This window comes from Podarcis bocagei (genome assembly GCF_964188305.1).
Source record: "Podarcis bocagei genome assembly, chromosome: 1".
NCBI classification, from domain to species: domain Eukaryota; kingdom Metazoa; phylum Chordata; class Lepidosauria; order Squamata; family Lacertidae; genus Podarcis; species Podarcis bocagei.
The window spans coordinates 138156284-138417657 of record NC_138125.1 but is presented as its reverse complement, the minus strand read 5'-3'; the positions used below and the strand labels follow the sequence as shown (position 1 = coordinate 138417657).

The 261374-nt window shown below is 43.5% G+C and overlaps 3 protein-coding genes and 2 long non-coding RNA genes across 18 annotated transcripts; 1 reads left to right on the top strand and 4 right to left on the bottom strand.

The window, feature by feature from the left end:
- Positions 1-29132: 29132 nt before the first annotated feature.
- Positions 29133-35137, top strand: LOC308581727. The gene is made up of 3 exons (XR_014005219.1): positions 29133-29300; positions 34119-34167; positions 34661-35137. It is a non-coding gene; the product is annotated as an uncharacterized lncRNA (long non-coding RNA).
- A 2311-nt stretch (positions 35138-37448) lies between these two features.
- RAMP1 (receptor activity modifying protein 1) lies at positions 37449-76982 on the bottom strand. The gene is made up of 3 exons (XM_081184074.1): positions 76795-76982; positions 63547-63685; positions 37449-38786 (listed from the first exon to the last, which is right to left on the bottom strand). Exons 1-3 carry the CDS (start codon positions 76844-76846, stop codon positions 38531-38533), a joined length of 447 nt encoding a protein of 148 aa, XP_081040200.1. The 5' UTR covers positions 76847-76982; the 3' UTR covers positions 37449-38530.
- Positions 76983-79348: 2366 nt separating this feature from the next.
- On the bottom strand, positions 79349-102894 carry RBM44 (RNA binding motif protein 44). Of its 2 annotated transcripts, none has more exons than XM_081207054.1 (14): positions 102848-102894; positions 98298-98654; positions 95175-96484; positions 94100-94155; positions 92429-92602; positions 90720-90795; positions 90140-90236; positions 88109-88222; positions 86789-86874; positions 86625-86698; positions 84570-85032; positions 83562-83707; positions 83324-83471; positions 79349-79770 (listed from the first exon to the last, which is right to left on the bottom strand). In XM_081207054.1, the coding sequence occupies exons 2-14, from the start codon at positions 98614-98616 to the stop codon at positions 79768-79770; spliced, it is 3066 nt and encodes a 1021-aa protein (XP_081063180.1). In that variant the 5' UTR covers positions 98617-98654; positions 102848-102894; the 3' UTR covers positions 79349-79767. The 2 variants fall into 2 exon arrangements, with proteins under 2 accessions (XP_081063180.1, XP_081063181.1); XM_081207055.1 differs by lacking the exon at positions 102848-102894 and adding an exon at positions 101505-101872.
- A 3580-nt stretch (positions 102895-106474) lies between these two features.
- Positions 106475-219131, bottom strand: LRRFIP1 (LRR binding FLII interacting protein 1). 12 transcript variants are annotated; one of them, XM_081200732.1, is made up of 24 exons: positions 218910-219131; positions 176772-176858; positions 171117-171134; positions 166522-166569; positions 164526-164570; positions 162844-162894; positions 160913-160957; positions 157848-157904; positions 155249-155329; positions 149032-149097; positions 144121-144198; positions 138232-138264; positions 136348-136473; positions 136048-136119; positions 132777-132947; positions 131812-131904; positions 130066-130158; positions 128877-128969; positions 127064-127205; positions 115314-115363; positions 113558-113672; positions 112306-112385; positions 110044-110148; positions 106475-107416 (listed from the first exon to the last, which is right to left on the bottom strand). In XM_081200732.1, the coding sequence occupies exons 1-24, from the start codon at positions 219126-219128 to the stop codon at positions 107306-107308; spliced, it is 2079 nt and encodes a 692-aa protein (XP_081056858.1). In that variant the 5' UTR covers positions 219129-219131; the 3' UTR covers positions 106475-107305. The 12 variants fall into 12 exon arrangements, with proteins under 12 accessions (XP_081056858.1, XP_081056855.1, XP_081056859.1 ...); XM_081200729.1 differs by lacking the exons at positions 106475-107416; positions 110044-110148; positions 112306-112385; positions 113558-113672; positions 115314-115363 and adding an exon at positions 122858-126201; XM_081200733.1 differs by lacking the exons at positions 106475-107416; positions 110044-110148; positions 112306-112385; ... (1 more) ...; positions 115314-115363; positions 155249-155329 and adding exons at positions 122858-124977; positions 125008-126201.
- A 22630-nt stretch (positions 219132-241761) lies between these two features.
- LOC308581888 lies at positions 241762-253826 on the bottom strand. Of its 2 annotated transcripts, XR_014005344.1 has the most exons (5): positions 253300-253826; positions 252230-252439; positions 250903-250992; positions 247929-248138; positions 241762-243354 (listed from the first exon to the last, which is right to left on the bottom strand). It is a non-coding gene; the product is annotated as an uncharacterized lncRNA (long non-coding RNA). The 2 variants fall into 2 exon arrangements; XR_014005345.1 differs by lacking the exon at positions 241762-243354 and having other exon boundaries at positions 246809-248138.
- Positions 253827-261374: the final 7548 nt, after the last annotated feature.

Genomic DNA, 261374 nt, shown 5'->3' with positions numbered 1-261374 from the left:
ATCCAGGTGCTTTTGGAGGAAACCGATTTTCTAGATACATTTTAATTGAGTTTTGTGCTCAGTTTTGGCACAGAAACTGCTTTGGTTGCCCTGTAAAATGACCTCTGCCATCAACCATGGTATTCTTCTGGAGCGGCTATCCAAGTTCTGGGTGGGTGGCACTGTTCTGTGGTGGTTCCAGTCATACTTGGATGGTTGTCTCCAGACCAGAGGGTGTTACTTGGGGAGTACTCTTCGGCTCCATGGAGCCTTCAGTGTGTGATTCCTCAGGGTTCAGTTTTTTCCCTCATGCTGCTTAACATTTCCATGAAACCTCTGAGTGGGGTCTTGGAATATGTTGTCAGCAATAGGGCTTTGCCCCATATTGGATATTGAAATAACATTGTGATAAGTGTTTCAACAAGGCAATATACCATTGAACAAAAGGTGGAAAGTTGACAGCTTCCCAGGGGGTAGCTCAGCTGAACTGATACTTTACATAAAAAAATTCCTTCCAGTAGCACCTTAAAGACCAGCTCTCTTGATTTGATTTATGATTACGGCCATTGGCCCATATCGACCTTAAAGACCAACTAAGTTAGTTCGTCTTTAAGGTGCTACTGGAAGGATTTTTTTTATTTTGACTATGGCAGACCAACACTGCTACCTATCTGTAACTGATACTTTACAGATACTTTGCACATAATTTGCAGGCCCCCTGTCTCCTGCTATGTTTGCTCTCTTCCTCCTAACCAATAAGAAAAGATCCAGCAGCAAAGTAAACAAGGCAAAGTAAATAAATAACTAGACAAAGAACTGGAAAGCACTTCCTCCTTCTCTCACACTCACCCCCACCAGTGGAAAAAAGATGAGGAAGAGTTTTTGTTTTTATTTTCTGGTGGTGTTTACATGGTTGGTTCCCCCTAGCTTTCCTCCATATCAAGGGATTGGTGTGATGAGGGCTTTTTGCGCGTCTACTCACAAGCAAGCCCTACTGAATTCAATGAGACTTACTCCCAGGAAAGTAGAAGTAAGCTTAGTTGAACTCCATGGGGCTTATATGCATGCACAGATTCCACTTAGACCTCTGAGTGGGGAAGCAGGTGCAACTTTACTAGTAAAGGCCCTCCACCGCAGATAGGTCGTGATATATTGAGGTATTGCGATACTTAGCTGGTGATATATCGTGATGTGGGAAACCAGACATCGCCCCGCCCTAGTCAGCAATATGCTGATGGAACAGCTCTACTCCTTTACATCGACAGATGTGGCAGTGGAAGTGCTGGACCGTTGCCTTGCCTTGGCAATGGACTGGATGAGATCAGGTATGTCGCTTGGGGGCACGTCTGGATCTCCTGCTATTGCCTGAGGCTCAGGGGACCTCAGTGGCCTGTCTGTGCCACAATCTGAACAGGAGAGCCTGACTTCTGTAGTCTGTGCTCTGGTAACCCCTAGGTTAGATTGCTGCAACATGTTAAACGTGGGGCTGCCTTTCAAGATGGCTCGGAAACTCCACACAATTATTATGTTTTCTGAGAAAAAAGCTGAGTGGTGGTGAAGCCCAGAATTCAAGAGGGGAGAGATGGGGATCTTTTATTATGGCAGACAGGTCTAGGTTTTTTTATCATAGTCAATTATTTTCTCACAGCAATTTGCAGGAAAAAATTAACCACTTTCCCATGCAAATCTATTCCCTCCTGAATGCAAGAAATTGAGAGATCTCCATTGTATCTCCAAAAATCCATGGGGGGGGGGGACAAAGGCTGGTCCCACACTGACAAAATGACCGTTGGGATAACAAGAAAGGTCCTTCTTGGTGGGGGCTGCTCCCAAACTCTGAAACACCTTTTCTAGAGAAAATAAAAAAATTCCTTCCAGTAGCACCTTAAAGACCAACTAAGTTAGTTCTTGGTATGAGCTTTCGTGTGCATGCACGCTCCCTCCTTGTTGCCTTTCAGTCAGCAATGAAGACTTTCTTGTTCCAACAGGCTTTTGGGAACCAACTGCTTGTGATGAAAGGGCTGGTCCCATGCTGTTTCTATTGCAATTATCTGTATGTTTTAAATAGATTTATACATACATACATATAGAGTGAGTGAGTGTGTGTGTGATTGTTTTTTAATTATTATTTTTCCATGTTTTTAACTGTTCTTAGTTTTTCTGTAAGCTGCCTGGAATCCCTGTCAGGAAAAAAGGCAGGCTCAAACGAACAAATAAATAAGGGGGGGGCACGGCCTATTCTATTTCTCCTCCACCCCTTTCCCCATTCAAGTCAATGAGAAAAGAGGCTTTATCCCCCAAAACCTGTTGAATGGTAACACTGGCCCTTGTGGCAGATTCACACTAGTTCTCATTCCAAAATTTGTCATGCTTCTGTCCCTTAGAAGAGGCGACTGCATGCCTGCCAATTTCATTCAATTCTGTGAAAATGTGGATGGAGCTGCAGCCATTTTTAGATTCCCCATTACAGTCATACCTCGGAAGTCAAACGGAATCTGTTCCAGAGGGCCATTCGACTTCCAAAGCTTCTGATTGGCTGCAGGAAGTGCTTGACTTTCTGCTTCTGAAAATCGTTCGAAAAACAGAACACTCACTTCCAGGTTTTGATCGTTTGGGAGCCAAGGCATTTGAGATCCAAGGTATGACTATAGAAAATGGGAATAAGCTTTGTTTTTAATGGATCTAATCTGGTCCCAAATAACAAGCCAAACTGGAAAGACACAGAACAGCGCTGAAGAAATTCGGCTGCTTTCTAAAGGTACGGATAAAAGCCTACTGTTGTGGCCAGTGTACCCCCCTACTAACCAGTATTTCTATCTTTACAAAATTTGGAATGGCTTTGCAGATACGCTCTCTGTAACATTTTGTCTTGCCCTGAGCAGAGAAGAACATTAGCATGCATGTATGTATGTAAATGAAATTACATAGTTATGGACTACAAAGACTGAAAACGTAAGTGCAAGGGAAACAGATGACCATCACCTTAGTAGTTATTAAGGAATGAAGATGAGTGGGATCAGATTTCAAAGAAGAGGAAATTACAAGGAAGATGGTCCTGAAGTGCTTTATAAAAGGTAAGATGCACTTAAAAGCCTGAGCTAAAGGGAGATTCAATCAACCAACACAGAAAAACAGCAATAGTGTCCCAGAACAGAATTTCATATCCTGTAGAGTAGATACACAATCAAGTACATTTTTTTTAGTTTTCTATCACTTTGATTTATTTGACTAGTAAGCTGAATGTGCAGCCTGATTCCATGCATATTTGCTCAGAAATAATATCCACTGCATTCAGTGGACTTTCTGTCAAGCACATGGGCACAGAATTAAAGCCTTACTTTGTTTTTAAAAACTATTGCAGTGCTTGTGAATCCTTGTAAGGTATAATGGGCAGGTAGCATAAAATATCAGTGATTATAATCATGTCAGTCTGTATAATTTGAAACCAATAAAATTAACTTCTTGTGATTATGGTTACGATTGGAACTTTAAAAAAATGAAAACTGACAGTTGTGTACAAAACCACCACACTTCTTAGTCACCAGTTGTGCAACGCAATGAAAATTTTCAGAGATCTTGCATTTCTTCTATAGACTTGGGGGGAATTCTGAACTGGTGAGAATTTTTTTGGGGGGGATTGCAAAATATAGGGAGCAAGAAGTTTGAAATAATCATTATATTTCAATGCTGCTTTTCATTCGGTCATAAAGCTGCTTATGAACAATACATAACTAACATACTAGAACATTGCAATTAAAACATAAATCACTTAAAAGAATTAGAATATAGATTTGTAGAGTTGGAAGGGACCCCAAGAGTCATCTAGTCCAACCTCAGAATAACAATTAATAAATCATCAGTAAAACAACCACCTTCTATAAAATATTATTAACAAAATTCACAAGTTCCATTAATGAACTGAATTTTTAAACTTCTTATTTTTCTCCAATATTTCCTCACTTGTGTTTTAGCTTTTTAATACAGTTTTCATAGTTTTAACATTTGAAAATATAGCTCTTACCCCTTCTGCTGACAAACATCCATCCTCTTCCATTTCTTCCATATCTTTTTCTCCCTTTTTGACATGTATCAAAATAAAAACATAACAAAATAATTTTGCTCGTCAATGGGCTTGAATCTATACTCTCAGAATCAATGGGTGATATTTACTATGTCATAATTAGAATTGTAATCAGTGGACTTAAGTCCAAGAGTATGGCTAACAGTACCCATTAGGAAAAGAAAACAAAAGAGTAACACTCTTAATTGTTTTGTTTTTTAAAAGATCCAGTTGACAGAGCAAGATCAGTTGAAAGACATTTGAGAAAAGAAAAGACATTTGAGGAGTAAAATAATTCATTCAAGCTCAACATACTTCACAAGCTCAGTTCAGTGGGATCAAAGTGACATGAAAACTCCTGACAATCTGTTAACCATTCATCCTGATTTACTCACACAAAAGCTCATGAGGTGGTTCTCAAACTTTTTTCTCTAAGCCACATCTTAAGAATAAAAATTTCCTTGTGCCACATCAATTTTTTTACTGGTAAGAAATACATTGGAAAACAAAAAGTGACAACAACTAGCAGTGCTTGATTTATAGAAGAACACAACTGCTTTATAATATGATCACTGGACATCCAGAAAGTATAAAACAAGGCAGTGACAGAAGAACATGGATCATTCCCAAAATATATTCATTGCCCTTGAATCTCCCCACCACAAACCCTTTGAGAACAACTGGACTAGGCTATGCCCAGTCTTTACGGAGCATTTCTTCTGCTAACAATGAGCATTCACCTTGATTTGCTTGGGCAGGGCTTACTGATTTTCCCATTAGCCATCCTGCACTTTTCAGCGCACTCACCCTCACTTTCTGAACTGCAAAAAAATCTTGGGATTTTTTAAAAGTAGATTTGTTGCACTAGGGCGACAGAGTGCTTTCATCCACTTAAATGGTGCACTCCCAGTATGTCTGGGAATCCCACACACAAAATGACAGTCTGGAGGAGAGCACCCTGTCAACACCAGCAGCATCACAGAGCAACAGCACCAGGTCCGCAGCAGCATGAAATTGGCAGCAAATACAGGATAGCAGAAGGCAGAATACAAGAGCAGGGTGAAATTAGCAGCAGCGGAGCCAGGTGAAGTTGCACTAGGTGTAAACTATTAACAGCTAGAAATCAAAGAGAAAGGGTTAACCAAAAATGTCATGTTAAGTTTAGTAAGCGTTATCTTGTGCCTAGAGAGTAGTATTGGAATTCAAATAGCTCCGTGTTAACACCCCTTTTTTTGATGCACAGAAACAGAGAATTGAAGATTTGGAAGTAAACAAGAATTTAAAGTTATAACAATCTAAGATGTTGGAGAGAAAATAAGGTGTTTCTTTTTTCTTTTTTCTTTTTTTTAAGCTGTAATGCTTTGAGTTAAGGATTTGCTGTATAAATAATTTGAACTGGATATACAAGAAGGGAAGGTATGAGGAGGTCGGGGAAATAAGTTATGAGAAAATAAGTTGTGAAATTTATGTGTTTTTAATGTTTTTATGTTTGCTTTTTGCTTTTTGTTTTGTAAAAAATTGGAAACTCTAATAAATATTTTAAAAAAAATAATTGAAAGAGAGATGATGAAGGGGAGAAAGGAGGGGGGTAAAAGAGAAAGGAGGGGGGTAAAAATGCTTTTTAAAAAAACTTTGAAAAAGAACAACACCCTTCTGCCCAGGGTTGCCTTTTTTCAAAAAACAAAGCAAAGCCACTTTTCTTCTTTTTGCAAACTGTAAAGTAAAGGTAAAGGGACCCCTGACCATTAGGTCCAGTCGTGACCGACTCTGGGGTTGCGGCGCTCATCTCGCTTTATTGGCCGAGGGAGCTGGCGTACAGCTTCCGGGTCATGTGGCCAGCAGGACTAAGCCGCTTCTGGCGCACAGAAATGCCGTTTAGCTTCCCGCCGGAGCGGTACCTATTTATCTACTTGCACTCTGATGCACTTCCGAACTGCTAGGTTGGCAGGAACAGGGACCAAGCAACGGGAGCTCACCCTGTCGCGGGGATTTGAACCGCTGACCTTCTGATCGGCAAGCCCTAGGCTCTGTGGTTTATATCCCAACGCCACCCACATAAGCGTTTACAATTGTTTAAAGGCCCACATACATTACCTGTGTTCTTAAACTCTCTCTGCACATGTTTATGGGCACTGTAGCTCTCTTGGTGTGGTAGAACGTCTGTACATGTTCAGAGGTCCTCTCTCGGCCAGACTGCTAAGTGTACTAGCAGCCTGATCCTCGCTTGCAAACTGTAGGACCTGTCAAATCCAGCCGCTGAGGGAGGCATGAGCTCTTCCCGCAGAAGCAACAGGGTGTAGAAGCCACTCTGGGCCCTTCACACCTTGGGAAGAGGAGTGAAAGGTGAAGAGCAGGCAGACTCTGCAGAACTTCACTGTGGGGGGGGGGTTCATTAAGGGGGGGAGGGAGAGAGACTTGTTCTAAACAGGTGGGGGAAGGATTTCCCACCACTCATCCTGAAGCACCGCCTCCAAAACAGCTGCAGAATCTTTTCCTGCCCCAGATGCAACTCACCAGGGAGACCTCCTGCCGTTCCTCTACCTTAAAATCATGCAATGGCCAAAAGTAGGGAAATGAAACCAGAAAGGGGGGGGGGGGCTTTCCCCGACCTGGCAGGAGAGCCATTCATCAGCTGATTTGCCCCATCCCAGCAGGCACCATGGGGGCACACCATAGAGAGAGGAAAGGGTGAAGAGGGATCCTTGCATGCACACTTCCTGGCTCTGCTTGCAAAGCAAGTCTCTGTACAGAGAGTAGGTGCGTCCATAGATATGGGGAAAGGAAAGAGTGACACACACACACACACACTCTTCCTGGTTCTGTTTGCAAAACCTCAGACATTTTGCTGAATTAAAAAAAAAAATCCCCCAGATGGTGATTTCACCCTTTGAATCTCATACATGTCTGGGGAAAACTGGACATATGGCAACCCTGGATAGCACTCAACAGGCTGGCCATTGGCGACATACCCAGGCCATCTCTCAATAGCATGAGGAGTGGGGTAAGGAGACCTCCATACTGAAATGAAGTTTAGGGAAGGGTTACCTTCCAATGTAATCTGTGCATTGCTGAAGTTTATCCTTTCACCCTTTACCACGTCTTAAAGAGTTATTAGAATGCCAAGAGTTCACTGCCAACTCCACACAATCACGGTTCCAATCTTGATCTTTTAACATACCCCTGTGCTTTATGTCAGGGGAAGGGAACCTCAAAGGTTCTCTGTCTTCCAGGGGCCCACACCTGACAGCACAGTCCAAGAAGGCAGAGATTCACATCTGGGATGCTGGAGGGACAGTTTTATTTCACATCTGCTGCTTCACAGGCCCATTTCCACCCAGGCCCCAGGCTGTTTTCACCTATATGTAAGATCTTTCATTGGGCTTCCCCTCTGGGGTGCCTGTCTCCTGTGCCCAGGACTGCTATGCCTACCCATAGGAGAAGGGGACTGATGCAGGGATTCTGCCCCCACCCTGTGGGGTTCATAGGCAGAACCTGAAGATAGCCTCTGGCAGGGGACTCCTTGCAGGGAGATAACATTTTCACCTGAAGCTTTTTTGTTTCCAAAAAATTGGAAAAAAATGACTATGCTGGAATCTTTCTTAGTCTTGCAACAGGATGTCCGTCCCCCCCCCCGCCCTGCATCTCTTTTGTTCTCTGACACACTCATGCCACCTAGCTCCCCCCCCCCCATGTATCGCCCAGCTGCCTCCCTCCTTCCTGTTGCTTAGCTACTATCTCAAAGCTGGGCAGTTCCTGTCTCAGCTGTGCATTCTCGGAATCTGCCTGTCTCTCTGCTTCATGAGACGCTGAAAATGGGGTGGGGTGGGGTGTTGAATATTCCCCCTCCTCTTCTGTTAGAAGCTGATCTTCCTGTGAATGCATTCCCCCATCTTCTGATTCAGACCAGCCCCTGACAGAACCGGATTTCGTTGTATGAGTTTACAACGTGTTTAACTGAAATGCTTCTTTGTCTAGATCCAGCCTAATAGTAAACAGTAAAATTAAATATCAACAGTTCACACTTATCAACCACAATAATTACCAATTTATAATCAATAAAAATAACAGCAAACCACAATGCATAAAATACCACAAAACATACAAAACAATGTAAAAAGATCAAATTGAGCAACAAAGACACACAACTTATAAAACTGTTTTGAAAAAATATCCCTGAACTCTCCTCTTCTCTTCCCAGCTGCTGTTCTCAAACAGCAGTACATGTGAAAAGGATCTCGGGGTCTTAGTAGACCACAAGCTGAGCAGGAGTCAACAATGTGATGCAGCAGCAAAATAAGCTAATGCTATTCTAGGCTGCATCAAGGCTCGCATCCTGATCAAGGGAAGTCATAGTCCCACTCTATTCTGGCTTGGTCAGAGACCACACCTAGAGTCCCGAGTCCAGTTCTGGGCACCACAATTTAAGAAGGAGGTTGACAAGCTGAAATGTGTGCCAGATGATCAAGGGTTTGGAAACCAAGCCCTATGAGGGAGTTGGGTATGTCTAGCCAGGCTAAAAGGAGACTGATGAGCAATATGATAGCCGTCTTCCAATATCTCAAGGGCTGTAACATGGAAAATGGAGCAATCTTGTTTTTCCTGCTCTGGAGGCCAGGATCCGACCCAATGGCGTCAAGTTCCGAGAGAGGAGATTCTGATTAAACATCAAGAAAAAACATTCTGACAGTGAGAGCTGTTTGACAGTGGATCAGACTCCCTCAGGAGGTGATGGACTCTCTTTTCTTGGAGATTCTTTTAGCAGAGGCTGGGAGGCCATCTGCATTGCAGAGGTTGGACTAGATGACCCTTGGGGTCCCTTCCAACTCTAGAATTCTATGATTCTATAAAGTAGCAGGATGAGCATCATCAACTGAAGTTCTTCTTACCACACAGCTGTTAAAGACACATTGGCAATCATGTCCAAAATAACTCCATTTAAGCAAACTAAATTTATGCATATTTTCTTACAGGCCGGCCCCATTGAAGCCAGTCAGATTTACTTCCTAATAAGTGCACTTAGTTTTGCAGCCTTTTTCTCACTCCCACATCACACTTTGCTGAAGAGGTCAAGTAGACGCAAACCCTTGCTTACTGTTTTGTGACATCTTGATTGGTTTTGGTTGGTTTGAATTTTTCAAGTTAAAAGAGTCACTCTGCTTAGCTTATTATTCTCTCTGCTAGAAAAGCTTATTTATTTGGCATTGCATATAGCAATGGCATATAGGATTGGCAAATAGCAACACTGACTCTGCTGTGAAATAAGTGTCAGAACTTTGTCCCTGCTCTACCACATCCCGAGGTGTGAGAGATGTCAAGGTCATTGAGAGCACTTGAGCACAGAGATTTCATCCAAAGACTGTAGCAGGAGAGGAAGGGGTTAAATTCATTTCCCATGCCTGATCTGATGCCATTAATTATCAAACATACACCCAGCTGTTGCAATTTGTATTTTTTAAAGAATGTGGCAGCTTAGATGCAAAGACACTTAGCAGCAAAACAGCAAATCCACTTCAACAAAGGTAAGTTGTCGTGAGGTGAGGCGGCGTGTACAAGAGCTTAATCCCAGGTACGCGCATATAGGATTGCAGCCTTAACATTATGCCTCAGTGTACCTGAGGCAAGAAATAAAACCTATCTTAGGTTTCCATTCATGTCTTTCTTAAATCAGTTAAACAAATTGTAAATAGGATAATTAAAAAGGACAAGCAGTTCCTTTCCGGAGCTTTCTGACCTGTATCTGTCCTCTGTTATGCTAATTTCTCATTAACATTCCAGCTTCCCTGAATTCACAACTGTTCCATCCTTTGTTGCTAGACTTTGAAAGGTTCCATAAATAGAAGGTTCTGCAGTAAATTTTCTGTTGCCTGTACTTATTAAAAATCAGAATTTAATCGTTGTTGCCAGCTCTTCAGCTAACTAGGCTGCCTTCAGCATGTGGCAGCTCTTTGGCAGCTCTTTTACCGCAATAATATATCTGAAGCATGCATTTAGCTTCACAGTTTGCCTGTGCCCAAACTGGTACTGTTTCTTTATTACTTCCCTCTCCTGATTGCTTGAAGCCTGCAATCCTATACACTCTTACCTGAAGGTAAGCCTCACTGAGGGGAGTGGGACTTTCACCTGAGTAAATAAATATACATAGAATTTCACCTGGAAAACATGTTCCAAATCAACAAAGGGAGGTGGAGTGATCCTACATTAGGAAACTCAGGAAGCTGCCTTCTACTAAGACAGTCTTTTTGTTAATCTATCCCAGAGGTAGGTAGCCTAAGACCCATGGGCCGGAAGCTTAACCAGCCCATGAGCCACCCCCGAACCAAGCTGCCCACTCGGTGAGTCCCCACACACTGCGCGGAACTGGTGCAGCGCGGCACGGAGACTCTTTTCTGTGGCTCCAGAAATCGCTTCTGCGCATGTTTGTGGTGCCAGAAATCGCTTCTGCGCATGCCCAGATGCCAAAAATCGCTTCTGCGCAGGCACAATTTACGCCACAAACATGTGCAGACACGATTTTTGGTGTCGTGCTGCACCTCGGAGTATCTCCGCGGAAGTGATCTGGCCCATGCCCGTTAAGCCTTGCTGACCCCTGATCTAACCCTCTATCATCAACACTGACTGGCAGAGGCTCTCTCCCACGGCAGGGAGCAATCCTTCCAGAGCATTTGGAAGTTATTCCCCATTATCTCTGTTCCTCAGGGATAATATGATAAACGGTATCTATCGTTAATCACCACTTAATTATTTCTGTCAACCGAGATGACTAACCAGCCATGATGCCTCCCCGGAAGTCCCAGAACTTTCTGCTATGTATCTCAAAATCCTTCTGTTAGTAGATCTTACATGAGATTTAGTCCATCCCCATTGTCTCTTTGGTTCCTCATTTCGTGAACTTTGTGCGCCTGCTTTTCCTCCTACTTTCCAGCCTCCTGCCCAAGAATAGATTTAAACATTCTAAACAAAAGGTAAACAAATAAGTTGAACACCCTCTTCCCTTACTTGTTTACAGCATCTGGAGGTGAAGCTTCAACTGTCTGCATATTTGGAGTCACGGCAGCTGTTCCTTTGGCCCCTCAGTCTTTTAGCATACATGAGCAGCTGCTGTTGTGTCTTGGGGTGCATCTTAGGAGGGCATACCCAAAATAGAAATTCAGTCCACATTTGGCCTGGATGTTTTCATGGTTAAAGTTTTGTTTCCATCTTTTATTTATTTTTATTTTATTTTATTGGGTTTTATAAACAAGAATAATGTTACAAATAAGTATAAAAAGGTAAAGGGACCGCTGACCCTTAGGTCCAGTCGTGACCAAGCCGCTTCTGGCGAACCAGAGCAGTGCACAGAAACGCCATTTACCTTCCTGCCGGAGCGGTACCTATTTATCTACTTGCACTTTGACGTGCTTTCGAACTGCTAGGTTGGCAGGAGCAGGGACTGAGCAATGGGAGCTCACCCTGTCATGGGGATTCGAACTGCCAACCTTCTGATCGGCAAGTCCTAGGCTCTGTGGTTTAACCCACAGCGCCACCCGCATCCCTTTTACAAATAAGTATACCAAGTTTTTAATGTCACTTGTAAATCACAAAATAGCATAATAGATGTTGAAACATATCTACACCATATGTTTCATTATGAGTGTTCAATGTAAAAATTATTGGTTTATGGATTGGTTTAAACAATTAGGAAGCAGAGGAGGGGGGAGGGGTGTTTCCATCTTTTATGATTGTTTAAAATTATTTGTATGCCACTTACCATTTAGAAAGTCTTGAAGCAGTTGATAATGATGAAAAATTAAATTGATTTTAAAAAGTGAAAATATCAGATGATCAAGAAATTGAGGACTTTAGAATTCAGCATTAATGATCAGGAAATGCCGGAGCAAGAGGAAAGTTTGCAGTAAATGTCAGAAACACGTCACTCTTCATTGTGTGCAAATAACTTTTGTTCAGGAGGATTCAGTGTCTCTGAATTATGAAGAGCACAATCCTCACCATGTCCACTCAGAAGTAAGTCCTACAGAGGTCAATGGCGCTCACCATTTCTAGTTTGGCCCATTTTGACTTTTTAATGTTAAGAAACAGATACCCTCTATCTGGTTTCTGAACAAGCTCTGCTCTTGAGAATAATAATTAACATTTTATTATTAACACTCCACCCATCTGGCTGGGTTTCCCCAGCCACTCCGGGCGCCTTTCAGCACATATAGAAACGTAACATGTAAAATGTAAAATGTAAAACATTAAAAACTTCCTGAAATAATAATAATAATAATAATAATAATAATAATAATAATAATAATATCTATAAAACACTGTTCCCAAGATGGCTTTGGAGTCTAGACTGAGAGAGCTCATGAACTTGATAAAGGAGCCCTTGTGGGCTTCTGGTGTTCAGCGGCTGGTCAAACAGGGACCTTGCTATGGCCTACAGCCACAGTCGTCAGTAGGACTTCTAAAATCAAACTGCATCTGTCAGCAGCAAGCCATCACCAGCAAAACACTATGCATTGCAAAATATTGTGCTAAATCTTACTAGCTCAGGTAGGAGCTTTATTTACAGTATTTGCAGGCATCCTGCTCTTTATGGTGTTGACTTACCCAAAGAAATCCTTCAGAGGCTCTGGATACCTGCATTGCTTGCCTTCATATCAAATTAGGAATATAATATTGCTCTGAGCTATCCCAGCACTGTATGAGTTTCATAAGACAGCTAGTTGCAGACTTTGTTGTAAATAACATACTGTTACGAAAAATTCTGGGTGCGGGGCTACTCTGCCACCCAGCTCGTCAGACTAGGTCCGCGGGTCCCTGCGGAAGAAAATGAGCTCAGCCGGAAGCAGGAGCAAACTGCAGTAGATCCAAGTTTATTGCGCAACAGGTTCAAGGCGAGATTGAACAGCGAGAAAGGGGTGACATGAACTTTTGAAATTTCCCTCCATATCCCAGAATACAGTGCAAAATACATCCCAGTTACATCATGAATACATTAAGAGGTTGGGTTACACAGATTAACATATGGAGGAGGGAGGGGGAATATGCAGAGCTGGAGATATGGAGGAGGGAGGGGGGAATATGCAGAGCTGGAGATATGCGCAGATAAGCACATCTTGAGAAGACAATGGTCCATGTATGCATAGTCTGCCACCTGGCATCGCCCGGAGGAAGGGCTTGGCAGAGCGATTTGACCGGATTAGGGTCTTGACACCTTGCTTGAGGGATTATGGAGGACAGGGGAGGTGTCATGGAGTCCTAGAGAAATTGAGCAAATTGGCACGTTGATTTTCTATGAATTTTATAGATTTTAGTCCCTTTTGACATTGACAATTGGAACTAAATGGATATATTGTAGCGAAGAAGAAGGTGAAGAAGACATGCTCCCCCCTCATTCCATATCAATACCCAGCCATTGCTTCACAAGGATGACAATGGCCTGAACTGCAATTCTCCCTTTTAAGGGACAAGTGACACGGGGCCTGATGTCATGGTCTTCCTTAACTTCCTTCCCCACATTGCTAATGGGAGCAGGGAATGCATGCCATGACATCAGGGCATGTTTGGCAACGACCACACAATACACAATACCAAATGTGTTTTGCACTACTGGAGGCTGATAATGATCTAGTCTTTTAATCTGATGGTGCAGGTCTCAAGTGCTCACTGAGGAGGTAAACATGTGTTTGGAGGGAACTACTTCAGGCTGCAGGTGGGGGCTGACATAAAATCCTAGAATTGTAGAGTTGGAAGGCCCACAAGGATCATTTAGTCCAACCCCCTGCAATACAGGAATCTGGTGCACAATGTGTGGCTCAAACCCATGGCCCTGAGATGAAGCGCCTCATGTTCTGCCAACTGAGCTATGACTTCTACAGCTTCTGTAGCTTTCCTTTATATAAAAAAGTATCTGCACAAACATTCAGACAATTCTATACATGCAACACAATGATATGAGGATGTGGTGACAGAATACTGAAGTGGCAGAAGGAATACTAGCAGTGCAGGGGGTGGGATTGGCTAGAATATTTCCCCCTGATGTGCTATCCTTCTACCTGCAGGGAGAATTGGGGAGTCTAAATCAAATCCCTTATGAATACACAGTGGAAGTGAGGAACAGGTTTAAGGATTTAGATTTGGTGGACAGAGTGCCTGAAGAACTATGGATGGAGGCTCGTAACATTATACAGGAGGCAGCAACGAAAACCACCCCAATGAAAAGGAAATGCAAGAAAGCAAAGTGGCTGTCCAACGAGCCTTACAAATAGCGGGGGAAAGAAGGCAAGCTACAGGAAATTGAATGCAGATTTCCAAAAAATAGCAAGGAGAGACAAGAAGGCCTTCTTAAATGAGCAATGCAAAGAAATAGAGGAAAACAATAGAATGGGAAAAACCAGAGATCTGTTCAAGAAAATTGGAGATATGAAAGGAACATTTCGTACAAAGATTAGCATAACAAAGGACAAAAGTGGTAAGGACCTAACAGAAGCAGAAGACATCAAGAAGAGGTGGCAAGAATACACAGAGGAATTATACCAGAAAGATATGGATGTCTCGTACACCCCAGGTAGTGTGGTTGCTGACCTTGAGCCAGACATCCTGGAGAGTGAAGTCAAATGGGCCTTAGAAAGCACTGCTAATAACAAGGCCAGTGGAAGTGATGGTATTCCAGCTGAACTATTTAAAATTTTAAAAGATGATGCTGTTAAGGTGCTACACTCAATATGCCAGCAAGTTTGGAAAACTCAGCAGTGGCCAGAGGATTGGAGAAGATCAGTCTACATCCCAATCCCAAAGAAGGGCAGTGCCAAAGAATGCTCCAACTACCGCACAATTGCACTCATTTCACACGCTAGCAAGGTTATGCTTAAAATTCTACAAGGCAGGCTAAAGCAGTATGTGGACCGAGAACTCCCAGAAGTGCAAGCTGGATTTCGAAGGGGCAGAGGAACCAGAGACCAAATTGCAAACATGCGCTGGATTATGGAGAAAGCTAGAGAGTTCCAGAAAGACATCTACTTCTGCTTCATTAACTATGCAAAAGCCTTTGACTGTGTCGACAACAGCAAACTATGGCAAATTCTTAAAGAAATGGGAGTACCTGATCACCTCATCTGTCTCCTGAGAAATCTCTATGTGGGACAAGAAGCTACAGTTAGAACTGGATATGGAAGAACTGATTGGTTCAAAATTGGGAAACGAGTACGGCAAGGCTGTATATTGTCTCCCTGCTTATTTAACTTATATGCAGAATTCATCATGCGAAAGGCTGGGCTGGATGAATCCCAAGCCGGAATTAAGATTGCTGGAAGAAATATCAACAACCTCAGATATGCAGATGACACAACCTTGATGGCAGAAAGTGAGGAGGAATTAAAGAACCTTTTAATGAGGGTGAAAGAGGAGAGCGCAAAATATGGTTTGAAGCTCAACATCAAAAAACCGAAGATTATGGCCACTGGTCCCATCACCTCCTGGCAAATAGAAGGGGAAGAAATGGAGGCAGTGAGAGATTTTACTTTCTTGGGCTCCATGATCACTGCAGATGGTGACAGCAGCCACGAAATTAAAAGACGCCTGCTTCTTGGGAGAAAAGCAATGACAAACCAAGACAACATCTTAAAAAACAGAGACATCACCTTGCCAACAAAGGTCCGTATAGTTAAAGCCATGGTTTTCCCAGTAGTGATGTATGGAAGTGAGAGCTGGACCATAAAGAAGGCTGATCACCGAAGAATTGATGCTTTTGAATTATGGTGCTGGGGGAGACTCTTGAGAGTCCCATGGACTGCAAGAAGATCAAACCTCTCCATTCTGAAGGAAATCAGCCCTGAGTGCTCACTGGAAGGACAGATCCTGAAGCTGAGACTCCAATACTTTGGCCACCTCATGAGAAGAGAAGACTCCCTGGAAAAGACCCTGATGTTGGGAAAGATGGAGGGCACAAGGAGAAGGGGACGACAGAGGACGAGATGGTGGGACAGTGTTATCAAAGCTACCAGCATGAGTTTGACCAAACTGTGGGAAGCAGTGGAAGAAAGGAGTGCCTGGCTTGCTCTGGTCCAGGGGGTCACGAAGAGTCGTACACGACTAAACGAATAAACAACAACAAAAAAAAGAATACTATTTTCTACCTGCCGTCTGAGGTGATGCCGTTCATTCTACCACCTGACAGGAGTAGATCAGGCCTAAGTCACGTGTCTAGAGGCTATAGCAAGGCCATCTGGGGCCACTGATGGTACTTGAGTCTCTGCCACACAGGCAGTTTATGCTTCCACCATTGATCCTTCTTGGCAGCTGAGTTCCTTCCAGTATATAAAGAGCCTATCTGGAAAAAAGAAAAGGATTGAAAAGTTGGCAGAGGAGCAGAATCCCTTAAACTTCTCTGACTACAAGCCGCACCTTACTGTGCGTCCTTCCCTCAAGTGAACTGCAAGCATGACTCAGTCTGATACTGAAGAAGTATCTGAAGAAGTGTGCATGCACACGAAAGCTCATACCAAGAACTAACTTAGTTGGTCTTTAAGGTGCTACTGGAAGGAATTTTTTTATTCAGTCTGATACTGTTCATTGTGTCCCTTGCAGGCAAGAATTAATCATCTGTGCTGTTTGAAAGCCATCAGTGCTTAATGGACCCAGAGACCTGACCTCAATTAGTTTGTAATGAGACAGCATTCCTGGGTGCACAGGGTATTCCATGTGGATGAACATTCTTTAAACAGATGGAGGCTGAAAATGAACTTGACAAGACACAGCATTGTGGCCGGCCCTGAGGCAAGCCACTTCTCCAAAGGCGCTGCAACGGATTACGTAACCAGCACATATCGGCAAGAGATGCAGGAGCAGCTCCCATTAGGAAAAATGGAAAGCTACGGATAAGTGATCAAGCAATCTCTGTATAGTGCTCAAATGATCGGTGAATAGGGTTACAGCTGATATACCTGCCAAAGCTGGTGAAAGGTGCTTCTGCCTGCCCTGCCAAGACCTCCCAGGTTAGTGCAGAGCCAATGCCTGCCCCACACTGTGAACTTGGAGGTGGGAGAGTGGGAGGTGCCACCATAGATCACCACAAACCCGCTTCTGAAGCAGGTGATCTCACAGAACCTCCATCTTCCCTCAATTTAACCTTATGTGCCATTCTAATGATTGCACTCAGACACTTCTTTTATTTAAGCACTGTGGTTATATGGTTTTTTTAAAAAAGAAATGCAGGCAATACAGCATTTAGCTTAAATAAAAAGACTGATTTGAACACACATTTGTGTGCATGCTCACGTGTGTGCTCACACACAAACACTGCTAAACAAAGGAGGGGCACCTGAGTATAGTCAACATGACACATTTTATAAGTTGCAGGACTCCAATTCCCATGGTCAGGGATGAGGAAAGCTCTAGGCTAGCAACATTTGGAGGGTACCACACCCTGTTACAGAAGCATGATGATACGTTCAACTACCTAAGACAGGCATAGGCAAACTCGGCCCTCCAGATGTTTTGAGACTACAACTCCCATCATCTCTGACAACTGTTCCTGTTAGCTAGGGATGATGGGAGTTGTAGTCCCAAAACATCTGGAGGGCCGAGTTTGCCTGTGCCTGATCTAAGATGTCACTGTATGCTTGAAGAAGCACTCTATGCTTCTTCAAAATGAGATGTGCAGTGAATGACATTTTAGGTGTGTGAACCTATCGCCATGCCTTTATTTCTGTGGAGGTTGTGCCTCAGAAGCAAGAGCAGAACCACAAGGGGACACAGGACAAAAACAGTATGGTGCTGTTGTCATGTAGATGCAGGGTAAAAAAAGGAGTGGATGGCAAAAACCTAGTGATTTTTCTTTTGCCTAATTCCCTGATCTCTGTAGACGGGTTCAGGTGATCCCTGAGATATCCAGGAAACCAAGTTGTTCAGAGCTTTGTAAATCAATCAAAGCCCCTTGAACCCGGCTCAGTAGGAGATGGGCAGCCAGTGCAGCTGTTTCAACAGTGGTGTCACATGTTCCCAACCATAATCTCCCATCAGCAATCAGGCTGCAGCATTCTGTGCCAGGTGGAGTTTCCGAACCAGACCAAACACCAGCCCCAGACAGAGCGCATTGAGCAATCCAGCCTCAAGGTTACCAGCGCATGGACTAAGTGGTCAGGCTGGTCCTGCCGAGGAATGGCTAGAACTATAACATATTTATTCTTGCAGGTTTTGAACCTGACATCTGTCTGGAAATTGCCATTGCCAGTCGTCAGGGAAGGGAGGGATGATGATCCTAAATACGACCTGGAATAAACCCCCCCAAAAAAAATTGTTGTGCTTTGCTGAAGCTAAGAACAGATGTCTTCCACTGGTGTGAGTGCTGAAATCATAACCTCCTTTATAGCTCTGAAAAGCAGGAGCCAAGTCTATTTGTGTACCGATGGCTGTCCAGCCAGGGGCTGAAGTATTCTAAGAACAGAAGATGAGCACCAATTGACAGATGCAAGCAGTTAAGTCTAGGAAAAAATAGCTGCAGTTAAGTAGAGCAGCAGCATGGTGTTGGATGTGCATCCTAGGAAGCAACAGCAGGCAGTGAAACATGTTCATTTTTCCTCCAGCCAGGCTTTTAAATGCATGGATTTCTAGCCATTAGAAATGGGCTCATCATTTACTTCCAGCATTAAGTGGAAACCTATACTAGTTCCAGGCAGGGGCGCCAACTATAGGGGGCTCTGGGTGCCTGAGCACCCATAAAAAAATGGTTGTGGGTGCTCAGCACCCACACTGCAGGGCTCACAACACAACCTTCGAGGTTTCACAAGGCCTTGGACAGCATCTCCAAAGCCTGGAGAGACCTCGGAACCCAGCTTCAGGTGACAATGGAAGTAAGGTTCCAAGGCTGGCTCCTCTGGTTCCAGGGAAGAAGTTAAGTGGTTCAGAGAGTCTTTTAAACCAGCCACCTCCTTATGTATCAAGGTTATCAGTCAATCTGAAGCGTCTTCCACCTTGCATCAAATTTCAGAATTAAATTATGAAGGTTTTAACTCGCTTTCCTTTCCCCAGATTTTTGTGTGTTCTCAGTGCTTTATAACAAACATTCCTAGGAAGAAGTTGATGCTTAGTTATCCTTTTTCCCCACCATTCCATTGAGAAAATGGTATCTCTGCTTAGCTAGTACATGAACTGTGCAGAGGAATCGACTCAGCACATAAAATCTGCAGTGCACTGGTCTTTCCATAAAAACAAAGCTATTCCTTTGATACATTAAGGTGGCGGTACTACATTTGTTTGTGCATATATACAGTACATACACCTGTGTGCTATCAGTCAACTGAACATATACCCTGCTCTGCTAAAAAAGACAGGATAGCAACATTTCTCTATATACAGTACAGTGGTACCTTGGTTTTCAAACAGCTTAGTTCACAAACAACTTAGAACACGAACGCTGCAAAACTGGAAGTAGGTGTTCCAGTTTTTGAACTTTTATTTGGAAGCTGAACATGCTCCATTTTGGGTCCTCCTGTGATTCCTGTTGTGCTGTTCATTTACATCTCCCCGTTGTAATTCAAGCCTTCTGTTTCTGATTGCAGTGTTCTGAGATGATATTTGGAGCTTAGATTTGGTGCTTTTGTTTTTGCTATTTATTTTGCGTTTTTTGTTTTGAGGCTTTTTCAGTTAATTTGTTTTTGTGACTGTGGATCCCAGTTCAGCTACTGATTGATTGATTGATTGATTGATTGTGTAACTGCAGAAATGGATAAAAGCCCCCCATCCAAACAATGACTATAATCAGTGCAGGTAAGAAAATTTTAACTTTTATCATCTACAATACTGTTTTATTTATTACATTGATTATTGTTTCATTTTATGGATCAGTGGTCTCGTTAGATAGTAAAATTCATCTTAAATTGCTGTTTTAGGGGTTGTTTTTAAAAGTCTGGAACGGATTAATCCGTTTCGCATTACTTTCTATGGGAAAGCGTGCCTTGGTTTTGGAATGCTTTGGTTTTGGAACAGACTTCTGCAACGGATTAAGTTTGAGAACCAAGGTACCACTGTACTCATTATGCAATCACTGAACAGAAGTTTTCTCACTGTCTCAAGACCTTCCAATCTCTCCCAACTCATAGAATCTTAGAGTTGGAAGGGACCCTGGGGGTCATCTGCAATGCAGAAATCTCAGGTAAAGCATCCATGTTAGATGCCCATCCAACCACTGCTTCAAAACCTCCAAGGAAGGAGAGTCCACCACCTCTCGTGGGAGACAGTTCCACTGCTGAACAGCTTTTACTGTCAGAAAGTTTTTTCGAATGCTTAGTCAGAATCTCCTTTCTTGTGACTTGAAGCCATTGCCTTGAGTCCTCACCCTCAAGCGCATAAGAAAACAAGAATGTTCCCTCTTCTTTGTGGCAGCCCTTGAGAGATTTGAAGATGGCTATCATATCGCCTCTCCGTCTCTTCTTTTCCAGGCTAAACATACCCAGCTCCTTCAAGAGCTCCTCATAAGGCTTGGTTTTTTTGACCCTTGATCATCTAGGTTGCCCTCCTCTGCACACGTTCCAGCTTGTCAACATCCTTCTTTGATTATGGTACCCAAAATTGGACACAGTATTCCAGGTGGGGACTATTACTTCCCTTGATCTGGACACTACTTTTGTTGATGCAACCTAGAATAGTGTTAGCTTTTTTTGCTGCTGCATCACACTGTTGACTCATGTTAAATTTGTGGTTCACCAAGACCCCTAGATCCTTTTAACATGTACTGCTGGTAAGCCAGGTGCCATTGTCCCCCATCCTATATTTGTGCATCTGCTTCTTCCTGCCTAATGCAGAACCTGACATTTGTCCCTATTGAAATTCATTTTGTTAGCTTGCACCCAATTCTACAATCTGTTAAGGTCATTTTGAATTCCAATTCTGTCTTCTGCAGCATTAGCTCCCCCTCCCAGTTTGGTGTCATCTGCAGATTTGATGAGCATCCCCTCAATTCCTTCATCCAAGTAATTTATAAAGTCATTGAACATAAATGGGCCCAGGACAGAAAGGAAATCAGATTGGTCTGGTATGACATATTTCTGAGAAACCCATGCTGGGTCTTAGTAATCACAGTATCCTTTTCTAAATGCTCACAAACCGACTGTTGAATTATCTGTTCTAGGACCTGTCCTGGTATTGATGTCAAGCTCACTAGCTGGTAGTTAACTGGGTCTTCATTTTTCCCATTTTTGAAGATGGGGACAACATTTGCCTGCCTCCAGTATCTAGGGACCTCACCTGTTTCCAAGAATTCTCAAAGATTATAGACAAAGGCTCTGAAATGACATCCTCAGGCTCCTTGGAGGCAGCTCATCAGGCCCTGGAGATTTGAGGCAACTGGAGTTAACGCCTCAGCCTCCAACTGAAAATTGTCATCTAGGCAGGGGTGTAGCTAGCTGCTCTGGCACCCGGAGCAGCAGGGGTGGGGCGGCGAGCCGCCCATGGAATCCACCTGGCAGACGCAAGCCCCACAAGGCCGTTTTTAGCAGCGCAGCGCCCCAAGCCACTGCGTCACTCCCAGGAGAGATGTGTGGCTCGGGCGTGCTGCAGGCCAGGCCCTGTGGTAAGTGCTGCCCCTCACGGTGTGCCCTTTTGTCACCCCCCTCAAGGATGACACCCGGGGCAGACCACACACCCGGCACCCCCCTTCCTACTCCCCTGCATCTGGGCTTTCGTAAAATGAAACGGTTACTTTAAAAAGAATGCAAAAGTCAGAGGCTGTTAATAGGGTTTTACTTACTCCGCACAGGCATTAGTAATATATTTAATATACTGAGTCAAACCAGTGGTTCACCATAAATTTTAGGGGAGTATCTGGCACCCAGAAATTTAGTGGCACCCACAAACTTATAACCTATTTCTAAAAGAGAAATAAATTGAAATAATGTGGGAGAAGAAGGTGAAAGCAGCAAAATTGTAAACCAGATAGTGTTCCTGAGTGAAGACAGTTAAAATATGGCAAGATTACTGTTCCCATATTAGGCTTATTGCCTAAGAACTGTGAAGAAGAAGGAGGACAAGTCTCAAAATGGAGGAGGCATTGGGGGTCAATTGTGTCACTAATGGCATCACGGGAACTAACAAATAGGTGCCGAATAGGTTTTTGACTAAGCATATCATGCCAGTCAGTTGCAAAGGACTGCTGCAAATGACAGGCTAAATGAGGGGATAACATTTCATTTTCCTAGGCTTAAAGTACTGCAATTTGAGTTATGTGAAAATGTGCTGTCCTTCTGGCAGATTCATATTATTCACACAGGAAGCTGCCCGGATCCTTGGAAGCAATGAATAACAACTGCAAATGATTACACTTCTAAAAATAAAAAATCTTAAAAGGTGTCCTCAGTGCCGCTTGTAAAAATAACCTCACAGCAAAATTCATTAATTAATCTTTATGTAGTTTATTCATCAGGAATTTAAAAATGTTTTAGCTGGAAAAAAATGTTATTTTGAGAAAGCATCAGGATCTAATTTATAACCCACAATTTGGCAGCCAAATGTTACTAATCAAGAGCTGACATGAAATGAGTGAACTGTGACCGCCCAGTTGTCCAGAGAGAGTAGGGAACCCATAGCTCATTGCATGGGAAGGGAATGTCTTTGAGTTACAAAGAGGGGGGGGGGGTCTCCAAGTTTTATTTTGAGAAAGGAAAGTAATGTAATATCTGCTTTAGAGTTCTTTAGATCTGGCTAACTTTAAGAAATACCACTGGGAATTCAGAGCCCTTTTCTCTGAACTGGGGCCACCACCACCTTCTCTGGTAATTCTTTTTGACACCCACCCCCATAAGCTTTGTCCCAAGGATTTAACATTAATGTTTTATGGTCATGAGCAAACAGCCAGAACCTGAGAGACGGCTTTCAAGAAGTGCCAGACCTAAACAGAAATGTCAAGCGCAGGGAAATGTTTCCTGCTTGGCAGGGGGTTGGACTTGATGGCCCTTGTGGTCTCTTCCAACTCTATGATTCTATGATTCAATGATTCTATGATTCAGGGCATTTGGTTCACCCAGTTTGCAAAATTATGTGGCCTTTACATCCTTTCCAGTCCTATGTAGCTATGAACTATCCATGAACTATCAATCAATCCAGATCAAATCTGAGTCCTGAGTGCTGCCATCATATATAATTTCATGCAAATTCTGTCCAGTGATTAAGCTTTTGCCAGGAGAGTTTTTATGCACATGTTCCAGCTTGTCAACATCCTTCTTAAATTGTGGTGCCCAGAATTGGACCCAGTATTCCAGGTGTGGCCTGACTGAGGCAAAATAGAGCAGTACTGGATCTGGAGACTAAACTTCTGTCGATGCAGCCAAGAATAGCATTAGCTCCCCCCCCTTTTTTTTTTTTCTTTTTGCTGCAGCATCACATTGGTGACTCATATTGTGGTCTACAAAGACTTCTAGATCCTTTTAACATGTCCTGCTGGTAAGCCAAGTGTCCCCCATTTTATATTGGTGCAGCTGGTTGTTTCAGGCTGAAAAGGGACTAGTGGGACTTAGAAGAACAGAAAGACAAATCCCTTCTGATGGGCTCCTGCATCACTTGCTACAATTCAGGGATTTTTTGTGTGAAGCACTTAAACTTGGGGAAGTTTAAAATGGCAGCCCTCATCTGACCACACCACCCATTGGCGCCAACTCCCATTGAGGGAACCTCAACCCCTCCAAATGGGATGAGGCTGAGCCCCCCCCCTTGAGGGGCCAGGCCTCGCTGCAACGGGCTTCGCCAGACCTTCCTGTGCTTGGGCTTGTCTGGACCTGTGGTGGGCCGTAAAGAGACCCAACAGGGCTTGTTGCAGGTGGGGGTGGCAGTGGCGGAGCATATGCCCACGCTGCCCAGGCTGGGCGCGCTCCCAAGGGAGGGGGAGGGGCACAGAGGGTGCCCTCCCAGGTGCGGGATAGCTGCTTGGGTGTAGCCAGGGGAGGAGTGAGCTGCCCACGGGGGCGGAGCAAGCCGCTGATGACGAAGGGGGAGGGGGGAATGCTGCCGGCAAAGCAACACAACTCCCCCCTTGCCCTGATGGCTCGGGGTAGACTTGCGAGTCGCAGGCAGGCGACACACCAAATGTCACCCCCCTCAGCAAAGACACCTGGAGCAGCCCGACCCCACCGCACCCCTCTTCCTCCACTCCTGGGGGGTGGGGCCCAGCTCCCATGACATTACCTAATTCAGGCAGAGGCAAACTCCGGCCCTCCAGATGTTTGGGACTACAATTCCCATTTTCCCTAGCTAACAGGACCAGTGGTCAGGGATGATGGGAGTTGTAGTCCCAAAACATCTGGAGGTCCAGAGTTTGCCTCTGCCTGACCCAAATCCACCGTACTTGAGCAGCATTATGGCTTGAGCTCTGTCTGTGGTTGAAGCAAGGGGAACAAACTACATGATGAGGCATTAAATAGAGCGAAGAAGAGGTGGAATCTGAGATGACAGGAACTGAGTTCCTTCCCACCCCTTGGGAAGTGGGGGCTCCGGATGAGGAACAGTGAGGGGGCAGCAAACTCAGTGACTGCCCCAGGGGGCAAAAGCCCCCAAGCCTGAGGTTCCCCACCCCGCCTTGATCTTGCTTGCTTGATGGCATCTGACTGCTTGGAGTGGTGGCTCGACTGCTTCAGCTGTTTTCCTGGAAGCCTCATTCCCAGGGCAGTCTGCGTCAGGAAGAGCGCAGCTTGTTTCCTTGCACCCATTTGCACTACCAGAGCACAGGCTAGGAAATCGTCAGGAAATTACAAGTATGCAATTTAGAAGAGAGGCAAAATAATAGATTCTCTCACCATGCCAAGTACCCCCAGAGACCCCCTTATGCCATTCTATCCCTTTAAAGGGCCATGGTCATGCAGATTGCTTGTGTGAGCAATTATCCATGGGAATTAGGGGCTTTTGACTTTACGTTAGGCAAGCACACAGTTGCTAACACCAGTCTCTTATCAACAATTTCAATCTGCTAATGTGCTCTTGCTGCAGCACTGCCAAACAGTGTTGACTTTGGCAAATATTTTCTCTGTGTATTGGCTTTATTGAGCTACTTCAGGGCAATAAGTTAGCAAAGCAATCACCTTGATCAGGAATAATTAAAACTTCACATCTTAACCAGGCAATGAACAAGTTGCTGCAATTTCCAAGTGTTCACCCAGCTGGCAATAAAAACCAGAATAAAAATTTAATTGGTGACTAATGTTGACTTTCCCACATGTATGGAAATCATTTAGAAAATAACTTGGTGACCATGAATGAACTTTATCATTTCAGCAGTAAGGAAATGGAAAATAGATGTGGCACTAGTGGTGTGGCCATATTTAAGGGTGTTGTCTTCTCCACAAGAACAGATGGGACATTCATTGGTTGCCTTCAATGAAAACTCTTGAGCCTTCTGTAACTGAGCCCAACCTGGGAATGTCTTAATTTTGTTCTCCAGTGACTTCACTTAGGTTTGTTGCTCCCCTCTTTGGAGGTGGTTGAAGTAGCTTCCCTATTGTTTTTAAAAAGGGGAAGGAGAATTGTTGTTGTTGTTTAGTCGTTTAGTCGTGTCCGTCTCTTCGTGACCCCCTGGACCAGAGCATGCCAGGCACTCCTTTCTTCCACTGCCTCCCGCAGTTTAGTTAAATTCACGTTCGTAGCTTCGAGAACACTATCCAACCATCTCATCCTCTGTCATCCCCTTCTCCTTGTGCCCTCCATCTTTCCCAACACCAGGGTCTTTTCCAGGGAGTCTTCTCTTCTCATGAGGTGGCCAAAGTATTGGAGTCTCAGCTTCAGGATCTGTCCTTCCAGTGAGCACTCAGGGCTGATTTCCTTAAGAATGGATAGGTTTGATCTTCTTGCAGTCCATGGGACTCTCAAGAGTCTCCTCCAGCACCAGAATTCAAAAGCATCCATTCTTTGGCGATCAGCCTTCTTGATGGTCCAGCTCTCACTTCCATACATCACTACTGGGAAAACCATGGCTTGAACTATACGGACCTTTGTTGGCAAGGTGATGTCTCTGCTCTTTAAGATGCTGTCTAGATTTGCCATTGCCTTTCTCCCAAGGAGCAGGCGTCTTTTAATTTTACAGCTGCTGTCACCATCTGCAGTGATCATGGAGCCCAAGAAAGTAAAATCTCTCACTGCCTCCATTTCTTCCCCTTCTATTTGCCAGGAGGTGCATCTAATAACGACATTGTCTTTCAGATGATAAGATAGTGTGGTGTTTGGATGATGAGTTGATCACCTGGATTATGTGTAGCTACTTTGCTACAAAGTGTATTTGAATGGTCAGCTAGGAATGAATTGAGCACAATATCTTAATTTCAATTGAGGGATTTATACTTTGCTTTTTGAGCAAATCCTCCACTAATCCGTTTTGTAGGTGCTATAGAAATAGGGGGGATACCCCTAAACACTAGGAACAAATAAAGACTAGGATTTTGATTTGGATATGGATTAAAAAACATAAACTTTGGGGCTGTTCCAGATGGGATTCCTGGGCTGCCTTATGCAAACGAGTCTGGCTGGCTGAGGAGCAGGGCTGTTTTATATTATTACCACATAAAGCCATGGAGGGTCCTCAACAAGACCCCCCCCCCCCGTGACCAGAGACTGGGAATGTTGCCAGGGTGGCTGCTGGGGGGGGCAAGGGGCTTCTGGGAAGAAGAAGAAGGAGGGAGGAGGGGAGTTCTTCTGGAGGGGAAAATGGGGGTCCATGCTATGGCTTTGCCTCTGCCCATCTCACCCCTGGCAGGAGGGGGGGGCGAGCCCTTTGCTCCTCTTCCAGTTCCTGCCTTTGCCACTTGCCTGCTCTGGGCACAGCAAAAGGAAAAGGCAGGGGCGCCATCTTGGAAGGGAGTTTTCTTTCTTTTCTTCTTCCTTTGTCTTTGTTTCTTGGATCCCCCTTTTCAGCTCCCTTCCGTTTCCATAAGAGGCTTTTGCGCGCTCTCTCTCTCTCTCTCCCTCCCTCCTCTCGGCTCTGATTTCCCCCCAGGCCTCTTTTCTGGCCTGCAGCCCTTTGGGCGCCTCTGGACTTGAGAGGGAAGCCTAGGAAAGGGGTTCTCCTTTCTGGGAGATGGACCTTTCTCCTGAGTCCTGGGGGGGGGGACCTGGAATCCCCCTGAATTTAGCAGCAGTCCAGGCTGAGGAGGTTTGGGGCGACCTGTGGAGGGGTCTGATCCTGCGGCTCCAGCCTTCAGAAAGTGCTGGGAAGCCGGCAAAAGGGGGTGGCCCCTGCCTCGCCCTCCCCTGGGATGCCCACAGTGACCCCTGGACGGGAAATGCCTGGCTAGGACCCACCAGGGCCCCTTCAGCCAAGGGCAGCAGTGAAGGGGGGTCTTCAGGAAAGCCCCCCTGGTTCAAGCAGGGCTGGGGACCAGCAGGATGGCAGGGAGGAGGAGGAGAGCTGCCCCTCTCCTTCTCCCTCGGGAGACTCCTCTTCTTGGGCAAAGACAAACCAACATCATGGATCCTAGTTCTCCCTACAGAGAAGGAACTTACCATGGTGAGGACCAACGTTTGCCTCCATCTTGGTGAGGGAGAAGGAAGGCCTGCCTGCAATGTTTCGGGCCATGCTGTGAGATGCAGACCCCCTCCAAACCCTATTTCTTCAAGCATGAGGGTCTCCATGTGTCTTCTGTTCTCCAAAGGGACACAGACCCTGTATGTGTGCCTGTGACCCCATGCGCTCTGGCCACTGCTTGGCAGAGAGCGGGGCAGGCGCTGGGCTTTTGTAGTATTATTTAAAATTACAAATCTGTTTTGTAAAACCTTTTATAAAGCTTGTAACGATAAGTATATAATAATAACCTTAACCTAATATGCTTGAAATCATTTGCATAAACTATGGCTGTAGTTAATTTCCCTCCTTAAAACTGGAGGAAGAACAAGAACGCCCAAGCCTTATGATGTCAAACCTCCTGAGTATCAGACTTGGGGAGAAGAGCGAGGACCAGCTGGATGTAGATTCATGGAACCTGAGGCTGATCCAGCCCCCTGCTATGCAGGAATATGCAGCCGTCCCTTAGGGGGACCAAACCTGCGTCCTTGGAGTTATAAGCACCATGTTCTAAGCAACTGAGCAGCCACATTTAATTAACACAGAATATTAAAGTATGGGATATAAAGCAACATTAAGTAAATTGACTTTGGTGCAGTATGTGTTTCAGAATATGTGCTTCACAATTATTTTGAATAAACGTTTTTCATACTGCATTGGAAGACAGAACATGACAATTGATGACACTTTTCAGCTGTTAATCATCAGGATATGGTTTATTTTATTACTCAGTTTCTATTGTGTGTCCCTTTCAGTTGTGTCCTCTATGTGTATTTGTTTTGTGTCCCTGTGTATTGAAATAACTGCTTTCAGAATTGGTGGGGCTGGACAGTGGAAACATCTTCAAGCATATAAAAAACAATTAGCTCCTGGTCCCTCTCTTCCTGGGAGGCAGGTGTTTAGATGTGGTCATATAAGACTACCTTTGAGCCGCTTCTTGACAACAGCATCAGCTCAAGCAATGCCTGTGCAGAACTCTGTGAAGCCACCAATCTCCCAACCTCACCAAAGGCTCAGAGGTAAGGGTGGCTTTGGGCACATACACAAGTACAGTCGTACCTTGGAAGTCGAACGGAATCTGTTCCGGAAGTCCGTTTGACTCCCAAAACGTTCGAAAACCAAAGCACAGCTTCTGATTGGCTGCAGGAAGCTCCTGCAGCCAATCGGAAGCCACGGAAGCCCCATCGGACTTTAGGCTTCCAAAAATAGTTCAAAAACCGGAACAGTCACTTCCAGGTTTGCGACGTTCGGGAGCCAAAACGTTCGGGAACTAAGCTGTTCAACCTCCAAGGTACAAATACATTAAAAGCATGTGGCTTCCTCATAAGAACTCTGGGTAATGTAGTTTGATTAGGATGCTGGGAATGCTATCTCTGTTAGGGGTAAAATACTGTTCCCAGGATCACTCAGATGAAGCCATGTGCTTTAGATGTGTGTTAGATGTTCTTTAAATGCATGTTGTGGATGTGGTCTTTATCTCATAGGCAGCATTGTTAAGCATGCATCCTTCTGACTTCATTAAGGAGAAAGCCAATGAGGTCAGAATGATGCACACTTAACAGTGCTGTCTATGAGATACAGCCTTACACACACCTCTTTGCTACTGATTGGATTTGCCCATTTGGTGAGGTCAGAAAAACTGGTAGCTTATGGAGATCAGTGGTTGTTAACAGTTAATACTAGTCATTTAGGTAGGGTATGCTACATTCAACTCTGCTAGTTCAATACACTGCCCAAGCCATTTACCAGGTAGGACACCAGGGAGAATTATTACTTTTAGCATCTTTGTATGGAAATACATTTTGGGGAAGGTAGAATCATAGAATCATAGAATCATAGAATCATAGAATCATAGAATCATAGAATCATAGAGTTGGAAGAGACCACAAGGGCCATCGAGTCCAACCCCCTGCCAAGCAGGAAACACCATCAGAGCACTCCTGACATATGGTTGTCAAGCCTCTGCTTAAAGACCTCCAAAGTAGGAGACTCCACCACACTCCTTGGCAGCAAATTCCACTGCCGAACAGCTCTTACTGTCAGGAAGTTCTTCCTAATGTTTAGGTGGAATCTTCTTTCTTGTAGTTTGGATCCATTGTTCCGTGTCCGCTTCTCTGGAGCAGCAGAAAACAACCTTTCTCCCTCCTCTATGTGACATCCTTTTATATATTTGAACATGGCTATCATATCACCCCTTAACCTCCTCTTCTCCAGGCTAAACATGCCCAGCTCCCTTAGCCGTTCCTCATAAGGCATCGTTTCCAGGCCTTTGACCATTTTGGTTGCCCTCCTCTGGACACGTTCCAGTTTGTCAGTGTCCTTCTTGAATTGTGGTGCCCAGAACTGGACACAGTACTCCAGGTGAGGTCTGACCAGAGCAGAATACAGTGGCACTATTACTTCCCTTGATCTAGATGCTATACTCCTATTGATGCAGCCCAGAATTGCATTGGCTTTTTTAGCTGCCGCGTCACACTGTTGGCTCATGTCAAGTTTGTGGTCAACCAAGACTCCTAGATCCTTTTCACATGTACTGCTCTCAAGCCAGGTGTCACCCATCTTGTATTTGTGCCTCTCATTTTTTTTGCCCAAGTGCAATACTTTACATTTCTCCCTGTTAAAATTCATCTTGTTTGTTTTGGCCCAGTTCTCTAATCTGTCAAGGTCGTTTTGAAATGTGATCCTGTCCTCTGGGGTGTTAGCCACCCCTCCCAGTTTGGTGTCATCTGCAAATTTGATTAGGATACCCTTGAGTCCATCATCCAAGTCGTTGATAAAGATGTTGAATAAGACCGGGCCCAAGACAGAACCCTGTGGCACCCCACTAGTCACTCTTCTCCAGGATGAAGAGGAACCATTGATGAGCACTCTTTGGGTTCGGTCAGTCAGCCAGTTACAAATCCACTGAGTCGTAGCATAGTCAAGACCGCATTTTACCAGTTTCTTTACAAGAATATCATGGGGCACCTTGTCAAATGCCTTGCTGAAATCAAGGTAGGCTACATCCACTGCGTTCCCTTCATCTACCAGGCTTGTAATTCTGTCAAAAAACGAGATCAGGTTAGTCTGACATGACTTATTTTTCAGAAATCCATGCTGACTATTGGTGATCACAGCATTCCTTTCTAGGTGCGCACAGACTGTTTGCTTAATGATCTGCTCCAGAATCTTCCCTGGTATTGATGTCAGACTGACTGGGCGGTAATTATTTGGGTCCTCTCTTTTCCCCTTTTTGAAAATAGGGACAACATTTGCCCTCCTCCAGTCTGCTGGGACTTCGCCTGTTCTCCAGGAATTCTCAAAGATGACTGCCAGTGGTTCTGAGATCACATCTGCCAGTTCTTTTAATACTCTTGGATGCAGTTCATCTGGCCCTGGAGACTTGAATACATCTAAACTGGCCAAGTATTCTTGTACTATCTCCTTAGTTATTCTGGGCTGTGTTTCCTTTGCTGAATCATTTGCTCCAAATTCTTCAGGTCGGGCATTGTTTTCCTTATCGGAGAAGACTGAGGCAAAGAAGGCATTGAGGAGTTCAGCCCTTTCTGTGTCCCCTGTTTGCATTTCACCATCTTCTCCTCTGAGTGACCCCACTGTTTCTTTGTTCTTCCTTTTGCTACGAACATACCCATAGAAGCCTTTTTTGTTGCTTTTAACCTCTCTAGCAAGCCTGAGTTCATTCTGTGCTTTAGCTCTTCTGACTTTGTGTCTACATGTGCTGGCTATTTGTTTGAATTCCTCTTTGGTGGTTTCCCCCCTTTTCCATTTTTTGTACACATCCTTTTTTAATCTTAACTCAGTTAAAAGTTCTTTAGATAGCCACCCTGGCTTCTTTAGGCACCTTCCATGTTTCCGTCTCATTGGTATTGCCTGAAGTTGTGCTTTTACTATCTCCCTCTTAACAAACTCCCAGCCATCATGAACTCCCTTTCCTTTTAGTATTGCTGTCCATGGGATCTCACCCAGCACTTCCCTAAGTTTTATGAAGTCGGCTTTCTTAAAGTCAAGAAATTGAGTCCTAGTATGCTTGGCTGCTCCTTTCCGCTGTATAGTAAACTTCAGAAGAGCATGATCACTCGCGCCTAATGATCCTTCCACTTCTACCCCACTAATCAGGTCATCAACATTGGTTAGGACCAGATCTAAAATGGCTGTTCCTCTTGTTGCTTCTCCCACTTTCTGAACAATGAAGTTGTCTGCAAGGCCAGTGAGGAATCTGTTTGACCTTATGCTCTTGGCTGAGTTTGACATCCAACAAATGTCCGGGTAATTGAAGTCCCCCATTACTACTATCTCCCTTCCTTTTGCATGCTTGGCCATCTGTTCCAGGAAGGCATCATCTATGTCCTCCGTTTGGCTTGGGGATCTATAGTAAACTCCCACAATGAGGTCTCTGTTATTCTTCTCTCCCTTAATTTTGACCCAAATGCTCTCACTTTGGCTTTGAGGTTCTAAATCTTGGATCTCTTCACAGGTATACACATCCCTGACATATAACACCACTCCTCCTCCTTTCTTGTCTGGTCTGTTTCTCTGAAATAGATTGTATCCCCCCATTATTACATTCCAATCGTGGGACTTATCCCACCAGGTTTCAGTGATGCCTATTATGTCATATTTAGTTTGCTGTACCAAGAGCTCAAGCTCATCTTGTTTATTTCCCATGCTTTGCGCATTAGTGTACAGACATTGAAGTCCATTAATCATTCCCCCGTGTCTCTTATTTAAGGATTTTTTCCTCCCACCACTAGGTCTGTGTGCTGTTTGCTCCATTTGGTCTATGACATTTGGATGATCATCTTCATCAGTTGATAGACTCCTACCTTCAGGAGCACTGTCTCCCTCCCCCACATTAGTCAGTTTAAAGCCCTCCTGATGAGGTTTCTGAGATTTTTGGCAAAAACGTTCCTCCCAACCGTTGTGAGGTGCAGCCCATCGCTTGCCAGAAGTCCATCTTCAAGAAACTGCAGTCCGTGATCTAAGAATCCAAACCGTTCCTGTTTACACCATTTGCGAAGCCAGCTGTTCACTTCCACTATTTTTCCTTCTCTCCCTGGGCCACGTCGTTCAACTGGGAGGACAGATGAGATGACAATTTGTGCATTTAATTGCTTCAATTTCCTGCCCAGAGCCTCGTAGTCTCTTTTGATCTTCTGGAGGCTATTGCTTGCAGTGTCATTGGTTCCCACATGAACCAAGAGGAAGGGGTATTTGTCAGTGGGTTTTATGATTCCTTGCAGACGTTCAGTTACATCTTGGATCTTAGCCCCGGGGAGACAGCACACTTCCCGAGACATCTTGTCAGGCCCACAAATCACTGCTTCTGTTCCCCTCAGTAGGGAATCCCCTATCACCACTACACGCCTCCTCTTAGGTTTGGTCGGGGTTCTTCCATGAGCTGTCCGTTCCAAGGTCGCCTGCACATTCCCTGAGGACTGACTTTGCTGCTCGTCTTCATTTACCTGATCGACCAAAATGAGGGAGACATCCTCAAATGGAGTCTGCTCTTCGTCTTCCAGGCTAGGGGAGAGGACCTCGAAGCGATTGTGTATTTCTAAACAATCAGAACGAACTCGGGGCCTCCTACTTCTCTGAGTCACGTTTCTCCATATATCTGGCTCCTGTGTTGGTGAACTAGCCTCCTTCTCAGGGGAGTCCCCTGTCTCCTCCTCGATGGAGACGGTGTGGTCTGATGCTTCCAAGAAGAGCTCCAGCTCTCTAATTCTTTGGAGCGTAGCTACACGTTCCTCCAGTTGCTGGACTTTGTCTTTTAAGAGGGCAATCAACATGCAATTGCTGCAGGTAAAGCTGCCTGCAACCTTTGGCAAGATGGCAAACATTGCGCAGGAACCGCAGGCGACAGCAGCTGTTCCCTCCCCCTCCATCTTGAGAATGTGCCGTTGGGGGTGGCTGCAGCGGTCCTCCTTCATAAAAAGCGTGAAGACAGGACAAATAATTTCCCCCACAAAAAACCTAGGTCTCCCCCAACAAACGTTTGAAACTAGCTCCCCTAGATCTAAAAGATGGATCAAACTGCGCGCGCCGCTGCCCTGCTAGCTCTGATAAGCTCCTCCCACAGCTAATCACCTTCCTCAACAGAAACCCTGCCCCCTCTGACCTTTGCACAGGGAGAACAGCTAATCAGCCACAAAGAAACACAAACACACAAGAGAAAACCCTTTTTGCTCCTTCTTCAACTGCTTTCCTGCTAGCTCTGAATCTGTGGACATTAGGTATCTGTGGACATTAGAAAACTGAGTTTTCTTCATATCGAGAGATGCAGAAGTCAGGGAAGTCATTTGGTCTTTACCAAATTATTTTGCTTCCACAAAAAGTTCCTGTTATGACAGTTCCCTTCTGTGAATTTTGATGGCATATATTCCAAAATTCTGATTAGAGCTGAGACACTCTTAACAAGGAAGGTGATCTGCCTTCACTTAGCTGGTATATCAGTTTATCTCCTGCCCACACAAGAGCCCAGAGGGCCCTGACATCTGGTCACTAGAAAGAGATTCTGTATCTCCCCCTGCCCCTCAATGCCTTCCTCTTTTTAATTTTGTGTATCAGGCACTTTCCTCCAGGACACAAGAGCAGGAGAGCCTGGAGACATGGAGCTGTGAGTAACCAGATATTTTGCTTCCTCCTGCTTGGGGGTCTGTGGATTCTCTTAAATCCAGCCACTCAAGGTGAAGAGGGCTTCTGCGTGTTGAGCTGACCAGTGCAGAAGCAGCTCTGAGATCCTGCCCCAGATGACTGTGCGGTGCAAGTGACAGGATCAGCCAGTCTTATGCTGATCATATGGAGGCCGTCATGAAGCTGATTGGTGGGAGAGCCTAGATGGTGCCCAGTTAAGCCATGAATTGGCTGCTCCAAGATGTGGGGACGGCTTCACTGGTCTTTAAAGGGATTAAACAAATTCACAATGGGTCAGGCTATCAAATGGCCAACACTCATGAAGTAGTATGCCTCTGAATGTGAATGATCTGAGGGAGAGAGCTTATGTCTCTTGTGTCCTGGGGACATCTGGTTGTCTGTCCACTGTTGTGCAAAACATGCTGCTGGACCAGGTTGGGCTCTTATGGTCTTATGAGCGCTTTTCATCTTTTCAGGTCCAGAGTTTGCTCTTCCACATCCCCAGGAGCCTCTGTCCAGCGCACCATCCCCTCCCACTGCTAGCAGCATGCAGAATACCAACCCCCTGAGGGTGAGAGCTGAGACTCCCGCCCTCCCTGCAGGGATGGCAGCAGTGGTGCAGGGAGCCACCAGTCCAGGAAGCCAACCACACCTTTCCTCTGGAGGGGAGCGAACTGTGATTCCCAAGAAGGTGCTCCTTGACACACAGCCCGATGGAGTGGAAGATGAAGGCAAGGCAGTTGCTCTGTCCCATGTCATTCTTTGGAGGCAAGAAAACCAGTGTCGTTTAGAAGAGGCAGATACTGTTTTGGTCTTATCCTGTTTTGTTTTTTGCTATGTTACTTTATTTCTTCTACAGATGATGATAGCATAAATCAGGCTAATTGAAAGCAGGCTTTACATCTTTGATACCATAGCAGTTGGTGTCACATAAAATTAATAAGAGACGCCCAGTTTCAGTGTTGAGTTTCTGTGGTTTCTCCATAACACAATAGATCACTTGCCATTTTTGCAGGGGCTCATTTTTTGGGGTCCTGAGGGCAACCCAGGATAATAAGCGATATCCAACCTCACTCTCTACAGTTTTATATGAAGTGCTGAAACTGGAGAGGGAAATCTGACTTCCCCTTCCTGCTGCCATGGATATGTCTGTGACCATTGCACTTTAGTCAGAGCTGCAATGTCCGCAGGGCCAAACAATTCCTTCCCTATTCACTGACATTTCTCCAAACCAGGGAGCACACTACACCAGATCTGGCGTAGTTTATTCCTTTCCCATTGTTCTTCCTGGTTAGATTACTGTAATGTGCTCTGCATGGGGCCACACTTGAAGACAGTTTGGATGTTGCCACTAGTGCAAGTGTTTACTGTTTCAACTACTCAGAATCACATAGCACAGTGCTATTTTTCTAGAAAAAGAGGTGCTGGAACTAACCATGAATGCCTCCTCCTTTGTTCTCTTATATTGGCAATGGTGCCTGCCTGAGAGGTGCCGGAGCTGCGTTCTGGCAAGTTTGGGCTGGAAAAAAGCCCTGCATAGCACCAATACTTTCTGCATTGCCCTAATTTTTGTTCTTGCCCTGCACTACTGAAAATTAAAAAGCATGTTGGAGAAATTCCCTAGGCATCTTTCTGGAAGAAATAGTCTGAAACGTAGAAAAAGTAAGTTAATGGGCATAATTGTTCTCGTGGTCATTCTAGTGCAACAGCTTTGCTTTCATAATGGTGGCAAACAATGTTGCAGTTGGATTCATTTGTCACTGATTAACAAATCAGTAAGTATGAAGGCATAGATAGGTTCATTCCAGTTTACCCTGGAAGCAAATGAATTTTCATAGGTAGGTATTTAGTGTCTGTGAATTGCACAGGTTCTTAATTGCTTTGAGAATATAGTTGACATATGTTTGTTGAGTACATCTATAGTCAGTGTTGTGTAGAGATTCAGCTTACTTCTCATTAGCAAGTTTTATTGGTCAGAATCTATAACAATCATATTGCTTTAAGAAAAACACTGTCAATGGGACTAAGTACCGTATTTTTCGCTCTATAACACGCACCCGACCATAACACGCACGTAGTTTTTAGAGGAGGAAATCCGTAGGCATGCCACCCGTAGGCATTCCCTCCATAACACGCACAGACATTTCCCCTTACTTTTTAGGAGGAAAAAAGTGAGTGTTATGGTGCAAAAAATACGGTAATTGTTTTGAAGGGCTGCCAATCGCAGGCAATGGCGGTGGGGCCGTGGCGAGCCTCCTGGCTTGCTTTTGGGCTTTTAATAGCATGGATCATATCCAATCCTGCTGTTAAAGGCACAGGATCTTTCCCCACTTCCCACCCCTCCCACCCTTTGGAAGTACTAGTGGAAGTTCCCACATTAATCAAATCTCTTTTAATGCCAAATCACAACATGGAGACATAGTACGGGCACCTCCCTTGATACTTCTACTTCAACTGCCAACACAATCACCACCACAAACGCCTGTTCCCATGTTGCAAGTTAAACCCCCCCCCCCCTTGTCCTTGTGCTAGTACTTCCTTCTTAGTTCCCAGGCTCTGTTCCCACCTTATGTCCTCAGCAGGAATGGGAAACCTGTGGCCCTCTAGATGTTACTGAACTCTCACCTACCCTCTGTCCCGGCTACCCACCAGGGCACCATAGACTCTTCAGGGGTGGACGGGGGTTGGGCAGAGCTTTTGAGTGGGAGTTCAGCGCTGCTCCAGTCAGCCCTTAAGTCACAAATCCCTCTGGTTTGCTGAGAGCACATGAATTTCTGTTGACAGTATCTGTTAATCTGGTTCACATATTACATTTCCCCAGGAGAGTCCACCGTCTGGAAAGCTTGAGACTTCTTTGAGTGAAGGGGTGCGTGGGGTGTGCTATTATATGAAATGTAAAGTAAAAGCAGTAATTGAAGCAACTTGGCTTTTTTCAGCAAACTTCTATATTTTGGTTGCATTTTATTCACTTACTTTAAAAGAATAAGTGATCTGTGTTGCTACAGCAGCAAGTCTTCCTCAGATACCAAAACAGAATCCTGTTATTTAAAATTACAATGGATACTTGACATTGGATTCCATTCTCTCTCTCGCACATTCATGTCACATCAATGGCATGAAAGCCCTGCAAATGGTAATTACTTGGTAGGGAATTCCTCCAATGTTAATAAACTGTTAGGGTTTTGCTGCTGCTGTTTGCAAACAATGTTAGCAATAATTTATTTACTAATTAATGACAGAAGTTCATAAAAATTCAAATCCAACTTTTCAAAGACCTAGGATACATTTTAATTGCTACAGAATGGTTCCTCACAGAATACATTATGTGGCTGATTATTGGCAAAACATATAAATAATAATTTGCTAGAGCTTCATCTCCTCCACTATCAGCAGTCAAAATGAATTGAGGGCATGCCTGCACCTGCTGGCTTTGTGTGTCATTTACTCCTGAATGCACTACAATTAACTTCTGCTCTTTACAAGGCATCCTGACAGTGTCCTAATTGGTGCACACCACAAAATTTGAAAGTTTAGGCTTCTTTAATTTGGTCTTGCTCTTCATATTATACACCTTATACTTGTTTGTACAAATCTCCTGCTCTCATTCTGGCCACTGCTCTGCTGTTCTCCTAGACCTGGAACTTTGCTTTCTTTTGTTCTATTCTGATATTGCACAGCCCCGGTCACTTCTCAGTTCCACAAAGATGGAGGGTGCCTTTCCAAGATGGTTCCCAGCTGCAAGTTACCTAGCCCAAAGAACAGCCCACAGTCCTAAATACAGTGGACCCTCCGGATATGAACTTAATTCATTCAGGGGGTCCTTCTGTACCCCGAAAAGTCTGCAACATGAGGCACCAGTTCTGCGCACGGCGCGATAGAGCGCTTCTGCACATGCACTCGTGGTGAAACCCGCAACTATACACTTTTGGGTTTGCCGCGTTTGCAACCTGAAAGTTACGTTACCCAAAAGTAACGTAACCCGAGGGTCGGTGTAAGTATGTGTGGCTGAAGGGCATCAATTGAAAACCAGAAATAACCCAAAGGCAAAGGGAGTCTGAAGGAGACGTTGGTGCAGGCATGCCCTTAGCATGATCAAATCATGAATACAGGAAAAGAATTGGGCTGTTGAAAAAAGTGGTTCAGTCCTTGATGCTTTTTCTTGGCTTCAGCAAAATTCTTCTTAGAGAATGTGGAGTTACAACATTTTTCTCTGGGTAGCATTGCCTAGAAATACTCTTTTTTGGGTGTTCACAAGAGGAGTAACAAAGCTGTTCTTCAGCACAGCTTGCTTGGGGTTCTGCTTCAGTTGCTTCTCAGGGTCGGAGACTTTGGGGTTGTGAAGAACTTCAGACAATGCCTTCACTGCGTTTGCTCCGCCACACAACCAGTGCTGTCATGAGCAGCGTGACAAAAATGGGTACCAATATGAACGGGCACAATATGGTGTTAGGGGGGTCTCTCAAAGCCCTTCCCGAGACAGGGCAGTCTTTGAAGTAGTGCTTGTGAATCGCTATGAAGAATTCATCCACTAGCTGGTTTGGCCAGAAGCAATGCATTCTCCCAGCAATCTGGTAGGTACAATTGGTCAGCTCCCCATACCAGCTGAAAAAGAGAAAAGGACACTTGTTAGTAGGCAGCCGCAATTAGGGCCCATTTCGCACATTACAGAGCAGCAAAGCAGGAATTGCCACCAAAGTGTACACTCAGCTGTGGGCAGAGCCACACAGTATATATAAGGCACATTCAACACACAGTTAAAGCATGTGTCTCCCCCCACCCAGGAATCACGAGAACTGTTTCACCCTCAAAGAGCTACAATTTTGAGCACCCTTAAAAAACTACAGTTCCCAGGATTCTTTGGTAAAGGCATGTGCTTTCAATGTATGGTGTTTGTCTGCCCAAAGTTGCAGCTACAGCTTCTTTATTAGTCTTCCTGCATGATGCATAATTGCTCTGTGCCACACTACATTTAAAATGCATTGGGTATGCTCCTAAAATTATGGCAAGTTAGAAAATCAACAAGAGTAAATCAGCAACAAAACCTGCAGAATTCAATATTCTTTCAGGTGTCAACATTCAGAGCTCCAAGCTAAATGACAACCAGAGCAGTTTGTCTTTAGTATTTCTAACTGATTGTAATGACTACATATAACTGAGCATTTTTATTTTTAATTTTTGATCGGAAAGACAAAAGCCCTGTTCAGGTTTTCAATGAATGTTTGGGGGCAGGAGCTCCATTTCTTCACATGCCCATTTCTTCATACGTTCATAGGCGTATGAAATTAATATGTGCATAAATTCCTACCGCATGGTCTGTATGCACATAGTTTCCTATGCAGATATTATGACCCACCTGTGGATTCCAAACCACATACCAAATCACATATTCACTCTCCATACATTTCTAAAGCACAGCAAGACAAAAACGGATGGTTCAAAGGTCAAGCATTGTTGTGGACTGGCAGAACTTGGACGCAAGTGTATTGGATGCTGGGGGACTGGAAACTGACGTGGGAAGAGGGACCCATCAATTTAGGGGTGCAGTGACCCCCCCAGGAGGCAGGAATCAGGGTCAGAAGAATAGTCAGAGCTCTCAGGGATGGAGGGCAGAACAACGGGCTTGGGGGAGTGAAATGGAGAGGCTGATCACGTAAGTGGAGGGATGAGTGGACCCCCAACATCTGCCCCACTGTCTCCTAGAACCAGGAGAAGACTGAAGAGGGAAGAGCAGCAGCAGCAGCTGCCATGTGTGGTGCCCTGTTGCTAAAAAGCAGTCTGGGAACAGTTATCTCAATGCTAGAACCTGAATGCAAGTGTACTCATAGAGTCCTGCAGAGAAGCTACTGTAAGTGATTGCTTTTGGCAATAATCAACTACCTGCTGTGTGCATTGCTTTGGCTGGGCCGTGTATGGAACAAGTAGGTCATTTTATCTGAAAATGAATGCCAGTGGCACAACTAATATTTTTATACCCAGAAGTGGTTGTTAATTTACAATGCCCCATGACTTCAGAGTAATCCAAAAGCAAGAGGATATGGTTAAATAGGGTTGCCATATATCTGTGTTTTCCCAATCATTTCCTCTTTGGGGGCTAACATTTTGGGACCAATATTTTTGGGGTGGATTTTCACATTTTACAGGAAATGTCCAGTTTCATTCTTTCTTTTTGGCACATGCATGCTTGGGAGGGTGATGACGTTGAACTGCTGTGCCCCGGAAGCGCTGTGTGTAGCGATCACTATGGCCAGAGGAGAGTGTGCAGAGGAGAGCCATTGGAAGATGAGGTGGGAGGTGGGTCCTGCCTCTGCCCCCAGCCTGCCATCATCAGTGCCGCTGCCAGCCTGCGTGCCTCTTTCCCTGGCTCTGGGCTGGCTGTAGCTGCGGCGGAGAGATGCTCTGCGTGCTGTGGCCACGGCCAGCGAATCTTCAAGATTTGGCAACCCTAGTTAGCACATCCTAGTATTCTTGCATAAATAAACAAGAGCATTTGAGTCCTCCCATGAACCACGATGTTCTTCATCATTAAAAAACAAGCTCACAGTATCAAAAGAAGCAAGGGGAAAAACGAATGTGCCAGCAGAGAGTGCAGTGGGATGGAGCTGAAAAAAGTCCAGGGACTCAATTTACATAGCAATTAAAGCAAATCCAAAATAATCACGAGCAAGAAGCACTGGCAATGGGAGCACTCAGTGAAATATCGCACAGTGGGAAGCATCTATCACAGCTCATGTACAATCTAGGGGAGAGAAGGGAGCCATTACTTTCACAAAGTGCACCATGGTACGTCAAGCACCCCCAGGAACAGAGAGAAATTCAGGTCTCCTTCAGAGTAAATCTATCAAATCTGCACTTTCTGAAACAACATGCAAATGAAACACAGCTATCCTTCAAATTTGCACTTATCCAAATTCTGCTGTGCAGTTTACCAATCAATAACAATAACAGAAATATTAAGGGGAACTGCATATAAAAATGTGTTTATTAGGAGAAATATGCATGAAAATGATGAATTTAAACAAATAGTAAATTGCTGCAAAATGTGGAGAACTGAATTTAACTTTTGAAAAGTGCAAAACAAGACAGCCAAAACTGACAGATCCTTCCATCCCTAGAGACTCCCACCTTTATAGTCTACCTGCTGTTCAGCACAAGACACAATGCCCCCCCAAAAAAACCAACCCCAGAAAAAAGAGATACATCCCCAAAGAAAGCTGTACGCCGTAAGTGGTCGACCTAAACATAGCTCATCATATTATGTAGAATTGCAGAAAAACAAACGTGACACTTCAGTCATTCCCACTCACTATTGTTCTGGAGTTCGTAACGTTCTATTTTGTTATGACAAGTGTTCTTTACATGTTAAGCAATGCATTTTTATATTTTCATTCTGTTACATGATTTGCTCTAAAAGATACCGTACATTTCCCAACAACTTTGCTATTTCTATGAACACAAGTTAGAAAGAAACCAAATGGCAGACAGAAGCTTTCTGACACTCTTAAAAGTAGGAAGTGAGGAAGGTGGCTGAGTGTTTCTCCCTGGGGAAATCACTTCAGAATAACCCTTGGCAGAGAATAATATTTCGTACAGAACAAGATTTTCATGCAGATAACTGCATTGTGCCACAGAGATATTAAAGTGGAAACAGAGGCAACTCCAGCCTTCCCCACAGTCTCAGAAAATGAAATATTCAATGCAAGCCGCAAATAAAACACTCCGTGGAGGGAGCTTATTATGACACAAGGAAATTGCTTCAGAATCTGTCTGAAGGAATCCTAAAGATGTTTCACATTAGAGGATCCATAAAAGTTGTAATATTATACTCAGATCTTTTTAATGTGCCCCTTCTAACAAATGCTACAAATAACCAAGAGCATTTGATCCAACTTCCGTGGGCTAAGAAGCACCTGCCCAACTGTTATGAGTGGCCTTCAAGGACGACAACCTTTGGCTTCCTGCCTTCAGCATTTCACACAAGCGAACTTGCAGAGTTCCTGATGGACTCTGAAGACCTAGATGCGGTAATGAGGAAAACCAAGACCAGTGGTTTGCCGAGAAAATGAAAATTAGAAAATGGAAAAAGAAGGTGTTTGGGGTTTTTCTGCCTACCCTCCTTGTACTGAGTGCCTTTAGGGCTTGCTTACTCAGCTGGGGTGGCTCCTCACAAATAATATTTGTAATTTAAAATGATCTCTCTTTAGTCAACACTTTTAGAGTGGCTTTTGACTAAACAAGTATAACAATAAAATGGTAATTTTGTTCTTCCAGTGTATTGAGTAACGCAGAGTCGCTGCAGCACTTTGGGATAACTTTGTGTTATCCTTTGGCTCTTATGTTTCCAGAGGAAGTTATTGACAAGGCTGACAAAGTGGATAATAAATGATAAATGGCTGATAAATGGACTGTGAAAAGGCATGTTCTGAAGATAAATACTAAATGAAGAATTCGTATTTATGTTGCTTTACTAATTTGTTACAGTCTTTGGAACTGTATTTTACTGCACTTTTGACTCACTTCTAGAAATAATAATCTTGAAATCACTCCCTGAGGTATCACTCCAGAAGCATTCACTTCTTGCAGACAAAATAATTGGTGCTGGATCTTATAATGGAAACAAGTGTCAACTGCTGTTGCTAAAAACCAAAGTGACAAAACATTCCAGTCTAAACTTTAAAAAATGGGTGTGGAACATCTGTGTATGAGTTCAACTAATAAATTAGTTTGGGTGAGGAGCAATTAAATAGACATTGCTGTGTATGTCTCCTGTAACAGTTGGCCCAGTTAGCACTGCCATCTAGACAGCTTTATCTCTTTGGAGGCGCCATGAAACCATTCTCTTTGCATTTGTTTATCACTGTTTCTTTTTTTCCTTATCTAGTAAAGTCTTTTATAATCAGTAGGTGCTCAAAATAGCATTATCTTCAGAGTACTTCCTATAAAAGAAGGATGAAGAACTTGGGTCTGCACCAAGGAAGCACTGCAGCCATTTGGCCTTCATCTGAGCCAGAGCTGCTTATCCTCAGAATCACTTCCTAAGAGTCTGGCTCTGCAAAGGAATTACATATCAATTGCCTACACAACGAAAAGAAGATACTAAGCTAAAACCCAAACTACAAGGCTGTTTTTATTTTCCTCACCACTTACTGCAAGGACAGAGAGATAGAGAGAGAAGACATGGTCACTGGGGAGGAAGATGTTTTGAGAGTAGGTGCTTCACCACCTGAGCGCTAGATTCTCCAGGCAGATCCATTTTTCGAGCTTTTATCTTCTGCTGCACACAAATTTCAAAAAGTTGCTTCTCAGAAGCCATGTGGGTGGGTTCTGGCAGGATTATGTGGTGCCAAAGTATAAACAATGATTTCCAAAATGCTCTTTTTACCCTGAGTTGACCTTTTTCTGTTTGTCTCACACTTGATAGCAAAGAGCTCTTCACATTTGCTCTGACTGAGACATGATACTTTGTTGAAAAGAAGATTTATGAGCAGGCACATTTCAGATTGAATGTCATTTTCTGCACGCGCGCACACACCTGCTTTCACCCCAAATACCTTCAGAAATCACATGCACAAGCATTTTTTCTGTTTAAGGGAAACAGACAGGCACTTGAAGACAGCAGGCACTGGATTCTTGGCAGAAAAAAAACCAGTTTGCAAGCCTTAATTAATTAATTAAATTTCTCTACTACCCTTCATTCAAAGATCTCTGGTTAGTTTACAATATAAACATACAAAAATACACACCATAGTAACAAACAAAAACAATAACTGACACACAAACAATGTAAAAGGCCATAGATTAGCCAAAGGCCTGGGAGAAGAGGAATGGCCTAGTGCCTAAAGATATAATCAAGCAAGACTACTAATTTCGGGCTTTATATCAGACTGACTGAGGCATCACAGGTCTTTTAATATCAAAGTTAATGTGGAAATGTGGCACAGAAATATAAATCCTGAGTATGTTGGCTCACATACTCCTCCTCCTCTACCTCCCTCCATGTGCCCCTTCCCCTCCCCTTTCCATATTGGAAATAACCAGAGTTTACCAAGACATCTGAATCAGAAAAAACTGTAGTTTGCACTGGCCATAGCCTGCCCCTAGACCTGGAACTGAAATCACAATTTTAAGTGGGTTTCAATTCCTAATTTGGAAGCAGTTCAACTGTAACCAATTTATCTGATTCAATTATTAAGAGAATACTAGGGTTATCTCACACCCAAAGAAGAAAAAGGGTGCACAAGTCCAAGGTGGGAGGGGGGGCAGAGTTTACAAACCCACAATGTTCAGCTCCATGACATCTGAACTGAGTCTTACTCAAACACGCCACCTTCCTCCTTCAGGAGATTAGAATGTCATCATCGTGGCTACATTTGGAAATCTGGCTTGATCTAAAATACAGTGGTGCCCCGCAAGACGAATGCCTCGCAAGACGAAAAACTCGCTAGACGAAAGGGTTTTCCGTTTTTGCGTTGCTTCGCTAGACGAATTTCCCTATGGGCTTGCTTCGCAAGTCGAAAACGTCTTGCGCTTTTTTTTAAAAGCCGCTTGAAGAGGTGCAGTTGCGACGGACCGTGCTTCGCAAGACGAAAAACATCGCAAGACGAAAAGACTCGCGGGACGAATTCTTTTCGTCTTGCGAGGCACCACTGTAAAAAAATTGGGTGGCTAATAGGCAGCTCTCCCCAGATGTCCTTGGACTGCAACTCCCATCATCTTTGACCATTGGGCTATTCTGGCTGGGAGTTATGGGAGTTGGAGTCCAACAACACCTGGCATGCTAAAGGTAAAGGTCAAGGGACCCCTGACCATTAGGTCCAGTCGTGGCTGACTCTGGGGTTGCGGTGCTCATCTTGCTTTATTGGCCGAGGGAGCCGGTGTACAGCTTCCAGGTCATGTGGCTGTTAACGGAGAAATCCGAGGGCTCCCTTGGACAAAAAAACAAGGACACCAGCCAGGAATACCAGAGCAAAACAGCAGCCAGTAGGCTTGGTCTTTATTGAAGACTGTTGCGACAGGACTCCCACCTGCCACCAGGTGAAACAAAATGGAAGCACAGAACAAAAGAAGACCCCAACTTTTATTAGTTACTAATCCCCCAAACTACACCCTTAGAACTAAATCACAACTACATCATGACTACATCATTGACACATCACAAAAAGGAGGGGTTGAGGGAGGAGTTGTGGAGGTAACCTGAGTATCTTGTCACCTGGCTGGTTCCTCCTCTCCCCCTCCCCATGAGTCATTTCCAGAGGACAAAAGGGAGTTGGCAGTTTCCTGCCCCCAGAGGGAAGATCTGATCATTGTCCTTTGTTCCAGTCCGTGTTGAATCCACTCCCATATGCAAGTTGAATCCACTAACACAGCATGACTAAGCCATGTTGAATCCACTCCCATATGCAAGTCCTTTGTGACCTTGATGGTCTTCTGTCTAGGACCATCAGGGTTGGCATAGCAACTGAGCAGGGCTCCTGTGGATGTGCTGGTATGCTCAAGGGATTATGGCTGGCCTGTATCAAACTTTCCCCATTTTGTAGTCCTTCCTTCATGGAGTAAAATAAAAGTGGAACGGTGCAGATCCGATATATGGTTGATTTTCTATGAATTTATAACAGAAGCATAGCATATGTCGTGTGTGAGTGTGTGTGTGTGTCAAGTTTGTACAAACTGAATGATGGGGGGGGGGTCCCTGAGACATGGCCAGCATGACTAAGCCGCTTCTGGCGAAGCAGAGCAGCACACGGAAACGCCGTGTACCTTCCCGCCAGAGCGGTACCTATTTATCTACTTGCACTTTGACGTGCTTTTGAACTGCTAGGTTGGCAGGAGCAGGGACCGACCAACGGGAGCTCACCCTGTTGCGGGGATTTGAACCGCCGACCTTCTGATCGGCAAGTCCTAGGCTCTGTGGTTTAACCCACAGTGCCACCCGCGTCCCACCTGGCATGCTACTCCTGCTTTAAAGTTGTTCTGTTTTTAAAGGTCGCACTATGGAACTGGACTTTTAGGGTTTGTTTGTTTTTTAAATTTTTTAAACAACCCTTTCCCTTAAACGAGTGACAGCTGATTTCGGTTCCCATTAGATTATTAAATATCAGCCCCAAGAAAAATTCCGAGTGCAATGACAGCCGAGTGATTTATTCTAACATGGAGCTGCCTTTGCTTTACCAGTTTCACATGGAGCCGTCCCATACAGACACCTTAGATGGGCACATGAAAAACTTTTCCCACAGTATAAATTCTACTCTTTCCTCAAAAATGTTTTGGCTTTTTTGTTTCATTTGTTATCATTCTTTTAACATAAGCCAATTCAGGGGGAAATAGTCCAAGCATTCTGATCAATTTACTTTTGGACAGAAGTTACAAAACAACAGCACCAAAAAGAATCACATTTGGCATGTCCAAGAAAAGCACGTTTTGTCTGCCAGCTCTCAGACCAGCGGGTGAGGCTTTAATTCTAAACAGACTTATTAGGAAGGAAGTCCTCCTCATGGTTAAGATTGCGCTGCCAGCCTAAACAGCTGACTGAGAGGCAACTCCAGGGACCTCAGTCAGACTTTCACACGTTCTGGTGTGAGCTTAAAGGGTTTCTTACTTTCACCCTTTCCCAGTGGCGTAGCGTGGGGGGTGCCAGGGGTGCCGGCCGCACCGGGCGCAACATCTGGGGGGGGGGCGCGAGTCCAGAGGGAAGGGACAAGTTCCTTCCTCCGCCGGGCTCCCCGCCGCCACCGCCAGCCTTGCGCCCTAGCGCGTGCGCGCCCCCCCCGCCGCCACGGCTGCGCTCCACTCACTGCTCGCAGGAGGAGCAGCCGCTGCAGCAGCGCCGACGCCGCCACCGACGCCTGGCCAGGCACGGGCAGCCTCCGCCGACTGGGAGGGAGGAGAGCTCCGAGGGGCCTCGCTGCGCCCTGCTCTCCCCAAAACCCTCCGAGAGGAAGCCGGCGGGCGGGCGAGGGTCTCCCGGCAGAAGGGGGCGCCGCTGGCTCCGGCTCTCAGCCGCGGGGGGGGGGGTGAGGACGGAGCACGGCTGGAAGCCCCCGGACCTGGCCGGGAAGAGGAGAGGCGCTCGCCAAGCCCGGATCTGGAGCTCCACCTACAGCCCAAGGAGAGGAGGGGGCAGGGAGGCGCCCGAGGGGAGGGGGCTTCGGCTGCCTCAGCCCGCGGGGGCTCCGCAAATAATAAATTTAATAAATTCCTGCTAAGCCTTTGGGGGGGTCCTTGGCTCCTTCGCTCGCCCCCAGCCCCAGTGGCGTAGCGTGGGGGGGTGCAGGGGGGCCGGGCACAACATCTGGGGGGGCGCGCTTGCACTCCAGTGTTAGGGGGCGCAAATTACTTGCCTTGCCCCGGGTGCTGACAACCCACGCTACGCCACTGCCCTTTCCCAAAGAGAAATTTCCCGTGGTCCTATTTCTGTTCCCTCCTTTCTAGCTTCATCTTCCAGTGTCTCAATATATTCTTTCATCTTCCCCAAAGAATTGTTACCTGCTAACTCTTGGTAAAACTCCTGAAATACTCCCAACTTATCTTTCATCAAGTTGTGAATACTACCCATTTTATCTATTATTAGGCTAATCTTTACTTTTTTGACTGTACAGCTTTGGCCAGCAATTTGGAATTTTTATTACTATGCTCAAAAAATTCTCTTTTCAAGAATATCAGTTCTCTTTGCACTTTTTCCATATCTTTATTTTCTACATTTCCTGCTTGAAAAGTTTATTTGCTTCATAATACTTGTACTTCAGAGTGAGAAATCCATCTTTTAAAGTATTTTCTCTGGGAGCTCTCAATTTCTGTTGCTTGCTCTATGGCCAGCAGGGCCCACCCCACCGGCACCATTTTAACTAACAGTTTTTAACAGATCAATTGTTGCTGCTGCTGCTGCTCTGGAAATTGTATCGCTGAAGTCCCAAAGGGAGAAAATGCATTTGTGCAAATACTTTGCAAGCAGCTTTTGGACTTTCAGAAAGGTCTGTGCCAAAAGTAAAATGTTATTAAGATAAATTTCTATTTATAAACATAGCTAAGCGGTGATATTGCTTATTTTCCCTATGTATCCAACTCAGAAAAACAAATGTTTGGCAGTAACAAATCAAAATGTGGCTTTGCTTTAGAAACAGCACTGTGGTTTCCATATTTAGCATGATGGCATCGGCATAGAATGTGCTGAGCTTCTATATTGGGGGAGGGGAATAACAATCTGGAGCAGTAAGAACCTGTAGGAGGGATAATTCTGATAAGATGAAAGTACTATTTGTGAGTGGTTCATCTGCCCTAGGAGGTGAGGTTGACTCCAGATGCAGCTGCATTATCCCTAAACTTAAGCAACAGATTCTAGTAGGTAGCCGTGTTGGTCTGCCGTAGTCAAAATAAATTAAAACAATTCTTTAAAAAGACTTGATTCTTTTAAGGGAGTTTATAGGTTTTTAAGAAGAGTCTTTTTAACTATCTTTTTAAAGAATTGTTTTAACTTAAGCGTCAGGTTCATGAGGGGCAGTATTTCAATATGAGTAGGAAAATAAGAGTACCTATAAACATTTTTTATATATAAAAAAGCACTGAGTAAAATACTTTTAGACCTTCTGGATCCTTGGACTGATTTACATCAATAAGAGAACCAATTTTTGATGTGGTGAAAGAGATGTGTTCATCACCAGTTACAATTTCAAATTCCTGCCGACCAACTCTGTCAGGAAGAACTGATAATGCATCGTCTTCTTTGTGTTTTCACTGTCCTCGATTGTCCTCTAGCTCTTCCCTCACACTTTTGTGTACGTAGGCTTCTTTTCTGATCATGACATTTTTATAATTGCTGTTGTTTGCATATCTCGGTTCCCCATCAGGGCGGAACTTGAACTTGAGAAACTCGTGGCCGAACTTGCCCTTGTGCCCAACATAACAACGCAAATAGAAATTGCTCACCATGGCCGCAGATGCTCACTGGCCTGACGGGAAACCAGCATGCCAGACTTTTCCTGAGTTGGGCAATAAGTGAGTAGAGGACGCAGTACAGAACTAGGACAGTCACGCTGGAGACCGTGCACCTCCACAGGCACATACCTCCACATGTGGTGGGAGTGCCCCAAAATCCAACTATTCTGGATGTCAGGGAACTGACATCGGAGCAGAGTGGAGAGGCTAGGCTCCCAGATTCTGCAGGAGAGGGAACAAGTAAGGGAAGAGAGAGAACGTCCTCTGGGGAAAGAAGTCCAGGTGACACCAGGAAGAAGGGAGAGGCAGAGAGCACTTCGGAGGGGAGGCTCCGAGACTCTTCCAGTGAAGTCAGTGAGGAGAGTGGAGGACCACCGCTTGGCACGCCCACTCTGCGCAGAAGGCTTCTGCACAGAGAGGCGAGGAGGAGGTTGTCCGTTAAGGAACTCTTATGCTGGAGGAAATTTAGGAGACACCCACTGACGGATTCTACCAGCGACTGAGCAGCAGCGCATAAGGGCTGCTCAGCCAGGGAAAGACGCAACCACCTCTAAGCAGTTGGAACAGCTGGAGGTTTACACACAAGCAACCCCAATTCCCATGATAGCAATCCGTCAGTCCTTTACGTTGCTTGTGTGCAAGAGGACAGGGGCACGGTCATGAGTCAAACCGGAGGAGCCGGCGCAGGAGAGGGGGCCAGAGGAGGACAGAGTCTGGAGGAGAGAAACCGAGACTTGGAACAGCAACTGGCTCTACTAGCGGTGCGGCTGGATGAGAGGAGGACCCATGATGCCCAGGGGAAGATTACCCCCATCGCAAGAAAGGTACCGGGACTAGTGCAGAAGTTTGGGGGCAACCCCAGAGATTATAACACTTTTAAGACCGAAGTGCGGTATGCGCTGGATCTGCAGTATGATGACTTTGCCGACGATGGGGGAAGAGTCGCTTTCGTGGTGGGGCACCTGGAAGGGAGGGCCAGAGATTGGGTCCGACCCTTAATGGCGGCGGAGAATGTGGCTCTGAAGGACTTGAGAAAGTTTTTTAGCGCCATGGACGACATGTTCTCGAGTGATGTTGAGGAGAGTGTGACTCGTAAAGAACTGATGGGGTGCAAACAAGGGAACCAGTCAGTGAGAGAGTACTGGTCGAGATTTGCGATGTTAATCCATAAACTTGGGTGGGATCTGAGTTCCGAAGCAGTACAAATGTTATTTGAGGAGGGCTTATCCTCTTGGGTGAGAGACGAACTTTCCCGCTCACCCCGCCCGGAGTCGATGGACCAGCTGACCAAGTTGGCGCTCGCTGTAGGAGTCAGGCAAGAGACGTGCGCTCTGGAAAGGCGGGAAGGGAGAGCAGAGCGTTGGCATGACAACCGCATTCCAGACATGCCAGCGTCTACGGTGACACCCAAGGAGCCAATGGAGATTGGAGGAGCGAGCGCGCGCGGGTTTTCAAACTCCAGCGTAGTGCGTAAGAAGGAGGGGAAAGCAAGTAAGAAGTGTTTCCTATGCCAGCAGCCGGGACATTTTGCCAGAGTATGCCCTAAGAAGAAGGCGTGGCAAGGAATGGTGGGGGCAGTGGGGAGTGAGGAGGAAAGGAAAGAGGCGCCGGGAAACGGCAGTGCTTGGCTGCAGGAAGGGGGGCACAGCAGCCAGGCGAGCAACCAGTAGAAGTGCCCAAACCAGACCCTCCCCGAGCAGCCATCGCCATAGAGGTGGTGCTAGAACTCCCAAACGGACACCCCATCAAAGTGAAGGCGCTGCTGGATTCAGGCAGCTCTTGCAACTTCTTTAGCAAGGATTTTGTGCTAGAACACCAGCTACAGGTGGTGCCTCTAGAACATCCCCTGCAAGTAACCACTATTGATGGGAGAGAACTCTTGGGAGGGGAGGTGACCCACCAGACCCCGCCCATGAAAATGACAGTTTCTAGACTGTTGGAACAGCTGGAGGTTTACACACAAGCAACCCCAATTCCCATGATACTGGACAACAACCATACAAGAAATAAGTAAAATAACCAAACAAGTATTAGAAACCACCCCAGAATTAGCATTACTAAACATCTTCCAAGACAACAATGCCCACTTACACCACAAAGAACTCATAACCCACCTACTCTCAGCAGCCAGAAGCATCATAGCCAGACACTGGAGAGACCTGTCAGGAGTAAGCATGGACCAATGGTACCAAATAGTATGGGAAACAGCCCTACTAGAAAAATTAACCAATAAACTGAAACTGACACGGGGAGAAATAGAAGAAGACACCTTCACCCTGGTATGGCTGCCCTTTATCACATACACAGCCCAACAAGACAATGACAAAAATCCGCCAACCGCATACAAATCAATATGGCTAACCTGATCTAAAACACCCACCCACCCCACTCACATGAAAACAAAGACCACCACAGCCAACCACAAATGAACAACCACACCCTAGGCCAACCCCAACCCCTCTCACCACCAAAGGAACACAAGTGAACCTGCACAAGCAATGCTGACACCAAACCCTACATATAGTAAGTAAAATAGAAACATTGCCACCCAACCCCCATCTCCCCTCCCCCTTTTCTTCCAAATGCCTCAACAAATGAAACTTATTTGTAAAAATGTTACATGGGGGGAAATATACGAGAGAGAGACATTGCACACACTTTTGTAAATCAAAAAACACAAAAAACAAAACAAATAAACCTGCAGAAAGTGAAGAAAGAAAAAAGAACTAGCACAGTGACTTTTACTATTTAAGTCAATAGATTAAAGTCAAGGCCACTGCGAGAAACTGAGCAGCTGCACAGAAACTTGTAGTGATCTTTGGTTGGAAGATCCAGTTTGACTAAATATTCACGTGTGATACAAGCAACAAATGCATTAACAGCAGGAAATTCTGACTCTACAGCACTGCCTCTGAGTCAAAAACTTGCCTTGGGCAGCAATTCTCTACTTGCCTATCTGGAGGGAAGTCTCATTGAACTCAATAGGATTTGCTTCAGGAGAAAGGGCAGCCTAATTGTCATCAATGACCAAACCAGGCCTGCAGAGGCGGGGAACTTTCAGTAATGGAAGAGAATGGCTCACATCTCCATTGACGCAGCCACTTTCTACTAACTGCATCCATTTAAGTGCCAGATTTCTCAGCCTCCGCAGAACCACCACACTTACTCTTCCATATCAATCATATTGATCCACTCCAAGCCATCTAAACAGCTGTGCTATAATAACTACTCAGATAAGCTCCCTTTAGAAACAGCAGTCAGGCCACCACAACAACGAATCGCATAATGAATCAGCTCATTTAAAAGGCTTATGCTGCAAGAGAACATATACATATGAAGAAGTACATTTGCAAATGCTGTCTCCTGAATAACCGAAAGCCCCCTTGGCTTGCAAACTCAAGATAGTGAATAATTCAACATGGATTGTGCCAGTGCTTTTTTAAAAGAAAAATGGTGCTGGTACTATATTATAAAAATAATATTTTCTAATTTATACCCTGTCCATCTGGCTGGGTTGCCCCAGCCACTCTGGACTGCTTCCAACACATATAAAAACATAATAAAACATCAAACATTAATAGCAAAAAGCTGATCCAATATAAAAAGTCAGAATAACTTTAAAATAAACAACTTATAACAAATAAAGCAATATTTAATGATTCATTATAATCTGAAAGTAAACAGTAAAATTAAACATCAAATAATAATTAAACAGTTTACAGATTACACGTATCAATTACAATAAAGAATTACTAATCTACAATCTATAAAAAATAGCAAATCACAATGCATAAAATACCACAAAACATACAAAACCATATAATAGGATCAAACTGAGAAACAAGGACACACAAAGTATAAAATTATTTTTTTCCAAATATCCCTGAACTCCTCTCTTCCCAACGGCTTCGGCTGCTCTCAAAGTCCTGGTCTGGGAAGCTCCCAGGGCTGGAAGGTGGAAAAGCCAATGCCTGATGACCAACAGAAAGTCTTTCTCCCCTCACAGTACTCACCATGAAGTTAGAGTAAGGTGCTGGTACTGCAAACCCTTGAGTAGCCCCAGGTTGGCAGGCGCACAACTCCTCCCCCTAGGGATAATTTCCCACAGCAGCATGGGGGAGGGGTCTGATTGATTGATTGATTGATTGATTGATTGATTAATTGATTGTGTGACTGCGGAAATGGATAAAAGCCCCCCCTCCAAACAATGACTATCATCAGCGCAGGTAAGAAAATAATTTAATTCTAATTTTTATCATTTACAATACTGTTTTATTTATTTTGTAGTACAGTACATTTATTATTGCTTTCATTTTATGGATCAATGGTCTCATTAGATAGTAAAATTCATGTTGAATTGCTGTTTTAGGAGTTGTTTTTAAAAGTCTGGAATGGATTAATCCATTTTCCATTACTTTCTATGGGAAAGCGCGCCTTGGTTTAAGAACACTTTGGTTTAAGAACAGACTTCCAGAATGGATTAGGTTTGTAAACCGAGGTACCACTGTATATTTGAATTTAAATTGTAATTTGACATTGATAAAATGTGGTTTATATTGGATTTTAATAATTGGAAATTAATAAAAATATTTATAAATAAAATAAAGCTCTCCTCATCAGGTTTGCGAGACTCTTAGCAAACATATTCTTGCCAACTACTGTAAGGTGCAGCCCATCTCTTGCACACCTCCCATGGCACCCTGTTTCCTCCACACCTTCTTGCCTCTGTCCCCCTCAGCAGGGAGTCACCTATCACCACCACTCATCTCTTCCTCCTCATTCTAAACACTGTGCCTTCCAAAGCCTGCTTGGGGTGTTCGAAGGTCTGCAACTGCTCTTCTTGAGTCTTCCCCCCTTGTCTATTGGAGCTTATCTGCATTTTGCTGGGATGGGTTACAGAGACAGGAACCTTTTGGTTTGAGTACTTCCTGCTCCTTCCTCTCAGCTTGCGTTCTCCAGACTGCAATTCCCTTTCTACAATACCATCTCCTTGGAAGGTAGAAAGTAGGTTATCAGCATGCTCATCCTGAGATCTGAAGGGGTTGGGTCAATAATGGAAAAGGACTCCTGCAAGTCCAAGTCCTCCTGCTCTGAGAGGTGGCAGGAATCATTCTGTGCTCTGCTGTACCTTTCACTGCCCCCTTGGTGTTTTCTGAGGTCTGTAACTGCTCCTCTGGCCCAGAATAAGTGTCCGAGGTGAGAGAGTGGAAGTGATTTTGCAGCTCCAAGGACACTGCATGGCTTGTGGCTGTCCTGTGCATCACAATCCTCCAGAGGTTAGTCTCTTGCAATGGGCACCCCATCCGTCTTGCTGTTCAGTCACAATCAACTCAGCTCTGTCAAGAAGCTCTGAACGTTGTCCTGTAGCTCAAAGTGTGACTAGACGGGTCTCAAGTTGCTGTACCTTCTCTTCCAGCAAGACATCCAGCTGGCACTTGCTACAACTGTACTGTTGCATTTCCCCCAGCAGGAAGACAAATATACCACAGGTGTTACAGGTCACTGCAGTAGCTTCTTCGCCCTCCATGTCTCTTGGTCCCATGCATACCATGAGACAGTACTCTGGGCCTCCCCCTTAACCCCCCCCCACTAAACGCCCTTGCAAATGTCCCTGTTTGCACGGCCTGTTTGTGAGCTCTCGGTCGGGAGCTTCCAGAAGCTGCAATCAAGGGCTGCCTGAGGCCCACACTCCTGAAGGGGGATCTAGGGCTGACTCCTGCGACCCACTGGTCCTGCTCCATAAAGCTGTTGCTGCCTGTTCACTTGCAAATCTGGGCACACAGCGAGAATGAGGAGATGGCACATCTTTCTGCTGCTTTTTGCTTTTCCTCTGGGTGGCTGTGAAGATTGTGCCCACGTGCGGCTGGCCCAAAGGCTTTTTTCTGCCCAAGGCAAAGGACCAGATATTTATTGGTTATTTGGCTGAAAGATAATTCTTGCAGGCCATGATACAAAATGGATATGGGATTACTGATCAGTACATTGGATATTTTATGATATAAATCTTTCTTCAACATAAAAAAAAATCCAGTTTATTTTCTGGTTGCATCCTAATTACCATTTGCAAATACTTTGCAGCTGTTTCTTTGTCACTGCTGATCTTGCTGTTCCACAAACAAACGGCATCTGCTTGAATCCATGAGAGAAAAAGTATGCTGGGTTCAAATAGGTGGAATCAGTCTGTTATTGTGGAACGAATGCTTAGGGGGCTCTCTTTCCCTTGGGGATGAGACTGTCTGATGTTTGGGGGAGGAGAAGGAGAACTGAAGGGACCAAGAAATGTTTGAAGCATCCTGGGGGTGGGGAGAGAAGCAAGAGGCCTTGAACCTCCTTAGGGATGTGCACTTCCCACCTTAAGCGCCATAGTCATTTTGTGTTGCCCTATCTCTCTGGAAGCCTCCTTGTTGCACAGCAGTACCTCGGTTTATGAACTAATCCGTTCTGGAAGTCCGTTCTTAAACCAAGGCGCGCTTTCCCTAATGAGGCCTCCCACCACCAGTGCCCTTCCACGGTTCGGATTCCGTTCTTAGACCGAGGTAAAGTTTGCAAACTAGGACATCACTTCTGGTTTTGTGGAGTTCGTAAACCGAATAGTTCGTAAACAGGGCTGTTTTTAAACCGAGGTACCACTGTATCTGTATGAGAAAACCCGGCTACACAAAAAACTTCTAAGGGGCAACTTTAAAAAAAAAACACGAAGTGAGGAGGAAAATGCAATAGAAACATTTATCTTCTGCTAGTACTTTTAATTTTCCTGGATTTGGTGATCCTATCTGATACTGTGAGGCAGTTGTTTTCTTTTTAACCAGATGTTGTTGTTTTCAGCTGTAAGGGGAGAGTTCTCCACTTCATACGTTCCTGCCAGAAATATATGTTGTTCTTCATTGCTTGCACCGTGTGCCAGGCAAGATCTACATGCTTTTCTGCCCATCAGTACTGAGAAGAAACAAACATCAACAAGAGCCTCTGCTTAATTACAGTAATGGATATATATATGTGCTTTTGCACCGTCTTCCTAGGCACACAGTGGATATTTTTACTCTTGCCCAACTGAAACAGCTGCACACCATGTTAGAGTATTGTGGGTTGAGAAGCGTGATGCTGTCACCCAAGGCTATTCCAGCGCAGGCCACTTGGACCAATGCGCCACTCCATGTAATCTGGAATCCAATTAAAATAGCTCAATTGTCATCTGCTTCATCTCTAAAGAGAGTGAGGCAGATTTCAGCTTCTCATGGAGAACCAAACCACAAAGGATTAGTCACAGTGGAAAAAGAAGGAAAATGGTCATCGAAAATGTTTGAATGGTGCCTGCCATCTGCCAAAATTAGCACAATCCCAACAAATATCAGCCTAAATATTTCCCTCTGCCAAAGGATGCTATCGCATAAACTTTTGTCTTGGTGCTCTATTTCCTGATCAGAGTAGCAATTTGAAAGTGCTACAGTTTTTGCATATTCACTGTTGGATCTGCAGTAAACCAGTTGTTACCCAAAGAGCTCAGAAGTGCATCTGTCACAAGAGACCAAAAATCAACAACGATTACTTTAGATTAAGGCAAGTCTTAGCTGTAGGCAAAGGATGGGAAACCTGTAGCTGGGCTACCACTATCCCATTCCTTGACTAGTGCCACGTGGCGGGGGCTGGTGAGAATTCAAGTCCAAAAACATTTGGAGGGCCCCAGGTCCCCCAACCCTGCTGATCTAGGGCTGATGAGCACACTTTGGACAGGGCAAAAAGACAACCATTACGGGCTGTTATAAGAAAAAACTGCTCCTTTTCCAAGAGCCTGTATAGAGTCCTTAAGTGGGTTCCCTGGACCACAAGAGATCCTTTGTGGTGCCCAAGGAATATATGAGAAATAAATCATTGCTGGGGCCTGAATAGATTCTAGCTTAGTGACTGAAATGGCATGGACAATGAATTGCTGACCTGAACTTCAGAAGGGAGCCTTAACTAAAAGATCCAGAAACTGGGTTCAGAAGCAGGGGCGGAGCTACCTGGCCCGGCACCTGGAGCAGTGTGGAGGCGGGACTAGCCGGCCTGCAGGGGCGGGGCTAGCGGCCTGCATGGCGAGCGTCCTTAGCCACCCACCGCCCATGCAGCAAGCGTAAGGGGGGCATCGCTTGCTGCCCTTGCAGCGAGCTTCCCTAGCCACCTGCCGCCCGCACGGCGAGCATTGGGAGGGGCACTGCTAGTCGCCCGTGCAACAAGCGTTGGGGTGCGCTGCTAGCCGCCTGCGGCAGCATCGTCCCTAGTGGCCCGCCGCCCGCGCAGCAAGTATCCAGGGTGCTGCCCGCGCAGCGAGTGGGTGGGTGTGGCACGGCGATGTCACCCACCCTCACACCTGACACCCAGTGCGCACCGCACCCCCCCACACACACCTTCCTCCGCCAGTGTTTCAGTAAGCATTAAAAAACACCCTGATCCTGCCAGGTAATTCAATGTATGCTGTGGAAGAACATAAGCATTTCACAATTAGTTCAGAAAGTTCAGATTTTTGCAAACTTTCTTCAGAACTCAAGCCGCAATCTCTTCGTAGGTTCCTATAACTGCCATCCTCTTCCTTGATGATGCATCAGGAAGGCCCAACTAGAGAAGGGCCTGGAAGCTGACAATGTTGCATCTGGGGACAATCTTGCAATGAAATGATTCACAATTTCCCTTTAGATTTGCCCGGGGTCAAGTCTATTGGAGTTGAAGGCATGGTGGAACTTTGCCCACATGTTTTCAAAATGTATTTCTGATGCCTGACTTAAGTGTCTGCCTCTCAGTTTTGCTTTTTCCTCAGAAAAAGCTACTGAGGTACAGTAGCTTTTTGTCCTAGAAAAGAGGAAAAGGGCTATCATGAAATGCGGGGGTGGGGTGGGGGGTTCATAGATTTACTCCTTCCTCCGGAGATTCTTAGAAAGAGGCTAAAACCCTGAAACTTTTGTTCAGATCCTGACACTTTTTCATCCTGGATCATTCCTAGGCTTATCCCATGCCCTGCAACTCCATCTGTTTATCAAAGCACCTATTTTCTCACTTTGCTTCCAGCTGCCACTACGGAATTCACAGCTAAAACTGCAGAGTATCATCCCATTCTTTATTTACAAAATAATTTCTACAACATCTTTTTTAAAAGGGGGCCAACAAGACAGTTTACAGCAGCAAAACTTTAAAAATATAAAAGCTAAAAAACATTAAGCAGCAGTCAAAGCAAGTTTAAAAAAGTCCATATCCTGCAATATTAACATGCATTAAAAGCCTGGCTGATGAAATATGTCATTGGCTGAAATCCAGTACCCTCTTATGTGAAAATAAGCCCCACTTCTGAGTTGGCATTTGTAGAAAGACTTTAAATAATTCGACCCAATGCATATATAAAACAGTCTATCTGACTGCATGTTGGATTGTCTCGTTATTATAAAGCGCACTAAACTGAGACATGCGCGGCACTGGGAAAACAGAGCTGCAGAACATGCTGCCTACTATGTACCGTATTTTGCGCCCCATAAGACGCTCCGGCCCATAGGACGCACCTAGTTTTTTTGGGGGGAAATAAAGAAAAAATTTTTTATTTCCCCCCCCAGGTGCGGGGCTGGAAGAACCAGGTCGGGGAACAGTGGGAAGGCACGCTCTGCCTCCCCGCTGTCCCCCGAGCTTGTGGGGCTGGCGATGGGCAGAGCTGTGCTGATCCCGGGACGGCAGGCAGCTCTGCGCCGCCATCTGGAGCGGGGCGGGACTTAGCGCCCCGCTCCGGATGGCAGCGCAGAGCTGCGCTGGTCCCAGGACCGCAGTCAGCTCTGCGCGGCCACCGGGAGCGGGGCGGAGCTTAGCGTCCCGCTCCGGATGGCTGCGCAGAGCTGCGCTGGTCCCAGGACCGCAGTCAGCTCTGCGCGGCCACCGGGAGCGGGGCGGAGCTTCTCCCCCAGCTCCCGGTGGCCGCGCAGAGCTGCGCTGATCCCGGGACTGCAGGCAGCTCTGCGCAACCCTCGGAGCCGGTCTCCCGAGGGTTGCGCAGAGCTTCCTGAAACCTGGAGAGCGAGAGGGGTCGGTGCGCACCGACCCCCCTCGCTCTCCAGGCTTCAGCGAAAGCCTGCATTCGCCCCATAAGACGCAGGCACATTTCCCCTTCATTTTTGGAGGGGAAAAAGTGCATCTTATGGGGCGAAAAATACGGTACTTTTACGGCATGTGAATGTAAATTACTGCTGCTTATCACAAAGGGGCATCGAGGTGCTGGGAACCAGGATATGTGAATATTGAAAGCTGCCTTGCGCTGACTCCATTTACGCCCTCAGGCTCTCCTGGTTATCGCCATGGAGATGCCAGAGGCGGAATCAGGGACTTATGAGCTACTGAATCAGACGCTTACCAGTGAGCTGCTTAGGAGAGCTGAAACAGATCTCAAACTCATGGCATTGGCACCACACCAGGGGTAGCGCCTCCCATTACGCCACTTGAGGCGAAAGGGAAAGTGCTGTCCTGCCCGCTCTGCCCCCACTACCATGCTGCCCCCCCTCTGCCGGCATCACCTCTGTGCTGCCGCCGCCGCCGCTGGTGGAGAAGCTGTGCTGGCAGTGGTGCTGATTTATGGCAAGATGTCTCTGAAATCTCACGAGATCTCTCGCGCTCCATGAGCTTTCAGGAGATTTCAGTGAGATCCCACTGCTGCCGGGGCCACTTCTCTGTTTGTGGTGGAGGCAGTGGCATGGGAGGGGCACCCCCATGGCACAGTCTCTGGGCCTTTCACTGCCCAAGGCAGCTGCTTCACCCTGCTTCATGGGTGGGCAGCCTTGGCCAACAGTGTCCGTTTCCCATTTGGCTCCTTTTCACACATTGTGTATTTACTGCAACAAACAGCAGTGTACCCAGAAAGCCATGCCAAGTTCTAAAAGAATGTTGATTACAGGGTGCGAAGGCAGCTGACTGCCAGCGTAGGTTGCCTGAAAGCAGGCGTAGGAAGACCTGTCATTTCACTGTTCCTTGGCAGAATAGTCACATGGTGTTGGGTCTTTCATTATATCCATATTAATATGCACAGTGACTGTTTGCCAGGCACACTGATAATTGTCTAAAAAGAGCCAGAAATAACAGGTGTTGAATGTATTAATCTACACCTCCAAAAGATTTATCATTACTAAAGAGGACGCCCCACTTCATGAAAAAGTACAATCTGTGGCACGCAGAGCTCAGCTTTAAATATTTCCCTCTGCCTGGTGTAAATGGGGTGCGCTCTCTCTCTCTCAGCAAATTTTGTTATAAGGAATCTAAGGGCTCTTCCAGACAACTTTTTTTTTTAATGTGCATTCAGGATTATTTGTGCTCATGATGGGACCAAAGTGGTTAGACTGTACACAACTCTGCCTTCAAACCTACTTGCACCTCCTGCACCAGTTTTGGGTTGGACATGCTGCTTCATTTCTGATTGGCGCGTGTCCCATAGCTTCCTGCTGAAACCACAGCCAAGAATGCAGGCCTGGGGCGGGCAGGGGGAGAGGCAGGCCATGGGTGTTGGCCGTACAATCAGGTCTGTGCCTGATGGCTGAGACAACAAATTTTCCTAGGGGGCTTTTCCCCCCCATTGTGCACAACACAGCTTGGCACAGCTCAACCAATAAGCTGAAGGAGAAGAAAGAAAAACACACCAACCACATTGTCCCATAGGAAAAATTCTGCCCTGCCCTGAAAAGAAACACCCAGACACAGGTGGAAATAATAACAACTGGAAAAGAAGGCAGCAGCCAGCCCTAGTCACTTGGAAAAAACCAAGGGCCAAGGAGAGACAGCTGGCTCTCTTGTAGTAACAGCGCCATCGCTACTCTAGGAATAAGGGAGCTGTTGATAAGACTATGGAGGCGAGTGCCTGTCATTTGCTGCGGCATCTGACCATAGATTGTTTGCCTTTAGGGTGGTTCTTTTTCCGTGTGCATTTGTTTGTTGTCATGTAAATCATATTTGAGGAAATAAGCCCAGGTCATTTTGTGTGGATCACTCATCCCCGAAAGGAGAGAGGGCGTGTGGAAAGAGGGCGATTGAGAAGATGAAAAACACTGAGCTTGGATTGGCTTTAGTATTCCTTGTTCACTTCTCTCCTTTTTCAAAACTGGGAGGCACACAGTGGAAGAGCACGCAAAGGAGGAATTCAGGAGTCACCAGCAGTTTTCTTCATGACCTTGTGAATGAAAAGGGTAAACCCTGGAAGGTATAGTTCGTGGAGATGCAGCGGCGGGGAATCTGTGAAGCTGTCTTTGCTGCTTATTTGGAAAGCAAAGTCAGAATCAGCAAAGCAAAGAAAAGAAAAATCTCCTGAAATCCCCCAAGGCCTTTTCTGACTATCATTTTCTTTTCATCTTTCTATATCTTTGCTACTAATTTAGGATTCCCTATGGCAGAGGTTTGTTGCTATAACCTGAAAGGAGCAATGGCAAGGAATCTTAAAAGGAAGAAATAAAGTGTATTATCAGGGAGCAGGTGCTTTTGTCCAACATGAAACAATTAGAGCTCCTCGGTGCATTCAAGATTTGGACTTGCTGGTTGCCTAGATTGGTAGGCTAATTTCAAGCAAAGAGCAGAGAAGCAGTAACTGCAGAGAAGCAAGTTCTGTGCAGTCCCCTCCTCACATAAAATACTCTGCCTGCCAGTCTTTCCTGAGTTTTATCCCCCTGTTTAGTAACAGGTGCAGGGGGCAATCTTGCCTGGATACCAGAATTACTTTTGAACCTAGTTTAGTGTTTAGTTTAGTTTAGTTTAAATTAATTTGGGTGTGTAAAGACTGATGACTGGAGTGACTAAAAGAAAAAGATTGATTCTCGCTGGGAAATTAACTGGGAGTGTAAATTAACTGAAGAGGAACTGATTTGGGTGAACTTAATTGGATGCAAATGAACTAAATTATTTGTTTCAGGGAAAGCAGGTGAAAGGTAGTGTGTATTCTGTTTTGGGGTGATGCACAGAGTGGTTTGGCACACAGTTTTACCCTGTATCTTTTTGGTGGCCAGGGCCAGCACCTCCCACGAGGCAGAATGAAGCAGCCGCCTTGCACAGGGGAATCCCCCAGCCCCTCCCCCAGCTGCCGGGGTGGCACAGGGCAGGGGGCTTCTGGCAAGACCTTGCAGAGCTTGTGAGAGAGATCTTGCCAGAAGCCACTGCCACACACCTTTCCGGTGGTGAAACAGGATGGGCTTTAGGCAACTGCCAAGCTGGTGGGGGCTTGAAGCCAGAGCTAGTTTGTGAGGAGGAGCAGTTGCCGCCATGAATGGGGAAAGGCTGTGCTCAGGATCTTGCAGGGCATCCGACTATCGCAGGGCTTGCCGATATCTCAAGGAAAGGCAGCATAGTGGCTCCTTTAAGTGGGCCTTCTCTTCCTCACCTCGCAGTGCTTCCTGCATCTGTCACCAGAGCCAGGGGATGTCAGTGATGAATTCTTGGCTTGTGAGGGAGAAACCTCTGGCTGCTCCCTTTGGTCAGTCTCAGGGCTCTTTAGAACCTCAGCCAGGAGGCAGGGTATAAATTCCTCAAACTAAATAAAGAAATAAATTGCCCTATGTGTTTGTTCTCACCACCTGGAATTCCAAAGTGGGGGCTTTTAGGTTGCAATCTCTCAGGCTTCTTTTTTTTACTGTTATTTTTCAGGCCTCCGATGCGTCTCCCTGTCTTGTTCTAGCCAGTCGCTGAGGCGAAGAGCCCTCCATTGTTTGGTGGCAACATTCCCAGCCAGGACTGTATTAGGTGGGTCCTTTTGCCAATATGTCTCTCAGTTTCTGGCTTTCATAATAACCTGGTCTGTGGATGACTAAGAAACCCTTCCTGTCAACCTGTCCTCATTAGCCCTCTCTTGTTCAAACTCCTAATCTTACAACATAACTATACTGGGAGGATATGTAATGGTTCGTATTGCATCCCATTTAGTTGGTTTTGGTCTTTTATTCTCTGCAAACGCATGCTGCCATTTTTATCTTTTTTCAATTTTCAGGGTTTTGGCTAAAGAGTTAAAATCCAAATATTTGTTTAAGTAAAATATTTCATTTTGTTTCATGTTCAGCTCATGTAAGGATTTTCAATTTTTTGGCTTGCATCCACTAGATCAGATGGAATCATTGTAATAATATGTTCTAAAAATAAGTCTCTGTATTTTACTCTGTCAAATGTTGGACGCTGTGCTAGATTATGAAGCAGAATGAGAAGAAAAACAGGGGCAGGGGATGTACCAAATCATCATTTGCTATAAGGTTGCTCAAATTATCTGTCATTACCTTGAAAGTAGCCTAGTTGGTCAACTATGAAGATTGCATATGACCAGTTGGAACACAGCCTTTTGTCTAGCGAGCAGAAAACAGTTCTTTACACCAGTGCAGGAGGCTATGAGATACACTCCAGAATCCCAGCATGCCATTTCTTAGATGTTTGCATAGCTCTTTTCTTCCCACTGGACAAAACAATTTCAACTCACCCCAAAGTCATATCCCAGTCACACCACAGAGTCTTCCTGAGAGTTTCCATGTCAGATTGAAACTTGCTGAGACAATATTCCTGGATGTACTGCCCATAGGTGACTTCATGGCATGCCCTGACCACCATAAAGTGATGGGCTGAAATGGAAAGGTGGAAGGGGGGGGGGAGAGACAAAAAGGGGGGAAGAAAGGTAAAGGCCAGGACTGAGTTGATTGATTCATTCTAACACATTTCAAAGTTACCAGTGCAAGAGAGCGGCTAGAGTTCCTTCCCTCAGAAACATCTCCATGTGTCTCCCCTACTCCTGGGATAAACAACCATTAGCAGGAAAAGAGCACTAATGGGCACTGCTTCCTCTGCATCCCAATTTCAGGTAGATCTAATAAGTTGGACTGTCAGTTGAATAAGCAATTGGATGGGATAATGGCCACCTTCCAGCTGATCCTCTGCTGAGGAGGTTTTTACCTCAGGAAGTAAAGAAGGGGGAATTAAGAAAAAACTACTATACTGCCCCCTCCCCCAATGAAAGGTATGTACTGTGGCCTGCTGGTTCATCCAAAGGCCTGTCATTCAAATTTAGGAAGGAAAAAAAAACTATAAGCTAGTGTTGTAAGATTCTGCTGACTCTTATTAAACTTTTTGCTTAGGAAATATCTGTTGAAAAGGTGCCTACATATTTACAAATTTGTTTGTCCTGACCAAGCATTTTGATCACCTCCCATGACAATATGAGAATTCCCTGATAGAAAATCAATTGCCCCGCAAACAGTCTCTGGGAATGCCCATACATCTTGAGAAGATGTAAAGAAGTCTCTGATGAGATTAGAGATGGAAAGGCCTGGAAAAAACCAGAAAACAAACAAACTAGTCCCCCCCCCCATTTCCCCCCAAAGCCATTTTCCCCCATTTGGAGAAAAAACAGAAAAAACCTGGGTTTCCCCCCAATTTTTCCGGGTTTTTTCAGGCTTTCCCATCTGTAGATGGGATATAAACATTAATACAAATAAAGAAATGCCATTACTGAGATCAACCTGAAGTGTCAAGACACCATCGTGGGACTGTGCTTCCATAATTTTACAATCACCCTCCAATTCCATGGAAAGGAGAACATCGATGTTTTTCCAAAAAAATATATTCTAGAAAACAGGTGTAAATAGTTGACAAACTATTTTATTGATTAGATAATAAATCAATAAATAAATCAATAAAAGATAAACCTCTGCTTGCTTATCCAGAGATATTTGACAGTATAATTCAGATTTAGAATTGTTTTCCCCTCTGTTTGGCTATTTTGTCAACAATTACAGGAATAAAATGGGAGCTAGAAAGCCTGTATCAAACTTCTGTGTGGAACAGAAATTGCCTTACTAGACTCAGGATAATGATTGATGCCATTAAAGACAGCCCTTTCCTATTGTTCACTGCTTGCCTTAAAAAAAATAATCAGTTGTGCAAAGGCTAAGACATGAATAACATCACATCTCATTTGGTCCACAGAAAGCAAAGAGACTCAATATAGTTCTTGGCTATCTCAATCATTTCCATTGGGGGATTTGAGCCTGACATTCATGACAAAGTTCCGCATGTACAGGCAATGCTATTTGCTAGGCATTAGCAGCCCAGAATGTTGGCAGCCCTGCGCTTCCTCCAGGGCCCTCCTGGATATAAAAAGAGCCTGTGAAGTCCATGAAGACACACGATAGTCCTTTGACCAAAATAGACCAACACTCTCTCTATGGTGGTAAAATACACTAACTAACAGCTTTTACAAATGCAACCCATATATAATCCACTCCTCCATCAAGGTCTGCAAATTTACAGCAATAGTACATATTTCTTTCCAAATCCAGTCAGAATTCCCAAACTACTGTATTGATTATAACTAAGGTAAAGCAACAGAACTCGGGGCATCCAACAGTTTGAATTTGAATTTAAATATGCTTTGCTGTTGTTTAGTTGTTTAGTCATGTCCGCCTCTTTGTGACCCCCTGGACCAGAGCACGCCAGGCACTCCTGTCTTCCACTGCCTCCCACAGTTTGGTCAAATTCATGTTCGTAGCTTCGAGAACACCGTCCAACCATCTCGTCCTCTGTCGTCCCCTTCTCCTTGTGCCCTCCATCTTTCCCAACATCAGGGCCTTTTCCAGGGAGTTTTCTCTTCTCATGAGGTGGCCAAAGTATTGGAGTCTCAGCTTCTGGATCTGTCCTTCCAGTGAGTACTCAAGGCTGATTTCCTTAAGAATGGATAAATCCTGCTGAGGCCAGGCCCAGCTAATATTTTCCCCCAGGGATCAAAATAAGAAGTGCTGCACTCTCCATAAGACTAATTTTTTCAATAGCTCAGAGATTTTCCACTATCATGCTTAATGTAATTTACATGTCTGGTACTTGAATTCATTAAGAAATATTTTAAGTTGCTTATTAGTAGGGGCACATGAGAAATTTGATATTTGCCAGTTCTGATACACACTGAGCTGATCTACACTAACTAGACTAATGTGTAGATCAAAATGAAGCTATCCACCACTTATCCTGGCTTTTATATTTGTTTTAAAAATTATATGCCTTATAAATGTTCATAAATACATACATACATACTTACATACATAATGTGCTACAGTTTTTGATTAAAAATGTACCAAAATGCATTCCTATTTTGAGAAATAATGTGCTCAGAAACATCAATTTAATGTGGATTTTTATAAAATACTGTCAAAATAAAGCAAACGTATGAGTAAACTAATCACTGTGGCATCCTGTTCTTCTTTAAAAAGGTAAAGGTACCCCTGACCATTAGGTCCAGTTGCAGATGACTCTGGGGTTGCAGAGCTCATCTCGCTTTACTGGCCGAGGGAGCCGGCGTACAGCTTCCGGGTCATGTGGCCAGCATGTCTAAGCCACTTCTGGCGAACCAGAGCAGCGCACAGAAACGCTGTTTTCCTTCCCGCCTATTTATCTACTTGTACTTTGGGCATGCTTTCGAACTTCTAGGTTGGCAGGAGCAGGGACCGAGCAACGGGAGCTTACCCCGTCGCAGGGATTCGAACCGCCAACCTTCTGATCGGCAAGCCCTAGGCTCTGTGGTTTAGACCACAGCGCCACCTGCGTCCCTTTGTTCTTCTTTGGGCAGTCCTAAAAAAGAAGCCAGCAGCTAATCTTCTAAGACTTCAACCTGACTAGTAGCAGTGGGTGGAAGGGTAGACACATAAGTATCACAGATCCATCCTTACTTACCAGAATCATACAACTAAATAGTTGGTCATGGACCCCGAGGGTCATCTAATCCAACCTCCTGCAATGCAAACATCTCCACTAAATACTGCAGTACTACAGCCAGATTCTCAGAGAGTCACCATTGTCATTCTTATGACAATGAACCTTGTGACGGGGACACCCCAAGTGCCGCTCAGGTGATCGGATGCTGCTCTTCTGTTCACATAAGGAAGGCATCACTTCCTTCAAATTACTCTCTCACCCTCAGCTCCAGGCAACCTGTTCCACACCATTCCCAATGGCAGACCTTTTGTGGGGGGCGGGGAGGGGTTCACAGAGAAAGAAGAATGTGGGGCACTCCCATTCTGCGACTGTGAAGTCCATTTCATTCGCAGAAAAGAGTTAAAATCCAAATATTTGGTTAAGTAAAATATTTCATTACACGTTCAGCTCATGTAAGGATTAAAAACAACAACAACATCCATGTTTTTGGATCCTACCCCCACGTTGGAGTCTGGCCCTGCTTCCAAGGTGTCTGGGACTCCACGAGCAAAGCAAGGTGCTAAGGAAATAAAAAAATTCCTTCCTGTAGCACCTTAAAGACCAACTAAGTTAGTTCTTGGTATAAGCTTTCGTGTGCATGCACACTTCTTCAGATACACTGAAACAGAAGTTGCCAGATCCTTCTATATAGTGAGAAGGTGGGGAGGGGTATTACTCAGAAGGGTGGTGGGAATCGGAGATTGGCAGATAGCTGAGATGAGCCTGATGAGCCCGTTGACGACTCTTAACGACTGTAATAGGTCTTACAGGAAAAGGCAAGGGGTGGGAAGGTGAGAAATGGTTTAGTCATGTATAATGAGATAAGAATCCAATGTCTCTGTTCAGACCAGGTCTCTCCATTGTTTTAAGTTTGGTAATGAGTTGCAATTCAGCAGCTTCTCTTTCCAGTCTATTTCTGAAATTCCTTTGTAGTAAAACAGCTACTTTGAGATCTTGTATAGAATGTCCTGGGAGATTGAAGTGTTCTCCTACTGGTTTCTCTGTTTTGTGATTCTTGATGTCAGATTTATGTCCGTTTATTCTTTGGCGTAAGGTTTGGCCTGTTTGTCCAATATAGAGAGCCCACCACCCACCACCCTTCTGAGTAATACCCCTCCCCACCTTCTCTATATATAGAAGGATCTGGCAACTTCTGTTTCAGTGTATCTGAAGAAGTGTGCATGCACACGAAAGCTTATACCAAGAACTAACTTAGTTGGTCTTTAAGGTGCTACAGGAAGGAATTTTTTTATTTTGACTATGGCAGACCAACACGGCTACCCATCTGTAACTGCTAAGGAAATGTTCAGCAAAAAATGTTTGTTTTTAGAAACTGTAATTATTATTATTCCCCGCCCATCTGGCTGGATTTCCCCAGCCACTCTGTATAAACATGGATCCAACACAGTAACAAACCAAATCAGGATAACATATCATTTTATACACTTCAGCTCCTTATAACTTCCCAGCGTTGCCAACCCCCCCGCCCCCCAGTACAAAGGCAATGCATTCCCTGAATTAAAAGCATTCACAGCTTCAGGCTGATGACACATTAGCCCTCAGGGGCTTCTCCCTCAGCAATCAGAGGATTGCATGAAATGCTTGTGATGAAATCTAAAACCGAGAGCTGCTCCCCAGTTTTTCTACTTTATTGCATGTCCTAGAGGTGATTAATGATTCTCCAAAGCCTTGATGGAGTTTGACCAATCGTCTATCAATGTCAAGAGCTTCCCAGCTCTCAGCTGGGAGTGAGCCCAAAGCTAACAGCTGGGCAGGTGGCTGGGGCTGCAGCTGCTGGCCATTTCTGTGGAGAGGCAGGCAATGACTAGGCCTCTCAGGGACCCACTGATGAGCGTTTCTCCTTGGTCTTTTCTGCCTACCAAAATGTAAAACATTTTGATCAAACTGTTCATCACCATCTCAAGTAGCATTCAATATGCTCCAGTGGACTTGCTTGGATTGCACTCATGGCTTTATGATATTAGAAAACTATGAAAATACTTTTTTAACCCTTTCCATTTTGAACTGGCTTGCATAAACATTCCAGTATTTGGAAGGGTATTGCGTATGCCTGTGGGTATCAGAAGTGAATACCATGGGTCTCTATGTGGCCCACAGGACAGCATACAGGAATAAAAAACCTGTAAAACAAAAAAGACAACACAACCAAGTAATGCTTAGCTCTTCACCTGAAGGCATGGTCCCACAAAGTACATGCTTATTTCCGTGAAGGCAACTAAAACATGCCTGCATTTTCCCCTACTGCACCCTCTGCACTTAAACACAAAACCTAAGCAGCTAAACCCTTTGCTGAACAACTTGTTTCCTTTGCAGAAGAGACACCCTGTTGCAGCAGAATGTTCAAAACATTCAGTTGCAGCAAGACTCCCTCCTCCTGCACTGCACAGATTTCCTGTGGTGAGCTGTGGTTTTCCTTTGTTCTGGGGCTGAGCAGAATTCCATGTCTGTAGGGATTCCGGTTTCTTGGCAAGGAATCTCAAGGCCCATTTCCATGGAGATGAAAGAAAAGTGTCGGAAGAAAGTCTATCAGTGACAAATGGTGAAGTCTTGCTAGTTTCTTCCTAAACTGGTTTCCTGGCCAACTGACTCATGCCTTAGTCCAAGCTGCGGGTCTAAGGTCCGCTTGCTAGCCTTTAGCTAGATCAGCTTCAAGCCAGTGTCCTGAATGTCCATTTTCTGTCCATGATCCCAGGCTCTTCTACATGGCAGGTAGGTCCCACTCACAGACATTTGGATTTCTCCCATTTTTTGGCCTGTCTCTAGGGTACGCCAGTTGTTGGGTCCTGAGAAACCCACCTGCTAACGTGCTCATGATGAGTATGCAAAGGGCACAGAAATCTACTGCTCCTCTGCCTCCACCTGCAGGAAGGGTGAGACAGCACGGGATGGCCAGCAGCTATGCAACAACACATTGGATCCATCAATCTTTACCTGTGGAGGTTGGTGCCAGCCATACCCAGCCCTACACAGTTGCCTTCAAGCCCCGCCCTTAGGCTTTTTGAAGACATCTGGTTAGCAACTATGGGAAATTGGATGCTTGATCAGATGGTAATCCAAGATGGGCTTTTCTTACATTCTCAGCTATCTGCTGCTCATCTACCTCATGGGCCTCTTCAGCTACCCCTGAACATGGGCTTCTGGGTCAGCTTTGACGTTGTCTAGCCTGTATAGTAAATGTGCTGGTGGTTTTGCAGCAAATAGTTTGATATAACCTGGGATTTTATCTACTACTTCTGCCCCTTGGTGCTGATGTAGTTATGCATGTTATTATTATTATTTCTGTTGTCTGGTGTAAGTCGTTGACCATAAGAAAGACAGGTTGACTTTTTCTAATCACTGAGGAAGCAAAGGCCTCATCTCCTCACAAAGCCTCCAAATTTATTCACAGTTGCTCTAAGTTTCTCTGAAATCACCATTACAGCTTCTCCGGCTATGCACACATCATATCTTTAAAGCACCTTCATTCCTTCAGAGTATTTTGAACACTGAGCTTTACACAACACAGAGTTACAATTCTCAGCAACCTTTAACAAACTGAATTCTTTGAGGGGGTGTGTGCTTTGGATGCGCTTTACAGGGATAGTGTGTACACAGTCTCCTGGAAGACTGCTCTAGTTTACTTCAGAACTACTGTTATTTGCTCTAGCTTGGCTCTGTGACACCAACAAACACCCTTCCACTCCTGATAACAGAGGGCAAAGTTCCCTATCGAGCGTATTAAAAATCCTTAATTATTATTGTTTGTTTGTTTCCTGCCACTAAAGAAGTGGGGAAATTGAAAGTGAAGTACAATGGTACCTTGGTTGTCAAACTTAACCCGTTCCGGAAGTCTGTCTGACTCCCGGAACTGTTTGAAAACCAAGGCACAGCTTCCGACTGGCTGCAGGAAACTCCTGCAGCCGCGTTGGACGTTCAGCTTCCAAAGAACATTCGAAAACCGGTGTTGGGGAGCCAAAAAGTACAAGTACCAAGGCGCTCAAGAACCAAGGTACGACTGTAACTATAATTAGCTGTCAGAATGGAATCTACTTGGAGATAATACAGTCACAGCTGTGGAAGTCCAAGACTGATTTAAGGGGGAAACATTAAGGTGGACTGAATGGCTAATAGTATCTAGGGCATTAAAAGCCTCCAGTATGACAAAGGTACTTTCGGATTGATCAATGACCGTGGTATTGTTAAACAGTTGATGGCTGAACAATTAAAAATGATTGATCAATGTTTGATGATGAAGAAGAAAACCAGTCAAAGGATGAGGAAAAATGAGCCAGAGGAATATGAGATGGAAAATGGAAATGGGTATATGCAGCGGCTTCAGACGAAATTGAGGAAAAGCTGGCAGGACTGGATCAAGAAATAATTAAATTGAAAGACGCAGGTGGTCATGTAGAAATGGAATGACTTCCATACAAGGATTTGGAGGTAAAGTAGAAAATAAAATAAAAAATGCTGATTTGGAGAATTATCTGGATATAGCACTGATGGAGTGGAGAGGGGGGAAAGCTTTGAGACTTCAGTCCTGGTTTTTCTATAGTTCTAGCAGAGAGGGAGTACTCTGCGTACAACCTGGATTGAATTCAGGGAATGGTGCTGTTAAAGTTATGGTATGAAAATGGAATGTGCTAGAGGAGGAGATTGGTATGCTATCGTAAACACAACAGGAAATGGAACTAAACATATGGAACTGGATATGAACTAGCTATAATGAGAAACAAAAATGGAATATTGACCCAATGTGTGTGTGTGTGTACACTTTAATACGGACATGGATGAAATAATTTATTATTATTCAATATGGAGTAAAGGTGGTGGGAATTAATTTTATTCTGTGAACCGCACTGAGACCCCCAGGTATAAATTCAATAAATAATAACAATAACAACAATAATAATAGAGGTAAAATTAAAAGAAAGAGTATGGTTAACATTTATTAATAATAATAACAATTAGGGAACCTATCTTTTACTTTTTGTAGGAAAAAAAATGAATGATTCTGAGACACCTTGACTTACACAAAATACTGTTTTACAGAAAGTGGAGAAGATGGATGTTCACATGGACTGAAGGTTTTAAATAATCAAATTTTCTTTCTTCCTATTTTTCCTTTATTTCTATTGTCCTTTTCTTTCAATTCTCTGTTTCTTTTCTTTTTTTGTAGTTGTAATTTTACTGTATTATGATAAAATTGTAATAAAAAATCTTATACAAAAGAAACATTTCCCCCTAAACCATAATATGATCAATTTGCTATTTCTTAGACAATAAAAATAACTTTAAAACCAAAGAGGGTCTGACTTGTAGCATCTTCTGTTTCCTAGTGAAGAGTTACAAGCTAAACAGTAGTAAATAGTTAATTATGTTGTACAGATAAGTCCATTATATATAGCACAGCCCAATGCATTATTCACTAGTCTTTCCGCAAAGGAAAGTGCACAGCAAGAAGCAAGACGCAAAGCAGTGGACCTGACCTCAAAAATAATCCCACAATCTGTATGACAATTTCATTTTTCAGCATTGTAACTGAAGCATTGCCTCAAGAAGTCTGCAAGTGTACAAAAATATTTGATATTGTTTTCAATACTTGCCTCAAATTTTAAAGGGAAAAGGAATGGGCTGACAGGGAAACCCCTGGAGTAACAAGAGCCTTGGAAGTTTTTAATGTAAAAAACAAACCAAATTGGAACCAATGTATTTTTAAAAACAACAACACATATTGATGATTTTCATTGTTAGTTTTCCACATTCACCAAAAACATCGATTTCCCTCCCCCGCCCCCCGCACTTCCATGGCACTTTCTATCCATTTCTGCTGCATAATTTAATCACTCCATAACCTCTCTTTCTCTTTTTATCTCAACATAATTTATACTGCTGATTTTACTCTAATTCTGCTAATGTTTTAATTTGCTTACAATGATTCTTCACATACCATATTTACTTGAATGTAAATGCGCCATCAATCTAATGAACACCCTAATTATCACGACGTAATTTGGCCAAAAGAGGTGTGCATTACATTTGAGTAAGTATGGTATTCTACAAACATTTTCCAGTCTTCTTGATCTCTTATTCTGAGGGTTAGGCTTGCTAGTTCTGCATATGGTAAAACATACCTTCTGTTTCTTGACATTAACAGCAGTTACCTGATTCTGATTTGTACATCTTTGCTAGCTTACTTGGTGTCAGGTACCACCTATATAACATTTTCATAATTCTCTTTCAGCACACAACAAGCTGTAAATTTTAAATCAGTTTTCCACAGTTTCTCCCACAAACTAAATTCTGTATTATGTCCAGCATAAAGCAACTGAATAAAAGCATAAAAGCAACATCTTAGCTTAACCAAAGAGAATCAAGTGAAGATGGGCTTCTAAAGTGACACCTGCAGCCATCTAAAGACGTCCTCCCCTAGAGTGGTCCTCAGTGGTAAGACCACTGAGCCCAAAGGCTGCAATTCATGCAGTTGTACCACTGCCTGGTATATCAAGCCTGAGAATCTGTGTGCTCTAGATCTGCTCTGAAACAGTGAATTTACTTTTTAATGTGTGTCAGTGCCAGATTGTTCTACAGTCAAAATGTGATGGGGAAATGAGTGTTGTTTATTTATAACAAGCTCCTTGGTCATTTGTTGTTATCATTCAATTCACACTGCATCTTGTTATTATGTTTAGAAGCCATTTTATTTTCTGAAGTGTCTGTTTTAAGGAGGCTGTCACAATACGCCCACACGGTGATCTTCACTCTATGATTTGATGAGTCTCTCCTACATTCCAGGGGACTAGATGAGCCCAACTCTGCAGTTCTATAGGTTTAAGTGCCCCGGCCCAAGACCCACCTCTGACCTCCACACTATCCGCTTTCACAGATTCACATTTGATTTATACTAAGACACTTCACTTCTATTGAAATGTTAATTCACAAAGCAACATACATAGTGCTACTTTGGCATTACTGTGAAATGAAAACCAGCAATTTTTACACTTTTTCTTAGCCAAAAGGCTGAGAAGCTATTTAAAACCAGTGATTGATTGATTGACTCACCATTTCAATGAGACATCTGAGCAAACATTATTTCAGATTTAATTCCAGTGGGGGGTGATACGTGAAAAGCTACCTCACAGCTCACCTTGTACAACCAAATTGGGGTTTTGTTTTTGTTTTGAGGATCACCATTGTTGAGAAACCTGCTCACAAAGACAGGTGCTACCAAATGGCAATGGGTGAATGATTGCTTCACTTGCCAATTCTAAGTACACTTCACTAACTGGTATCCAAAACTTTGGTAATATTAGTTGCTGAAATTGCACTTTTAAGGTTGTGCCACCACAGAGATCAAGGATTCTTTTCTGCAACTCCTTGTCTTAATTCCTGGTGGCTCTGTGTCCACAGTGGATGCTTGTCTTCACTAGATACCCTCCCACAAATTTGTTTTTTAGCTTGTGTTCTGGTGAGCTACAAGGGAAGAATGTTGTGCTGATTCCTAAGTGGTGGGGTAGATTTTAGCGTGTGGAGGAGGGAATTATTGCTGCTTTTCCTCCGAAGAACAGAAGACCGTTCCTCCTTCTACCCACTACAAAGAATACATCTGCATTATAGTCCCAGCATACTTCCAGTTGTAGAAGAAGTCTAGAAAGCCAGAGAAACAGACCAGAAAGTGAACAGAGCGTCCTTACTCCATAGAGAGCTATAGGAAGGTGGGGCATACAGTTGGCCAGAAAAGTCTTTCTTACTGAAAAATACTGAAAATTGCCTTTCTCCTGCCTCTTTGCAGCCAGCATTCATGGAAATTGTTGAAATGAGTGTCTCATCAAAACAATGTGTTCTAGCCCAGACGCTGCATTTTGTGATCCTTTGGTCTGGTCAACCTTAGCTAGAGTCCAGCAGAGCAGCAACAGCTTTGCTACAACCCACCTGAGATAGCCTTGCTTGCTATCCATTTGTGGGTTTTGACCCATAGGCTGAAGACTACAGTGTATAGGCTGTTTTACTTTGCTTCATTTCCATTCCAAGGAAAGAGTTTCAACTTCATATTCACCAAACATAATTTGCATTACTGTCACCAATAAGGCAACTTATAGTGCTGCAAGGGAGCAGAAAGGTCACTTACTTTTACCCTCCACTGCAAGGCAGGGTCATCTATTCCACTGGTATAACATTATTGCAATAGCAAATTGTGATACCAAAGGTGACCACGCTTGACTGCAGTGCCACAGGCAACAGGCAAACACAGTGGGGCAAATCCTTGCTTCACAGCATAGCCTTCTCAGGACACCTGAGCAATACACTGAAGAAAACCTGTGCAGTAAACATGCTCAGTGACATTGTGGGACAAAGCAAGTACAAAGCAAGTACAAAGCAAGCCATGAGCATGTAAGAAGATGGCTATTAACCTACTAGCCCCACTAGGCAACACCCACCTTCCTTTTCTGTACATCCCTTATAATTTAAGTGGCCATTTCTGTTAGAGCTTTGCTTGTTTTTGATACAATTTGTCATGGCTAAATATTTGTCCATTTTAAGCAACTCCCTGGAAAGGTGAAAACTTGAGCAGTGACACATCTGCACAAAGTTTAAGCTGAGGAATAAAAATGTACAGGAGAAATTATATGATGTCATTTTGATGTCAGGTGATTGACAGGTGGGCACACAGGGTGAGGGGAGATAAGGATCTAGCTGCCAGCCAGATGCAGATCCCCCACCCCAGACTAACGATGCGTGTAAACATACTAGCAATGTTTCTGAATGCTTAGCTTCTTGAAAGCACAAGGCACTTTCCGTTCACTGTTGATTTCTACATGCTGCAAGAGAGGATTTGTAATACAATCAAATCCCGGAAAGGAAAAAGATGGACATGAAACAACAACAAAGGTCTGCAGGCAAATGGTTTGAGCAGAGGAAGAGGGAATTTACATGGGAGGCACAAACAAGTTTTATAATTTATAGAACATGGTTACATGCGGCCCATTCCAGGAAGCAAGTGGCTCAAGGATGCAAAGCAGCCGCCACACTCAGTGTAGGCAAAAGCCTTGTCCCTTATTCCCAGGTGCCCTTTAGGAACAGAAATGCATTCTATACATGTTCAGATTCTTGTAGTGGCATTGAAGGGTTGCATTCATCTGAGAAATTTAAAGTGCTGGGGGAAACACGCATATATGGGTACACGTCAAAGATTGGCTGTCAGGTCTGCAGCTGGTGGCCAACCTGGATTTGTTGTGTGCAGTGGCGTAGCGTGGGGGTGCAGGGGGGGCCAGCCACACCGGGCGCAACATCTGGGGATTAGGGTTAGGGGGCGCAAATCCTCAGGTTAGGGGGCGCAAATTACTTGCCTTGCCCCGGGGTGCTGACAACCCACGCTACGCCACTGGTTGTGTGTAATGTGTGAAAGGGTCTGCAGTGTTGGTGATCTGTTCAAATCCCTCCCTGTGGCTGCCTCAAGCTTGTTTCCAACATCCTCTTTCTGAGTACTCAAGGTTACTCTTCTAGCCAGCTTGCCTTGGGATGCAGCCTGCCTCAACTCTGCTGCCTTGAGGAGATTTACTGACTTCACGGGTTAACAGAAGTCTCACATCTGCCCACTCGTGTGTGGGGAAATAAAGCAGAAGCTGGGTGCAAATAGAAGAGAGTAAATTTTGTGCAATCAAACCACTTAAAGGGGACAAAAGAAGCAACGCGCTCACATCACAGCCAAAGGATTTGAGGAAGTAAAATGTCTCAAAGCCACCCCGCCCGCCCTCGCCCACTCCCGGCTCGCCTGGTGGGAAATCTCCTGGACCGCATTACAGGCACTGTCATTTGCCCTCAGGGCATTGCAGGTCCTGTTAATTGTTAGATGGAGACCGACTGACATTACGGCAGGAAGGCTTCCCAGGTCTCCCTATATTACTACGGCATGTGAACCATCACCTTTGTCCCGCGCCTCCATTACGCAAAGTCCTTGTCTCCAAACGCATCGGCGCCAAGCAGCACTCACCCAGGAGGAGCCACACCAAGCGCTTCAGCCGGACGACCATCCCCAAAGCCATGGCTGGCCGAGAGCGAGGGAGCCTCGCCGACGCCCGCGGACTTCACTGCAACGGGGCGACGCGATCCATGCCGAGGAGCCCGGCCAGGTGGTCTCTCGCGCGTCCGGAGCCGCGTCTGGCCAGAGCCCCTTCCCCTTCTCCCGAGGCAGAGCTCTCTCTTCGGAAGGCGATCGGCTGCTGAAGGGGCCACGTGGGAGCGGGAGCTCTGATTGGATCGCCCCGTGGATCGCTCAGCCTTCCGCGCCCCCACCCCCGCCGGCAAGGTCCTGGTTGCTAAGGCGGGCGCAGAGCCCGGCGCAAGCCCCGCGCGCAAAGGGAGCGCAGAGGAGGAGGAGGAGGAGGAGGAGCTGAAGTTGCTGCTTGGGAAAGAAACCTCGGCAAAGGGACGAGCCAAGAAATCCAAAACTGCAGGAAGGTGGTTTAATTGTCAGGAAGCAGTGAGCAAGGTGTTCGAGTTCTGCAGAACTCCTCGGCAGGCTGGATGAAGCCTGAAGGTTGCAACAAATGTCGCCCTGCATCGAGAAGATGACCTTCCCCGCCCCCTCGCAAACGTGGAACCCAAAAAGTTCTGAATATTGAAAAGACACTTCTGTGCATGCATGAATGTATGCCTTTGTGGTTGACAGCCATTTCTAATGTTTTCTGCCGATACTGAGCTTTTCTTCCAGAGTACCTATTTTATTCCTCTGAAGTTCAAATACATGACACTAAGAGGAATGACGATGTGCAGAGCATTTCAGCAACTGAGCACCTGTCATCGAGACAGAAACGCTCATTCCCCAGTTCAAAGGAACAAATGGTTAACCTGAGTGACTTTCTAATATAGCCAAACATCATTTTTGCCAACGGTTAGCAACCCATTCCCAGTGGCAGTACACTGGATGCACTGTAAACAGAAGTGTGTATTTAGCCATACAATAACGGCTCATAATTACAAATACATTATTCTACTAAGCACTTCCTGAGACCTAGAAGAAGGGGATCCATACTGGGGAGTTTGTGCATATATGGGTTGCTGTTTCTCTGTGTTTGTCTTCATCCGTATATTAACACTTTTGACTTTATGCTTCCAAAAACTTTCTCCTGTCCATCCTAGTGGATGGTGCTCTGTTGTGTTGTTGCACAACTTCGGCACTCACTGCAAGTTCCAGAAACCTGGGGTATATGATAGGCATGCATTTAAGTGTGCATTTATTTGTGTTCAAACACCTTCTATTTATTTTTTTACACCTATTTTTTTAAAAAAAGTTTTGAAATACAAGTTTCCTCAATATACTATATATAAAACATCAGCTTTTAAAAATTGAAAAAGGTGTGTGTTGCTCCCATGTACCAAATGAATGTCCCTTGATCAAATCCTTAGAAACGTTAAATTTATTGGTAATAAGGTTTCTGTCCCAAACCTGGTATGTTTACATTTGTGCCAGTTGCTATTATTACCCAATAAATTTCTTTTTCTGTCATAAGCCAGTCCCACAGGTCAAGAGTACCTGGCAGAAAACTGCATTATCATATCTGAAGCTTAAAGCTCAAAAATAAAAGTTTAATTGATGGTTGCTTAGAGTGCAATCTGAAGTGTACTGATGGTTTTCTGCCCAGTTTTCATATCCCACTACTGACTTCTGGGAGAAAAAGGGTTAACTCAAACCTAGCAGCAGAAGAATTTAGAAGGCAGGGGGCCGGCCAAGTTTCCTTCACCTTTTTCTTTAAAAGGAATTAAAAGATGTTGCTTTGTGTGGGAAACCACCTAACATTTGAATGGAGAAAGGCACTGGGGTAGCCCATGCATTGCTCTCCAGCCAAGTCCACCAACCTCAGCTAGCACTGGCCATGTCAGGGATGGTGGGAGTTGCTCCTGCTGCATGAATGCACCTTTCAAGCTCCTGTTCCCACAGCAGCCTGCCTATTCCTGGTAAGCTGCTGCTGAATATTCCATGAAGGTAGTTCCAGTGCTGGAGCCGGAAGGGTAGAGTGACATGGCTGCTTTGTGCTTATGGCTGGATTGTGCATTCCTAGAGTGTGATTGCCTCCTTACTGAAGATGACCAAGCCTGGAACGTTTGGATGTAGTCAGCTAAACTGAACTCAGCGCAGACCCACTGGAATGAGCCTGATTCAGTCAGGCCCACTAATTCCAGTGGGTCCACTCTGTGTAGAACTTAGCTGAATGCCACCTTTGACCTGCTGGTTGGCAAGATCTCCCAGTTGAACAGCATGTGAGCCATACATGAAGGAAGCCCTGAGAAAAGTCACTTTAAAATCTCATTGATTTCAATGGACGTTAGAATGCACGGTTATCTCTCCCACTGGAAATCGTGGTAGTTTAAAATATTCTATTTTTGCTGGATTGTTCCCAGTGTGTAGAACTACAAAAAGAGATATATCTGTGAAATATATTTGATTTTGTATGAACATTGTTTTTTTAAAGGGGAAGCACTTATTCCCCGTCAAATAAATACAGTATGAGCCTTGTCAATTAAAATACAAACATCTTACACCTTACTACAACCAAACAAGTTTATTGAAACTGCAGCTACAAACTTCAGCCACATCAGATTCTTAATTACATATTATTTTCTAAAGTTGTTTCACATTACAGTAGCTGACAAACACAAAATATGGTTATCAAAACAAAAGATGAAACTTTTTTTACCTAAGGAAAAGATTTTTGTTCATTGCAGAGTAAAAGAGCAGAAGACCACCAGTTCCTTGCAAACGTGCATATCTTTGAAAGCTGGAACATTTCCCAAACAACTCAGTTTTCCATAAACTAACATTTCGTTCCTCTTTAAATTCACTTGGAGCTCCTCAACTGAGTGTGCATTCTCTTTTCAGGCCTGCAATGATGGCTTTTCTTTTCATCCATGCCAGTGACAGACACACCCAGAAAAAATACGTTCAGGTTCACAGACAGCTGCAGAGTCACTATATATAGAAAAAAGATTGTAAAACTAGCAAGTTTTTGTCACTTGAAAAATTGAAGATGAATTTGCCCAAGTACTGCACTTGGGCAAAAAAAAATGAGAGGCACAAATACAAGATGGGTGACACCTGGCTTGAGAGCAGTACATGTGAAAAGGATCTAGGAGTCTTGGTTGACCACAAACTTGACATGAGCCAACAGTGTGACGCGGCAGCTAAAAAAGCCAATGCAATTCTGGGCTGCATCAATAGGAGTATAGCATCTAGATCAAGGGAAGTAATAGTGCCACTGTATTCTGCTCTGGTCAGACCTCACCTGGAGTACTGTGTCCAGTTCTGGGCACCACAGTTCAAGAAGGACGCTGACAAACTGGAACGTGTCCAGAGGAGGGCAACCAAAATGGTCAAAGGCCTGGAAACGATGCCTTATGAGGAACGGCTAAGGGAGCTGGGCATGTTTAGCCTGGAGAAGAGGAGGTTAAGGGGTGATATGATAGCCATGTTCAAATATATAAAAGGATGTCATATAGAGGAGGGGGAAAGGTTGTTTTCTGCTGCTCCAGAGAAGCGGACACGGAGCAATGGATCCAAACTACAAGAAAGAAGATTCCACCTAAACATTAGGAAGAACTTCCTGACAGTAAGAGCTGTTCGACAGTGGAATTTGCTGCCAAGGAGTGTGGTGGAGTCTCCTTCTTTGGAGGTCTTTAAGCAGAGGCTTGACAACCATATGTCAGGAGTGCTCTGATGGTGTTTCCTGCTTGGCAGGGGGTTGGACTCGATGGCCCTTGTGGTCTCTTCCAACTCTATGATTCTAATTTAAACATGCTATTTTTTTTTAAAGGAAATCTGCATTCTACTGTGAAGAAGCAATTGTTCAATACCCAAGAGATTATATGGAAATACGAACAAACCTTCGTTGCTAGGACCTCTATTCTGATCTGAGGGGGCTGAGTAAAGCAGGAGGTCTGGCAGGTCACTGAGCAGCCTTGCACAATGCAGCCTCCTGTCAACATTTGCTGGGGAGCAGACCAGCAGATTCTAGTCTTGCCCCTTGTTTACAGAGTCCTAGCTAAGGAAGGATGTCAGGAGCAGGATTAGGGCTACAGAATGAGACTGTTCTCATTCAGTTAGCCCAACTTGTAGTAGAAGAGACACTGCTTAACACTGCCACCAGCTGGGGCAAAAGTAAAATATATGTTTTGCTGAAAAACATATGGCCAATTTTGCTTTAAGCAGCACATTACTAATTGGCCATGTTAGTAAAAATGACATAAAACAACGTATATGCAGGTGGCCAAACTGCAAATTTCACAGGGCATAACTGGTTCAACAATAACAGTCCCATAATGGGAAATTATAGGCCCGTTTTCTTTACATTAAATTCTCAACTTTTCTGGAGGACAACTTTTATGAAGCCCAGGCTGCTTCCCAGGCAAACTACAGTGGTACCTCGGGATGCGAACAGGATCCGTTCCAGAGCCCCGTTCGCATCCAGAAGCAAACGCAACTAGTGATGGCACGTCTGCGCACACGTCGCTTTTCGCCACTTCTGCACATGCACGTGACATCATTTTGAGCGTCTGCGCAAGCAGCGAAACCCGGAAGTAACGCGCTCCGTTACTTCCAGGTTGCCGTGGAGCGCAACTCAAACGCGCTCAACATGAAGCATATTCAACCCGAGGTATGACTGTACTCAACATCCGATCACTATTCTTGCGCTGTTACACCTAGCAGACAAATATATTAGACCACTCCAAGGCCATCTATATGTGGCCTTTGTGGACCTAAAATCTGCCATTGACCCCATCCCTAGATCCAAATTATGGTCAAAGTTGCATTTCATGATGGAGGACAAAAGTCTCCTCTATCTTATAAAGCTTTATATATTGATAGTAATATGCAGGTAAGAGATGGTCTGTTGGGGCTAACTAAATTATGATGTCAAGAGGGGTCTCCCTATTGCTTAATCTCTTTTTAATGACTTAGAGAAAGTCCTAGTGGGCCCAGATGGACAGTGTCCCAAGCTGATTAATGTCTTGAAAGCGACCTTATAATCAATTGTGATAAATAAATAAAAATCATGGTTTTTGGAAATAGATTTTCCCCATAAAGATGGATCCTCAATGGTCATGCACTTGAACAGACTAAAAGCTTTCAGTATTTAGGGCTTACTGTCCACCTTACAGTCTTACACAGGAAGGTCAGCATATTCCCTAAGCTTTAAAAGTGTTCAGTGCAAAATCTGTAATACAATTTCTTTATGCCTCAAATATTTGGTATAATGGTTCTTTCCCTAAACTTGATAGATTTCAATCAAAGTTTCTGAGGTCCCTACTTCAGGTACCAAATTCAATAACTTCTTTTGGAAACTGGTGAATGCCCACTTTCAATTAAGGCCTGGTGGAGTGAACTGAAATATTGGCTAAGAGTCTGTGTATATAGTCCTGGAAATGGTCTACTCTGTATATGGTCTTGGAAATGGTCTACTCATTTGATAAATGAGTATATCAGTTCCTGGTCAAAAACCATGGTGTGTAAACCCTCTTCCATAGGTCTTTCACCATCTTTTCTTATCCACCTGGGGTATGATGTTGCCCTCAAAACTGTGAAACAGAGGTTATGGGATGGTGCCTTAGGTGACTTACAATCTCACATATATGTGCCCTGTCTGTGTTAGGAATCCAATATCTGCAGGGTTTCTTGTTATCTCCCTACCTTAAGAGTCTGACCATATCAAACTATTGCCGTTTTGTTTTCTAAAGCCAGATTAAATATTTTTCCATCTGAAGTGAAGGTACTGGGCCAAAACAAACAAAATGAATTTCAATAGGGACAAATGTGCAGTTACGCACTTAAGCAGGAAGAACTAGATGCACAAATATAAGACGGGAGACACCTGGTGTGCCATCTAGGGGTCTTAGCAGACCACAAGTTAAACATGGTCATCTGTCATGGATGGTTTAGTTGAGATTCCTGCACTGCAGGAGGTGGGACTAGATCACCCTCAAGGTTCCTTCCAACTCTACAATTCTATGACGTTAATCTTCTAAAAGGGAGAAGTGCTACACCAAACTGTTTAGGTTGACATAGCTAAGCAATTAATAAAGGCAATGGCTCAGCAGTAGAAATGGAACAGAAAAATTCAAGGCAGAATATAAAGAGGTTGTTCAAGTTTTCAAGTTCCTGATAAGCCCAATGGCTGAATTCCACCATGAGCAACTTTCTGGGAGCTCCAGCCAGTGGAAGAGACAATTGAGCAACATAAGCAACTGTTGTTTTTTTTACAATAGGCTACATTCCAGCCATGCAAAAATCAGTTTTCTACATGCAAATCTCCTCATCCGGTCAAGCAAGAGACCCTGGTCACAGTTCAGGAATACCCATTGACCAAACAGAGGCACTTGAAGAGAGGTGTGGCCATGAGAGAGCTCTGGGGGTAAGACTGAGGTCTGGAGGGCCACATTCTATTTATGATAAAAGAAAATGGCCAGTAGATATCCGCCAAGCTAAGATGTATGCAATATTAGAATTTGAAGGTAGTTTGGGGACTTACCTGCTTATTTCTTTTGTTTCCGTCAGATTTACATCCAAATCTCTTTTCCAGAAGTGATGAAGTCATTTGCACAATAGAGCTAAGCGATAAGCCACTAAGCAAACCCTTATTTTCTTTTATCTCTACCAAAGCATCCAAAATTTTGTCTCTAAAAGAGAAGGAGAAAAGGAGATGAGAGCCTCCAGAGAATTTCAGTAAAAAAAATTTTCTGAATCCCACCATTAAAAAGTATACTTGCCTATGAAGCTCTGGATACAGATCTTCCAGCTTCTTCACCACTTTACGGAAGCTTCTTAAGTTTAATGCGTTTGGTGGTATAAAGGTAGCAGACGGATTTGGAACAAACTGTACTGAACCCAACGGTAAGAGGCCCCCTGCAAGATCCTAGGCAAATATTACATGAGCTACTTAATGGACAAAATAAGGAAAAACTGCATCTGTACTGAAGAACTAAGGAAAGCTAAAATTGAAACAAATATTCAGTAAAATGTTAGAAAATGCTTCCCACTACATTTGCAAAAAGAAGTGGGAGCCTCTCCCCACAGAACACCCTGGGGGATTTACCTTTCAACCTGAGTGCGTGCTGTTCAAAAGCAACTGTGTCAACCACTTCATCATGGTTAGGTGGAGGGGAGGCAGCTGTCCCATCCCAATTCCATGCCATGTGATGAGCAAATTATCTCCCGCCAGGTCTAAACACAGTAACTGTTTAAATGTAATCTGCAATTGGAGCTTTCCCATTCCTTGCAATCCAACTCTGGTTCAGGTTTTCTGCTTCACTTTCCTTGCTCTGCAGCCTGCCTGTGGTCTGTAAATCCTTCACATTCCACCTAGGACCTCTCTCTGCTGTTGCTGCATCTTGCCTTTTATGCAGACCCTGGGGAGTCCTCCAACATACTTGCTGTCTCATCGTTTCTCACCTGCCCACACCTTTATCTGCTTAGGCTGGGAGAAAAGTGACAAAGCGGCAGCAGCCCCTGCATCCCCCCCCCAACTCCAACCTTAACAAGTATCCTGCTTTTACCCCAAAGTGTGATCAATGGCGGTGCTAGACTAAGTTAACCGTGGCTTAGATTCAGTTGTGGTGGGGCAGTTTGCTCCACAATGGAGCACCCAATCCTATGGCCTGCACCCAATCACTTAAACAACGTGTTAAGCAGTCAGTATTATCCTTACAAAAGAAGAATGCACGCACTGTGATTTAAAAGATGTTTTGACATACATTCCAATAGGGAGAAAAAGTTACCTCTTGATCAATTTCAAGATGTGTATTTTCTGATGAAAGTTTAGAAGATTTGAGATCAGGCTTGGGTACTTTGTAAGGGGCTGAAGCACAAAGAGACCCTTTTGAAGAGTCCAAGAGAGGTCTGGGAGCACTTGCTGAAGGCAAAGGCAACTTTAAAGGACTTTTGGAGATACTGGGCCCTTTTGAAGAGATGGCAGGCATTTTGCAAGCAGCGGAGGCAGAAGTGGGTGCATTAAACATAAGATTACAGTTATTTCTATTTTCGTTATTCTTTTCACAGCTATAACGTGGTCCTTTGTTTCCATACTCTGGTTTCACATAACTCTGATAATCCGGGAGCCCATTTTCTTTTGCAGTCTTTACAAGATGAACCTTTACTGCTTGGCCCTTTATTTCTCTCTCGTTCATTTCTTTCACTGCCAGCTTTGCATCACAGGCTGTTTTAAAACTAAGGAAAGCGTATCTAGAATCAAAAAGACGTGCCAAAATTAAGAAAAATGGAAAATTTAAGACCTATCCAATATGCCTCTTCAACTGTAAACCAAAACGTTAAGAGGTATAATCCTTTCTCCTATGCAAAAGAATCAACTAAGCCCATTTACTTTCTTGCCCCTCTCAACAGGCCTTTGGCAACATAGACAGACAACACTGCCTGCAGTGGCAGAACTATGCCACACCTTCCCTTCTCAAGGCCAGGCACACACACGCCACGTGCGCGCACACAACTTATGCTCTGAGCAGGAGCAGCCTGTGCTCATGGCCCTGCCGTGGAACAGGATGGCTGGATTTCATACCCAAAAGGCTCCATAAATTTTATAACCAGGTTCATTTTCAGGAGGTGCGCACATGAAGGGATTTACACAGTCTCTGTTTCAATGAGAAATTTACAGAGCTTTATTATGGCTTGGATAGCTCACTTGGTTAGGACGTGGCGCTGATAACACCAGGCTGCAGGTTTGATCCCCGTCTGGGACGGCTGCGTATTCCTGCGTTGCAGGGGGGTGGACTAGATGACCCTCAGGGTCCCTCCCAACTCTACAATCCTATGGTTCTATGTCTTGCAGCATATAGCAAGTACATTTAATGTAATTTGTGTTAGTGTATAGTATGATTAGTTGAGGTTTTAAGGTTCATTCTATGCATGGTTTATTTCATGAACTGTCCTATTGCAATTAATGCCCACATTTATAATTACCAGCATTATTTATTTATTTAGATCCGATTCTCAGAGTGTCCCTGAGAAAGGCTGCAACCAACCAAAATTCACTGGGAATGTTATTGTTTTATTAGGATTACTTTTATACATTAGAAATAGCTTTTAGTCGCCCTTCTGAGGCTTTGCTTCTACTTTTGTTTGCTTTGGATTGACAAATGCAAAGCACCCAGCAGCCCACAAGACTAGGTAATGGCTGTGTCTGCTGCGTGCCCACGACAGACCAAAGGCAAGTGGGAAAAGAGGGAATGGGGGAAAGGCTTCAAAGAGCCATATGGTGACAGATCCCTAGGATCCTGAAAATCATCCATTAATAACGAAAGTTCAGTGGGCCTGCCACTTACCTGAGGGTTTGGTTCCAGGGATTTGCAAGCAAAGGCAAAGTAACACAAACTGCCCTTCTAAGAGGCAGAAGGCTGCTTACCAGGGCCTGGGAAGGTTGCGTGAGGCCCCCAAGAGCTTCCCAGACCCCAGGAAGCGAAGCAGCACCTTTCTTGCTGGCCTCTGGGATGCTCCCATGGCCCCCCCCCTCCTTCCCAGAAGGCACCGCCATGCTTACCTGGTTTGCAAAGGCAGTGCAAGGGCTTGGGGATGCTGCCACAGCTCACTCCTGACCCAAAGCCCAGTAACCAAGGAAAACACGCTGGGTGCACAAAAAAACAAATAAATGGAGAGCAGAGGGTTTCCCCAACTCTCCATTTATCTATTTATCCCCCCCCCCCGCATCCCCCGTGTAAGATTGTGATTGCATAAGTAAGTAAGTGCTGGCCTACTGTCTTTCACTGAATGTAGTTCAGTTATGAAATCATGCAAGCAAAAAATTACAGTATATTATACAGTACCTGCAATTGGCAGAATATTCACAAATGGAAATCTCAGAAACATTATACTTCTGGAAATGAAGCCACAGATCAACCTGAAATAGACAAAAAGACTTTCACTGACACAGGTTAAAAAACAGCTTTCAATGAAATAAACTATTGTATTTAAATATATCTTGACTTACCTCTGATACTAAGGGACCTAAATCTGCGACATGAACACTATATATGTTCTTTAGCTCCTTTTTTGTGTCTTTTATAGCCTGTGTTTCTAGAAGGGTAGATTACAACAATAATGCATAACTCAGCATGTATATTTTGAAAAGAAAAAGAAATTTAACTGCATAAATAAAGCACCAATACTGAAGACAGAAAAGGCATTCAGAAATAGTTAAGAAGAAAAAAATACCTTCTAGAATTCTTTTTATGGTCATACATTAGGTCACAGTTTCCCAGAATGCAAAGGACTTATTACTAAGACTTTGATTAGAACTGTAAAAATCTCCATTTGCTCTATTTTTACAGTTTGTGTCTGAGCTCTTGCAATAAAAACTCACAAGTTCAGCTCAGGATCAGAATGTAAAGAATAGTTAAACAGAGCTCTCATACAAGCCATTTTTTCCTTTTAAAAAAAATGGTGCATGTCCTGCAAAGATGTAGATTTGGGTGCTAGAACCAGTTAGCAAAAGAAGTAGCCAACTCAAAATTTATTACAGGAATCAGTAATTGGGGGCTCCTCGTTACAAGGTATACTTATGATTACAAAAAAATTAGCAATTAAGATTTTTTTTCATCTCCAACATAAAAATGAAAATTATTTAAAAAACCTGTTTCAGAAATTTCAAAGGACTGGGAAAGCATGTCCTTTTCATGCTATGTGTGTCCCTGAAAAAAACATGACTTCACTTTGTTTGCCCTAACATTTTCCACAGGCATGAAACACCAACGTGATACACCAGAACAAAACAGTAATATTTATTGCAAAAGTGGGGTTTTTTTGTAGAGTGCAAGGAGATATCCAAGTAGGTTCTAATCATCCTGCTGCTCCAAAGGCAAGAAGCAACAAACTTTAAAAGGAAGCTGATGTAATTCCTACTAGAGCTTGAGTTCTGTCCTGTGGCAGAGCTCCTGAAGAACCCTTAGACAGGTAGAAGAATGAGAGACACTGGAGGCTGAGAGGAACACGCAGAGGAAACAAAAAGGACCAAGAAGATTCAAAATGCTGAGCCCAAGCTGGCCCCTAGGAAGGCTGGGGAGAAACTACAAATCCACCTAAGAGTTACCCTGCCCAGCCCACGTTTTACCAGCTTCTCCGCAAGAGAAGGGGAATATCACCCAGTTTCTTAGGGCATCTGCATACACTAGAGATGGCGTCCCCTACCTTGAAGTTAGAACATTTCTAAAATTGAATCTGTGCAGGGGTGGATATTCATGTGGGAACAAAGGTAACCAAAGCTCAGAAGTCGTATCAGTGCTATTCCCAAACTAATACAGTCAACATGCACCTGATGTATCACTTGGCCTGAACTGATCTGTAAGTGGCAGTGAAGAATCAGTTACTGTCAGGTTCTCTGTAGCGTCAAACCAGCCTTCACTGATTTCTTGAGTATTTGAAGAACCTTGAAACAGATGTAAATATTAAACACACAACACAGAGGTAAGCTCAGAACAGGTAGAAAAAAGGTAAGTAGTCCTGGGCTCATCCCCAGAACCTTGTCTTTAAAATTTGCCAAACGCACAGAAAATTTGCCGAACAGGGTTCAGGAGAGCATATACCAATATCTACACCAACTGAAGGGCCGATAAAAATAATTTTTTTAATTAAGATTTTAATTATGTCAGGTGTCTCTTTCTAAAAAAAAACAGCTTAAAATTAAATCTGAACTTAATGCAAGTGCCTACATTTACAACATCTACAGACTAAATCTGTGAGATCCAAACACGGTGAGTTAAAGCTTGGGTTGTTGTTTTTTTAAGATAAAGAAGAACATCTGACATTTAAGATAAGCACTACAAATATGGCTCAGTAAGCCATGTATTATTGTGGCAAACTATGACTATGAACCAAATAGCAAGGAAAAGCACTGTTCTACTCAGTAATTACCAGTCTTTGTTCTGTATGGTGCTTGTATGTGACTGCCTGCTTAGATAATTGGGATGAGGTGCATGTGACGCTGCCGCTCCAGTTGGCCGTGGTGATCGAAGATATCTCACCCCTCCGCGGCTTTCCCACAGCTCCTCTTTAGTCTGCTGTCCTCCTCCCCCTCTGCCTGCCCTACAGCTAGGGGTGAGGCTGCTGGTGTTCCGTTTGTGCCGTGAGGCATCTGCGCCCGGCTACTCGTGAGCGGCACTGCAGTTGTAGGGCGGCCTGAGAGGGCTGATTTCTGCCGCGCAATTGGCAATGTTGTCCGTGGGGATCAAAGATATCTCTCCCCTCCTCCCACTCAGCCCGCCCTACAACTGCAGCGCCACTCACGAGTAGCCAGGCCCAGAAACAGACTGCCTTCAGCCTCCCTCCCAGCTGTAGGGCAGGCAGAGTGGGAGGAGGCAAGCAGACTAAGAAGGCCCTGCAGGAAAGGAAAAAAGAGCTCAAAGTATTTTTTTAAAAAAGCTTCATCACTCTTCCCCCCCCCCCAAACTCAGCAATTGCCGTCGAGGGAACAGCTGATATGCGGCATGTTAGACGTGTGTGGCTGTTAGCCTCTGGGCAATCCCCGCCCCCCGCCAAAAGCTCAACAAGTCGGGGCAATTTCCCCGCCAAAATAGGGGGCACCCTATACGTGGGTGCATCTTATACACGGAAAAATACGGCAAATTGGATTTTTAAAATATGATGCTTTTGGAGGGGAAATCTTTCTAAAGATAGTTTTCTATTTAAGTTACATCATAGTCCAAAGGCTATTCATCAAGAAATAAGGATTTGTTTTAAGATTTTCATGTGTGCTAAAACTCAGTTTAAGTTATTATTATTTTTAATTGTTTAACCACATCGGTTAACAAACATGGATACATATACTATAATGTTATTGTTTTAGCTAAATAAATTGTTTAAATTGTTATTAAGGAAATGATTATTGTTCTCCTTCCAATAAAGTACAGCAGAAAAGCTGTCCAAATATAAAGTTAACTTATTAAACCTCACAATAATTTCATAATTAACTATGTATTTCTAATAGTATAACCAAATCAGTAATTTTTAATATAACTGTAAAAACTACTCTGAAAAAGTATTATTCCAAAAATGAAACCTTCATCTGGTTGTAAATATTAAGATTATACCAGCAAGAATGAGTCTTTCTGAAAAAAGTGACTTAAATCATATCCACCCTGATATACATTATGTTACTTTGGCACACTACTAGTGGTGCCCCTTCCTTGTGTGACTTTGCCTGAAATCAAATCCACTCCCCAATTAGGAACTTAAAATTGTGAGTATTTAACTACTTGCATATCATATTTAATGCTTGGTACAGTTCAGAGGACGAACCAGTTACAATGTAATAATTTCACCCAGCATTTAAAAATGTTTAACTTACTATTTTCCATAAGTTCATATTTCTGTTCTTCAGAGGTTTTGTTGGAAAGGGACAAATCAGGGCTACTGTTTTCACCATCCTTCTTTTGACATGTAACCTAAAGTTAAAAAACAAGAACAGATTTTAATTTTTGCTCAACAGACAGCTTTTCAGTGCCAACTTCTTCAAACACAGGCCAGTTTTAGAACAAGCTATTTCCTGCTCCACAATTCAGAGAAGCAGCATCTTGGAATACCCCTTTCTCTTAGGGTTTCTCTGAGATGCAACAAGAGCTTGTAATTTCCAAACACAAAAGTTACGCTTTTTGAAACAGAAATTTAACCAAAACAGTGAAAGCGTACACACTCACTTAAAATATACTAAGTCTTCAATGAGCAATCTGCCCTGTGGTATTTATTTTTGAGGCTGATATAATGGTTCTGCTTTATATTGACTATATTATACCCCACTGCTAGAACAGGTTTATATTAATGTTTAATAGAGAAGTTGTAATGTAGAATCAGCCTTCAAAATAAACCATTTTGAAAGTTCACAAAGAATTCTTAAGGTAGTGTTGTAATGAAGTATGCAGAAGACTTACTAAAGGGAGTGAAGAAACTTCCGTATTCTGTGGCAGTGGCACCTGAGACACAGATTTTCCTGTCCCAAGGGTAGAACTGAAAAAATAATCAAACGTATATTCACTGATTTGGCATTTGCTGAGGTACAGAAAGCACCTTTTAGCCACTGTCTATTTTTATCAAAACAGCCTCAATTCTCAATGTGTCAGAAGAAAGAATCTTGACTTTAATATAATTTGGAAATACTTTGGGTGCAATAATGAGTTATGACGATATCTGAAAGATCAAGTGAGCGGCAAATCTCAAAAACCTTCCATGTAGAGGTGCTAAAGGGCTGTGCTGATGTTCACTGGTGAGATCAAGGAATGAGAGAAAATCACTGATGCACATTGCCTTTGTTACTGAAGTCAACATTTTCATATTGAATATGTGCAACGTCATAGGCGCCGACTCCATGTGCAACGTCATAGGCGCCGACTCCCGTCCCCCGCCGCCTCCTCCTCACCTGCTCCTTCGCCAGCCAGCCAGCCGCGCGCCCTAATCGGAGGCACTGCCGGAAATCCCGCGAGAACAGGGGAATCCCGACTGGCCACACCTCCCAGCCAGCCAATCGGCTGGCTGGGGGGGCGTGGCTTGCCCTATTTAGGGCCGGAGCCACTTTATTTGCATATTCATGAGCTTATTTATTATTCATGAGCTTTCCCGGGCCCCCCCAATATTTTTTCTAAGTCCGCGTCCCTGTGCAACGTACAAAAGGCTTGACGTGTTTCAGATCCAAAAAGTTTGTGGACACTCCTGTAATGTGCCTGGCCAGTTTTGAGCACTGGCCTAAACAAGAGATTTTGTAGCAGTTTATAGGGTGAGGTAGGGAAAAGAGGAGCTCCATGAACTGTCTGCATAGCTCTTAGTCCTATGTCCCCACTTGTTCAAGGCCACCCATTTGTTGCCTAGAGACCTCCTGGATGACAAAGGAATTCCTCTTGTTATTTGTGCCCACCTGCAGTTCAAAAGATGGTAAAGGGATTCTTCCTAGAGTCCTTGTAAAAACATCTGCCACTGCTGCAAAACACTTATTTAAGTCCAATCCTTTGTTCTCTTCTGAGGGCCAAACTACAGTACATTACAATATTCACATTTTTAAAAAAGCACATGGAAACTAGCAACCTTTATTTGGTGATGCCTAGGCACTGCACATCAAATTTTCTCTTTCCAGGTAACCACATAAGGGGAAGGGGCTGTTTAGTTAGTGACTTCTCTTATGAAGTGACATTTCAGAATCCTTTTGTTTCTCTGGAATAGGAAGTTTTTTGCCAAAACGTAGGGAGCTTTTGAGAAGACTCTAACATGGCAGGAGTTGCATTTGAAAGGGAAAACTAAGGGAATACTAACACGAATATAGATGCATTCAGCCTCATGCCTAAATCTCCAGGCTAAACTTACTGACTCACTAAACAGTTATTCCAAATACTTTTCTGAAACTGTTGTAAAAAGGCTTGAGTAGGTTGCTTTCTTTGGAGTCACTGGACAGAATATTTATGCCTTTAACTCAACTCTTCCCTCCTACCTGACTTTCAGACACAGCAGCTCTTAGCCTTACAATACAATGCTATGAATACGAGTAAATATGCATGGATTATACTGAAAATGTTTGTATTAGTAATCATATTTGGTGTTCTGCCCAAACCAGTTAACAGCCCACCTTCCACACCAGAAACTATTTCATACACACCCATTTACAGATTTCTTTTTGTCCATGGAATTAATGCAAGTCTGCCAGCAGTGCTGTTGATACATCTGATAGCGAATTTTTAAAAGCTGCACTTCCGCTTTTATAGCTCTCTCCAGTATTTCCTTGCAGCAGCTTGGTAAATGGTTGTTTATTTCTTGAGAAAGCTGCATTATCCTTTTAAAAGAAATATTAAGTTTGAATACAAACAAAAGTGATTTAGGGGATTCTACTTAAGTGTACATTTAGAAAACAAAAAAGAACAATTGAAAAGTCATTCCCAACCAGAAAAATAAGGAATTTATAAAGGTAAAGTTAAAGGACCCCTGGACGGTTAAGTCCAGTTGAATTCGACTCTGGGGTGCAGCGCTCATCTCCGCTTTCAGGCTGACAGCTTTCAGGGTCACCTGGCCAGAATGACTGAACCACTTCTGGCACAACAGGATACTGTGACAGAAGCCAGAATGCATGGAAACACCATTTACCTTTCCACTGCAGAGCTACTTGCACCGGTATGTTTTTGGACTGCTAGGTTGGCAGAAGGTGGGACAAAGCAATGGAAGCTCACCCCATCACGCAGCTTTAAACTGGCGACCTTCCAATTGGCAAGCCCAAGAGGGTTGGTGGTTTAGACCACAGCGCCACCTGCATCCCTATAAGGCATTTATATGCCAGCAATAAGAACAGCAAGGTGAGTAACATTCTTACTCAGCTAGCCTTCTATTTTCATGGCCTAGTTCTTGTCATACTAATTCTCACCAGCCTGGATTCAGGGTGCTCCTTCTTAGCAGGGCTGGCAGTTCGAACCAGAAACTGCAATGGAAAGAGGGGCGGACAATTTTCATGGAGTGAAAGTGGGAAAGTGCCCTGCTGGAAAAACTGACTAAGTTGAGAGTCCTTAGGGATCAAAGATAAAATGACACCTTTGGACCTGTTTGGTTTGACTTACTTCATTTGTAAGCGAGGAGAAAAATGGCCAAGGACCTCCATTCAGCCCACAAACAATTCTGGCTGATCCAGTGACTCCGGATATTTGCATACTTTAAATACTTTCCCTTGGTATAACAGGGTCCATGTTTTATAACCACCTCTTGCTTAACAATTATGTCTATGCTATAAATAGTTCTAATCAATATCTTCCATGCATTCACATACCTGTGGTTTATTTATTTTGGTTATAATGTTTTTATTTGTTTTGACACTAATCTGTAATTGTATATGGACTACCACGTTTTTTGCTCTATAAGACGCACCTAGTTTTTAGAGGTACTATGATGCTCATGTACTGCTTGGGGGCTCCGTTCCTCCTCTCGCTTCGCAGGAGAGGCGCTTCGCTGAAGGAGTGCTGCGCAGCTCTCCCTCTCTGCACAGCACCTCTCCTGTGAAGCGCCATTCACTCCATAAGACGCACTCACATTTCCCCTTACTTTTTAGGAGGAAAAAAGTGTGTCTTATGGAGCGAAAAATATGGTATGTATATTGTCATCAGTTCCTGTTTGTTAACACTGTTATTTGTAGAATCTTGAATCACCTTTCCTTGAAAATTAATAAAAAATATTTTGCAGGGGAGTTGGCAAAATTGCCTCCCTCATGTAACCACAGATTCCAGCTGGTGGAGCTTTAAGAACCTCAAAGGAAATTAAGTTTTAAGAAGTAGTAAAAAGTGTATCATACCTGTTTGGAATTTCATTTAAGTCTCTGCTAGTGCTATTTTTCCATTCCAAAAGATCCTAGAAATAGCAATTTTAGTAAGTTTTATTGACAAACTAAAGTTGTAAATCAGATTTAACTAGCAAGTCCCTAAACCTTACGTAACACACACTGAGAATGCTCCTTGTTTCAATAAGAGAATCCAGAATTTTGCATGTCTAGCCATATTATATTGGCTTCCTAAGTTACGAATACAAACAAAAGGATGACTGTCCTACAAGAATCAGAAACATATACAAGCTGTACTTGGCTGCAGCTCTTCAGCATTTGTACTCTGTACACCAGCATGTATGCCCTGCAGATGATGCCCCTGGATCTGATCTGGGAAGGAAAGAGTGTGGCAGGGGAGGTACTGATCTTTATCAAGGGCAAGGCAGCAAGAACTGCTTTAAGAACTGGAACCATTAATAACTTGTGCTTCAGCTCACTTTTGCCTAATTTCTTTGCCTCCCTTTCCCTCCTGCCTCATTATCTCTTTACACTGTGAGCCTGAGGGCAGGGACTATCTCACAACTGATTTTTGTAAGCTGCTTTTTTGGCTAAAGGGGGGGGGGGCATTACAAATGCTGCAAACAAATAGGAAAGAGGTGTGGGCTGCACACTAATCCTTATGGAGAAATTCCAAAGGTGCCTTATGACTGCACCTTATGAACATCCAATGCTACCAATGTTGTGAACCAGCTATTCACATTTTGTCTCTCAGAGTCTAGAAGCGTGATTAAGAGTGTGCCTGACTGGCAAAGATTTCTGGGGCTCTAGCCAACAGGTTTCTCAGAAAACGTGAGTTAAACTCAAAGCCTAAGAATTCAGAGCTTTGGCTGTCCACTTGTACATGCAACTGCCTACCCAGAGAGGAAGACAAACGCATGCCTGGCAACATGTTTCCGCATACCTATGCCCCCTAACTTGATAATGGTTGGCACACGGCCTTGAAGTAGGAAGCAGATACAATTATGGTCTGCCTTACAGAGTAGTTATAAAAACATATAGTGAAATGCCTCAAATAATAACTAATTCCACAAGCTCCCCCATGTTTTACCTTGTCACTAGTGATACTGTTTTCCAACATTTCATCCATTGCTGCTTGTGCGGTAGTCATCTCCATGTTGTCAGATATGCATGACCAATCTGTATTGCAGGCAACACTTCTGACGGAATCCCTCAGCCACTGCTTGGGCCTTTCTTTGTTCATCATTGTTATAACTGTATTTTGTCCTCTGGACACTACGGAAGCCTTGACATTAGTTGCTCTGCTTGTTGTAAAACAAGCTCTAAAATCAGAACTTGCATCAACAGCTTGGTTAATTGCACTCTGATTATTAAATGCTTTATAGGTGCGATTTGCCTCCTTAGAATCAACTACAGCTTCATAATCAGAGAAATCTGAAATTTCTGTATCACCGCTAGAGGTGTGTGCATGGGAACATTTTCCTTCCTGTTGCAATACATGTGTCTTTCCAGTTTTCAGGGTACTACCTGAAAGATAATCTGTTTTCATATTTTTATCAATTTTAGAGTTGCTCCCTGAGAATAATTTTGGATTATTAACCTTAGCACTAACTGAATGTTTATTGACAATACTACTGAGCAAACTAATAGTCTCATCTCCTGGTTGATCATCAAAATTCAAACCTTTGCCTTGTGTGTCACATTTGCTATCTTGCGAAGTCTGGGGAAATTCTGGTATTTTGCTGTATTTGTAGCAGTCACAATCAATACTACAACCTGAAGTAGGAGACTCATCTTTTGGTTTGTTCATGGGACACTGGGCATCTGCAAGCTGATTTTCATTTGACAGTTCCTTGTCCTGAAAAGCTTCTGGCCGATGACCAATGCAATCTTGTAGTCCAATGCAGTCTAGTGTGGAATCATCTAAGCCTCTGCATTTGTACTCCTCATTTTGATTGCTACTTAAGTAGGAAGAGTCTGCAGCAGTATCCAAGTTCATATCTGTCTCACTTACATTAGGCAGTGCAATGGACATTCCCTCACCTTCCTTATGTGCAGATTCCAGTTCCTCATCAGGCAACGCACTAAAATAAGGCAAGCTTCCTTTTGATACGCTTAATTCTGAGGCACTTATGTAACATGACTGGCATGAAGAGGAGCAATTAGCAAGATTCAAGCAAAAGTCAGAGATATCATTAACTGTATTTTTTTCAGAATGTTCTGATCCATGGAGTGCACTCAAGAATGTTGATTGATGAGAATTGTTCTCAAATTCACTCTCTCTCTGCTCCATGGCTCCCACGTCAGAATGATTTCCAGAAGCAACAAGCATTGCTTCACGGAGCTTACTTTTCTCAGAACCATCTGATGGTAGCTGATGGGGTTTAACAGCTTTTTCACCTGTTTAGACAAAATACCAAATGCATATTTCAATATTCTTTCTCTAACCGAAATTTATCCTACATAGTGAAAAAAAGGAGTACTGGCAGTGACTGCTCAATTTGGAAAGAAGAAACAGGTACATAGGAAACAAAAGAAAGGCAGTGGACTAGGACAAAGGGTACATTGATTGGTACTGATTAGGAAAAAATTCTTAGCTTTTAATAGTTATCGCTTCTACTTTTAGAATTTTTTAGCAAAATGTTAAAATCCACCAGACTATTTGTTATTAGACAGTGTACCAGATAAAGATAATTTTGTCAGTGGCAAAATGCACCTGGTACCCAGGAAATTTTGAACACTGTTTGTCTCCATGGGATCCAAGCACCCTGGATCCCTTGCAGGGCTCAGTCCCTATCTGATTTGCCAGACCTGAAGCTGCAGGGCTTCTGATGTGGTGAAGCATTTTATTTTGCACTAACAAAGCAAATACAGGCTACTTACACTGTAGTAAGCAAATTTATCATATACTCTTATCATATAAAACTGAAGCTGAAATATTGTATCTTTCTTGCTCATCCCACCCACCCCATTTCTTAATGTTTTCCACCTTCTGCTTAACTCCAAGCCTGGCATCTACCAATTCACAACTGTATACATGAATCATCCCACACAGCTTGATACCAGGAATGGAAACTGAGTAAGTCACTTTCTAAAGGCACACACAGAAAAATACTACGGGAGCAAGCAGCATTTCTACCCAAATTAAACTGGAATGATAGGGAAGTGGGGGAGGAGTCAGATGATACTCAACACCTTTAAAGAGCACTTACCCCATGTTTATATCACATAAGAAAAGAGGAAGAAGGCTCTGCCTGTCTCAAAAAAGTAGTACCATACCCAGTTGGTGAACCACAGAAATATTAAATCATCATGAAACTCGCTAAAAAACTGCATTTGGTTAACCAATATCACAGACAAATCAAAGTTGTCCTACCCTATCAACACCCAATAAGCATGGTAAATATGTTAAGCACAGCAAAAATGGATTCCAGTGGATCTTCCCTAAATCCAAAACTACTTCTCTTCGTAAGTCAACTAAGTGACACAAATGTAACAAAATGGGTTTTTAAAACTTGTGTGCAAACAAATTAGAATCATATAATTGTAGAGTTGGAAGGGATCTGAGGGTCATCTCGTCCAATCCTCTGCAATGCAAGAATCTCAGCTAAAGTATCCATGGCAGATGACCACCCAACCTCTACTTTAAAACCTCCAGGGAAGGAGTCCACCACCTTCCGAGGGAGACCATTCCACTGTCAAACAGCTCTTACCATTCATCCTTTGTCTACTATTGGCTACTTCGGAATCTGCTGGATTGATCGCTTCCATCAACAGGTATCTTTTGTACAGGTACTGTAATGAGCTGGGATTACAGGTAAGATGTCTCCCTTACAGCAGGTTCTTTTAATCTCATTACATACAGTGAAGACACCAGGTAGCCTGACATCTGGCTGGTTGATAGGGGATCAAATACTTATTTCACTCATTATAATGCACATCCATCTCTGACTTTTGTCTTCTGGGTTTCTGGGGGTTTTCCCGTTGTTATTCTGTCTCTCACAGCTACAATAAACCTACTATTAAAATTATGGACTGGTCATTTCTTCATCAGAGGGCAAACAGGCAAATTTAGCAGGGGATCAAATACCAATACTTTTTCGCTCACTGTAAGCTCTATTTTCTTATTAAGATTGCTCACAGTACAAATTATGGTATAGTCGCAAAACCCTAAGAAAAAGTCACCAACTATTGAAAAGTAAAATTAACTCACCAGAAAAGGTATGAATAGTATTTGGCTTTTCTAAAACCTGAATTCCCCAGCCATTCATTTCAGCAGTAGCATATCTGTAGTAACTGTTTTCCAATTGTCCATATTTAAAGGTGACAGATGCGGAAGAAGGCACTACCAGATGTGGATATGATGGATCTACAGCCACAGGCATAGGCACATACACTCTTGGGTGAAACCAGAAAGGCGCCACTGAATATGGGACTTGACCATAAAGTGAACAATCTCTTGGGAAGCATGGCCTTGTACCAAACAGAGGTTGAATGTATGCTTTTTCATTAAAAGGAGGGTGCCATGACATATTTTAGACATGTGTATGACAGGGTGAGCGTATAATTCCTGGAAAGCAAGCAAAATAGACATGAATATAAAAAGGAATGGTTAAATAATCCAAAGTAGCACAATACATCTCTTATACATTCCAACTAGATACTCATGGGTTAACTAAATCCTGGTGGTCAGTCAACTGAACCTCTTAACTAAAGCAACAACAGTGAAAGATATGCATATCTACTCAGTTCAATGGGACTAACTCCCTAGCAGAATGTGGAGTTTCCCCTCTTTAAACAGCAAACCTCAGTTCCAGAACTGGCTTGCTAATGACATGTGAAGTGGCTCTTTGGGAAATCCCACCTAAAATTCTCTTGGGCAGGTAGATGGTGGGCAGCTATTTAGGTCTTGACTACTGTCAATCAACATAAAAATACTTTAATGTCTAAGGCAAATTTCTTTTAATTCTTGGTAGCAGAGAATGCTCGCAGTTCTTTAGCAGGGCCGGGTGATGTATTGATAAAGGTAAAGGGACCCCTAACATTAGGTCCAGTGGTGACCGACTCTGGGGTTGTGGTGCTCATCTCGCTTTATTGGCTGAGGGAGCCGGCGTACAGCTTCCCGGGTCATGTGGCCAGCATGACTAAGCCGCTTCTGGCGAACCAGAGCAGCACACGGAAACACCGTTTACCTTCCCGCCAGAAGAAGAAGAGTTTGGATTTGATATCCCGCTTTATCACTACCGGAAGGAGTCTCAAAGCGGCTAACATTCTCCTTTCCCTTCCTCTCCCACAACAAACACTCTGTGAGGTGAGTGGGGCTGAGAGACTTCAGAGAAGTGTGAGTGGCCCAAGGTCACCCAGCAGCTGCATGTGGAGGAGCGGAGACGCGAACCCGGTTCCCCAGATTACGAGACTACCGCTCTTAACCACTACACCACACTGAGAGGTATCTATTTATCTACTTGAACTTTGACGTGCTTTTGAACTGCTAGATTGGCAGGAGCAGGGACTGAGCAACAGGAGCTCACCCCGTCGCGGGGATTCGAACTGCCAACCTTCTGATCGGCAAGTCTTAGGCTCTGTGGTTAAACTCACAGCGCCACCCGCGTCCCTTGATGTATTGATAAATCTTCCAAAACCCGTTTGAAGACGATAGCACAGCAATGGTTTCATAACATTTGATGTGGCAATATGTATCACAAATCACGATGTGTACCGTATTTTTCGCCCCATAGGACGCACCGGCCCATAGGACGCATCAAGTTTTTTGGGGGGGAAATAAAGGAAAAATAATTTATTTCCCCCCCAGGCGCTTGCGGGGCAGGCAGCGGGGAGAAGCGCTCTTCTCCCCACCGCCCGCCTTCAGATCAGGTCCGGGGACAGCGGGGAGACGCGCTGCGCCTCCCCACTGTCCCCGGAGCTTGCGGGGCTGGTGGCGGGGTCTCCCCGCCGTCAGCCTCCAAACCACTTCGGGAGACAGCGGGATGGCGGCGTTCCGCCTCCCTCTGTCCCCCGGCCTTGTGGGGCTGGCGCTGGGGCTCTCCTGAAGCCTGGAGAGGGAGAGGGGTCGGTGCGCACTGACCCCTCTCGCTCTCCAGGCTTCAGCGAAAGCCTGCATTCGCCCCATAGGACGCACACACATTTCCCCTTCATTTTTGGAGGGGGAAAAGTGTGTCCTATAGGGCGAAAAATACGATATGTGTGCTATGTAAAAAGAAAAATCACTATGTGGGAAAAACCATGAAGCCCCTCGCTTCTCTCATGATTTCTGCCACACCATTGCTTGCTCTGCCACCTCAGCAATCCTCCGCTTCCTGTTTATTTTATGGTGTTTACATTGTTGCGTTCCCCTAAATAGCTTAGAAAATGTGCTAACTTGAATATTATCTGTACTATAAAATAAGTTGTAACAGTATGTTAAAGATATGTAAAAAAAAAACATTTACAAGATATGTTTTACACCCCTAAGTAACAGCAGTTGCTAGGACATTACCCCATTCACCTCTACAGAGTTTCATCCTTATTTCAGACATCATGATATATCTGTAATAGCTGGTGATATATCACAATGCTGAAAACCAGACATCACTGAGACCTATTTTTAGTGAGCATTTTCATATATCACAACCCTATAAAGTTAATTCTGTAACCATTTCATTATTATTATTGTTACTATCATCATAGATTTTCCATGGGAACTCAACATAATTGTGCAAGTTGCATTCTCTGCCAGAGATAGTTATACTGAAGGCTTTGTAGCTACGTTCTCAAGCAATTTCAGCATACTCCATACATATCCCATCCTTTCTGTTAAGAAACTCCTGCACATCTGCCACTGAAATGGTGTGCTGCAGAAGCAATGAGCATTACCATTTCACATAAGAATTCATTCAGGCCCACTGGCCTGTACAAACTTAACATGCAACCAACATTGGTGTGACTGCACATTTTGGGGCAAATGTGGGGAACCTTTAGCTCTCCAGATATTGCTGCACTACAACTCCCATCATCTTTGGCCTTTAGGCATGCTCACTGGTGTGAGTTATAGTTATAGTTCTGGAATACCAAAGCTTCCCTACATCTGCTATACAGTGGTACCTCAGGTTAAGTACTTAATTCGTTCCGGTGGTCCATACTTAACCTGAAACTGTTCTTAACCTGAAGAACCACTTTAGCTAATGGGGCCTCCAGCTGCCACCGCGCCGCCAGATATCGCGCCGCCAGAGCACGATATCTGTTCTCATCCTGAAGTAAAGTTCTTAAACTGAAGCACTGTTTCTGGGTCAGCGGAGTCTGTAACCTGAAGCATATGTAACCTGAAGCGTATGTAACCTGAGGTACCACTGTACAGTGGTACCTTGGGTTAAGAACTTAATTCGTTCCAGAGGTTCGTTCTTAATCTGAAACGGTTCTTAACCTGAGGTGCTCCTTCGCTAATGGGGCTCCTGCTGCCGCGATTTCCGTTCTTATCCTGGAGCAAAGTTCTTAACCTGGAGCAACCACTTCCTGATTAGCGGAGTTTGTAACCCAAAGCGTCTGTAACCCGAGGTACCACTGTAGAGAGAAAGAGGAGGGCTTGCTCAACTGTAGTGGCCAATTAGACAGACTAGTAATTTTGTTGGCTTTAAATAGTATGGCTTTAAACCTTGGGTTGTAAAGTTCAGTCTTAAGAGGTGCCTGCCATGCTACAGGCAGTGTGTAAGTCCAGGCCTTTGCAGTACAACCTGGAACATGGTTGCTTTCATACACTAGTATCTTAAAAGTTCCTAATACATCTTAGGGCAGCCGTTCCCAACCTATGGACCCTGGGTCACCAGCAGGTCCACAAGTGTCCATCAGGTGGGCCTTTGGTATGTCCACGTTAAATATTCATATTGATGATTAACTGTTTTTTATTACTTTTTTATTTATCATATTGCCTTTCATTGAATTTCAATTTGACTTCTATGGGACTCATGTTGTAATACAGTGAAGCACCAGGCAAGAAAAGCAAGAAATGTGCCATTAAAAAGTATACAGCATAGAGTGGAAGGGACCCTTAGGGTCATCCATTCCAACCCCCTGGAATGCAGGAATCTCAGCCAAAGCATCCATGGCTGATGACCGACCAGCCTCTGCTTGAAAACCTCCAGAGGAGGAGAGCCCTCCATTTCCCGAGGGAGAAAGTTCTTCCTGATGTTTACACTTGCAGGGCATTGCAATTGCTGCAACTGGTGGGGAATTCATGAAAGGGTCGACTAAGACCTTAGGCAGCAGTTCAGTTCTGCAGCCTTAAGAGCAGGGGCAGGCAAACGGAGGCCCGGGGGCCGGATCCGGCCCAATCGCCTTCTGCTCTGGGAAGCAGCGTGTTTTTACAGGAGTAGAATGTGTCCTTTTATTTAAATGCATCTCTGGGATATTTGTGGGGCCTGCCTGGTGTTTTTACAGGAGTAGAATGTGTGCTTCTCTTGAAAATGCATCTCTGGGTTACTTGTGGGGCAGAGGAATTCGCTCATTATTCCCCCCCAAAAAAAATATAGCCCGCCCCCCCCCGAGGCCTGAGGGGCGCTGGGCCGGCCCCCCGTTTCAGAGCTCCCCGCCCGAAGAGGAAGGCAGCTCAGCTCCCCCTCCGCCCGCCCGCCTTTCTGCCTTGCGCTTCCCGCCCTCCATGCCGTTCTCTGGCGGGCGGCCCGCAACCCCCGGGAAGACCCGCCGCCCCTCGCGCCCCGGTGCCGGCGGGGGCGGCTGAGGCGGCGGGGAGAAGGCGCGGGACTCACGAACCGGGAGGAAGGAGAAGCTGAAGCCGCCGCCGCCGCCGCCCGGTGCCGAAGCCTCGGCCAACTGAAGCGCCGTTCCTCCCGCCTCTCCGCAAACCGCAAACCGCCATTGGCTGGTCGCGGGACGCTCGTGGCCAGCGGATTGGCGCAGAGGCGGGGCTCGTGCGCGGGTCGGGGCCTCGCGCCCCCTGGCCCCGCCCCCTCCGCCCAGGTCTTCCTCCTCCTCCTCTTCGCCTCAGTTGCCCGTCTGGCTGCCCAGAGGCCGCGCGGGCCGCGGAATGTTTTGCCCAGAGCTCTGTCCCACCTCGACTCCGCTTCTCCCTATACTCGAAGCGGTATTATGCCATTTCTCCTTACCCCGCCTTTTCCTCCTGACAGGACTTAAGGCGCTTTACAACGGAAAAACGGCTAAAAACACGCGCGAGATAGGGAAATAGAAGGGATCGTTTAAAAAGGAACACTAGAATTGAAACCCGCACACATTTGTCTGCCTATCTATCTAATCTGTACAAATAGTTTACAATAAAGAATGAGGGGGAAAACTAATTCTATTTTTATGAAATAATAAAACACGTTTAAGGCACCCTTTTGTTTGCCTACTAAAAATATTCCCATTTAGAGAAGCCTATTTTAACGTAATTTATTGGCACAGATTGTTGTAAGAGGTGCTGGATTTTTTGTTGCATATTTTGTTGTTTCTTCAGCTTGTAAACCTTGTGTATAGAAATTTAGAAAGGCGATATACAAAATCAAAAGTGAAATTAAACTTTGAAGACACAAAAATGTTAATCTAGTGGACACCAGGCAGATACGCAGCTGTGATCTTAAAATGCAATAAATCCTGGGCCTCAGAGTCTCCAGCTCAAAGGTGGCTCCAACAGATGCGGAATGAACGGTAGCAAAAACGGAATCTATTGCTATTATATATTATTCCAGCTCTATAACGATGGTTCTGCAATAAAAATACTGACGAGTCTCTTTTGTATCAACTTTAGTTTGGGGCATAATATGGTGAGAAATCAGGATACTGCATTTAAGTTCAGATTTAAGAAATAAGCATAATTATGGGAGAAGCTATGCATTGGTGCAGTAACCTAGGTTCATGATACTGGATTTCCCCCCTGGAGATTATAGATTCCACAAACTTATACCATTGATTTATTTCATATTTAAAACAAACCAATAAACTTACAAGTTTTCTGTTGTTGATTCCACTATTACAAGAATTTTGCTCATTTCCTGCATTTTTATTGAAGGTGTATTTCATAGCCATCTTCAAATATCTAAAGGGCTGTCACACGGAAGAGGGAGCAAGCTTGCTTTCTCCTGCTCCAGAGGGTAGGACTTGTGCCAATGGCTTCAAGTTGCAAGAAAGGAGATTCCAGCTAAACATTAGGAAGAACTTTCTGATGGGAAGAGCTGTTTGACAGTGGAACAGACTCCCACAAGAGGCGCTGGACTTTGCTTCCTTGAAGGTTTTTAAGCAGAAGTTGGATGGCCATCTGTCAGGGATGCTTTAGCTGAGATTCCTGCATTGCAAGCGGTTGGACTAAATGACTCTTGGGTTCCCTTCCAACTCTACGATTCTACAATTCTGTGATTCATACCTTCCCCAGCTTGGTTTTCTTTTATGCTGGTTAGGACTGATGGGAGTTAGTTGTTGTCCAAAAAATCTAGAGGGCATCAGGTTGGGAATGCATTTGAAATACTGTAAGGAAAGGGAAGGCACTGGGGGAATTGGGAGCAGGGAAATGGGTGTGCAATTAACAAGTTAATTGCTATCCCATGGTGCTCCTCCATCTCTGCTGGTCTCACCAGAAGTGGGATAATAATAATTATAATAATTATAATAATAATTATAATAATTATAATTTATTATTTATACCCCGCCCATCTGGCTGGGCTTCCCCAGCCACTCTGGGCGGCTTCCCAAAAAATATTAAAATACTGTAATACATCAAACATTAAAAGCTTCCCTAAACAGGGCTGCCTTCAGATGTCTTCTAAAAGTTTGGTAGTTGTTGTTCTCTTTGACATCTGGTGGGAGGGCGTTCCACAGGGAAGGCGCCACTACCGAGAAGGCCCTCTGCCTGTTTCCCTGTAACTTGGCTTCTCGCAGTGAGCGAACCGCCAGAAGGCCCTCGGTGCTGGACCTCAGTGTCCAGGCAGAACGATGGGGGTGGAGACGCTCCTTCAGATATACTGGACCGAGGCCGTTTAGGGCTTTAATTGTCAGCACCAACACTTTGAATGATGCTCGGAAACGTACTAGAAATGTAGGTCTTTTGAGACTGGTGTTATATGGTCTCGACGGCCGCTCCCAGTCACCAATCTAGCTGCCGTGTTCTGGATTAGTTGTAGTTTCTGGGTCACCTTCAAAGGTAGCCCCACATAGAGCGCATTGCAGTAGTCCAAGCGGGAGATAACTACAGCATGCACCACTCTGGCGAGACGGTCCGTGGGCAGGGAGGGTCTCAGCCTACGTACCAGATGGAGCTGGTAGACAGCTGCCCTGGGTTCATGCTACCTTACACTCATTTGCACTTATCATGTCATTTGCTCCCTAAAATTTAATACACTACATAGTAGTGCTGAAAACTGTTTTAAAGTTTATTTCAATAAAATTGGGGGGAAATGTTACTGAATTTGGTCTGTTGTTTATAAATAGAAAATCGGTCTCCTGCCTCCTCCCATATTACCCGTTCTGGGAAATTACATTGTCTAACGTAGATTCTTGCTCCAACATAGAAAATTACCTCATTCCAGATAGTCGGTCCATTTATAGCTTGTCTTGTCTACTGTAGCCAGAGAATGGAATGTCAAGGCCAAATAAAGAGGAGTGTGATTAATACACCCACATACATGTAGATCAGCTCACTCGCCACACAGCTGAATGTACTGCAAGGACAATTCTGTAGCCAGTTCTACCAATTCAGTCCATTTCAAGTGTGTATATAAAAATAATCTTTCAGGAAACACATCTATACAATTCAGGCTTATATATTTTAGCACAAAAGTCATTTAACATTTGAATTAAAAACAAGGTTTTAAAGTCTCGAAATCATTAAAAGAAAAAACCCACAGGCTCCCTATTTGGTGAGGGACAAAAATGCAATTCACGCAATTCTTTTATACCAGGGGAGTAATTTCCTTCAAAAGGCCGAGATTTCTTACACTTTCTTCACTGATGTGGAATCAAATTCTTGTATACAGAACCTGTACAGAACCTCTCCTTTAACACTTCCTCCTGCCCCCTAACCAGCAGTAGTCAATCAATAATATTGAAAAGAAAGATTCCACAATCTATCTCGGAATTTAGACAGGTTCTAGTTAAGTTAAGAAGTTAAGAAAAAAAACAGCAGTGTGAGAGGAAGTTTCTGGTACCACTTATGGATTTTACTTTTTTTGGAGTCTCAGCCTGTTACTGGAGCCATTTCCTTGCTTCATTAGCTGCTGATTATTAGACCCTGAAAGGCACAGTTTTTGCTATTCTACTTCCAAGGAGAATGAAATTCTGTTCAGAAAATGGCCAACAGTTCAGGCCTTTGCAGACAGGCTGACAATGCACAACACACATTTGATTTATATTTAGTATTGAGTGACTAGTGCATACAACAAAAGGAGATGCTGCTTTTTAAAACACGGGTTTGCAGTTTTATTTTTTTTGCAAGATTACATCCTTTAAAAGAAGTAATTCACTTAGATTCCAAATACTGAGATTAAATACAAATAAAAGCTGTAGCTTTTTTAAAGTGAAGCTATTGCCTATTGACCCTGAAATAAAATAGTCTTATGATTGAACAGGTGCAAAAATCCCTCCATAACCTCTATTTTTATTGGCAAAGTCATTTAAGGTCACTTTTGCTTCCAAGACCATCTTCTTTCATGATTTCCATTGAAGGAGTTTTGCTTTGTAATGGCTTGTGGTTCCACAGTGTTTTGTAAATGAAGACTGCTATGAAAACACTATCGCTGTTGCTGTAGTTGCAGACGCTGCCACAAAGAGAAGTGTGATCGTCTGTGCGAAAGTCTGTCATCTTCCCCATTGATTTTCAGAAATAAAGAAAATTCAAGTTGCCACTTAATCTTTCTTACGTTCCATATCATTTTCAAGATGCCAACAGCCAGCTGCTATGCCTTTCAGGCTGAACTGCTGGCAAGATGCCCAGTGTGCTTGTTAGATGGCATACAGGTACTGTACTGCATGCACTTCAAGAATATAGTGTAGAAGGGCACCTACAAAGACAGGCATTTGGAGCAGCTAATTTTATGCATATAATGAATGCATCAGGTTTGAATCTGCGTAGGCGGAACCTCAGTATGGTGGCACATGGCAAATGGGTTCATGTGTTTGGATTTTTGTTGCTTTCAGAAGGCATGAAACAAAGCATCCCAAACAGTTATAGACACAAGCCTTTGCAGCACTCTCGTCAGTCAAGTAGTCTCCAACAAAAGCTGGCATCTATTGCTGGGAAAGTAAAGCACTTCGATTGGCTTTCATCTTCTCTAACCGTTTAACTAGATGACCATTGCTTACTTCAAGTTCCTCCATTTTGTCTAATGCTGAACGAAGCTGAAATAAAAAAGAAACCAGACTGAAAGCCAGGTACAAGAAGTAGTATCATTCTCTCAATCATTCACTAACCATTATTTATTCAGATTTTAAAGATCAGTAAAGACAGATTCCTTACCTGTAAACTGATGTGCTTCGTGGGGTCTTCTCTGCCGTCACACACATGGGATCTATGCCTGCAAGATGAACATCTTGGAAACTTCTGGAGATGTCTTTTAAAGCTCTTACTTTTTGACAGCTTGCTTTGCACAGGCACAGATCCTGTATGTGTGACCACAGAGACGAGAAACAACCACTAAGGCTGAAGACACAGTGGATTTACTCAGCCTCTTTGGTAAATCCATGGTGAAGCCAATGTATTCTAGATCCTAGTTCAATGGGTTGTCTAGTGACCTACGCTAATCTTGTCACAAAAAGAAACAGGAAGTAAACAATAACTGAACATACATGAACACATGAAGCTCCCTTCTTTGGAGACCATGGATACAGCCTGCTCAGCATTTCCTACTCTGGCAGCCAGCAGCTTTCCAATAATAATAATAATAATAATAATAATAATAATAATAATAATAATAATAATAATAATAATAATAATAATAATTTATTATTTATACCCCGCCCATCTGGCTGGGCTTCCCCAGCCACTCTGGGCGGCTTCCAATAGAATATTAAAATACTATGATACATCAAACATTAAAAGCTTCCCTAAACAGGGCTGCCTTCAGATGTCTTCTAAAAGTCTGGTGGTAGTTGTTCTCTTTGACATCTGGTGGGAGGGCGTTCCACAGGGAAGGCGCCACTACCGAGAAGGCCCTCTGCCTGGTTCCCTGTAACTTGGCTTCTCGCAGTGAGGGAACCGCCAGAAGGCCCTCGGTGCTGGACCTCAGTGTCCGGGTAGAACGATGGAGGTGGAGACGCTCCTTCAGGTATACTGGACCGAGGCCATTTAGGGCTTTAAAGGTCAGCACCAACACTTTGAATTGTGCTCGGAAACGTACTGGGAGCCAATGTAGGTCTTTCAAGACCGGTGTTATATGGTCTCGGCGGCCGTTCCCAGTCACCAGTCTGGCTGCTGCATTCTGGATTAGTTGTAGTTTCCGGGTCACCTTCAAAGGTAGCCCCACGTAGAGCGCATTGCAGTAGTCCAAGCGGGAGATAACCAGAGCATGCACCACTCTGGCGAGGCAGTCCGCGGGCAGATAGGGTCTCAGCCTACGTACCAGATGGAGCTGGTACACAGCTGCCCTGGACACGGATTTAACCTGTGCCTCCATGGACAGCTGTGAGTCCAAAATGACTCCCAGGCTGCGCACCTGGTCCTTCAGGGGCACGGTTACCCCATTCAGGACCAGGGAATAATAATAAATAATAATAATAATAATTTTTTATTTATACCCCGCCCTCCCCAGCCAAGGTCGGGCTCAGAGCGGCTTACAAGCAATAATAAAAACAAGATGAGTGATTACAACTTAAAAACAAAAATAAAATACAACATTAAAATAATGGAACATTAAAATATTAAAATGGAGCCTCATTGCAGGAGAAGGAAAAGAAAAAAGAAAAAGGGGGCGGAGGGAATCAAATTGGCTCCAATCCAAAGGCCAGGCGGAACAACTCTGTCTTACAGGCCCTGCGGAAAGAGATCAGATCCTGCAGGGCCCTGGTCTCATGAGACAGAGCGTTCCACCAAGTTGGGGCCAGTGCTGAAAAGGCCCTGGCTCTGGTTGAAGCCAATCTAACTTCCTTAGGGCCTGGGACCACTAGGGTGTTGGAATCCCCCACACCTGCCCGCCTCCTGTCCCCCAGAAACAGTACTTCTGTCTTGTCAGGATTCAATCTCAATCTGTTTGCCGCCATCCATCCTCCAACCGCCTCCAGACACTCACACAGGACTGTCACCGCATCAACTACAACTTGACCCTTGCTTTTAAACTGGAGATGCCAGGGATTGCATTTGGGACTACCTTAATGCAAAACAGGGGCTCTGACACTGACCTATGATTCCCCCCCACCATATACAATAAGGGGGGAAAGTATTTGATCCCCTGCTAAATTTGCCCGTTTGCCCTCTGACGAAGAAATGACCAGTCCATAATTTTAATGGTAGGTTTATTGTAGCTGTGAGAGACAGAATAACAACGGGAAAACCCCCAGAAACCCAGAAGACAAAAGGCAGAGATTGATGTGCATTATAATGAGTGAAATAAGTATTTGATCCCCTATCAACCAGCCAGATGTCAGGCTACCTTGTATCTTCACTGTATGTCATGAGCTGAGATTAGAAGCACCTGCTTTAAGGGAGAGGTCTTTTATAAGTTTATCACTGCTTTAAAATTCACCCTGCAGGTGCAAATAATATTCAGTAATCAAATGGTTAAGAATGATTTGAGTTGAGCAGTACCATAGCATAGTGCTGCACAACTCAAATCAGTCTTAAGCATTTGATTACTGAAGATTATTTGCATTTATTTTTTAGCTTAGAATACATGAAGTTTGGAGATTTTATCCCTACCTTAAAAATTTATAAACTTGCTTTCATTCTAGTCAGGGACACTTCAATAAAAATTCCCAGTACAAACTTTTGGTGCCGAATATCTTACTTGAAGTGATTTAGTAGCATGGATTACCTCTCTTTGGAGTTTACGTTTCTCCGCTTTCAATTCGTCCTCTGTTTTTTCAGCATTTTCTGCAGCTGTTTTATAGCGAACAACTTGACCTTCCAGCCGTATTACCTAATATGACAGAATCCCACTATTAAGATATATGTCAAAGATATTTCTGTCAATCATATTTTCCCTTTGGCAGTTCAATAGCTAACACCCAGTTGAGGAATCGCCAGAAGAGGAAATAAGTAACAGATGTCCGATCAATCTTCTCCTCACCTGACTTGTCCAAACCCTTCACCAGATGAACCCGGCTTTCCCTTTTTTAGTGCAAGTGAAAGTGCAGCAAGATGGTAACTAAGATTACAGCCGTGATGAAAATGAAAGCCCTAAACAGCAGGGACTGAATGGGTAAAAACAGATTCCACCTGCTCCTCAGCCATAACAACTACAGTTGTTCCGTCTAGCTTGCCTGGAAATATTTTTTTATTTATAGCAATTAGATTAAATATTGGCTCCACAGCTTGTTTATAATGTCTTCATTTTTATTCACTGTTTAGATTTATATCCCACTCTTCCAAAATGCAGGGTTTTCTGGCACTATAATATTAAAAACCACAATAAAGTAAATAAAAATAAGCTGAAAGCAGCAAATGTATAGGAAAAGCATAAATATATTTCAGCACCAGTGCTAGGAATGGGGGGCGCAAGGGGCTCCAGTCCCCTGATTATATTGAATCAGGGGGCCCAGCCCTCCCACTATTGAGGGGGCCGGCATCGCTGGGTGCCCTCCACATACCCCAGACCCCACCCAGGAGCCAGGAGGGGGCTGGGACGAGCAAGAGCAAAGATGGCCCTCCATGCGTCCGGCACAGGCTGCGGGGGGAGGCGGCTGAGCGCAGAGCCCAGGGCCACACTTCGCCACCCCACCCCCGATGCCTGGACGGGGCAGGACATGCCACATGATGTGCCCCCCCTAATATGGGGGGCAAGTCAGCGCCCCTGTATTCAAGCCATGTTGGGTTTCTTTTCAAGTTTAAAAGTTAAAAGGGAGTTGGGTGAGGCTCATTTGGCAAAAACGGGAAACTGAGCCTTTAGTGTCCTTGACACACCATAACAATTCAATGGGTGCCTTCAGTGCTAACTTTTAAATGCCTACTGAAAACTTTTTTATTTCTCCAGGCTGATGCAGGTAATTAACAGGACACCCCCCACAACAGTCTACAGTGGTACCTTGGGTTAAGTACTTAATTCGTTCCGGAGGTGCGTTTTTAACCTGAAACTGTTCTTAACCTGAAGCACCACTTTAGCTAATGGGGCCTCCCGCTGCCACCATGCAATTTCTGTTCTCATCCTGAAGCAAAGTTCTTAAACCGAGGTAATATTTCTGGGTTAGCGGAGTCTGTAACCTGAAGCGTATGTAACCCGAGGTACCACTGTATTGGTGTTTGTTTTTAATTTCTACTTGCTTTTAACTTTTTATGATTTTACTGTTTGGCTTTATGTCTTATACTGTTGAAAACAACTGTGCTGCATTTTTCTGATACAGTGGTATATAAATATTTTGATAAATGAATATAAATAATCACTAAAACAAGATAGCATTTGCCTGTGGCCAGAAAGACAAATCAGAGTATGCCCCAAGTACTTTGGGGGGAAGGGGAGCACTGCCACGGAAAAGGCCCATTCCCCAGTCACCACCTGCTCTATTTCAGATGGGAAGAGCATCAGAGGATTATCTCGAAGTAGACACGGGCACAGAGGCAGGTGCCCCAGGTACAAGCTGTTTAGAGGAATTGACTAAGAAGGCTCACAGACTGTGAATTCTTTACAGAACTGGATATGTATGCATTAGCTTATAAACTGGCTGGGGATGGAAATTTCTGAAAAGAAAATTACATGACAGCGCTACTTAAAACAAACTGTTCAATACCAGCTATGTATCTGCATGACTGATACTCTGAACCAATTATTTCTACAGTGCTATTTTTGTAAGCAACTCAAGACCATTATGCTATCAAAAAGCCTTCTGACTCAAATGCCTTCTTGCCCTCTTAGTTCTTTATGCTCCACATAGTCATCGCCAGCAACATGGCAACCCACCACAAACAATTACTCATTTACATTCCAATATGTTTAGAACTGAAATATAAACAACTTCCACTTATTTCACAGGAATTTGCATTGAAGCACATACACTCGGCGTCACTGCCTGGGTATCCCTTCCCAACATTTTTAGATAAGAAAGTACACCTCAAGAGAGATATAAACATATCACAAACTTACATTTTGTTCCAGTGCTGTAATCTCTTGTTCAGACTTTGCAAGCTTAAATTTGAGGTCACTGATTTGTCTATTTGCATCTCCTAAAGACATTTTTAAAAAATGTGTCACCCATTAAAACAACTCTGAAAAATATTCCCACAGTATCTAGGGGCATTAAAATATACTGCAATTTATTTAGAGTGTTCAGATGCCACTTTTACAATGATAACCTCATGAAAAATGCACCAAACTACCTTTATGTCCACGGGATCTCTGGTAATGTCCACTCATTATCCTAGAAGCAAAAACCTCTCAACTGTCATCCTCAGCAACCATTTGATCAAGCAATAGGGGAGAGAAATGGACAGTAGGGCATCTCTGCCAGCTCTGTTAGCAGGCAATACATTTTTTATTCCTTTAAATCTCAGCTGGCCATTAGAAGGACTCCTTAACTAAGAAACAGTGGCTAAGTTTTGTTCCTCGCCACTTCATAATGATATCTGTAAGCCACCCCAAAAGTTTTTTTGGGGGGATGGGGTTGCAGTTCAGTGCAGTACAGTGACTACTCATTGCAGGCAACTAAACAAAAACTCCTTCCTAATTTCTATGATCCTTCTAAGTTGGAAAGCACATATTGACCACCTTTGACAATACAATGTGTGAACCTATTAGTCTACAGAACCTACTCTTGCCCACATCTGTTGAATGCATTCAGTTCCACACTACAGTCGGGGCCCCATCACTTGGCACAGCTTCCAACTGGTTTTCTCAGGAAATAAGCATTCAGGGGAGAAGCAGCTGCACCTCTGCATGAAGCAAAGTGGGTAAACATGCAGGGAAAGTGTTATGTACTGAAGTTCTCACCCTGGGCCAGCAGGGGGATACTGTAGATAGTTATGCAAATGAAGGATCGAAAAGTGACGTTCAGTGATTGGATAGTTTGTATGCAAATGAAGGATTGAAAAGTGACGTTCAGTGATTGGATAGTTTTAGAAAGTTGCAACAGTTACATTGTTCTGGAGCTCTATATAAGCAGGCTGACTGAGCTCCTCAGTTCAGTTCTGTTCCAGCTTACAAATAAAGAGCTGCTTGGAAGAATCGCTGTGTCGTCTGATATGTTCGCCCACAACTTAACAGAAAGGAGATGGGCAAGCGACCACCAACCTTAATAATGAAACCTATTCAATTATATTTTGTATGATGTAAATGGATATAATTAGTTTTGTCACTGAAGAGCTGAATACAGAATCTACAATGTGGGAATAAATCTTACTTTGGAGCTCAATCGTATGCATCTCTGTGCCATTTTCTATGACTCCATCTTCTAAATGTAAATTCTCCACGTTACTGTTCTGCTTTTCTTCCAGTTGTACTTTTAATTTTTTAACCTGAAAACCACAAATAATTTAATCAACTTACTGGCACACGAACAATATGTGAACAGAATAATTAGAATTACAAATATCCTGCATTTCCCAACAAGTGGACTCGGATTGCATTATTTGAACTGATATTTGTGTTCTGTAGCAGCTGAAATTACTTTTGTAAGGAATGATGTGACAGAAAGAGGAGGCGTTACAAAGTCAGGGACAGAAGAGGCTTAGAAGTCATGCAGGAAACAGAAGCTGCAGACACTGCCAGCGTTTTCTCAAACAACCATAACAACTAAAAATCTTGCTCTTTTTAAAAATTGAAGTGAAAATTTTGGAGAAGCCAAAATATTATCACATTAGCTACCTGGATTGTATTATTATGATTACACAGAACACTTTTTAAAAAAATGTACAACTCGAAATGGCAGACGACTCTGTACAAGGGGCTAGATAGGGGAGGGTGCATAGCTGCAAATCACCCCCCGCCCCGCTTCTTCCAAACAGCGTGCCAGTGAGGACACAGCTTTGTACTAATGTACTTAACATTACGAGGGAAGCAGGTGGCGCTGTGGTCTAAACCGCAGAGCCTAGGGCTTGCCGATCAGAAAGTCGGCGGTTCGAATCCCCGCGACGGGGTGAGCTCCCGTTGCTCAGTCCCTGCTCCTGCCAACCTAGCAGTTCGAAAGCACGTCAAAGTGCAAGTAGATAAATAGGTACCGCTCTGGCGGGAAGGTAAACGGTGTTTCCGTGCGCTGCTCTGGTTTCGCCAGAAGCGGCTTAGTCATGCTGGCCACATGACCTGGAAAAACTGTCTGTGAACAAATGTTGGCTCCCTCGGCCAGTAAAGCAAGATGAGCGCGTAACCCCAGAGTTGTCCGGGACTGGACTTAACTTTCAGGGGTCCTTTGCCTTTACCTTTTTTTATTTAACATTACAGCGGTACCTCGGTTTACGAACTTAATCCGTTTCGGAAGTCCATTCTTAAACCAAAACCGTTCTTAAACCGAGGCGTGCTTTCCCTAATGAGGCCTCCCACCACTGATGCCCTTCCACCGTTCGGATTCCATTCGTAGACCAAGGTAAAGTTTGCAAACCAGGACACTACTTCCAGTTTTGCGGAGTACATAAACCGAATCATTCTTAAACAGGACTGTTCTTAAACCGAGGTACCACTGTACTGTTCTGCCCTGGAGCTAAAGAACGCAATGAAAAGTGAAAATACCAAGTGGTAAGATAGGGCGAGTTCATTTAGATATTTTTGTGCTCAGATGTGAGTACACAGAATACCCAAGCACTATATGAGATGTGAAGCACACACACGTTTTGAAGGGTTTTTCCCCTTATAGGGAGCCCAACCCCTCCTCAATATCCGATTGCATTTCTTTTAAAAATCAACAAGCACCCCCTCTCTCTCAACGCACACGCGCGCACGCACGCACACACATGCACACTTAATGTATATGCATTTGCACTCGATCACACTCAAGTGCAAAATTCTTTTCTGTGAAGTGGCCCAAAGTCTTGTTCTAATTTGGTTCAGGCAATGCAAATTATCACATGAAAACTTTGACCTTGTCAATCAGCTCTGACCTGTAGGGAAACAACTGGCAACACCTGAAGAGACTAATACAGAGGAAGTATTAAACTTTTGATTACCTGTTCAAGTAAATATTCTCGCTCATCAACAAGTTTTTTCAATCTAATGTCTACAAGAAAAAAAGAGAAGTGAAGCACTCTGTTGATATTGTTAAGTGAAAGATGCAAAGTATGTATTAAATTTGAAAAAGAAAGAATGGTGATGAAGGTTAGTGGAACTAATGATAAAAGATAGTTATGCACGTACCACGGTAAATGAGGTCACAAACAGGACTGGGAAGGGGTTTCAGCCAAGGGAGGTTATGCCAGTCTCACAAAGCATGCTTGTCACTTCAGTAGAAGGAGCCACGTGCATGCAAAGCAGCTAATCTTCTACTGTAGGTTAGCATGCAAGGATTCTAGGGTCAAACCCTGGAATACAAAAATCTCACAAATCTTTACAGTGCAGCAGCATTAGGAAGACAGTAACACACTATCACAATGAGGTACACATCTTTTCTTTTTTTAAAGCAGTCCTCTTTATAATTTGTCATTGGTGGTGTGTGGGGGGGTGTTGAATGGGGTGGCTTTGGATGTTTCCAGATTGAGAACTATTTCCGTGTGCATCTCTCAAATCCAGGAGAAGAGCCATTCACCCCAAACATTTTGCTTCTGCCACATTCACCCTCTTGGTGCCCTGCTGGCTGGGGCTCATGGGGAGCATCTAGAGAGCACCAGGTTGGGGAAGGCTATGTAGTGTATTCTTGCAAAAATGATTAACAGTTGAAGATGCTGACACAAGCATGTGTTTTATTCTCCATATAAAACTGTAACATTCTCAAAAATAATTGAAGTGCTCCAAGAATCTTTATACTTTCTGTATTTGAAACCTGAATATATACAATAAGATAAAATGTAAGATTACCTTTCCCATGCCACTTTGCACCACACTTCAAGTTACTTTTGAGAACTTTCAATTTATTGGGCATTGCATGGGAAGCTTGCTCTTCATAAAATAAGAGGTTCTGGGTGCAGAGATCTTCCAGCACATTTCCCTAGAAATCAGTGATTACACTCAGCACCAAAGGGATGTAGTTAAAAGCTCCATAGTACAAGGAATTTCACTTTAGCAGAGCAACTCAGTCTGCATATTTATGTGTCTCACTCTGTACATCTGAACAAATACAGAGCATTCTTATTATGTTACGTATACAAGCTTTGAAGACTGAAGGCCTGAGACCCTATCATTTTCATTCAGGACAAATTTCATTAGTAGGTGTGGAGTATAGAATAAAATTTGTAGCACAGAAAACTACACCTTGAATGACTGTAGCTTCAGGTAAATGTCAATTTTATAAATGGGAAACATTGCAAAGAAGGTCATTTCAGTACTAAAGCATTGCTTCAGGCTGCTTTGCTGACCCAGGCATATAATGGTGGAACATCTATACGAACTGAAAAGCGATTAGGCACAACCAATAGCATCATTTCAATTAGATATTTATTGAATACAATACAGCTAGAACCACGTGGGAGTCACTTTTCTGTGATGTCATCCATTGCAGTTGGACACTTTGTCTGAACTCCCTGGACAAGGTCAGTGGTGTGGCGTTTTCCCATGAAATGTGTCGCCACTTTGGGTGCCTCAATAGGTCTGAGCCCTGAGTCTTTTGTACTAGGCCCCTGGTTTCCTGCCCTTTCTCCCCATCTTTCTTATTTTGTTTTAGATTTTTTAAAACTTTGCTTATAAGGTTGCTGGGTTTGCTGCAGAGTATAGTACTGGCAAGATTCAAGGCACCGATTGTCGTAGTTTGCTCAGATAAGGACTTCCGGGTTAGCACCATCGGCAATGGCGGAGTTCCTCTGACCGAGAGGAACCCGCTCCATGAAAATCGGGTCTTGCCGCCGCGGCGAAGGCGGAGACCCTCTAAAAATCCCAGGCGGAGGAAGCCTGGGAACGTGGGATTCGGCTGACACCAGGAGCGCCTCCCCTACTCGCAGGGAAACCCTTTTTCGGGGATCCGAAGCGACGTGGGGTGAGTGGCGCGGTGTTTTGAATCAACTGCTACTTTTACGGAGTGAAGCTGCACAGCCGTTGCCGGAGAGCACTGACTTTTTCCTGTGGACAATTGGACTCTAAACAAGTACCCGTGAGTAGAACAGAAAATTGGGTTAATAAACATTTTAATTTGGCACTGAAGCGGGAAGGCTCTAAACAGGAAGTCCGCCTCCCGTTTTTTGTAAATAGATTGAAGCAAACACTTTGTAAGCTAAAGTCTGGAAAGTCTATAAAGGTCTAAATTTCCTTCAGTTATTACCACCAAAACCCCTCTTGGAAGCAGGAGAAAAGGGGGGGAATTTTTGACTGTTTAAGCCTGCAGGAGAGAGAGTAAAGAAAGATAAATTTCCACCGTCTCAAACCTGGGAACGGGGTGTCAGAGACAAAAATTAATGGGGAAGTTCATCAACTGTGAATGGAACATCATTTGACAGATAGTAAAAAAAGAGAAACAAATTGATTTCAATGTTGCCTCTTGCATTCAAAAGAAACAAAGTATTTGAAAAATGAAAGTAACTTTCTTTTGTTGGTCCTGCTTTCAAAAGATGGATACAAATAGAAATTGTCTCCTCTAGAGGGAGCTTGTTAATTTGTTGCCGGAGTCGATCTGGGGATTTCACAGCTGTAAGATTAGGATTGTGAGACCAGACTCTGACCTTGAATAAAAATGTGTTTAGAAGAAGTTTTGGTGCTTGCTTTTTGCAAGACAAGCGCTTTGCTGGAGCAGATGCATGAGAAGATGGATTTGATGACTGTTGCAGTTAAAAACTTTGGACAAACGGCGAATACCCATATAGAAACCATTCAGGAACCAGCCCAGGAACTTGTTTTGACAGGGCAAGCACAAGTGCAGAAGATAATGGAGGAGGTTGCTGTTGAACCTCAAGTAACACAAATTGAGAGATCCGAGGCCTTGCAGGAGCATAAGCCGCTGTTCTTGAAGTTTGAATCTGGAGTGGACCGGGGGGGGGGGGTCTGGAGTTGTGAGGGCTCTTAATTTTGGAAGGACTTCGAAACATGCTTTTAAATACTTCCTGGATTACAGTGTTGACTGTGGGGAATGGGACTGTGGGGAATGGGCTGATCTGCTGAGAGATGGAGATTTTTTTGGATTGGAGTCCTCCCGAGACCTAACCCCCAATGAGAAAGGAAAGAAATTAAGAAAAAGATCAACAGAAGACAAAGTAAAGTGCAGGTATAAACAAGAAGAAGATTTGCAGAAGGGACATGGAAAAGACTTAAGAGCCTCGGACATAAGATCACCAGGTTGATGGACTAGATGGAATGGACAAGAAGGACTGACAAAACCCGAGACCAGGAAGAAGAGACGTTGGATGAAGATTGGAAGGAAGTTTTTTAAAAATTTATTTTGAGAATTAGTGTAAAATTAACGAGTATTAGGAAAAATGTTGGAATGAAACTATTTGGCTTTAGTAGAAATGATATAAGGAGTTATGTACATTAAGTTTTAAGTTTTAAGGTGTTTTTTATGGTAAGATAAGCTTAAATAAATTAAGGTAAATTGAATGACAGAATATAGTGAAAGATGGAAAGGATTTGTTGAGTTAATTAAAAGGTTAGACCATTAAGATAAATTATATAACAAAAATTGAGAAAGATGGAAAGAATTTGCTGAAACAATTAATTAAATTAGAATACAAAAAGGGAGGTGTGAGGAGGTCGATGAAACAAGTAAATGAAAGATAAAGATATGGAACATTGGATGTGTGTTTAATGTTATTTTTTCCCCTTTTTTGCTGTATTGTTGTATTGTTTTTTATGCTTTTCTTTTTATGTATTGTAATGTATGCTTTGTCAAATTTTTTGTTGTTTTCTTTTTCTTTTTTTCCTGTAATTCTTAAACTTCTAATAAATATCATTTAAAAAAAATAGTTTGCTCAGATAACTTAAATTGCCTTCAAATTTGTGTCATGGGCTGATGCTCTTTTAAGTACCAAGCATGTTCCGAGTCCCACCCACTTGGTTGCCACACAGTTCAAAGTTGGAGCTAACTCTTTATTAGCAAAAACATGATTTCCACAGACTTGGCTGAGTGTCAGGCCTAATGAGCACGGGAGCTCATTCCCTGTGGGTCTTACTCCATGAAATCAGTTGCCAAGACTAAAGGTCTCCCCACAGCTGTCTGTGTTTCCTCCTCTCTAGGGCTTTCCCCAAGCAATTGGAGACTGAGCCCTGTGCAGCCAGTCTCTCCTCCGCCCCTTTCATGACCTTCTTGGTTCTGAGAGGCTGGGGGAGAGGAGCTGATCACAGCAGGAGGAGTTTTTGCAAACTGTAGGACCTGTCAAATCCAGCCGCTGAGGGAGGCATGAGCTCTCCCCGCAGAAGCCACAGGGTGTAGAAGCCACGCCGGCCCTTCACACCTTGGGAAGAGGAGTGAAAGGTGAAGAGCAGGCAGACTCTGCAGAACTTCACTGTGGGGGGGGTTCATTAAGGGGGGGGAGAGAGAGACTTGTTCTAAACAGGCGGGGGAAGGATTTCCCACCACTCATCCTGAAGCGCTGCCTCCAAAACAGTTGCAGAATCTTTTCCTGCCCCAGATGCAACTCACCAGGCAGACCTCCTGAGAGACGAAAGGGTGAAGAGGGATCCTTGCATGCACACTTCCTGGCTCTGCTTGCAAAGCAAGTCTCTGTACAGAGCAGGTGCGTCCATAGATATGGGGAAAGGAAAGAGTGACACACACACACACACACACACACACACACACACACTTCCTGGTTCTGTTTGCAAAACCTCAGACATTTTGCTCATTTTTTAAAAAATTCCCCCAGACGGTGATTTCACCCTTTGAATTAAATACATGTCTGGGGAAAACCGGACATATGGCAACCCTACATTATGCTACTGTATGGCACATCTTAAGTAAACAGTAGGAATACTACCACCTTTCACCTCCCTCTACTCCTGCCCATATAGACCCCATTTACAATTGTTTAGAGAAGATAAATCAAGACATAAGGGGGCTATTTTACAGAAAACGATCTCAGAGCAACAGTAGCAATAAAGAATATTTCACAAAACAATTTCTTGAATATTGTTAATAAGCACATTTTAGTTCATATATGACTGGTTGAAATTTGCATCAAATTTGCAGATGACATCAAACTGGGAGGGGAAGCAAAAGCCACAGAAGACAGAATCGGGATTCAAGGTGACCTTAACATATTGGAAAACTGGGCACAAGATCACAAAATGAATTTCAATAGGGACAAATGTAAGGTTCTGCACTTAGGCAGGAAGAATCAGATGCACAAATATAGGATGGGGGACACCTGTCTTACTAGCAGTAACATGAGTTAACAGTGTGATGCAGCAACAAAAATGCTAATGCTATTCTAGGCTGCATCAACAGAAGTCTAGTGTCCAGATCAAGGGAAGTAATAGTCTCAACTCTATTCTGATTTGGTGAGACTACACCTGGAATATGGTGTCCGTTTCTGGGCACCACAATCTCAGAAGGATGTTGACAAGCTGCAACGTGTGCAGAGGAGGGCAACCAAGATGATCAAGGGTCTGGAAACCAAGCCTTATGAGGAAGAATTGAAGGAGCTGGGTATGTTTAGCCTGGAAAAGAGGAGAATGATAGGAGATATGATAGCCACCGTCAAATATCTCAAGGACTGTGACATGGAAGAGGGAACAGACTTGTTTTCTCCTGCTCTGGAGGAGAGGACTTGTGCCAGTGGCTTCAAGTTACAAGAAAGGAGATTCTAAATAAACATGATAGTAAGAGCTGTTTGACAGTGGAATGGACTCCCTTTGGAAGTGGTGGACTCTCCTTCCTTGGAGGTTTGTAAGCAGAGGTTGGAAAGCCATCTGTCATGGGACTCAGCTAAATTGGTAAAGAAAAAGCAATTTATATGCGTTGTATATGCGATATAACATTGTGTCACCAGATGGCGCTGCAAAGTCCCACTTTTATCTACCTGTTTTCTATGTTTAAATTTACATTGCATTTAACTGAAACGCTTCTTTGATGTGTCTAGATCCAGCCATGGATGCTTTAGCTGAGATTCCTGCATTGCGGGGGGTTGGACTAGATGACCCTTGGGTTCCCTTCCAACTCTACGATTCAATGAGGTATAGAATGAGGTATATTGGGGGATAAAACAGCACTGAGCTTATCAACTGGCACTCCAAAGCAAATTCTCATATTAACAGTTGCAATTCAATTGTCAATATGCCTCAACTCTAATTACATAATAAATGATTGCAATTTTAGAGCCATTTGTCCATATGAAGCTTGAACAGGAGCGGTGGGGGACCTTCAGCCTGAAGGCCTATTCAAACCCAGTCCAGGTCTCCAATTTGTCCAGTGAGGATGCACCTCACAAACCAGGCCCATAGGTGATGTCAGGGATGGATGAAGCTACAAAGGAGCCACTGGGAAACTAAAGTGAGCTTTAGTTTGTGAGTGGGGCTCGCTGTCAGCACCAGTTAGCTGACTGGCACTGACAGGGAGCCCCACCAGGATCAGCTAACTAGGGACTTCCTTGTTGAAAACTGTGGGTTTTCTCTGTTTGGAGGAAGTGGACTCAACTCCCTTCCTTCAAACAGACATTCGTCTCTCTGGAGAGGCAGTGGTTTGGATCCCATACACCTGGCAATGTTAGATCTTGCTCACTGGCTAATACCAGTTCTGCACCTTTCATTAATAGCTCTGGCTTTGCTTGGTGCCCAAGTAGTCATCACTCTTTACCCCGGAATTCAGGCATCTTCTCAGTGCATGCCCTGGGGAGCAATGGGAAGAACAGAGAAGCTTCATTGCTAAACATAGCAGGAAAGGATATCATCTGGAAATGAGGCTACCAATGCACAATGGTGTCCATTGTGCATATTGATTTTGAACTCGTCCTAGGCACCCAAATCTGTGGTCCACTATGTTTTCTAATACAGTAGTACCTCGGGTTACAAACACTTCGGGTTAGAAACTCCGCTAACCCGGAAGTAGTACCTCGGGGGTTGAGAACTTTGCCCCAGGATGAGAACGGAAATTACCTGCGGGCGACCCCATTAGCAAAAGCGCACCTCAAGCTAAGAACGGTTTCGAGTTAAGAACGGACCTCCAGAACGAATTAAGTTCATAACCAGAGGGACCACTGTAGTGTTTCATTGGAAGCCTTATCTCAGAGGAACATATCTAATATTGAAAGTTTGAAGTTACATGGTTGTCGCCAATGGTGTTGCCAGAAGAAGGGGGAGAGAAACAATGTCCCGTATTCCCCTTCCTAAAACTGGTCTTGAGGGTCTCCAACCTTCCAAAGTAGATTCAGCGTGTGCACAGGCGTGAGGGCTGCACAGGGAATGGGGGAACTGCCAAAAATTGCTTATTACCCTGATCCACTTTACCATCAGCTGCACAACACTGTTGGGATACAACTCACTGCTTTTGCTAAGAACTGCCACATCTAAAATAAAAGCAACAAAATAGATAAAAGAAGCTAGGTACCATCTAGATAATTTAAAAAATAAATTTATATAACAAAAATTATGAGCAGTATCAGTTGAATTGTAAGCACTTTATAAACAGGAGACAAGAAACACCTTAGAGTATAAAAAGTTTATTTCAATCTATAAACAACTCTTTGTGTGATATATGTTTTGTTTTTCCTTTTGTGCTTTAGTAGCTGAATACATTTATTATCTATTTTGAGTGCTGCAGTGCTACAAACATTCAGACTTTGATCCTATCTTATTTGTAACAGTCTAATACAAAAATATTTGTTTATTTCTGCATTAAAAATAGTCCAAGTTGGAAATAAGATACATACTGAAAAATTAGAAATTATCCATTTTCATTTTAGCCATTATTTTAAAAAATATTTATTTTTTTTCTAAAGCAGTGTGATAGAGTTTTATGCATAAAACAACAGTTGCCTTTGGTTCTGTGGTTTTAAATAACATTTATTAAGGCATTCACAAAGTCATCCAAATTTGCCTACATTTCAGCAAAGAAGAAGGGGAAAGACTTTAAGATTTAGATTTAAGAAAATGTTAATTTGGGGTGGGGGGGAGGATAGAACATATGATATAACTTGAAGAAAATGTTACTTGATAAAAAAGCTAAGCACAATATAAATGAAGCACAAAAGAAACAAAACTTTCTTTAAAATAATATATATAGATCATGTTAAACAAAGTGGTTTGAATTCAGAATCAGTCAACTTTATTTGGTTCTACTGAAATAAATGTAACTCAAACACCAATGATTTTAATGGAATCTAAGTGTGACTAACTTGCTCTGAATCCAGTCTAGTGAAGGCTTGATTTGATATGAAATGACTAAAGTGTACACTTATTCCTATTAGCAAACCAATGATTCTTCACTTGCAACTTCTGTCCATTAATTCTATGTTATTGACCTAACTATGTTTTGGCAATAGAAGTGACCTTAATTTGGAATGTGTCGATATGCAGCCTGTATAAAGTGCCATTTTATCACCGTTTGGCAAACTACCAGCATTTGAAAGCATGTTGAAGCTGATGTGCTTTGTAACAACTTGCTTCTAAAATAGAGGTGATGATAATTGTTAGCATATATTCAAAAGGTGGACAGTTTCTAAGAACCTTCAAATCTTAGCTTTCATTAAAATACGGGGGGGGGGGAATCAAGTGCTATATTATACTGTAGGTGAAAATATTAAAAGCACTTAATTCAGGTTTAGTATGATTAACAGCTTTGTTTTACTACGATAAACAGTAATTAAAACCTGAGAGGTAAGAAAATGTTCATAGTCATTCATTATTGATATAGATAACAAGTTGTATAAAATGTATTTAGAGCGTGGATCTAGTTCCACTGTTAAACTTTTCCTGTCGTCTTTTGTTTAAAACAGCATATTTACTCTGAAATCACCAGATGGCAGGTTTGTAACATGCAGTAATGACCCAGCTTCTGAGGTTATGATATGACACAATCTTCCCGAGATTTACCTTTACCCTTTCTACCCACCTGGACTTCCTCTTCACTTTCATCCCCATCATTTTTTAGTTTTTCCAACTGCTCTGCAGTATATTCAGCAATGTGATCTATATTGATTTCATCTGACATCTTTTTGCTTGGGTCTTCCAAAATTGCACACTGTGCCTTTGAGGCCACGGAAGCAGAAGGATCTGTCAGAAAGAATGCAGATTCTTCCAGTTCTTTCCCTTGGGTATTTTCACTTTCAATCACGGTGGATTCATTTGTGACCTCATCTGCTAAGGCTTGGTAGGTTTTACCTTTTTTATTTTCTTCAGCATCTCTATATTCCATTTCCGTGTCCTTTTTGATTATATTCTGTGCTGCATGTTCTGTAATCTCAACTTTCTCTTGCGTTTGGTGATTATTTGTCTCAAGCTCATTATTCAGATTATCATTCCTTTCAGTAGCTTCCTGTTGTCCAAATGGAGACTCTGCAAAATCAAATGCTTCATGATATTCTTCCGCAACTTCTTCTTCTTCATTGTCAAGCTTTCTCTCTTGATCACTCAATTCAGTCTTCTGTGAGGTGAAGCAAGGAGCCTTCTCAATAGCTGGCACAATGTCAGGAATCTTTCCTTCTATTTTTTCGTGATTCTTGTCCTCTTCATTTCCTTTGTTTACTTCAGTGCCCTGCATATTTACACATGCAGTTCTAGCAGATTCCTGAAAAGTTTCGCCTTGTATATTTACACTTTGCTCTTCTGCTGGCTTATAGTCTTCATTATTGTCACCAGCAACTTCTTCAGATGCTGTCTGGATGTCTGCCACAGTTTTGCCATCATCTATGAATTCTGATTTAATGTCCCCACATTTCTTAGAATCATCCTCATGGTCTAAGTTCCTTTCCTCAGGGATCTGGCATTCACTGTGACTCACACCATCTGCAGCAGTTTCTTCTGTATGAACCTCTTTCATGGTAAAATCTAAATGTACATTCAGTGCTTCTACTAAAGCTGCTCTCTGATCAGTCTCCATAGCAGGATTTTCTTCATTCTTTTCACCGGCTCCAATCACTTGCATAGTTTGTTCCTCTTGAACAAATGTATCATCTTTTGAAGATAAGGGCTGAGATTTTTCCATTCCAACTTGTTTTTGTTCTTCAGACTCATCTGATGCAGAAGATATTTCAGTTTGTTCTGCTGCTACTTCACACGCCTGCCGCTGCACGGCATGTTCCGTCTCATTCTCTTCATTAATTCCACCAGTTTCATTTTTATCCCCATCTGCTTTATCAATTAGTTTGATGCGTCCACCTTCAAGAAGATGTCCCTCAACAATTTTGCTTTCCAGCTGTTCAGTACAAGGATCAATACTTGGCACTTTGAGAAGCAAATCTTCTGCCAATTCTGGTGATTCTGATTGACTGGAAGTTGCCACATGGCTGTTATTCACAAAATCCAAAGCTTCCTGAAATACTTCATTATTATCGCCTTCTGCCTCATCACCTACAATATGTGTTTGCTTATCTTTATCTTGCTGTTGGGGAAGTATTTCTATCTCTGTCTGTATCTGCTCATTAGCCTCAATACCTGAACATGCTACTGCAGTATCACTTTTATTTACAACATTTCCACCAGACTCTTTCACTTCTATGGTATCATCAGGGAACCCCCCCTCACCCCTTAATTCAACTATACCACTGTTTTCAAGGGAACAAACAATTCCTGGAACATGCTCTGAATGACTCTTAGCTGGTTCCTCAGGTCCACTATTTAATAACAATGTTGAAGCCACTTTGCCTTCAGTGAATTTCTCTGCCTCCGCCTTTTCATCAGCATGCAACGTCTTTATCTCTGAACATTCCTGTACAATTTCCTGTTCCTTAGTCTCCTCTGTGTGTTCCTCATGCTCAGTATTCTGCAAGATTTCTTTTTTCCCCACATTCTCCAAAATCTCATTTTTCATCTCCACTTCCTTGGCTCTGCCTAAAAGATCATTAAGAAAGTTGAAGGGACCAAAATAGGGAGACTACTTAACTGTGTTACGTTAAACACTTACCTCCCCACTTAAAACCCAGAAGAGAGAATGAATCAGAAGAACTGGTTAAGAAAGATCAGCTTTTGCCAATTATGTGAAGGCAAAGCAGCAATTGAATTAGTTAGTGGCCTGATCAGCAGAAAGTGTCTTCTTCCCTGGCATCAACTGCACTGCATTGGTAAATGCCATTGAAGTCTGAAGGTTTACAAAGGAAAATACCTTTTGATTTGTCTGACAGCTATCCATTATTTCTGACCTAAAATTGTGTTCTATTACCCTGAGAAATATTAGGGACCAAAATACACCCCTCATAAATATCATCTTTTAAAAATTATCACTACAGTACTAAAAATATTTTTTTTTGCTCTCTCATTCACAAGTCAGTTCAAAAAAGAATAACTCTATGTAACTTCCCCAGTCTCTTCACATGCTCCTAATCCTATTTTAGTCTTCAAGTTTCCCCCATGTACTGCAGGGAATCAAAGCACCTTCAGAGTCACTCAGGACACTTAGGATTGCATGTTCAACATCTGTCTTAATAAAAGTGGCTGCACACCTTGTAGACATACATAGAGAGCTTAGATGTTTTTAAAGCATTTGTTTCCCTGGACTTGGGGAATAAAAAGGAATTATTTTAACATCTCCTCATAAAGATAAATAAAAGAAATATAATATGCTTGAAGTGATTGTTGGCATTAAGCAGAAAATAAAATGTATAGAAGTGATTTTATAAGCAGCATGCTGGTGATTAGTTAGTTGTTCAGATTCTAGCAAAGGTGGTGATCAAAAATCTTGATAAAAGGAAATTACCTAATGTATCATCCCCAGCTACCTTAGGGGCATGAGTTGATCCTGGAGCAATATTGGAAGAACTTTGTAGTCCATCATTATCTAGATCACCAGAGGTTTCTCCATTGGTAGCTACTTCTGAGTTGGGTATTATTCCATGTCGCTGTGAGTGAAATATTAAACAAACATTAGAACAACATTACAATACCATGCACATGAAATTTGCTCACAAAGTCAAAATTCAAACATGGCACAAAGCATGTGTGTACACTGTATGAGGGTATAATGAACATCTGGAACATATAAGAAATGTCTTGATAAACAAAGCTATATGGTATTTAGATTAACCAATGTCTTGATTTGTATAAAAAAATAAAATAAATCCTTCTCCAAGAAGTTCAGAGCAGCATTTTATCATTATAGCAATCCCATGAAAACAATTTGCCAGAGCTGACCAAAGCTATCTACAAACTGTACTTAAATAGTCAAGATTGTTTCCAAACCCAGTACATCAACAATTCTATCACACTAGCTTAAAAGGCAACTGTAACTCAGCCCACTATGTCTATTTCTTCATGACTTTAATCTGGTTTAATATGGTTCGAGTGGGAGATGTTCCTAACAAATTGTGCTACCAATATAAGTTTACAATACTGTTTTGCTTTATAGAGGCAGCATGGTCTCTGGCTTCTGTCAAAACAGCACTAAGTACATGCTTTGATCCAATGTTAATGTTTACTAAGTGCCAAAATGTAGCAGCAAGCATTGGACAGAAGAGTACAGTGCACAGGCCCTCAGTGCCTTTTTAGGTGGCCCTCAGCAACATTTGGCACCCCCCAGCCCCTGCACTGTCTTTCCAAAGTGGGTTAAGCAAGGCGCTGAGCTTTGACAGGGTCCGAGAGCCTTCCTGCCTCCTTCTCAAAACCTGCTTGGCACTCTCCCAGCCCTGTGAAGGGGTTGAGAGGGCTCTAGGGCACTGCCAGAACCTCGTGCCTCACTTAGCTGGCTTTGAGAAGGCAGTGTGAGGGCTGTGTGCGTGTGTCAAATTTTAGCCTCGCTCCCCACGTGACCAGGCAGTGTTTGGTTCACGGGTTCTGTGTCAAAGTACTCTTGCAGCCCACTTTGTATGAAAAGTTGGACTGCTCTGAATTATATAAACAGGGTCATCTTAACCATAGGCGCCAGAGGTGCGGGGCACCCGGGTGTAGGGCTCCCAGGGGTGCCAGGCAGAGAGTCCAGGGCCCAAGTGTTGGAGTCTGGGGAAGAGCCTGCCTGTCAGTTGCAGCGCCGTGGCGGGCTCGTCTACTGCGGGCAGTTCTGCGCTGTGAGCTCAGGGGCAAGCGAGCCAGCGAGGTGCTGAAGCGGTCATCTGGCTCCGCCCTCCTGCGTGCCTGGGATTGGTATAAGGCCATGGAGACGCCCGCCCAGCGCATGCTGCTTACAGCATGAGGCGCCCGGATTTGCTCAGTTGCAGATGCCAACGCCTCGGGCTGGTTTGTTGCACTGGGCTCCTTATGTTCCCTGTTTTCTTTTCCTGAGCAGAGATAAGTGTGGTGCCAGCTCCCTAAAAAAAGGTTGACAACTCTGTGGCCACTTTGATGTTCTGCCCACCAAAAACACTGGGCAACCTGGGAGGGGTGCACCAGGTGGATCTTTGCACCCCGGCGCCACATATACTTAAGACAGCCCTGAGTATAAAACAGAGTAAGAAAGATTCACACACTTAGCCAACCCTTATTTAAACAGTCTGCTTCAAAGCCCAATCCATTTATTTTCTTGGCACACAGAAATGATTACTTAATCTTTTTACACTTCTTTTGTTGTTTCTGCATACCTTCAATTGTTCCTTCAGCACAATCACCTCCTCTCTAAGATCATCTCGCTCACTTCTTATGGAATCAAAGAACTCTTTCTGCCTCTCTAATGCCTGAGTTGCCAAAGAACAAGCAGAGGATAAGGAAATGACAAGAGGAGAACAGGAAAGAGGAAAAATGTAGAAATCAAAAGGTAAGGAAAATTAGCAATAAGAATAAGCAAGTTTCAGATATGCAGAGAATTATTAAATTTCCATGCAAGCAGAAAAAGGAATTTTATTTTAGTATTTGTGGGAGTTATGAAAACTTCCTTGATAGATATCAGTAGCTCCTATTTGCAAGAATGTGCCATGCTTCAACAACCCTGAGTAGTACTTTAAAATGTCACTACTGTACTGCAGATGGATGTAAGATATCTAATGCAAACATGTTTGTTTTGTAAAATTGAGGTTGGCCCTTACAAACGTTGGTTTCATAAATGCTTTAAGTCAGAGCTTTCCAAACTTTTCATGTTGGTGACACAATTTTTAGACATGTATCATTTTACGACACAGTAATTCAGTTTTACTAGCAAACCAGAGGGTAAACTAACCCCTTTCCAGCCATGGGAGGAGTGTGGGAGCATTTGCGCAACACACCTACGCACTGCAGCCGACACACTAATGTGTTGAGACACAGTTTGGAAAGCTTTGCTCTAAGTCATTAGCTGATCACCACACATTATGGTTTTGTCCAAGTTTCCTGGTCTTCTCTTTTTTATGCTAATGACTTTATGGTAGGTTTCTCTTTGATTAACAGTGTCATGCAGGCAAAATTGCTGATCAGCAAATAGAGCAATGTACTGTAGTAGTTATGAAAAACGTTACTGTGTCTAAATATTGGCCACATTCAACAATCATCACTAAACTTATACGGAAACATAAGGCTTTGAATTTTATGCTATGAGGCTAAGAATTAAAATTTAATTAATTAATATAAATTTGCTCCATTTCTGCAATATTCAAATGGTCATGGGTTCTGAATTCTGTTCTGTCCAAATTCTATCCTTGGTGCACACATAACCCCCAGTTCCAAAATTGCTTTGGTAGCTACTACTCTGTTTATAAAGGACACAAGTCTTTTTCGCAGAAAGGAGCATTTTATGTGTGGAGTTTAATACTCTTGCTTAAAAGACAGCACTGACAATCTGGTCAAAGTTGTGACTCCTACCCCTATCTTTTTTTCTTTCCATTCTATTGTCTCCTGAAGATCAGACATTTCCCTGACATAGCCCTCCTGTTTCTGCTGTAGTTGTCGGATTTCCTAAAGTGCAGGAGCAAACAAGAAGACAGAAGGCAGACAAGAGAGTTAGTCAGAAGAAAAACCCAAGGCTACAGCATTTCAAAAGTACCATGAAAAAAGTTAAATCAACTAAATCCAAGAAACCTACCATTTACACCAATTTTATGGCTCTGCCTTGAAATCCCAGGAACTTTTCTCCTTAAGATAAAATACCTCTTTGTGCTACGTTCTAACAGAGAACATAGTGGCCACCTCACAGTATGGACAGGAGCTGGAGCCAGGGCTACGCTCCTCCTTGTCTTACCAGGACGGTGCAGCTGCTTACTCCATATAAGCTAAACCACCCCAGCCAAGCTGTGTGCATGCAGGTGGGCAGAGGAAGAGATCAGTATACACATTCTAGTTGGCATTCATCAAATATGTCAACACTTGATGGGAGGGGCCACATTGTTCTTAGGACTTAGTATGTGACACAGTCGCTTAAGAAGTTAGTCGCCACCATCCCACTTTGAACATAAAAGTAAGGTGGAAGGAAGGAAGGAAAAGACAATAAGTGGTAGATTCAGCCTGGTCAGTGATCTAAGCGGATGGATGCAACTCGGACCCCTGGACACCACCTCCTCCACGAGGAAGGGGCAGAGGAGCAGAGGAGCAAGGGCAAGGCTTGAGGCAACACACTTCACTGCAGGGCGCTGGGCTAGATGACCTGTGGTCATCCCCTCCAACACTACAGTTCTGTCATTCTATGATTAATCTCATTCACAGCAAGCCATAAATGAGTAAGATAAGGGAGTGTGAGAGGTCCTGGGAGCATTATAAAGAAGGAGCTGAGTAAAAGGCATAATGTAAATAATGTTACAAATACAGGTCTTAGGACAGAAAAGTGCTATATATATGATGCTAATGCTTCGAGGTTCAAGGCAGGAACTTAAACTGATGCAGCTTCTGGGAACACCATATAGGCTAAAAGCTCCCGTAAAGCAATTAAAGTTCCTGCCTTCAAGCACTAGGCAGTGCTAATCCCATGTGGAGCCAGAAAAGCCAGCACAGAAGATACAATCAGATCAAACTTAAGGTACCAGTGTGCAACCATTTGATTACAGGAGCAAATGCTTTCTTTGCATAGCTATTGCCACAATTCTCTTCAAACACTCCCAGTTCACCCACAAAAGAATCTGGTATCTCCAGATGGCATCTCCTCAAGCCACGTTTTTCATCCCAGTAGCAGGGAAGCAGTGTCCTCCCTGACTTTTGTCCCACATCCCAGAAGTCAACACCAGCATTCCAAGAAGAAGTGAGCCATATCAGACAGTATGCACCTTGTTTGCTGTGATTTGGTAAGCAAGTAGCTCTTTAATTCAAAACCATTCACACTTGAATACAATTACAAGTTTCCCTTCAGATGCTTTACTCATCCAACAGTAATTTACAATGTTTTAAAAAGGGATATAAAGCAAGATCACTTGCTTAGATAAACTGTACATAGTTGGTGTGTTGTCTAGACAGCATCTAATGAGAATTTAACCTAGAACAGTGTGATGAGATGTTCTTGATAATTCCTAAAGAATCACTTTTTGTGGAAAATCTGAAGCTAGAGAAAGGAATATTTTGTGGTCCATTTGCTAGCATACAAGATATTAATGAAAGTAATGTTTAACCGAAGAATTCACTTACTGCAAGTAGTTCTTCTCTTTGTTTCAAAGTCTCTTTGACTTCCATGAACTGAAACTGCAATATAGTATGGGCGTGTTTTTCCCTCTCAAAATCCTACAACGAAAACACATTATATATTTAGTATGTGAACCTGTTTAGGAAAAGAAAGCTATTTTTTTGCAAAGGATATTGCAGCATTATACCTGTCTCAATATTCCAGATGTTCCTGCTTGCTAATGGGCATCTTCCTTTCTTTGGTAGTTATTATATATAAATTCTAAATTAGATACCAGTTCTATTAGCCCATTAGGCAAGTGGTAAATCATGGAGAAAGCTTTGGGCTTAAGGCCTGTCTTTCACCATGCATAAAACCCATAAATTCTAACCTAGACCTATGTGCATAAATGCTTATGTGAGCAAGCTCCACCCATGTGACTCCTCCACTATTGAGGGCAAAAGAGGGATCTACTAATTCAGTCATTTACTCACACTGGCTCTGATATATGCACAAGATTTGCTGCCAATTGGGGGATTGCATACAAAGCTAAGGCTCACTTCCGCAGCATGACACACATGCCATGTGTAAACCCATCATTAATTTAGTATCTGCTCAGAAAAAGGGACCTTTAAAAGGCGCCTCAGAAAAACTAGAGCCATCATAGGGACAATGCAAACAGCACAATCCTAAATATGCTGACTCAGAAGTAAGGGCCTTGGGGAGGTCACTTTGATGCTGCCAATGCAGCAAATACAACACGGGAGGCAGCAGCCATGAGTTACCGCTCTCTGCAGTCACAGCAGGCGCTGTGATTCTCTAGTGCTTTTTCTTCCCCCCAGAGCTGAACTCCAGTGTCTCTTGAGACAGACGGAGGCCAACAACAGTTAAGTAAGTTCTAGTGAAGTCAATGGGGCTTTCTTCCCGGTAAGTAGGGTTAGGTTTATAGCCTAAGACTCCTTCTTAAGACTGCTGATGTATCACTACTTACTTTGTTTTTCTCTTCATATTGTCTCTTAGATTCTGCAAGCTGTTCTTCCAATTCCAGCAATGCATCCTTCAAGGTGTCTACTTGATACATGAAATTGGTTTTCTCATTATCTAACTGAGCATTTGATACCATAGCCTTCTTATATTTCTCTTCCACTTCAGCTAGAGAGTCCTAAAGAAAAGAAAAAAGCACAGTGATTAATAAATACTTTTAGTTTACCAACCAAGTCAAAATGCTAGGAAGACGACCTTGTCAATGACTGCCTTGACAAGCACTTTATTCTATTTCCCCAACATTTTCTTACCTGTTAATTTTTGCACTTTATGTGATATTTCATGCAACTTAAAAACTACTTCTGGAAATCTAAGGGCATCTATTGTAAATTCCCTCAGATGGTGGTGGACTCTCCTTCCTTGGAGGTTTTTAAGCGGAGGTTGGATGGCCATCTGCCATGTATGATCTAGTTGAGATTCCTACATTGCAGAGGGTTGGACTAGATGACCCTCAGGATCCCTTCCAACTCTTCAAATGATTCTAAGTTTAGCACTCATTTCCCTTGGTGTCACAGTCTCATGCCTAAGCCTACTATAAAAAGATACTAGGAGGTTTAAAAAGCATTCTAAGGGAATAGGGTGGCAGTTGGGAAAGGTCACATTGAAGAACTCTTGAGTTATTGTTCCAGGAATTCCCATACACCCCAAATAGGGCTGTGCGATAAATCGCCATAATAACCCATGATAAGTGTTTCAACAAGGCAATATGCCAGTGAACAAAAGGTGGAGACATGAAGCTTCCTGAGGGTAGCTCAGCTGAACAGATACTTTACAGATACTTGGCAGATAATTTGCAGGCACCTTTGTTTGCTCTCTCCCTCCTCCTGGGCTTCCCAGGTATCTTTCCACTTAAAAGCTCAGCTAATTATGCAGAGTCTGCTAACCAGAAAGAACTGGAAAGCACTTCTTTCTTCCCTCACACTCACCCCACCAGTGGAAAAAAGAGAGAGAAGAGTTCTTATTTTTATTTTCTGGTGGTGTTTACATTGTTAGTTCCCCCTAAATAGCTTTCCTCCATATCTGAAAGGAAGGGTTTTAATTTTTTTAAAAAAGAAGACTATTTTTGCTTGCTTGCCTGCCTGCTTGCCTGTCCTACCTCCCTTTGATAAAAAGGGAGAGGTTGGTGGGATGAGGGCTTTTGTGGGGGTCCTGGGGGGGGCAGAATGGAGGGAAGAGGATTTAGTTGGTTGTGGTTTTATGGCTTGCGTCACAAGTCAATGGCAGCCGAGGGCAGCGAGGAAGTTCAGGCAGGGGAAAGTCAGGATTTATGAGGCAAAAATCCCGGCAATGCTCCCCAGTGGGGTCTGGTGAGCTCCCAGCATCCCGCTGTGCCGCTCAAGCCCATGTCTGCCAACTTGAAAGGCAGAGCGGGTGCGACCTGGGAGTGTGTCCCTGCCATGGAGGAGCCTCCGTCTCCAGCATGATTTGTGGTTGGTTCCTCCTTAATCTGGAATATTGGCGTTAATCAAGAGGCGCTCCTGGGCTGACATGCTGTATGCCAATGGGCTGCAATCAATCAGCTGCCAAAAGGACTGGGATTGGTTCTTTGAAGGTATTTATTCTTTTATTTTTTTTGAAGCTTGAGAATCCTTACAACAGCTGGGAAAGTCCATCTCCCCCCCCCCCCACTCTCTGAAAAGCAGCAACAAACCCTCCCAATTTTTTGCACTTAATTACTCACCTTTCCTCCAAATGCACCAACCTCCCCTAACAATACTACAGTACTAGAAACTCCCAAAGCCACTTTTTTCTTTCTCCCCAGGGTTGCTAGAACAGAATAGGAAGGTGTGTGTGGTATTTAAATCCCCCCCCCACCTCTCTCAATGAGTCCTGGGGCTCTCTAGGCAATAGAGTTTAACCCTTGGAGCGCCTCACGGGGGGGGGGGGAGGACAACCTATTTCTAGGTTTGCAGCAAGTAAAACCAAACAAAACACACAACCCTGTGCTTTATCCTTCCAGCACAAAAGCAGGCACTTAGGCTGCAATCCAAGTTGCAAGGGGCAGCGGTATGGGAATGTGGCAGCCATGTAATCCCAGGCCGCAACTGAGTGGCACATGGTTACGCCCTTCTTGCGCCACCCTCCCCGATCCGAGCCTTGCAAGACCGCTTGGGGAGGGTGTTGTGAGGATGCAGCAACCATGCGCCCTTCAATCGAGGTGCATGGCTGTCGCGTCCCCACACTGTCCTCCCCGAGCAGCCTTGTCAGGGATGGGATTGCTGGCGCGAGGAGAGCACAACAGCAATGCTGCTCAGGGCTGGTGTCGTGGGGGCAGGACCTGGGCACACATGCGCACATCCCAGACAGCTGGCAGACACTCTCTGCTGCTGGAGAGTGTCTCCGGTTTGCTAGTAAACCTGAATTACTGTGTCGTGAAACGATGCATGTCTAAAAAGCATGTCACCAACATGAAAAGTTTGGAAAGCACTGCCTTAGCCACTACACTGTATCATTATTCAGATTTCTGGGTCTTGTTGCAAATTTTTATGGTGTCCTTTAATGACTGTGGGGGAAATAAAAGTGGAAAGTTGAACAGCATTTCATAAAGAATGCCTGTGCCACAGAAAGACTATGCTGAACCTTAAAAGAACCCAGCCTTACTAAGAATGTAAAAGAATGTAAGTTTACTACACACCCCTCCCCCACTATCTTCTCCCCCAACCTTAAACTGTATACAACATTAATGGCTCACATCGAATGTAACTGATCTGTAAAAAAGACTCTACAACCTGAAAACCGAGAAAATGCTCGTACTTTTTTCGTACCTAAGAAAATATTTAATAAAAACTATTTTTAAAAAACCGCTCCCTTGAAATTCTGTGGCACAGAATTTCAAAATCAGTATACATGCTTGGGGCTGATTTTAAAATGATTCTCTAGTTCATACTGACCCCCTTTTCACTGAAACTGGCCAACTTCAAACTGTACAGCTCTTCAGAAATGCATGATTTATGTGAAAGTGTATACTCTTGAAGTAGTAGTATAAAGCATGCAAAAGCTATTTTAAGTGAGTGTGCTGTTTGCTCAGTCTGTTAATGTGCTTTAAGTTCCTACGCTGCTATGAGCTGAATAATTAGAACTAGAACTTCGTAAGTTCAGGATGCAATTTCACAACTCTGAAAGAAAACATGCTTGTTAAATTACACTCCATTCTTGTTCCCTCTCTGGATATTTATCCAAGGTTAGTCCCACAAGCTCACTCCAACATAAACGTGTACCTTCATTTCCTTCAGTCCCTGCATGTATTTTCCTTCTACATCCTGAATCTGGTCCTTTAACTCATTGATATCCTGAAGAAAATCGCAAAGCATGGTGTCAAAAAACCCCACTGAGTAACCACTGAAAACCACTGGGTAACCAATGACATTACAAAAATAGAATTTCCTAGTCATTCTTTTTACAAGTCATTTGTTGTGATGAAATATATATCCCTATACCAATAATTATTTTTGCACGGTAAGACATGAGGGACAGAAGCAAGTCCCTTTACCAGCTTTCACCTCCAACAAGCAGCTTACCTTAATTTCTCTAATAGATGCTTCAGTATCAACCGAGATGGAGGTATCTCCACTGCCTCGCCGGGAAGATGTTCCGCCTAGAGAGGCCAGCGTAGCTGCTGACAAGCTTGACACAGTACGAACCCCCTGGAACACAATCAAGGAGTGTTTACAATAAAGGCAGTGTAAGTCTTTGTCATAGAATCTAAGATTTGGAAAGTACCTCAAAAGGTGATTCAGTCCAACCCCCTGACCTCCACTATCACCCCTTCAAGCTCTGCTCACAAAGGAGAATGCACCGCTTCTGAGGTAGTCTGTTCCACTGTCAAACAGCTCATACTGTCAGGGCGTTCCTCCTAATATTCAAATCCCTTTCTTACAATTTGAACTAGTTGCGCTCCTGGTTCAAAAAGGTAGACAGACTCAGCGGCACATTAAAAAAAACCCCAAACTGCTTTAGTTTCCAACTTTAATTTCAGAACACGCTGGCTATGATTTGTATTTAGAGTCTTTTTCATTACCCAATATCCCATCAAAAAAGTGAAGAGCATGAAAGGGAGAAGATGGGAAATATTGTCTTAGTTATAAATTTTAAAACTGTTGCTTAATTTCAGGATATTCTTGAATGTTTCCCACCTTCCATTATGGAAAATTTGTTAACAACAGAAGAAGAGCCTGGTGCTGGATCAGGCCAGTGGCCCACCTAGCCGAGGATCCTGTTCTCACAGTGGGCGACCAGGTGCCTCTAGGAAGCCCCAGGGCAGGACCTGAGCCAAACAACATTCCACCCACTCATGATTCTAAAGGGCTGTCCCAGGAGGATGGAGCCAGCTTGTTTTCTCCTGCTCTGGAGGGGAAGACCTGAACCCATGGCTTCAAGTTACAAAAAGGGAGATTCCAACTAAGTATCAGGAAGAACTTTCTGACATTAAGAGCTATTAGACAGTGGAACAGACTTCGTTGGAACATGGTGAACTCTCCTTCACTGGAGGTTTTTAAGCAGAGGTTGGGTGGTCATCTGCCATGGATGCTTTGGGACCCCTTTCCAAATCTACAGTTCTCTGATTCCCAGCAACTGGTATTCAGGTGAATAGTGCCTCTGACAGAGGAAGCGGAACATAACCTTTTGGCAAGAACTGTAGTCATTGATCGTCTTCTGTTCAGTGATATTTTACTAATCACAAAACTGTTCTTCATGTTTAAAGGCGAACAGAAAAGCTTTTATAAGTTCATTTAAATTGCACTGTGACCTGGTTTAGAAGTAACACTGTCATTTCAGCAAACCATGGTTCATCAGAGTGGGGAAAAGCAATGAGGCGCAACACTCCCCTTTCCTCCCTTCAAGCACCTGGCTGGAGAGAAAACTTCCTGGTTTTTTGAATCACTGTTTCCTAGGATGTCCTAACTGAGAATCTGTGGCTTACACATTTCCTACAAATCAGAATCAAGCTGTTCCAGGTTTGCCATTCTGTTCGACTTCAAACACATGCATGTCTTCCTTCTTTATTCCTGGGCATGTGTCACACCTGCCCCTCTAAGCAACAAGTACATGTAATGAGATTAACTCTGAAAGCACAACCTCCAAACTATACTATTCAAACTTATTCTTACAGCAAAAAGTGAGTATATATCCTGAAATATAATAACACTTGGATTTCTGAATATAGCAAGAATAACTAACCATGAATATATCATTGCACATACATGAAGTCAAAAAAGAGTCAATGGCAGAAAATTTAAGAGCTGAAAACCATCAAAACATTTTCAATAGAAACTCCAAAACCCAGTGAATCCTATTTCTGTTCTTCATGATTAGGAGACATTTCTCAAACTATGCCTGTCATTTAATATTGTGCACAGGTACTTTTCCTCCCACACACAACCATGCCACCCATTCACTCTTACCTTCTCAAAGTCTTTTTCAGGCCTTTCTTCAACCTACAGGAGAGAGAAGAAAGAAACCATAATTGAACCACAAGGACCCATTTTCCCATCATGAGAGTGTCTTCAAACCTTTTCAGAATGACATCACTGGCTGTATACAATCTTGGAGTAAAGGTGGTTATTTACTCCTAAGCAACTAAGCATGGAACTTTTGTTTTGTTTTGTTTACTTCAGAGACTAAAAGGTATCCCTTAAAATTCATCCTCTTTAAAAAGTTTGATTTGGTTTTAAACAGGCCCCATTGCATCTGTCAGGCACTTGAATAGTGTTCAAATGCTTTAAGTGACGAAAGTATTGAAAGCTTAACATGTGAACAGAAAAGACTGTGTTTACACCACAATGTTCTCCTTTAGATTTCATGAAAGTGCCAGTTTCCCTCCACAGCCACCTGTTGAATATCTTGTTTAAATGTTAGGGTTCATTATTGTTCCACAGGATGTGTACCACTTTAAAAGCCAGGGTGCATATCCTGACATAGTTTTTGCAGCTGTGTAGCAGGTGCTGATAAGTCACTTTAATTAGCTGAATAAGGTGATTACAGTGTTTCTTTTTCTTTCGCATATATTAAACCTTGCAAAGCTCTCTTTGCATCTTTTCAGTGATTCCATCTGTGTGGTCTAATCTGCATGCACCCCAGACATCCGACTCCGAGATTGAGACGGGACTTTGGAGGGAAAGAAATGGATAGTGTGCATCTCATTCTCGGGAGACACACATGAAGTCAGAGGTGAAATACATGAAAGAGCCTGCAACCATCAGCCGGGGAATATCCTGTGTTGCCAGTGTGGCATTGCAAACCCACCAAATCCAGCCAACATGTGTGTAGCAGGTTTGTGGACATAACTGAAGGAATTCCTAAGCAAGTCATTGTTCCTTCTGCAAACAATGTGGAAGTGGCTGCCACCGCTGCTGCCCCCATGTCGGCCAAGGTGTGAGCAGCTAGAGCAGCTGGAGCTTAAGAACCTGGAACAGCTGCTGGTGGACAGACCGCAGTGCATCAAGAATGTTCTGAGCATGGAGGCACCGCTGGATCTCCTGGTCAACCTCAACACCGAGGGCCACTGCAACTCGCTACTCTAGAGGGACAGGTTTGCCTCCGAATTCCTCGCATGGGAATGGACCGCCTGACTATTGAGAGTGATGTGGGCGGGCTCCTTATCAACTGTGCCTTGGAAGACTACCTGGAGTAAACATTCACTTTATCGCTGGTGGTAGGCCCAAGAGCTCCATCACCTCCACCTGTCAGGAGCCGGAGTTGGGTCAGGCATAGGTCAGCAACAAAAAACATGGGTGTCAGTGAAGTTACTTCTTTATTCAAAGAAACCAAAACAGTACAGGCCTAGTGATCCCAGCAGCTCTTCCCGATAGGTCTTGCTCCAACAAGGCAGCTGCCTCCCCCCAGGACCCTCCCCTCCAGGGTCTTTCCCAAGCAGCTGCAAACTGTGTCTGTGCAACCAATCTCTGCTCTGCTCTGTTCATTTCTCGGCATATTCTACTTGGCCAGGGCGGAGAGGAGCTGGTCACAGTAGGAGGGGAAGACTCCCTGGATTCTTCAGCAGCCCACCTGAACTCTGCCTCTTAGCCAACCTCCTCTCCAGCCTCTGATGCTGGACTGCTCTCTGCCACAGCCTCTTCCTGTTCATGAAACCCTGTTACCTCTTTTGCTTCTGACACATCCTCCTCTCGGTCTGCTCCTTCTTTTCCCTTTGACCACTCCTCATCGCCCACCACCACTCCCCTGGCCCTCAGCCTTCTTCCCCTGGGGGTTCCCCAGCTGGTGCCCCCCCCCCCACGCCTCTGCATCCAGCCAGTCCATGGCACCACCATGGCCTGAGGACCACAGCTGGCTCAGCACCTGGTTGAGCTGGCTTAACCACAGGCATGATGAGTCTTTTATGTGTATTTTAATGAACTGAACAGACCAAAAGATTTTGAATCATGGGTGTGTGTTGTGAACTTAACAGTACTTTATCTTACTTTATTTACTTGCTATTTTGATAATTTTGTTTTATAGAGTCTAAATGCTGTATTGATTTGTTAACCATGTTATACGACTTTTACTGTAATTGTGATGTTCAGCTTATTTTTTAGTTGCTGTTTTGTTTGCTGTTTAGATGGGACTAACACAATGTGTTATGCCTGGGCATAGGAGCCAACTCCTAGGGGCTGAGGGGTCTTCGCCACCTCCAATGAAATATTTGAGGGGACTGCATCCCCACAAAGTTGATGGGCATTGCCATTCAAATGGTATGTGTGACCACATCATGTGACTGATTATGGGGGGTGGGGAGGGTTTACCTGGGCCCCCTCAATATTTTATTCAGGTTGGCACCCCTGTACCTGGGGCTCACTCTGATGAGTCATTAGAAACTGTACTGTACTTGACTATATACGTGCTAGCTGCTAATTGGGACCAGTTGAATAAAGCACATAGCTCCAGTTCTCAAACAGCAGCACTGGCTGACTCTCCACTTCTGGCCACACTTCAAAGTGTTGGTGATAACCTTTAAATTACTGGGCAGCTTGTGACTCAGATACTTGAATATCTGTCGTCTTCCATAAAAGCATATTCAAAGCTACTTGGGTTAGACTAATTGAAATAACAGGATTTAAGTTAGCTATCATGACTAACAAGTCCCACTGATATCCTTTAGTCTTTTCAAAGCATGACAGCATCCAACCTATTATCACCACCAGGATATATGAACTGACCTGAGAGTGTTAGCTTGAAAATTTAGGATGGTATTTGCTGCTAGTCCTATTCCGAGCACACCTGGTGAAGTTAATGGACATGACTAACTTAGCCTCATTAATTTCAGTGAGTCTACTCTGAGGAGAACTTAGCTGAATACCACTCTTAATAAATAAATTGATGTGGAAATGGAATTTTCTTTCAGAAATGTTATTTTCTTGAACATATAAAACTGAAATGGAGTAAACTGAGCGCTTGTGGGAAGCCTTCTGTCTTCTTGTTCCGTTACGGTATTGCTATGCTGTCAATGCTTTTCCCAGCCAAATAACTTTTGGTGTGATTTTTAGCATTGCAAGAAGACAAACGGCAATCTCTGCTCTTCCTTGCCTTTGCCTCATAGGTTGTCCTCAGGCTTCCTATTCTTTCTTTCTTTCTTTCTTTCTTTCTTTCTTTCTTTCTTTCTTTCTTTTTCTCTCTTTTTCTTCCTTTCCAGAGCCCCCCAAAACCCAAATACTACTTTTGAGAACCTGTTTTACACAACACTTTCCAGCAGATGGAGCTCTTTGTAATTTAATTCAGCTCAACAGTGGAATTACATGGTACATTTAAGTCAAATCAGGCTGCTATCCTGTGCCGTTACTTTGAAAGAAATCTCACTGAGCTCAATGGAAGTTATTTATGAGTAAAAGCCAGTCTGATGATTAGAGTGCTGGACTAGGTCCAGGAATCAACACCCCTCCCCCCTTAGGCATGGAGCTCCCCTGCTGAGCGCAGGCCAGTCCCTGTCTCTCACCCAGCCTACGCAGGGTTGTTAGGATAAAATGGGGAGCACACCTTGAGCTCCTTGGAGGAAAGGAGATATAAATGTGACAAATAAAAGGAAATGTTCATTTTAAATTAGATTTCATTGTAGTAAAGTATGATCCACTTTGCTACACTGCAAGGTGACGTTTTATATTAACCTTTAAGAGTACAATTAAATAGTAAGAACAAAGAATAAACATGAACTACTTGCATAACTATGCAAGGATAATCTGGGCCGCTTAAGCTTTTATAATGATCATCATCATTATTATTTAGAGTGCAAGGCAATGGGGAAATAACAGCAGAGATCAGAAGAGACCTGGAAAATCTCAGCCTAACCTACATCTCAAGGTTGCTGTGAGGATAAAACAGGGGCAATGGCATGCATCACTTTGAACTCCTCTCAGCTTCACCTTCCTTGCAGGGTTGCTGTGATGATAAAATTGGGGAAAGGACCATGTATATCAGCTTGAGCTTCTTGGGAGAAAAATAGTGTTGTTTTTTAAAAAAAGTTTTTTGAAATTTTAACTTTTAATTACTTATTTGTTTCTTTTTCTAAACAGTTTACAGTGGGTATAAATGAACAGATACGGTTTTCACCATAGTGGCAGTACCATTCTGGGAAGAACATCAGCCTTCCATGCTCCTCTCCATGTCCCTCTGTCTAGGTAGCTTTGCCTCTTCATAGTTCTGATTTCAGACATTGTGATAAATCGGTATATCACCATGTTTAGCTGCTGATACGTCACAATGCTGAAAACCAGATATTGCCCAGCCCTAGTATAGAGTGCCACTGGGTACTGATCACTTTTACTGCTAAAACAGTGACTACACCAGCTGAAGGTTATATATAAGGCCAGGATGGAGCAGCAGCTTCCTTTCTAAAACATCTGGATCTGCTTGATTCTGTAAGAGACAGCTCTGAGGCCATCTTTACAATTCCAGTATTTCAGGATCTTTCAGAAGACATTAATTGCAAATTGCAAAATGTTTTCAAGACACATTCCAGCATCATTACAGACACAAAAAATAAAGACAGCATTATATTCAATTTATAACAAATATGTAGTTGTGATTTTAAAAAGCCTTTACTACTACACTGTTGCTATTTCAATTGTCTAGGTATATTTTAACTTTCATTGTTTTATGATATGTAAGCTTGGACTGTGAAGTATTTTATCAAGTGACATGTAAGACACTTAGAATAGTTTCAGATGAAACTGTACCAAATGACAGTCTATGGCTTTGGCTAAAGTGTCAGATAGACTTAATGTATCAGACAAGACTCAACACTGGCACGCACAGTGCCACTTGCGTCCCTAAGGCTCATTACTGTATCTTTAATCATGAATTTGCTTGTTGTTGATAATATTAGAATATGGAAAATATTTTCTGAGACAACTGAAGTCTACAAGATAGGGCTGTGGTCTAAACCACAGAGTCTAGGGCTTGCCAATCAGAAGGTCGGTGGTTCGAATCCCCGTGACGGGGTGAGCTCCTGTTGCTCAGTCCCTGCTCCTGCCAACCTAGCAGTTCGAAAGCACGTCAAAGTTCAAATAGATAAATAGGTACTGCTCCAGCAGGAAGGTAAACAGTGTTTCTGTACGCTGCTCTGGCTCGCCAGAAGTGGCTTAGTCATGCTGGCCACATGACCAGCTGTACGCCGGCTCCCTCGGCCTATAAAGTGAGATGAGCACCGCAACCCCAGAGTCGTCCGTGATTGGACCGAACAGTCAGGGGTCCCTTTACCTTTACCTAATTAAGTTTACGCAATGCTAAACCTAGATCCTTTTCAGATGTTTTCTACAGATCAGTTTCATTTGTTGTGAGACACTAGTGTTGCATGCAGTATTAGGTTGGGGAGAAAAAAGGGGGAAAGAGGTGGAACCTAGGTAGTGGGAAATGGGGCATACATTTTTAAAAGATACAAAAGCATAACTGTGGCTCCATTGTCTTAAGCAACCTGAAAACCAGTCCTTCCCTACATTGTGCTGTTCTTTTGCTTAAAGTGAAAAGCAGCTACTTATAACCAGAAAACCATCAAGGAAACATCTTCAACCTGAGTTACAAGCACAGGGCAGCAAACAACAGCAAACACCTATCTTAACAGAATTTTCACAACATCTAATAATATTTGGAGAAGAAATTAGAAATATGAGCCCCAGTTACAGTACAAATGACCTGGTGGTTATTAGACTAGTTCAAAAGATGGCCAGTCGCTTTTCAACAGTAAATGAATCAGAACTCATTAATCGCCCATATATTGCAGTGTTCTTGCTTCAGTAGAAATAGCCTTGGGAGACAGAAATAAAGCCATTCAATCGGGGAAAGATGAAGCAGAAAAGCATGCTCACCACAGGACTTGCACGAGCAGAACTAGCTCTAGAAGAAGCCCGAGATCCTGAGCCGAGGTAGCAGCTGTACTCCGAAGGCTGCCCACAAATCCCCCAAAAGATTGCACCAAACAGAGATGAGAAAAAAGAAGCATTAGGATAGTAGAAATCAGACAGATTTGCTAGCATTTCTCATAAGCTAAGAGCAGGATAGCATATGGCTACAGAAAGGCAGAGTAGATGTCCCCATGCTGGAAGTTAATAAACCAACCTAAAATAGATTCATTTAAAAAAAATTGAAGCAAAATATTTCTGTAGAATTACATACTACCAGCCAAAATCTATGAGTCGTTGCCCGTGTAGTCTAGTGGCAGGTAGGTTTGTAGATATGTGACAGTTGGTGCACTCACACCAGAGTTAAGATTAGATCCAGTCTAGTCCAAGAATCGTTGGAACAGTTTGCATATTTTACCTAGAGAAGCATGAACTTCAGAAACTACCTTTAAGATCGCGTGCTCATATTAAATCTGCTTCAAATAACCAAATTATGCTCTTGTTACCTCTCAGGTGGACAATAATGATACAAATTAGGGTGTGAAATTTATCAACACTTTTGCCACTAGCTCCAAAATTCAAGAGTTATTTCATATAAACTCAAGACTTTCTATGTGCCCAGTGGGATTTCTCAACCTAAACAGTCTCCCTCCCCATATCTTATTACAAACTGCTCCTGAAACTACTTTCAAAAATAATTTACTAACCAGCATCTGGGGAGTCAGAATCTGTGCTAACACTGTCAACGATATGTTACCTGGGGTATATTTATTTGTTAACATTTTTATCCTGCCCTTGCTTGCAAGAACTCCGGAAAATATATGTGTTCTCCTACTTTATCCTCTCAGCAACCCTGTGAGGTAGGGTAGGCTGAATTCACAACAATGAATACCAGTGCAACAGAAGTGGTATCCACAATGTGGGAAACAGAACAGAACTGTGTAAATCTAATCCAAAAACAATCATAATTTATGAGCTGAGAATAAGAATGAGGGTCTTTGCAGATTCACTTAAAGTCTGAACCCAGTGCATAAGCATTAGTAGCACTGACTGGATTTATTCTAATGGCTGATTAAACTATACTGAAAAATGGGAGTTTTAAAATAATATTCCCATAAAAACACTATTTTTCCATTAAGTAGAGATTGGTAATCAAGGTTACTTTAAAAGAGGGGTACTTTGTGGGATCATAATATCACTTGCCATAAGATCAGTTGCCAAAAACATTAATGCATTGCACACACATTACATTCCCTATGTATCTTGTGTCATTTAAGAGGACATTTAATGTGAAATATCCCTCACCTTCTGAAATCCACTATGAATTTCATCTCAGAATGAGACACACACACAGAAGACATATTGATGAAACCAATCCAGAACCTTGCTCTTCTTTAAGAAGCATTTAATATAATCCAGTGATAATCAATGATAATCCATTCAGAAACTGCCTAAGCATTGATTGGTGCAAGTCCAATATTGTTCAGCTAGAAGCTGGTTGACCATGCTGACATTCATTGAACAATATTCCACAATTATGCATACCATGAGAAAATTAACTCAGAACAGTATTTCAACAGTATTTCATTTTTAATTAGTATTTTTTTAAAACAAAAACCAAACTGGTAAGTGAAAATTAGCAATGGAAAATCCACATCTTCTGCTAATCATTAGTAGAAAGCGTGAGAAAAATAGGATTTAACATTCCACCAAGTGTAGTACTGCAAAAGATGTCTGGTCATTTAAGCATTACAATAAAAAATGATTTGTACTTCCAGAGACACTGCATGGAAGGGAAGTATAGTAGGAGGAAGAGGCTCTCATCTGGGGTGTGATTCAAGGTTTCGCATCTTGCCTATGGAATGATCCCCCTTCTTCTCCCACTGTTTTCCTGAGCCCACAGAGAGCCAATTTCAAGGGGCGAACAGGGGAAGGAGGAAGGAAGAAAGGCCAGCTGCATGCATGGAATTCCTTGTGCAGGGTTTCCACTGACTGGGCTTGTTAGCTGAATCCCACCTCTGGCCTTGATCTACATTTAAAACATTGTTGTTTTTATTTAAAGATGATAAATTGCAATTCAGATTTAAATAAAATAGTTAACATTGCCTGTATTCCTGTGATTCTCCAAATGTATTCACACACAATTGTTAACTATTCCTACTTCCATTAAACCAAAGTTTGCCATATCCATGCTGGCAAACTGTGGTTTAAGCGAGTTCCTCAAACCAATATTGCAAACTACAATTTGATCCTGGCTTGCGGTTCTAGTTTGGAGCACTTGCTCAAGCTACAGTTTCTAGTTTAGGCATAACAGCAACGTAACTTCATTCACTCTAGATGGAGTAAAACAGGAAGCAATGATTAAAGCCCCACATATGAGGGGAGCAAGGAGTGTCTAAAGCAGTTCAGCCGACTTTCATACAACCTGCAAGCTGCAGTACATTCTCCTGCACTCTTCTAACTGAATACAAAGAGGAACTGAACACTGTTGAACAGTGGCGTAGCGTGGGGGGTGCAGGGGGGGCCGGGCGCAACATCTGGGGGTTAGGGTTAGGGGGCGCAAATCCACGGGTTAGGGGGCGCAAATTACTTGCCTTGCCCCGGGTGCTGACAACCCACGCTATGCCACTGCTGTTGAACATTGCCGACTGATATCACTCTGCCTTATCTTTCCTGTGGGTCAACAGCCCTCTGTATAAATAAACAGGTTTAACAGCCTTGCTGCAAACCATAGCTTGGAGAAGTGGTGCCAAACGGTTTTGGGCACTGCTCCCTTGGTTCCATAAACTCAACCCCAGTGCCCTCTATCTGACCGTATAAAAAGTATTATTCAGAATAGTGGTTTGCATAATCCACAAGGAAAGTTATGACACAATAGCATTCAAAACAGTAGCAATTAATTGCACACTTAAATTATGGTTGCCAAATTTTAAAGAGCAATATGTCCTCTTTTTCCAGGAAACATCCTCTTTTTCATGGGTAGAGTTGTCATAGCAATCCAGTTAAAAGTAGAAGTCATCAAATGTGTCCTCTTTTTTGCTTTTCAAAATATGGCAACCCATCAAAATTCAATTAAAACCATTTAGTTCAATTAATTCTACAAAACTGTTGAATGTGACCTGATGCCAGCTTTTCAAAATCTGATACTCATTTGCACCTCCAGTGCTTCCCTGCCACCCACTTGCCTCTAAGCACTCCCCTAGATAATCCCACTGATTTAAGGACTATCAATATATTTTGGGAATGATTTGTGTTCTTATGTACCGTATTGGCCCGAATATAAGTGGCACCTGCAAATAAGCCGCACCTTTAAAATTCAAGGGGGAAAAGGGAAAAGTACAGTACCAGAATAGAAGCCGCTCCCTTAAAATTCCACAGGCACTCACACCTGTAAATGGTAAATGTAGAAGAAAATCCTATGGGTACTGAGAGGACCTGCAAGTGGGTGAAACACCTGTTCATAGCACTGTAAATGCAAGTAAAAAATCAATACAGTGGGACTTCAGTTGTCAATCTTAATGCATTCTGGAAGCCCATTCGGCTTCTGAAACATTCAACAACCAAGGCTCAATGGGGCGGTCAAAGAGAAACGTGATCCAAGGGAAAAGGGAGAGAGGAGGGGAGGCTGAGGAGGGATGGTCCCCCAAATCTCTTGTGGGCGGGGGGGGGGGGGAGTGGCTGAGATCCAGGCACATCCCGCCTCACCTCACGAAGGGGATGAGTCATCGAAGGCAGGGAGGGGAAGGAAGGGCGCACTTCCGTGCACCTCCATGAAAAGAGATGGGGCAGAGCCCTGATTCTGCTTCCAAAAGCTGGGAGCCTCCCTCTTGAATTCCGGGCCGGGCTTTCGGGCTCCTGCTCTGCCCTTAAGGAAGACAGAGGGAGGCAGGGATCCGGGGTTGTGGGAACTCGCGTCCAAAAAGAACCTGCGGGGACGTGGAAGGAAGATTGAGAGGAGAGAGCCCATCTTACCCCCTGCCCCCACCCTGTCCTTAAAACGGAAATGGTTGGTGTGCAAAAGCGCATTTTGGTAAGGTTGCGAATTTAAGCTGCACTTTACCTTTTCACGGTTGGAATTTGGAAAAGAAGTGTGGCTTATATTTGGGCCAATACGGTAGCTGCCTTGTTTGATGCTTTCTGGGTGCCCCATAATCATATTAAAAAGTTGTTGTGTTCTAGGTTATAAATCAAGAACCTCTAGGAGTTGTTTCTTTTTGTTTTCCAATGTGTTTCTGATTAATAATAATAATAAATGGTGTGGCACAAGCAATTTTTTATTCTGAAAGTGTGGCCCAAAGAAAAACGTTTGAGAACCACTGCTTTAGACGAAAGGATCCTTGACAGAAATTGGCACCAGGGTCAAGTCCTCCTCCCTCTACTCATCTCCCTTGTGTGCCTGTTTCAACATTTTAGTCCTGTTTTGTTTAAACCAGAGTTCCCTGGTTTAAAGGGAACTCTGGTTTTAAAAGACAGAGACTTGGAAAGTATCAAATGTCTTTTGGAAAACTGTTTATCTGTTTTAATTTTATTGTTGTACACTGCAATGACATTTGTTAATGCTTATCAAAGTGTGGAAGTCAGGTATGGGGTAAGATAGACGTATGTGGGTCAAACACTCATTCTCAGCTTGCTGAACCATGGTTTAGTAAACCAGGCCTGTTATATCTGAAAGGGCTCATTGCATCTTATGAGCACCATTTGACACACAAGGAACAGCATTTAGATCTAAACAGGAAGCACCTATTATTTCAGGTAGTTACAGAAAGTGGTCTTCTTAGAAAACATTGCAGGCAACCAGTGCTACTCAAGCTACTACAATAGAACATGTTTTAGTACAAAACAAACGAGGCCAGCACAAAAATGTGGAAACCATCTTACAGGACGTGAACTAGAGGCACTATACCGACGATTCCCACTGTTAAAGTTCTCATCATACAGAGATGCCTACAATTAAAAAACAGAGTCAGAACAGTATTGGTAGATTTGGGAGGTTCAAAATACAGCAAGGTGCAAAATAAAAGAGACAAAGGAAATGGAAAGGAAGAAACAAAATAAATGTCAGTATCTCCTACAGTGTAGTACAAGCTGCATGCAAGGGAAGGATGCGGAAAACCCCCTGCAAACTAGTCGGAATGCATGCAGAATTAAAGTGAGGGATCCCACTCTTCACATCAGGAATGTTGCTGGGCACCTTGTACTCCAGCTGCGTCTCTTTTAAACTCAGTACCCTGTAGGTATTGCACAACAATTCCTAAATGAATGGAAACCCTTTTACACAATTTCAAGTTTGAAACAGTTTCAGAGGGAAAGAAACAAAGATTGCTTGGCTCACTGGTAGATTCCTGCATACAACTGAATAGAAGGCAGAAGAGGTCAGGTTGGAGGCAGCATGAAGAGCAAATAAAGGTACCATGAGGGGATGGAAGCAGGAATATCGTCTTGAACACAACCTGAACTGAGGAGCCTAAGCTGAGTGGTAGCTAGGCCTATTAAGGTTGCCTTACCGCAATATTTGCAGACTGGCTCCTTTTAACTCATATATTCAAAACAGGATCATTGTCAGTGTTGATTATTTATTTTTACTGATTCAAAGCCTAAGGGCTTTGTGTGGGCAGCAACATGTTTAAATAGGCTTCTGTACCGAAAGACTTAAGGATACACATACATACACTCTCTCTCTCTCCTCCTTCAAGTAACTGCCTTCTCAGCTCCCAATTGTGGTGAGAATAAATTAAGAGTGTGGAAATTACAAACTCCACGCATTAAAAGAAAACAGTGACAGGTAAGCATAATGCGGGAATGAATGAATGAATGAACACAGTACTACGAGCAGCAACACTGCACTGCAACTTAGAGAGTTCGGCTTTCCTTGCAGGGTTCCCAGTGATCAGTTTCTGTGCCTATCAAACTGATTTAATAACATCAGGAGCAAGTTACTAGAAACGTTATGGTCGCTGAATTAACCTTAAACACAGTGCATCCCCTCCTAAGAAAAATAAGTGCCGGAACTGAAGTTGCCACAGTAAGTTGCTGGGAAACTTGGGGCAGTTGCTGGTTTGGCAACAGCTGCATTCACTGCCTGCAGAGGTGCTAAAAACTAAGGCAAGCTGTTTCCCTAGCTGGTTCAAGGATCACCCCTGGTTCTTGTGCAGGTCAAAGAAATGTGCCCTCACCTCCCTCATTCTCTTAGATTTAGGCATCTGCTAGACCGGCTTGGAAGGGCCCTTGTGCAAACGGGTGTGCGGGCGGGCAATGGTAGAGGCCTGCTTGGAAAGCTTAAAGCCCACCGCCACTCCATGGGAGACATATTGAAGAAAAGGAAATACAAGTTGGCCCCAGCTCATAGCACGGCTAGGAGCAGCTAGGAGCGAGGGGGAGTCATAGTCTTTTACAAAGTGTAGACTTGCATGTGCTGGCCAGTTTCTGTCTTGACTTGAAATGTTCATTTGGGCTTCTCAGAAGTATGTAAAGGAAAGTGGGTGGGGGAGTGCTGACCCACAATGGTGCACACCTGAGAGGTGCCAGAACTGTGCTGCAGCTGAAACACACCCACACCCACTGTTTAAACATTAAACTTTGTAGAAGCCTCATAGATCTGTAAAGTTTACATATACCAGCCGTTTGATTTCAATGCCAGCTTTCAGAACCATTATCCTATTTTCAGCCTATAGTTTTTCCACTACTGCTCTATTTCACAAATGGGCAGAAGACCTAAACTACTTTGGACACCGCTGTATTGAAAGCAACGAGTTGTTACAGGGCAGCCAATTCCATATGGATAAAAACAATAGTTCTGAAGCAAACAAAGAATGCTGCCTTTAAATTAAAAAAAAGTGTGAGAGTGTCATAGCAGGCATTACCTGAGAAGTGTCCTCTGTGTGTGTGTGTGTGTGTGTGTGTGTGTGTGTGCGTGCGCATGCGCGCAATGGGAATGACCCCAAAATGACACCTGCCACAATCCTCTGTTCCATGAGTTGCAGGTATTGTTAGTAAATAAGAGGAGCTAGTCACTTAACCTAATCAATTAGACGTTATAGTACTAGTTAAGTATTATTTCTCTTTTGTGACTTGTAATTTAAATAGAACAACTTCATTTAATTATTAAAATAGCTTGAATATTTCAGCCTGTTTGTAGTAAATTTTGCTAAATTTGACTGCTTGGTTACATAATTTTAGTATTTGATTTGCCTTTAGGGTAAATTTACATACCATATTCAAAGAGTGAGCTAAGCTCACTGCTGTCATCATTCCTTCACTGTTTGCTGATTTATTGCCAAGATTCCTTGGTATTACGCTGAACTGGTGCCCTTTTATGATGCATAAATGCAACAGGAGTTGTCTTGAGGCATTTGGAAGTATCAGGACATGCAAGGGGATAATGCCATTGAAATGACTAATATTTACTTGCTCAGAAATGCTAGGTTCAAAACTGTGAATTACAGATGTTTCCCCATATTTGTTTTAAATGATCTGAGAAGCAAGTTTCTGGGCTTTTGTTCATGGCCCCCTCCTTCCTGCACCAGAGAAAAGGCTGCACTTTTCTAAGAGAAAATAAGTGATGGCAGAAGCTGCTGGATGAGGGCTGCTCCAAATCTGGTCTGCACCCATTCATACATTGTGGAAATAATCAAGTCTGCCCATTCAAATTAGCTATAAAAGTGACAACATAAAAACCTATCTTAAGCATTAGCAAGGAAAATTAAAATGTTGTTTGTGCATATTCAAATAAATTTAATAAATAAAAATATGCTTCTGGCCACGGCCTTCGTAGTGAATATGAACACACAGAAAATTACTGTGTGGTAGATGGCATTTTAAATTCCAAACATTACACTCTTATGTAACTCTCTTAAAAACTTTCCTATTACAGTGGTACCTCGGGTTAAGTACTTAATTCGTTCTGGAGGTCCGTTCTTAACCTGAAACTGTTCTTAACCTGAAGCACCACTTTAGCTAATGGGGCCTCCTGCTGCTGCCGTGCCGCCAGAGCACAATTTCTGTTCCCATCCTGAAGCAAAGTTTTTAACCTGAAGCACTATTTCTGGGTTAACGGAGTCTGTAACCTGAAGCGTACGCAACCTGAAGCGTATGTAACCCAAGGTACCACTGTATATGTGAATATGATTGACAATTAAGTTGTGTTTAAATTAGGGCTGCCATAGCTTGAAGAGCGAAAAAAAGGACAACCCCAGCTGTTGCCAGTCCAAGCTGGGGAAAGAGGCACATGGGCACACAGGGCTGTCGCCGCACCTGTGTGCCTCTTTCCCCAGCTCGGGCTGGCAGCGGCCGCGGCATACAGAGCAGCCCGCACCCAAACCTGAGCTGCTGGCACCCAAGCCACCCACACCCAAGCCTGCACCTGACTCTGAGCCTGCACCACCCAAGCCAAAAAGCCAACTAAATATATTTTTAAAACCCAGAAAACCTTGGAACTTTACTTTAAAATGTAAAACTCTCCTCAGATGGGCACGTTGGCCCACTAAAGAGGACACATCCGGGATTTCCTGGACGTATGGCAACCCTAGCTAAAATTGTAGCGCAAAGGAACAGCAGAAGTGGCAGGGAAGTACCATTTTTGCGGGGAGGTGGTGGAAGCAGAAGCTAACATACCATGTGGAATATTGAGGGGGATCCGCACCCTCCTTGAAAAATTTTTGGGGAAGCCCTCAGCCCACTGTCCTCCCCCATGGCACCCCTGGTTAGGAACTAGGGGATTTCCCCCCAATGCATTTTCCAAAATTTAATACATACATCTTTTAATTCTCTTCATCTCATTTCTCCAGACTTCCCTATCCATCCCTCTATGGCTTTCTGATTTGTCCTTGTTACACTTCATATCCATTTGATTCTATCCTAAGTGTTATTTACTGCTGCTCACGTATCTATCCCTACTTGGATATTTTTTTCCTGGCTGTTGTACCTCTTTAAATATTCTCCAAACTATTTCCACTTTTGCCTCACCAATCTCTCATCATGATTCCTTATCATTAGGATTTAACATTCCACCGAGTGTAGTACTGCAAAAAAAGGTCTGGTCATAAAACATTACAGTCAAACATGATTTGAACTGCCACAGAGACACTGCATGGAAGGGATAAATATAGCAGGAGGAAGAGGGTCTAATCTGGGGTGTGCTTCAAGGTTTTACAGCTTGCCTATGAAATGACCCCCCTCCCCGCCTCCCACTGTTATTTTGTTGGGACATCCCAACAATTTTAGCCTTTTTTTCTTTAAATGCAAAAGCTATGATGTTGTCTCTTTTTTCTTTTTTAACATTACACTGTAATGTACCACCCAGCAGCTGGAAAACAGGCACAATTAGCAGACCAAAGTATTGTTAGCAGTTTCACAAGCAGCAACCGCAGGATTCTAGTGGGAGGGAAAGGGAAGATGAGCAGAACAGAGCTGACAGACACACCAAAGGCAAATGTGCATTCCATTCATAGAGATCACATGCTCAATGCACAGCACAAGTGACATGAACTGCAACAAGAAGATGTTTCTAAGACGTAACAAAACATGGTCAGCATATGTGATATGTGAAACAGATTCTACACAAAGGGAGAGCAAGCACCAACCCTGTAGCTTCTGGCTTCACTGTACAACAAGGAGGGCTGAGAACGACAAGGAACACAATCTGCTTTTAACGCACTTAGAAAATGAAGGGAGAAGGGAAATCTACTGCTTGTTCGCTGTGGAATTCCTTGTGCTGCTGTCAGTTACTACAATATATATGCTGTAGTGCAAGGTAAATCAGAATATGGCAGAGGTTGCCATTTCTGCTTAAATGGTCAAAACATCAAAGCCAAGTAAGAGTTAGATGGCAAGGTGAGCAACCTTATGCATATTACATACAGGAAGGGAGGATACTATTGCAAAAGCACAACACAATAATTGGGATGCAGACATTAATCACAGAGCATGAATTAAAACATCTAGGTACAAGAGACAAAAACAGCTATGATACTCCGGCTTCCGTCTCAGCTACAATACTGTAATGGCAAAGGAAGCTACCTTGACAACAAACATAAGAGGTAAACACATCAACTTATTGGGACGCAGCTTTAAAAAATAATGGAACATTTGTAAGTAATGCAAATCTATATTTCTGGGGGGAAACAACACACAAAAAAACACACTGAACTATTAAGAAAGTAGATCGATAAAACTAGCTATAAACCCCCATGCAAAAGTAGCTTAATTAGAAAATTGGAGGAGACATTTTCGTAGAAGGCAAACATGTAGAAGTATCTCATAGAACATACAAAATTGTAGAGGCGGGGACACACACACTCTCACACACTACATGCAGGAAGGAAAAAACCAGAACTCTGACCAGGAAAAATACATGTTAGTTTCTGCATGCAAATTAGGCAAATTCAACCCCAGTGAAGGCTGTAAGGCTTTTAAATCAGTGATTTCTTTTTTTTTGGGGGGGGGGGGTATTGCAGGAATTTTTAAATCTATTCTATACACTGTACAACCTATTTTTTACTGATAAAATGCAAGTACAATTAAAACATTTATCTCTTACTTCCCTCAGTGGCTTTCAGAATTGCTAAGGCAAATATGATGAGATCAAAAGGATGACTAAATGATTAAAAATGAATAAATGGTTCAGGACAGAGGTAGGACAGAGTCTTATGCTGTCTGGAAACCAGCTTTATATTTTACCTTTTTCAAGCAGAAGTGGAAATAAAGATTTAAAAGGAAAACCAAGATGGAAGAGGGCCTTCTTGGTAGTGGCACCCTCCCCTGTGAAATGCCCTCTTGTCAGATGTCAATGAAATAAAGAATTACACAACTTTTAGAAGACATCTGAAGGCAGTCCTGTATCAGGAGCTTTTTAATGCTTGATTTTTTAAATTATGTTTTAGATATGCTGTAAGCCACCCGGAATGACTAGGGAAACCCAGCCAGATGGGCAGGGTATAAATATAATAATAATACAACTAACCTTGAGAATACTGGAGGTAAACAAAAGTATATGGAATCACTCATTTATCATAGCCTCTTAAATTAACAGGCTGAGGTTATACTGCCCAGGGGTAACTAAAATGTTCAACAAAAATGGCAGGGAGGAAAACTGACAGACCCGGTTTCCATTTTGGGAAGAAGATTGGGATTTGGAAGGAAAACCACTGCAAGGAAGACTAAGGTCAGAGTAGCAGGAAGCCTGCATAAATATAAAAAGTTTTAAAAACAAGAATGAAGAAGATGTCATTTATTCCAAATCAGAGTCCTCAGTGAACATATTATCTGCTGTACCCAGACTATGGGATCAGAAAGCATTTTGAATACCATGTTGCCCAAAACAATATTCTTGTGGAGTGAATAACTCTCATTCTGTTGGATAAGGTGGTGTCTATTTCAGAAAAGAAAGATGCCTATGTTTTAAATGCTGTTCCATGTAAAAGAATAACGAAAGTTTTTATCTACTCTAGTTTTCAGTACAGGGAACACCTATAATTTTCTTTATTATCCTCTCTCTCTCTGAGCACCTAGTTCATTTCAAGATGCAATTCTGAAACATAAAGAATGCAGGAAGATATATAAACAATATTCAACTATTGCTTATTAGCAAGTTATTTCTATTTAGACAAAAACCATGCTACCATGAGTTCAATAATATAGGCATTATGGGTACTCACCAACTTTCCTCTAAAAAATAGTCTTGCCTTTTCCAGGCATTGAGTCGTTCCTATCTTTCTAGCTATGAAACAGAACTAGACTGGTAAGAAAAGAGGCTTGCCTCCACTACCTGAACACTCCTTTAAGTAGGTAGGACAAACCAGAATATTAGGATGAGTGACACACCCATTGCAGCTGAGAGAAGAAAAGTCATCCCAGCCTTGTTTGAAGAGTACACATCCATCTTTTCTTAGTTTTATTTTGGGAAGCAATATGCCAGTGGCAGAATGGATCTCAAAAGGTTCAGTAGTCAGAATAAACACTGAATTAATTGGTAAACCTCCAAAGATATAATATATTCACTATAAAGCATTCTTGTTTCTCCAATCATTCCATAGAAACAATAGTATTAACCCTTTCTGTTTTATAGAAAGGATACCCTGCTCACACCCAATGGTGGTTTCATTGATATGAAAAGTTTATACTTGCTTGATATACGGCAGTCTTCCCCAAACTGGGGCCCTTCAGATGTTTTGGACTGAAGCTCCCATCAGCCCCAGTCAACATAACCAACAGTCAAGGAAGATTGGGGGGGGGGGAGACCTCCAGGTTGGGGAAGGTTGGTGCAAGTCAGTTAAGGGGTCGTTGTTCAGAACTAATTTTCTGAAATACTATTTCCTATGCATTCCTTCAGAACAATCTTCCGAGAGTGGAAAGGGTACAAATTCATTTATTTAAACTAAACGTTCCCCCAAATTAGGTCTATTTCATTTTGAGATTCCTGCATTGCAGGGGCTTGAACTAGAAGGCCCTTAGGGTCCCTTCCAACTCTCTGATTCTGTGATTCATATAGCAACTTGGTTTCCCTTTTCTGATTCTTGGTTATATTATTATTCCATATTTGAATCAAATACAGCAATTCTAAGATTGCTACAACTATTATTATCTGTACCATGTATCATGTATACGTGTACTTGGCCTACTTAGAGAAGCTTCAATAAACAGTCTTCTTCCACATCATATTACAGTAACTCTTGTAGGACTAGTTGACAAAACTGGATGTGATGCATCTCACATCTTAAAAGGCTCAATGATTTTATGGCAGAGAACAGTATTAAACATTCCACCATTGTTTATCTCAACTTTAAAGATGAAACAAATTTTATCTTTTCCCCCAGGTGCATGTACCTGATCACTTGATGCCAACAGGTTTCTCGCCCATAAGTAGTAGTAGTAGTAGTAGTAGTAATAATAATAATAATAATAATTTATTATTTATACTCCATCCAATGAGTGGCTAACTTAAAGTATTTTTAATATACTGTGTTGGCAAGAAGGCTCTCATGAAGGACAGAGGGGGGAACCACCCAGTCTTCATGTGTGACTTCTCTGTATGGTACTTTTCTTCCACACTGTAGAATTGCTCCTACTAAGCTAGAATAATTTTTATGCAATATTGCATAAAATAATGAGTGACGCCAACAGGCCAACAATGAGTGACGCAAGATTGTCAAAGCTTGTTTTGCTTCTACAAAACCAGCCCAACTACACTGCGCATTCCAGTTGAAGTATACACCTTCTTACAGTCAGAGTCATCACATTAACAATTGCAGTGCTTCCTTAAATATTGTTGGTTGTGTGTAAAACAGATTTATAATCGTCTCCTCTTTGAACCAACATCAAAGATTATTACTTACTACTAATCACATCTTACATTTGTTTGGCTGGATTCTGAATTCATTTGCGCTCTTCGAAGTATTATGATTCCCCCATAGCTATTTTTTTGCTTTGTTTGATCTTACTTTTTCATTCTTTTTTGTCCTCGGGGTATATAGACCTACCCAACTTGGTTGACTGCTTCATGCAACTGACAAAGTGGGGTTTGACAAATGGAAGCTTTTGCCACCATACATCTGTTGTACCTTACAAGCTAACAAGACTTCGTTGTTTTTGCAAATTCTTAGTATATGTTATCACCAAAGAATAAGGATGGTACATTAAGAAGCCTGCCTAATTATTGCTTTCATAACAAACAAAATATAAGAATTAAAAAATCTACTAACCCTACTAGATTTTCTACTCTGGGATGAACCATACATATCTTCTTCGTAACCATTTGTCTGTCGTAAGAGGGAAGGGGAGGGAGAGACAGAGAGAAAGGGAAGTAAAGAACTAAAACAGCCATATGAAATTCATTTTGAAGTAGCATGATAGAATTTGTCTATAAGAACACTAGACCAAACTTGAGAAGGAAGACAGATCCAGCCTAGGCTACCAGAAATTCAGAGTCACACCTCACAGGAAGATGCTAAAAACAACAACAGTTTCTCATAATTCCTGTAAATCAGATAATTCTTTAGTTATGCATCTATTTTAACAAAGGCAACATAATATCAAAGAAAACAGAAAATTATTAATTTCATGTTGTTGTTTACTGGGGAGAATAGATTGCCTGGAAAGAGTGAAGCAAGCAGAACACATGCATCTTTATTCACTGTTACAGACTTTGACATCATCTATTCAGTATCCCTCTAATAAACAAATTGTGTGACCATAATTCAATGTGCCCACCACAATTGTAGTAAACCCTTCTTATTTGATCATAGTTATTACCATTGGTAATAAGCCTCTATATGAACTATGAGTTTGTTACAAACTATGAACATTGCACAAAATGATTTGGTCATATGCACTGATTACATTTTATCTTGCCCTTCCTCCAAGGAGTTCAGGGTATTATACAAAGAGATAGTGACTGAATAAAAGTCATCCAAAAAAAAAAAAAAAATCCTTCCAGTAGTACCTTAGAGAGCAACTAGGTTTGTTATTGTTATTAGTATGAGCTTTCATGTGCATGCACACTTCTTCAGATACACGAAAGCTCATACCAATAACAAACTTAGTTGGTCTCTAAGGTGCTACTGGAAGGAATTTTTTTAATTTGTTTTGACTACGGCAGACCAACATGGCTACCTACCTGTAACAAAAAGTCACCAAGTATGCATTATAGCTGAGTCGACATTTGAACACAGGTCTTCCTAATCTTAGGATAAGCACCTTAGTTACTACACAGCACTGACTGTATGGGGTCTTTGGATGGGGACTTTTTCAAATTTAAACTACAATGGAGGCCCAAGATATATATTGTTCTAACAGAAAGTGATGTTTTTGAAGAAAGTACATTTATCATTCATTTGGAACATATTAATATATATCAAATAATGATTCGATCAGATATACTGTTACACCATTTTCAGTATAAAATGTCAGTTTGCATTTCTTAGTACAGAAAGCATTGATCTGATATGTAGAGATCTTTCCTATTCTAATTAATTCAAGAGGGTTCTGGAAGCTTCTCTGCGTAAGAGGAACAAGCAGACGGTTCCCGATGTTTGGTTCTTCCTTCAGAGAAGCGGAGTACAGCTGGTTTAAACTGGGTCTCTTATCTCTTTCTGTCAAGGTCATGCTGACTATAAAAGTAAGGCCAGAAGGAGCCTGGGCTTCACTTTATCTATCTATCTATCTATCTATCTATCTATCTATCTATCTCCCTCCCTCCCTTCTGGTGTTCTGTACACAGTATGCTTAGTGTTAAGGTTTAGACTTATTATAAGCTATTGTAAGTTTCAGTTAAGTCTGCTGCAACTGGATTTCTTATGGACAGTGCCAATCCTGAATGTATTGGATTTGTGACCATTATGTTAATCTGAATTCAGCAGCAGTAAAGCTCTGCTGGATGAAATTAAATTGCCTCTGGTCTATTCTTTGGGAATCCTGCAATGTGTTAAAGTTTTTACTCTGCTAACTATACGTTGGAATCTACTCTGGATCAATATTGAGTAGAATTCCATGACATTAAAAAAAAAGATTATTAGTATAGTTTTATTTTCACTAGCTTCATATAGAGCTGTGACCATTTTCTGGGATTATCCATGTCAGAACTCTGGCAAATGTATTCACTTTTAAGTAGACCGTGATAATCTGCTATAAGCATAAAACAGAAATAAGTTTAATTGGTGTATGAAATGGAGAATTGAGCAGGCTTTATTTGCAGAACTAAAGCCAACATGGCGGGGTGGGTAAGCGTTAAGTGTCATTCCTGGAGTAGGAAAGGCCACATGCAAATCCCCACAGAGCTATTAGATTCATGGGGTGACCTTGAGCCAGTTAGTCTCTCCTCCTTGCCTTATTCTCAGTGCTGTTGTGATGATAAAATACAGTGGGGAGGAAATCTATGTATACTACCCAGAGCTCCCGGGGGGGGGGTGGAACAGAACTATAACAGAGATGGGAAAATACTTTCTGCAGTTAGCCTGCACTGGCTAAAATATCTCTGCCCTTCCACAGCAGACTGCCTTTGCACCCAGAAAACCTACAGAGGCCTGGAACAGAGAGAAAAAATGTGTCACATCAACTCTTCTCTGTGTCACAAAGGAAACCCAGCATTTGAGCAATGCCTTACAAATCTTGCTCCTTCGATCAGAAGATGAAATGAGCATCACCACAAACACACAAGCCCTCCCCCACCCAATGAAGTAGCACTTCCAGTGGCTAATCAGAGAAGAATGTAAGTGACAGTACTTCTAATCGTATAATCATTACCTAGATAGGGCGCTGCTGTGCTGCAAGAAGGGAAGAAACTACTCAGCGGAGTGGGTGAAAAGCTATGCTCACTTCTCCATTCCTTAGCAGTTGCACTAAGGGGTAAGTAGTCACCCATGTTACTTGTGTTACCATTCTGTGAAACATGGGGACCTTTCAAAGCAAAATGCCAATAGATGACCACTTCTACTCAGCTATACGTCCTATTAAATTCAAGGGGTCTTACTCCCAGGTGTATGACAACAGCCTATTCTTCCTCCAAGCTGACAATAATATATTATAACATGAGTTGCTCTTCTCTCTCCCCATCGTCTAACAATATAGCGCCACATTTTTCCTCTCAGATTATTATGGCAATACATGTTTTGAAAATAACGCATTTCCCCAGAAACACAATGTTATTCACATATCTATAGCACAAACATACTGCTAATATCACTTTTAAAATGCAGTCGTTTTTCAATCCCTCTTTTCACCTTCCATATGTTACTGTTCTCAGGGGAAGATAGAACCTTTGAATACATACTGTTTTGAAGTTCATCCTTTTGGTCCTCTCTGTCTCTAATCCAGTCTGAAGCAAGAGGAAGAATGCAGAATGAAAAGGCTTTCAATTCCCACTTCTCTCATATTCACAAATGAAATAGAAATCTGGCTCTTAGTGAAATCTTAGCATTTATGAATACATGTACATGCTCAAAGGATTCAGGAACAATGTCACTGAGAAGATCTGCCCTTTTGCAAAACACAGGAATGCTCTCAAAAACCAGCTGATAAGAGTTCTATTATACTTGCCTACAAGGTTAATCAAACTATCTGACCAAACCACTGCAGCTAGGAAGTAAGCACAATGTCACAGTTCTCATGCTGCAACCACCGGCAGAGGAAGAGGAGTGCAGAGGGAGTGCACCGCCCCCGGCAGCGCGATCCTGGTGGGGTGCCATCGTGGCTGCCCCCCCCCCACGCTGGGCACCACGCCCCTGTGGACGGCACACCATGCCCCTGGGACGCGCGCCAACCCCGCCCCCGCCTGCTCTCCACCCCACCCCCCCAGTGCTGGAGGATGAAGCTCCGCCACTGGCTGCAGCCGCACAATGAATCAAGTCTGGGTTGACAACAGGAGACTGGGGGAAAGGAACCCCTGAGTGACGTATGTGGCCAAGTTGACTGCAAGTTACTAATCACTACTTCAGCATGATTGCAACTTTAAGCTCCAAAGATCTGAGCTACTTCAATCTCAGCTGAATGCAAAATTTGAAATCTGTCATTATCCCAGTCATTAGAATCTCATCACATCTGATGACTCGCAAAATCAGGTTTTGATTCAAATTCAAACATCTGTTTAAGATAAATAATTTCAGAGAAGACTTGGGGGTTGAAACATCATTCATCTAATTTAATTACAAGCCATGCTATTTGGATAATTTTGTAAGGAAAATGAAAAAGTCCAACAACTTAATGCTGACAGTCTCTCTTGCTATGTTAAAGTTCCAGGCTAAAATACAAGTGGGGAATCACCCCCTATAAACACAAACGTTTGAAATTTAAATTAAAAGCTATGCATTTTTTATTCACTGTAACATCAGGCAGATACAAATAATAATAGAAAAGGTGTCAGGTTTCCTAATAATTTTATACAGTGGAACCTTGGGTTGCAGACGTAATCCATGATGGAGGCACGTCCGCAACCCGCAGTGTTCGTAACCTGCAGCACAGTGTCTGTGCATGCACGTGACACAATTTAGCACTTCTGCGCATGCGCAAGCAGCGAAACCCGGAGGTAACCCAAGGTACCACTGTAATCAACCAGGGATAAGGTTGATTGTACAATAAGAGTTGCTATATAAATGGTGCAAAATATAGGCTGTTACACATGCATAAGATCACATTGAAATATACAGTGGTGCCCCACAAGACGAATGCCTCGCAAGACGAAAAACCCGCTAGACGAAAGGGTTTTCCGTTTTTCGATGCGCTTCGCAAGACGAATTTCCCTATGGGCTTGCTTCGCAAGACGAAAACGTCTTGCGAGTCTTGCGATTTTTTCCGCTCCCCCCCTTTTCTAAGCCGCTAATAGCCTTTTAGCCGCTAAGCCGCTAAGCCTTTAATAGCCGCTAAACCGCTAAAAGCGCTAAGCCGCTAAGGCGCTAATAGGGTTGCTTCGCAAGATGAAAAAACCGCTAGACGAAGAGACTCGCAGAACGGATTAATTTCGTCTTGCGAGGCACCACTGTAATTCCCCGCCATACTTAGAGAGCCCGGCAGGCCTGTGTGACTCTCACTGATGCTTACTTTAATACAGGCTCAAGCAGACAAAAAATTCACAGCTTAGAATAAGGAAAGCTGGGAGACAGTGGGAAAAAGGCAATTATCAAACATCTAGGAATGGAAGATCAGAACCACCCATCTTAAGCAAATGCAGGAGACAATTCTGGCAATGTTTAGTCACTTAGTACTAACCCTTAGGCTTCCACGGCTACCCACTGACATGCGCTCATCTTCATCTGAAGCCTACAGGGAAGCAAGTAAAGAGGATACCAGACAACCATTTAAAAAAGACGGAAATGCAACACTGAGTCAATAATCCAGGGAGAGGTTTTAATGATGAAATACAAGATAAGGTACCAAAACACTACACAGCCTAACGTATATATGAAACATTCAGCAGGGAGGGGAAAAAAACCCAGCAAAATGAAATCCAAAAAAAGAGAAATATCTAAAGCATTATTAGCTTTTTATGTTCCTTGTAGTTATCTGAAAACATTTCAGTTTATGTGAAGGAGATACATAGAAGTTAATCTATTTATTTATTTATTTGTTCATTAAATTTATATACTGCCCTTCATCTGAAGATATCAGGGCAGTTTGCTTGATAAAAATACAGGATAAAAGAAGAAAATAAAGTTAGAACAAAAACCAATCAAAACAAAACAACCGCCCCCCAAAAAACCCACACATTTAAAATTCCATAGAATATTAATCAGCCAGAGGCTGGTTATAGAGAAATGTTTTTGCCTGCCAGCTAAAGATGTATAATGAAGGCACAGACAAACCTCCCTGGGAGAGCATTCCACAATTAGGAGCCACTGCAGAAAAGGCCTGTTCTCATGTTGCCCCCTCCGGACCTCTCATGGAGGAGGCACATGAAGAAGGGCCTCAGATGAGGATTTTAGGGTCTGGGTCAGTTCATATGAAGAGCGACGGTCCTTATGGTATACCACTACTAAGCCGTTTAATGCTTTATAGTTCAAAACCAGGACTTTAAATTAGACCCAGAAACTTAATTGGCTGCCAGTGTATTCTGGCCAGGATCAGTGTAATATGCTCAAACCATCTTGCCCTGATGAGCAACCTGGCTGCTGAATTCTGCATCAGGTGAGGTTTCTAAACCATCTTCACTGAAGAATCTTCAGAGGCAGCCCTATGTATAACATGTTGCAGTAATCTAACTTAGAGGTTACCAGAGCAGACAACAGAAGTTAGGCTATTCCTGGTGCAGCTAGACCACCAGCCAAAGCCAATGGAAGGCACTCTGCGCCACTGAGGCCACCTGAGCATAGGCGCCAACTCTGAGGGGACCTGGGTTCTGGGGCACCCACAAAGTTGTTACTGTGAGTGCCCAGCCGGTCAACCCAATGTGGCGCGCATGCATGACCTCACACAGCATGCTGAGGCCCAACGTGGCCTGTTGCACCCTCCGAAAGCTCATTGCAGCTGCATGTGACGTCATGCGTGTGACATGTGTGATGGTGTGTGCGTGTGCACACTGGGCACCCACAATGTGGGGCGGAACCCAGCGTGCCTGCACCTGATCCTCAAGCGACAGCAAAGGATCCAGGAGTACCTCCAAGCTACTGGTAGCATTAAGCACATTTAAGATCCATGCAGACATAACGGTGGTTAAAATGAAGAACAGAGGGAACATGTATATGAAAGAGGAAAGGTGATCCCATGATCCCTGCAGATGATCCCATCCTGCTCCCAATTCATTCAATTAAAAAATAATCAATGTAGGGTTTTGTTTCAGCTAAATTTGCAGAGGTGCTCCATAAATCTCCACAAAGAAGATTAATTTTAGTCATTAATTTTTATTCATTACTTTTAAAATGAAAGTTCTAGCACAAAGTGCAAACAATACTGACCGAGGCATTTCTTCTGGATTTACGGGTGTAACGCTCACTATCTTCCTATCAAGGAGAAGGAAAGACAGAAGATAAAATGTAAGGGAGAAGCATGCATACAGAACTTTGAAAGAAAAATGTTAGGGTCAAGAACTCAGCAAGATTGCACCTGATGATGAAAAATGGTACTCAAAGATAATTCAGAGAAAATAGCAATAGGTATTTCACCATATCTGAAATCCATTGTTGTTCCAGACTCAGAAATCTATTGTGTATATGAAATCTCATGACATAATTATTCCTTTTGCAAACCCACTTCTATTCCGTAATATGCAACTGTGAGCTAAGGAATTCTATAAGCACACATTCTAATTGTTCTGAGTTCATAGACTGAGAAGCTCGTTTTGGTACTTCTGTTTCCGATAGTCTACACATGTGGGGTACACTTTAACCTGTGCTGAGTTATAGTTATCTACATGGCCAGCAGTGATCAGCAGTATTTAGGGACCGGCTAAAGCTCAGTGGCAGAGCATCCCTGGTCCCTGGCTCAATCTCCAAGTGGGACGAAGAAAGATTCCCAGGAGACTTGTGCAAATAACGCTGAGCAACATGGACCAAAGGCAGCTTTCTATATAGCCTCCTCACATTAAACACATAGATGTCCCAGGAAGAAATGTACGAGGATTCTTGGGCAAAGTATCAACAATATGTTAACATTTCTCATACACCTCTCTTATTAATGTTTATGTTCATTAAGATGTTTCCTCAAACCACCACCATGCAATTGTACCCATTATTCATAGAATCATAGAATCATAGAGTTGGAAGAGACCACAAGGGCCATCGAGTCCAACCCCCTGCCAAGCAGGAAACACCATCAGAGCACTCCTGACATATGGTTGTCAAGCCTCTGCTTAAAGACCTCCAAAGTAGGAGACTCCACCACACTCCTTGGCAGCAAATTCCACTGTCGAACAGCTCTTACTGTCAGGAAGTTCTTCCTAATGTTTAGGTGGAATCTTCTTTCTTGTAGTTTGGATCCATTGCTCCGTGTCCGCCTCTCTGGAGCAGCAGAAAACAACCTTTCTCCCTCCTCTATGTGACATCCTTTTATATATTTGAACATGGCTATCATATCACCCCTTAACCTCCTCTTCTCCAGGCTAAACATGCCCAGCTCCCTTAGCCGTTCCTCATAAGGCATCGTTTCCAGGCCTTTGACCATTTTGGTTGCCCTCCTCTGGACACGTTCCAGTTTGTCAGTGTCCTTCTTGAATTGTGGTGCCCAGAACTGGACACAGTACTCCAGGTGTGGTCTGACCAGAGCAGAATACAGTGGCACTATTACTTCCCTTGATCTAGATGCTATACTCCTATTGATGCAGCCCAGGATTGCATTGGCTTTTTTAGCTGCCGCGTCACACTGTTGGCTCATGTCAAGTTTGTGGTCAACCAAGACTCCTAGATCCTTTTCACATGTACTGCTCTCAAGCCAGGTGTCACCCATCTTGTATTTGTGCCTCTCATTTTTTTTGCCCAAGTGCAATACTTTACATTTCTCCCTGTTAAAATTCATTTTGTTTGTTTTTGCCCAGTTCTCTAATTCCATGGAGAGTAGTGGGAAACAGTGTGGAAGATTGATTATCGTGCTTGAGATTAAAGCACCTCCTGCTCCTGTGTGCCTGAAGGATGCCTCATGCCTCTCCCCTTTCTCACATCTCTAACAGTTAGTGCATATAAGTCTGTACATGGAAACTAGAGGCTAATCAACAGGTGTCAGCAACATTCTTCAGCAATATGACATGACATCCCAAAGAAATGCTTTGGATTTTAAAAATGGCAGGGTGGTTTCTGAGAGTTAGTACACCATATCAGTCTTCCAGCTCTGAAAAATGTTTTAACAACTAGAGTTCAGGAATGAAAGCACATCTTCAGGTGGAGATAACAGTTATGCTACATAGTTTATTCAACATGATGGCCAGTTTTAGACAAATCTGGATTCTTAGACAAAGCCTACCATCCACTGCTCGATGTCGCCAAACTTTGTATCCAGACCATAATATTTCTATGAAAGAAAGAAGGTGGAAACTTAGATGAAAAAGTAAACTGCACAAGTTTATAGGCATGCCTACACCAAAGATTTTGCTTTAGTCAATAAAATACCTTGATTTGGTTTGACCAAACCATTACATGACTATGAAAGTCTCAAAAATTGGGCTTAATCTGCAAATAGCCACTGACATTAATACTCACTGCCTTCCAATTAAGGCAAGAGGGTGACATATTTCAAGGATCAAAAAACCTCAAACATAATCAGTGAAGTTCAGAGTAACATCGATCACACAAATCTAGCAACTAACCTAGAGGTCAAATAGCTACAGCCTCCTCTGTAGCATAGGCATGCCCTTTAAAAAAACATCTGTACAGGGGTGAGCAACTTATTCAGCATCAAGAGTCTCAAAGGAAATGCAGCATGAGCTGAAGGCCCACAGTTAATATGCACACTGCAGTCTCCACCCCCATAGGCCACTGTGGTACTCAATCTTAGCCAGAGCCTTTAAAAGTACGAAAATGCTTCAGGGACCCAGAAACTGGGAAACATGCAATGAACCTGTTTCTTCTACCAAGGTATTCATTTACTTCTCTGATTCAAGTGTGCAGAAAAAGTATACCATAAAGTGAGAACAATATCTGTGTGGTAAGTTTATCAAGCACATAAAAGAATAGGCACTGTAGAAATATAATTGCAATACAGAAAAATCCACACCCACAGACTCACAATCTAAATAAGGTAAGATACAAGGATAATAGAAAATGGAGTCAGAGGAATTAAAGAAAGGAGGTGAGGCACCAAGTGCAAAGAAAAAGTCAGATGAGGGAGATGGAAACGTTTTGAGCAGTTTGAGAGGCAAAAAGAACATTCCAAATATCCATGAGGGCAAAATGTTAACAGTGGAGTTGTGCAGTTTAAAAATGGATGCATGAGAAAAAAATGAAGACAACAGGGTTTGGGTCAGAACCTGTAAAGCAAAAGAGGAGGGGGAGGATTACAGGAGGAGGATGGGAACAGTGAAGTCACAACATGCATTGTGAGTACTTGGCTTTCCACATTAAAGGGGAGCTTTAAAAGGAACTTATAGCAGTCTGGAGAGGCACAAGTCAGAAACATAATGCATCATTCTTTTTCTGCACATCTGAATCACCTCAGTCCAGACGATTTCAAGAAAGAGAGAAAGCAAATGAAGAGAAGGCGACTGCCCAATCTCCTTGATACCCCTCCCAGCACAAGAAAGCTCAGAAGTTGCATGTCCCCTCCTCCCCTGCAAACAACACGTTGCCCACCCCTGCATGACAAGGGATCTCTGCAGCACCACACAGACAAAGGATCAAGCAAACGTGCTCATGCAAGACTGCAAGCCAGAGCGTCTCTTCTGAAGGCACTGAAGCATAAATTGCTTTCCACAAGGCAGCTTCTCTGTTCAGAATGGCAGCACTGTTTAAAGTCAGTCCAGCAGTAATAGGTTGCTGAGCACTGTTAGCAGGGCATATTATTCCATAGAGAAAGAAGTGGAGAATGATGCAACAGGCCTGAATTTCTGACCCAGTTCAGTCAAGATTTATTATAAAGGAACATTTGAGCAAAAACAGTGGCTTCACACTTTGCTTGACTTAAGTTTCAGGGGCAGGAATGAGGTAAAATTATTCTATTGGGATTTTTACAAATTGAGGGAACCCTCTGCTAAAAAGTCCTCTCTCTTGAAGGTTGATGGGTGCCATAAATAACAACTGTCCTGTATTGTTAAGAGGAAGATAAGCATTTCCATGCTAGGCAGAGCGACAATGGTGCTCTAATATTTAATAGACAGCTGCAAAGAAGAGACACTTCCTGACACACCAACTCCAGTAGAGATATTAAAACAGTTACTTATCTCTTAAGTAGATAAGTCACTCCTATTTCTTCCTGACACACTATTTAACAAGAAGCTCTGTTGGCTTACTGAAATGTGTTATTATATGCTTTCTATTTAGCTATTAGAGTGTTGCAGACACCCTTAAAATGTATTTGTTTTTTTCAGCAACTGACCCCAGTTACTAATTTTATGCTTCTTACAAGGGTGAAATTTTACCCATTAATTGAAGTTCAAATTATGTAAAAATACTGAGTGAGGGCCAATGTAACATTAGCACAAGAAGATTGAGATTTAGCATTATTTCACAAGCAGTTGCACTTGGGGCAGTAGTACACAAAGCTTAACTGTCACAGTGTATAAGAATAGCAGTTGCATTAGGAGCTATGCAACAACTTTCACAAATAGAAGACACCCACTGGATTTGGCTGTTACACTACACAAAATGGGTCCCACTAGCAGTACGGCTGTTGCACAAAATCAGTAAGCAGGGCCGACAGAATGCAGCCAATACTGAACAACCCATACTAACAATGTGCAAAACTTTTTATCCTATTCCTTTTATAGCGCCAGCCACCCCGTCCCCCATTCAGGGCGGTAGTGCCAGGAGGCGGGCGTGCAGCACTCGGTTCCAAATAGAAGCCGCACTTCAACTTTTCAGTCAGAATTTGGGGGGAAAGTACAGCTTATATTCGGGCCAATACGGTAAATCCCAATTGCAAACATTTCCTATAGTTCCATCCACATCAAGAGCGTAGTGAATCTGGTTAGCCCAGAAGGCAATAAGCCATACGTTTCTCCTGAATGTGAGGTATATGAGTTCAATGAAACCAATGTTCAAGACTCCCATTGTTCTAGGCGCATTTTGCGACTGGGAATTTCATTAGCGCAAGCAATTTCTGAGCTCTGGGCACAGTACTGCATCTAAGATTTCAGATTAAAACTGCCACTGCCGGAGTGGGAGGAGAAATTCCTGCCTGTTCGACTTCCAAGAAATCACTTCAGGGTAAGGCAAGCTGATGGGTTCCGCCTCTCAGCTCCCCTTACAGAACAGCAGTGTTTTCAGCAACCCTCAAAACCCTAAGAAGTTTAAGGTTTAAGGCTGGGGAAGAAAGGCTTCGTTTTTTGCAGTCTTCAGATGAAGACTAGACCATGTGAAAAATGGACATAATATTTTAGCTGCAGTTCATTCATTTTCAGCTTTGTATTCTTGTTGTTGCGCCCATGACCTAGGTTTCAGGTGCCATTTAGCTCCTAGCTTTCATATCTCAGTTTCTAACAGTGAATGAAACAAATTTATTTAAAAAGCAAGTGTTTCTGTGATGTCAGAGCAAGTGGTTTTGGACTAGTTTTCTTCTTTTTAAAACATTTACATGAACTCATAAGAGAATGTACCACACATATTTCAACAACCCAATCAATTTTAAAGGAAACACTTTCAAAGTAACTCTGCACAGAGGGGAGTTGTTAGTGGGGAAGGATATGATTGGTGACCATGGCATGAGCACCATCAATATGCCCCAATGACAACTATGGACACCTCTTTTGCAGCAGTGCTCACTACTGTATATTGCTGGAAGGGACTTCAGCATCCTCCCACCCCCAGGAACTGACTGAAGCCTCAGAGAAGTCTACAAACCTGGTTTGATAAGAGACAGAGCAATTAGCATACACAATGCAGGAAATAACAGCTCCAAGCCTCTGAAGAGGTATCTCCTTTAGTCCAAGACTAAAGCAGTCAAGCAACTTCAGCATTTTCAGAAGCTGCCTAATTTGCACGGCCATTCAAGAAGCATTAGTAAGTACAGTCACTGAAGTGAAAACATGCAAAGAAAGAACAGAATGTTGCCCAAGCAAAAGGAGCCTGATTGTCAGAATCCTGGGAGACTCATTAGTAAATAGCAGCAGGTTTACCAATGAAGACAGTTTGTGATTTAGTCTTCTATGATAATAATTGCATATGCATATCTTGAAGTTTTATTGAAAACTTCAACATGGGCTGTCACACAAATATACACTACTAAAACTTAGGATCCACAAAGAGTATTTTAATTTTACCATATATCAAAATCTGAAAGCTGTTTGTTGCCTGCAACAGCTATTCCAGTTTAACATTCTGCTGCTCTAGTCCAAGATTAAGTTATAACTCCAGCCATACACCAGAGTTAAACACCCACTCCAATGTGGCAACTTTGAATTACCCACTCCACGAGGCATCTTCCCATACGCAATTACTGGCTGAAAGCATGCCTTGTTTGGACTACGTCAATCAGTTATGAGGGAATGCAAAGTGATTATGGCTCTAAAAACAAAGCCACATGGACCGGTGTGCTGGTGTTGTGTGGCAGGTGCTATTTCAGCATTTGAAGTCACAGCCATGCCGTCATTTTAGAGCCTAGTAAAAAATCACAGTTAAAAAGAGCAATTATTGTGAACAAATCCTGTGATATTTCACCCGATTAGTACTATATCAGTAAATTAGCTGTGAGAGAAGCTGTTATTTGAGCAACTCACAACAATGTTGATGTTAATATAGTAGCAGAATTTTACATGCAGAAGCAAGAGAGTCTTAAAGATAAATTTCCAAGTAAATCCTGCTGCATACCTGACATATTTATGTGGGTTTAATTCTCAAGTGCCATCAGGTTTCCTGATGCAAAAGGAAAAGTGCATGCAATCACACAAGAGGCTAAGCAAACCCTACCTTTTGAATTTGATAGATCTACATTGGCAGAGGAAAGGAAAGAAAGGAGAAAAATAAGGGCAATAGCTTTTAGTAGGTACAGTTCACAAAGAACTCTTATTCCACATAAACCCATATATGAGAATGCAGAAATAAACCACAGTTCAAGACCAATTTTTTTCATTTATCAAGAATGCAAAATGTGCTTCAGCAGTGGAGGAAAATTTCACTGGATCCAATATTGTGGACAGAGATCCATATAAAACACAAAGAATGACTCTTGGATTGTTAAAACCCAGCAGTGTGATAGCTCTTCCAGTTCTTTAGACGCTGGCCTTGTAATTTAGGTAGGCACAGGATTCCAGAGTTGCATGGCTGTGCAGTTCTGGTAGACCAAGTAGAAGTTTCGGTAATAACATGAACACATAATTTCCTACCCAACTTCCACTGCAACTTATTAATGTAGCCATATCCTGAGAAGTATTATTAGTTGGCTTCACATTATACTCAGACTTCAAGTTCACCAGAAAAGGCAATGAAAAATGCTGATTTTTAAAGCCTTACATACAGTGCTAGGGAGCAGAGGCACAGAATAAGCTCCCGTAACAGAAGATAAACCACATATTTATACTGTAAAAAGTTCTTCACAATGAATATACATTGTTGATCCCCAACACAAATAATAATCAAGACTTTTAGACAATAATAGGGCATTTTTCTTTAACACACGCAATAGAAGTTTTACTTCTGCAGAAGTTTCTAGCACAAGAGGGGGGGGCCCACACTTCCTGCTTATCCAATTAGAATTACACAAAAGGAATTTTGCCAGTCCAAGCAAGCTCCCTTAGTTTCAGCATAAAGTATATCAAAAGCATACCACCCTTACCTCTGTGTAAATCATATTGCTGACTATATACCATGTCATACATATGTTGCATAATCACACTTTAAGCAGCCTGACCTTTCTACTTTAAATAGCAAACAATGGATCCTGACATTTCAAGAGTATCTTTATGGAAAATTACTTCAAGCAAACATTTTAAGCACAGTGTTGTAGCCCAGAGCTTGCAAGCTATTCCATAACATTCAAAACAGAATACAATAATCACTCAGTCCTCTCTAGATTAATTACAGCAGTGAAGTTTGGACTTTTGGTGGCAGTCCTGTCCTGCAGGAGCTGACGGCACACAGCGCTATTCTCCATAACCCTGAATCAGAAGAAGCTGTGCATGATCTGGACAGCTGCCCACATGCCCACCCCCAGGTCTCTCCAGTGACCATCGCTGCTCAGTTCTTCCCTCCTCAATAGGTGGTGGAGTGGGAATTCGGGGGGAGCCCAGCCAAGTGCTCAGTGCCATTGCCAAGGAGCAAAGGCTGGATTCTCATGTTTTGTGCAGCAGCCAGTAGGCTCCAAATTGAGATATTGCTTTCATAATTTTTGACCTGGCAATATATCACAAATCAGGATGTGTGTTAGGGCTGGGCGATATATCATTCAAAACCAGTTTGAAGTCCATATCATGATATGACTATCATAATTTTTGACCTGGCAATATATTGTGAATCATGATGTGTGTGCGCGTGGGCGCATGCTGTGCAAAAATCACGAGGCAGGAAAAACCATGAAGCCAGCCAGTGCCTCTACATAGCTCCGTCCCTATTTCAGACATTGTGATATAACAGTGTATTGTGAAGTTTATCTGGTGATATATCACAATGTTGAAAACCAGATATCGTCCAGCCCTAGCAGCCAGCTGGGCCAGAAGCATGCTCTGCACTCAAATGCTACTTTTTGTCCTGCCTAGTGCTGCTGCCCTCACAAAGTGGAAGTCACTCTTTGTGGAGGGCAGTGGCAACTGTCAGGACCAAAGCAGCATGAACACATCATGCAAAATGGCAGAGTTCTCTGAGACAGCAATGTTTCAACTGAAATGGCCAGCCCTGCTACTTGATGAGCACAGAAAAGCTTTTTCAGTTCTAACCAGCTATTGGATATTTGTTGCTGTTGTTTCTTCAACTGCTGTGCAATCTTATCATGGGTGGAGGGGAGGAAACAAAAAGATCCTGCAAGGTTTTTCACAAAGGTAATTTCCTGGCAATTGTAGACAATTAGACAGATGTTCTTCAATGTCTCCCCAATCTTGTACTGTAGATGACTGTTCTGTACACTTCCATAGCCAAGTCAGCATGTTACAGGGAAGAGCTTCCAGATGCTCAGAAAAAAGAAAATTGTACTCCTGCCCATTTTCGCCATCAACAATTATATCTGCATGCCCTGTTAGGACCTGTGCAGACTTTCACAAAAACTGACATTGAGAACGGCGCCCCTGAACTACTGATGGTCATATATATTGAAGTTGGGAAAGTGTCAGGAAGCGGCACCTGAAAGTAAAATGGCAACGTGCCCTAAACTAGAGAGCCAAATAAATATTTTGGGGTAGTCCTTAGAAAAGTGTCACAAAAAGTAATTCAAAATTTTCCTCAACATAACAGAGCACGCCTTTCTAATAGTTTCAGCAGTAATTTTCTTCCTGAACCTAAAAACATAAGACAGATGCCTCAAAGCACACAGCCTCTGCTATGTCAGCTAACATAGAAGGATTTTCTTCAGGGAATTGCACTTCAGATTCCTTTTCATTTGGGATTATTGCCCTCTCTCTTGTACACTGCAGAAGAACATTGTATTAAGCAGCAACTCTGCTAATTTATCAATGTTTTCAATAATCACAATTAACAAATTCAAAAAATGAGAAAGAGAAGGCTGTATTGAGAAGACTTTGACCTTTAAAACAAACAAAAAATACCTTAATACAGCACCCTATTAAGAAACAACAAAACCTAAGTGGGTGATATCACACTGGGTTGTGAAATGAAAACATATCAGGTGTATCAACAACTTGACATAGCTTATCTTTAAAACGTGAACAAAACTTGTTGGGAAACAGGGAAGCATATAAACATGACCTGTTGCAATAAAATGCACATTGCTCCCCGCAATTGGCTACTTTATCCCTCTACTTTACATGCAGGCGTGTTAGATCTAATTTTAAATGCTTCACACTGCATCCTTTAATATACAAGCACTGTGTTATTTTTTATTAAGCACTTTCCCATTAACAGTAGGTTTCAGCTTTCTTAGCCTTCCAGCTAAGAAACAGACCCTCCACCTTGCCTGGTGTCTGCCCTCTTACCCAAACCAACTTTGTTTTGATTGCCAGGTTGGGAAGGACTGCCCAGCGTGTCTGTGTCTGCTTTTTTTTTTTTTTTTTGTCTTTTATTTCTTTTGGAGGAGTAGTGTTTTGTTGAGGACGTTGACAGGATGGTTGGTGGTACCCTAACTGTGAGAAGTGAAGTTACATGGAAACAGGCAGAGGGTCTTCTCGGTAGTGGCGCCCTCACATCAGATGTCAAGGAGATAAAGAGCTATACAACTTTAAGAAGACACCTGAAGGCAGCCCTGTGTCAGGATGTTTTTAATGCTTGACTTTTTTTATGTGTGCTGGAAGCTGCCCAGAGTGGCTGGGGAAACCCAGCCAGATGGTCGGGGTATAAATATTCTTATATGTTTGGGGGACATTCTGAGCATTGTCAAATTTTATTCTATAAAATTGGTATTTTGTGGTGCTCAAGACAGTTGCTTAGATTTTCATATAAGCACAGGGGTCCAACTAGCCTGGGGATAACTTTTCTGTCTTAAACATAGAAACTTATGAGACAAATTAAGTATATCATGCAAACTAACAATTACAATTTCTGAAAACAATAAATAGCCAACACACACAATTGTTTGTAGATAAAAAATAGTTTAGACAGCCAACAAGATTACTTTGAAATAAAAGAAGTTGCAGCTGGTTCTCTCTCTGTTATGAACTGAAGATCCACAGGGAGGGGGCCAAGCCAACATCCCCATGTGATACCAGTGCAAGGCCTAGGCCCCTCTCTGTGTCCCATCAGATGAGAGCTGTACGCCTTGTATCAAGAGCCAGAGATGCAGAACTGACATCTTTGCTTTATGCAGTTAATATAACACACACACACCAGAAACTATTTGGTGATTTATAGGCAAATACTCTGTATCCAGGCCACTTTTTAACCAGCCATTAATTAAAAGCAATACTGCGAACTCTGCTTAGAGGCATTTCCAGAATGCACAGTTTTAGTCACAAGTAACTATATTTCCTTGAATTTCTTTCTACCATGCACTGCGGATTGATTGTTGCCTCTGGCAGAAACTTAAGAATTGCTATACTTGGTTTCACCCAAAAATGTAAGATTAAATGGGCCAGTTGTGAGATAGCCAGTTGGATAATTGTCTGCTCAGAGGTTGGTCTGGTTCATACACAATGCTAAATCAATAAATTATAATTTAACACGAACAAGCATAATGCTGGTGCGCAGACTCATGCTGCACAAGGAAGAAACAAACAAGAGTCCTGGCTTAGTATTACATGTGAACCGGCACATGTTTTTTAAATTACTGTTTACTGTTGTATGTGAAACTGAACATTGTTACTCGTTGCAAGAACTACATCCACTTGGAAGAAGATATAGTTTTAGTGTTAATCCATCTAAGTTCTCAACACATGACTGGATGTTTTACCAACACCCATAGAGAGGCAAGAGTAGTCCCATATACTGGTCAAGCCCAGAATGGAGTTAGGAATTGACAAAAGCAAACACCAGATTTCAGGACAGGACAAGGATGTGTGGAATCTAGATGGACCTCTAGAGACAGCCGCACTTTCAGTAACTGCTCACTTAGGTCCCTTAGGAAGGAGGACACAGGTCACTTAGGAAGCACAAGTAGGATGAATACTGCTGCCAGGGACTATGAGTTTGTTCTACTGCTGTTTAGGAAATCCTGTTACTCAGAACTAGCACAGCAGGTGGATATAAATACCCTTGACAGACGTGTAAACCTTCTGGTGGAGTTTACAAAGGAGAATTCCACTCAGATAGAAGCAACTGTTGTAGAGGAAAGGCTGTTTAGGCCAGTTACTATTACTATCTGAGACGGTAGTCTTAAAAGAGCATGCTTTCAAAATATTACCCACTGACTAAATACAAACTATGGACAGGACTATTGCGGCCACTGCCAGCATTGACCTAGAAGGGTGTACCAATTCTGTGCACGAGCCCAACAGATGCTCCTCTTGCTTTTATTTCCCAAGCAAGCATGCACAAATTGATTCTGAATTCATCGAGCACACAAAAGTAGTAATAGCTCTCCAGCTGTCAAGCAGAAAGAGCTAGAACCATTCTACTTTGAGGTTGCAAATGCTATTTTTATTTCATTTCAGTTGAGTGATGTGTGAGAAGGAAACAATACTCAGACCAAAGAAGGTGCTTTCGTAGGTCCCTCCCCCATATCTTAAGGAACAGGAAATTCTGTATAGTTCAAAAGAAAAAATTGTGGCTCTTCTATTTTACATTATTACAAGAAGAACTGAGTAATGTATTTTATCTTTTTTGTAAGGGCTTTGGCTACACAAAATAAGTAAATAATATTCAAGAAGAACCATTAACACACATTTAATCTATTTTCCATTCATTAAACAAATTTATTACAATCACCACCAACTGTGGCTCCCAAAGGACCGTTTCTGCATTTCATTCAAAAGATCAAGAAGTAATTTTGGGGCTGCAGAGAAAGACAACTCAATATCTTTCACATACCTCCTTTTGCTGCCTCTCCAGTTCCTTCATTCGGATTTCTCGTGCTTCAGCTCGTGCTGCACGCTTTGCTGCAAGCCTCGCTTCAGCCTACCATAAAGAAAAAAAAGAATAAAGCTATATTTCCACATAGTTTAAACTTGCAGAACATGCCTTAGCTGGAGGGGAAGTACATGTAGGCAGACAACAAGCTTTCACGCAAAATGCTCACCATTAGTCACTGGTAGTATTCAATACCTGCTTGTTCTGTCATCCAATAGAATACCTTTAGCCTGCTCCAAGGCAGGGATAGCCAAGGTGGTGCTCTCCAGATCAGGCATGACGGGAGCTGGAGTCCAGCATCATCTGGAGGACACCACACATTGACTATTACAGCTCCAAGGTTTGCATCAAAGTACGCCATACCATCAGTAATGTAAAGGCATTTCTAAAAGATGCAATGATTGGCCTTTAGCCTGACACGAGTCACTTGTAAATGCAAATACAAAATAGAAAGCAAAGGAGAACCATTTGGAAACTCAAATACATGCTCTAGCTAGCCAGTATAGGTTTTGCACTTTAATTACAGATATGAGAATAGTAACCACCCCCTACCTTCATCTTGTAAAAATAGCCAAAATATGTTTTGTTTTGTGAACTCAAAATCTTGCTTATCATGTAGAGACAATTTAGTTGGTCCTAATAAAACAATACTGTTGCTGTTGGGTTTTTCTTTCTGATGAAACATTATGGTTATATATGAGTTTTGTCTATGAGGCATTTGACAAGGTATTATTCCTTTGTACATAACTGGGGAATTCACAACTACAAAGCTAGTTTCACCTTTCCCTTACATAAAGTGCCTAAGTAATATGCAAGAAAAGGCTGACTTGAAAAACAGGTTTCCTTCAGCAACTACATCTATAAATAAATGCACTGATTCAACTCACTCAGCATCCATGTGTCAAAAATAGACCACATATAAATATGCTACATGTTTCCTCTGAAAGCCTTTTAGCACACCATTGTAATTATTAACTATTTGGAATGGCTGCTTCAATTTTAATGGGCGTTATCTGCTTACATGCAAAATCAAGCGTTCATAAAACAGATATTTTGTTTTGAACGCTAAGCCAGTCTTGATCATTCACAGAAGTTATTTCTACCTCTTTCCCCCAAGCATCTTGATAAAATTACACTTCAATATATTAAAAGTTTAACTTTTAATTTAAAAAGTTAACTTCAATGTCACATTAAGTGGCAAATACATTGACAATTCACCAATCCCTAGCACAAAAAGGAGATTAATCAGAGGCTGAAGTGAGGGGAAGCGGCTCTGGAAAATTAGAAGCCCTTGTTTCTAAGGGCAAATACAACAACTACACAGGATAAGCTGACTCATTTCTTAAATGCTGCTAAAAGTGCTATGGAAAAATCCAACTATGACAGATTATGTCCCGCTTCCTTAGAAAGGTTTCCCCATCCTCCCCGAGATTTGCCATTACTGTGGCTTGGAAAATGTTCTACCTATTGCTACACTTTGCCACTATTTTCTAGTTCTGGGTTTATTGAATAGATGGGTTATTATGTTCTTGCGTGCCATCATTCTGATTATATAGTTGTTTGCATTGGTTTCCAAATACATGTACAATATTTTTAGTGAAACATTTTCCTGTTCAGGGAAGGGGTGGGGTCTTCTTAAAATATAGCTTTGAAAAAGCATCTAGGTTTTTAAAAGTTGTTCTGAAAATGCCTCAAAAATCCAAAGTATTTTAAATTGTTACAGAACATAAATAACTCTTAGAATTAATGACGTCTGAAATTCATGGCAAAAAGGCAGAGATTATGCAACATATGTAGTAATTACAGATTACCAAGAAACAGCATGGTAGAAAACTATCCTATGGTAAGCTGCCCATCAGTATTTCCCCTGCGTTGTCTTGAAACAGGATGTCCATGTTGTGACGTGGTGTTTGTGATTTCAGCTCTCTTGACATAATATGCTGGAGACAGTTCTCTAGTAACACTTCTTTATTAAAGCAACAAGACTGAAGACTGAGGAGGGGAAAGCTACATTTATAGGGACAGGGGACTAGTTAGGAAGGATACATTTTGGAGGGAACAATATCAGGCAATCACAGTCCTGCCTTTTGGAGGGAACCAATAAGACAGAGGATCCAAATACAGCAGCTTAAATGAACCAATAGTAGCTGTACCCTCTGAAACCAAAAGGCAGTTACTTTACCCTAATGCAAATACAGACAATAATAATACAGATATAAAATCCTTTGACTCAATACACAACACCCCTCCCCCCTAGTGAGCACAGCAGACGTAATCTCTCAGGCACTGTGGGGTGCTACAACTTCTACTTGATCTCCTGACAACAGGTGTTGCCGGTTCTGGATTGGGTGTTACCTGTGGTAGAGGGGCTGCTATAGGGGTTTCGTCAGGAACAGATGGAGTCCCAGACATCTCAGGGTCCCCTACCTGTACCTCGTCATCATGAGGACTAGCAGACCCTGGTTCATTTGCTGAAGCCCCTGGTGACTGCACCTCTGGGCCATTTTCACTCTGGTCTTGCAGCTCTGCGTCGTTAGCCAGGGATGAATTATCTGACTCCTCCCTACTGAGCGCCCGGCGCCTCAGCTGATCTATATGTCTCTTCCACACTTGCCCATTTTCCAAGGTCACATAATAGGACACAGGTCCACTAGCCCGGGTGACCACACCAGCCACCCACCGCGAACCCCGTGAATAGTTCCTCACCCAGACCAGATCTTCAGGGGCGAGATACCTGGTTGTGTCAGTCTCAGCCTGGGGGGTTGCTCTTGAATTACGGTTTGGCATTTTATCCAGGTGGACATAATCCAGCACCGTTACCAGTCTTCTACCCAAGAGCAGCTCAGCTGGCGACTTGCCCGTCGCAGTACACGGCGTCGCATGCTGCAAAAATAACATTCGCGTGATGCGAGCTGACCAGTTACCCTCCATTAAGCACGCAATGGATTCTTTAGCTGTTCTTACCATGCGCTCAGCCTGCCCATTGGAGGATGGGTGAAAGTTATCAGCCAAGAATGCCCTGAATTCTTGGGATACAAAAGCTGCCCCATTATCTGATACAATGGTCTCAGGTAACCCGTGGGTTGCAAACAGCTGCCTCAACACCTTGATTACGGCAGCTGATGCCATGCTAGGGACCATCGCCACTTCTAACCATTTGGAATATGCATCGATGATAACCAAAAAGACCTTCCCCTGGAATGGCCCAGCAAAATCTAAGTGCAGCCGGCTCCAGGGAGATCTGGACTGCTCCCACCAGTGGACTGGTGCTCTGGCCGCTTCTGGCCGCACCTCTTGGCATGCCTTGCATGTTCGTACCCATTGTTCTATGTTCTGGTCCATTCCAGGCCACCACACATAACATCGGGCTAGCGACTTCATCCTGACCATTCCCGGGTGTCCCCTGTGAAGCGTCTCAAGAACCCTGTTTCTCAGTGGTGCTGGGATGATCACCCTATCTCCCCACAGGAGACACCCCTTATGCATGGACAACTCGTGCTGCCTTGTCGCATAAGGCCTGAATTTGTCTTCATGCGGACCACCTGGCCACCCCCTCCCCACCCAAGTGAGCACACGGGAGAGAACAGCATCTTTCCTCGTTTTCTCAGCTATATCAGTAGCCGTTACAGGAGCCCCCGGAAGTGTTTCCAGCATCATTATGTGCTCCGCTGGAGCGGGATCCTCATTGCTCCCGCCAGGGAGGGGCAATCGACTCAGCGCATCAGCGTGGCACAACCGTTTCCCCGACACATGGGTCAAGGTGTACTGGAACCCGTTCAGGAATATAGACCAACGCAACATTCTGGGGGAGAGAATTTGTGGCGTTTGTTTGTTCGGGTTGAACAACCCTAACAGTGGTTTGTGGTCCGTTTCAATGGTGAAATGGCGACCGTACACATAATCATGGAACTTTTTGATTCCTGCCACAATTGCAAGCGCCTCTTTGTCAATTTGAGCATAGTTGCGCTCCGTGGGCGACAACGTACGGGAATAGAAAGAGATGGGCTTTTCCGACCCATCCGGTTCCCTATGACTCAGCACTGCCCCCAGGCCGTATTGAGAGGCATCACATGCCAGGACCAGCGCTTTTGACTCATCATAATGAGCAAGGACGCTCCTGCTACTCAGCATTCCTCACAAGGAGTCAAAAGCCTTCTGCTGCCCCTGCCCCCATCGCCACACATTCTTTTTCTGCAACAGTCTATGTAATGGTTCAGCTACCGAAGCTTTCTGGGGTAAGAACGAATGATAAAAGTTAATAAGTCCCAGGAATGACTGCAACTCCGTCTTGTTCTGTGGTCGTGGTGCCTCGATGATGGCCTTAATCTTAGCATCTGTGGGGTGGATGCCTGATGCATCAATTTTAAACCCCAATAAATCCACAGCTGGCACCCCAAAACTGCATTTTTCCTTTTTCAGTTGCAACCCCACCTCCTTGAACTTGAGCAACACTGCACGGACACGCGCAACCAGTTCCTGTGGGTCTTTTCCAGCAATCAAAACGTCATCAAAAAATGGCAAGACCCCCGGCAGACCTCTTAACAGGCGTTCCATGAGCCCTTGAAAAATCCCTGGGGCCACACAAACTCCAAATTGTAATCTGTTAACTCTGAACGCCCCTTTATGTGTGACAATAGTTTGTGCTTCCGCTGATTGTGGGGTTACTGGCAGCTGTTGGTAAGCTTGTGCCAGGTCAATTTTGGCGAACACCTTGCCCCCAGCCAGTTTAGCCAACAGATGTGATACAACTGGAATGGGGTATGAGTTTCCCCTGAGTGCCTTATTGATAGTACATTTGTAATCTGCACAGATCCTGACTTCCCCATTTGCTTTAAGGGGCGTGACAATTGGAGTCTCCCACTTAGCAGAGTCCACGGGTGAGAGAACTCCCTGCTTGACCAATTTATCCAGCTCTGCTTCGATCTTGGGTTGCAGTGCAAATGGCACTCGCCTTGGTTTGAGTCGGATTGGGGCCACCCCAGGGTCCAACTCGAAGTCAACTGGGGGCCTTTTATAACAACCCAGTTTTCCATTAAAGAGACCAGCAAATTCTTTGCATAATGCCTCGCTCATCTCAGGGCAGGTTTGGATTGAATTAAGCCCTGATATACTCAGTCCCAGGGCGGGGAACCAGTCAGTGCCCAGGAGACTGGGGCGACTGCCCTTCGCAATCACCAGTTTGAGTACAGCCTGTTTGTCCCGGAACTGAACTCTCATGGCACATTCCCATAACATGGATGCGGCCCGCTGAGTATGACTGCAAGGTTGCCGGAAAGGGCTCCAGAGGGGGCAACTTACCCCTGGGGAAGAATGTCCTCGCGGTCTGGTCCGACACGATAGTGAATCCAGATCCGGAGTCCACCTCCATGTCGCACTGCTGACCCTCAATCTTCACCTTGACGTGTGCCTTGCCTTGCGCTGGGAACTGCACGACCCTCCCGTTGATCTCCGTTACGTAGTGGCAGTCCTTTAGAAAATGGGTTGCTGTGGGCGGTCTGCGATGCTCCAGTCTAGGTGCTCCTGTCGCTCCCAACGCCGCCGATCTACAGACCCTGGCGATGTGACCCATCTTCCCGCACGTCCGGCACATAGCATCCCGGAAACGACAACTCTTCCGCTCATGGTTTCCGCCACAACCTGGACACCTGCCTCGGTGATCTTTGTGCACTGTGCAGGCCTGACGCACTGACTCGACCCCACGGACTGGGCTCTGGCTCGGAGTAGCCTCTAGCTCGTCCATGGCATGCACAACTTCTATCTGTGGCTTAGAGGCCTTGCGACTGGCATCAAGCTCCTCTCTTTCATAATTCTCCGTGGCGGTGGCCTCCTTCAAGGCTGAAGCAAGGGTAACCTCTTCTTTAGCCACGATGCGTCTTCTGGCTTTCTTGCTGCTCAGACCACCGACAAACCGATCCAGGAGAGTCTCTTCCAGATTTTGGAAGTTGCAGTGCTGAGCGAGCTTCCGCAGTTCAGCTAGAAATGCAGATACAGACTCCCCAGTACGCTGCTGCCTCTTATGAAACTCCATCCGCCGGGCCATATTCATTCAGATTTTAGAAGAGAGGATTGAACCCAAGCAAGCAAGTCACCAACGTTCAAAATGAGACCATGATCGGTTGAGAAAGAATCCTGGCAGAAGTAGACTCTCCTTGCAACCTCTCCACCAACACATGGCATGATCTGGAGTCACCAGACATTTTTACATCTTCCACAAATCAAACCCTCCCTGCTCCAACCCCCAATGGGCATAATAGGATGCCCTGAATGGACTGTGGATCCATAAGCTTCTGTGAAGCCTGCAAACTTCATACCATGAACCAAGTCCTCCCAGCTATGTGGGAGAGGCATTTGCATTTCAGACATCCAATATACCAAATTAGTTAATCAGGTTGATATGTGCCATTCTAATTCAGGTCCAGAGAAGCAAGATGGCCACTTAATAAAGATTTCACACCTTTAAGAGATAATACTATAGGCTACTTATGTGAACCACGGTGATACAGATAGGAGTAGAAACAAAACCAGTAACTTGTAGTCCCTGAATCTGAAAACCAAAATAGGTAATTTTTTAGTTACTGAAATTTTGCTTGCATTAATAAATTCTTTCCTGGCACTATGACTTATGCTGCCCAGACAAGCAACATGTTGCCAAGCAACCAACTGCCTGGAGTTCTTAATTGGTAGGGAAGCGGAAAAAACCAACGAAAACTTGAGGAGCTTTGGGATGACAACACCTAGCAACAGTATTCAGCTTGCCCATGAATTTTCCAAACTTCTGCCAGCTTCAACACAGTAATTCAGCCTGGCAAACAAACTGTTATGTTACCATCAGATCTTCCATAACTGACGATCTGCACTTATTTTTAAGCATATTGCAGAATTTTAGATTACAATGAGGAATTCCAGATGCTAGAATCCACATCTGATTCCCCTTTCATGTGTTGTCCTGTGTTTTCCCTGTTGGAAGAAAGCAATTGTATTTCCTTATCTAGAGCTTGAAGGAGCACTGATTTATCTAGCGATCTAGCCAGCACTTGTTTGTAAGCCTCTATGTCTAAGTTAGTGGGACATGGGTGGCGCTGTGGGTTAAACCACAGAGCCTAGGACTTGCCGATCACAAGGTCGGCGGTTCAAATCCCTGCAATGGGGCGAGCTCCCGTTGCTCGGTCCCTGCTCCTGCCAACCAAGCAGTTTGAAAGCACATCTTAGTTCAAGTAGATAAATAGGTACCGCTCCGGCGGGAAGGTAAATAGTGTTTCCGTGCGCTGCTCTGGTTCGCCAGAAGCGGCTTAGTCATGCTGGCCACATGTCCCGGAAGCTGTACGCCGGCTCCCTCGCCCAATAAAGCGAAATGAGCACCACAACCCCAGAGTCGGCAATGACTGGACCTAATGGTCAGGGGTCCCTTTACCCTTTACCTTTTATGTCTAAGTTAACACCACATCTAAAAGCTGAGCCATTTTGTTTGTTCTCCTCCAACTTGTTGAGACCTTGCTGTTTTTCTCTCTCATCTCCACTCATCCTGTAAGTAGTTCTTACATGAATAAAGCCTTTGAAATGGTAAGTGATTATTCCAATCTAACTCTACTAAGCTGCAGGGTCTCCTGACAGTCTCAAAATATGATGCAATCCCATTCTGCAAGGATGCATTTGTGAATAATACAACCACCCGAGTAGGGCCTGTGTCAAGTGTATTTCTCACTTTCATTTCCAACAACAGTACAGTATGTCAAATACCTTACAGAGATCCAAACAATGGAAACATGTTCATATTATTCATGTACACATACCAGCATCGTTAGGTTGACCATATGAAAACTGTGGGAACCCAGGAAAATGGCTTTTTATGTACAGATATTGAACTACGATTTGGAGGTTTTGTACATTTTCAACCTGATGGTTTCTTCTTTAGCTATTGGTATCATCAGCAGTAAATGCAGTTTGTTCCTGCAGCAACTCACCTATTGCTTGAGCAACTGAGCCCATCTAAAGAATAGAACCTTGTTCAGGCCTTATAGCACTAACAAAAATATCTATCTCGCCTAAGAAAGCCTGCACATTTAGAGATTTGGCAGATTCCTACTTTGTTTCTGCTTCCTCTTCACTTTCTAGCCTGGCCAGTTCGGTGCCCATACTGATTTGCTGCCAGCAATTACAATGGCTCCTTGTGAGCTTTTAAACAAACAAAACATACTCTCTTAAGATACACGGGCCTAATTATGGCATGGGAAACAAACATCCTATTGTCATCATTGCTAGTATTGACTGTTTATGTATTGTATGACAGATGGCAAGAACAAGAGGATTGCTGAAAGCCATGCAGTACTTCTCAGCTTCACCAAAATCAAGCAAGCTTCCCATTTCAGTTAAGTATTGTTTAGAAGTTGGAATATAGGGGACCCTACAAAAGTGAAAGCCTAAGGAGAAGAAGAGCTCTTCGCTCTGTCTGCCCTGGCAACTCTCTATAGGAATTTATGGAGAAAGGGTTGCTAGTGACAGGCTTGGCTCAAAATCAAGCCAGCCTCTTATGATTAGGTTCTCAAGTGATTCCATGCAAACTAAACAAGCCATTCTTCACTGTGCGTTGTCATCTGGTTGATTCACTTTTCCGGCACACATCCAAACAAAACAACCTAACTTGATCTGCTTGCTTGTTGATGGCATGAAGAAGGGGGTCCTTATTCTATTAGCTAAAATAAAAGGTAAAGGTAAAGGGACTCCTGACCATTAGGTCCAGTCGTGGCCGACTCTGGGGTTGCGGCGCTCATCTCGCTCTATAGGCTGAGGGAGCCAATGTTTGTCCGCAGACCATTTTTCCGGGTCATGTGGCCAGCATGACTAAGCCGCTTCTGACGAACCAGAGCAGCACATGGAAACGCCGTTTACCTTCCCACCAGAGCGGTACCTATTTATCTACTTGCACTTCGTGCTTTCGAACTGCTAGGTTGTCAGGAGCAGGAACCGAGCAACGGGAGCTCACCCTGTCGAGGGGATTCGAACCGCCAACCTTCTGATCGGCAAGCCCTAGGCTCTGTAGTTTAACCCACAGCGCCACCCGTGTCCCAGCTAAAATAAAAACAATCACACAAATTGCTGCTGATTTCAGAAATATTCAGTGCATTCTTACCTTTTTAAAAATCACATTCAAACCAACTGCCAACAGATTTAATTAACTTCATACAATTTATATTTAAAAGCCACACACCCTTAACGCTCATAGCAATATTTATATTTCCTCACTGTAATTCAATAAGCACCCCTTTGCAAACAGATAGGGAGAGAGTGGCTGCCCCAGCTCCTGCCTTCCCTCTTCACCCACCGTTTCTGTAGTGTTCCAATGATTTCACACAGCACACTACCACCAAAAATGTAATGGTAGTAGCCATGCCATCAGGCTGCCTCAGTAGGAAAGTTGAGAAGCAGGGTTATTCCACTAGTTTTATTGAAATACCAGCTCCATCAGATGCCTTGTGCCCCTGAGATGTTTCTATCCCAGTTGAGTTATTAAAAGAGCTCCTACTTAAGAATTTGTGCCTGAGTTTGCTTTTTTAAACTGATTGTATGTAAGCCACTCTGGAAGCCTTTATGGATGAAGAGCATGGTATAAATGCTAACAACAACAACAACAACAACAACAACACTGATAAAATCTCAAGCACTTTCTTCCAAGTGCTTCTGGTCATGATAAATTTAACAGAGAAGGGGGATATGGCCTGCTCCTTCTGGCTGCACAAAAAATCATCAGAATTTCTAAGGAGCTTTGGATTTTGCTCGAGATACACATTATGTATCTCTATGAAAATAGTTAATTGACTTCAGCAGATTATGAGAAAAACAAAACAAGTTATGGATTACTTAATATGGTAAGACTTCATAATGATAAATACCAACTCACAGCAAGTCAGTGTTGATTTATTTATTGATTGGTTGCATTTTAGGCAGGGGGGGGAAATGGCTCTCAGGGGAGATTACAGTATCAAAACCGTGTTAAGAACAAAGTGAAATATTTAAATGATGATCTAACACAATCTCTGACTTATTCAACTCATCAGTCACATGCTCAGGGTACTAAAATTGCAACAAACATTGGCCAAATATTTAACAACTTGAAGCTAATGCAAACAAACTTAGCATAGTGCCCAAATGTTCTCCACAACAGCCTATGAGTCATTAGGCATTTGGAGTTTAGTTGCTCACTGTGCTCATCTGATTCGCTGGGCAAATCACTGGCAAAACAGGACTAGTTTACTTGTAGCCTGGCCACTTAAATTGAGAAAGGCAGTCAGCCCCTTCATTTAAAGCCCCATGATAGTAGATGATCCCATCTCTCCCATCCCAGTGACATTCCATTCTGAAAAGTATAGATAAATCTATATCAATCTCACATTTCCTATCCAATTATTTCTAAAAGTGGACTTAAAAATTCATTTTACGTTGCTCCACAGGTATACTGTCTAGAAAGCCAACAAAACAGCGATAATTAGCACAGTGAGTAAGAGATTGAGCTACAAACAAGCAAGCCCCCTGTTCAAATCTCATCTCTGCTATAAACTTACTACTGTAGTGGTCTTATGGAAAGCGTTCTCTCTCAACCTCAGCCCCTGACACACCATTTATGGTGCTATGGGAGATAATAACATTGTCTTACCATACAGAGTATATGTTGTGATTGCAACTAGATAATGCAAGTATTCCAAGGACTCCAAATGCAAGTGTTAAACAAATGTGAAGCATCATTATTCAAGAGAATCAATATTTTAAAAATGAAACGTATTGGTTATTAAGGAGTTGTGTACATTCTGTTTCCCATAACTTGCAATTACTTGGGTAATGAAGGGATAAAAAGAAACAAAACCATGATGTTAACTTCATTTCACAATTCAGACAAAGAGTTAATATTGAACATTCAGTCCGACACTGATTTCACAACATGAATTATAGCCTGCACACAAACACACCCTTTTAAGGAGACTGTTTGCGTAATTACTAAACTACTTAAAGCAATGCCGGCCAAATACTTAACTATTTGGATTACTAAAAAAGATGTATTCCAAAAATTCATATACAGAAACATAGATGGACCTCAATATAGAGGTTACCTATAATTAGTTAAAGGAAAGCTGCTGGAGCAGTAATCTTCATTTAGCAAAATAAACACCATTTAATCCTGAAATAAAATCTATGTCAAGTGCAAAGTCATGCAAATGTAGATGTTAAGCTAACTGGGTAGCTTTCAGAGTAGATGGTATTTCTGCTGCTGCTGCTCCACATAGCCACTGTGCTCCATAAATCTGTTCCATCCCCCAGACCAGATTTTTGGGACAGGTGAAGGGAACCTGTTGTGCCAATGCTGCTCATTCCACTGCTGGGCAGACACCACTGGATTTTACTCACTGAAAGCAGAAGTATTTAATGCAGATGTCCCAGAACAGCAGGGATCCTGAATTTACTTCCACTTAGAAGCCTTACTATATTGTAGGCAAACCAAAATGCATCAAGTGTGTGTTCTTCATATTGAAAGAGATGCCTACAAGCATCTGAACACAAAACCATGCCTTAGTGCAAAAGTATGCATCTGAATTTAAACTTTAATATGAAAATGCCTGGAGCTATCCAGCTACCACCTTCTCAAGCACCTTGCCCCCCTCCCCCCGCCAAACTATATTAAAAGCTAGACCTTGGATTTCTTTCTATTTGAAATGGGACTTCTAAAACCACATCTAGGGCATAACACAACAGATTTTCATCCCACTAGCAAACTGGAACTACAAGAATATCCTTGATTATTATTTTTTTGGTAGGCATAGAAGTTGTTAGATGCAAATATTGTAAACTACTATAACTCAATAAATCTTAAAAATATTTTTCTGAAATTTAGCCTTTAAAAAATTACAACCTTTGCCTTTGTTATGCATTTTTTTATTATTATTTTGGAAACCACCTTGTGATCCTTGGATGAAGGGTGGTATAGAAATTTAATAACTAATAATATAATAGTATATAATAACAACAATAATAATATAGAATCTCTGTCCTAAATATGAGAGATGGGAAAAATAATATTGTTAGTATTTTTAGACTCTAGAGTGCTGAAAAATCCAGCCACTTTAATTGCTCTCACAACTGGGTATATATAAATAAAATAGCTGGCATGTGCATAGTCTCAGGAGTACATTCTTTTAAACATGTGAAGTAAAGCTGCCATATGTCTGGAATTTCCCGGACATATCCAGAATACTGCAATTGGAAGCAGTGTCCCTGAGAAAATCACGGAAATGTCTGGGAAAATCTCTGCTAATGTGCTAACCAGCTCAACAACTTTGGGCAAAAAAAGCTCAACAACTTTTCTGGATTTTCACTGTTTGAAATATGGCAACGCTAATGTGAAGCCTCACCTCAGCTGAATAACATTTCACTAGGACATTAGGAGTTACTCTCACTCAGTTAGTTAGTTACTCTGAGATTTTTGTTCACACACTTACTAAACAATAAGCTAATGTCCACTTACAGCAAATAGCAAGCTTCCTATTTAAGTGAGAGACAAACCCTTTCTTCAATCAGATTGTATTGTAAAAAGCCAATCAGTGACAGAGTCATTTTAATTTATTTATTAAAATACAGTAGCACCTTAGAGACCAACTAAGTATGTTCTGGGTATAAGCTTTCGTGTGCATGCACACTTCTTCCCTTCACCTGTCCTAAAAATTTGGTCTGGGGGACGGAAGGACCCTCTAGAACAGATTTATGGAGAAACACACTGCAGGGCTTATCGTATTGTCTGAAACCAGGCTTGTGATTTTGCTTAAGGCTTCATCTGTACCTAGGATTTAGCTCTCTCCAAACTATGAGCTGTAACGAAGGTTTTTCCTATGGTTTATGGCTCTTGGTTTGTCTGGGAGAGCTAAAGCAAAAGCTGAAGGGTGGCTGAAGGAAAAAGCTAGAGCAAGGACTGGAATGATCTACAGGAGTCTGAAGGAAAATCAGCTAGAGAGATCAGAATTTGAAAAAAATGGCTGAGGGGAACATGGACTAGGGAGTCAGAGGCGCAGAGCAGCACTTTCAGAGTCCAGAGCTGGCAATCTTATATAGAGATGCAGAGAAGGGAGCATTTTCTAGCCATCATTTCTGTTATGTATTGAAGTTCTCACCCTGGCCACCAGGAGTATCGTGTAGATAGTTTTCACTCAGGTCCACGTCAGTTACTTTAGGCGGGAAACCCTGGGTTGTTGTTGCTACAATGTTGACAGCCGGCTGCCTATAAAAGCAGGCTGGCTGAGCTGTTTGCTGTTCAGTTCAGTTCTGTCCCAGCTTACAAATAAAGAGCTGCTTTGAAGAATTGCTGTGTCGTCTGATATGTTCACCCACAACTTAACACTGGCGACGAGGATGGGATCGATGGACATCAGAGCACAGCCAGATGCAGCCACCCTCTGAGCTGAGCTGAATCAAGGAGCTGAAACACTGAGCGAAATCACAGAGCAGAACCAATTCAGAGCTGACGGTTCTGGCTAGAGCACTGTGTTCCATCCATCGCCCTCCACGTCGGCATCGGAACCATGGCTTCACTTGTGACTCTACTGCCGTTTGCCCCAGCCTCTGAATCATGGGACTCCTACCTCGCTCGGTTTGACTGCTACCTCTAAGCAAATGAGCTGACAAGAGGGTCTGTAGAGCAGAAGCGGGGCCTCTTCCTCAGCCTTTGTGGCCCCGAAGCGTTCACGACGGCCCGAGCATTGGTTGCGCCTCTAGCAGTCCAGGCATAGCCGTGGGACACGATTCAAGAGAAGCTCTGCAACCACTACGCGCCAAAGCCATCCAAGATTACTGCCTGCTATGCGTTCTACCACCGGAACCAGACAGAAGGGGAGTCCCATGATTCAGAGGCTGGGGCAAACGGCGGTACAGGCACGAGTGAAGCCACGGTTCCGATGCCAACGTGGAGGGCGATGGATGGAACACAGTGCTCTAGCCAGAACCGTCAGCTCTGAATTGGTTCTGCTCTGTGATTTCGCTCAGTGTTTCAGCTCCGTGATTCAGCTCCGCTCAGAGGGTGGCCACATCTGGCTGTGCCGGCTGCCTATAAAAGCAGGCCGGCTGAGCTGTTTGCTGTTCAGTTCAGTTCTGTCCCAGCTTACATATAAAGAGCTGCTTTGAAGAATCGCTGTGTCGTCTGATATGTTCACCCACAACTTAACAATTTCTACCAACCTTGCAGCACTGGGGTGGGATACTGAATCAATCATGCAGGCCTCTAGCTATTTTAGATATCATGCCTACTTAAAATGTAATCATAAAAAAATTCAGCTTTAGAAAGGATGTCAAACAGAGCAGTATACATCCTGTAAAATGCACTGAAATGCAGTTGCCAGGGAACTATTCAAAATTAATTCAATGTGTTGGCTTTATTTAATTTGGGGTGAATTTCATATGCTCATACTGAAGCAAATAAGAGATTAGCCACTTCTGCTAACCCACAAACCAGAAATGCTGGTACTGTGAACTTCTCAACCCCTTTCATTCCTTTCCAGCCTGGCCTTCCCAGGAGGACAGCATATGCTTAACCCAGTTTTAAAATGCCTCCTTCCTCCTCACATGGCACAGATGCACATGGTTCTTCTTGTCTCATGCTCACCAAGGAGAATAGGAGAATATTTAAAACTTATCAGGGTATCTATGCCTGGGCTGCTCTGGGAGGAGAGGGAGATAAACTTATTTACAAGCTATATAAAATATGTCAGTGTGTTAAATGGAGTCAGTCACCAGCACCTACTTTAGGAGCAGATAAGCGTCAGTAACTTTGAAGGAAAGCAGTTCAACATTGCAAAGCATAAGCCATACAGTCTAAGCTCTTTATGCATACTTTTTCATTTGACAACCATAGAGCTCTCAGTCTAAGCTGTGCCAGTCAGGAAACGCGTATTAAGATTTCCCATGCACGTGACACAGTATAATGCAATGCTTTTAGAACAACACTGATGTTAATGTTTACTGTTGCTGTTCCACAAGTGCACAAAAAGCATTTTTAAAATAGGCATAAAAATCAGCAAAATTGGAGGCGGCTTCTTCTTCTTTTGAACAGTGTACATTTTTCAAAACACTCACAACACATCTACAAGCGTGCAGTTCTCATGTATTTTGTCCTGTTGCCATTGTTATCCTAGAGGAGGGTATCAACAAGAACAGAATGGGAGTCTCTCATTGTGCTATATGGCAATTTAAATTAAGTGATCTGAACAACACACACACACAAAAATCAAACTTGATTAATGCCCTTTAAAATGCCCATTCTGTATTTATAGTTAGGATGGCAAGCAGGAGGTTAATCCCACTCTCTCAATGCCTGCTGAAGTGACAATTTCAATAGGCAATAGTGATTATAAGCACAGTGGTGATCAAAGAACATGAGTACAGAACAGCATGGACCAATCTTATGTATACAGAAGCATTCAGATCAGGTGCAGGGAATTCAATACAAAAGAGAGCTGGTATATAGTCCAGTCTCGAGTATTTACAGCAACCCCTCCAACATTTTTGCACATAATTAACAATAGCCTGTAAAGCTAGTTATAGGTCCCAATATACCCACTAAGATGCCCACAGATCCTATTTATTTATTTATTTTATAATGTTTAGATAAAGGTAAAAGGACCCCTGACCATTAGGTCCAGTCGCGGATGACTCTGGGGTTGCGGCGTTCATCTCGCTTACATACCACTAACTGTAAGAAAAACCTCAAAGTGGTTTATAAAAAAAACCAATAAAATTACCAATAAAAACAATTTAAATCAATGATTTAAAACATTCAGAGAGTAATTAAATTTTAAAACAGATTATGAAAACAGATTAAGATACAAATCAACATCCTACATATCTGAGTAAGCTTGCCTAAATGGTGTTTTAAGCAGGTCCATAAAAGAGTACTGTGAAGGCACCTGCCAGACAGGCATGGAGCTCCAAAGCCACACTAAAATACCCATTTCTTACACTTGCAGAATGGATATTGAATGGCACCTGTAACAGTGCCAGCCCCACAGATCAAAGAGGTTGAGTGCACATATATAGGGCAAGGCAATCTCACATGTATACTCTCTCTAAGTGAGATAACTGAGATAAAAGGGTTCAGATAAGATGTAGTGGAGCCCAGATCAGGCGTTACTTTCATCTCATGTTTTGGGATGGGAAAGTGGTGCTCAAGCAAGATTTCACCCTTACTAACAACATTGGAACAGGTCCAAAGCCTGTTTCCTTAAGTACAACTGGACATAATATACTACTAAATTAAAAGTACAATAGTAAAATGTAACATTCCTTCTAAAAACTTTTTAAGTACCACAGGAAGGAAGGTCTCATGCAACATGCACCAACTAGAGCTAAAGTTAATGGCTCACTAAGTCCATACCACATCTGCCAATTGTTATTGACCTAATGATAAATGAAATGTTTCAGACCAACCTTAAGTACAACTCATTCAGCTATAATTTATAAAGTTGGTGAATGGGCAAACGTGCTTCTATATAAACTAAAGTGATGCACATTGGGACAAAAAAATATCTTAACTTCAAATATACACTAATGGAGTCTGAACTGGCAGTGACTGATCAGAAAAGTATATTGATGTCAGCGTGGCTCTCAATGAAAATGTTGCTCTAGTGCTAGGCATCTGTGAAAAAGGCACTTAGCTGACACTCATGATGCACAGAGTTTCTTTAAAGCCACAAAGACCATCTATGAGCCAATAAATCATGGCATATGCCCCCTACACTCAACAAATGATACCACACCTAAAATATAAAGAAGCTATAGCATTGCGCTGGAAGATCATTACCAGCATCTCCTTAACTGCATCTCCCCTGTAGCTGCCGAGGTCTTCTCACAAGTTCCTCAAAAACAAGCTAGAGATGAGCTTGCAATATCTCCAGCTCTGGGAGAGTTGTGTACAGCTATTAACCAAATGAAAAACAGCAAAGCCAGTGGACCTGATGTGATACCTGCCGAAGTCTTCAAAGTGGGCAGAATTGAACTTACACAACAACTTCACAAGCTCATCGAAAAAATCTGGGAGAGAGAGAGGAGATCCCTGCAGATTTTAGGGATGCCAAAATTATCAACCTTTTTAAAAAAGCTTATAGTTTCCACAATCTGTTCTATCGGGGCATCTCTCTACTAGCAAAATTATTGCAAGGATCTTTAGCAAACTGTCTCCTCACTATCTGAGGCTACCATTCCTGAATCACAAAATGGTTTTCAACCTTCTAGGGGGACAGTGGACATGATTTTCACTGCTCAACAGTTTCAACAAAAGTGCAGAGAACAAAACCAACCCCTGTATATGACGTTTATCAACCTGACTACAGTCTTCAACACTGTGAAGCATAATGCCCTGTGGACTGTCCTTCTGAAAATCATCTGCCCAGATAAATTTGTGAATATCCTTTAGCTCCTCCATGATAATATGACAGCAACAATCGCAGATAACTATGGCTCTCAAAGTGACCCATGCAGTGGGATCAGTGTTAAACAAGATTGTGTTATTGCCCCAACTCTGTCATTTTCATTGCCATTTATTACCATTTTATTGCCATTTGTTGTTTTAATTTATTATTTTCATTTTCCCTTCAACACTGTTGAAGGGAAACTCCCGACCGGGGTAAAAATTATATACTGAACAGATGGAAAACTCTTTAACTTGAGTAGGCTGAAAGCAAAGAGTAAGGTTACCATAACTTCCATCATAGAGCTTCAATATGCTGATGACAATGTAGTGTGTACACACTCAGAGGATGACCTCCAAACCATCCTAAATATATTCGCAGAAGCCTGTGAAAAGCTTGGTCTATCGTTCAACATTAATAAAACCAAAGTGCTGCACCAACAAGCACAAAACAATCCCTCTGCAGCACCACAAATCCAACTCAATGGTGTAAAGTTGGAAAGTGTCAATCACTTTTCCTACCTGGGCAGTTGTATTTCCACAAGGGCCGACATTGATGCCAAAATCCAGCATCGCCTGAGCTCAGCAAGTGAAGCTTTCTCCCAATTGAAGGGCAGAGTGTTTGAGGACATTCACAAAGAAACCAAAATGCTTGCTTACAAAGCTATTGTACTACCAACCTTACTGTAGGCTTGTGAAACATGGACCATTTATAAATGGTCCTCCTCAAAAGATTCCATCAACGGCATCTCTGAAAAGCTCTACATATCACTTGGGAAGACAGGCGAACTAATGCCAGTGTACTGGAAGGAGCAAAGACCACCAATGTCAAAGCAATGATTCTTCAACATCAACTTTGTTGAACTGGTCATGTTGTTCGGATGCCTGATTATTGTCTTCCAAAGCAACTACTCTATTCTGAACTTAAAAATGGAAAGCGTAACACTGGTGGTCAACAAAAGAGGTTTAAAGACTCTCTTCAAGGCAAATTTTTAAAAATGCAGTATAAGCACGGATAATTGGGAAACACTGGCCTGCAAGTGCTCCAACTGGATAATAGCCTCTACCAAAAGCATATTCGACTTTGAAGAAGCACAAACTCGGGACAAAAGGGAAAAATGTTTGGCAAACCCTCACCATGATCAACTCCCACCTGGAAAACTATATCCCCACTGTGGAAGGGCATGTGGATCCAGAAGTGGCCTCCAGTGTCACTTACGGACTCACTGTTAAGACCATATTCATGGAAGACAATCTTACTCAGCTACAAGTGACTGCCAAAGATGAAGAAGAAAGGCAAGCCATTTTGTTCACTTTTGGAGGAACTATGCCTTGAAATACCAGCTTCTGGGAATACAAGGGAGGAAATTGCTGTTGCATTTGGTTAGTCACTGTGAGGGCAGCACAAGTCTTTGGTCTGAACTAGCAGGGCTCGTCTTCCATTCTTATGAGAAATGTAGCAATTAAGTTGACTTAGTATAAATCCAGTAATGTAACTCAATCTGCACACAGAGATCTAGATGCAACTAGTTTCTTCTTCTTTTTCTTTGAAAGATGTACTCTTTCTTTGAAAGGGGTAACCAATGCAGTGTCCTACAGATCTTTGGAGGCTATAACTTCTATTATCCCTGATGACTATCCCTGCTAGCCATGGCTGATGGGACTTTAAGCCGATCAACATCTGGAGGGCACAATGTTGGCTCCCCATGCACTAGGCCAGTGTTTTTCAACCACTTTTCCGCGGCACACTAGTGTGCCGCGAGATGTTGCCTGGTGTGCCGCAGCGGCGGCGAGGAGAGGCCGCCCAGCGAGGGGCTCTCGCCGTCTGCCTGCCTGGCTGCCTGCGAGCTCGGCGGGCAGCGCCTCCATCCGCAGCGCCCGCCTCGCGGCTCTCATCTGTTTAACCTTGAAGTCCCCCCCCCCGGCGCGCTCTCCTTCCTCGGCGCTCCAAGCGGCGCTCCGGCTCCAGGGGGCGGAGGAAGAAGCTCCCGGGCTCCGGCGTGTCCTCCCGGGCGAGCGCCACTCGAGAGCCGCGAGGCGGGCGCTGCGGACGGAGGCGCTGCCCGCCGGGCTCGCAGGCAGCCAGGCAGGCAGACGGCGAGAGCCCCGCGCTGGGCGGCCTCTCCGGGGAGCGAGAGGCGCCGAGGAAGGAGAGCGCGCGGGGGGGGGGGACTTCAAGGTTAAACAGATGGACGTTGTGACCACAATCAGTTTGAATCCCTCTTTTTTTCTAAGAAAATAAACATTTTACTGTTTTTAGGTATTCTCGTCTTATACCCATTCATGCAGTCCAGTGTGTTTAAAGAATAATTGGGTAAACAGGGTGGGAGCAAAGCACCCCTTTGGAATTATCCTGTGAGAGGATGTTATTTTAAAGCACCTGTGTGCCAATTTGGGATGTCTGTAGAGTTTATTTTTCCACATTATAAAAATATGATAGTCTCTCTTCTCAAAGGCAGATGTAATATTTTTAACAAATATTGTCATGAGTAAAAATAAGCCTAAGGTTTTTTTTTAAAAAAAGTCAAATTTTCGCCCACTAGGCGGGCGCCGGACTGTGTCCACCCTATTTCCCATCCATCCTGGGTGGGGATCAGATCGGATGGGATCGGATGAGAGCGGACAGGCTGTCTGCTCTCATCCGATTCCCCATAGAGAGCAGCGGGGCTCTGACATTTCCCTCTCCGCACACAGTGGTGGTGTGCCTCGTGATTTTTTTCATGAAACAAGTGTGCCTTTGCCCAAAAAAGGTTGAAAAACGCTGCACTAGGCAATACAAACAACTTCGGAAGAAGTGTCTACAACCAAGCAATATAAAATGTCCAATAGGTCAGTGAGATAGATAATTATTTAATCCAGGTATGGGGAACCTGTAGCCCTCCTGGTGTTGCTAGACTACAACTCCCATCATTGGTCATTCTGGCTGAGGTTGAGAGGAGTTCTAGTTCAACAACATGTGGAGGGCCACAAGTTCCCCAACCTTGATCTAATCAGATGACATAAAAGAAGGTGATGGGCAAAAAGTCCAAAAAGTCAAGATAAGTAAATAAATAAATAAATAAATAAATAAATACAAAAAAATAAGAAATGGAATAGCCCCAATTCATAACCCCTAGAAAACCAGGCATTACATTACAACAGAAGACAATTCATCCCATTGTCTCTGGGGGTTGCAAAACTATCAATAATTTTAGTTTTATTTTCCTAGAGTCCTTGAAGAAACATTAGTTTTAAAACACAATTAACCCTGCAGCATGTAAACCAACACTGGGAAATTGAGATGTATAACAAAAACATTAAGATCTTAGGTTAATTAAAGCAGTCAAGAATTTTTTTGTTACAACAGGAATGCAAACATTTCATTCCTTGCTCAATTTCCTCAGCTTTTAGTTAAAAATCAAGAGAATTCCATCATTGGAACTACAGTGGTACCTTGGTTCTCGAACATAATCCGTTCCAGATGATCGTTCGAGTTCCAAAACATTCAAAAACAGAGGTGCAAAGGACTGTCTGCAAATTCAATTGAGAAAATTGAAAAACACGCAGCGGAAGCCACTCAACTTCCGAGGAGCGTTTGAAAACTGAAGCATTTACTTCCGGGTTTTCGGTGTTCAGGTTCCGAAACGTTCATCAACGGAGATGTTCGAGAACCAAGGTACCACTGTATACACTTACAGTGCCTGCAATTTAGAGGTACAGATTTATACTGGTTGCAGTTTATCGACACAAGAAAAGACACAAAGAAATAATAATAATAATAATAATAATAATAATAATAATAATAATAATAATAATTTTTTATATATACCCCGCCCTCCCCAGCCAAGGCCGGGCTCAGAGCGGCTTACAAGCAATAATAAAAACAAGATGAGTGATTACAACTTAAAAACAAAAATAAAATACAACATTAAAATAATGGAACATTAAAATATTAAAATGAAGCCTCATTGCAGGAGAAGGAAAAGAAAAAAGAAAAGGGGGGGGGGAGGGAATCAAATTGGCTCCAATCCAAAGGCCAGGCGGAACAACTCTGTCTTACAGGCCCTGCGGAAAGAAATCAGATCCTGCAGGGCCCTGGTCTCATGAGACAGAGCATTCCACCAAGTTGGGGCCAGTGCTGAAAAGGCCCTGGCTCTGGTTGAAGCCAATCTAACTTCCTTAGGGCCTGGGACCACTAGGGTGTTGTTATTTATGGACCTTGAGGCTCTCCGTGGGGCATACCGGGAGAGGCGGTCCCGTAGGTACGAGGGTCCTAGGCCGTGAAGGGCTTTAAAGGTCTAAAGCAGCACCTTAAATCTGACCCTGTACTCCACCGGGAGCCAGTGCAGCTGGAAAAGCACTGGGTGAATATGCTCCCATGGCAGAGACCCCGTGAGGAGCCTCGCTGCAGCATTCTGTACCCGCTGGAGTTTCTGGGACAGCTTCAAGGGCAGCCCCGCGTAGAGAGAATTACAGTAGTCAAGCCTGGAGATGACTGTCGCATGGATCACTGTGGCCAGGTCGGGGCGGGAAAGGTAAGGGACCAACTGCTTGATGCGGCGAAGGTGGAAAAATGTCGCCCTGGCTGTTGCTGTGACTTGCGCCTCCATGGAAAGGGAGGCGTCAAGGATTACACCCAAACTCTTAACGGAAGGCAATGGCACTAATTGGGCCCCCGCAAGAGAAGGGAGTTGGTCCCTCATCCCCATGCCATCCCGACCCAGCCATAGGACCCCTGTCTTCGAAGGATTTAGTTTCAAATGTAGCTGCTTTAGAAAAATGGGACAAATGTAACTGTTTTTGGGAAATGGGACAATCAGACCCCAAACCAAGTTGGGATCTATACAGATACCAACACAATTGCTACATCCAGTGTCTACCATTTAATCATGTTAAACTTTGCCTTTATGCCCAAACCAGATTTCCTAGGAAGCTTACAGAGCACCATACTATACCTAACACAACTAGAAGTACTAGCTGTGCTGCCTTTCGACTGTTATGTTAACCAGCACTATCTTCTAGCTCCTTCAGAAATTGTGTACAATTTCAGCTCAGCCTATCTTGTTACAATCATGGTACAGTCTTCCCCAGAGCTAAAATAAATAAATGGTTTTCATAATATCAACCAACCCCTCATTCCAAATGTTAATACATAGTGCAGAACATTTATAGATAAATAATGCTACCCATTAAAAATTTCAGGCATGACTGTGTATCTTTTTCTTCCTAAAACCTCTAAATTACAGCTTAATCAACATAGAAGAGCTATTGCTTAATGCCTGACCCTTATAGCTCTATATTCTTAGCTATTTACTGATAAGAAAAAGCCTACCTGCTTCACCTAACCACCACCTGAGATGGGCAGAACTCCACAACCCACTCTTATTGCTTCCCTGGCATTTTGTTTAAATGAAGTCTTCTGTTATTCTGTCACCCAGCAGCCAGATCCATGAAAACTATAGTGCAGTCAAAATTCAAGAAATTGCAACTCTCACACAAGCTACACTGAATGATCCAGCCAATCAGGTTGCCAAATTCAAGAAACAGAAGAGACTAGACAGCTTGTGCGTGTGGGATGGGATTACAACATCTAACTGAGCAGGAGCTTCCATGGATTAATAGGTGTAATTTCTTTTAAGACTTTATGTTCTTTTAACTCTGTTATTCAGAGGTCCATGCACCAGAAAGCTCATTAAAAATGAATCCCATTATAAATTTAATTTATTTTTATTTTTTTACTTCAGGGAGACAGTCCTATTTGTATGCCTGTTCATAAAGCCCATTCATCAAAGTCCTGGCAAGATTTTACACTTAAAAAGTAATAATCTCATTTTGGACAGCCCTATTAAATATCCTAAGTCAGAAAATAAGATGGGCACCTAATAAGCGATGCAAAAGAGAACTCAGCAATAGTGGGAAACTTCATGCCCAGCCTCCTGTTTTACACTTGAGAAATAGAAGTAAATTATCTCTTACTCTCCTGTCTCAATTTGATTCCCCATGCAGACTGACCCCATTAAAGTTTGCTCCACAAAAGACTGCATGGCAATAATACAAGGGTGAAGGCAGACAGGGTGTTTAACTACTGAGTTTGCTGTTAGGCATATGGAACCAAGATACATCGTGGCAAAGCAACCACTTTACACGGTATTCCTGCAGCATCTTTTTGAGTAGCCAGTTGAGAATGTGCCAGGAGTACTCTTCATCTATCTAATTCAGTGGTTTCAACCAGGGTGCCTTCCCTCCCTCCTCTGAAGTGCTCTCGTGTCTCTGCTGTTTGCTGCCCCAGCCCTGGCTACAAGCTCCGCAGGTGAATGGTGCTTCTGGGGCTGGCCAGGGAGTGCTGCTTGCCAGGAGCTGAGGTGGCTCAGAGTCCAGGGGTGGCTGCAGCGGCTGCCTGGAGGACTCCCAAGGAGGGGGAGAGGAGGAGGCTGAGGGAACACTCCACAAGGGAGGGTGTTTGAAAAAGGGTGAGAGGCTGCCAGCTCTGCAGGCAAGAGGTGACATAACTGGGCTCCTGAGCCCCACAGGGATGCCGCAGAGGGAAGGTAGTTGGTCAAGGGAGCCAAGGACTCAAAAAGGTTGAAAACCTCTGATCTAATTTCATCTGTCTGGATCCTGTGGGCTCACTCTTACTGTTTGTGCACTGACACAGGGGGCTGTGGCCAAATAAGGCTATTTGGTGAGCCTGGAGTGGTGCAAACAGAGAAGCAAATCAAGATGGCAAACCTTGCTGAGCCATGGGGCAGGAGAGAGTGAAGAAGAATAGATGGAAGCCAAGAGGGTGGAAGGAGTGCTTGCTGCCCCCCATCCCCATCAGAAGCATTGCCCCTGAGTGGCAAAAGTCCTGTGGCTGGCTGGAAACTGATTCGTCCCCCTCTGTTTTGGGTACCTCCTCAACTGTGCTCCTACCAACCCTCTGCTACCACATCCTTGCCTTCTCAAAGGTTGACCCTAGATTTTTGTTTTTGTTTTTTGTTAAAAGGTAAAGGGACCCCTGACCATTAGGTCCAGTCGTGGCCGACTCTGGGGTGGCGGCGCTCATCTCACTTTATTGGCCAAGGGAGCCGGCGTACAGCTTCCAGATCATGTGGCCAGCATGACTAAGCCGCTTCTGGCGAACCAGAGCAGTGCACGGAAATGCCGTTTACCTTCCCGCCGGAGCAGTACCTATTCAGAAAGAGAGAACGGAGGGGTGGCTCTGGTCCCATTCACCTTCAGCTCTGCCCCCGACAGAATTTTCTTGTGGATCAACAGCTGTTCACCCAGCTGCTGGGTTATCATTCGTGGACTACCAGCAGAAGAAGCCTTTTAAAAAGCCCTTTTCCTTCCAATATTAGATCACTCATGATTCTTGATCAATTTATATATAGAGAGTGTGCGTGTTTTAAGAGAATCCAGCTTCAGATATTTTCCTACATCTCATTTCTGCTCTGCGCTTGGCAGCTAAAAGGCCTCTCCAGTTGGTCACCTGAGAGTCACGGCATGCAGGCTGAGGCAAGCATGGAAGAATGTCTGTACTAAGCAGCGGCCTCCCAAGAGCTGAATGTGCACTCACTCATGGATCCATCTCAGGCAATCTTTCAGCCAAGCCAAAAGCCTACCTTCAGCTATGCAGTAAGTAGAGCCAGGGGAGAGGGAATTGAAAGAGATATTCCCTACATTGCTGAAAGTGGCATCTTCCCTTAATCAAACTCGGCAACAACTGAGCAGTGCAGGTAAGAGAAGAGCAAAGCAATACATTCCCTGCAGAACTGCTCTTCATTTGACAACACGTCCTACAGCATCAGTATCTTTCTTCACTAGACGTTTAAACTAGATCAGCATTCTGCTTATGTGCAAGACCAACATGCAAGCAGGGACGGGGCGGGGAGGGCAGGAATGTGTCATGCTCCACCTCCTATATCACCCACCCAACTCATGGGTGAAAAATGGCTTGAAGCGGAGGAGCCTTCTATGCACAGAGGCTTCCCATATGTTTTTAAAGCCTACACAACTGGGGCTCCCCATTTTAGACCTTTGCCTTGGGAGGCTGATGGGTCTGTGTGTAGCTTGATGCATTTATCACTGCTCTCCCTGCTTGCATGTGGGGCTTACACACAAGCAGAATGCCCAAACACGGCTCATGATATGGGACAATCAGCACAGCGGCATTTAATGTTTCTTTTTAATTTTAACTAGTTAAAGAGGTTGCAGGAGTTGTAGACTTGTTGGAATGATCTGCTCCAAGAAGCAGATGGGTTCAGATGGTTTCCCAATAAGTCCCTAGTCAGGGAGCTGTGGGTTCTTCTTCCCTCCAGGCAGCTTTAAATGCTACGTGAGCCTTTTGGTGTGAGCCAAAGGGCAAGAGCTCAATGGCTCTTGCATTGTGGCTCTTTATCTGGGACTCATGTTCCTGCAAGGAAAGAATAAACCCATGTGGAATGAAGTTACCTTAAATAGCCCACATGGAGAAAACTCATCATAGACAATCCTCTAGAACCGGCTGCACACAGAAGTGATCGACTTCTCTGAGGATGAAAAAGAAGTTGAGACTAAACACTATAAAATATATTGCTGCTAGCAGTATACTGCTGCACTGAGTAAAGAAGCTCATCCCATAGAGGCATAAGGTTGGTGCTCAGGAATTCTGATATTTTGAATCATTGGGAGTTTGCACTGAATTGCAGTAATTGTTTTGATGAATATGTGTTTGTTTTTTGCCTAATTTCTATACTCTTGTGTTTATGATATGATTACTGTATAGTGATTCTAATGCTTGCTCCCAGTACGTTTCCGAGCACAATTCAAAGTGTTGGTGCTGACCTTTAAAGCCCTAAATGGCCTCGGTCCTGTATACCTGAAGGAGCGTCTCCACCCCCATCGTTCAGCCCGGACGCTGAGGTCCAGCACCGAGGGCCTTCTGGTGGTTCCCTCATTATGAGAAGTGAGGTTACAGGGAACCAGACAGAGGGCCTTCTCGGTAGTGGTGCCCACCCTAGGGAAGTTTTTAATATTTAATGCTGTACTGTTTTTAACATTTGATTGGGAGCCACCCAGAGTGGCTGGGGAAACTCAGCCAGATGGGCGGGGTATAAATAATAAATTGTTGTTGTTGTTGCTGCTGCTAATTTTTAATGTTCATGCAAGCCATTTTGAGCTCAACACTACTGGAGAGATGGGATGCAAATATACAAGGTATGACCAGAAAGTTCAGTGAATGATCAAAGAAAATGGACAGCGAGAAATATTTTAACATACAACCCTACAGGCCTTCAAAGTAGGCCCCCTCTGATATAATGCACCATTGACAACATTTGTAGAACTGTTGGAAACTTCTGGATAAGTCCTCTTTTCATATGGCTTTAAGTTCCCTCTTCACAGCAGCTTGGATGAGTGAAATGTTGGGAAAACTGTACCCTTTCAGTGCAGATTTCAGTTTTGGAAAAAGAAAGAAATCCGGTGGGGCCTGATTGGGAGAATATGGAGGGTAACAATTTCAACTCGGTAACGATTTCAAGGGTCATCTTCAATGGTTTGCTGCCCTTCACGGAAACACTTAACCCACTCACACACTGTCTTTTGAGTTACAGCTTCATCTCCGTACACAGTTGTGAGCATTTCATGGATTTCCGATGCCAATTTACCCAATTTGAAACAGAATTTCATATTGACTCTCTGCTCCATTTTCAATCACAACACACTGCACTATTAACAGCTACTAAACGCTACTGCATGAACGTAGGCCTGTCAACAAATGCCAAGACATGTGCGCATATGTTAGCTGAGATATGGATGAACGTGTCTCCGCGAATCCGGCAGTTCCCATTATCACATACAGGGGTGATTCACTCTACTTTCCCGTCACACCTTGTATATATCAAATCAAGAGCCCTTGGGAAATTTCCCGCTGGCATGCGGACTCTCATGGTGAAGTCCTGGTCACTCTGTGGGATGCACAGGTGTATTGTGTGGTAAACACAATCAGACCTAAGCTCCCTTTCCCATGGAAAAAGTCCTTCTAGCCTCTTGGTTTACTAGGGAGCAGGGGGCAATGAAGCAGTTGAGATGACAAAGTCTAAACAAAAGTCGTGGAAGTTTTGAGAAGAAAAAGTGGTGCAGATATAGTTTTATAAATAATACAGTATAATGGACTGGATGAGGTCCAAGGATTACATGCTTGATCCAAATAGTTTTAAAGGTGGGCCCAGACAAGTTCATTTGTTTATTTAAACCATTTATATGCTGCTTTACACTAGGGCTGGGCAATATCTAGTTTTCAACATCATGGTATATCAGCAGCTAAACACCACAATATCTTGATGCCTGGTATGTATTTCAGCTGTTTCTTCCTCCACATCTTAGGAGAAGAAGAAGCAGCTGATTGCTCAGCCTTACATGGTGACTGAGCCAAGAGAGGGGCATCGGGGCTTTCTTGAACCGCTCAGCCTGTGATGTCCCTCGGGCTTACACATGAGCTGACCTGGACGCATGTGAGCTGAAGAGGCATTGGGGCTCCCTCAAAGGTGTCCGCCTGTCTTCGCCCAAACGGATGAGCTGCCTCTCTTTGCTCTTGGGGTGGTTGGTCACTCTGGGAGGAAAGACGCAGCCCCCCCCACCCCAATGAAGGCAAGCTGGTGACAACCAAGCACATGGAGTGTGAGAAGCATGTTCTCAAGCTCTGGACATCTGTCTGCCTTTGCCTGAATGGGCCAGCTCCATCTTACCTCCTGGAGCAACCAACCGTCCCAAGAGAAAAGGTGCAGCCCACCCACTTGGGCAAAGGCAATTTGAGTTGCCAATACATTGTGGTGGCTTGGGAGCTGCACTCTATCAGCAGCTCAAAAAGTCTGGAACCGGTAGCGTGATGTGAACACCATACCAGTTTATTTATTGGGACAATAAATAGAAGTATCATCCAGCCCCACTTGATGTCATAGACTTTAAGTGGTATGTAGTAAGGTTAAAAAGATACATTTAAGATAAAATCATTTAAATCTAACCATACACTCAAAAAACTTACTTTAAATGCCTGTTTTTTAAGTTACTGGAAGATATAGCTATACATCACCTCCAGGCTTGTTGGGGTTTGTGCTTGCAGCCAAACCACCTGTTAAGAGTTTTTTTTCAACCAAAAACTCCTTTCTTTGGGTCCAGCACATAGCTGTCAAGTGTCCCTTATTTGAAGGGAGAGTCCCTTATTCCAGCGCCATGTCCCGCTGCTGTCCCTTATTGATGGATGTCCCTTAAATGATGTCCCTTAAATTTCAAAGGAAGCAGCTCCTCTCCCTCCCTCCCTCCCTCCCTGCCGGCCAGGGAGGAAGGAGGCGCCAACTGTGTTGCTTGGCTGTGTTGCTCACCCAATAAGAAGTCTAAGAACGACTGGGGGGTGGAGCTTGCATGCCTTGTGTGTGGCTAGTTAATGCAAGCTGGGGTTTTTTTTTGAATGCTGGACGCCATTTTGTTGCACGTGCTGCTGCAAACTTTGCAGTGCAAAGCCAGGCCGGGGAACCATCTTAAGTTTTTTGTTTTTTTTAATAGATATTTATTGAAGTTTCAGAAATTATATAAAGAAAACAAACAAAACACAAACAAAAAACAAGTATAATTTCAAACCCTTATTTTCTTACACCTTACTTCGCTGACCTCCTCCTACCTCCCCTTTCTGTATTCCAATTTCGAATTATTTATTCAGCAAGTCCTCTCCCTTAATTTCATTTAGTTTTTAACCTTTCTTTTCTTTTAACTTCAACATTACTGCTTTAAACCACTTAGTTTCTAAACCGTCATCATTCTAACAGGGAGCCATCTTAAGTTGAGGCTGCATAGGCCTTGTGGTGCATGTGATTCAGATTCTATTCAGTTGAACCTCTGGTTACAAAGTTGGTTGGACAGTGTTCTCAAAGCTACCAGAATGAGTTTGACCAGACTGCAGGAGGACAGGAAGACTGGAGTGCCTGGAACAGGTGAGGCTGCAGGTCCCTTATTTTGGCTGCTGGTCCCTTATTTTCAAGGCTGCTGGTCCCTTATTTTCAAATCTGTAAGTTGACAGCTATGGTCCAGCACCTTTCCAGCTACCAGACACCTAATTAGCAGAGTAAACACACACAGTCTTCATTGTGTAGGAGTTCCAAGTCAGGCATGGAGTAATCAATCACAGGAAACAATCCAGAACATACAGAAATTCATTTACTGTTGGTTTGAGCATAACAGTTACAGAACTATACAGGAAAACAAGCTTCTATCAGTACCCTGACTGGTGTACACTTAAAAGGTTGCAGGCCTTGCCCTAGATAGCTGCAAGGCCTCCCCTCTCCTGATCACATCCTTACAGTTCAAGAGTTGAGTTCAGACTAAACAATCTCTCAGTTCAGTCTAGAAGCTGTGCATGTGTGGGAACAGTTCTCACAGTATTGACTAGGTCTATGTGATTTATCGCTATATCATTAATTCCCAGCATGAAGTCTACATTAAATTAAAGGTCATTAAATTTGACCTTGCAATATATCGTTCAAAACACCAGGGGGCAGTATAACTGCCAGCAATTTGAGCAGTCCAGTCCCTGTGCGCAGTTCCTCTCCCTGCTCTAGCTACTTCGCTGCGATTTATCTCAGCCCAAGAAACATCCAAGACTGCTTGCTCCTTCTCCTGTATGCCCTAGGGGGGCTGTTGCCCATGGCGCGCAATGGGGGGGGCGAACCAGCCACCCCCCTGCAGAGATCCCTGCCTGACTCCTGTGGCAAGGGCTGGGCGAGTGCAGAAGTTGAACAGCACTCTCTGTGCCCCACCCTCACCTGCCTCCAAACCGGACTGGAAAGCCCCCATGCTGCGCTGGCAGCCCTAGTGCCCGTGGCTTCCTCCAGCTGGGCAGAGATGCTGGCCACTCTCCTCACATTCATGGCTGGTGGCGGCACTGGAAGCGCCTGGCACTTAACGGGCAGGCAGGTGAGCAGCGTACAGGCAAGTCCCACGTGACTGGAGCCTCTGTGTGAATGTGAGAAGATGTCAGGACAGCGTCTCTATCTCGGCAAACCCCATTTTTGGGGGGTGGGGGGAGGGCAAGTGGCAGAAGAACTTGTGAGAGCACTTCCCTGCATGAAAAGACGCACTGAGCACCCCCCCTTGCTGGATCACCCCTTCAAAGAGGTAGTGGTGCTACCCCTCTGAGATGCTGCAGTTGCCTGGCATGCACCTGCCCCACCTTGGGCAGTAATTGGGGACGCAAAGCCCCTGCCTCCACCCCCCACCCATCCAGGACTGCCTGCTCCTTCTCCTGGATGCTCATGGCTGCTCCTTTTACCACCCGCACGCAGAATCTTCATGCCCACCATATATACCAGTAGTTCAGTTTTTCAGACACTGTGATATATCGGTATATTTGCGATGTTTAGCTGGTGATATATCATGATGTTGAAAACCAGATATCGCCCAGCCCTAGTGTTGACCTTGTATCTGCAGTAAACAAACCAGTACTTCAGCAGCTTCTGGTAACTTTCAGTAACTTCTAATAGCTTCTGGTAACTTGTTCAGTATTTCTGGGAATGAATGTTCCCAGAAGGGTGCTCATCAATGGTTCCTCTTCATCCTGGAGAAGAGTGACTAGTGGGGTGCCACAGGGTTCTGTCTTGGGCCCGGTCTTATTCAACATCTTTATCAACGACTTGGATGATGGACTCAAGGGCATCCTGATCAAATTTGCAGATGACACCAAACTGGGAGAGGTGGCTAACACCCCAGAGGACAGGATCACACTTCAAAACGACCTTGACAGATTAGAGAACTGGGCCAAAACAAACAAGATGAATTTTAACAGGGAGAAATGTAAAGTATTGCACTTGGGCAAAAAAAATGAGAGGCACAAATACAAGATGGGTGACACCTGGCTTGAGAGCAGTACATGTGAAAAGGATCTAGGAGTCTTGGTTGACCACAAACTTGACATGAGCCAACAGTGTGACGTGGCAGCTAAAAAAGCCAATGCAATTCTGGGCCTCATCAATAGGAGTATAGCATCTAGATCAAGGGAAGTAATAGTGCCACTGTATTCTGCTCTGGTCAGACCTCACCTGGAGTACTGTGTCCAGTTCTGGGCACCACAGTTCAAGAAGGACACTGACAAACTGGAACGTGTCCAGAGGAGGGCAACCAAAATGGTCAAAGGTCTGGAAACGATGCCTTATGAGGAACGGCTAAGGGAGCTGGGCATGTTTAGCCTGGAGAAGAGGAGGTTAAGGGGTGATATGATAGCCATGTTCAAATATATAAAAGGATGTCACATAGAGGAGGGAGAAAGGTTGTTTTCTGCTGCTCCAGTGAAGCGGACACGGAGCAATGGATCCAAACTACAAGAAAGAAGATTCCACCTAAACATTAGGAAGAACTTTCTGACAGTAAGAGCTGTTCGACAGTGGAATTTGCTGCCAAGGAGTGTGGTGGAGTCTCCTATTTTGGAGGTCTTTAAGCAGAGGCTTGACAACCATATGTCAGGAGTGCTCTGATGGTGTTTCCTGCTTGGCAGGGGGTTGGACTCGATGGCCCTTGTGGTCTCTTCCAACTCTATGATTCTATGATTCTATGTCTCACCTCAACAAGGTTCAAAGGCTATACTATGGCCCAATGCACACAAACATTGGATTATCAGTAAAGCACATGAAATACTAAGAATGCAAAAATTAATTTGGAACTCCAAACATTATGTCAGGGTATCATAAGGAAACTACATTTTTAAAATACCCAGGAATTTCAGAGTCTGATATTTCTAGCTGTGCTGAAGTCTGTTTAATGCTGTATTGTGTTTTTAATATTTGGTTGGGAGCAGCCCACAGTGGCTGGGGAAACCCAGCCAGATGGAAGGGGTATAAATAATAAAATTATTATTATTATTATTATTATTATTATTATTATTACCCCCAGTGTTTGAAAGTCCTCTTCAAATGGCGGGGAACTTAAAATAGGAAAGTTTTAAAATAAAATTATCCTTATATGTATACAAAGCACTTAAATTTCTCTTTAGCAAAAGGAAGAAACCCAATACATCTTTTTCTGGTTTACATCCCAATAGCTATAGTGTACAGCAGCAGTATCTTTATTGAAACTGTTGCCGGTATTTCAGTAGGAGAAGCAAGAAAAGTTATTGAGAGCTGGCCTGTCAAAATATCTCAATCAGCATCCTAAGCGAGAACATTTGAGTGGGAAATGCATCCGAATTAGGGTTACTTTTACACACACAATATGTTTTAGGAAAATTAATGAATGAATGAAAGCATCATAATCAAGTGGCCCAGAAACAAATCTGGGTGTATCTGTCTATGTCCGATTATGCCATTACCAAAGCCAGATATTCATGCCAGAGGGACTTCTTTAGTCCATTTCGGTTTCACATGAAGCAACAACTATGAATGGCCCAAGTCAGAATGCCAACGGTATTCATTCTCTCTCTGACCCAGTTTTTAGCATTTGTGATAAAAAGGACTGAAGACTTAAGCATTATCTTTTAGGTAAATTCTCTTTAATGTCCTGTTGCCGGTAGCCACCATTCTCATAAAAGAAGTTTAAGAGAAAACAGACAGCAGCTGCTATTTCAGAGAGCTATTTTAAGATTCTGTTACCATGTCCATCTAGCACAGATTATATACTGTGCTTGTCAGGCTGCTGCTCTACCTCTGGCAGAGACAAGCACTCTTTCTTTCTTTCTTTCTTTCTTTCTGACACTCTAGGAATAGTTTTGTGGAATTGAGGGCAAAAAGTTTAAGTTAGACAATTCACATTATGAAATAGATGAAATTTGTGGAGCAAAAACAGTTCCTGTTGAAACTGAACCTCTGGACAGGTGTTAAATGTATCATCTTACACTCCAAAACTAATCTTCCTAAACACGGCATTCACCTATAATGTAATGTATTTGTTGCATGCCGCTTGGGGTACAGCACAGCTTTAATCAGCCAAGTATAATACAAAAAACTGCCACTTTAGTATAACATTGGACATCTTACAAGTCATATCAAAAAAGAGCTGTTGCATGCCCCCCAGGCATGGCCAGATGTCTGCATAAAGCATAGAGAGCATGAAAGACAAGGTTAATTGTGTATAACAAAGATGTTCAGACAGGACCTGAGGACAGTAGCTAAGAATATATTTTCAGAGTGGCACACTCTGGCACAGAGTGGTTGAACAAGAGACTCATAATCCTTATTGCAGAAGGATGTAAAGCCCAAGCTTTTAAGTACAGAATGCTGAAACAGTAAGGTCAAGTCTACATATCGCAGCTAACAGATTGGATGGTGGCTAACAGATTGAGGTTGAATCCTGACAAGTCAGAAGTACTGTTTTGGGGGGGTGGGACAGGTAGGTGTGGAGGACTCCCTGGTCCTGAATGGGGTAACTGTGCCTCTGAAGGACCAGGTGCATAGCCTGGGAGTCATTTTGGACTCACAATTGTCCATGGAGGCACAGGTCAATTCTGTGTTCAGGGCAGCTGTCTACCAGCTCCATCTGGTACGCAGGCTGAGACCCTCCCTGCCCGCAGACTGTCTCGCCAGAGTGGTGAATGCTCTAGTTATCTCCCGCTTGAACTACTGCAATGCACACTACGTGGGGCTACCTTTGAAGGTGACCAGGAAACTACAACTAATCCAGAATGCGGCAGCTAGACTGGTGACTGGGAGCGGCCGCCGAGACCATATAAAACCGGTCCTGAAAGACCTACATTGGCTCCCAGTACGTTTCCAAGCATAATTCAAAGTGTTGGTGCTGACCTTTAAAGCCCTAAATGGCCTTGGCCCAGTATACTTGAAGGAACATCTCCACCCCCATCGTTGAGCCCAGACACTGAGGTCCAGCTCCGAGGGTCTTCTGGTAGTTCCCTCACTGCAAGAAGTGAGGTTACAGGGAACCAGGCAGAGGGCCTTCTCGGTAGTAGCGCCCGCCCTGTGGAATGCCCTCCAATCAAATGTCAAGGAAATAAACAACTATCTGACTTTTAGAAGACATCTGAAAGCAGCCCTATTTAGGGAATGTTTCATGTTTTATCGTGTTTTTAATATTCTGTTGGCAGGAGCTGGGACCGAGCAATGGCAGCTAACCCCGTCGCGGGGATTCAAACCACCGACCTTCTGATTGGCAAGTCCTAGGCTCTGTGGTTTAAGTGCAAGTAGATAAATAGGTACCGCTCTGGCGGGAAGGTAAACAGCATTTCCGTGCGCTGCTCTGGTTCACCAGAAGCGGCTTAGTCATGCTGGCCACATGACCCGGAAGCTGTATGCCGGCTCCCTTGGCCAATAAAGCGAGATGAGCGCTGCAACCCCAGAGTCGGCCACCTAGGTCGGACTGGACCTAATGGTCAGGGGTCCCCTTACCTTACTAATATTCTGTTGGGAGCCGCCCAGAGTGGCTGGGGAGACCCGGCCAGATAGGTGGAGTATAAGTAATAAATTATTATTATTATTATTATTATTATTATTATTATTATTATTAGCAGTGGGATGAGATGGCAGAATGGACAATGCCACTTCAGCCTACAGGTAGAATACCACTGGTGAAAATATATGAACCACCAAGGAAGAAAAATCACATCATGAAGAAAGTTTCTAGAACTGAGTTTCTGCCTACATTGTAGCTAGAAAATTTGCAAAGAATATTTAACTAGAGGAAGCATTCAAAATATGACCCACCACCTGAAGGTAAAAAGGTAAAGGACCCCTGGATGGAGAAGTCCAGTCAAAGGCGACTATGGGGCTCATCTCCACTTTCAGGCTGAGGGAGCTGGCATTTGTCCACAGACAGCTTTCTGGGTCATGTGGCCAGCATGACTAAACCGCTTCCGGCACAACAGGACACTGTGATAGAAGCCAGAGTGCACAGATATGCCGTTTACCTTCCCGCCACAGCGGTACCTATTTATCTACTTGCACTGTCGTGCTTTTGAACTGCTAGGTTGGCAGAAGCTGGGACAAAGCAATGGGAGCTCACCCCATCGCACAGACTCGAACTGCCGACCTTCCGAGCGGCAAGCCCAAGAGGCTCAGCGCCACCTGCAGTCTCAGAAGTTGTGCAATCCATTCTACCAACTCGTGCTTGGGTAAACCAGGCCTATCTGAGAGCTTTGGGAACATTATTATTTTATTATTTTATAAATTTACATACAGCCTTATACCAGCAGGTCTATAATTCAGCCCTAAATCCTATTATTCTGGATGTGTTTGCTGCCCTGAGCTTCTTCAGGAGGAAGAGCATTTTATAAACAGCAACAACAGCACCACCATCATTACCAGCATCCCAGGAGTAAACAATATTTGAAGACAAAGACAACAACTTTTACTTCTCCAGCACCTACGGCTTACTGTATCCATTCAACAGGCAGAATGTGGTCTTAAGTAAGCAAAGAAGAGAATGCTGAAAACGATATTACTTAACTGCACTGCACCCACACTTCCATGCAGAACAGATGTGTTTTGTGCATAGTAAGAGAATGAACCAAGCCTCAAAAAGTGTAACATATCCCTTCCGTGATGGCGCATGATATTGTGGCAAGGGTGGAGATGGAGAGATTAGGCAACAATATAAATGCATAACTGTATATATTACTAATAAAAGCCTTGGAGGAAGAGACATAGCCCTGCCCAAAAGAAAAAGAAACTTATTTATTACTATGGCCCACAAGTCATTCACACGCTCACTGGCTGTTAGTTCCAAACAACAGCTGGTAGGTTTTTTAATACTTCTTTTCCACACTTGGTCTTAGTCAAAAGGTTGAGAAGTATTTTTTCCTATTATCGGCAGCCTGATTAACAATAGCATTTGAATCAATCTGGCTAACCTGATCCAAGCACACACACACACACACACACACACACACACACACACACACATGAAAACAAGTTTCACTACAGCCAATCAAAGGCAACCAACCACACCCTAGGCCAACCCCAACTTCTCTCACCACCAAAGGAATACGAGCGAATAGTAAAGAAAACCCACACAAGTGATGCTGACACAAAACCCCACACATAGAAGCATTGCCCCCCACCCCACTCACCATTCCCCCCCTCCACCTCTTTCCCCCTTTTCTTCCTAATGTACCACTAATGTCTCAACAAATGAAACTGATCTGTAGAAAATGTAACTTAAAAAAAGAAACACTGCGTATACTTTTGTAAACCAATAAATCTTTAATAAAAACATATTTTTAAAAAAGTATAATTCCCGCACTAAGTGCAATTTCTTAGTATTGTGTAGGAACTTGACTTTATGCAACATGAGTAATTTGTACAGTTTCCTTTTATTTGTTCACACTGATTTCCTTTTAAAAACTGCTCTCACATCCTGTAGAGGCAAGACATACCAAGCTCAGAAACAAATAAACTACCTGACATTTATTGGCCTCCATCAAGCATTTAAATAGTGGTATATAAACAACTGGAAGAATGGGAAATTGTTCACATAAACACTTCAGATGTTACAAAGCAGTTAGTTCTGGAGGCAAACCTAGAAAGGGGGAGGGCCCTTGTGCAACCCCATGAGCCACTTTGGTTAAAGAAAACAGTCAGTTGCACATTTCAGTATAAAGGATGTACTGCTACAAACATCACACAATAGTAAATTAGATTAAAAATAGGACACTGGATCAAGATCTTCCAGTAATCATACTTATGGCCCTGTATATTATGTATGTACTAAAGAGCTTGGTTAACCAAGGTCTATTAGAAATTATTCTTCATATTCATACAAAAGCTTGGTTTCTTATGCTTCTGCTCTGGCCTTTGAGTATGAGCAGTGGGGTATCAAGCATTTCTATAAAGCAAAGAAAATACTATTGATAGGCTCATGACCTTCCATGTTTCATTAGGAAGTCACAATATCAGTAAATAAGAATAGGTATGTATGCATTGTATACCTACTTTTGGGGCACCCTGTATACTACTAAATTGTTAGTCCTGGCCAAGCAGAAGAATAGGTGTTAAGCAATAACTTGATTATTCAGGATATAGAATTGAATAGGGGGTGTAAGGACACAGGCTAGAGGGGCTGTGTTTGGGAGACATTTTTGGATCATACTGTGCAAGAAAATCTGTTGGCATCACATATCCTAATGTGAACTGATTGGTTTAATGGCTGCCTATCCTTACAGAGCCAGAGAGAAGGCTTGGAAAAACCTCAAGATTTGCAGAAATACAAAGAAACACACACAAAAACCCTGAAGGAGTAAAAGAAAAATTCACCAAAAACAGCCCAGTGAGGACTGAGCAAGTAGTTCTTTAACATATACCCATTGTGAGATATGGATAAGAGGGCAGACACTCCCTTTAATATTTTCCAAATGCCAGCCAAAATGGGTAAGGAAACCTTCTCACTGAGGAGGTGAGTAGGGATAGGAGTCTTTTGCAAGGCAAAGTGGGGCAGGCTTGAGGTCTGTGAAAGCATGACTAGTCCTTGCCATGTGAGCTGTTTTGCTTTTGAGGTAATTTCCCCTCATGTCTCTGCAGTCAGGCAGGAAGTAAGAATTGAGCAATGGAGCACACTAGATTAAGTCAGGATGCCAAACCATAAAAAATAAACTACAGTTAGCTCAAGCAGATTCACAAGCCAAGTTCAAACAATGGTTTTAGATTATGGTTTGTTGACCAAACAAAACATAATTCAGTTCATGCACATGAACAAAACAAGAGTTGATCTAAACATGCCATGGTTTAGCTTTATATCCGAATGCAGTCATTTGTCTGCAGTCTACACAAACTGGCTTAACATACATAAGCTGCTATACAGCTCAGCTGTGGCCTGGTTCAGATGCAGTACCAAGCCACAATCCTGCCCCCTCCCTCCAGCCGCAAAGAAGAGTACAGAAAGCATCTACTTCTGTTTCCAACCAGCTGCAGAGCATTGTTTTAACTTTTAATCAATTTGATTAGTTTTAATTATAGTTTATCCTAACAAGCCAGGATCATAGAACATGGTTTGAACTCTGCTTGTTCAGACAAACAGTTGTTAAAACTAACTTCATTTCTTTCCAGTTTTGATTTAACAAACTCTATAGGTACTTGAAAATGCGGGTTTCCACTTTCCTTCTCACAGCTGTGCCAGAGGAGAGATGAGAGCAGGGGCAAGGCACAAATGCAAGGCCATTTCACATAGCACTAAGCCCCCACGGTACCCTCCAGATGTTGTGGACTACAATTCCCTTCATCCTTAACCAATGGCCATGCTAGCTGAGGCTGATGGGAGGTGTATTCTAAAACATCTCATGTGCACAATGTTGGGGAAGATTTAGCATTATCAGAACTGTTCAGACAGCTTACAAGTTTGAGGAAGGGCCATCGCTCAGCGGTAGAACAGCTGCTTTGCATGCACAAGGTCAGGTTCAACTCATGGCACCTTTGGGAAAGGCTGGGATAGAACCCTGCCAGAAACCCTGGGAAGCTACTGCCAGTTTGTGTAGGCAATACTGAGCCAGATGGGACAGTTGTCTAACTCAGCATAAGGTAGCATCCTCTGTTCCTAACATAGGTTTTTCAGGATAAGATTCATATGGTATGCTTACTAGGAAATAGTTCCTTTCAGTAGCAAGTTAAATCAGGCTTTTTTGGATGAGCATTTCAAGAAAGAGGCAATATAGAAAATCTTTTAGATTACTATTTCATTGTTGTTTTAAGTTCTGTACTAATGCATTTTATTGTTTTGAGCTTTTTTGTTAGCTGTTCTGGATACTATTTGTTAAAAGATGAGTTATAAATATTTTGGTCATTTTGAAAAAAAAAAAAAATTTCCAGTAGCACCTTAAAGACCAACTAAGTTAGTTCTTGGTATGAGCTTTCGTGTGCATGCACACTTATCTGAAGAAGTGTGCATGCACACGAAAGCTCATACCAAGAACTAACTTAGTTGGTCTTTAAGGTGCTACTGGAAAAAAATTTTTCATTTTGACTATGGCAGACCAACACGGCTACCTATCTACTACTTGGTCATTTTGAATGGTGAGAATTTTTAATTATTTGAGATCATGTCTACATGTTACACTGCGTTAGTACTATCTGAACTTTCACTTTCCGACAGACAGCAACTAAGCTTGGGAACAATGCATTCAGCTCATCCCTGCTTTGCTACAGCTACTATTACACTTGCTCAAGATAGATGGAAACTGGAAACTCTCTCAAGGGAGTACAGCCACAAGTGGTGGTGGGGAGAGATCTAACTGTGTGCCCTGAATCAATCACCTGTTACATGACATGCCAGGGTTTTTAAAGCACGTATTTTCACCTTTATGGAGCATTTGTACATTATCCAAACCTGCTCAGTATCATAGAAATAAGGCTTCACTGGCTGTAGTCAGAGAAGCCATTGTTGTTTATTTTATATTACAAGCAGCCTTTACACTCCCTTTTTCTCCACATATATGGAGCTTTCATTTGTGCCTTCTATCAAACAACAGACTGCTATTTTGTCCAAATCTAGAAAGCTATGCATTGAATGAAGTATAGATTTTCTACAAACCAATATGCAAAATCAATGTTTGATCCAGATTTGCAGGCAAACTAAAGCACATAATTCAACAATATAAAAATAGGAGCATACACAGGTTAAATCTGTAACATAGCCATATGCCCTACCTTTAAACTTTCAAATATACAAGTCAGATTGAATAATGAATAAACTATCTAGATACACAAAAGCTGCTTTGTTTCCATAGTTTTCACCAACATACCCTCAACACATCTTACTAACAAAATCCATTGTAACTGGGAAATCATTTGCCCTTCCTTAACAAAATTCCTATATCCTAAAACTACAGTCTGAACATAAACTCAAGTCTAAAGAGTTTCACAAGAACATAAAAGTTACAGGCAGTGGCACGCAACAGTTACAAAGGATCGCTTTCCTGCCTGTATTGTTACATGTTGTAACAATGCATTTTGTAATGTTACAATGTTGCTCAAAAGATGGAGACACAAAAATCAAGCTGGCCTGTCAGTACAGTAGGGCAGTCTGTTAAAAGGATATGGGTTTAACCATCTTTGGGAACATGTCAGAAAAGGAAGTTCTCTCTCCTTTTCTCCTTCACACAGCAACAGTATGTACAAAGGGGTGGGGAGGAGGGAGACCACCAGGGATCAGCAACCTAAGGCCCATGGGCCACAAGCAGCCCATGGGGGTCGTTTAACCGGCCCATGGACCCCTGCCGCCCACTTAGTCGGCTCCCGTGCGCCGCGCCAAACCGGCAGAGTGGGGACCGCCTTCCCCAACACTGGCCAGCTTCCCATTGGCTGCAGGAAGCTCCTGCAGCCAATGGAAAGCTGCGCACGCCTCCTCCGCGCCAGAAATAGCGTTTGCACATGCGTGCGTGTGCGCGCACTCCAGCCCACCGCGGCATCTGCAGGACTGTGAACCGGCCCTCCTGATCAGGAGGGCTTGGTACTTGCGATTTTAAAAAGGACAAGCATCTCACCAGAGTCAGTACAGATATCAACTTCCTCATCTTCCACTTCCCTCCTAAGGTTACTTATCTCACCAAAAAAGTTGTTGCTGCAGAACAGTACAGAAAAGAGTGAGCAAAGCTCACAGTGCAGAACAAGATCACCTCCTAAAGATCAAACTTCTGTTAAAGAAGTAACAGCCAAAACAATACTTCAGAAGCTCTCACCTCTTTCCTGATCTTTAACACCTTAAGTTAGAGGAACCAATATAAGCCCATGAGAGAAAGAATTTATAGGTATATGAAACATGTTTTAAAGACCAACATGTTTGCAGTGGTGTTTCTGGGCTACAGCTTCCTTTATGGGAACTATAAAGCCTTATAACCAGTTGGCAGATCAACTATTATAATACCAAAAGGTACAGAGAGAAAGAGGGAAAGGTAAATAAGTAGCAGGTTCCAGAGGCCATGGAACATTAGAAGCAACACACAGAACCCACATACATAAAAAGTTAAGCCTTCCTTCATCTTTTTGGAGAAAATGTGAGATCTAATTGCAATAAATAGATAAATAAACTACAAGAAGAATGGTTGGTGACTATCCTAATCAAATCAGAGTGCCAGGGTGGCGTAGTGGCTGGAGTGCAGGAGAAAGACCAGGGTTCAAATCTTGGTCTTGGAGCTCCCTGGGTGACCGTGGGGCAAGGCGCTGCCTCTCAGGCCCAACCTGCCTCACAGGGCTGCTGTGGGAATTGCTTGCGCAGAGGGGAGTGAAGAACCAGGCATGACCCCTTGAGCTGCGTGAAAGGGAAAAGGTGCAGTATAAATGCAGCACTCAAGATAAAACAAAATATAGAAATGTTTGTGTGTACACCAGCCACGCACAGTCATGGGTCCAGACACGGGAGCCTGCTGCCTTTCATTTAAACCTGCCATTATGATAAACGGTTTTGTCTTGGAAGACAATACTTTGTGTTTACAAACTTTATTGAACATTTTAAATGTGGGGGGGAAGACACATTAAGGGGATATGAATGAGCTTATTAACCCTTCTTCTGCCGTGGTGGCAAATGGGCTGGACCCCTCCCCCCGCCCCGCCCCCCACGGCCTCCCGGAAGTTGATGGGAGGGAGGGAGGGGAGAGGAGAAATGGGGGGGGCGGCAGCGGCACCTGACAGCTCCCACGTGAAAGGGGCGGGGCCGAGGTGACAGCCCCCGCCCCCCCCGCCCGGGGAGGAGGAGGAGGAAGAAGAGCGGAAAGAAGCAAGAGGCGCCTCCGGGAGGCCGCGCCCCCCCCGCCCGCTGCTCACCTCGCGGGCGATCTGGTTGAGGGCGTCGTCCTCGGCCGCGGCGGGCCTCTCGCGGTTGGGCTGCCTCTTCCTCCCGGCCGGGCCCGCCGCCTGCTGCGGCTGCTGCGCCCCGACCAGCTCCATGGCGCGGCCTGCCTGCCTGCCTCCCTCTCGACGCCGCTCCTGGCAGGCGCCTCCGGCGTGAGGAGAAGAAGAAGGCGGCTGGGGCAGGCCGCGCATGCGCGCAGGGGGGCGGGCGGGCGGGGGCGGGGCCTGGCCGACGGCTCTCCGCAGGGGGCGGGGCCGAGCGCGAGAGCGGCGCTCACCTTGCGGGGCGGGCGGGAGGGAGGAGCCCAAGGCCGCCTCGCCTGGCGAAAGCCCTCCGAAAGGGGGCGCCCCCCCCGACCCCCACTCAAGCCCCAGGGAAGCCCCCGCGCCCCCCCCCTCAGGAACCGGACCCCGCCCGGGAATGTCAAGAGAACAGAAAGGAAGACCCCTCTGTAAAACAGATCCTAAAAAGAGCTCCCTCAGCAGTCCGGCACTCGAAAATTCCTAATAAATTATTAGAAGTATGAACAGATAAGAGTCCCGCTTGTGCCTAGTATGCTGAAATCTTTAGAATATGCTTCTTAGACATTTATTTCAGGCCACTGAATACTTCAAAATATCCCCACCACCACCACACACACTTCTTAGTTTTGCCTCCATAAAAGGTTTGGAAGCTGAAATCCAAAAATATCTCTGATTACAGGCAAAAATGTTTAACCTTGTTCTAAGAAAACATTTGCCTCTATCACAGAACCACTAAATAGTTTGGCACAATCAGCCCAGGAGTCATGCCAGGGCATGAACAAAGTTTGTTGACCCAAGTGGGGTGTTAAATAAATCAATTCATTTTAGAAAGGGAAGCCACAAAAAAGATCAGGAAACTTTACTGCTGGAAACCTACTTTCATAAATAATATAGTATGCAATAGATTATAAGAGTAATGAATGCTTCTGGCCTTTTTTCAGCCCCAAGGCAACATGCACAGAAATCACAATATCCCTTGACAGTTGAGCTCAACACTTCTTTGCCCAGAAGCCTATTTATGGCAATTGCTGTATGCACTTGGCTGCATCCATTAATTATTTCTCAGTCCAGTTTTAAACCCATTTATTTGGAAGCCAGATTAATTTCAGTGGAACTTACATTTACATGTTTCATCACACTGTTTGTATGTAATTGCAAAAACAGCTGTCTGATGTTCCATTTCTGTTAACTGTGAGTGATACAAAAAGAAGACATACCAAGAAATAACAACCATATATTTTGTAGCACCTACAAGACCCAGATTTAATGTAGACTCTACTGCATAAACATAAATCTCACTTCAGCAGATTCATGGAGCGTTATCCCCAACAAGTAAACAAGTCATCTTCCAAAGATCTCAAGGGCTGTCACGTGGAAGATGGAGCAAGCTTGTTTTCTCCTGCTCTGCAGGAAAGGACTCAAACAAGTGGATTCAAGTTACAAGAAAGAAGATTTCAACTAAACACCAGAGAGAACTTTCTGACAGTAATTGCTGATCAACAGTGGAATGGTCTCCCTTGGGAGGTGGTGGACTCTCCTTCCTTGGAGGTTTCTAACCAGAGGTTGGATGGCCATCTGTCATGAATGCTTTGGCCAAGATTCCTGCATTGCAGGAGGTTGGACTAGATAATCCTTGGGGTACCTTCCAACTCTAAGATTATATGATTCTCTCTGTGTGAAATATATAAAATACATGGAGGGGACAATGTAAACAGGGGGGCCAAAAGGCCATGAAAGCAAGAAAAAGAAAAAATCTGTGATATTTCTCTGCAAAACTCAGGTGTATGAAAATAACCATTCATAACAACAATAAGTGGTGATAATACAATCGCCCTAACCTTGCTTACTATGTTTAAAGGGAGAAAAAACCATTGCATAGTTTGAGGTCTGAACAAACAGAATCAAAGTTACTCATAAGCTATCTGCTCCCCCCCCATTAACATTAGTTGCTCAGTCTGATTCATCGTCCCTCCCCCAACAGGAAGAACGCCAAAATCCCGCCTTTCTTCTCCTTCCCTTCCGTTGCTCTCTGAGCTTCTCCTGTCTCCTCATACAGGGACTGAACGGCTGGCCCGTCTCTTCCCCAGAAGACACAGCCTCAGACTCTGGCTTATCTGATGGTTGCCTGGCAATGCTTTGGCCAACTTCCAACTCTTCCTCTCCTTGAGAGCAAACAGCTTCTTCCCTGGGAAGGAGGGATCTGGGCTGTCCTCTCTAAACTCAGACAGACAGCTCCTATCTGCAGAGGCAGCCCCTTGCTCACTCAGCTCAATTTCTGAGGCTGACTCTTCCGCTGCGCTCTGGAGGGGCCATGTTCCTGACAACTGACATAGACTGTCTGACAGTGATGCTGATACAGGCTGAGTCTGCCCTCCTTACTTCAAATCCTAATAATCTTCAAATCCTGAGTAATCTACTGGAGACCCTCATTCTAGACCTGAACACTAGTGTAGAGCACCCACCTCCACACTAGCCTGGCCTCTGCTTATGGTTTCAAATATTACCTTAATAAAATTACATAATTTGCACATCAACTAAGCACTAAAGATGTAATGCTGAAAGGCCTAGTTCAGATTACAGGTAGAGGTTTACTACCAGCAGACTCCAAGAACCAATCCCTGTTCACTAGCTTTACAAGATCTCAGATCCTTACTCACTAACATACAACTTTTGTCTATAATTGTGATTATGTAAATATTAGCGTTTATATCTAATCTATATTTATATGGGGGTATGCCTTGTTCAATAAGAGAGGCCTTTTGAATGAACATACATAGGATTGTACTGCACATGCCATTTATAAAGTAGCAGCCTGTAAAATCTTCATATTTTTGAAAAATGTGAACATCTCTGATAACTTTTATTATTTTTTGAATTTATATGCCGCCCTATACCTGCAGGTCTCTGGCGGTTTTAAGCACTGCTTTGACATCAGAATCCTCTGTAAAAGTTAGTGTGATGACTTTAAATAAAAAGAAAGGCATTCAATAAAAAGAAATGGTGATTAGCTGCCCTTAATGCATAATAATATATTAATAAGAAATGAATTGAGAGACTTCAAATAAGCCTTTATAGAATCTATTTTAAACTTAACCTGTGCTTTATTAATTAAAAAAAACAAATTAACACAATATCTTGTGAGCTTTTAATTGGCTGTGTTAAGTCTCTCTGGAGAATTCAGCATGTGAACTATTTGTTCTCCTTTATTGCCCTATTAGGTCAAGGTAAGCTTTTTTCAGAAGCAGCTATGTGGCATGAGTCAACAGGGTGTGCAGCACAGGAAGGCTTGAAATATTTCCACTTTCCTCTTACAGAAAATCAGAACCCAAGCAATTTCCAGTCCATGTTTAGAGAGCCTCAGGTCTGCAACAGGATTAGGGGGTGTTGTCTATTTCAGAGTGACGTAGGGGTTTCACCCTCAAACCTTACTGATAAAGTAAGACTCCTTACACAAGACTTGAAGGTGAATCTTTCCTTGCCAGGATGGCAACAATTTAGCAAGCTGTATTATTTTTATATCAAGTTCAATACAAGAGAGGGTCTCTAAAAACACATTCTTTCACAGCAATTATGGGCGTAGCCAGGATTTTTGTTAGAGGTGCAGGCCTTTTGTTGGCGGGGCAGAACCTCACTTAGCTATGTGTTTTTATTGATTTTTATTGATGGGGGGCAGCTACCCCTCTCTGCCCCCTTTGCCCCCCCCCAGTTCTGCCCATGACACCAATGTGTAAATTATTAGTCCATAGCTTGCCTGTCTTTATAAGCTCTTCCGGAAAGAGTCTGCTTGAATTCTTCACACTCCCATGTTTCCAGTCAACAAAATAATGGCGATGCAACCAGCCAACCTCCAACTTGCACCCTCGCTTCTAAGACACAGACAGACAGACAGACACTCTCTCTTTTACTTTTAAAGGCAGTTAACAAGTTAAAAGGGCAATGATTCAGAGTTTCTGTGACCTTGATTGGACCCACCTGCTTTGCAGCCGCTACATTACATATGTTTTCTTTTCCCCAGTACAATTTATTCTTTGTAAAAGACATATTCTAACAAATACAGTACAAATAGCAACAGGGGGAATGTTCTGGAGTTGGAAGGACCAGTGTTGTCCACTTCCTTCCACTCTTCTCCAAGGGCCAAACCCTGCAGCTGGTCAACTGGTATTTTAGACAGCTTTCTAGTAGGCAGCCTGGCCCAGAAGGCAACATGGAATCCCAACTTGTCACTAGTTTAACTGGGAAAACAGGGAAAGCTGCCCTAGAGTTGGCAGCAAGCCCAAGTATTGTTAAAAGCTGCTAGCCAAACACTCATCTCTTAGACAGCCTGCCAGTCCATGGCCCAGAATGGCTGGCAGATGGGAGATGGGGAAAAGGAAATAATTGAGGTCTCTGTTTGAATGGTATATCCCTCAGTGCTGGGGAAAGGCAGCTAAGTCAAGACAACAGATTTGTGGGGCTATAAGTGGACAAAACAGCACCTTGTACTTTGGAAAAGGCAAAGCAGAGGGAGATATTTTTGTGTGTGAATTGGTCGAAGACATGGGAGAGGGCATGACCTCTCTGGTCTGATAAGGAAGTAGCAAATTTGTTGCCTTGTAAGAGCTGTGTCCCGTCCCCCCCATGTTCTGCTTCTATATTTGTAAATAAAGCAAATATTACAAGAAAGCCACGAGTCCTTAGTGCTCTCTCATCCAAAGGAAACCCAACCCCAAATAGTGCTACCCCATAAATGTCTTATCATAGCCCCTCAAACTTCCCCTCTCAGGAAGTAGAGAGTATTTAACAGTTATTCTTCATATATTGATAAAATCAGAGTCTTTTGAAACTATGTACAGAATTGCAGAGGAGGCTGAAACAAGCACAAGCCAGCGTGGTCCAGTGGGGAAAGCAGTTCAGTGCCGAGTCTTCAATAAAACATTACCAGTAAATGATGATGATGTAAATAAGTTCAAATATTTGGAGATCTGAAGTAGGACTGGCTCCAAATTGGAAGGGCCCCTCAGTAAAATAGCCTCTGGGGGAAGGCCCTTCTCCATCATGGCAGGGTGGGCTTACCTGGTTATGAAGGATAGCAGCGTCTAGCTGCCATGCTGCTCTCTCACAATGCTTTGTCAGGGGCAGCCTGGGAAATTTTAATGGAGGCTAAACTAAAAGTGGGTGGGGCAGGCATCTTTCGTGGGCTCTGCTGGGCTCTGATGCACCATCAACAGGCGCAGGAGGTGGGTGCTGGCATTGGGCCTGCTGGAAATTGTTCAGGGAAACTGAATTCCCCCACACTCTCTCTCTCAGTATTCATAAACACTAACTATGGATGTATTGTTTTGACTGCTTAACAGATACTTTAATCCCAAACTCTGTTTTCCTGACTAAATTCCAGGGGCTTAGAAGCGCATTAGCCTCTAGGGGGCTGGCATGTTGAGATGGGACAAGGGTCCAGAGTCCACTTGTTTCTTGACTAAGCTTGCAATTCTGTGCACACCTACTTGGGAGTAAATTATATTTTATTGAATGGGGCTTACTTCTGAGTAGACATGTTATTGGCTTGAAGGCCATTACATGCAGGATAAAACTGCATCAGATACAGCACCCATCACTGGAGGGTTCTTGCCACATTGTTATTCCTCCCACCTTCTTTTTTTTGCATATTTATAAACACAGTAGCAGCCAGAAATCTTCCTATGATGAAACAGGCTCCAATACCTAAATAATGTTTACAACAATGCCTTTTGTAAGTGGCCACCTACAGATAAGTGTTCTTTTGTGCTGCTGTTCTTGAACTAGCACAACATTTAAAATGCTTCTCTTACCTTCTCACATGGAACATTTAATTCTTCACACCTTGTCCTGAATTAAAAAACTTTACTTTCACAGATAGACATATATTATGTCAGATTTGGTGTAGATGGGTTTTGACTTCTCAAGCCCACATGTTGATTTATGCATTTATCTCCTGTACCTTCCTCCACATCTTATGTCACATCCAACTTCCACCGGACCTACATTGCCAAAGCAGAAAAGGCGCCCTTGAGTTTAAAGCTGTGAAGGATCGGTTGACTGTGCTGCTCTTTGGCAATGCGGCTGGGCATTGTTGTGCCCTCCAAGGCAAGAACAAGAACCTGTTGCCTGTCTGCTGGAAGTCCAACAAGAAGGTCTGGGTGACTGCTGAAAGCTTTCTGGACTGGTTCCACAAATGCTTTGTTCTAGAGATGAGGCGTCACCTGCTGGAGAAGGGGCTGGAGTTCGAAGTGCTTCTGCTAGTGGACAATGCTTCTGGTTACCCGCAGGGACTGCAATTTGAACACGAGCATGTCAGAGTTGCTTTTCACTCACTGTACGACCTCACTCATCCAGCCTTTGGATCAAGGGGTGGTTCACTAGTTCAAGGCTCATTATACTGGCCTCACCCTTGCCTTGCTGACTTGATGTCCTGGATGCTGATCCAGATCTCGATCTCGTGGCATTCTGTAAGTTCTTCAACATCGCCAACTGCATCACTTAAAGCAGACAGTAGATGCCATCAAGCCTGAAACCGTGAGCTCCTGCTGGTGCAACCTATGAAAGGAATGCATTGACAATTTCAGTGGATTCCCAGGCATTGCCACTGAGATGGAAAACATTGTTCAGATTGTGAGGCAAGTTGGTGGCAATGCAGGTGCGCCAACACCAGAGTGTCTTTGGCCCCCTCAATATCTGTTGGCAGGGGGCCAGGCCCCCTCAATGTTAAGGGAGCCTTTGCACTGGCACATCCCTCTGATGATCAGCAGGCAGCTTCTGGAAAGGTGCTCTGGCGATCTCAAAGAAACGCACCAAAGTGTCTCAGTGGGCCTCATGGGCAGCCTCAGCCTCGCGACAGTGGTGGTGAACAAAGGTAAGACGGTGGACGGTTGGTGGATGGGGTGTGGTGTGCTGAGTCGGCCTGGGGGGCGCACACATTGCATGTTGTGCATATGATGTCATACATGCATGATGGGTGCCCCAATGTTGGCCGCAAGTTGGTGCCTATGTGGCAGTGGCTTTGTGACCTCATCCAGGAGGAGGTGGAAGAAATTATTTAGGGGCAACAGGCCTTGAGCCTGGAATCGTGGCAGGAAATGGTGAGATTGAGCTCCAGCTCTAAAAGTGGGAAAGAGGAGGAACAGAATGACCAATCCAATCCAATCCACCTGGACCCTAGAGACCTTTTCTGAACTCTTCGGTACACTCAAGCATGCAAATGATATCATTGCACACTATGACCCCTCCGTAAAGATTAGGTGTGTGATCGTGAAGAGGGGCACCGGGCCAAGCTGCGTTGGGGGTGCCGGCATGGGGGTGCCTGCTTTGCACCCGCCACGTGCCACGTCAACTGGCTGCGTGGTTGTTGGGTCCGTCTAGCGCCAGCACTGCCCTCCCCAGATCTGAGCCTTGCAAGGCTGCTTGGAGAGGGCAGTGTGGGGATGCGGCAACCATGCCCCAAATCTGGATCTTGGCATGCAGGGAATTCTCATTTTTTACCTATTTTTTCATGGCCACTAACAAAATGTACTGCCACTGGTTTCTGAATCTTGCACTTTCTGATGCCACGTTTGTATCTATTTACTCTTTTATGACCAGACTGACCTGTTTGTTCTACAGAGAATGCAGAAATGCATTACTGGCAAATGAAAGCATGTGCCATTTGGGAGGATGAACAAACAAATGAATTCTTGATGTTGGCATTATTAGGTCTTGTAGTAGTGTTGCCTAAGTCAATATGTCTCTGGGTTGCAATCTGGGTCTCTACGTTTGTGCCTTTATGTGGCCTCTTGCTGATGTTTTATATTAGGGAAATGTCTGAATGATCCCTGCTTTATTTAATGCATTTGTCACAGTATTTTTGTATGTTATTTTCTTCTGCTCTCACTACTTACAGTATTCGTAAAATAGTGGTGTGTGTCTGTATATAGTGTATTATATAAATAAAATGCCATGCATCTGAAGTAGAATCTACCCCATGAAAACATATTCTAGGCATACATTCAGAGGGTAAAATAGTCATTGTGCTGTCATGTGGCTCAGTAACAGCAAGCTGGGGTGCGGCACATCTTGCATGATGTGCCTGTGGGGCAGCAGAAGCTGAGTTGCCAGAAGGAGGAGGAGGAGAAGCAGCCATCCTCCTCTCTTGGGGACTCCATTGCAGATTTGTGAGGGGTTTACTCCTTAGCCCTTTATTCTCCTAAAGATATATTGCAAGGCTACCTTCCCAGGTTGATGAGCCACACCTGCCCATCACTTCCCTCTGTAGCACATGCAGAAACTGCTTTCTTGAAAGTTGGACTCACTGCTGGCATTGTCCACTCCACCCGCTGGGGCCTGTCTTAGCATGCAGAGGAAGTCCAAAAGTCACTGAGGGTTTGAGACCTGTTGGCTATCCTCACCTGCTTTATCTGGCCCCCAAGCACTCTGCCTTGCCCCCGTGATTGAGGGGGCCGGGCCACAGAATGCCAGCACATCTCACAGTGTGCATGCATGACATAAGCATGCCCCATGGCATGCTTGCGCCATGTGTGCACATCACAGAGTGTGCTGCACGCCCAGTGGCTTGTAAATGTGATGTGAGCATGCACTGCAGTGTGGGGGCACAGACACCAGGGAATTTTGAGGAGGCCTGGCCCTCGTCTTGAAAATTTGGGGGGCCTGGCCCCCCAGCCCCCCCCCCAGTTGGTGCACTTGCTGGCCAGTCAAAGCTGTTTCCTGGGGTGTGGCCACTGTTGCATGCTTACAGCTTCTAGGAATCACAGGTGAGAGCTGAGTGCAGGGTGGGGACCAAAGGTGAACAAACCACCCCAAAAGGAGTTCAACGTGCCCCAAAGGTACTACCCACCCCCTTACACCCCATACACAGCAGCAAGGCTGAGAGGGGGATCTTGTCAGCTGGGCAGCCCGGGACCTCCCTATAAACTGCCCAGGGAGGTCGCGGGTGTTGCTAATGCAGCAGTTTGACTTCCCTCCTGAAGGCCCACTCCATGGTCTCTCAGGACAGACGGATGCCAAAAACAACCATTATAAGAGAGTGGCATCTGCTCTGGCGTCTGAAGATACAAACTTCCCGAGTCCCTACTGCAGTCAGAACTACATGTGGAAAGGTGAATATCTTCTAATAGAATGCTCATTAAATCAAAGTAGCTTATTCCTCCTTGAGGTGGAAGAAATTATTTTTGAAAAAAATCCTCCTTATTCCTCCTTGAAGAAATGATGTTTCATGTCAAGACAGTGCACTTAACTAGCCAAGAGCATTTTGAAGGTTATCCTCTTCCTCCCACCTCCCCAGCTATTGCTGTTAAGTACAACTCAGGATCTGACACATGGTGGTCACTCAGACTTTGGCAGGTGCATCAGTTAGGTTCAGTTGATGCTCTTCTAGCCCACAGTAGAGAGTCTAGAATGATATGGCTAGATTTCAGGAAGTAGAGGACGGTGGCCAGGGAAAACGATTGCTCTCTTCACAGGCTATAGCATTGCAGCTTCACATAGGAAGAAGGTAACTGCCTATGTCTTGAGAGAGTGCTCCTCCCCATGGCATAAAATGGAAATGTAGCAATATAATTATAATGGCAAAGCATCATAGAATCATAGAGTTGGAAGGAGCAAACTTATCTAGTCCACATCCAATCCATTTTTCTAAATGTGCCAGCATCTGCCCATTCTCCTAGTTTGTTAAGATTTCTTTTCTCTCTCTCAGTGGCTACACCTACTCAGTTACTGTAGCTTAGATGCAAACGAAGATAGTATTTCATAGTGTGATGGAATAAAATATCGTAAAGCTGATGGCTCCTGTCCAAAGGTAAGCAATGCACTTCATTTTGGTTGTGGATTGAACAGATCTGCAGTGGACCATTCAAACAATGGACAGATTGAAGTAGAATTTTTGGGAGATATTTGCCCTGTGCTTAGCCAGCACTTTAGGCATGCTGATAACACTATGCGGGAGTTCCAGAAAACAACAAACCAACCTGTATCATTTGGAGAAAATGGTCTCCTGCTGAAAACATTGTACCCAAAGCAAATGATGATGTTCTGCATCATTTAAACTTATGATATTCTTTCATATTGCTCCGAAAGTTGTTAAAAGTTCATGTTCCCTTTTACCTAGTAGTTGTAGGGATGGTTTCACCTCCACTTCTCTGTAACTAGAGCTCTGTCCCTGCATGATTCTATTTATCCCATTTATGCCAGCCCCTAACCAGAGGGGAAGGACGGTGGTGAGCGGTGCATGTAATAAATGCACTCCTCTGGGATGCTAGGACTACCCCTTTTAGAGGCTAACGTTTAACTAACCCATTGCACTACAATGGATTGCTTGGCTTTTATTTGGAGATCCATCTAGGTTCTAATCCTTGCTTGGCTATAAAGGGTGGCCTCACTGTTCCTAAGAAGTAAGTATTGACTCTAACCCTAAGATACCCCAAAGAGTTGACAGGAAGCTGAACTGCACCACTGAAATATTGCAGCCTGCTTTCTTTCTTTGGGATTATGGCACGGGAGAAATCTTCATTAGGGTTCTTGACCTTTGATGAACTGCATGTCCTCCTTCTGACTGATCACATCTTCCCACTACCTGTGTAGGAGATTTAAGGTGTTGCAGTGAGGGGGCGCAGATTGGGGAAAACTGCATGGCTCGATGCTCCCCTGAATACAAAACTCCCATAAACTAAAAAAAAACTAGTGCAGCAGGGAATGGGCTCAGCTGTAACCTTTCCCCTCAGTATGCTGACTTTTTTAAAAAGTAATGAGTAAAAATGAAAAAGCATTTCAGAATTCTGTCTCTGTAGTTTGAAGTGGAGTGGTTCACTGCACTGTACCAACTCAGGATTCTACTGCCTCATTCCACCACATTTGCAAAAATATGTAATGGTTCATTTCTTTTTGCTAATTATTTGCAGAGCAGTACTCCACTGAGGCCACTTTGAATTTTAATTCTACACAGTTCCCTTTGCAGTGTCGCTTGATGGCAGCATTGCTCCACTTTGGTCCAGGAAATGTCACTTTCAAACTCCATACACTCTAAACGCCACGGAAGGCCTTTCATCCACTTTGTGGCATTTGTATACTGTGAAGGGGTCTGCTCCAGGGTCCAGAGTGACTGCTTCTACTTCCTATATACTGGGAGTTCCTGCTTTCCTGCCTGATGCTCCCTAGCTCATTTCTGCCTACATTCAAGTAAGAAGTCATCTGAGAAATAAGTATACTAGCAAAATGTGCAATTCTAGCAACACAGAGTGCATATGTGTACATATGCAGAGTGATGCCTATAAGAACAGAGTAGGGCCTATTAATCAGTTATACAAAATTTGAAGTGTTGCAGCTCAGTGTGAGTTCAGAGGCTTGACATAATTTTAAGGGCCTCCCAGGAGTTCCCATACACGCCAGCTCCATAAAACACCTTGGAGTACTTATCCCCAGTAACGTAAACTGTGTTAGGAGATTAAATTGCAAACCACTAGGTAGATGGCTCAAGCAGGAATTGTGGCAATGGTCTAAGGTTAATTTGTCATGGTTTAGCCAAATAGTTGCACTAAAAAATGCCCATATTCCCTCATCTTACCCGTAGCACTACAACTTGAAAGTTGCTGAGCCTTGCACAAAATGTGAAGTTCTTTTCCACATAAAGGTAAGTGGTCAGTGTTTAATAGACATCTTGCATACAAAACTGTGAATCAGGGACACCTAGGGGTCCTGAACATAAAATTATACTATTATACTTTCCAGCTGAGGCAGCTGGTGATGTTAATGCAAAATGCATAAGAAAGATCATGGATTTTCTAAGAGTCAAATATCCTCCTTCTTACTGAAGTTTTTAAGACAACATAGGTAATCCTTCCTAAAAGTGCTTTAGAGGTTTGGAAATTATTTCACAGGTGGCTAACACCACATACATTTGAAATCGCCCGGGCTCTCCTTGCGCCTGAAGACGTCGCTACTGTTCCATACAAAACAATAATGGAACAGCTGAAGGGGCACTTTTCGCCGCAGCCCTCAGTGGTGGCTCGTCGAAATGCCTTCTACGCAAAGCGACAAGCCCCTGGGGAAACCATAACTGGGTTTGTGACCTCTCTTCGCCAAGCCGCCCGGTTCTGCAACTTTTCAGAGCTGGAGAACATGCTTCGTGACCGCCTCGTCGGTGGCCTGAAGGATGAGAAGCTGCAACGACGCCTCTACGCTAAGAAGGACCTAACGTTCCAGGTCGCTCTGGAGGAGGCCCTGGCAACGGAAGCTGCCGAGAGGTCGACGCAAGAGGCACGGCCGAGCCTGCCATCCCAACCGAGGGTCCACCATGAAGACCTCACCGACGACTCAGGATCTGACAGGGAGGAGGTGCACCGAGTACAGCAGCGCACTCAAGCAGCGCACAGACCACAACTGCCTCGACGAGAAGGAGGAAACTGCGCAAGCTGCGGGGAGAGTCATGAGAGGAGGACCTGCCGTTTCCGCAACGCAGAGTGCAGGCAGTGCAGAAAATCGGGACACATCGCCCGGGTGTGTCGGGCTCGGCCCACCCGACACCAGGCACCAGATGACCAACCCAAGAGCCCCAGGTCCCGGGGCCCAACACACCAAGGCAACTCGACGGAGCTCACGGACTGCCAGGTATACCAGTTGCCCCACCCCAACGTAGAGAAAATTTATGTAGAGGTACAGATAGAGGGGGCCCCATGCCGCATGGAGCTTGACACGGGTTCAACTCTATCCATAATCTCGGCAAAGACCTTAAGGAAACTGTGTCCTACTGGGGGTCCCAAACTCAGGCCGGCCCCATTCACCCTACGGGACTTCCAGAAACGTAAGGTCCCCACAATGGGGGTGGGGACCTTCAGGGTGCAATACCGAGGGCGAACGCGGCAACTGGACTTGCTCGTGGTCAAGGGCCCCTACATTAGCTTACTGGGATTGGCATGGTTCGGACCACTGGGGCTAGCTGTCACCGGGGTGAACCACACTAGCTTACAAGTGGACGTGGACGCCATATGCAAGGAATTTCCAGGGGTTTTCGACGGGAAATTGGGACAGTATACGGGGCCCCCCATTGCGCTACAGCTTGACCCCGCAGTACGACCGGTCAGGCTCAAGGCCCGCCGGGTCCCGTTCGCCTTGAAACCCCGTATAGACGAGGAATTGGACCGACTCGTGGAGCAAGGAGTGCTGGAGCCGGTACCTAATGCCCCCTGGGAAACTCCAATCGTCACACCCGTCAAGCCTAATGGTTCGGTCCGCATCTGCGCAGACTACAAATGTACCATAAACAAGGCCCTCACGGCCCACGCATACCCAGTGCCAGTGGTCAGCCATGTCCTTGCCACCCTGGCTGGGTCGAAAATTTTTGGCAAGCTGGACTTGGCCCAAGCATATCAACAGCTGCCAGTAGATGAGGCCACAGCAGAGGCACAGACGATTCTGACGCACAGAGGAGCGTTCAGGGTAAAGCGGCTGCAATTCGGGGTCAGCGTGGCACCAGGCATATTCCAGAATCTAATGGACTCTCTCCTTAAAGGGATTCCTGGTGTCACCCCCTTCTTCGATGATGTGTTGATTGCCGGGCCCACACCAGAGGAGTTTGAGGACCGCCTCCGCACCGTTCTGCACCGTTTCCAGACGGCGGGTCTCAAGGTGAAGCGGGAAAAATGTCTACTAGGAGTGCCTCAGGTGGACTTTCTGGGATTTATGGTGGACGCAGAAGGGGTCCACCCGACTGGGGACAAGGTACGGGCCATTTGTGATGCCCCAGCGCCCAAGAGCAAGACTGAACTTCAGGCCTTCTTGGGACTATTGAACTTTTACCATTCCTTCCTTCCCCACAAGGCGGCGGTAGCGGAGCCCCTACACAGACTCCTGGACAAGCGGGCCCCTTGGGTGTGGGGCCAGCGCCAGGAGGCCGCATTCCAGGCAGTCAATGACTTGCTTGTCTCAAACTCTGTCTTGGCACACTTCGACGAGAGGCTGCCGGTGGTGCTAGCATGTGACGCCTCACCCTATGGCATTGGCGCTGTCCTGGGGCACCAACTCCCGGATGGAAGAGAGGTACCGGTGGCGTACTTTTCCCAGACACTCAACGCAACCGAGCGGAACTACTCGCAAATTGACAAGGAGGGTCTGGCAATCGTGAAGGGAGTAAAAAAATTCCATGATTTCTTGTACGGGCGGCCCTTCACCGTGGTGACTCACCACAAGCCGTTGCTTGGCTTGTTTGCCCCCGAAAAGCAGACCCCCCAAGTGCTGTCTCCTCGCGTCCTCAGGTGGTCAATTTTCCTTGCCAGCTACCAGTATGCACTGATTCACCGACCTGGGAAGGCGATGGGCCATGCGGACGCCCTCAGCAGGCTACCACTACCGGAAACAGGCCCTGACCCAGCACCTGCACAAGAGGTTATGAGCCTGGAGCTGCTTCCCGACCGCCCCATTCAGGCACAAGAAGTTGCACACCATTCCAAGAAAGATAGGGTCATCTCCCGGGTCCTGGACTGGGTGTGGAGGGGATGGCCCAGCAGCAGCCCCGGGCCAGAATTCGCCGGCTACACAACCCGCAAACATGAACTGTCGGCCCACAAGGGGTGCCTGTTATGGGGAAGCAGAGTCGTTGTTCCCCAGCCCCTCCGCAAAAGGGTCCTCACAGCCCTACACGAGACACATCCAGGGGTAGTAAGAATGAAGGCCCTTGCCAGGAGTTATGTGTGGTGGCCGGGGATTGATGGAGAGATAGAGGCCTGGGTCAAGCACTGCCAGGCCTGCCAAGAATCCCGCCCAGATCCCCCAAAGGCCCCAGTCCAGTCCTGGGAGTCCGCCCGAGCACCATGGTCACGCCTGCATGTGGATTTCGCTGGCCCCTTTCAGGGGAAAACATTCTTCATAGTGGTGGACTCCTACACCAAATGGCTGGAAGTCGCACTGGTACCGTCCACTTCCACGTCCGCAGCCATCCGGGTACTACGCAGGCTGTTTGCAACCCACGGGCTCCCTGACACTCTCGTCTCAGACAACGGGACTGCATTTACGTCAGGAGAATTCCAAACCTTCACAGCACAGAACGCCATCCGCCACATTCGTTCGGCGCCGTTCCACCCTGCCACCAATGGCCAAGCAGAACGCATGGTGCGGACCACCAAGGACACCCTTCGCTGCATGACGCAAGGGGACTGGGAGTACCGCCTTGCCACATTCCTTCTAGCACAGCACAGCACCCCCAGCTCAACGACTGGCCGGAGCCCTGCTGAACTACTAATGGGTCGGCGCCTTGCAATCAGATTGGACCGCCTTCACCCCAATAGAGCTCAGGATGAGGTAGTGGTGGGGGAAGGCAGGAACCCCCGGACCTTCGAGGCCCAGGACCCAGTGTACGCAAAGAATTTTGGGGCAGGCCCAGCATGGGTACCCGCCACAGTCACCAGGGTCACTGGCCCAGTGTCGTACGAGGTGCTAACGGATGGGGGGCAATGCTGGCGCCGCCACTGCGACCAGATACGGCGACGATTCCCGGGAGAAACCCAGGAGGAGGACAGGTCAGAGGAGTCCCAAGGGAACAGCGGGGCAGTGAGGCCCATAGAGCAGGAGGGGCCAGCAGGAGAGGCAGAATCAGTAAATACAGAGAGGACCCGTGAGGCCGAAAGGACACCAGAACCAGAACCACGACTGAGCGAGCCGGTTGCACCAGACCAAACAACCCCATCACAGCCAGCATCCTTGGAACACGAGCCAGAACCTGGAGCCCGGACCAGGGAACACCACAGGCCGCAACGCACACGTAGGCTGCCGGCGTACCTTGAGGACTATGAATGCGACCTCCCGGGCAGGACTGGAACTTAGAGGGGAGGGGTGTTATGTACTGAGTTGACTAGGATCCAAACTGCAGCAGTCTGATTGGTCCTAGAACAATAGGATTCAAATTGCAGCAGTCTGATTAGTCCTAGAACAATAGGATTCAGAATGCAGCAGTCTGATTGGTCCTAGAACAATGCAGCAGTATGATTGGTTGGCAGGAACCACCCAATCCTGCTCCAGATAGAAGTGAATCCACAACCTGATTGGCTTACAGTAGAATTCCGGAATTAGCCAATCATGTGCAGCCCATTGTGTAAATAATGTATATAAAGCAGATACTGTGAGGGGACTTCCATTCATTCCTCCTCACCACTATGAGCTGAATAAAGAGCATGAAATCACTTTGCGACTCTGAGTATATTTCAGGGAGTTTGTCAAAAGCCTCACAGAAATCAAGATACACTACATTCACGGCCTCCCCCCCCCCCCCGCCGATCCACCAAGCTTGTAATTATTATCTGTTCAAGACCTTTCCTAGTATTGATGTAAGGATGGTGGAGGCACTGTGGTCTAAACCACTGAGCCTGTTGGGTTTGCTGATCAGAAGGTTGGCAGTTTGAATCCATGCGATGGGGTGAGCGGCTGTTGCTATGTCCCAACTTCTGCCAACCTAGCAGTTCAATTTTTTAAAAAATAATATTTATTCATAGTTTCAGAGTAATAGAAAAAAAGAAAAAATAGAAAAAACAACAACACTACAATACATAAAAAAGAAGAAAAAGCGCAAAACATAAAAACCAATACAGCAATACAACAACAAAAAAAGACAGAAAAAAGACACAAATCCCAAATTTCATATCTTTAACTTCCATTTGCTTGTTTCATTGACCTCCTCACACCTCCTTTTGTATTCTAGTTTAATTAGTTATTTCAGCAAATTCTTTCCATCTTTCTCAATTTTTGTTAAATAATTTATCTTAATAATTTAACCTAATAATTAACTCAACAAACCCTTTCCATCTTTCCCCATATTCTGTTATTCAAATTACTTTAATTTATTTAACCTTATCTTACCATAAAGTACCTTAAAGCTTGAATCTTAATACTCAAATATACATAACCCCTAATATCATTTCTGCTAGAGTCATATAGTTTCATTCCAACATTTCCCTTAATATTCATTGATTTTAGGCTAATTCCCCAAATAAAAAAAAATTCTTTATAAATTTTCTTCCAATCTTCATCCAACGTCTCTTCTTCCTGGTCTCGGGTCGTGTCAGTCCTTACTGTCCATTCCATCTAGTCCATCAACCTGGAAGTCTTATGTCCGAGGCTCTTAAGTCTCTTCCATGTCCCTTCTGCAGATCTTCTTCTTGTTTATACTTGCCCTTTTCCTTGTCATTTGTTGGTCTCTTTCTTAATTTCTTTCCTTTCTCATTGAGGAGTAGGTCTCTGGGGGGGTTCCAACCCAAAATTGTCTCCATCTCCCTTCATCAAACCCGCCCATTCCCCACAGCCCCACTCCCCACAGTCATCAATGTAATCCAAAAATATTTAAAAACATATTTCAAGGTCTCTCCAAAGTTAGGACCCTCCTCAGCTCCAGACTCCCCCTGGCCCACTCCAACTTCAATCTTCAATGACAGCGGTTTATGCTCCTGTAGGGCCTCGGGTTTCTCCATTTGTATTATTTGAGGTGCAACCACATCCTCCTCCATTATCTTCTGCACTTGCCCAGTCAGTACAGGTTCATGAGTTGGTCCCTGAATGATTTCTGTATCAATATTCCCTGTTTGTCCACAGTTGTTAACCACAACAGTCATCAAGTCCATTTTCTCATTCATCAAATCCATCTTCTCGTGCATCTGTTCCAGCAAGGCACTTGTCTTGCATAAAGCAAGCACCCAATCTTCCTCCCAGCTCATCTTTAGTCAAGGTCAGAAAAGACTGACTGAGTCCTCAAGTAACTGCAGCAACAATTTAACAAGCTCTCTCTAGGGGAGGCAATTTCTATTTGTATCCATTTTTTTAAGGCAAGTCCAACAAAGGAAAATTACTTTCATTTTTCAGATATTTTCCAGATATTTTGTTTCTTTAGAATGCAAAAGGCAACATTGGAATCAGTCTATTTCTCTTCTTTAGCTATCTGTCAAAATGTTCCATTCACAGTCAATGAACCTTTCCAACTATTTCTGTCTCTGACACCCCGTTCCCAGGTTAGAGACGGTGGAAGTTTATCCTTCTTCACTCCCTCTCCTGCAGGGGTTAAACAAAGTTCTCCCCCCTTCTCTCCTACTTCCAAGGGAGTTTCAGTAATTATAAATGAAGGAAATTAGACTTTTTTCACGGCTTTCCAGGCTTTAGCTTACAAAGTTTTTGCTTTAGTCTATATACAAAAGTGGAAGGCGGACTTCCTGTTTTGAACCTTCCCGCTTCGATGCCAAATTAAGATATTTCTTGATCCAATTTTCCATTTCTACTCACGGGTACTTGTTTTGAGTCCAATTGTCCACAGGAAAAGTCAGCGCTCTCCGGCAATGGCTGTGCGGCTTCACTCCGTAAAAATAGCAATCAGTTCGCAGCACCGCGCCACTCACCCCACTTCGCTCTGGCGCCCCAAAAAGGGGTTCCCGGTGAGTAGGGGGAGCGCTCCTGGTGCCCTGCCAAACCCCACGTTCCCAGGCTTCCTCCGCCTGGGATTTCTAGCGGGTCCCCACCTTCGCCGTGGCAGGAAGACCCAGTTTCTACGGAGCCCGTTCCTCCGATCGGAGGAACTCTGCCATTCACCGATGGTTGCTTTGTCTCAGCTTCTGCCAACCTAGCAGTTCAAAAGCATACCAGTGCAAGTAGATAAATAGGTACCACTGTGGCAGGAAGGTAAACATCATTTCCATGCTTCTGGCTTTCATCACTGTGTTCCAGTTACAATGGCACCAGAAGCAGTTTTGTCATGCTGGACACATGACCCAGAAAGCTGTCTGCGGACAAACGCCAGCTCCCTTGGCCTGAAGCGAGATGAGCTCCATAGTTGAATTCAACTGGACTTAACCATCCAGGGGCCCCTTACCTTTACCTAAGTATTGATGTAAAGCTCACTGGTTGGATCTCCTTTTTCCCCATTTTTGAAGATGGGGACAATATTTGCCTGCCTTCAGTCTGCAGGGACCTCACCTGTTCTCCAAGGTTGGACATGGCTTTCCTTCTGGGTCAGAGGCAAAGTGGGTGTTGAGCCGTTCTGCTTTCTCTATGTCACCCAGTAGCATTTCTCTATCTTCTCCATGCAGAGGACCTGCTATTTGCTTGTTCTTCTTCTTGCTTTGAACATAGCTGAATAAACCTTTATTATTATTTTGAAGCCTTGCAATTCTGAGTTCGTTCTGAGGTTTGGCCTGCCTGACCTTCTTCCGGCAACTGTTGGCTACTCAGATGTACTCTTCCTTCAGTCATGAGTCTCATCCCACCAGGTTTCAGTGATGCAGAGAAGGCAGCATTTTCCTGTCTCTTTGGAGTAACTCCCCTCCGTCATTTGGAAAAAAGATGCTTCAGTTTAAACAGAAGATTGATTGATTGATTAGTTAATTAAACAAAAGATCCATTTGATGGACTGTTTGCGCACCGAGAATGGTGGGAGGAACCAGCTGGGGAACCCCCAGGGGAAGAAGGCTCAGAGTCCAGGGAATAGTGATGGGACAGCAATGAGTGGTCAAAGGGAGAAGACTGGGAAGAGGAAGGTTCAGAAGCTGAGGAGGAAACAGAGCTTAGTGAGCTGCGAGAGCCCGTGGCTGAGAGAAGTCGAAAATCAGAGGCAGAAGCTGAAGCAGGGGACACCAAGAGGCCGAGATGATTCAGGCTGGTGAAGTCATGGGTGTCTCCCTTTCCTGCCTCAGCCTGCTTCCCTCCCTGCTTGGCTCCTAGAACCAGAAGAAGAGTGAAGAGGGCAGAGAAGAGGTTGATGATGAGCAGACACAGTCTCCAATTACTTGGGGGGAAACCCTGGAGAGGAGGGGACTTGGGCAGCTGTGGGGCGTCAGGGACCTTCATTCTCAGCAGCTGCTTCATGGAGGTAAGACCTACTAGGGATGAATTGTTGTGCTCATTAGGCCTGACATTCCCGTGTCCACCATCTTGTTGCTAATAAAGAGTTAACTCCAACTTGCACAGTGTGATTTACTGCTGGGTCGCTCCTGACATTCACACATTATGAATTATGAATTAATTAATTAATTAATTGAACTTTTTGGCTTAGAGTGCAATAAAAAGAGCTCAATAAATACTTTTTTTAGGTTTGGGGATGGGGGTTGGCTGGTTTTGTTTACCCCAAAGCATCACATATGAAGGAAATAGTTGCCTTCTTTTTGTTTATGACCTGTATTCATGTATTTATAGTGTGATCTTAATATAATGTATTAAGTATTAATACCCACTTCAGTTGTAATAAAAAATGGCCACATTGAAAGTACTATGACACATTTATCCATATGTGCCCTGCAGCTTCATGGATAGAATTAAGTGAAACGCAGGCTCCATGTTCTCCCTTTTTTGCCACGCTAGTTATCAGACCACAATGACTCAGCTTCCAGAATGGTAATCTCATTTGTCTGTTTATTAAGAACAACAAGCAGGAGTCTTGTGGCACTTTAAGGCTAACAGGTTTACCACAACTTTTGTTATACTGACTAGACTCTATCAGATAAATAAAATGTCATTTCTTAGCTGGCAGGTATGGGGGCAAGAATGGGAAACAGTGGAGCCAAATGGCCTTGAAATGCAACCATACAGCCTGTGACAATTAATGTAATGTTAAATGCATCCCACAGTAACCAACATAGCAGCCATAATTGGGGAATTCTGAAATGAGAATTTTATGTCTGAGAAGAAATTTGAACTAGGACTTCACAGCTAATTCTCCTATGATAAATAAAGTCATAGCCAACTTGTTTTCAGTCATAGAGAAAATGAAATTTCCTCCCACATAAGTTGCTTTAAAGATAGATGGTTAAGGTGCTAAGGTACTAAGGCCAAATTATGTTTGTAATTTGCCTTAAATTTCAATTTCCATGCCCCGCAGAATGTAAGTGAACTTGTAAGTAGCTTAACTCTTCTCTTAACCTGAAGATTTAAAAATATGTATGCAGTGACTATTCATCATAAATCTTTAACTGGAGCAAGAGAGTCAGAAATTACTGCAGTTTATGAATCCATTTTGTGTTAACTTTAGGTATATTTCTGAGATAGCAGGAAAGTCAGTTGTTCATGTAAAAAATGTGGTTGAATATCAAACATTCCCTGGCCTTATTGGGACCTGGTTCTGACTTATTCAAGCTTTCCATAAAATGGAACCAGACTTTTATAGACTGTCTAGTTAAGATATGTAAACGACTGCTCTTAGTACAATAAGAGTCACAGTTACAAGGGTGCCTTAGCAAGTGTTTCAGGGCCTTTGTGTTTTTAACACACATGATATAAAACATACTTGGTGTTTTACTGGTTTTGTTCCAAGTGAAATAAACATGCAGCTACTCTCTGCTTAGTTTTGCAGGAGCTCTGCCTGTGCAACCAGGAACAGGTTTCCTTGGCAATCCCAACCCTGCTAAGCCTCTTTGAAATCTTCCAATATTGTGAAGCCAGTAATTACCTCCTCCTTTTTCTGATTCCTTTTCCTCAGCAGACACCCTGCAGTGCTTTAAAAAACAGAATGTAGTATCAGAGCAGCTTGGTTAACAAATATCCTTTATTTTCTTTACTATTTGAATGCCCCCTTATGCAGAATTGGCAGATTTTGCTGCCTTTCTGCCCTAGTATAATGAATACATGCCATTTTGCTGATCTTAAAGATATTTAGCCCTCCAAAATGTAGCACCCTGCTTGTGGTTAACACTTAGCTGGAATGAAATATTCAACGCAGCAATAGAGAAATTAAAATAATAATTTATTTGTCAGACAAATAAATGATAGGCACAGTGGTATATGGTTACCAAAAGCTCTGCCCACTCCAGCCCTGATGGCCAGCACTTATATTTCCTCAGCCCAGCCCCCTTTTATTTTCTGTTAAACAATAAATCTTACTATTTACCAACTCTTAATTAGTGTTTTTGCAGCTTGATTGTATTCTGTAATATGTAGGGTCAATGTAACCTTTGCTCCCAGCCTGTATTTCCCTTTTACAACTTTGAGAAACTTGTCTCCTGGTACTGCTATAAATCAGGGGGCCCTTTCCAGGAGAGCAGGAAGATAAACAACTGCCAAAGTACTTAGCCAGCTGCTTTATGCCTGGCATGAAACATACAAACATTTGCAAATATATCTTTAAGCTCATTTTAAAATACAGGCCTTGATCAGATGCCTCAACACCTCTCTCCCTCTTTTCCTCTGTGCAAATTGACTTCATTATCTTGATAAAACTCTGAGAGCAAAGTCCATGTGATATCCTTTCCCACAAACAATATATTCCTCTGCTTCATGAAATGCAGCTGATAATTTTTTTTAGAAAATTAGAAATATTAAGGAAGCAGACAAAGACCATCACCTTCCTTGTAAAATGACAATTAGCTTTGTGGATATTTTGATGCACAGTTTGAGGAGCTGGTGATTCCATCTCCACTAGTGAGCTTGGAGTACTGTGTAGATGAGGCTTCAGAACCGTCTTCAGAACAAGACTCATAACCTGCATGAGACAACTGGAAATCTCTATAGAAAAGAGCAACCTCTCACCATGGCAGAATTACCAGGAGTGAAATCCCACATTATGTACTTTAGCTGCATTTGTTGTCAGGTGTGACAGTTTGGCTCCTGTCCCATATACTGAGAGCCAGGCCCAGACAGGGGGGGGGCATGTGGGCCACTTGGCCGGGCCTCCGATTCCAAAGGGGGCCTTGGTCAGCATATTCACAATTGTATATCTATATTTTCAGTTTTGTCTTTATATGCAGATACAATTCAAGCCTTGAAATAAAATTATTTGCCAGCATAACTTTTGTGAAAATTATTTATATACTTACTTATTTATAAGACTTCAGTTATTAGTTATTATTAATGAACTCCATTTGCATGTAGGAACTCCTATGACTACAATTAATGATGGGAGAGGTGACTGAGTTTATTCCAGACTACATGGCTTGCAAGAATGGGTTTTATAATATTTATAAAAGTACAACAATATGCATTATAATCTTTGCTCTAGTATTACAGAGCAGGCGTAGCTAATTTGAGGCTGTGTACACACCATACATTAAAAGCATGATTGCTTCTCCCCTGTAAGAATCCTGGGAACTGTAGATTACCCTTCTACCGCCTAGCTACAATTTGTAGCACCCTTTACAAACTGTAGTTCCCAGTACTTCTTTGGGAGAAATGTGCTTTTAATTCCTGTTTTTGCTGCAGCAGGCATGCTCAGCTACCCCTCTGGAAGCTCAATCCCACAGAAAGCTGTGACGGCCACCAACTTGGATGCTTTTATGCAGGAGGAGGCTATCAATGGCCACTAGGCACAATGGCTATGCTCTACCTCCACAGTCAGTGGCAGTAACGTTTGTGAATAGTAGTTGATGGAAAGTATAGGAAGGGAATACAGAACGCTCTTGTTTCCACAGGCCTCTGGTTATGCATTGTGAGAACAGGATGCTGGACTAGACAGGCGAATGTGGACTCATCCAGCACGCACTTCTTATGTCCTTACGTGGTTCAAGGGTAGAGATTGTGAGAAGGCATCTTCCAAAGCAATCCCACCCCACAAATAGCTTTGGAGCCTTCTTTCCTCTAGCCTAGCCCTCACCCCTTTCCCTGTTCCTGCTGGAGTCTTCTTTTGTTTTGTTTTTTGTTTTTATAATACTTTTTATTGAATTTTCCCACAAACAAAATAAAACAGTCTTTACAATCATTTTTAATATCATTTTATTTACATTGTGTAAAATCACGCCTCGACTTCCTTCCTTCCCAGTTGCGGTTTTCTTAATAGACATCTTAATATACATCTTCTCTTCATTTCTATACATTTCTAGAGACAGCACAGCATGGGGGTGGGGGTGCTTTCCCTTTCGCGCCTGCCACTCCGTCCCGCTCTCGGGCCTTTAAAAAAACCCCTAAGAAAACAGGGGAGCAGCTGTGACGTCGCTGGGTGCCCCTGTCCCCCAAAGATGATCCCCTTGAGGTTTGGAGGTGCGCAGTGCCCTTGCGCCACCCCCAGAGCCCCCGTGCCGCTTGGAAATCCTCAGAGAGGTTTTTCCGCGCTTCTACGATGTCCGCGGTTAAACCAGAAGTCTCGGAGTCTTCTTTTGCTTGCCACACCTGCGGGCTCTCTTCCGGCCAACGCTGCCAATGACCGATCTTAAAAACTTGGGGTCGGTGAGATTCGGCAATCGCGGCACCTTGCGCCTGCTGGACCTCCTGAGCGGAGCGGGTTGTGTCTTGCTCCTCGTGAAGTAGGGCGAAATGTGAGGAGTGTTGCAAGCTGGCGCTGAGGCAGAAGGTCTGGCCGAGGTGGTAGAGCACGGCCTCTCTGTCTGGGGCGTCTTCCTAATCCAGTAGAACACCATTATCATACGCCTCTTAGATGTGTTGGACATGCTGAAGATGATGCTGGAGGCCCAAAGACCAGGGTGACTTCAAAGCGGAGGACGCAGCAGGCAGTTCTCTATCAATGGCGCCAAATCCAAGCAAATGTTAGCTCTAGTCCTGTTCAATCGATCCAGCAATTCTGAACGTTAAATAAGGGATTAATTCCTCAGGCCGTACGAAAAGACTTCCTGTGGCTTTTTAATAGCTGGGAGCTCCCAACTACTGCCACTGTTGACAGCCTGTTGCCCCTTATATCTGCTTGAATGGGTTATGTCACAATGGTTCCTTCATCAGGTGTTTGTGAGCACAAAAATGCTGTTGGGAGTTTCAGCAATGAAGGCTCAGGCATAACACACTGTTTGAAAGTCTGAACAGTTCCTCTTTTTTATTTAACAAAATTTATATACCACTTTTATAATTTATATACAAATTATTAGGAGAGTAAGATAAAAATATACTGTAGTTTATTCACTTCTAGGCTAGTTTACATACTTTATTCCTTCTTACACTTTTATCCCACCTTTCCTCCACAGAGCATACACACTTCAGCCTCCAGCTTCTCCATTTTATCCGGACAGCAATATTGTGAGCTAGGGCCATAGCTCAGTGGTAGAACAACTGCTTAGCATGCAGAAGGCATCAGGTTCAGTCCCCAGCATCTCCTGGTGGGACTGGGAGAGATCCTGCCTGAAATCTTGGAGGGCTGCTGCCAATCAGCGCAAACCAAGTATCTTCAGCCTTTGAAGACCCAGGACCTACTTTTAATCATACATGCATTTGGGGACCCATTTCTTAATCTTTTCCCATATATTGGCAGGGTGGTAGTTCTCTGGTTGCAACCCACCTTGCATCGGGCTGCAGCATGTTAGTGGGTGCCAACCCACCAGCTGAAGACCGGTGGTGTATGAACTGAAAGGACCAGTTTCATGTTACTCTGTGTTGGTCTGAGAGAAAGAGAGGAACTGGCCCAAGGTCACCCAGTGGACTTCATGGCTGAGTTGGGATTTGAACCCTGCTTTGGCAGGTCCTAGTCTAACACATCCAAAATATCTGGAGCATTGGCAAATTTCCCAAGAGTGTCTTCCTACATACATCCCTTCCTCATCCCCTTTAAAAATGAAATAAAATTCTTTAGCATACTGAGTTTTCAGAATGAAATTTAAATGTGGTACACCAGCCTAGTTAACTTGGGGGGGGGGGTTTCTGGTCATTGTGCCAAGTGGGGCCTGTTAAGTTGTGGGTGAACATATCAGACGACACAGCGATTCTTCAAACAGCTCTTATTTATTCACAGGCCAGGACAGAACTGAACTGAAGGGTTCAGTCAGCCTGCTTATATAGAGCTCCAGTACAACGTAACTGTAACAACTTTCTAAAACTATCCAATCACTGAACGTCACTTTCGATCCCTTATTTGCATAACTATCTACAGTATCCCCCTGCTGGCCCAGGGTGAGAACTTCAGTACATAACACAAATGGCGGCAGAAAGTGAATGCATGATGCCTACTACTGACTCCACCAAACATTTTGTGAGATGCAGATACCTGTGCTGGCTGCCAACATTAGAGGAATGGTGGAATTTGAACCCTTGGTCTGCTTGGATGTAATCTGAGAGTGAAGAACTGACACAACTAAACTACTGAGTCACAATAGCTATTCAATCAAAGTTTTTGGTTGTGTTTGTATGCTTTAAAATACTTTATTGCCCTGAGCTGCGACAGGATAGATAATAAGTTAGTTAACATAGAGCCTAACAGAACAATTGTGTGTGTGTGTGTGTGTGTGTGTGTGTGTGTGTGTGTGTATACCCACTTACCTGGAAATTATGTGTGACACACACACACACACACACACACACACACACACATACACACACTTTCCAGGTAAGTAAGTATAGGAGTGCAGCCTTCAAATCATTGCGTGGTATGAAACTACATTTTACTCAGAGTAGACACAGTGAAATTAAAGGCCCTAACTGTTAGGAATGTGGCTCACCAGAGCGCAGAGGAAGAGTCAGACTCAGAAACTGAGCTAAGTGAAAGAGGGACTGACTCTGTAAATGAGAGCTGGCTGACAGAGCTGAGAAAGGGCAGTTTGCCCCCCCTTCCAAAAGAAGACACTGTTCGCTCTCAAGAAGCAGGAGGGTTAGAAGGCAGCCAGAGAGTTGCTAGGCAATCAGCAGATAAGCAGAGGTCTGAGACTGTGTCAAGTGAAAGTGGGGAGGGCAAAGGCCGGCCTCTCAGTCCCCGTTCTAGGAGACTGGACAAGATCAGAGGGCAACAGAAGGTCAAGAGGGGAAAGGTGGGAGTTTGGCGTCCTTCCTGCTGTGCGAGGGGTGAAGATTCAGACTGACCAACTATCATCAATGCGAGGAGGCGAGAATGTGTTTTGTTGAAAATAAATGTACACAAAACTGCTGGAGAGTCATTACTTCTTATTGGGACTTGCTTGCCTGCCAGAGATCATAAAAATCAGTGGGTCGTCCACTCTGAGTAAGACTTAGTTAACTTCCACCCATTTGCAATTATGAAAATGTGAGTGCAGGCTACCTGTTTCCTCCCCATTCAGCACTTGCTGTCAAATAGACAAGAGTGAACATTGTGCACAGTCATAGGAGCTGCACATTGTAACTAGAAAAGGCACAAGTGCCAGTCAGTGCTATCAATCACAGAGGTGCCTCTGGCCAGCGAGAGAGAGTAAAGGAAAAAAGAGAGAAATAATCTCTCGGCTGATTTATGGGGAAAGGAGCCGAATGAAGAGAGCTTTCCCATTCATTACTCAGATGTCCCGAGGGAAAGTTTTCACGTAATGTAAAGTCATGCATTTCTCTTGCACGCATTCAGAAGGTGATTCAAGGTGATTAAAAAAATGAAAGAATTAAATGCATTTAGGAAGGTCGTCACACTGGGGCTTTGATTTGGCTTGTCCATATTATTAGCATTTTATATTTATTGCTATTTTAATAAAGCTGTTGAGGCTAATTGACTTTTAGGAGAAGCATCTTTCTGGACTAGAATTTGTATTCATGTTTTGCCTCCTTCCTCAGCTTGCAATGTCTCGTTTCTCTCACAGTGTCTGTGACCACTTTGAATGCATTTGTTGGTATAGAATTGTATTAATGCTACTGTTCCACTCCAGCCCCCAGTTGGCAGGCAGGATGCTTTATCCAGTTCATCAGAAGAATCAAGTGACGTGGCTTTCACTTAACTGTATTCACTTTAGATGTGAAATGCAGGATTGCTTCCTCTTGGGGGGATCCCCCCCCAACTACGGGAGGCTAGCCTGACATTCTATTACTCTGTGTATCAGAAAGGTTTAGAGAAGCATCCCAAGATGCTGCCCCCATCCCATCTGTAGACTGGAATGGTATAGCCCAGGAAAAGCTTTCCTGCTTAATTTTGGTGTTAAAGTGTGAAAAGGACAAAAACAACCCTTGGGGTACACTGCTTAAAGTGTTTCCCAACTTCGCTATAGTCTAGTCCTGAGGATTTTGGATCAGTCAGAAAACAAGAGGCTTCAGCCAAGTAATGAAGAAGCAAATCAGTGGCCAATAGGCCTGATCTTTATTTGTTGCACCAAAGGTCCCAACCTCTAAGGCAAGCAAAGAAGCAGCAGCCCAGAACAAAGGTTACATGAAGTTTTAAAAGTTCCCATAATTTCCCATAATACATTTCCAACAGTGTCATCAAAACCTCACAGATATGTCACAGAAGAGGAGTGGTGTCAGGAAGAAAATTTAGACACGCCCTTCTCAATCACACGTCCCCACACCTGTCTCACACAGGCTAAAGAAAGTATTTGTTTCTTTGTTGTTAAAACATGGCTGGCACAGTTTACTTGTTCAGGCTGGGTTGCATTCCACTCTGGAGATGGCTTTTCCTGCCTGGGGCTTTGTGATTCTGATAACACAGAGGTCGGCAACCTAAGGCCCATGGGCCACAAGCAGCCCACGGGGGTCATTTAACCGGCCCACAAACCAAACCGTCTGCTCAGTGAGTCCAGGAAATTAGGTCCTGCTATCCTGGGGCTACACATGCTTGGAACAGTCAGCTGGTTCATAACACAGTTGCTACTGGGTTGTCGGCAGGGGGTGACCATTCTGAGCAGAATGTAGCCGAGCTATATTCCACTATACCTTCTGCGAAAGTCCTTCTCTGGAGGATATCCCACCTGTAGCTATCAGGGAGAAGGCCTTCTTCTGTAGTTGCAACATGAGTGTGGAAAACCACCTTAAAGGAGATCTACTTAATGCCTTCTTTTTTACTCTTTGGTGCTGGGCAAAATCTTCCTTGTTTCTCCAGGTTTTTGGAGCAAAATTAGATTGTCTATTTGTGTGTGTGTGTGTGTGTGTGTGTGTGTGTGATTGAACTACTGCTTTAATTGCTTTGTTTTTATACTGTGACTTGTTTTAGTCTGATTGCTGGAATTTTGCTATTTTTAGTATTTTTATTGTGCTTTATTTGTTAGCTATCCGCACTGTTAGGGACGCGGGTGGCGCTATGGGTAAAACCTCAGCGCCTAGGGCTTGCCGATCGTATGGTCGGCGGTTCAAATCCCCGTGGCGGGGTGAGCTCCCGTCGTTCGGTCCCAGCTCCTGCCCACCTAGCAGTTCGAAAGCACCCCTAAGTGCAAGTAGATAAATAGGTACCGCTTTATAGCGGGAAGGTAACAGCGTTTCCGTGTGCTGCGCTGGTGCTGGCTCGCCAGAGCAGCTTCGTCACGCTGGCCACGTGACCCGGAAGTGTCTTCGGACGGCGCCGGCTCACGGCCTCTAGAGCGAGATGAGCGTGCAACCCCAGAGTCGGTCACGACTGGCCCGTACGGGCAGGGGTCCCTTTACCTTTATCCTCACTGTTAGCTGCAAAACAGTGGTGTACAAAAGAATAATAAAATAAATAATCCAAGGGGAAATGGCAACATGCCAGCTAATCTCTATGAAATTACCACCTGCTATTCCTTGTCTTATATGCTTGACTCTTCTCTAAATTGGGGGTGGTCCTACTTTCTACAAACCCAAACTCAAACCTTCATACGCTACTAGTTGTTTGGCAGTTTTTCTAACTCTGATGTTTTTCTCTTTGTATGTCAACTGGTTTCAGTTTTTCAAAAGCCATGCTTAAAACTGGACTTCATCACGATGACTTTCAAACACAAATTAAGAACAAATGGTAAACCAAACATAATGCGAGTCACAAAGGAAACAAGAGGTTCTCAAGGATTTTAACACATTTTTCTGGTCAAGGCCATGCTTTTGTAATTCTGGTCATGGTCACAGACTTCATTTTTTCAGTTTGTTTAAGTCTTTTGAAGTTCATTGTCCCTGTTCAGCTAACTTCACTTTGCTGATCTCAATCAGTTCATGATCATTAATTTAAGCTTTCTTCTGCCACTATATAATTCTCAGCTATTTCCTGCTTGCTGGATAGAATCTGATCTCAAATGCTCCATCTTTGAAACTTCTAATTTCTGAAAGAGAAATTATTTCCCTGTGCTGACTTAATATTCTAATGTTCTGACACCATAGGTGCCAACTCTCTATGGCCCTGGATGCCCAAAATTCCCCATGAAGGTGCTGGGCACCCACAAATTTTGGTGCCAGGGCCATGCATGACACCCACAGACCCAGGCACCCACAGTCGCGGGGATAAATTGGCACTTGTGCCTGATACATAGATTATTTAGTGACATTCTTCTTCCAAGCTAGAAAATGCCTTTCCCTTTGTTGTAGTCAACCATTTAGCAACTTTGATTAAAGTCTAGTGAGTCTGCTATTTCCCTGAACATTCTAGCTGCTTATCCTCCAAAAGCAGTAGTTTAAACAGGGATACTCTCTCACTACATTTTCTGTAAACCACATTAAAAGATCAAGTCATACTGTATGTTAAACATACTCTTTGGGTTTCACACTTAAACGAACCATGCAGATTACAATTCCCACTTCACCTATAAATCAGCAGCAGGAAACAGCATAGAGCATGATCAGGATCTTTGCAGATACCATAGGAAATCTATTTGGTAATTTTCGTTGGTGTGCATTGTTACTAGTCTGGTATGTTCAGTGGCAGAATCTTTCACTGGGGTTTCTTTTTACTCTTGTACTACTCCAGCAGAAGGGAAGGGTTTTAGAGCAATTGATTTGTATGTGTAAGGTCTCATATTCAATCTCTAGCATCTCCAGGTATGTGCTGGGAAAGACTCCCGTGAGTCATTGTAGACAATATTGATCTAGCATGGCCAATGGACAGGAAAGGTGGGAGTTGTAGCCCCACAAAAAACATTCTTATTTATTTATATCTATGCATTTCCAGTTTTTATTTTACATACATTTATAATCTTCCCATCTTCCCAAGCAGACTTCCCATCCTCTCCTTCAGTGACATCCTGAGCTGGCTGTGTCTCTGTCAGTTGCTCCACGCCATTTTGTCCCTTCACTTCCCTTGTTTTTGTCAACTGCTCTTCAAAGGTTTGTCTCTACTTGCAGATTATATTTGCAGTAATGCCATATCTTTTAAAGTATTCTCCAAGACAATACCACTCGCTCCTTATCTTCCTCTCTAGCCAGTTCCTTATTTTAGCCCTCTGCAAATTCTATTAATTTATGCAACTATTGGTCTTTTGTCAGGATAACCTTTTCTTTCCAGTTTCTTGCATAAACTGCTATTGTGGCTGCTGTTGCATTGTAAAAATAAATTGTGTCCTTCCTTTTCTCCTTTCCTATTATAGCTAGAAGAAAGCCTTCTGGGGTTTTTTTTTTAATGTGAGGAACATTTTTTTAAATTCCTCATATACCATCTTCCTTTTTTTTTTTGCATGTTTACATAGCCACCACATATGTATTAATAAGCCTTCCATTTCTAAACACTTCCAACACAGTGTAGCCCCACCAATCAATGGTGGGCGCCATGTTGGCTACTCCCAGTGTGGACCATAGTGAGCTAAATGGGCCACTGCTCTGACTTGGTATAAGGCAGCATCTTATGCTTCCTGTTCAGACACATGCTCTTTCTGTTCAATGATTAAGCACAGAATGTTCCCTGAAGTTGTCTAATTCAACACAACAAACAACAACAAACACCTCGTAGCTGTACCTCTTGGGCTATTGAGTTCTACGTTTATTTCATATTCTGCTTGTAAGTCCTGAAGCTACAGCCCATCAGCTTTATTGTGAACCTAAGTTCTAGTCTTAGAAAAGAGTGAAACCACTTTCTCTCCAAAACAAATATGTTATAAACCTCATTCATGTCTGCCTTTCTTCTAAACTGAAAGTCACAGCCTTTCCTGTGTTGCAATGCTCTGCCATGCTAAGAGTGTTTTAATATTAATTTAGTTTTTTCCAAAGCTGGTCCACTCTCCCGTGCTGGAGTGCCTAGCCATCTAACACCCCCCCCCACAGCTGACAGCATTACTGTTATTCCTACTGTTATTTACTCTTACTTATTTGATAACAGTGTCTTTGGATGCAGACTCAGTTAAAGGTCATGGTGCAGTTGGGTAAATATTCATTTATAATCTGGATAAGCTATTTACTTGGCAAATGCGTCTGATGTTGCCACCGCCACAGCTTCTTTATCACCTGCAAGACGTCTTTAACATCTCCCAGATTTACTTTTTATTTTACTTACTGGCAAGAATTCAGCAAATGCGCACACACATCTGTAAAATGTTTGTGTGATCTTCTTTTTGAATGCTTGACAAATTAAGTCCTGTGAAAACTGATAATGCAGTGCAATGAATGGCATTTTAATAATCACAGAAAATAAGCCCGATGTTAAGTAGAATGTTTAGCGGCATCTTCTCCCTGGTTATTAAACATCTATTTAAGTAGCCGAATTATACATCTGTCAACAATGTTTAGAACAAGAATAAAACTTTCTTCCATGGCAAAAGGTTATTTGAAACAAAATACACAGTATAATAAGTAGGTTTAGTTTTGAAGGTTTGGGGACAGCCTCTCTTATTCACTGCTCTGTGCTCCTTGGCAGCAGTGCCCATGGCAACGCTCCCTGGTACAAGGAAGACTGCAACAATACTGCAGCTGTTCCTATCACAAGAAAGAGGGGAACTGAATCACTAGTGCATGGCTTTCTCAAGGCTGCCATTCTCTCTGCGCAAGGCTCAGGAGTGTCACTGGCAAGCACCCAATCCGGATGGAGTAAGAGACACTTCGTCCACAAAAGTAACTGAATGAGTGCAGCGCCATGACTGACTGGCTGACTGACTGATTGCAGATCTACAAACCTTTGCCTTCCTCAGAAGTGTTCCTGTGTGACTGAATTCCCGTGGGCTGGGGTTGAATGAATAGAACTGGATGCTTTAATTTTTACTGTCAGGAGAAATGGTAATGTGAATGTGGAGGAGGAATATTAATTATGCTTGGCAGACCTTCTTCAAACTTAAAAAAAAAAAATTCTCAACTGCACACGCACAAAACAGCACAAAGAAGGAGTCTAAGGAGCTGATAAGTGGGGAAAGCTTTTGTACTGCAGACCTGTAGAAAACAGGTGGGTAAAGGAGAATTATTTGTCACTCTCAGTTTATCAGTTTCATAATTTTATTTTTGCTTTTTTATAAAAAAAGCCGCACAATTTGAAAACAGAATTTAAATAGTTTTTAAAAACATTTGAAAGGCTATAACATGGATTAAAAAATAAAATATAATACCATAAAACCCTTCCTTCCTGTCATCTGCCCTTTCTCTGTCTGGTCAAGTAAACCAGTTATTTACATTAGGGAGATGCAAAGTCTGGGGCAGGAGCCGACTTCTTCCTGAAGAAAGCTGCAAACTGGGGAATCCAAGAATGCCCTTCAGCCTGGCCTATTTACATGTGGTTGATAGAATGCCAGGGTGTATGGGGTGTTAGAGGGGTGGTACCTCTGGTGGGGGACACATCATGCTCCTTCTGGGGTAGTTTGTCCACCTTTGGTCCCCACCCTGCACTCAGCTCTCACCTGTGCCTCCTAGAGCTGTCAGCATGCAACAGGAGCCACACCCCAAGGAACGGTTTCGACTGGCTGGCTAAACCAGGTGAGGGGAGCTGATGGGTCTCAAACCCTGGGTGAGTTAGGGACTTCCCCTGCAGGTGAAGACAAGGCTCTGGTGGATTGTGCAGATGAGAACAATAGTGGGTCCAATGGTCAAGAAGATGATTTCTGCGTGTGCTGCAGAGAGACATGAGGGGCAGATAGGGCTTGTCAACTAGGCAGCCCATCTAGGAGAAGGAAAACTCTGACCCTAAACCTCCACTGCCTTGTGAGATATCTTTGGGAGAAGAAAAGGCTAAGGAGTAAACCCTGTACAAATCCAGAGTAGATGTCCTAAGGCAGTTGGATGGTGCCTTGTGCCCCTTGTACGTCTCCTCCCACCAAGCTGGTGCCAAACGTCTTGCTCTCTCTTTGGGCCACATCAGCAAGGCTGAGGGCAGCTGAGGACCTCCACACACACTGCCCAGGCTTGCACCCTGCGGAGCCCACTTTGGTGCTGCTAACGCAGCAGTTTGACTTCACCCGTGGAGGAGCACCCCACTGTCTCTTGAGACAGATGGATGGCGACGGCGGCAGCAGCAGCAACTGATCAAAAGCCATTCCCAGAGGGATAGAAGAGGCAGTGTGAGCAAAGGCTATTTAAGTGTCAGCTGGACAGCTATTAGCAGGGACTGTCATTTTGGACTGTAACTGCTGGTCCTCCTATTCCTACTGCTTGCAAGGAAAGACCAGCCAGATCTGGTCAGCCAGCAAGCCAAGGGACCATTAGCATCTTGGGCCAAAGTGAGGACATCCCATCATCCACAGCCTGAAATACCCACTGCAAGGTATGCTTCCTGATATGCAGAGATAACACTCAGTGTTAATATAGACTGCAGCAGTGCAGTGTGGGCAGTTTGAGCAGCTGGGAGCAAAGTAGCCATTTATGCATCATCAGAAAAGAGTAAAAAAGACTGCACAGATCTGCATGTGCTGATTTAATATATATAGATAGAAATATAGAAAAATCACTGTAATAGAATGACAATATATCTCACCATAGAGGAAAAACTGTGACCGGGTGAACTGTGGGCTTGCTCTGCTGTCCGGATGCTACCAATAGGTTTCTTCTCTTAAGCAGACTTGGACTAAACAGGCCTTCAGACAGAGGACGGCCCTCTGTAAGGCAGGGAGCAGAGCCAAGACACAAGGAAGAGGCAGTCTGGACTTACTGTAACATCTGGCCCTTCACTCCGCTATTGCCACCACTATGGAAGAACCCCATTTACTGATTTTAATGTTTGGTTTTGTTGCTTCTCTGAGGGTGTTGCATTTATCACTGTGATGTATATTATGGGATGGTTCGTAGCCACTCCACTCCTCACTCTTAGGTCTATCTGTTCCAGTATTCTGCTTCCCATTCTGGCCTCTGAGAAGCCTTCCAGCTAATTAAAAATGTGCTAACCCTCTCTAATTCTTATTGAACATTATTCATTTATTTCTTGCATTTATATGCCACCTTTATCTTCCAAGGAGCTCAAGGTGGTGTCCATGGTTCTCCTCCTCCTCGTTTCATCCTCACATCAACCCTAAGACAGGGGCAGTCAACCTTTTTATACCCACCACCCACTAAGGCATCTTTCTTGATGGTAGTTTCCTTACCGCCCCCCAGTGCTCGATGGAAGGAGGATTCAGCTTGTGCCGTAGAACCCCCTGCCGCCCCCCTAGAATCCTGAAACGCCCACCAGTGGGCGGGAGGGACCAGGCTGACAACCCCTAGACTAAGAGATGGCGACTGGTTCAAGGTCACCCAGCGAGCTTCGTGGCTAAGTGAGGATTCAAATCCTGCTCTGCCAGTTCCTGGTCCAACATTCCGCACCACACTGACTTGACTATATGAGCAGTAAACTGCTTCAGAACATCGAGATGTCATATAACTATGCATTTTAACTTTAATTGTTTTTTTTTTTTATAAAATTTTTATTGGTTTTACAACATTTTTAAGAAAAACAGACAAACATTAAAAATGACAAACATACACGTATAGTTTCAAACATATTTTCATAAACCTCCTTTCTAGGACTTCCCCATACCCCCCCTCTCTGCATCCCAATGTCCATAGTTCAACTAGCAACTCCCAGTTATTACTTTCCAATCTCTATCATCTTAGTCCTCTCTTACACTCTGACCTTATGTCCCTGTACCCCTTTGTTTCTGAAAACTACGACATTTTAACATTCATTAAGTTTATAGTAGTCCTTAAGATAGCTTTTAAATTTTCTCCATTCTTCTTCCACCGTCTCTTTTCGTTGGTCACGGATTCTGCCTGTCATCTCGGCCAATGTCATGTAGTCCATCACTTTCATCTGCCATTCTTCCAAAGTGGGTAGGTCCTGTGTCTTCCAATGCTTTGCGATGAGTATTCTTGCTGCTGTTGTGGCATACATGAAAAAAGCTCTATCTTTCTTTGTCACCAATTGGCCGACAATGCCCAAGAGGAAGGCCTCTAGTTTTTTAGAAAAGGTACATTTAAGCACCTTTTTCATTTCATTATAGATCATTTCCCAGAAGGCCTTAATCTTCGGGCATGTCCACCAAAGGTGATAAAAAGTACCTTCGGTCTCTTTACACTTCCAACATTTGTTATCGGGCAAATGATAGATTTTTGCCAGCTTGACTGGGGTCATGTACCACCTGTATACCATTTTCATAATGTTTTCCTTTAAGGCATTACATGCCGTAAATTTTATACCGGTGTTCCATAACCATTCCCAGTCAGCTGACATGATGTTATGTCCAACATCCTGAGCCCACTTGATCATAGCCGATTTAACTGTTTCATCCTGTGTGTTCCATTTCAACAACAAGTTGTACATTCTAGATAAATTCTTAGTATTGGGTTCTAACAATTCGGTTTCTAATTTTGATTTTTCCACCTGGAAGCCGACTTTCCTGTCCTGTTTAAAAAATTCCATTATTTGACGATATTGGAACCAATTTTCCACTTTGTGCTTCAATTTCTCCTGACTTTGTAATTTGAACTTATCTCCATCCTGTTCTAAAATTTCCCAATACTTCGGCCATCCGACCTCCATATTGAGTTTTTTCACTGCATTAGCCTCCACTGGTGACACCCATCTAGGGGTTTTGTTTTCCAATAGATCTTTATATCTTATCCAAACATTAAACAATGCTTTTCTGACAATGTGATTTTTGAAGACACTGTTAACTTTATCATACCAAAGATATGCATGCCAACCAAAAGCGTTATTGAAACCTTCCAGATCCAAGATGTCTGTATTCTCGAGGAGCATCCATTCTTTGAGCCAGCAAAAAGCTGCTGCCTCATAATACAATTTTAGGTCCGGCAGGGCAAAGCCCCCTCTTTCTTTAGCATCTGTCAATATTTTAAATTTAATTCGGGGCTTTTTGCCCTGCCAGACAAATTTCGAGATATCTTTGTGCCACCTCTTAAAACATTCCATCTTATCAATAATCTGCAAGGTCTGAAACAAAAATAGCATTCTAGGCAATACATTCATTTTAATTACTGCAATTCGGCCTAGCATTGACAGTTTCAAATTTGACCATATTTCTAAATCTTTTTTAATTTCTGACCAACATTTTTCATAATTATCCTTATACAAATTCTGATTCTTGGATGTTAGATAAACCCCTAGATATTTAACCTTCTTGACCACAGTCAAACCTGTTTCCTCTTGAAATTTCTCCTTTTCCATATCTGTTAGGTTTTTCCCTAAAACTTTGGTTTTTAGCTTGTTCAACTTAAATCCAGCTACCTGGCCAAACTGTTGTATTATTTCTAATACCTTTTTCGTGCTAGTGTTTGGCTCTTGCAAAGTCAATACTAAGTCATCTGCGAACGCTCTTAACTTGTAATGTTTAGCTCCGACCTGCACACCTTTAACCTGCTGGTCATTTCTTATCATATTCAGCAACACCTCCAGAACTGAAATAAAGAGTAATGGGGAAATCGGGCACCCCTGTCGTGTTCCTTTTTCTATCTTAAGTTCCTCAGTCACAACATTATTTACAATCAGTTTGGCTTTTTGTTCAGAGTATATTGCAGCCATACCATTCTCAAAACCCCGGCCTACCCCCATCCTATGAAGGTTCTTCTTCATAAAACTCCAAGAAATATTGTCGAAGGCTTTCTCCGCGTCCACAAAGATCAATACTGCTTTAGTGTTTATATTCACCTCTAGCTTTTCCAAAATGTCTATAACATTCCTTACATTGTCTGCCAGGTGTCTTTTAGGGAGAAAGCCTGCTTGGTCCTTATGAATCATCTCCATCAAAACTCTTTTGAGTCTTTTTGCCAAAATGTCTGCAAAAATTTTGTAATCCACATTGAGCAATGATATTGGGCGGTAGTTCTTGAGTTGGGTCTTTTCAGTCTCTGACTTTGGTATGAGTGAAATATATGCCTCTTTCCACGATTCAGGTGCCCTTTTTCCTTCAAGGATCTCATTACAAACTTCTCTTAATGGTTGAATCAACCATTCCTTCAGCGATTTGTAGTATCTAGAAGTCAGTCCATCTGGTCCCGGAGATTTACCCAGTTGCATATTCTGAATGGCAGCCTCTATCTCTTGTTCTGAGATTCTCTGGTTCAAGTCCATCTTACTTTGCTGAGAGATGTTTTGTAATCCATATCTTCCAAGGAATTTGTCTATATCTTCTTCATTTTGCGGGCCTTGAGTGTAGAGTTTTTTAAAATAACTTAAAAAGCAATTTCTGATTTCATTGGGTTTAGATATGTTCTTTCCATCCACCTCTAGGCTTGTAACTGTATTTAGTTTCTGCCTTTTCTTCAATTGCCATGCCAAAAGTTTACCACATTTATTTGCTGATTCAAAAGTTTTTTGCTTCATTTGCTTTATCTTCCATTCAATCTCTTGGTTCATCAATTCATTATATTGAGTTTGATATAACTTAATCTCTCTTAAAATGTCCTGAGACTTTGGTTTTGTTCTTAATTTCCTCTCTCCTTCCTTTATCATTTCCAAGATCTTCTCTTTTTTCTCATTTTGTTTTTTCCTCTTTATTGAGTTTTGTTGAATCAAAAATCCTCTCATAACCGCTTTACTTGCATCCCAAATCACTCTTTTCTCCACGTCGGTCCTCAAATTTATTTCAAAATAGTCTTTTAGGGTCTTTTGGGCCTTCGTGAGAATCTCCTTATCTCGAAAGAGGGTGTCATTCATTCTCCATCTAAATTGACCAGTTATTGTGAGTTTCATCTCCATCTTCACGGCGTTATGGTCGGAGCAAGTTTTTGGGCAGATTTCCACTTTCTTAATCTTTGGAGCCAGTCCACTAGTAACCCAGATTTGGTCAATTCTGGTCCAGGTCATCATTGCTTGGGAGAAAAAGGTTCCCTCTCTCTCCAGAGGGTTCCTTGTTCTCCAGATGTCTATCAAGTCCATGTTTTCTGTCATTTCGAAAAAAGTCTTAGGGAGTCTCCCTTCTTTAGTGACTGTTAGTCTTTGTGCCTTGTCCATATTAGTGGAGACCACGCCATTCATGTCTCCCATGATTATCATATTATAATCCAAATAGTCCGTCAAAGTTTCATGAAGTCTCTTAAAGAAGTCAGATTTGCCTTCATTTGGTGCATAAATTCCAACAACTAAGAATTTTTCTCCTTGTACTTGTATCTCCACAGCCAGATATCTCCCTTGTTCATCTTTGAATATCATTTTTGGAGCCCATTTCTCCTTCACATATATTACAACTCCTCTCTTCTTAACTTTGTCTGATGAAATAAATTCTTGTCCTAGCCTTTTATTTGAAAGTAATCTCCTGTGGGCTCTGGTTATGTGAGTTTCTTGTAAGCATATCAAGTCCAATTGTTCTTTATTCAATATATGAAATACTTGTCTTCTCTTCAAAGGCCCATTGAGCCCATTACAATTCCAACTAAGGAATTGCAAAGCCATCTTGTTATTTTCTTAAGGCTCCTCCAACAGCTCCAAGTTGTTGCTCTTCTTCTGATGGTGGTGGTTTTTGTCCAAACGAGAGATTCAGGATGTCCAGTGCTCTCCTCTGTTCTGCAAGTACGTCCACAGTCCCCTTCTGTAAATCCTCCTGGTATCTTGCCAAAAATTTGTCTTTATCTTGAATTGTCTTTATTTTCACTTTCTTTGCCTTGAAGTCAAATGACAGTCCTTGTGGAAACTCCCACCTAAATCGAATAGTGTTCTTCTTTAACAAGAGAACCAAGTCCTTGTAAAAGTTTCTTAAATCCAAAATGTATTTTGGGATGTCTTTAAAGATCTGTACAGCTGAATTTCCAATTTGCAGGGCCTTTTCAAAGTGTAATCCTAATATTTTGTCTCTTTCCTCCTTGGATCTGAGTGTAATCAAGCAATCTCTCGGTGTCTTTCTATCTTGCTTTTTACCCAATCTGAAGGCAGTCGTAATTTTAAATTCGTCTTCCTCAAGGTCCCAACAATCCGCAAACTCCCGTGTCAAGTATTCCACAAGGCTGTCTCTTTCGTTCTCCGGAATCAGTCTTAATTTTAAATTTCTCTCTTTCCTCTGTAACTCCCACAAGGCCAAAGTTGCATCATGCTCATAGACCTTCTTGGCAAGCGGCTCTAGCTTCTCCTGTGTCTCTCCGGCAGTGGCTTTGGCCTCCTCGGCAATTTGGCGCGTGGTGGCGTTCTCCTCTACCAATCTATTTATAGATTCTGTATTCTGGTTTAATCTTGCTGATATTTCTGTTAATTTTTGTGTGTTCTCTGAAGTCTGTTTTGTCAAAGACTCCAGGGTTTGGTTTATCTTGAGCAGGGCCTCTGTCACAGCTTCCATAGAGACGGCTGCTCCTTTGTCTTGACCTGTTGTTCCTGCTGATCCGGCTGTTGCGCCTGAGATTGAGCCTCTTTTCTTTGCCTGTTGCAGCTGCAACTGTTGTTGTTGCTGTTGTTGCTTGATCTTGGCTCTTGTGACTATCTCTTCTTGTGGGCCACTCATGTCAAGGTCAATTCCCACGGGATTTGTTCTCCCTTGGAAAATTCCACTGTCTTAAGCCGTGCCAAACTTTACTTTATCCTCTAGAGGGAGCAAATCAAAATGGCCATAGAGCAAAATTTCCAAGTACCAAAACAAAGGAGACAATCCAAAAAGTAAGAAAAAGGGAGATTAACACAGTCAAAGTCAATGTTACTAAATACTTGTAACTTCAAATTGCCACAATTGCCCAATTTATACTGTTTCTTCTTATAATATGCAATAGTCAGGCAGTGTGGAAACTTTGTATCAAAGTATCACTTCACAGGGAAAAGTCAGTTCAGTGTAGTAAGAAGGCAGACCGTTTCGTACTTTCAAGCAAATGAGACAGCAGAGGTTTTTTTCCTCCAAATAAGTCATGCAGTTAATGGTCAGATTCGCCTCCCCTCTGCCCTGCTTGCTAGAGGGGAGATCAAAGGTTTAAATGTCCGGTTTAGCTGATCAAAGGACGGATTTAAACGGATGCAGGTTTAGAGCTCCGTTGCTTTCACTTTCATGCAGTCGGGGGGAGGCAGACTTCCTTTGTTTAAATCTCCCCCGTTTTTAGCCCAATTTTTAAAATTGAAAGAGTCCCGGTTATTTTTCAGTTCTTACTCACGGGGAATCAGTCCGAATTTCTTTTCAGGAAGGAATCGGCGCTCTCCGCTTATGGCGACGCGGCTTCACTTCGCAGGCTGGGTAGCGACTCTCAGCACCGCGCTCACTCCCGATGTCGATCCGTAGCCTTTAAAAAGGCTCTTTCACGGTACCGGGGGGCGCGAAGGTGCCCACCGAGTCTCCTTGTTCTCAGGCTTCAGCGCCTGGGATTTTAGGGGTCCCCCGCTTGCCGTAGCGGGTAAGACCCGAACTTGCGAAGCAGTCCTTCTCCGGAGCTCGGAGCTAGGACCGCCATTAAGCGCTGGCACCGACCGGAAGTCCGCATTTTAACTTTAATTGTAAGTCACTTCCATTGGATTGAAAAATGGTGTCTAAATACTATAAAAATGGCCATCATGCCAATTCCCCCTTTGATGTATACATTCAAGCAGGGTTTAGCAGTCAGCTCTTTTACTGAGGTAGAAAACATGAAGACCAAGTGCCTGCATGTTTGCTAAGCATTTTCCTGTGTTCCCTACTCCCAGGTAGGCATGCCTAGGATGGCAGCCACTGTACTTTTGGTGGAACCAGGATATCCTCTTTTTTAGCAGATTCTTAAATTATCATTGGGGCAGTACTTCTTGAAGTGAAAATAGTATTCTGCTTACTGGCAGTACTGCTACCATGCTTTGGTGCAGGGATGCCAACTCGCCCACCACATGGGGGTGCATCACGTGACATGTCATGGGATGCATCCCGCCCCCGAGATGCCAATACTCGCACACTGAGCTGGGCTCCATCCTCGGCCTCCTTCTCCCCATGGCATGTGCTGGGCAGGGGTAGGACACATGGAGGGCGACCTTTGCCCTTACTCATCCAGCCCCCTCCCGGCTCCTGGGCTCCCACGCAGGGGCTGCGGCATGTGGGGAGCATGTGGCGGTGGTGGAGGATGTCAGCCCCTTGCGCCCCATATATCCAGTGCCCCTGCTTTGGAGTATTACCAAAAGAGTCATTTGAGGAGATACCAAAAATTCTTCTCAGGTTGAAGGTTATTTTGACAAGTAGCCATGAAAGACAGTTGGCTGAAGGGAGTCATCTTCCTTCATTTTAGCAGATTCTCCCAAAATATCATGGTGGAGTACTGAAGAATAAACAAGGTGTAGATTGCAGCCAAAGCCCAACTCTGCACAGAAGGGGAGACAACAAAACTAGCTGGTGAACATACAGGAAATTTAGGACCGTTTCAAAGGCAATGCATAAAACACACATATACTCAATAGTCAATAATATAATGACAGGACTGTAGATTTCTAAATAACATACAAATTTCAGAGGCTGTTAAATTAATGGCATAGAGCTAAGACTTCAGATACAAGCATTCTTGAGAAATTTATTTTCATGAGCTTCTATAGTCTACAGCCTCTTCATTCAGTTTTGAATAATGGTTCAATTGAGCTGTAAAAGCTTCTAAAGTTGGAAACTTCTGACAAGTTAATTTCAGCCACACAGGGTAAAAATCCTC

Coding starts and splice junctions, on each gene's coding strand:
- RAMP1 (XM_081184074.1), bottom strand. CDS start 76,846: ATGGCTTTGGGGATGGTCGTCCGGCTGAAGCGCTTGGTGTGGCTCCTC. Junction 63,686..76,794: donor CTTGGTGTGGCTCCTCCTGG/GTGAGTGCTGCT, acceptor TTTCCATTTCAG/CCCATCACTTTATGGTGGTC. Junction 38,787..63,546: donor GACTGGGATATGACTTTGGG/GTGAGTTGAAAT, acceptor TCTCTTTTTCAG/CTGGTATGGGGAGCTGACCA.
- LRRFIP1 (XM_081200729.1), bottom strand. CDS start 219,128: ATGCGCGGCCTGCCCCAGCCGCCTTCTTCTTCTCCTCACGCCGGAGGC. Junction 176,859..218,909: donor TCAACCAGATCGCCCGCGAG/GTGAGCAGCGGG, acceptor TCTTTATGGTAG/GCTGAAGCGAGGCTTGCAGC. Junction 127,206..128,876: donor TGCTGAAGGAACAATTGAAG/GTATGCAGAAAC, acceptor TTTCACTCACAG/CGACATGGAATAATACCCAA.
- RBM44 (XM_081207054.1), bottom strand. CDS start 98,616: ATGTCATGGCACCCTCCTTTTAATGAAAAAGCATACATTCAACCTCTG. Junction 90,796..92,428: donor AAAAAGAAATCTGTAAATGG/GTGTGTATGAAA, acceptor TTATTTTTTCAG/TTCTACCCTTGGGACAGGAA. Junction 86,699..86,788: donor TAGGTCCCTTAGTATCAGAG/GTAAGTCAAGAT, acceptor TGTCTATTTCAG/GTTGATCTGTGGCTTCATTT.